The sequence below is a fragment of the Trichosurus vulpecula genome, chromosome 1 (genome assembly GCF_011100635.1).
Source record: "Trichosurus vulpecula isolate mTriVul1 chromosome 1, mTriVul1.pri, whole genome shotgun sequence".
NCBI lineage: Eukaryota > Metazoa > Chordata > Mammalia > Diprotodontia > Phalangeridae > Trichosurus > Trichosurus vulpecula.
This window is the reverse complement of record NC_050573.1, coordinates 538,084,066-538,358,345: the sequence shown is the minus strand read 5'-3', so window position 1 is coordinate 538,358,345 and position 274,280 is coordinate 538,084,066. Positions and strand designations below refer to the sequence as shown.

At 37.3% G+C, this 274,280-nt stretch overlaps 3 protein-coding genes and 1 pseudogene across 3 annotated transcripts in view; 2 read left to right on the top strand and 2 right to left on the bottom strand.

Moving 5' to 3' along the window:
• The window catches only part of TMEM130 (transmembrane protein 130), a 215,544-nt gene extending 196,960 nt beyond the window's left edge, over nucleotides 1-18,584 (bottom strand). Inside the window, exon 1 of the mRNA XM_036748827.1 lies at nucleotides 18,494-18,584. Coding sequence (XP_036604722.1) covers nucleotides 18,494-18,584 — 91 coding nt within the window. The remainder of the gene's footprint in view (nucleotides 1-18,493) is intronic.
• Nucleotides 18,585-31,530: 12,946 nt separating this feature from the next.
• Nucleotides 31,531-204,319, top strand: LOC118833954 (transformation/transcription domain associated protein). The gene is made up of 73 exons (XM_036741388.1): nucleotides 31,531-31,581; nucleotides 33,172-33,322; nucleotides 33,728-33,777; nucleotides 41,642-41,752; nucleotides 44,942-45,046; nucleotides 45,754-45,837; nucleotides 46,212-46,268; nucleotides 47,113-47,238; nucleotides 48,019-48,096; nucleotides 49,511-49,599; nucleotides 50,217-50,313; nucleotides 51,450-51,588; nucleotides 55,614-55,692; nucleotides 56,689-56,923; nucleotides 57,333-57,657; nucleotides 57,759-57,856; nucleotides 59,296-59,490; nucleotides 59,904-60,095; nucleotides 62,691-62,856; nucleotides 64,212-64,468; nucleotides 65,526-65,726; nucleotides 67,362-67,513; nucleotides 69,092-69,291; nucleotides 73,222-73,439; nucleotides 73,562-73,759; nucleotides 76,226-76,486; nucleotides 77,148-77,309; nucleotides 78,118-78,214; nucleotides 80,492-80,613; nucleotides 81,089-81,259; nucleotides 84,563-84,631; nucleotides 86,796-86,849; nucleotides 86,969-86,989; nucleotides 88,912-89,031; nucleotides 89,354-89,473; nucleotides 90,172-90,336; nucleotides 90,441-90,622; nucleotides 90,908-91,106; nucleotides 91,416-91,544; nucleotides 93,118-93,384; nucleotides 94,216-94,422; nucleotides 95,358-95,516; nucleotides 95,622-95,756; nucleotides 96,401-96,511; nucleotides 96,910-97,056; nucleotides 98,240-98,453; nucleotides 99,146-99,271; nucleotides 108,920-109,066; nucleotides 110,191-110,393; nucleotides 111,912-112,033; nucleotides 112,352-112,565; nucleotides 115,259-115,438; nucleotides 116,951-117,097; nucleotides 119,038-119,157; nucleotides 119,432-119,719; nucleotides 119,882-120,019; nucleotides 121,854-121,966; nucleotides 124,969-125,104; nucleotides 139,923-140,114; nucleotides 150,751-150,946; nucleotides 151,453-151,718; nucleotides 152,354-152,454; nucleotides 159,111-159,312; nucleotides 169,131-169,295; nucleotides 170,514-170,604; nucleotides 172,167-172,366; nucleotides 173,676-173,937; nucleotides 186,762-186,987; nucleotides 187,975-188,192; nucleotides 196,483-196,667; nucleotides 199,374-199,577; nucleotides 199,671-199,865; nucleotides 203,023-204,319. The coding sequence occupies exons 2-73, from the start codon at nucleotides 33,223-33,225 to the stop codon at nucleotides 203,305-203,307; spliced, it is 11,586 nt and encodes a 3,861-aa protein (XP_036597283.1). The 5' UTR covers nucleotides 31,531-31,581; nucleotides 33,172-33,222; the 3' UTR covers nucleotides 203,308-204,319.
• A 7,147-nt stretch (nucleotides 204,320-211,466) lies between these two features.
• LOC118834838 lies at nucleotides 211,467-211,814 on the top strand (annotated as a pseudogene).
• A 47,058-nt stretch (nucleotides 211,815-258,872) lies between these two features.
• Nucleotides 258,873-259,320, bottom strand: LOC118833424 (60S acidic ribosomal protein P1-like). Its single transcript, XM_036740783.1, has one exon. The coding sequence runs from the start codon at nucleotides 259,252-259,254 to the stop codon at nucleotides 258,907-258,909; it is 348 nt and encodes a 115-aa protein (XP_036596678.1). The 5' UTR covers nucleotides 259,255-259,320; the 3' UTR covers nucleotides 258,873-258,906.
• Between the last annotated feature and the right edge of the window lie 14,960 nt (nucleotides 259,321-274,280).

Genomic DNA, 274,280 nt, shown 5'->3' with positions numbered 1-274,280 from the left:
TAGGCCAGTGTAGCTGAACCATAGAGCACGTGAAGGGGAGCAAAGGATAAGAAAATGGAGTGGCCAGGTTATGACTTGCTTTATATTTGTTCCTGGAGGTAACAGAATGTCACTGGAGTTTACTGAATAGGATAAGAAGTGTGAGTAATATAGTATAAGTATATACTTATGCGGGGGAAGGGAAAGTCCACATCAAACACCTCTTATAAAAGCCTGATCCCAAAATAGAGAATTAACATACACATACATATATATTTATATGTGCATATATATATATATATATATATATACACACATGTATAATATATATATATATATTTATGTAGAAAATGTGGATTTATATTAACTGCATAGACATATGAAAACTGGTTACAAAAAACACATTTCCTTCCTCTCAGGAAAGATAGTAAATATGGAATTTCATTATCAAATATTATTTGTATGTGTTAATTTTCTAAATATCTTAGGCAAGTGTCTATAAGTCTTAGATAACAAAATTTTATGAGAAACACTTTGCCTTTTTATATAAGTGACACAGATTTTTGCGCAAAACTTGTAAATTTTAAATAGTTAAAATGATATATTTGTCTTTTGTGATCACCTCCATCTTTTTTCTGTCATGAATTCTTCCCATAGATGGGAAAAGGCCTCCCTTCTATTCTAATATTTTTTTATGATGTGACCTCTTATATTTTGGTTGTTAATCTATTTTGAAGCTTATCATGTTACATGGCGCAAGATAATATTCAAAATTTCGAAGTTTTGCTAGTAATTCTTACTGATTAAAGAATCCTTCACTTAGTAGTTCATGTTCTTAGGTTTATCAAACATTGAGCTGTTTGTTTTTATGATATATAGGCATATACATATAACACATATGTATATATACATGCATATACATATATATGCACATGTATATATGTACAAAAGCTGTTTTTACATAAGGAGCTATTTATTCAATAAGTAGTGAAAAGATATGAATAGTTTTCAAAAGAAAAATGCAAATTTGGCAAATATATGAAAACATCCTCCAAATAATTAATCATATAATGGCAAATCAAAATACTTGTAAGCTTTCACTTATCAAATTGGCAAAGATGACAAAAAACACAACATAATCAACGTTAGAGGAGTTATAACATGAGAAGTACATTAATACACTTTTGGCAGAGCTATGAACTAATTCAAAACTATTCTGGAAATCAATTTAGAATTATGCAAGAAAAGTCATTAAACTCTTCATGCCCTTTGACCCAAACATCTCACTCTTTTCTCCTGAATGAATTACAATGCAAGGAGATCAAAGACAAAAGAAAAGCTCCACATAAACCAAAATGCTCATAGAAATCCTTAGTGTTATGGTAAAGAATTGTAAATGAAATACCTATGAAAAGGGGATTAGCTGAACAGATTGTGGCATATGAATGTAATGAATATTATTGTAAAAAAAGGAATGATGAAAATGAAGAATTTAGAGAATACAGAGTGAAAGATGCGGAGTAAGGAGAAGAGTATATATACAATGACTACAATAATATATGAAATGAAAACAATACTAAAAGACATAAGAATTCAGATTAATGACCAATCATGGTTCCAGAGGCCTGATGATGAAACATACCTCTTTCCTTATAGTAGAGGTGGCATGGAATGTTATATGACATGTCAGCATAACATGCTGTGCCGGTTAATGTTTCTTACCTTTTTTTAAATTTTCAATTTTTTTTAATGAAAAAAGTTCAAGGGTTGTTTCCTTCTCCAGCTTATTTTACAGATGAGGAAACTGAGGCCAAGAGGATTAAGTGACTTGCCCAGCAAGTAAGTGTCTGAGACTAGATTTGAACTCAGGAAAATTTATCTTCTGGACTCCAGGCCCAGTGCTATATCTATTGTACCACCTAGCAGCCCATTTAAAACTGCCGTGGTGGCAGAGAACTGGAAATTGAGGGGATGCCCATCAACTGAGAAATGGCTGAACATGTTGTGGTATATGAATGTAATGGAATACCATTGTTCCATAAGAAATCATGAGCAGGCGGACTTCAGAAAAACCTAGAAAGATTTACATGAACAGGGGAACATTATACAGAGTAACAGCAATATCGTGGGATGATCAACTATGATAGACAGCTCTTCTCAGCAATGCAATGATCTAAGAAAATTCCAAAAGACTCATGCTAGAACTATGGAGTATGAATGGAGAGCAAAGCATACTATTTCCTCTCTCTTTTTTTCTTTCTTTCTTGTGGTTTTTCCCTTTTGTTCTGATTCTTCTTTCAGAACATGACTGATGTGGAAGTATGTTTGATGCGATTATTATACATGTATGGCCTGTATCAGATTGCATGTCATCTTGGTGAGGCAGGAGGAAGAAAAAATTTGGAACTCAAAATCTTATAAAAGTGAATGCTGAAAACTAAAAATAAATAAATTTTTAAAAATAAAAAAAAACATTTAAGTTACATAGAAATGTAGATTTTGTTGTCTGGTTTACCTTCCAATATAACCCACATACACTTCATATTTGATCTTTAAAAAGTTTCTTCTGTATTCTAAATGTCACCATCCATTAATGAATTATGAAAAAATTTTATGAACACATATACATGTACTAGGTCAGACACTGGGTGGGATGAGGCTGAATCCCATTCTCGGAGAGGCAGAGGTCATCCCATTACTTTTTAACGGGATGAGTCCATGATAGAATAACTTATTCTCCCTATTTAATGAACTGATATCCCTTTCCAGACTATCACTACTCTTCCAAGCATCAGTCCTCTAGTAGCTGTATGTACAATAAGGTTCTCTGACATATAGGGCAACTAATGTCAAATATAGCACAGCTAAGAAAGATACCAATAAGGACATGTTTCAACAATCCGGCTAGCAGCTGCTGTGGGGGATGTAAAATCGACAACAACCAGCTCACAGAATGCTGCAAAAGCCCAGGCTCTTTTGATCTGCTTTACTAAGGAAAGCAACGTTAAGGGGTTAACAAGCTTACTTTAATTCAGCATACAAATACCATTCACTTAGTTCAGGGGAAAAAGCCAGCCCCCTGAACTTCAGAGCAAATACAAACAAATTACAAACATCAACAGACAGGCCAAATACAATTCATAGTTACCAACATCTAAGTTCAGCCCAGGAGCTCATAACAAGGGCTGGCCCAGAGTCACTCGTGCCACCACTACTGTGGGTCAGAGCTCCAAAAATGAGAAAGCCAACCTCTGGTTTTATATCTTTTTCAGGGTCAAGGCATATGTGACTCACCCACGTGACCTAAAATCATCACAAAGAGGCAATTTAAACCCACGTGATCTAAAAGCTTCTGATGTCACAAACATGTCACTCAAACCCATGTAAATTAGGCTTTCCCTTGAAGCAAGGAGGACATCAAGGACTCCTAATTTAATCAAGGAAACAAAGGCCAAACTCTTCAAGGGCACTTGGTTGAACTAAGTGCTAAGAGCTCATTTTGATTGCCAACACAGGACACGAGTTCTAATGCAGTTGGGCAGGGACAATCCTCCCACTCTTCTTGAAGGAGCCCTATAATCTCTAGAATGTAAAAGGTTAAGTATCATTTTTTACCGTATCTAATCTGCTTGTCTTGCTTAAACTACATGTAGCTGTTAAAGTTACCTATAGCCCAGCCACACAAGATGCTGGCACTGCTCTAATGCAGCTAATACATCAAGAGACTATGCCGGGCTGCAAAAAAGACAAAGCCTGGAATCGAGATATCCCAAAAAGAAGATTCATTTGATCCAAAGGGTAGACGGCATTAAGTAGAATAGATGCCTGCATTCTTAGTGATGGTGATGGTGCAGAAAGGAACTTTCACTCACTTTTTGCAATAAAAAGAGATGAGAGTTCAAACATCATGCTATACTTCTAGAACCCACTTCAAACACTATATTAACTATATTTCCTTTAAATATATCAGTGTTTCATAGAATAAAAATTGCTCTTCTAGTAATTTGCAAATCCATGGGAGAGAAGTATGTAATTTTTTAAAGATTGCTAAAAGACCCCCCAAAATGACAAAGTAGCAGGGTTCCAGACAGCCTTTCTCCAGAGTATCATAATTTTACTTATCTGTTACACCATGATATTCTGAGAGTCAATCAAAAATATTTACTATCATTAATAGTAACAATAACAGTAATAACAATAAAGTTATGGTGTGCTTACTATGGGCCAGGCATTGTGCTAAATGCTTCCCAATTATTTCAACTGATCCTCACAACAACCCTGGGAGGTAGGTGTTATTACTCACCCCATTTTACAGATAAGAAAACTGAGGCAAACAAAGATAAGGCAACTTGACCGGGGTCTAGACAAATGCTTCTTATCAATTTAAGCAAAAATCCATTTATACCAATACTTTCAAATGTTTTTAATAGGTTTTTCTGCATCTGTTGATATAATTGTGATTTTTAAAAAATTTTTATTATTGATGTAGTCAATTATGTTAATACTTTTCCATATGCTAAACCATCCTTGCATTCCTGGTATAAATTCCACTTGATCATAATGTATAACCTTTGTGATATTGTTGCATTCTTTTATTTAGTATTTCATTTAGGATTTCTGCAGCCATATTCATTAATGAAATTGTTCTATAATTTTCTTTTCTCTGTTTCTACTCTTCCCGGTTTAGATATCAGTATCATATTTGCTTCATAAAAGGAATTTGATAGGATTTTTCTTTATCAATTATTCCAAATAATTTATTTAACATTGGAATTAGTTGATCTTTAAATGTTTGATAGAATTCACTTGTAAATCCAACTGGTCCTGGTCCTTTTCTCTCAGGAAGCTTAGTTATAGCCTGTTCAATTTCTCTTTCTAAAATAGTCTATTTAGATATTCTACTTACTCTTCTGCTAATCTAAGCAATTTATGTTTTTGTAAATATTCTTCCATTTTACTTAAATTATTAAATTTATTTGCATAAAATTGGCCAAAATAACTCCTCATAATTGCTTTAACTTCATCTCTGTTAGTGGTATATTCACCCTTTTCATTTTTGATACTAGTGATTTGGTTTTCTTCTCTTTTTTAAAAATCAAGTTAACCAATGGCTTATCTATTTCATTTATTTTTTTTTTCATAAAACCAACCCCGATTTATATTTATTAATTCAATGGTTTTTTTACTCTCAATTTTATTAATCTCACCTTTAATTTTCAAATTTCCAATATAATATTTAATTGGGGATTTTTGTTCTTTTTCTAGTTTTTTAATTGCATTCCCAATTCATTAGTCTGCTCTTTCTCTATTTTATTGACGTAAGTATTTAGAGATAAAAATTTTCCTCTAATCATTGCTTTTGCTGTATCCCAAAGGTTTTGATATGTTGTCTCATTATTGTCATTCTCTTTGATGAAATTATTGATTATTTCTATGATTTGTTCTCTAATCCTGCTCATTCTTTAAACTTAGGTTGTTTAATTTCCAATTAGTTTTTCATCTGTGCTTCTATGGCCCCTTATTAAGTATGATTTTTATTGCATTATGATCTGAAAAGAATACTTTCAATACTTCTTTTTTCTGCTTATTTCTGAAACTATTTTCAATATTTTCTTCTTTTAACTATAAAATTTTATATATTAATATATAGTTAATCTTTGTAAAGGTACTAAGAAGTGCTGAGAAAAAGGAGTATTCTCTTCTATTTTTATTCACTTCTCTCCAGATATCTATCATATCTAGCTTATCTCAAGTTCTATTCATTTCCTTGACTTCTTTCTTATTTATTTTTGGTTAGATTTACCTAGTTCTGAGAGGGGAAGATTAAAGTCCTCTACTGTTTTAGTACTATTATCTGTTTCCACCTGTCATTCATTTAACTTTTCTTGTAAAAATTTAAATGCTATAGTATTGATGCATATAGGTTCAATATGGATATTCCTTTATTGTTTATGGTACCTTTTATCAAAATGTATTTACAATATTTATCTCTTATTTAAATCTATTTTAGCCACAACTTTGAGACCATAAAGCACTTTTTTCACATGACTATAGATCGTTTTGACATCTTCTGAAAATTGACTTTTTATATCCTTTGACCATTTATCAATGAGGGAATGGCTCTTACTTTTGTAAATTTAACTCAGTTTTCTATATATTTGAGAAATGAGACCTTTATCAGAGAAACCTGCTGTAAAATTTTTTAATATTACTTCATTGTTTATGGTATCTTTTAGCAAAATATAGTTTCCTTAATTATCTCTTTCAATTAGGTCTAATTTTACTTTTGCTTTGCTTGAGGTCATGATTGCTATTCCTGCCCTCTTCACTTCAGCTGAAGCATAATAGATTCTGCTTTAACCCTTCATTTGAACTCTGTGTATGTCTTTGTGTCCCAAGTGTGTTTCTTATGGACAACATATTGTTGGATTCTGGTTTCCAATCCATTCTGCTATCTGCTTCTGTTCTATGGGTTAGCTCATTCCATTCACATACACGGTTATGATCACTGATTGTGCATTTCTCTCCAACCCGTTTTCCTTTGTTTGTCCTTCTCTCTTTCTTTTTATCCTGTCCCTTCTCAAATGTCTGTCTTGCTTCTGACCACTGTCTCCCCAAATCTGCCCTCCCCCTTATCATCTCTCCCCCATATTTCTTATCTCCTTCCCCTTCTATCTCCCTATTGGGTAAGACAGATTTCCATACCCCACTGAATATGTATTTATTTTTCCCTCTTTGAACCAATTCCAATGAGAGTGAGGTTCAAATATTGCCCACCACTGTCATCTGCCCCCATTTTCCCCTCTGTTATAAAAGCTCTTCCTTGCGCTCCTACTTTATGTGAGAAAATTTGTCTCATTCTACCTCTCCCTTTCCCCTTCTTCCAGTGCATCCCTTTCTCCCACTTCTACATGTTTTTGAGATCATCCCAACATAACCAACTCACACCCATGTCTTCTGTCTATGCAAACTCCTAACTGCTTTAATAATGATAAAGTTCTTAGGAACTGCATGTATCCTCTTCCAGTATAGGAATGTAAACAGTTTGACTTTATTGAGTCTCTTATGATTATTCTTTCACATTTACCTTGTTATGCTTCTTTTGAGTCTTCTGTTTGAATGTCAGATTTTCTATTCAGCTCTGGTCTTTCCATTGAGAATGTTTGGAAGTCCTCTATTTCATTAAATATTGTTTTTTTCCCCTGAAGTATTGTACTCAAGTTTTTCTGGGTAAGTTATTTTTGATTATAATCCTAACTCCTTTGCCTCCTAGAATATCATATTCCAAGCCCTCTTCTCCTTTAATGTGACAGCGGCTAAATCTTGCGTGATCTTGACTGTAGTTCAACAATATTTAAATGATTTCTTTCTTGCTACTTGCAATATTTTCTCTTTGACCTGATAATTCTGGAATTTGGCTATGATATTCCTGGGAATCATAATTTTCCAATCTCTTTCAGGAGGTGACCAGTGGATTCTTTTGATTTCTATTTCACCCTCTGGTTCTAGGATATCATGGCAGTTTTCCTTGGTAATTTCTTGAAATATGATGTCTAGACTCTTTTTTTTGATCATGGCTTTCAGGTAGTCTAATCACTCTTAAAAATCTCTCTCCCAAATCTATTTTCCAGGTCAGTTATTTTTCCAATGAGATATTTTACATTTTCTTCTATTTTTCTTTTTTTTTTTTAAACTTTCTTTATTGTTTCTTGAAGTCTCATGGAGTCATTAGCTTCCACTTTCCTAATTCTAACTTCTAAGGAATTATCTTTTTCAGTGAATTTTTGTACCTCCTTTTCTTTTGGCCTATTCTACTTTTAAAGGAGTTCTTCTCTTTGGTGAATTTTTGTGCCCTTAGGCTAATTTTGATTTAAGATGTTTTCTTCAGTATATTTTTGTGCCTCTTTAACCAATTTTCTTGCATCATTCATTTCTTTTCCCAATGTTTCCTCTGCCACTTTTTATGTCTTTCTTTAACTCTTTCAGGAATTCTTACTGGCCTTTGGTCCAATTGGAATTTTTCTTTTAGACTTTGCTTATAGCCATTTTTACATTGTTTTCTTCTAAGTTTATGTATTGTTCTCCCCTGTTACTATAGTAGCTTTTACGGTCATGTTCTTTTTTACCATTTGTTCATTTTCCCAGTCTATTTCTTCACTCTGAAATTTATGTTAAAATTGGGCTCTGCTCACCTAGAGTTGGGGAGGTACCATGTCAAGCAAGCTTCAGGTTTTTTTATGCTGCAGTTTTCAGAGCTAGTTCTGGGGGTCTGCAAGTTTTTGGTGCTTACAAGGCTGTGTGATCTGGGGAGAGGTGTGGTCACTGCTCTGGTCTTTACCCAGGAAGGGCCCCTGCTCCCCCCAAAGTCATAAGCACTAGCACCCCTTTTAACCTTGGAACTGTGACCAGGACACCTGCTCCTTTGTGACCTATCACGAGCACTTCTCTCCATACTGGAATTGTGACCCAAAACTACTTATGGGCAATAGAGTTGCCAATCATTGCTAGCTGCACCCATTGCCAGCAAAGGGTCCCTTGCAATCTCTTTCTGACCAGTTGTCCAAGCCCCTTATTGTCTCTAGGTTAAGAGCTCCTGAAGCTGCTGCTGTTGTTGTCACAACCACCTCTAAAGTCCACTGCTGGTGCTCCTGCCATGCTCTGGGCCTGTGCCCATCCCATTGTTACAGATCTCTCCTTTGGACCTCTGGAGTTGTCCTAGGCTAGAAAAATGTCTCCCTCTGACTTTTCATTGGCTCTGCTGCTTTAAAATTCTATTTGAGGAGTTATTTAAAAGTTGTTTGAAGGAGAATTTTAGGAGAGTTCATCTGGGTCCTGGACTGTACTCCACCATCTTGGCTCTTTCCACTCATGTATTGTTATCTTCCCCATTACAGTGTGAGCTTCTTGCAAGTAGGGAATGTTTCATCCACTGTATTTGTATCCATATGCCTATCACAATGCCTGGCACACAGTAGGCATTCATAAATGCTTATTGATTGACTGATTGTCTTCCTTTACCCTCATATTCTGTGATGTCAATACTCACACCATAGACCCTAATTTCCTAGTTTATTAACTTCCTCAGCTTCATGGTCTCCATATTCTTTCTACCTCAGGCACCTACTGGAATAGTTACATCTCAGATCTTACAATAACTTACAATTGTGCCAAACCCCAAATCTAAGCTATCTCTATCAACTACTATGTTTACTCCTTCTCAAGGGCTTTGGAATTCTGTTTTGCAGAGTAGGTCTACTAAAATTTTATATTAACTAATGTCAATTTGACCTTCACTGCTTTGTGGCAATTTCTTTAAAAAATTCTTCTCTGATTGACCCTCTGTCACACTCCCCAGAGAGGCTATTTAAAAAAAAACCCTCCTCTATTCATTTTTATACCACAATTTGTTACATCATACCCTAAAAATATTTTTAAAAAAATTTTTCTATTCATTTTGAACTTAAATACATAAAGACAAAATAAGAACATTTCTATGTACACAGTACAACATAAAAGAGGATTCAATATAAAACTATGAATTTCCATTTCACACTGTTTACTCTTTTTTTAAATATGTAGTAAATACTATATTTTCAAAGCTACCCTGCTTTTCTGTGCTTCCTTCTAAGTTTTCTTTTGTTCTCTGCTATGTACTTTTTTTCTCCCTCTCTCTTTACTCTGCCCTAGAGAAGGCTACCATTAGACACACATATATATGTAAAACCATATTCTATTTATCAGTTCATTCTTTGGAGGTGGATAGCATCTTCCTTCATAGGTCCTTTATAGATGATTTGAGTATTAATAATATTCAAAATGACTTAGTCATTCAAAGTTGTTTTTAAATAATATTGCTGTTACTTAAATCTTTACATTTGTCAAACACAAGGTTAGTCCAAATCATCTACTATTGTGTATTGTATGCCTACTCTGTTTCATTGCTCTAGCTTTCTCTTTCTTTGCCAGGATCAGATAGGTTTGATAATTAATGCCTTGTAGTATAGTTTAAGATCTGGTACTGCTAAACCTCCTTCCTTTCCATTTTTTTCACTAATTCCTTTGATATTCTTGACCTTTGGTTCTTCCAAATGAATTTCATTATTTTTTATAGCTTGGTAAAGTAATTTTTTGGTAATTAATTGAGATGACATTGAATACGTACATTAGTTTTGGTAAAATTGTCATTTTTATTCTATTGTCTCTGCCTATACACGAACAATTAATATTTCTTCAATTATTTAAATCTGATCTTATTTGTACAAAAAGTGTTTTATAATTGTATTCGTGTAGTTGTTTGTTTTGGTAGGTATATTCCCAGATATTTTATGCTGCCTACAGTTATTTTAAATAGTATATCTATTACTATATCTTGTTGTAGGGTTTTATTGGTGATATACAGAAATAGTGATGATTTATGTGGATTTATTTTATATCATACCACTTTGCTACAATTGTTAATTGTTCATTTCTAGTTGAATCTTCAGAATTTTCCAAGTATATCATATCATCTGCAAAAAGATATAGTTTTTATTACTTCATTGCTCATTCTGATTTCTTCAATTTCTTTTTCTTGTCTTATCACTATTGCTAGCATTTCTAATACAATATTGAATAATATTGCTGACAATGGGAATTTTTGTTTCACTCTTCATCTAGTTGGGAAGGCTTCCAACTCATTCCCATTACAAATAATGCTTGCTGATGGTTTTAGGTAGATGCTTCTTACCATTTTAAGGGAAAATTCATTTTTTTAACCTATGCTTTTGAGTATTTTTAATAGGAATGAGTATTGCATTTTATCAAAAGCTTTTTCTGCATCTATTGATATAACCATATGATTCTATTACTTTTATTACTGATCAATTATGTTAATAGTTTTCCTTATGTTAAACCACCCCTGCATTCCTAGTATAAAGCCCACTTGGTCAAAATGTATATATAACCTTTGAAATATATTGTTGTAGTCCCCAGAAATCTAAAAAGCAATTTAAGGCATCTTCTTAAACTCTAGTTTCTTGCCAACAGTCTATAAGTCATTTTGAACCTAGATACTCCATTGACATCTCAAAATCAACATGTCCAAAATAAAATTCCTCATCTTCCCTTCTAAACTTACCCCTCCTCCAAACTTCCTTTTTGCTCTAAAGGGCACTTCAATCCTCTTCTTCAGCCAGTTTTGCTCCCTGGGAATAATCCTTGACTCCTTCTCTCTTTCATTCTCCATAACCAAATATTTACCAAGTCTTGTCAATTCTACCTCCTATAACTTCTCTCACTTCTCTTTACTCTCTCTGCCACCACTCTTCATCAGGCCCTCATTATCTCTCCACTGGACTATTTCAACATCTTCCTTTCTGTATCTGTCTTTCCCTTCTCCAATCCGTTCTCCTTCCTGCTGTTTAACTAATATTGCTCAGACATGGGTCTTTTTTACTCCTCTGTTCAAAAATTATCAAGGGCTTCCTATTTCCTTTTGACTAAAATAAGGATGGCTAGAATCAACACTACATTGTAAGGTTTGCAAAATGCTTTACAAATATCGTCTCTATTGATCCTTGAGGTGGCACTGGAAGGTAGGTGCTATTATAATCCCCCTTTTACAATTTGGGAAATTGAGGCAGACAGAGGTTAAGTGACTTGCCTAGAGTCACAGAACTAGCAAGTGCCTGAGCTTAAGTTGAACTCAGGGTTTCTTAACTCTAGGTCCTTTGTTCCATTGTGTCACCCAGTTAGAAATACAAACTCCTTACTTGGCAATTAAAGGCCTCCACAATATGGCCCCCATCTACCCTTCCAGACATATCATATGATTTCTCTTCATGAATTTCACATTCATACCATCCTACTTGCCTTGATGCTGTAGGAGCTGAAGAGCCTGTCTCCTCTCTCTCAGTATCTGCACAGACTTTGCCTCTCACCTAGAATACACTCATTCCTCTCCTCAGCTTCTAGAACCCCCAAGCTCTTTTAAAGATGTGACCTCCTATCAGAAACCTTTTCTAATCCAGAGAGTTGTTAATGTACATTTCCTTCTGAAATTATCTTATTTATCTGTGTAAATGTCATGTGTCCAAATGGAGTTTTAGTTTTGATCTGGTATTCCCATTACCTAGCATAGTGCCTGATAACAAGAGTAGATGCTCAACAAATATTTATTGAATTGAATTAAACTTGAAATCCTTTGTCAAAATACACTATGAATAACCATCAACACCTGAAAAGGCAATTGGATATCAGGTTATTTGGTTAGATAACCCAGCAAAGAAAGCAGCATTCTTTTTTTTTTTTTTTTTGGTGAGGTGATCAGAGTGAAGTGATTTGCCCAGGGTCACACAGCTAGTAAGTGTCAAGTGTGAACTCAGGGATCTATCCACTGTACCACCTAGCTGCCTCAGAAAGCAGCATTCTTAAAAAGTGGGAACCAGGACAGATAAGTTTTTATGGAGATGAAGGAGTTAGGAAACTAGTAGAACATAACTCACAATCATGTAATTAACCCTTCTAATTTTTCAGGTTAAAAAAAAAAGAGGTCTAGAGAGGGTGACTTTCTTAAGGTTATAATGCTAGTTAGTCACAGAGCTAAGGCTAAGATTCCTGACCCCAAAGGTCAGTATTCCTTTGTACAGCAGTTATTCAAAATCAGCTGTTTTCGGATGATGCTGGGAGCAAAACTAGATAAGCAATGACAGAAGTGCATTTTTACTGAGATGTGTCTCTCCAAAGCTACTTCCAATTTGCCTCCTCATTCTTTTCCCCTAGAGAATAAATAGCAACAAGGAAAAAAAAGAGAGAGAGAAGGAAAGTGGAAAGATTAACATCCTGGAAGATACATTTATTGGCATAGCAATAGATATCCTGATGACCTGCAAAAAGACATAGTATATCAATCAACCACCAAAAGAAACCCTGAGGACAACAGAACTTGCTATGGGCCTCTGAAGGATGAATGAAATGCTGAGAACTCCTCCTTATCCTCTAGGGAAAGTTCCATTCTCCCAAAGGGGCTTGCTTCAACTGGCCAAAATACTAATCAGAAGTAGACCATTGATTACTGGCCCTGGACTAGGGGCAACAGATTGGGTTTTTCTGCAAGTATGCAAATACTTCAGGTCATAGATATGCTGGCCAGTGATCACAAGGAGATACAAAGGTCACTTTGGACTTTTTTTTTTTTCTCTGTTCTGAAGCCAATTCAGGAGAGTAGTTGCTAAATCGATTCCTTCCCCTATCCTCCATCTCTACTCTACAGCTTTTGAAGAGACTGAGGCAAGGACCACAGCCAAGAAAAAAGGATGCTTTCCCAGGAGTATAGGGAGGTTGAACCAGCTACTTGCTGGCTGAAAATTGCTTTATAATTAGAACTTGAGTATGAGGATGAAAGAAAGCAAAATAAGCTAAGAGAGACTCCTCTGGGGAAAGCAGCATGTGATTGAAAGACATGAAGAGAGGCTTCCATTTTGGTGGAAACAATCTCAGATACTAAACAACATGAATTTGCCTTCAGCCAAAGCCAGAATTAGGATAGGGTCAAGCGGTAGCAAGTAGTAGAGGAAGGATTTTAACCTCAGTTCTCTGGCTTCTAACCCAGCACTTTTCCCATGTTTTAATGGATCTTTGCTCATATTTATCAGAATGTTTCAGATAACAGCAGTTTTTTTTTGGGGGGGGGGCATGTGTAATTTTAAAAATTGCCCCAATATTTCACGAATGCAGACTGGCTCCTAGTTCTAGCCTTCCCATTTCATTCTTCCACCAAGAAAGAAATGTAAATTTCCGAGTGTTATCAAAGGCAGTAATGTCTGACATTATTACCGTGTGCTGTCTGGAATGTTTATTAATAATATCAGGAAATATAGCATATTACAAATATCTGATTTACAAACATTCTATGCCTACAGACTAGAATGGATAGGAAACAGGTCTACCTGGAACTCCAGAGATACAGTAAGATAACACAGTGGATCAAATGCTGCAGCAGGATGAACACCTGGGTTCAAATGCTCCCTCCAACATTTTCTAACTATGCAACCCGAGGCAAGTTAATAGCTCTCAGCATACTTCTTCATATGCAAAACAGAGATAATTATAGCCCAGGACTATCGTTAGGATCAAGTAAGATAACATGTATAAAATTCTTTGCAAACCTTAAAGCATTATATAAATACTAGCTATTGCTGTTGACTATAGTAGCATAATAAAACTAGAGGAATTTACAATAGAATATAGAACTAGAATTATACCGTCTTCCCTTCTTTCTGTACACCAGATTACAGTAAACCCCCAAAGCTGCAGTAGGAAAGTGGTGTTCTTTTTCCACTGTGTACTCTCACAAGAAATAATACCATAATACCATAATCTGATAGTAATAGTACTAATAGCTCCCAGTTACATAGCACTTCACATTTCATTGAGCATTTTCCATATAGTATTTAATTTGATAATGAGGAAAGATAGCTTGGTGTGTAGAGAGCCAGCCTTAGCGTCTGGAAAACCTGGGTTCAAGTCATAACTTCTGACACAGTAGCCCTGTATGGCTGAACAAGTAACAACTTCCCAGTACCAGACTTAGTCACAAAATCCTGAGTTCAAGTCTCAACTTCTGACATACAGTAGCTGTGTATGGCTGGAGAAGTCATTAACTTCTTACTGTTTTGGGTAATTCTCTTGAACAGCTACAGACCTACTTTAGAAGAATTTTACTATAGCAATGACATCAAAGATCCAGGAAAGAAAAAAAAGTCAAATTTGATTAAAGTATGGTAGGTAACGCAGGTACACATACACATACACACACACACACACACACACACACACACACCCATTTTACAGATGTGTAAAAAGAGGTTCCCAGAGACAAAGGGAGCTGCCCAGCATCATAAAACCATTGCAGTGCCAAAGCTAGAGTTAATCAACAAGCATTTATTAATCAGCTACCCTGTGCCAGGCCTACGAGTTAGGCCCTGGAAATACAAAGACGAAAGGGATACAGTCACTTCCATGAAGGAGTTTACAGACCAGCTCAGTGAAAGAATACATGCATAAGTACAGAGATCTCCTACCAACTCCCACCCTACCACCTCCTCCCTACTTCCCCCTTGAATGTCATCCCCACCCCACCCCCCAAGTCAAGAAAGTAATCTAATTACAGAAAGTAAAGGTTTAAACTAACCCTAAAATCAATCAAGCCATCCATCGTTAAACATTTATGAAGTGCCTACTATTTGCCAGGCACTATGCTAAGCCCTGGAGATACAAAAAGAAGAAAAAGACAATTCCTGTCCTCAAAGATCTTACAATCTAAATAAGGAGTTGTTACTTGTAAAAATTTGGCAGATAGTTCCTTTATGAAGTTCCAACAAGCTCCTTGAGGGCAAGAGGGACCAACTCCCCAACAAATATATTTAAAAAAAATAGATATAAGGTGATTTTAGGAAGACAGTAGCAGCTGGGAGCAATCAGGAAAATGATTCATATAAAAGACAGTGCTTGATATTCTGACTAAACATTTACTGCTCTTCCCACTATGCTCCTATATTCAGCTACATTATGAATGAAATAGTTGGGATTTTTCGGTGGACTCCAAACCTAACCACTATTTCTAACCATTATTTCTAAGGGAAAATAGGCATGCTAAGTTGAAAATACTCCGTTTACAAACTTTAAGAATATAACTTTCTAAGTTGGGAGTTATTTGTAGTTTTTGAGGAATATCTGATGAGAAAGAAATTCCATTTCTGTGTGAATTACCAAATGAGATGAGCTCAAACATCTCAAGGAGATGAGGGTCTAGGCTTTGGGCCCTCAAAAACAGCTTTCCTTTAGGGACATGTGACTTATTTTACAATTTTTCAAAAATTCAGATCAAGGCTCTCAATTCATTTAAGGAGGAAAAAAAGGCAACTAAAAATCTGAGGACTTCAATTATTAACTCATTTAAAATTATATGTGTGTGTATATACATATCCACATGCATGTATACATACTCACATGTGTGTATACATATATGTATATATATGTAAATGATAGTTATTTTTGTTGTTGATGTTCAGTTGTGTCTGACTCTTTGTGATCCCATTTGGGGTTTTCTTGGCAAAGACACTGGAGTGGTTTGCCATCTCCTTCTCCAGCTCATTTTGCAGATGAGGAAACTGAGGCAGATAGGGTTAAGTGACTTGCCCAGGGTCACACAGCTAGTAAGTATCTTAAAGATGAGTCTTCCTGACTCCAGGCCTGGCACTCTATCTACTGCACCACCTATGTATTATTTAGCCCTAGCTTGCAAGGCACTCTAAATTGGCTCCTTTTTTGTTTTGTTTTTTTTGTATTTTTTTTTGAGCCTCAGTTTCCCCATCTGAAACTGAGATACTGCTTCCATTATGTGCTTTCTTGGGTTGACTTTAGGAAAGCACTTTGCAAACCAGAAAGAATTATATGAAGAGAGGCTATATAAAACAGTGGATAGAAAAGTATCTGAGCTCAAGTTACATAGATACAAGTTTGAATTCAGTCTCTGAAGCATAATGGCTGTTTGACCATGAGCAGTGGGCAGTGTTCCTCGCAATTTTAGCTATATATACATACACACATATATACATACGTACATATAAAACCCCTCATTGCCCCAGGCAACCCTCAAAGACTATACGTAGCCAGAGCAACTGCTGAATAGCACTGGTACAAGGAATTTCTCACTAGGAATTTTCTACACCAAGGAAATCACAGGTCCCACCAAAATAAATAAATAAAGTATCACATAAATGTGAGCTCTTAGCCCTGGATTTGGGGTCAAGAGGCCCAAGTTTAAGTTTTGACTGTGAATCTGGTCCTGTGACATTGGGCTGCCTCAAGAGCTGGTAGATATTCCCTTATCGTAAGTCTTCTTTCCCTTTATCTTTTGTTTATAGTGCAAAATGTGGTTTAGAAAGAAGTCTTCTCTTTACGGGGAGAAAGAAAAAAATTATGGCATGGATAAATTTTGCTTAAACATTTCCCAGTCTATGGAGACAGGCAGACAGGTGTCATCTAGTGCTGACCTAAGACCCTGGCAAACCAAGCAATAGGCCAGGGAGCCATGTATTTGAAGATGCCTAACATGGAACATAAAAGTGGGAAGGCATACTTTTCCCAAGCTGCCAGCGACTCCAGGGTAATCCTGGGGCTGGCCTGACCATAATGAACCTAGACTAGTCATTCCAATTATGAGTGTGGTAAGAATTGAAAACAAAATGGGCCCATTTTGGTCATTTTTCCTTCAATTTGGGCTGTCTATGATAACAGACACTCAGCTATTAGGGACCCAATTCAGAGTGTTGACCTTGGACATCTAGCTCATGAAGGCTAGTTCCAAGGTGGGAGAAGTAGCTCCATACCAAGTAGTAGTAATTGAGACTGAACCAACTAATCAATCAATAAGCATTTATTAAGCACCTACTATGTGCCAGGCTTTATGTTACGTAAGCACTAGGAAAGCAAACACAAAATGAGGTAGTTGCTGCCCTCAAGAAACTTTCACTATATTGGGTAGGCACAATAAACAATAATAATATTAATCATTGAAAAGTATTTAACACAGTTCAGCACATGGTAAGCACAATACACATTAGCTATCATTATCACCATTATTATGCTCACACATAAGTAAATGTAGGACATGTACAATTGCAGGGTGGAAAATAGGAAAAGCCTCTTGAAGCACTTCAGCTGATCTTTGAAGGGAACTAGAGATTCCAAAGAGGCATGGGTGAGAGGAGAAGAACATCATGGTCATTGGGAACAGGCATGGTGGCTGGAGGTGGCATGTTCTATACCAGACACAGATATTCAGAAATCTCTGAATAGACCATCCTGCCCAACTACTGAGGATTTGCCCTTTGCCATAAATCCCCCAAGCAGCAACAAAGGAAAGAGGGCAAAGGTGCAAGCATTCTAACTCCTGGTTAGGACCTCTCAAAGGGCACAGGGCACAATTTCTGTGATTTCTGTGAAACCTCCAAGCAAGCCGGGTGGAGAATGTGCGTTGAGAATAACCAAAATAGCACTTCCTTATTTCCAGTCCTTCTAGGTTGAGAAGGGCTATAACAATCCTCTCAGCAGAGGGTGCCTATTTCCAGAAGGTTTGCTCAGCTTAGTGGCCTCCCTTCCCAGGCTGGCTGAGTCCTAGGGAACACCCCACTTCCCCTCAATGTTCATCAAAGGGCATCTAGCCTATTAAAGAAAGAAGAGAAGGAAGAGGGGGATGGGGAGAGAAGCGAAGGGAAGGGAGAAAATGCGGAGAGAATGAGGACAGTTCTGGACTCCGAGGAGGGAAGGGATTGTGCCAACGCGCAAAAATAACCATAATAATGACGTGACCTCTGAGTCACACTCCAAGAGGGGGGAAAAAGATCAGTATCACGAGGGAGACTGTGGGCATTTAAATGCCAACAGCATTTCCTGCCCAGCAATCCGGAAGAATGACATGTTATTTTAACCGGCACAACTCGGTGGACTGCACGGAGGTCATAACCAAGCTTACCTGCTGATGACCTGGCTTGGGACACATGAAGGAAGCAAGCGACCACGAGGATTCGGCTCAAGGTGACGAGCGCCGCTAGAGCCATCGGCATTCCGTGCTCCGGTCGGCGGCAGGACCTGCCAAAGCAAACCTGCCGTCTCTGCTGCCCCTTCAGCTTTGAGACCCAGGCTTTATCACCTTCAACTGATACTGATACTGATGCTGCTGCTACAGCTGCTGCTGCTGCCACCTACAGCCCACCTGAAGCCACTAAATGCTTCCAGCTCTACCGGCATTCCACTTGTCCTACTTTAGCGAGAATCTCCCCTCCTCCACCAGCCATTTCTAATTAGGGGTAAGGGGAAAAGGGAGGAGTGATCTTCTAAAAACCGGAAACACCTGGAATAGCAAATCATCACCTCAAGGAATTTAAAGTTAGGAGGGACCTTAGAGATTGTCTAATTTTGGAGGTTCTTAAGCTGGGGTCCACAGACTCTGTGAACTTGGATGGGTGAAAAATTACATCATCTTAATTTTCTTTTTAAATTTTTTTTTTATTTTAGGCAAATACTAAAACAAATACATAATAGGAAAAGAAAAAGAAACAATAAACAAATATAAGAAAAAAATGTCGTGCACAGCAGAACATGGAATCATCCTCTCAATTTTCAATAATCTTTAATGGAAATGTAGCATTTCCTTTCATTGTGAAAGCTGTACGCAACAAGTCACGGTTGTATTAGCAGTACTTGTGACTTTGCCACCACTAAAATTTATATATATTTTCGTATCACATAGTTGTTACAGATTTTGCAAAATATAGACTATTCTTTATCACTACTTAGAAACTGCTGTTTTAGACCTGCTGCTAGAACAAATATGAATGAAGTCTTCCTGTTTAAGTTTGAATATAGTTGGTTTCCTTTGTAATCCAAAGTCAGGGAGACCTGAGTTCAAGTCTGGTTTCAGATAATAGCTATGTGACCCTAGGGAAGTCAACTTCTGTTTGTCCCAGTTTCTTCATCTATAAGATGGATTGTTGTGAGGATCAAATGATATTAATTGTAAAGCGCTTAGCACAATGCCTGGCACATAGTAAGTGCTATAGAAGTGTTAGATATCATCATTTAATTTCATGCATTTAAAAACTGTCTGAGAAAAGTCCGTAAACTATGCTAGATTGCCAAAAGGGTCTATGACTGCTGCTAGACTGTACTTGATTAAAGCATTCCTACTGTATTTTCATATAATTTGATTTCCTTTATAATACTGTGTATTTTACACATTTAAAAACATTCTGAGAAGGGATCCATCAATTACACCAAACTACTGAAGGGATCAATGACATTAAAAAAACAAGGAATAACCTCTGACCTAATTCAACCAGTTTATATTAAAGAGAAAAGTAGTAAAGTAGAGAAGTGATTTGACCAATGTCACACAGGTAGGGAGAGGCAGAGGTTGGAGTCAACACAGGTCATTTGATTCCAAATACAGCATAGTAGGTAGAAAGAGTAGAATTATTTTAGAGATAAGCATCACAAAAGGTAGCATGTTGATAATTCAGAAGGTGTGTAGGGGGGTGTGTGTGTGCTTACTTGAGTGCACATGTTTACCAGATTTGTGATTTCGTTGGTAGAGGGAATTTCCAGTGAAGGAACTCCTTCAGCTTATGTAGATTAGCACTGTTCTTTATACTCTTAGAGAGCTGACCTGGGTTGCTGAAATCACAGTTATTATATGTCAGAGTCAGGACTTGAGCAAGTCTTCCTGATTCTGCAGTTGTTCTGCTGCAGGATTCCACACTACTTTATGTATATAATTCAGTAGTTACACAGTCATAAAATAAAACCTTAAAGTACCTCTAATTTGCTAGGGCAATGGAGTATTTTGGTTAAGTTTTCTGGTTAATGGTATTGGGGTGATGGTGGTAGACTTTGCTTGAAACCTTTACACAAAGCTTCCTAAAATGTATCAAACTGTAAGGAATTTAGAGAAGCATGGCAGAAAACAAGCATTTATTAAGCACCTATATGTGCCAGGCATTGTCATCTCATTAGATCCTCACAGCAACCTGGGAGGCAGGTACTATTTTTATCTCCATTTTATAGTTGAGGCAAATAGAGATTAAGAGGCTTGCTGGTCAGCATCTAATGCCAGATTTGGATGGAACTCATTGAAAGGACCCTATTATTGGTAAAGACTGAAGGCAAAAGAACAAGGGGATGGCAGAGGGTGAGATGGATAGTGTCATAGAAACAATGAACATGAACTTGGACAGACCAAGAGAAAGTAGAGGATAAAAGGGCCTGACATGCTATGGTCCATTGGGGTCACAAAGAGTAGGATGTGACTGAACAACTGAACAACAAGAAAATTTCTTAACTCCAGAGCCAGTGCTCTCCGTACCTTGAGGTGCAGCAACCATATGGAAAGACCCATATGAACCAAACAGTGAAGAAAGGAGAACCAGGAAAACAGTGCACACAGTAGCTACAATGTAAACAGAATGAACAACAAAAAGAAATTGACTGATAATAATTATAATACTCTACATTAGCTCAGGAGAACTGAGAAAATGTATCTCTTTAATTAAGAGATGGTAGCCATGAATATCAGACATGATAGCAGAGTTGTTAGTTTCCTTAAACTGCTTTTAAAACATTTTTTATCTTATACCCTGATCAAGGAAATTCCTCTTCCAGAATCAAATTTAGTCCTGGGAAAGCCTAAGCCTAAAGAGTAGAAATGAGGATTGTTTTTGGGTTTTTTCCTTGAACTCTCTGACTTATTTGCCTTACCCCCACCCCACGGATCTATGGAAAATCTTTTAAACAAAGCTTAGACATTTTTCATGACAACTATCTCCCCTAAAAAGAACTAATAGGGTTCCTTCTAGAAAGAGCACTCAATGCAAAAAGTAGTAGATGTGAGGTATATGACAGATAATAAGGCTGTGTTGGGGTGAAGCTGAGGCTCAATTCAGCCAGCAGCTAGCACCAGGTCAGGCAGCCCCAGAAATGGCCTGCATCTACTCAGCTCCCATCCTGCATGATGATGAGGTCATGGTCACAGAAGATAAAATCAATGCCATCATTAAAGCAGCAGGTATAAATGGGGAATCTTTCTGGCTTGGTCTGTTTGCAAAGGGCCTAGCTAATGCTGACATTGGCAGTCTCATCTGCAATGTAAGAGTTGGTAGAATTGCCCCAACAGCTGGCGCTGCTACTACTAGGGGTGCTGCGCCTGCTTCTGGTATTGCCCCTGCTGAAGCGAAGAAAAAGGAAATTGAGAAGGGAATCAGGGGAATCAGATGATAACATGGGCTTTGGTCTTTTTGACTAATTGTTTCTTGTAATACAGCAAATAAGTAGCTGAACTTTGAAAAAAAAATTTGTTTTTCCCAATTATACATAAAGACAAACTTTAACATTCATTTAAATTTTTTTTGAGTTTCAAATTTTCTCCTTACCTCCCTCACCTCCACCTTCCTTAAGACTGTAAGCAATTTGAAATAGGTTGTATATGTTGAATCATGTAGAACATGATTCCATAGTAGTCGTTGTGAAAGAAGAAACAGAATAAAAGAAAAAAACATGAAAAATAGTATGCTATGATCTACGTTCATATTCCATCAGTTCTTTCTCTGGATTTGGATAGCATTTTTCATCATGAGTACTTTGGAATTGTCTTGGATCATTGTATTACTGAGAATAGCTAAGTCATTCACAGTTGATCGTCACACAATATTGTTGTTTGCATCAGTTCTTGCAAGTCTTTCCAGGTTTTTCTGAAATCAGCCTGCTTATCATTTCTTATAGCACAACAGTATCCCATGACAATCATATACCACAACTTGTTGAGCCATTCTCCAATGGATGGGCATCCCCTCAATTTCCAATTCTTTGCCACCACAAAAAGAGGTGATATGAATATTTTTTGTACACATAGGTTCCCCCAACACCCCTTTTTAAAAAAAAATCTCTTTGGGATATAGATCTAGTTGTGGTATTGCTACGCACAGTTTGATTGACCTTTGGGCATAGTTCCAAATTGCTCTCCAGAATGGTTGGATCAGTTCACAACTCCACCAACAATGCATTAGTATTCCTATTTTCCCACATCCCCTCCAGCATTTATCATTTTCCTCTTCTGTTATATTAGTCAATCTGATAGGTGTGAGGTGGTACCTCAGAGTTGTTTTAACTTACATTTCCCTAATCAATAGTGATTTAGAGCATTTTTTCATATGACTATAGATAGCTTTGATTTCTTTGTCTAAAAATTGCTTGTTCATATCCTTTGACCATTTATCCATTAAGGAATAACTTGCATTCCTGAAAATTTGACTCATTTTGACTCACATTTGAGAAATTAGACATTTATCAGATACACTTGCTATATTTGTATCCTAGCTTTGTGCTTTCCTTCTAATCTTGGTTGCATTGGTTTTATTTTTGTGAAACTTTTAAAATTTACTATCATAAATGCTATTTTATGTGTCATGATGCTCTCTATCTCTTGTTTGATCATAAATTCTTCCCTTCTCCATAGATTTGACAGGTGAAAGAGGGCTTGTTCTCCTAGTTTGCCATTATCCTTTATGTCTAATTCATGTACCCATTTTGACCTTATCTTGGTAAATGGTATAAGATGTTAGTCTATTCCTAATTTCTGCTGTATTGTTTTCCATTTTCCCTTCAGTTTTCATCAAATAGTGAGTTCTTGTCCCAAAAGCTGGGGTCCTTGGGTTTATCAAACACTAGATTACTATGGTCGTTTACTACTATTCCTTGTCTACCTAATCTATTCCACTGATCCACCACTTTATTTCTTAGTCAGTACTAGATTGTTTTTCATGATTTCTGCTTTGTAATACAAAGTTTATATTGCAAAGTTTGAGATCTGTTATGCCTAGGCCACCTTCTTTCACATTTTTTTTTCATTTGTTCTCTTGATATTCTTGACCTTTTGTTCTTCCAGATGAATTTTGTTATTTTTTTCTAGCTCTACAAAATCAATTTTTTGTAATTTTTTGGTGTGGCACTGAATAAGTAAATTAATATAGGCAGAATTGTTACTTTTATTATATTGTCTCAGACTACCCATGAGCAATTGATATTTTTCCAGTTGTTTAGATCCACCTTTATCTGTGTGACCAGTGTTTTGTAATTGTGTTCATATAATTCTGGGTTTACCTTGGCAGGCAGACTCCCAAGTATCTTATATGGTCTACAGTCATTTTAAATGGAATTTCTCATTTTATCTTACTGCTGGACTTTGTTGACAACATATAGAAATTACAACAATTTATATGGGTTTATTTTCTATTCTACAACTTTGATAAGTTGTTAATTATTTCAAGTAGTTTTTTAGTTGATTCTCTAGGATTCTTTAAGTGTACCATCATATGACCTGCAGTGATAATTTTGTTTCCTCACTACCTATTCTAATTCCTTCAATTTCTTTTTCTTCTATAGCTAACATTTCTAGTGCAATATTCTATAATGGTGTTAATAATGGGCATCCTTGCTTCACCTCTCATCTTATTGGAAAGGCTTATCTGCATTACATATAATGCTTGCTGATGATTTTAGATAGATACTACCTATCATTTCAAGGAAACTTCTATTTATTCCTATAATCTCTAGTGTTTTTAAAAGGAGTGAAGTTTGCATTTTGTCAAAAACTTTTTCTGCATCTATTGAGTTAATCATGTGGTTTCTGTTGGTGTTGTTATTGATGAGGTCCACTATGCTGATAGTTTTCCTAATATTGAACCGGTTTTGTATTCCTGGTGTAAATCCCACCTGGTGTGTTGGTAAGCAAAATGGGCTCTTAGCACTTAGTTCAAGTGCTTGGCCCTTGAAGAGTTTGGCCTTTGTTTCCTTGATTAGATTTGGGAGTCCTTGGTGGCCTCCTTGCTTCAGGGGAGGGCCTAGTTTATACATGAGTTTGAGTGACATGTCTGGGACAGCAGAGGCTTTTAGACCGAGTGGGTTTAAGTCACCTCTTTGTGATGATTCTAGGTCACGTGGGTGAGTCCCTGTAATGATTCTAGGTCAGGTGGGTGAGTCACGTGTGTGACTCACCCCTGACCCTGAAAAAGATATAAAACCAGGGGTTGGCTTTCTCTTCTTTGGAGTTCTTACCCACAGCAGTGGTGGCGCGAGTGACTCTGGGCCAGCCCTCGTTATGGGCTCCCAGGCTGAACCTAGATGTTGGTAACTATGAATCTGTATTTGGTCTGTCTGTTGATGTTTGTAATTTGTTTAGGGCTCTCACTGGTGCTGGTGTGCTGATTCAGAGACTCCAGGCAGCTGTAGCTAAGGGCCCTCCAGCTTGCAACCTGGATGCTGAGACTTTGTTAAACTCTGGTAACTATGTATTGGGATTTGAATCAGACAAGGTCTGTCTGTTCATGTTTGCACTTTATTTATATTTTGCTCTGAAGTTCAGGGTGCTAGTTTTTTTCCCCTGAACTAAGTGAATGATATTTGTATGCTGAATTAAAGTAAGCTTGTCAACCCTTTAACATTGCTTTCCTTACTGAAGCAGATCAAAAGAACCAGTGCTTTTGCAGTGTGTTGGCAGCTTTCTGGGTTGCTGGTTGTTGGTGGATCTTACACGCCCACAGAAGCTGCTAGCCAGATTGTTGAAACACCTCATCATAGTATATGATGCTTGTGATATATTGTAATCTCCTTGCTATTTTATTTAAAATTTTTGCATCAATATTCATTAGGGAAATTGCTCTATCATTTTTTTTCTCTGTTTTCGCTCTTCCTGGTTTAGGTATCAGTGCTATATTTGTATCCTAAAAGGAATTTGGTAGGACTACTTTTTTGCCTATCTTTCCAAATTGTTTATGTACTATTGGAATTAATTGTTCTTTAAATGTTAAGTAAAATTCACTTTTGTTTCCATCTGGCCCTGGTGATTTTTTCTTCGGGAGTGCATTGATGGCTTGTTTAATTTCTTTTCCTAAGATGGGGTTACTTAGATATTCTATTTCTTCTGTTAATCTTGGCAATTTATATTTTTGTAAATATTCATTTATTTCACTTTGATTGTCAGATTCATTAGCATATAATTGGGCAAAATAGCTCCTAATAATTGCTTTAATTTCTTCTTCATTGGTGGTGAATTCACCTTTTTCATTTTTGATACTGATAATTTGGTTTTCTTCTTTTTTTAAATCAAATTATCAGTGGTTTATCTATTTTCCCCCATAAAACCAGCAACTAGTTTGATTTATTAGTTCAATAAGTTTCTTAGTTTCAATTTTATTAATCTTCACTTTGACTTTCAAAATTTCCAATTTGGTGTTTAATTGGGAATTTTTAATATGTCCTTTTTCTAATTTTTTAAACTGCATGCCCAACATAAAAGTTATGAAAACAAACACCTAAAAGTCCCCTTCATGGGACTGATTTACATTGTCCAAGCAACTTGTAAGTCTTTATCTCTTGTTCTCCTCTGGGGTCCCCCTTCTCCTGATTTTTGAGTACTTCCCCTGGCCCTCAATACCCAGGAGGCCCCTGGCATACTTCACTTGACTTTTTGGCCATGTCTTCACTGACCACTTAGCTGGCACTCTTTTACCATGACTTCTCTTCTGGCCCTCCTCACATTCATTTTCCAGTTCTGGAACCATAATCAAATCAACTCTGTTGCTGTTGGAAAGGATGAGTCAGTATACTTCCCTACGTTTCAGCTAACCTTTCCTATAATTTTCTAAATCAAAATACTTATCATTATGCTCCTATATGTATTGTCATTCCCCCTCCACCCCACCACCATTAGATTATGAATTTCATGAGGTCAGAGACTGTCCAGGCTTTTGCATTTGTATTCTCAGGGTTTAGTATTTTGCTTGGCAGAGGGTAAATATTTTAAAACATCTTTTTATTTATTCACTCATTCATTCAATCATTTGTGGCTCTTTAGTCCTTTTAGCTACATAATACTCTTGTCCCTGTATATATGTACATATGTGTATGTATGTATATGAACATATATGGATGGTGAGGTGGTGCAGTGGATAGAGCACCAGGCCTGGAGACAGGAAGACTGGAGTTCAAATTTGGCTTCGGACATTTACTACCTGTGTGACCCCTGTTTGGCTCAGTTTCTTCATCTGTAAAAATAAGCTGGAGAAGTAAATGGCAAACCACTCTAGTAGCTTTGCCAAGAAAACCCCAAATGGGGTCATGTAGGGTCAGACACCACTGCAAACAACAATGAACATGTACATACACATATACATGTATGTGTATATATGATCATATATGTATATATACATATATATGCTTTCTTACATAAGGACATATATATATTTCTTACATATATTTTACCTATATATATGTAAGTATATATATATATATATCTGTCTATCTATATTTTTTCTTATCTAATAATGTAATGTTAGGCAGAGAAATCAAGTTCTGCCTAGGAATTTTTCATAACTGGGAATGACTTTACTGAAGTCAAAATGTTTCATCTAAAATAAACTCCCTAAAGGCAAAAAAAAGAAAACCAAGCTGGGAGGGGAGAGGGGAGAAGAGGGATTATATTGCTTTCTAGGCTTAGAATGAGCTAATTATTGTAAAGGGTATTACAATAGACTTGGTAAACAATCCTTTAATTTAGTTCTGGGTTGGACCCTAGTGATTTCCAAATGCAGTTGTCAAAATGCAATGAAACAAATGAAGGAGGATAGCCCCAGAAACATGGATGTTTGTTTAAAATTGGGAACAGAGGCAATTTTACATTTGGTTGGATTTCTTCATCCAAATCCCCACATGGGTCACTGCCTTTTCATGGTGGAAGGGTTTGTGTAGCTCAGTGAAACTATGAGCTATGCTGTGCTGGGCTACCCAAGATGGATAGGTCATAGTGATTTCTGACAAACTGTAATCCACTGGAGGAGAAAATGGCAAACTGCTCCAGTATCTTTGCCAAGAAAACCCCATGGATAATATTAAGATATTGGCACTGGAAAATGAGCCCCTCAGATCAGAAGGTGCCCAACATGCTACTGGGGAAGGGTAGAGAACAACTACAAGTAACTCCAGTACTAATGAAGCAGCTGGGCCACAGCTGAAAGGAAGCTTAGCTACGGATGTGTCTGGTGATGAAAGGAATGTCCAATGCTCTAAAGATCAGTATTGCATTGGAACCTGGAATAAAAGATCTATGAACCAAGGTAAGCCGGATGTGGTCAAAAAGGAGATGGAAAGACTAAACATCCACATCTTGGGTGTCAGTGAACTTAAATGGTTGGAAATGGGTGAATTTAATTCAGATGATCAATACCTATACTACTGTGGGCAAGACTCCCTTATAAGAAATGGAGTAGCCCTTACAGTAAATAAAAGGGTGAGAAAAATAGTACTGAGGTATAACCTCAAAAATAACTGAATGATATCTGTTTGAATCCAAGGTAAACCATTCGATATCACAGTGATACAACACTGATGCTGAAGAGGCCAAAGTTCATTGGTTCTATGAAGTTCTACAACATCTCCTGGAAATAACACCAAAAAAAGATGTCACATTCATCATAGGGGATCGGAATGCTAAAGTAGGAAATCAAAAGATAATTAGAATAATAGGCAAATTTGGCTTTGGAGTACAAAATAAAGCAGGGCAGAGACTAATAGAGTTTTGTCAACATTACTAATTGGTCATGACATTCTTTTTCAACAACCCAAAAGGCATCTCTACACATGGACATCACCAGATGGTCAATGTTGAAATCAAACTGATTATATACTTTGCAGCCAGAGGTGGAGAAACTCTATGTAGTCAGTTAAAATAAGACCTGGAGGTGACTGTGGCTCAGATCATGAGCTTCTTATTGCAAAATTCAGACAAATTGAAGAAAGCAGGGAAAACCATCAGACAATATAAGTATGAATATGAAGTAGAAGTGATGAATAGAGTGTTTCAACAATCTGGCTAGCAGCTGCTGTGGGAAATGTAAAATCAACAACAACCAGCTCACAGAACTGCAAAAGCCCAGGCTCTTTTGATCTGCTTTACTAAGGGAAAGCAACGTTAAGGGGCTAACAGGCTCACTTTAATTCAGCATACAAATACCATTCACTTAGTTCAGGGGAAAAAGCCAGCACCCTGAACTTCAGAGCAAATACAAACAAATTACAAACATTGACAGACAGGCCAAATACAATTCATAGTTACCAACATCTAAGTTCAGCCCAGGAGCTCATAACAAGGGCTGGCCCAAAGTCATGCGCGCCACCACTGCTTGTGGGTCAGAGCTCCTAAAAAGAGAAAGCCAACCCCTGGTTTTATATATTTTTCAGGGTCAAGGGTGAGTCACACATGCGACTCACCCACATGACCTAAAATCATCACAAAGTGGCAACTTAAACCCACATGGTCTAAAAGCCTCTGATGTCCCAAACATGCCACTCAAACCCACTGTAAACTAGGCCCTCCCCTGAGGCAAGGAGGTCACCAAGGACTCCCAATCTAATCAAGAAAACAAAGGCCAAACTCTTCAAGAACATTTGGTTGAACTGAGTGCTAAGAGCCCATTTTGATTGCCAACACATAGAGTAAGGGATTTGATCTGGTAGATAGAGTGCCTGAACAACTATGAACAGAAGTTCTCAATATTGTAGAGGAGGCAGAAAAAAATTCCAAAGAAAAAGAAGAGCAAGAAAGCAAAATGACTGTCTGATGAGGCTTTACAAATAGCTGAGGAAAGAAGGAAGGCAAAAAGGAAAGGAAAAAATACACCCAACTGAATGCAGAATTCTAGAGAACAGCAAGAGGAGATAAGGTTTTCTTAATGAACCATGCAAAGACATAGCAGAAAACAACAGAATGGGAAAGACAGATCTCTTCAAGAAAATCAGAGATATCAAGATAAAGTTTTATGCAAAAATGAGCACGATAAAAGACAAAAATGGCAGGGATTTAACAGAAGCAGAAGTGATTAAGAAGAGGTAGCCAGAATACACAAAAGAACTATACAAGAAAGATCTCAACATCAATAATAACCAAGGTGGTATGGTTATTGATCTCAAGCCAGACATCCTGGAGGAGTCAAATGGGCCTTAGGAAGCATTGCTAACAATAAAGCTAGTGGAGGCGAAGGAACTCCAGTCAAACTATTTAAAATCCTAAAAGATGATGGTGGTAAAGCACTGCAGTCAATATGCCATCAAATTTGGAAAACTTAACAGTGATCTATGGATTAGAAAAGATCAATTTATATCCCAGTCCGAAAGAAGGGCAATGCCAAGGAATGTCCAAATTACTGAACTGCACTCATTTCACATGCCAGCAAAATTATGCCTAGAATTATGCAAGCTAGGATTCAGGAATATGAAGACTGAGAATTTCCAGAAGAGTAGGTTGGTTTTCATAGGCAAAGAACTACAGATCAAATCGCTAACATTTGTTGAATTATGGAGAAAGCAAGAGTTCCAGAAAACCTTCTGCTTCATTGACTACACTACACTTTGACTGCGTAGATCACAATAAAATGTGTCAAGTCCTCAAAGAGATGGGAATACCAGATCATCTTACTTGTCTCCTGAGGAACCTGTACGCAGGCTAAGAAGCAACAGTTAGAACCAACATGGAAGAAGTAATTGGTTTAAGATTGGGAAACGAGTAGATAAGGCCTTATATGGTCACCTTCTTTATTTAACTTATATGCAGAGTACATCATGCAAAATGCCAGGCTGGATGAATCAAAAGCCGAAATGAAGATTGCCCAGAGAAATACAAACAATCTCAGATAATACCACTCTGATGGCAGAAAGTGAAGAGGAATTAAGAAGCTTCTTGATAAGGGTGAGAAAGGAGAGGGTAAAAGCTCTCTTTAAGCTTAAAAAAAAAAAAACACCGAAAATTAAGATCATGGCAACTGGTCCCATCACTTCCTGGCAAAAAGAGGGAGAAGAAATGGAAGCAGTGTCAAATATCTGCATACAGAGATTGCAGCTATGAAATTAAGACCCTTGCCCCTTGGAAGGAGAGCTATGGAAAATTTGGATAGCATTCTAAAAAGCAGAGACATCACCTTGAGGACAAAGTCTGTATAGTTAAAGTTTTTCCAGCAGCAATGTATGGCTGTGAGAGCTAGGACCCTAAGGAAAGCTGAATGTTGCAGAAGAGAGGCTTTAGAACTGTTACTGGAGAAGATTTGAGAGTCTGTTGGACAGCAAGAAGTTTAAATCAGTTAATACTTTAAGAAATTAATTCAAGCTATTCACTGCAAGGTCAAATACTGAAGCTGAAATGGAAATACTTTGGCCACATAATGAGAAGACTGGATTCATTGGAAAAGACCCTGATATTGCAATATTTCAGGCAAAAGAAGGGAATGGGAGAGGATGAGATGAATAAATAGTGTCATGTAAACAATGCACTTGGTCAGACTTGGGAAGATAGTGGAGGATAGAAGGACCTGGCGTGCTAGGGTCCGTAGGGTTACGGAGTCAGACAGAACCGAGCAAGAATAACTTAATCCAAAGTGAAAGATATTTCAGGCCTCCCTGTCTCCCAAACCTGAGTCTCCAGTTCTGTGCACACACTTTGGGTTTGTTACCACCTCCTCCCACGAGGCGTGAGAAAATAAACTGGGATGAGTAAGGCGATGAAATGCAACCTACTATTAGCAGCGCTGCTCTGTTCCTGGAAGGGGGGAAACAAATAGCTAACAAGATACTTTGTAATTGTGGGCAAGATACAATTGCCAGAGTATCGCAGTGATTACTTTTAGTCCCTTCCCGAAGATCCTGAGTACTCAGCATTTAAATGGATGAGCCTATGTTTACTCTTTTTAGAAGGTCTAAGAACCCTTTCACTCCTCCCAGGAGATGTCTATTATCCTGAGGGTACTTTTACCCCCCCAGCTTCAGGCCAGGCCGCACCCAGTTTCCCGTAGGTGACACCTGACTGGTGCTGCATCTGGGCACAAATTTTTTGATTGGCTGCCCCGCGCGCTGGGGCAGCACAGGGGGAGAGTCTGTCGCTTTAAGCGGGGGCGGGGACTCCGCAGGGCGGCAGCTTTGCTCCGGGAGCCATGGGCCTTGTTGCTGCAGGAAGAGCTGCAGCCTCTCAGGGTGAGTGAGCAAACGTTCCACCCGAACGTTCCCCGGTGGGGGGCGGGGGAGGGAGTGTGCTTCCCGGGGGTGGGGGGGTGAAAAGGTCTTTCTGCAGGCGGCCGGGATTCCTGAGCGCGTGCGCGGGGTAGGCCGTCCGGAGCCCCGGTGCATGGGAGCCAGGAGGCCTTTCTATCCCTGGACGTAGTTAAGGGTGATGCTGGAACAGGAGTCCTGGGGCACCGCACGAGAGCCCTTTCCCCCACTTCCTTGTCCACTTTCGGCCGAGACCGGATCAGGGGTTTCGTTCTGAGGCTTTACACCTTCATATTACTCCTAGGTAGGGTAAAGGGCGGGGGAGGGGGCAGGGGAGGCGGAATGAGGGAAAGGCCGAGGCGGCTTTTGGAATTGACCCTCTGCGGGCACCGTAGCACCGGCTCGGGCAACGGTGAACCCTCCAGTATTGCAACAAAGAAGAGAGCCCGAGGAGTGTTTGGGTTTGGGGCTGGAAAAAGGTGACACCCTGCCCCGCCTCCTCCAAGGTTGTGGAAGGGCCCGGGGGAGGGGGATGGGGGGAGGTGTCTTGATTCCAGTCTTCTCCTCCCTGCGTGAAGCTCTGGTTTCTTAAGCCCGCGGTCGAGAGAGAGAGGGGAGAGAGAGCGCAGGTTGGCGGCAGCGCCACCACTCGGCGCGGAGGCGGTCTCGCAGGCGTTGTAGGACAGGGGGCGGGGCGTGGGTCTAGGCTAGGGAGTCCTGTCCGAGGGCTTGGGGCTTACTCGGGCCCTGGGATGGAGGGTGCTGGGAGGTTTTCCGGGAGGGGACGGGGGTGTGTGTGTGGGAGTATGTGTGGGGAAGCTACCCGGAAGTGGGTACCCGAAGACCCGCCTACCTCTGATTACCCGCCTTTTCTAGGAGTCCCCCGCCCCCTAGTCCCCGGCCGCCGCTTTCTGGGAGGTGAAGGGGGGAGGGCAGAGGAGGGGCGATAGGCATAAGGGGAGGAGCTCTTTGGGGCGCCTCAGAAGCCAGGCACTCCTGAAAAACAGTACCCCATCCACAGATGAGTCGCTCACTACCTGAACCGCTTTATTTAAAAAGATTGCAGGCCCTGGGGGCCTCTGTTATCAACCTGCTTTTGGGGGCTTTTTAAAATAACGTTGCCGGACTCTGGACTTCTGTGATCCTGGGGAGCCCCCTCTGTTGCCTCTCTGGGACCACACAAGTAACATTATTGTTCCCATCATCTCTGAGTGAGAGTTTGGGGTTACAAGGGAGCATGTTCAGGAGAACCCCTTTTTCTCCTTTCTCAGTAAGTGCACATGCATCCTGACTGAAAAGAAGAGAGGGACCTGAAAATTAACGGATTTCGGTGAATGAGTTTTGTAGCTTAGAAGATGTTTCTCTGAAGTTTCATCGTTTTAAAGTTGAAGAAGTGTGGACATTGAAGAAAAAAACTGCATGTTGCATATGTTTCAAGGGTAGCAGTATATGTGAATTTAGGTCATATTGGGGTTTATAGGCAGAAATTTTTGAAATACGCATATTCAGAATTAAGCTTTAGGATGCTTATAGGCGTATGGAAAACAGATAATGTGTGCCTTTTTGTAAAAATAGGTTGGCCTTGACTCCATTCTTCTAAGGAACACACACTAACTCAAAAGAAAAATGGCATTTGTTGCATCACCCGGGCCCACAGTGATTGACCAAACCACTTTGATGAAAAAATACCTTCAGTTTGTGGCTGCTCTTACAGATGTAAATACACGTAAGTTGATTTTTTTCCCCCATTGCCATTTTAAGAAACATAATATGACTTACTTGTCCCATTATTAAATTGACGTGCACAATGAGATGAATGATGGCATTAAAGCTCATTTTACATTTTCTTTCCCCTTTTTGTAGGGAAGCAAAGTGATGGATATTATTGGTTGGAGCCCCAAAGAGGCAAATGTTTGTGTCTGTATGTGAATGTCTGTATGTGCGCGCGCACTTGTGCCTGGATGTATGACTGGGTATGAATGGTGATAGGGACCTAGTTATATGCCTTTTTATAGAGGGCCATGATATTCAAACTGATAAGATCTGATTGCTTCTCTTCTACAGTAAACCTTAAAGTTGTAAGATTTTTTAAAAAAAAGTCAATAATTTGAGTATATTTCACTTTTTGCAGCGGATGAAACAAAACTGAAAATGATGCAAGAAGTTAGTGAAAATTTTGAGGTATGTTGTAAAACTTTGTTTCTATTTTGAGCCTGCATCTAAGTTCTCTTGGTTTTGGCTCCTTTATTTGTTTAGAAGTGTATTTGGTGACCTATCCCCTTTTATTTTCAGGGCCTTACCATCCTTCTGTTCCCCCATGTCCCTAACATTGTCATCATTCCTTATATACACTTACTCGCCAGGTTTTGACATTTCTACTTCCATCACGTTTACATCTTTTCTTTTTTCTCCACTCATCAGCTCTTGTTTAAACTACTGTAGTAGTTTCTTAATTGATCTCCCTGATGCCAGTCCTCTCTTCTCTCCAATCCATCTTGCACACTGCCAGATTTATGTTCCTATAATATAAATTTGACCATGTCATCTTCCTCCTCAAAAATCTTGAGTGGCTCCCTGTGATCTCTAGGATAAGATAATGAAATCCTCAGCCTGGTGTTTAAAGCCTTCCATAATATGACTGCTGCCTACCTTTCCACCCTTGGTTTATGTTACTCTTCTTCTTACATTCTGTATTCTAGTGAAACTGGCCTGCTAACTATTCCCTGTACCTGAACTTTCATCTCTTCATTTGGAGCCTTTGCAGAGGTTTGCAATGTACTTCTGTCTCTTAGAAAGAATTTCTAACTTCCTTCAAAGCCCAGCTCAGGTGTCACTTCCCACACAAAGCTTCTCCCAGTCGTGTAATTAATATTCTCTTTTGAAATTAGTTTCAATATAACTTGTATTTCTTAATAGTAATTAATAATGGCATTATCAATATTCATAATGCCTGCCTTTATATAGTGCTTTAAGGTTTGCAAAGCCCTTTACAGTCATCTCATTTTATCCTCACAACAGCCCTGGCAGGTAGGGGCTGTTATCCCCATTTTATAGGTGGTAAAACTGAGGCAGAGGATTTCAGTGACTTGATTAGAGTCATACAGCTAGTAATTGTCTGAGGCAGCGTTTGAACTCAAGTCTTCCTGACTTCAGGTCTAGCACTTATCCCTTGTTACTACTTGTTATTACTTGTCCCTTGTTAATACTCCTAGGTATTTACATACGTGTGCATATGCTATTGTGGAACATAATCTTGAGGTTGAGATTGTTTTGTTTTTGTTGTATTTGTAGTGTTGAGTGCTTGGCATGTAGTAGGTGCTTAATAATTGTTGAACTGTAGTGAATGTATATTTTGTTTTACATTTTATAGGATGTGATATATTGTCCTAAAGTAGAAATGTAAACAAGTTATAAATTTCTGGTTATCTTAAGTTCTTGCTTAGGATCTGTAATCATTACCATCTTTTTGCTTACTTCCAATAATCTATTGAGGGGTTGCAGTGTAGTGCATTGCAAAGATGTGCTGGATTGGAGCACTTGGAATCTAGACCTAGATCTGCCAGACATCACCATTTTGTGAGCTTGGGAAAGGCACAAAATCTTTTTGCATCTCACTTTATTCATCTGGAAGTAAAATAAGGGATTGTACCAGATATTTTCTAAGGTTATTTCCAGCTCTAAATCTAGGATTCTATGATCCTTTCATTTTTAAATGAGTGAGATTGTGATTTCTTTTTTTTTTACTAGGTACCATCAGAATTCATTTCAAAATCTCATATGTTTGTAACACTGCCCTTCTGTAGTTAGATTCAGCATATGTTCCAGTGATTGTGTTTCCATTTGTATGGTGATAGAGAAAACCCCAGATTAGGGTCTCAGCAGTTTGCTAGGGTCAGTTGAGCTGGAAAACCCCCAGGGTATTGGAGCTGTAGCCAGAAGTTTGTGTTTCCAGATTTCAGCCATCCATTTCCCCTTCCATTTCAAAATCCACCTTCGTCCTATCCCCTCCCCCTGTCCCACTTCTGTTGTTTCCAGTCTCTGATGATTGAGAGGTGACCTTTTTCCTGGCCTTAGCCAGTTTCTCCACTTATGCCCTTAATCCCATACTCTCCTGTCTTCTGCAGGAGCTTGTCTCCTCATTCTTTCCTTCTCTTTTTCTCGTCTTCAGTCTCTCTTCCCCTAGTTCCTTCCCTGCTGTCTACATACGTAACCATTTCTCTTACCAAGGCTCAAAAAAACCTTTAGGTTAACTACTGTCTTCTTAAGCTTTTGGCCTATATCCCTTCTCTCTCACAGCAAAACTGCTAGTAGGTGTTGTCTACACTTATTGCCTCCATTTTCTGCATCTTCACCTGGTTTCTCTTACAGTTTGACTTACAGCTTCATCATTCAATTGAAGATACCCTCCGAAAAGTCACCAGTAATCTCTTAACTGTTAAGTCACTCAGTAAGTAGTTTGGTGACCTTTCCTCAGTTGTCATTCTACCCGATACAGTATTTGAGACTGCTGAGTGCTTTTTTTTCTCCCTTGGCTTCTGGGATACTGTTATATTTTGATTCTCTTTCTATGTATCTGACCTTTCTTTGTCTCCTTTGATGGATCTTCATTCTCTGTATTCTGGTCACTGTTCTCATTTGGTTCAGCGGGTCAGTTGGAGCCCAGAGGTCTAAATAAATAGTTCTTGTACTAAAAATACATTCCATTTCACTCAGGTAGAAATAGTTCAGGAAGATTAAAAATAAAAATCACCGGCATGAAAGTAAAAAGCAGTATGGGAGGAGGTTCTCTAGGATCTCAGGAGTTCCCTCCCCAAGTCCTAAAAATTGTTTTATTTTCTTCTTGCCCAAAGGGCCTCCAGCTGGGTCTCAGGTCAGTTCATTTGGGGATAGAGTTAACTGACATTTACTTCAATCCATGTACCACACACATTTCTTGCTTGCAACAGTCCTGGCTGATATTGTGTGAATATGGGGGCTTAACTCAAACCCCTTCAGTTCTATCAGGCTCCTGCCCCAGAGCATGCCTAACCCTTTGAAGGTGTCCCTCTATGGCTCTGTACTACCTGCACCCTTTTGTCTCTATCTCCTTTGGTGATCTCGGTGGCTTCCTTGGGTTCAATTATCATCTCTGTGCAGACCCCCAAACATATTTATATATCTTTTCTCTGAATCCTACATCAGTCCTGGTTGCATTCTGTCACTTTTTTATTTCCCAGGGCATATCAAATTTACCTTGTCCACAACTACTGATTTCTTTTCAAACCTAATCCTCCACCAAACTTTCCCATTTTTGTTGATGACATCCCCAGTCCTTTCAGTTACTCAGTTTTATGACCTTGGAGTAATCTTTTATTCTTTCCTCTTTCAATCCCAATATCTAATCATTTGCTAAGTCTTGTTGATTCTCTCCCCAAAACATCGTTCTCATCCTTACCCTTCTCTCTAATCATATGACAGCTAACCTAATTCAGACCCTTAATTTCATCTATAAAAACTCTGCTAAGTAGTCTTACTGTCTTCAGTTTCTTTGCTTTCCAGGACATCCATACAACTATCAAATTGATATTCCCAAAATACAGATCTCATCATTTAACAACCTTTTCTCTCCTACCCCCAAAAGTGAAATCTTCAATGACTTCTTGTCACCTCTAGGGTGACATGTAAACAAACTCCTAAGGCTCTGAGAGCTCTTCACAATATGGTTCTCACCCACTTTTCCATATTACTTCCTTTTACATACTGTTCCCTGTACCTGACAGTCCTTCTCCAGCATTCATATGAGTGATCTTCAAAGTCCATTCCCACCTTCTTGTGGTGGAATCCCAAACTTCCTTCAAAGCCCAGCTCAGATGTCCTCTCCTACACAAAGTCTAACTGGTCCTCTCAGTTATATTACTTTGTGTTTTCTTACTTGTATACATGCTGTATATCATCCTCTAACAGAACTTAAGCTTCTTGAGGGCAGTGCCTAGCCCAATATATAAGCAACTAACAAATAGTTGTTGAATTTTCAAATTTGTGGCTGAATGAAAGTGTCAAATAGGCAAACATTTATTATTAGCAAGTTACCTGGAGTTTTGCAAAATAATGCTGTTGAATCATCTAAGACCCATAATAATGAGTTTTTAAGCAGTGTCACTAATGTAACTCTTCAAAAGAACTAGGAAGTTAGAATGACTTATCACTGGAGGCTTTATATTTATTTAGAACAATGGATCGGTGATCTCAACAAGGTGGCTACATCCTTCAGTAGTACAAATTGTGATCTCTACACTTTCCTGTCTTTGCTGGTTTTTCCATGTTCTCCCATAAACAACTTCTGGGTCTTTTAATAGTATGTGAAGCTGTAACCAGTCCAGCACTCAGGTGCCTGTTATCTTTGTTCTTGGTCCCTGACCCACTCATCACTTCTTCCTTCAGACACACAGCTTCTGAAAATGTAATGTAATGGGTGCTTTATACAGTAGTAATCTCCGGTATTTAGAACAAAGAGTACATTGTCATAAAGTTAAAACAGGAAAGGACTCTTAGAAGTCACCTTCTCACACCATGAGGAAGCTGAGTCTCATTGAACTGTCGAGAGCTGTATAGGGCATATATAGCAGTGATGATGAAGACTAATACTGGGAGTTTGAGAATTCATTTCCTTGTCTACTTAAATGTGTTAAACTTTGGAGCAGAATTTAATATTCTGTTTACTCATTTAATAGTTTAGAACAAAACAGACCTTCCGGTATTAAATTGCATGAAAAATTCACATCTATCAAAATGATGAATTAAAAATTATGATGGGATAACAGAACATAATCCTGCCCTTGAAGTACTTAGAATTTTAAGTGAAGACATTAAAAAAAATTTTTTTTATTGCTATCTTAGGTTTTTACATCTCCTAACTCTCCTGGCATCCTTTCTTTCCTCTTGCCTTCCCATAGAGAGCCATCCCATACAATGACTATTTTTTTTTAAAAAGAAAAAGTAAACTATAGTTATTTTGAGAAAGTCTGAAAATATATGCCATGTTCTACACCTGTGGACCTTCTACTAATGAGGTTTGGGATTGAGGGGTGCTCAAGACTGCAAAATGCCGACATGCCAGGTCCTGCGGAACTCAAGCCTTCTCAGCCAAGGAAAAACAAAGCTCGTTAAAGATTCACCATATCGGGTATATTGTTAGGGAGCCTGAGTGTTTGTGACGCTAACGCCAGTGGGCCAGATCAATCTGAGCTGAGCTAGATTGAATCTGAGCGCCCTTGTGGAGGCAAGATGAGACTTATATACAGAAAGACTGTGGGAGGGATCTAGGGGTGGTCGAGTGCTCTGGGGTGACTCGAGGAGGGGTTTAGGGAGGGTCTTGAGGAGGAGTCTAAGGAGGATCTTGATGGGACTGGGGTAACTAGAGGTCACGACTCCAGGATATGAGAGACCATAGAGGGCTAGAGTAACAGCTAGGGTATAGATATTTTGATATGATCAAGGGTGGGAAACAGCCAGAAGGCAATCTGGAGGTAACCAGACGATGGAAGGCTAGCCTAGGCTATTTGGGCATCAACAGCCAGATCGGGAAGATTGAGGGTGGAGTTCAAGGGGGTTCTCACAGTCTAAACCCCATCACTACCTCTCCAGAGGAGTGAGGGGAGGTGTCTAGTGGTGGAATTTTTTAAAAACAGATTTTTGTCTTTTATTTTTAAATCGTCTAGATTTCCTAATGTATCCCCTTTTCCCCACCACCCAGCCAGTTTAGCAAAATCAATGAATATATGGAAAGTGTTACCTTATATGTAGTTGTCCATACATATAGTCCCCTTCTTCTGTAAAAGTGTATGTGGGGGATTGCCTTTTCATATCTCTTCTTTGGGGTCATTTTTGGTGTTTACATACTTTGCAGTGTGTGAGGTAAATAAAATGTGAAGACGTCACAGGGAAGATATGTATAAATGTATATCTGTATCTATACTAAGAAATGTTTAAAAATCAAGAAATAGGGAAGTGAAAAAAAAATTCTGAGGCCGTGAGAGTCTGATGGCTCAGCCTCTGGGAAAGTTTACCCTGAAACTTTTTGTTCTTTCTTCTGGTTCTGGTTTAAAGGTTTGCTCAGTAAGAATAGGGTCACTGTGACCTGCTTTCCTTTACTGTAAAAGTACTGTAAGAGAATGGAGAGGGTCTCCCCCTCCCCTTATCCTATTCTCCTTCTTTAAATTTATAGATGTCACTTCAGTTGTAATCATTAACTAAGGGAATGGGAATTGGAGTTTCTGTGCCTCGATTTCCCGATTCTTTGTCTAGCTTTCGTGCTCAGATTGTAAGCCCACCTCCCAGCCAGTGGTGAGAAGGGTCAGAGGTGGGTGGGAATTCTCTTGTGTTAGGTGTAATTATGGGTGCTTTGCCCCTTGTAAAGTGTCTCCTTTGCTGGTTCTGCTCTGTGCTAGCAGAGGATGCCCAATTCTGGAGAACTGAATAAAATTTATTTCTGTTCCCACCCTGAGATGGCTCCTTATTAACTTTTAATTGGTGAGGATCTTTCATCCCATGCAGCAGCATTCAATTTCATATGCTTTGTTTTTCTTTCCATTTACACTGTACTGATTATGCTTTTTCCCCTTTGTTTGGTTTAATTTGTACCAGTTCTTTTAGTAAAAGTCTTCCTATGCTTGTCTGTATTTCTCATAGTCATCATTTGTTAACTGCACAATAATACTTCATTTCATTCATGTGTCACAACATCTATTTTCCAGTTGATGGGCATTGACTTTTTTTAGTTCTTTGCTACTTGAAATATGCTGCTATAAATATTTGGTGTGAGTGGGGCCTTTTCTTTTGTCATTGATCTCTTTGGGGTACATAACATGCCCTGCAGTAAAATCTGATTAAAGCATGTGGACGTTGTAATAATTTTCTTGGCAGGATTCCAAATTGCTTTGCAGAAAGGTTGTGCCCAATAGATGACGAAAGGGTTTATTAATGTCAATGAGTTATGCTCTACTGTTCATTTTTTTTGTATGGGGTTATTGTTTTAAAATTTGGTATGGGGTATAATTTTAGAAGGAGAATCTATCATATTTTAGTATACTTGAAACTAAGATTGTTGTTAGGTCTCTTGAATTAGATTTTAACCCTTATTTTATTGTATTTAAAATTGCTTTGTCAGTTCTATGTAAATGACTTCCTTAATTACAAATCAGTGGTTAATCTCCTTTTCGCTTCACTACCACTTCTCTTGGACATTTAGCTAGCAACTCATACTCAATCTATCTAAAATTGAACTCATTCTTTTCCTTCCTCCAACCCTGAACTTGCTATTCTCCTTTCAGATCACCCAGGGCTTTAAATCTCAGAATAGTCTCTGATTCTTTATTTCCCTCATCTCCCATATCTAATCAGGGGCTAAATCCTTTTAATCCTACCTGCACACCCCACAGTATTTTCCTGTTCTTTTCCTTGTTTGTCACTCACAGCACTATCACCCCTAGTTCAATCCGTTATCTGCTCTTGTACAGACTGGTGTGATAGTTGAATGAATGTCTCCTTTCTGGTAATTTCCCTACCTTCAGGCTCTCCAATTATACTTAGGTAAGACTGAAGCATTCCCTGCTCTACAACCTTAATGACTCCCTATTGCAGACTCCTGAACCGGGTTTTTAAGAGCCTCTATAATCATCTTCTAAACTGTTTTTCCAGTGTTAGGGGCCTTATTCCAACCTTACTGATCTCTCCCTGAAATTGCTTCTATCGTATTATGTCTTTTATTATACTTATTTGTCTGTGCCTTAATCTCCTATTCTTCTCCTCCCCGCAATGTGAGGTGCTCCAGTTAGGGAACCTCATTTTACATATTTGTATCTACAGTGTCTACCAATGCCTTCTATACTGTAGTTTGACAAATAGTTCATTTATTTTAGCTGTTATCCAAAGCATTTTAAGCAGATTGGATGTTTGTAGTTACTTTGGAAAATAGCTTCTCAGCAGCCTCAATAGCATATAAATTATTTAAAAAAAATTTTAAATGAAAATAACGCTATTAAAAATATTTTTCCTTTTTTTTGAATAGAATGTAACATCATCCCCTCAGTATTCTACATTCCTAGAGCATATCATCCCTCGATTTCTCACATTTCTACAAGATGGAGAAGTTCAGTTTCTGCAAGAGAAACCAGCACAGGTAATCTTTTTAAAATGTCAGTTATCCTGTTAAAAAAATGAAGAAATGCCGTGTACTAGTTTCTCATTTATAAAAAGACTTTGCAAACTAGAAAGCTTAAAAATCAGTGAGAATTTCCGTTTTGAAGACAACCTTGTCAAAGATTATTGCTTGGTTGATAGAATTATCTTGTTATAATTTGTCTAGGCGCTCTGGTATCTTTTTTCTCCTTCCCCACTTTTCACATCTTTTTTTTGAACTTTAATTACTCATTTACTAAATTATTATTGTGACTTTACCTAGACTATCAAAATAGCCATTTAACTAGCTAGCTGTGCTTTTAATTTCTCCTCTCTGTATTGCCTAGGCATTGCTTCCAGATTCATCTTCATACACAATTCTGGTCAAATAATTGCCCTATTTAGATGTCTTTCCTGGTTCCCCTTTGCCTACCTGAAAAAAATCCAAACTCCTTAGCTTTGTGTTCAAGGCCTTCCACAGTTTGGCTCCAGCCCAGCTTTCAGGCTTATAATTACCTGTTCTCCTTCACTTCAGCCACACTGGACTATTCGCCATTCCCCAAACACATCTTAGTCTTTCCCACATCCATAGCTTTGCTCGTGCTCTTCCCTGTGCCAGGAAGTCTGACTACTTGTCAGCCTCCCAAAATCTTCATCTATTAAAATCCTACCATTCTCAAGGCCTAGCTGAAATTAGATTTTTAGGAAGGCTTTACTGATTAAAATGCCCTTTTCTGTTGGAACAGCTGGAGGGGAAAGGAAATAAATTTAATTCCCTACTTTCTTTCCTTTCTGACAGATTATTCTATTTTGGAGAGGAGAAGAGGGTTTCTCCTCTGATAAACTGGGACCCTTTTTACTTTCAACTTTGTCTTGTATGGGGTACTCTTTTCCTACTTTTTCTGGTCACTTTTCCCTGTTCTCTGAATTTCAGTTTGCCATCTGATTTTCATTGGCTTCAGCTGGTTTCCCCTACTTCCAGAGGCTTGCCAGAAAGCAGTAACTGTGGGCACCATTTTATTTCTACCTCTGGGTGGCAAAGACACCATTTAATTTATAGAACACAGACTCATGATTCTGTGTAAATGTATATGCTAAAGGAATTTTTTTTACTAATAAAAACCTATCAGCATTCTTGAAGTTGACCTCTAATCCAGTGTTCTGTCTTCTAATTTCTAGTTCACAAACTCAGTTTCTCCTCCTTCCTCTCCATGCCCTAACCTCATGCTGCTGCCTTTCTCTTGTGCCTAGGACTGCCTATCTTGGCTTTTGTCTACTGATATCGTTAGTTCTGTCCCTGGCCCTCTTTTCCTCAAAATGCGCCAAATCAGTAGCTGGTCCACTGGATGCAAACTATATGCCAATATAGAACCAATGCCAAGAGAATGAGTTTGTTTTTTTGCTGTTGTAGAGTAAGAGAAATGAGGACCAACCTTGATCCTAGTTGTTTCATAACAAGGGCCTGCTCTCTTACTGCTCGCTTAATCCAAGAGGCCACTGAATGCTTGGTACTTTGCCACTTCTCACCTGATGAATGCAAGGTGGTATAGAATGTTTTAAGTCTAAACTTGACATTCCTGGCAAGCTGTGATTGGCTTCCAGGTAGCTGTGAAGCCTTCCTCTTCCGTATGACCAGCAGCACTTTGCCAAAGGCTTTATCTCTAGCCCTTTACTCACTATTTCAGAGCAGTGAAATTGTGGTTGGTTTAGCTCACAATTGCTTTTGGTCTTTTGCTTTGCTGACTACCCTTCATGTTCAGGGGTGGGCTGTCCTGGCTTGGGACACCTGACCCAGCCCTCCCACCTGCTTGCCCTGTATCCTTAGCCAGGTCCAAAGCAAAACATGCCTCTACTGACCCTGGGCCATTTGGTTGTAAGGGAAATGCCCCTTTGCCTGTTTTCTTGCTATGAGATCACACTTCCTTTGGCAGTGTGACCATGCCATAGTGGTGAAACAACAAGCTTCCTCCTCGAGGCCCTGAATCCTAATGGAACACAGTGTAGCCAAGGGGGTGGTGGGACCCCTTCCCTTGCTGCCTTGGCTGGGCTGGGGTCTTGAGGCCCCATCAGGACCAGGCTGCCTGCCTACAACATGAGGTTTTTATACTAGAAAGAATAAAAACAAATGGTTTGCACTAAAAAAAAAAAAGCCCTTTTCTGCCCCACTAAACTCCTCAGGTAGAAGTGATCCCTTTTCCTTTTAGTTCCTAATACTGACCCAACACAATGCATGTAGTAGGTACTCAATTAGTGTTCCATGAATGGGTTAGTAAATGGTTGGCCACTGGTTAAAGATAAAGTTCACCTAGGTTATTTCAAGTGTGAGTCTTCTACTACATCATGTAGTAGAAATGTTATTTAGTGAAACAATTCAAGTAAGGTTTTTACCGTGCTCTGGATGAAAGCAATTGTGTTGACGTCTTTTACTTTTTAAATTTTGGGATGCCTAATAAATGTTGATCTAAGATGGCTTTAAAAGGCTGAAATTTATAGTTCCTGGTATTACCTAGTTGTTGAATCCATTCTTATCCTTTCAACATTAGGATTATTTCTGGTGCCTCTGATTACTTATTTGGGGGACAGGAGGATTGTGTAGGATGTCAAATGTAGATATCATCTCTACCCCTCTACCCTCCTACCCAGTTATTCTAAATTAAGGATCACAAATTCATGGTCCTAGAATGTCAAGAGTGAGGAGTGGATCTTTGTTGATTTAGAAACTTAAGATCTAGAGCAGGGAATTGCCATGCTCGTGGGTGCCCAGTGGGAGCTGAGACTAAAACTAAAGCTGACTCCTGGTGTAATAGTCTTTCCACTGTACCACCCTGTTCCTATATTCTGGCCTTTTTGAACTGCTGATAGGTTGTGAGATTTTATTAAGTGAAAAGATTATGTTTAAAGAGAAATTGTAGCCTTGTTAATTTATCTTCAGAGATTAGAATTACTTAAAATAGTGATTTTTAGTTCCTGTGTTTAGACTGTGTAGAAAACAACCCATCAATACTGCTTTAAAACACATCCATTTTAAAGTAATAAGGGTAATAGGTCTAAATGTATAGACTTTGTCAGATTGTTCACTGTTTTTTTCCAGAATGGCTATGTTCCTAGGGGAATGAGAGGTTTTACTCTTAATTATTACAAAAAAAAAGTTTTTTTAAAGTCTTCAATTTTTTTTTTCTTTCTCTTATAGCAATTGCGGAAACTGGTTCTTGAAATAATTCATAGAATACCAACAAATGAACATCTTCGTCCTCATACCAAAAATGTTTTGTCTGTGATGTTTCGATTCCTGGAGGTAACTGTGTGAAAAAGAATCCTATTTGCTTAATCATGTTTAATGAAGATTTAACATTTTCTTCTTTTTAAAGAAGGAAGATGATTATGATTTATATGGAAAGTTAAGAACTGTATAATCTCTTGGAAAAAAACATAATTGCAAAAACACTGAAAATGAACTTTGAAAAACTTTTAAGACCTTACTTCTTAGATTGTAGAACTTTACAGTTATAATGGCTTCCTTTGAAGAGTTGATGGTTGAGAAACAGAGGGGATGCTGTTTCCGTTTTGATTTTCATTTTTACCTGTCATTTAAGGTAAAGCTGTTTACTAGCTTCTGCAGTCATTTTGTTCCCCAGAGGCTTGAGTTGTTTCATGGAATTTGAATTTAATTTTGTGGGCACCATTTTCAAGATCTTTTCTATCAGTCTTTACAAAGTGTTGATTTATCTTGCGTCCTAGTTTCTGAATTATTTTATTTCAGTTAAAAGTGAATATATTCACTCTGACAGTATATGGTGAGTCTTTATTTGAATAAGGGCATCCAAACACTGGTAAGAACTCAGTGCTCTGAACTAAGCCTTGCTCTATCGATTAAAAACATTTTTTGTTAAGTCATATGTTCTTGGGATGGAATTGTTAGGAAATATTTTTTACAGTCTCTATATTTGAAATGGAGGAAAACTTATATGAAAAAAATTTCAGTTTAAACCTTTTTATTTTTAGACTGAAAATGAAGAAAATGTGCTTATTTGTCTAAGGATAATTATTGAACTGCACAAACAATTCCGTCCAACAATCACACAAGAAGTAAGTTTTTATTTTATGAGCATTTGTGGGTTAGTTGCAGTATGTCCTCATTTGGGAAATCTTATATTTATATTTCTCTGCTTATTTGAGAATAACATTTCTTCCTTTTAAGTGCAAGTAATATAAATATAGGGGTGGAGGTAGAAAATTTCTGTGGATTTTTGGCAGAGGATTTGTCTTGAACATTGTATGAAATAATTTAATGCTAATATGTTAGCTTTAAAACAGTTAAATTACTGAATCATATTTATTTTTAAGTATATTGTTAATTGTGTTTGGAAAGATCTCAAGAATTATGTATTAAAGATTAAAGTTAATTAAGTTAAAAATAATTATATACTAAAAATCTTTTTATTTATTATGAATGTTTTTAGATTCATCATTTTTTGGATTTTGTGAAACAGATATACAAGGAGCTTCCAAAAGTAGTGGTATGTTTAGAATTGATGTTTTTACATAAAGAAAGGAGAGAAGCATTGCTGCATGGAATATCATTGTCTAGGTGTTCTAGACCTATTTACATAAGAATTTTTAATCTTTCAAAATCTTGGTTAAAACTTAAAATTCAAGTTGTTTTAAATTATATCATTTACACAGTTTGTCATAGTGTGCTATAGCTACTCTGAAATGTGTTATTATATTTACTTTAAATATAAATTAGATTGCTGTTATTCCTCAATAGGTTAAAAATTACTTCTTTCTCTACACCCCTTTAAAAATAAAAATCTTAATTTTTTTACTGTAATTACTACTTATGGCCTACATTGATAAAGATCATGGAAATTTGGTGGGACCAAATTTTGGATCCTTCGATACATAGGGTACGTTTTTTGGGTTGTAACAAAATGTGAAACTACCGTATTCTTGGTATCTTCTTACGCAAATAGTTTAAATTGTATTTCTTCATTAACTAGGAAGTATTCAGGAAACTCGCGTGGCTTTGTATTCTGCCTTTTTAGAATAGAGGGAGGTTCTGTTATCTTCTGGCTTTTTTGAATCTCATTTACAGAGTAAACTCTAATATATTCTAATTTGGGCAGCTAGAAAACTATTGTCTTTATTGGAGAGTATTTGAAAACATCACATTTAATCCATAAGCATTCTTGTAATAGATACTTTAAAAAATATGTAGATTTTATCGATTGCTTTTAGCAGTGACTTTGTTTTGCTTATACATAGTCTTTTTATTACATAGAACTTCAGATGTATTTTATTGAGGAATGGTAATCTGTTTTGATTTAGAAAAATGAGAACTAATTTCTATTCTGTCTCTAGAATCGTTATTTTGAGAATCCTCAAGTGATCCCAGATAACACAGTTCCTTCCCCAGAAATGGTTGGTATGATCACAACACTTGCTGTGAAAGTAAATCCTGAACGTGATGACAGTGAGACAAGAACAGTAAGTTTTTTCCCCCCTATTGGTTTATATGTACTTCAAGAGTAAAATTGGATTTCTGCACAGTCCTCATCAACCCAACCCAAAGCAGTGACTATTGTTATTGATACTTCTGTTCACTTAAAAGTGAAAGCCATTTATAAAAAGAAATAAAAAATGAATTATGTAATAGTATGTACATCTGACAATCTCTTGGAAAGCATAAGAATTGGTCAAAATATTTGAATTACTTAACTTTGACTAGGTATATTACATTTATTGTTTAGATATGTAGCAGTTTCATCCATAAAATTAAAATAATATATTCTATCCCTTACCTATATCACTGGAATAATTTAGCAAAATCTTTCAATACTTATTGAGGATAAAGTAGGAAACTAAAAGAAGTACCTTGAAATCCTCTGAATAAACTTACTAAGTGAATTTAGATTTCTGGCTAGATATATTATGTTGATAATTTTGGTGTATTCATCCTTTTTTTAATTAAGAAAATTTTAGATATTAAGACTTTACATATTGAGAATTTTTCTAGGGGATTGGAATCACTCTATAAATGTCCTCAAACTTTCTCTTTTTAAACTAAGTGGGCTACATTGAAAATACCAGTGAATTTTGAAAATATGGAATGATTGATAGGTGCACTGTGCATTTTAATAATAGTTCACAATCCTTTCAACAAAAAGTAGTCAATAATTGACTACTATTGGATAGTATCACTACATCAATTTGCAGTGTTTTGGCTTCAAAAGAATAACCTAATTCCAAATGTTTTTTGTCTTTTAGCATTCTATAATTCCTAGAGGGTCTCTTTCCTTGAAAGTATTGGCTGAGTTGCCCATAATTGTTGTTTTAATGTATCAGGTAGGTGTATTAAACATTGTGGTCTTAATTTCAGTAATTAAATTTTTATCTAGTCTAAGAAAAACAGTATTTAGTGACATGCGACTGTTGAATATTATGGCCAGAAAGTACCTTTAGAGACCATCTAAACTTTTTTGAGGAAGCAGATTTGTTTTGGATCTAAGAGAAATCCAAAATGTGAGTCAAAGGGAGAGTAGAGGGGAGAGAGAGAGAGAGCGAGTGTGTGTGTGTGTGTGTGTGTGTGTGTGTGTGTGTATACATACATATATATATGTATATATGTATATACGTATGCATAATTGAGAGACTTGGTGGTAGAACTTGCTTGAGGGTAAGGAGTAGAGTCCTGGGGAAAAATGGGGAGGATAACAGTGAACCAGACTCAGGATGTAAACTAAATTAGTCTCACTTTGAACACATAGAAAGTACTATAAAGAAGCATTTTGAAGGATACTCTGGAAATGCTCAAGTCGCTGAGCACATCTGCTAAGGGTACTTCCTTGTCCTCATAAAGGATATGCTAGGTACCGTGGGAAAATAATAGACTACGGTGACCTGGAATTTGTGTTAAATCTCAAATATGATGAAGTGTGTCATATAGCCATGTATGGTAGAAGCAATATCTATTGTGTAGGCTAGGATGGTTCTTTTCTTTTGTTTCTTTATTAGATCTGGTTTTCTACTTATTTATTTTTTGGTTGTTTCTTTTTTTTTTTTTAGCAGGGCAATTGGGGTTAAGTGACTTGCCCAAGGTTACACAGCTAGTACATTTGTCAAGTGTCTGAGGCTGGATTTGAACTCAGGTCCTCCTGACTCCAGGGCTGGTGCCCTACTCACTGCACCACCCAGCTGCCCCTCTCTGTTTATTTTTAACATTCATGTTTTTAAATTTTGAGTTCTAAATTCTCTTCCTCCATCCCCTCTCCCACCCATTGAGAAAGCAAGCATATAACATCAGTCATACATATGTAGTCAGGCATAGGATGGTTTTTTATTAAAAGGTATTGAAACCCTGCTTGAGACTCAGTTGGCTCAGTGGACTAAGGCTTAGGCCATTAATGTAGTCTTTTGGTGGCCTAAGTACAAAAGCCATCCCATCAGTGGATAGGAAAATGGGCAGAGAAGTGGCACTTAACTGAATTAGTGCTATCTCCTTGCTGGACATCTCTTCTATCCTTTCCATATAGCTTTTGTTTATTGTTAGACGGTATGTGAGCATATAATTTCGTTCTGTTTTAGAACCTGAAGCACCAGACAAGCTGGAATTAGGCCTGATCTACAATACCCTATGTTAATTTTTTAAATGGTGTACTTTCTGAGGTGTTCTAATTTGAAATTGTGTAATTCTGTAATATGTGGTCTAAAAGATAGAAAAAAAAACTTGGGTGTCTTAACATTTATTTGTTGTTTTTAGCTCTACAAGCTGAATATTCACAATGTGGTTGCTGAATTTGTGCCATTGATAATGAATACTATTATAATTCAGGTATCTGCCCAAGCCAGGTGAGATTTGTTTAGGATAATGAAATATTTGAGTTTGCACTGATAAGTAAGAACAATATTATACTCTTTAAATGGACATTCGACACTTGAGACAAGTTTGTAAAGAAATTTGGTAAACATAAAAATTGTAAACCTATTTTCCTATAGTGGTAATTTCTTGATTTCATATTTAGAAAAAAAGTTAGCATATTATAGCCAGAGCTCTTGTGAACTTATAATTTTGTAAATGTATCCGATAAACAAAACTTGAGCATTATTAATGATAGTAGTCAAAAGATTAAATCTGACTCCATTTGACTTTGTCAGTCACCTCTCAAGGCTAGTCTCAGTTTGTTTTGTTGATTGTAGTGGGTTGATTTGGATACCGTTTTCATTCTTAGGAAAGTAGACCAGGGTTAAATATGGTTCACGATCAAACATTGGCTACTTAGTGTTCACTAAAATGGAAATGTAATGTAGTATGTAAACTTAAATTGCTGCTGCTTTTTTAATTTCTCTTTGTGAAAATTAAACATGTTTATGGGCATAATAGCCTTCAATCGTTTAATTAATTCTAAATTCACTTACTTAAAGAAGTTAAAGTGCAATATAGTAAATCCAATTTGATTCTGTTCCAGGCAACATAAACTATACAATAAGGAATTGTATGCTGATTTCATTGCTGCTCAGATTAAAACTTTGTCATTTTTAGCTTATATTATAAGAATTTACCAGGTAAGTGTAAATATTTTAGTTATAAATATTGTGGAACCTGGGATGAGGGGAAGGAAAGAGTGGGATTACTTTCAGGTGTAAGTATTTAGAACTCTGTTTAGAAATTGTATGACAAAGATGTGTGGGAGAGTTAGACAACCATGGTAATCTTTTGTGTACATGTTATAGTGGAAAAGCTTGTATTATAAAATGAAAAGTATGATAAACAGCTTTTAACTAATTCTCGTGGTTAGGTTTTTTTTTTTGTTTTTGTTTTTTTTTGCAGAGGGGAAGGCAGGGCAGTTGGGATTAAGTGACTTGCCCAAGGTCACATAGCTAGTAAGTGTGTCAAGTGTCTGAGGCTGGATTTGAACTCAGGTCCTCCTTACTCCAGGGCCAGTGCTCTACTCACTGCGCCACCTAGCTGCCCCACGTGGTTAGGTTTTAATTTTTACTCATTTTTTAAAAAGTAATTACTCATGTAATCTCTGTTTTAATTCACTAGTGGATTAAGAGGAAAAGAGAACATTGAATTGCTCCATCTCATTTTTCAAATAGTTCTTTCTCAAACAAAAAACTCAATTTTTTATGGAATGATTCCAACACATTCCACAAAAATTTTATTTTAATAATTTTTAATTCTTGTCTTGTAGGATCTTGGAAAAATTAAATGTACTTTTGGGGAAATATTTTTGTCCTAAATAATTGGGTATTCATTTATCATTTATTCACTTTAAAATCGTTGAAATAAACTTTGGAAGCTTAAAGTACCTAGGGAATTAGACAAAATAGGTTATTGAAAAGACTTCTAAATTAAATTCTAATCATAATTCCTCCATTTTCTAGTTCAAATCATTTTTGTTTTCATCTCATAGATTTATTCTGTGCTTGAGCAAAGATTAAATGATTGACGCTCTAGGGTCCCTGCCTTCAGGGTAGAAATTCATCAAGACTTAACAAGGCACCACTTCAGGTTAATTTTTGGAGCAAGTAAATAGAGTTAGTGTTTAGCAAGTCTAATATAATATATGTACAGTTAGCTTACTGAATTGGTTTGAACTTAGCTTATAAAGAGCGTTTTGAATTGGTTTTTTACCTATTACCCTTCTACCAGAGGTATAGTTAACACATATTGTTCCTCATTCTTGTTTTTGTAGGATTTGGTGGCAAAATATTCTCAGCAAATGGTAAAAGGAATGTTACAGTTATTATCAAATTGTCCAGCAGAAACTGCCCATCTTAGGAAGGAACTTCTCATTGCTGCCAAACACATTCTTACTACAGATTTAAGGAGCCGTATGTACATTTTCTTTCAGTGCTTAGATTTATATGTATTTCACATGGCTATTTTAACAGCATTAATTTATTATGTTAGATCTTCACCTTGCTGGAGAAAACACAAAACTTGCTAAAAATTTGGGGGTAGTGGTATGTGGACTAGTACAGATTCATTGTTGATGCATAAATTCGGTGGCTGGAAGAGATGAGGAGGTAATGTTGATTTCTTGTAAGCTATTTTACTTGAGGAGTGTAGTCAGAAAAGCATTCCCATGATTGGAGTTACTTTTTCCAGTGCAGAGTCATATGATCACTGTCTTCAGGTAAATCTTGTTGTGGAAATCAAAGTTATGTTTTCCCTCTGTGATTATCAAAACTTTACATGTTTTTATTTTCCAAACTATTAACTGTGCCATGATTCTGCTGTCCTGCCACTAAGATACTATCCCTGTTCTTTCTTATAATCCTATAACTGATACATGAACTTTGTAGAGCTTCTGAGTAGCTTTTAGTATTTCTTTATCTTTTTTTTTCTTACCATATGTAGCTAAAGACTTTTTCATCTGATCATTTCTATAAAGCACAGCATAGTGAAAAGAGCACTGGATTAGTGGTCAAGAGATCTGGATTCTAGACTGCTATCATGAACTGCTTGTGTAACTTTGAGCATGTCACCTCCTCCAATTGGACCTTTAGTTTCCTCATCTCCAAAATGAGGGTGGACTAGATGACCTTTCAGGTTCCTTCTACTGCAAAAAGTCTAAAAGAGAGAGAGAGAGAGAGAGAGAGAGAGTGTGTGTGTGTGTGTGTGTGTGTGTGTGTGTGTGTGTGTGTGTGTATAAAAGCATGAACAGCATTATGTTAAGTGCTTGTGGAGATACATAGTTTGCCTTCATGAAATTCACATTCTAAAAAGTGGGATAAAATCGCATATGTGTAGCCATTATACATAATAATTGCACGAAAAGTTGCACTTGAAAGTTAGAAATGAAAAGTTCTTTGTCAGCTTAGGGGAGAAGATGGTTATCAGTGGGAAACCAGAGAAAATTTTATGTATAAAAGATGGTGTTTTGTTTAGGCTTCAAAAGATTCACCAGGTGAAGTGAGGCATAGGGAATAAATGAGCAAAGCCATAGAATTGTTGAGAGAGTAAATTTCTTTGAAGAGATAAAGACCAATGGAAATAGCACTGATTCTGGAGGCAGAGAATTAGTTCAAATCTTGTTTATGATGCTATCTGTGTGACCTTAGGCAAGTCACTAAATCTTTCTGGGCCTTTTTCTTCTGTGTATGGCTTACATGGCTGTTGAGGTCCTTTCCAACTCTGATCTATGAGATCTTTTAGTGGTAGAATGGATAGGACTTGGTAACTAAATACATATGAGGTGAGAGGGAGGAATCAAACATAAACACGAAGTGTTGAACACAAGGGACTAATTTGAGAGACCATAGACAGAAGTAGTGACATCAGAAGGAGGAGTAAGCTGAAGGGAAAAAGGCAATGAGCTTAGTTATAGAAATATGAAATTAGGATTGAGGAATTAGTGGCACATACAGTTTAGAGAGATGTTTTGTAAGTAGTTGGAGATGTGGAACAGGAGCTGGTAAGAGAGGTCATGGCTACAGATAAAGATTTGGGAAGAATTTCCAAAGAGATCATAGTTAAAGTGATGGGAGAGAATGAGATTGCCAAGTGAGCCCCAAAATGCTGTTCTAAAACTTGTCACCTGTCTCCCCCCCCTTTTCTTACCAGATGACTTTACCTCTTTTCTGAGAATACTGAGGTCGTCTCACACAAACTCCCTAATCCCCTCTACATTTTAGCTGGAAACTTGTGCATTTTCTCCTGTCTCATCCTCTGTTGATTCAAACTTTGAAGGAGAGGGAACCTTGAAAAAGTTGGCTCATCTTTCTGTGCCTTTGGTTCCCATTCCCTTCTTCTAGGTGCTTTTCCCATTGATCTTTCCCTGTCTCTTGGCCCCTTCCCTCCTCTTTCAAACATGCTCAGGCCTCCTCTGAATCCATAAAGAAACTTTTACTTGACCCTTACCATTCTCTCAGATTGGCCTCCTATATCATCACCCTTTTTCTGTTGAACTTGTAGAGAATTCATTCTTGACCTTAGTCTCCACTTCCTCACCACTTGATTATTTCTCGGCAGACCTTTTTCAATCAGGCTTCCTGGCCCTTTAATCCTAATGACATTTTTCTCAAAGTTTACCAGTCATCTAGCAGGGATGCAGCATAGCATGGTGGAAAAAGAAGTGGATTTGAATCTAAGAACCCTGGTTCTTTCACTTACTAACTACATGATTTTGGCCAAGTCACTTCTCTCTGGGCCTCAGTTTTTTCATGTGTAAAATGAGTGCTCTTGCCTTCTCATTGGTTGGGGGAGGGACACAGGGAGGAAGAGAATGTGGAATGGGAAAAAAAAATCAAAATGTAAAAGTAGATTAAATAAAATCTGAAGTCTTTTGCAGCTCTAGATTTAGAATGTTACTATCTGTACTGTTCTGTGGTTATGTGTTTTCCTAATTGCTAAAGCTCTTCAAACTCTCCTTTCTTGAATACTGTGTCATTTCCTTTTCCTCTTCCTACATGTTTGATGCTCTTTTCTTAGATCATCTGATCTCCTGCCTCTTTAGTTTGAGTGCCCGCTAAGGCCCTCTCTTCTCCCCGTTGCTGTCCCTTTGTAATCTCATCTGCTTTCATGGATTCGGTTATCACCTCTATGCAGATGATTTCCTAATTCTTTCAATCCTGCTGAAATCCCTCTTCTTAATTCTAGTCCCACATCTCCAACTGTGAGCTGTATAATCTTTACCTTTGTTGCCGGCCAACACTCCAAATCTGTCATATCTGCTCATGTCCCCCCTTTCCAAACCTACTTCTCCAAGCTTTCCCACCATCTTCTAAGTGGCCCAGCTGTGGATCTCTTTAGTTACCTTTGATTCTTCCCTCTTTTTCACTTCCCATATCTAACAAATTGCTAAATCCTGCTGATTCTACCACCGTAACATCTGTCTGCTTTTCTTTACTGCCACCAACTTAATTCACTTCCTCATCATTAGTCACCTAGATTATTGAAATGGCTTCCTTATTGGGTCTATGTTTAATTTAGCCCCTCTCAAACCCATTCTTCATGTAGCTGGGAAAATAATTTTCCTAAGGCTCTGGTGTAACTAAGCCACTCTCCTCCTCCTGGAGAGGAGCTTTCTATTGACTCCAGGATAAAATACAAATGCCTCAAACTGTCATTCAAGTCTCTCCACAAGTTGGTTCCAGCTTCCATATTTATTTCATATTACTTTCCTATATACATCACTCTTGTCATACTTTACAGCTCTCTCCTAAACATGTCAGCTCCTGCCTTTGTGTGTTCATGTAAATTGTCCTTTGCCTGATGATGCACCCTGTATAGTATTTAATTAAGCTTAATTTCTTCCAGGTGCCTCATCGAACTTCCTTAGCTATTAATTATTCAGTATGTTTTCATTTGTATGTATTATTTGAGCTCTTTGCTTCTCTTCTTACCTGTTGGACTGGGAACTCCTTGAGACAAGGGACCATGTTTTTGCTGTTCTTTGTATCCCCAGCACTTAGCACAGTGTCTGGCATGTGGTAGCCACTTAATAAATGCTGACTGACTGACTGTTTCACCAAACAGGGACGACAGGTTATTGTCTTGTCCTTCCTCTGAACTCCTGCTACCTGTGTCACTTATTGGCCACTTAAATTTTTGTATCACAACTGTTTAGCACAGTGAACTTTACACATGCTTAAAATAGTGGGGATGACCATATATTAAGATATTCCTCCTTTTGCATTTCAAAGTAAATTCACATTTTCTTAGTACTTTGTCTAATTTTTAAAGCATTTGCTAATAGCCCAAATTGTATTTTTAGTAGCACATGTTTTATGTAACCTATCCTAAGGAAATCAGCATTTTTATAGAATGAAATAGTGTGGGCTGTTTTTTTTTCTTTAATGTAATGTGTGATTGGTTTTGTTGGTAATCAATGCAATAAATATTCATATTCTAGAATTCATTCCATGCATGGACAAACTGTTTGATGAATCTATACTCATTGGTTCTGGATACACTGCTCGAGAGACTCTGAGGTATGAACAACTCCATGGCATCTAGTTGGATCCTTGCCCATGATAGTGATTTCTGGTATTCCCTTTTTGGAATGTCTAACAATTCTAGAACCTGCAAATTAAATTTATCTGTGTCCCTAAATCACCATGAGATTTAGAAATGCAGGAAGTTCTAAAAAGGATGTTGTTACTTTAAGTCAATTGATATGGTACCCAGACATAAAGAGATAAAGCAAAAAGTGAGAGTTGGTTTTTTATTAATGTGAATTGTATGTAGAACACTTGAAAAATACCTTTTGGTTATTAGCTTTTTCCCCTGTTTTTTTTATCTTACTGTTTTTGTTAAGCCAAGTAGTGTTTAAATATCTGCTTGGTTTTTCATGAGTGGAGTTGCAGATAAAGTGTTGCTTTTAGATGTCTTGTAGCTCTGAGTAGTGAAGTGTGAGTGAGGAGTCTTTAGGTAGTTTGAAGAATGTTTTGACTCAAAGAGGTTTAGAAGAGTCTGAATTTGTAAAATATTCTATTATTAGAGAACAAATTAAAAGTTATTTTGTAGCTTGGAGCATTATGGCAATATACAAAGTCTTTTTAGACTCAATCGACTGACCATTATGGTAATGTACTACAGAATAGGAAAATGTTAATTGACATGTACTGTTTCTACTTTTTGAGCCACAAGCATGATCAAATCCAGTAATTGTTTTTCTTTAGGCTAATTATGTATTTCATTGTCCATTGGAGAGCTGTAGTTGAACAAAAGCTTATAAAACTCAGTTTGAAAAGAAAAAACCTCACCAGCTTTAAAAAGGCGTCTTTAAAATTATTAGATGAAAAATGGGAAGAGTTTCAAAATTGTTAGCTAAATCCTAGGTTTGACCTCAGTGGTGCACTGCCCTTCCTGTAGAGTTGTCTTACTAGGGTAAAATGAGATGATAAGAAATTGATCATGGAATTTATAAATGTCAGTGTAATATGTAAATAGGCCTAAAAACCAATAAATTTTTTTCCTCCCTCTAGGCCGCTTGCCTACAGCACACTGGCAGACTTGGTGCATCACGTCCGTCAGCATTTACCTCTCAATGACCTCTCCCTTGCAGTCCAGCTGTTTGCCAAAAACATTGATGATGAGTCACTGCCTAGCAGTATCCAGACTATGTCTTGCAAGCTTTTGTTAAACCTGGTAGATTGCATCCGCTCCAAAAGTGAGCAAGAAAATGGAAATGGGAGAGATATTCTAATGAGGATGCTAGAGGTATGGATTTTTTATAAGAAGTTAAATGAAAGGAATATTGTTTAATAAGCACTCCCAAAGCTTCCCAAGTTTGGATTCCAAATTATCTCTTTACTGGCCAGTATTTCATATACCAAATTACTAAGTTTACCTTATGGGATACTTGTAGGCATATTGTAAATGTTTAGGTAAAATATAATATTTAGGTATGTTAGAAATGAGGAGATGTTTTTAAAAACAGTCGGTTTACACACCAAATGCTTGTCACTTCTTCTGAAGAGAATCAAAAGAACCCCTTTTGTTAGATTGTTTAATTGAAATTTTTTGCCCTTCATTTGCTGAACGAATTTGATTTGAAAGGTAACTTTTGTTATATCCAAAATAAGTTTTTTCTTTTGAAACCATCCCTTTTCATTTCCTCCCTTTTCAGGTTTTTGTTCTGAAATTCCACACCATTGCTCGGTATCAGTTGTCTGCCATTTTTAAAAAGTGCAAACCTCAGTCAGAACTTGGAGCAGCAGAAGCAGGTTTGCCTGGGGTACCTACAGCTCCCACAGCACCCGCTCCTGCACCTTCACCAGCCCCTACCACACCAGTAGCTCCAGCACCAGTGCCTGTATTTGAGAAACAAGGAGAAAAAGATAAAGAAGATAAGCAGACATTCCAAGTTACAGATTGTCGGAGTTTGGTAAAAACTTTGGTCTGTGGAGTCAAGACAATTACGTGGGGAATAACTTCATGTAAAGCACCTGGTGGTAATTATGCACTTCAATTAAATTACTAGATAAAATACAACTTGTATAAGGCTTTAAAAATTTTTTTATGGTTTTAATTTGGCATGTAATCTTTCTTCTAGAAGCTCAATTCATCCCCAACAAACAGTTACAACCCAAAGAGACACAGATTTACATAAAGCTTGTGAAATATGCAATGCAGGCTTTAGATATTTACCAGGTGAGTAACGAGGTGATGAACTAAGCTGTTACGAATGAAAACAGCACATAAAATTTAAAAATGTATAATTCTATAAGCCCTACACTCAGGGTTCAACATGTATTCTACTTTCATAGAATGAAGTTGCACTTATGGAAGTTTCTCCATGAAAATCTTGTTTTTTTTCTCCTTTTAAATTAATTTATTTATTTTAGTTTACAACATTGAGTTCCACAAGCTTTTGAGTTCCAAATTTTCTCCCCCTCTTTCTCCTCCCCCCTCCCCTACCAAGACAGCATGCAATCCAATATAGGTTCTACATATACATTCACATTAGACATTTTCATATTAGTTGTGTTGCAAAGAAGAATTATAATCAATGGAATGAACCATGAGGAAGAAGAAACAAAACAAAAAAAGAGAACAAATAGTTTGTTTCAATCTGCGTTCAGACTCCATAATTCTTTCTCTGGATGTGGATAGCATTTCATCATGCATCTTGGAGCTGTTTTAGAACCTTGCATTGCTGAGAAGAGCCAAGTCTGTCAAAGTTAGTCATCACACAGTGTTCTCAGTGATTGTGTATAATGTTCTCCTGGTTCTGCTCCCCTCCCTTAGCATCAGTTCATATGAGTCTTTCCAGATTTTTCTGAAGTCTATCTGCTCATCATTTCTTATAACACAATAATATTCCATTACATTCATATACCACAACTTGTTCAGCCAATCCCCAATTGATTGGACAACCCCTTGATTTCCAGTTCTTGGCCACCACAAAACGAGCTGCTATATATATTTTTGTACACATGGGTCCTTTTCCCATTTGTATGATCTCTTTGGGATACAGACATAGAAGTGGTATTACTGGGTCAAAGAGTATGCACATTTTTATAGCCCTTTGGGCATAGTTCCAAATTGCTCTCCAGAATGGTTGAATCAGTTCACAACTCTACCAACAATCCATTAGTGTTCCAATTTTCTCACATCTTCTCCAGCATTTATAATTTTCCTGTTTTTGTCATGCCAATCTGACAGGTGTGATGTGGTACCTAAGAGTTGTTTTGATTTGCATTTCTCTAATAAAGGAAAACCTTATGTTTTTCTTAAGAGAGAGAATAACTTTAAATTTAGTCTCTTCCTGGCTTTGAGCAACTTAGTAAAGTTATAATCTTTCATAAAAATTTTTTTTCTAAAGTGAGAGTTTATAACTGTAACTGTACAGGATTGAGATTTGTTTTAAGGCATTTTTAAAATTGCAGCACTTTTGATGAATACAACAGTGATCATATTTAAAAGAGTTTGTTATGTATTGACTTAGAAATATATTTTCATTCTCAAGCGAGTTTATATAAAATAGAATATGTAGTTTAGTTTTATAAGGATAAGTTTTATTTAGTTTTATAAGTTTTATATTAGTTTTATAAGAATATAAAAGTTGCATGTATTTCTTTCTGTTCTAGGTCCAGATAGCAGGAAATGGACAGACATACATTCGAGTAGCAAACTGTCAGACAGTTAGAATGAAAGAAGAGAAGGAAGTGTTGGAGCATTTTGCAGGAGTCTTTACAATGATGAATCCCTTAACATTTAAAGAAATCTTTCAAACTACAGTCCCTTATATGGTGGAAAGAATCTCAAAAAATTATGCTCTTCAGGTATAAAATAATTTTAATGTATCTTCCCAAATATGAATACTATATGTTTTTCAGTAATTTGGAAATTAGTTTTTAAAACATTGAAATATTTTTGAGCCATGTATAATTTAGAAAATAATGTACCTGAAAAGGAACAGATGATCTTGAGCTAATATCTTTTGTTAGTATTAGTGTTCTGATGTTGAATGATATTTTTGGGTGGGAGTTAAGCTTACATAAAATAAATGCCTGAAACATTTCTTTAAATGTTGCAGAAACACTTCATTCTTTGTAGAAATATTTCATTCTTCTTTGATAGGTAATTAATTTTGTGAGCCCCAATATGGCATTGATTTATTCAAGCTAATTACCTTATCTTGCAATCTCTTTTGGAAAGGAGTTGTTTTTGTCATCTGAATTTCTTGTTTTTATAGATTGTTGCCAATTCTTTCTTGGCGAATCCTACCACCTCTGCTCTGTTTGCAACAATTCTTGTGGAGTATCTCCTTGATCGGCTGCCAGAAATGGGCTCTAATGTAGAACTCTCCAATCTGTATCTCAAGCTGTTCAAGTTGGTATTTGGCTCAGTTTCTCTCTTTGCAGCTGAAAATGAACAAATGCTGAAGGTAAAGCTTATTTTGACTTAAGTGGCACGTGAACACACAGTTGATTATTAAAATAATTCACTATTGGAAAACTTCTGAAGCTACTGTTGTAACATATGAGAAGAACTCCTTAAGTTAATAAATATCCTTGTATAATAAAAACCCAGCATATAAAATATTTAATATACTGTTTTCTTTTTGGTCCACACTCTTGATTTCATCAGTGTGAGGATTCTTGTGGTTGAAACTTTTTCCACCATGTAGATTGACAACTCATCTGTGATTTATAATCTTGGAGAGTTTTCTGGGGACCCTGAGAATTAGGTGGTCACACAGGATGTTAGATGCAGGACTTGAACCTGGGGCTTTGTGACTACAATGCTGGTGGCCTTCACTGTGCCATCATGCCTCATAATGTGCTCCTCATTTACAAGTTCAACATGTGAACAATCTTGTGTGAATTGAAATGGAAAAAACTTGAAGGCTTAGTGTTCAAATCTGGGCCTAGGCTACATTTATAGGTGAATGTCTTATTTTCCAGCATGTAAGTGACCAGTTGTTCTCTTTTGGAGGATTCAGTAAGTGAGACACAGCATCTTTAAAATATATTTTCTCCTTTTGTGGCAAAATACATCTCTTCTTAAGGTATCATCTTAAAGTATCATCTGCTGTGTTCAAAGAGAAACATTTTCTCATAGGGAAACCTGTGGCATAACAGAGAAATAAAGCTCTTTATTATACAGGGAATGACAACTTAGTTGTAGGCATAAAGCATAAAAATAGTCTTTATATTTTTAATGAAGTGTTCGAAGAGTAACAGCGTCAGTTTTTGCACCAAGGCTACAATACTTGGTGTCCACAGGTAAATAGAAGGCAAATGAAATATGTTTGAAAATGTTTGAAACCTTGTGAGATTTTTGGTGTCCTGTATATGGTAGGCACTCAAATATTTGGTTGACTGTAGAGAATATATTCCTTTTATCTGTGACCTTCGTTGTGTAGATTGTTACAGAAAATAATTTGAAACTAAACTTGCACTCTAGATGTAGGTGAGTAATAAATGTATCTACTGAGACCACAGGGCAAAAGACTTCTAAGGCTTCTGCACTGAAATGGTTTTTTAGGAGGTACAGGTTAATTAATCCACTCACAGAGGGTTTCCCACTATAGTTTTAATAATAAATAACAATACATTGGAGAGTCAGGTGATATAGTGACTGGAAAGCTTTCCTTGGAGTTAGGAAATCTTAGATTCAAGTCCTGCTTCTGACTGTGGCTGTTCACAAGTCATGTAACAGAAGTTACATGACACAGTGCTTTTGGCAGCTCTCTGAGATAAGTCAGGTGGTTGTAGAGCTGCTGTGGTTGGGGGAGTTTCCTTCCCCCTGCCAGAGTTCCTTATACCAATGAAATCATAAGTCCAAGTGGAGAGGAAAAACACACCTTAAATTTAGAAGCAGTTTTTTAAGAAGAAAGTCATCAGTCATTCAGAGTGCTTTCATATACTGTATACATACATGCACGCTTATACCTCTATATACCTACATATATATATTGGTATACACCTGTATACATTCTAAAAAATTTCTCACGACTCTTCATAGCACTCTGTGAGTAAGGTAGCACTACCTAGTATTTGAAAAATAAGAAATAAGCCTAGACTACAATGTGTATCTGTTGGATTTTTTACCTAGATTATAATGCCTTTGGTTTTGTTACTAGCTAATCTCTACCCCAGAGATTGGGGATTTAAATCTTTGTTTTTTAAAAAATTAAATGACAGTGACATCAAAATATGTTGGCATAATTTTTTTTATATCTTAATGAAATTGAAGGATAGTTATTTTTAAAAAGTTTGTTCAAAATTTAACACTGAGGACCTTGATTGTAAAGAAAAAGTGTTAAGAGAATACATACTTTGTGATTACTTTTTCTGCTTTTTGTCTACTATACTTCTGAATCAATGAAAAGGATAAATAAAATAGGACTTAGGAGTCCTTGGGAAAGTCAGTTAAGCTCCCTGGTCCTTAGTTTCTTCAGCTGAAAATGTGATAGTTGGACTTGATAACCTCTAAAGACCAATTCAGTAATAAAATTATAGATTGGTGATAAGGCATTCAGATTAAAAATTTGAACTGATTGATGAGAGACTTCATGTGGCAGAGTTTATATGATTTTTAGATGTCAGGAAAAATGAAGACCCAAAAGTGTCTCATGATTGTAATTTCTTTGAAAGGAAAAAAAAAATCATATGTAAATATAGACTGAAAAATAGATCATAGACCACATTTGGGTTTTATATTGGTTAGCTTTGAGAGGAAATATATATTTGGATCAATATTGTAGCCATTTTTTCATAAATTGAAATAAATTTAGGTCTAACTTGGGTAATCATGGCAATTAACTTCTCTCTGGCATGCTCCCCTTCTCACCCTCACCCCTGGGCGTTGCTATGTGTATTTGGTACAAATCTATTAAAATTAGCTTTTGCTCTTAATGGATTACATGGAACTTTTGAGTCCAGTGTGATGTTGATAATGATGATTTAAAGATACTGCCATTCATTGACCTTTCTCTTTATTGTCTCTTTATTGACCTTTTCTTCAAATCTCTTAGCCCCACTTGCACAAGATTGTGAACAGCTCTATGGAACTCGCGCAGACGGCCAAGGAGCCCTACAACTATTTTCTGCTCCTTCGAGCGTTATTTCGTTCCATTGGCGGGGGTAGCCATGATCTTCTCTATCAGGAATTCTTACCTCTCTTACCAAACTTGTTGCAAGGTCAGAATAACCATTTTGCTTGTTCTTTAATCTTGTTTCAATCCAACACTTAATTCCTTTTTTTTCTGGCAGTACAGTGGATAGAGATGGGCCTAGAAGCTAGGAATACCTGGGTGTAAGTCCTCCTCTGACAAATTGGGCAAATCACTTACCATTTCAGTGTCCCACCGTCTGTGATGTTGCAGAGAAAATGTTGGCCTCTGTTGGTTTTAAGGAATTTGACTCAGTTATGGAGAAAATATTATTCTGTATTACTGTAAGGACTTTTCTCACCCAAGGGTTTTCCTGTACCAATGAAATCACAGATCAGTTCTCTGTCCCTTTTGGCAGCTACTCATCTCTGTGTAACTGATAAACCCTGAGTTGTAGAGGATCATTTGACACCTTAAGGGCACAGAGGTGAGGCAGCTGAAATAAGTTGTGGCTCTTTTCAGGATTATGTAGGAACTGATGATGAGGGTGGGTAGGGTTGGGCTGGTGGGAGTGGTTCTGATTTCCCTGAGGAGGTGTTACTTGCATTTTTGAGCCTTAGATTTTCTGGTTTTAACATTAGACCAGAGAAGATACAACCAAGATGGAAAGGCATAATCAAGTGGGAAGTAAAAAAAATGAGCTACTTTGTGTTTGTACTTGAGTGTTACTTACTAGCTGACAAATTAAAAGCCCTGTATGCATAGATTTAACTGGGGTTTACATAATAAAGACATATAGGAGATTTTAGTGTCCTTATGATTTGCACTATATGAACTGGTTGTATTTTAAAAAGTTACTTTTTTGTCTTTCCTAGTTAAGGAAGTTTAGAAAGTTCCTCATTATCTTCTTTTTCTTTTCCTTCTCTTCCCACCTTATCTCAGAAGAGCCTCAAATACAGTGTTTTTCACAGTAAACAGCCAATGAGTGCTTTTTCACTGTATACAGAAAATCCTGTGGCCAGCTGTCCTCTCTGTTTTAGTGAGCCCAGTCTTCCTTCTTACACACATTCCTTACTCCTTCAGGAACTTATATTTTAAGCACTTAATCATGATAAGTGTTAATGAACTGTAGAGAAAGCTAGGTGCCCTGGTCCAGAGAAAGTGCTGCACCTGAAATTCAGAAGTCCTGAGTTCAAATTTAACCATATACAAACATTACTAGTTGTATGACCCTGAGAAAGTTCCTTAATCTCTGTCTACCTCCATTTCCTCATCTATAAAATGAGAATACTACTACTCACTACTACTGTTGTGTACTACTGTATGAGACAACATTTGTAAATTGTTTTAAAACCTTGAACTGCTGTATAAATTCTGGTTATTATTATTATCAACAAAATATTTTTAAGTTAGTTTTACTTTAAGAATTTTCCCCTTTTTTAGGACTTAATATGCTACAAAGTGGTCTCCACAAGCAACATATGAAAGATTTATTTGTGGAACTGTGTCTTACTGTACCAGTTCGACTGAGCTCTCTTCTACCATACCTACCAATGTTAATGGATCCCTTAGTGTCTGCTCTTAATGGATCCCAGACATTGGTTAGCCAAGGCCTTCGGACTCTTGAATTGTGTGTAGATAATCTCCAGCCAGACTTTCTATATGATCACATTCAGCCAGTGCGGGCTGAACTCATGCAGGTAATACGAAGTTTGTGCATTTGTTATTTTCATTATGAAACTTAAATTTTTTTGTTACGCTGTCAAGCCATTATATAGGCTCTGTCTAAAGTATATGTGATTTTCAGCTTACTTTTTTGGATTTTTCTGGTACATGAAGAAATACTATAAAGCACTCCTTATGTTATGCATATTTTACAAATTTTCATGTATATTATGCGTTGTAGCAGGTTGGTAATTGAAAATCATATGGAAATTGATTTAATTGACCTATTTTATATTCATAGTACCAAAAGGATAGAGTTAAGTCAGCTCGTCTTATTTTAATTCTGTGAGGCTTCAGAAAGTCCAGATGACTTAGACATGTAAATAATACCCGTTACTTATTTGAAGAAGTGGAAAGTAGAGGTATTATCTTTTCCATGATAGAAGAATAGTGGAAGGAGCTGAACAATAGAGAGGCAGCATGATATTGTGGAAGGAGCATTGATTGGGAGTCAGGAGACCTGAGCTTAAATAAAGGCCGTGATACCTACTCGTCTTAAGATCTTGGGCACTTAAACTTTCTGAGTCTCAGTTTCTTCAACAGTAAAATGAGAATGATAACCTGTATTACAAGACAGAGATCTGTTTTCTGTAATCTCTGGTATGTTATGTAAATGAATTATTGGTATTAACAATACAAATAATAAACAAGAACATTTCAGAAGATTCTTCAAATCCCTAGTATCTAGAATTAAAACAACTTCCTGCCTTTTGTTATTGATCTAATTAAAAAATAGCTTAAACCAATAGGTATAAGAGCTATTGGAATCTTGCATGGTCCCATTCATGGAAAAAAGTAACACATTCAATCTAAGAACATAACTATAGGCCAGTAATTGACAAAGAAACAACCTGATTTAAAACACTAGATTCAGAAATGTAGCGATCTTTGATTTACTTCTCAACTTTTTTCCAAGTCTTATTACATTTGTGGAAAATTTTGTGAAATAGATTGGAACATGTATTTAAAGATGTATGATATTTTGATGAAATTTTAAAATTTTTTGCATTTAAAAAATTTTTTTGACTTCAGGCTTTGTGGCGTACCTTAAGGAATCCTGCAGACAGCATTTCTCATGTGGCCTACAGGGTACTTGGTAAATTTGGTGGAAGTAACAGAAAAATGTTAAAGGAATCTCAAAAGCTTCAATATGTTGTAACTGAAATTCAGGGACCTAGTATCACAGTAGAGTTTTCAGATTGTAAAGCATCCATTCAGCTTCCAATGGAAAAGGTAAAGTTGAATGTTTTTGTGGTTACTGAATTTTCTTGAAGTTAAAAGTTTTAGAACATTAGATATTTTATGGATCTACGCATGAAGTAGGGATGAATTGAGACCTATAATTTGAAATAGAACACTGGTAGGTGGTTTGCCCTTTAAAAAAACAACAAAATTTTGTGCATTTCTTTTGTTTTTATTTCACTTTCGTTTCTGACAGAATCCCTCATACTAATCCCTTCCCAAAAGTCATCTCTTGTAATAAAAATAAAAAAAGATGATGAAAAAGTTCAGCAAAACTAACCTATATGTATGTGTGTATAAAAATTATAATTAATATATTATTATATGCAATATTTACTTCCATGGCTCTCATGCAGTTATTCCCAGGCCCTGCAAAGATACCTTCTAGGATGTGGTCTTTGGGGTCAAGCTTAGTCATTATAATTTCATAGCATTGTTTCTTTTGTTCTTTCCGTTTCCATAGTTACAGCCCTTTTATATGATTTTGCTAATTTCACTGTTCGTGCTTCTGTTTTAATCATCTTCAGCATTTCACAATACATTCTCATGTTGACGTTGCCCTTGATTCTCCCTCATATATATTTTCTTTGAGTTTGACCATCTTGGGCGATTGATCTTGGGACCCTGGGATATGTTTATCAAAATCTATCACTAATTCTCATTTTTGAAACAACTATTTTTTATCATACAGTAATTAAAAATAAATACCTTCTAGAAAGCACTTATTACAAATTCCAACATTGATAAGGAATATGTTCCTAAAATTAGGAATAATAGCTTTAATACTTTGCTCATATTGCTAATTTGGTAAGATGTTCAGAAATCCTAAATTCACATTATGCTTCAGTAATAGCCATTTGTGTCTTGCTTAGGATGTAAAATAGTGTAATAGAACAAAAATTTCCCCCTCTATTATAATCAAACTTTAAATTGGCCTCTTAACAGTAATTTAGACTACTCAGTTGATAAAATAATGAACATGTTTTAAAACTGATGTTAAAAGGTTTAAAGATTTCCAAATTATTTGTCTTACCTTTTCTAGATGTGATTAACAGGGTAAAAGCATTTATTTACATTACAATTCATAGGTGTTGAAAAAATTAAAAAATTTGGAAATATAATAAAAGCATAAGAAATTTATCTTTCCTTTTACTCCTCAGTAAGAAAAGTTCCACTTCAGTGGTCTGAAAAAAGCTCACTGTTTTTTTCACTGGGACTTTGATGAGGTGATGGTAGGTGATTTGGTAGGTGTTGAGAGTATACAACTAATCTAACAAATAAAAAATTACTTTTTCCAAAAGGGAAAATAATCATTTCTCTATAACCAAGGGCCTTCAGAGGGCATTTGAATTGCATAATCTCATTAACTCTTTAGGCAGCAGTAATCAAATTTTATTTTACTGAACAATGAAATTCTTTATTTTATATATTTTCCTCCTCAATAGATTTTCTTTACAGGTTTCATTTGATGATGCTTTATTGTTACATATTGGGCTTGGTTGCTCTTTTAGGTGGATGTTGTAAAGCTTTCAGTAAAGTACTCTTCAATATCATATATATGTATTTATATTAATATACACACATACATGTGTGTATGTCAAAAGCCTTGTTATTTTTTTATTGTAGGCCATTGAAACTGCTTTGGATTGCCTGAAAAGTGCAAACACAGAACCATACTATCGGAGACAAGCATGGGAAGTAATAAAATGCTTCTTGGTGGCCATGATGAATTTGGATGATAATAAACATGCCTTATATCAGCTCCTTGCACATCCAAAGTATGTTGGTAATTTAAAACTATCCAGTGGAGTGATATGTACAATTTTCTTTATAAATTAGGGATAGAGAGGGCATCTTGGGGTTATTGCCTAATCTGATGTTGAGCAAAACTTCAGGTTTAGAAAGTGACCTTTTTTACTTGGTATCACATGAAGTCAGTCAGTACAACAACAACAAGGAGTCAAAGATAACAGTGACATTTCAAACTTAGGTGACAGGTAAATGATGCCATCAACAGATTGTCTTCTGCCTATGTACTTGACACACTGGCTAGCTGGACAGCCAATTGCTACTTAATGGAATAAAAGCTTAATATAAGCCAAGAGTGTGACTGCCAAAAAAGTTAATGTAATCATAGACTCCATTAATAATTATGTGAAGCATCCTGAACAATGGGATATCAGATCACATATTACTTTCATTTTAGAATTTTAAAATGGAAGGATGTGGTACAGTGGAACCTTACTCTATAACATGCCCTTAGGATGCCATAGGACTACCTTATGGGTGAGAGCACATTATATTATAAAACGATCTCTGGTAACTAAATCCTTTTGTGTGAGATTTAAGAACTCACTTTACAGATAAGAATTCTTTATAATAAAGGTCCGTTGTATGTTGTTCCTTAATGTATCCACCCTTTTAGTATAAAAGAAATATTTCTTGATTTTTAAACAATGTGATTTCATTATCATATTTTATTTGATTTTCTTGAAATCATGGAGAAATTTTTTAGTTACTAAAATTGTTTATATCTCTTTAGTTATTTTTTTAATCTACTGAATAAGACATTTCTTCTCATAGTAATTAGAAAGCTTGCAAGTTGTGTAGTAGCAGCATGTAACAACTGAAGTTTAAGAAGGCACTTCTCATCTTGGTAGAAATTTTTTAGTTTTAAGTCTTCACTATCCCTATAGGGTGATACAAGCTGTGAACAAGGCTTAATGATGGAAATAGTATCCAGAGGGGGAGAGGAAGAAAGCATACCCAGAAAATGTATGTGTCATTTTTATATTAAAATCCCTGATTTTTTTTTTATACTAAGCTGAAAATTTTTCAGCATCAAAAGCCAATTTCATACCTTTTAGGATTTTGAAGAATCTCATAAAACTTGTTTCTGTAATTATTTCTTCTTTTGGTGTGATTTTCTTATTACTGTAGTGTGAAATCTTTTTGGTTCAATTTGTAACATAAATATGTATATTGGATCTTTCTTGAGCATTGTTCAAAATTTCGTAATCTGACGTTTGGGGTTTGAGTTGTTTAATAACATTGTAGTCCTCCTAAAATAGAAAATAATTATAAAAATGTTGACAGTGTCGTTGTGTGATTGTTATTTTGTTGACTGCATACATATTCTTTGAAATTAAATGTTCGTGGTGAAATTGAACCATCTATAATGTTTGAGACTGGGATCTGCTAAAATTAAAAGTGGAATAAATGAGTTGAGTCAGTGCTATCTGAACAAGAAGGTAGTGGTTGCAAGTTGTAAATGAAGCCTGTAATGGTCATGGTTGTCATTGGTGGACAGCACAGTTATCCAGGGTTCTGACAATAGATGTAATTTTGTCTTTTAGCTTTACGGAGAAGTCCATACCCAGTGTAATTATTTCACATCGATACAAAGCACAAGATACTCCAGCCCGTAAAACTTTTGAACAAGCATTGACTGGTGCATTCATGTCTGCTGTCATCAAGGATCTTCGACCTAGTGCTCTGCCTTTTGTAGCCAGCTTAATTCGTCACTATACTATGGTGGCAGTAGCCCAACAGTGTGGTAAGTATGGTATATTAAAGTCACTTGAATTTACTGTAAATGATGTACTTGAGTCTTTTTGAAAGCTGTTGTTATAGGCTAGTATTCTTAAATTGCAGTTATACAATAATTGGCACTTCAGTGATATTAATGATATGTCAGGTCTTTTAAAAAAATTTCGTTTTTTTCCAATTAAACACAAAAACAGTTTAATATTCTTTTAAAAAAAAATTGAGTTCCGGATTCCCTCCTTCCCTGTCTCCCCTGTCCCCTCCCTGACATGGCAAGCAGTTTGATATAGGTTATACATGTGAGGTCAGTCATACAAAACATTTCCATATTAGTCATGTTATAAAACAAAACACAGACCAAAAACCCCTCACAAAAAAATAAAGAATAGTATGCTTCAATCTGCATTCAGACTCCATTAGTTCCTTCTCTGGAGGCAAATAGCATTTTTCATCATAAGTCCTTTGAAATTGTCTTGGATGTTTGTATTGCTGGGAATAGCCAAGTCATTTACACTTGATCATCATGCAATGTTGCTGTTACTGTGTACAGTGCTCCACTGGTTCTGTTCACTTTGTATCAGTTCTACAAGTCTTTCCAGATTTTTTGGAAGCATCCTGCGTGTCATTTCTTACAGAACAATAGTATTCTATCATAATCATATACCATAAATTGTTTAGCCATTCCTCAGTTGATGGGCATACCTTCGATTTCCAATTCTTGGCTACTACAAAAAGAGCTGCTATAAATATTTTTGTACAAATAGGTCCTTTTCCTTTTTCTTTTTTATCTCTTTTGGGATACAGACCTAGTGGTGGTATTGCTAGGTCAAAGGGTATGCACAGTTTCGTAGTTCTTTGGGCGTAATTCCAAATTGCTCTCTAGAAAGGTTGGATCAGTTCACAAATCCATCAGTAGTGCTTTAGTGTCCCAGTTTTCCCACATCCCCTCCAACATTTGTCATTTTCCTTTTCTGTCATATTAGCCAATCTGGTAGGTGTGAGGTGTTTTAATTTGCATTTTTTTAATCATTAGTGAATGTTTTTGATATGATTATAGATCGATTTGATTCCTTCATATGAAAACTGCCTCTTCATATCCTTTGACCATTTATTGATTGTGGGACTGTGATTAAAAAAAAAATTATGCCTTCCTCTTTTATCCCCCCATCCCCAACCTGGGCAGGACACCCTCCCCTACCCCCCCTTCCTATTTTAAAGAACCTCCATTGGCTCTGGTCGTTTGTATAAACTAGTTGGGTAATTGTGACATTGTTAAAGTACGAAGACTTACTGACTTTGTGTTTCTTTTGAAGTGTGACATTAATACATTCAGGTATTTCATAGTTACCTCCTTATTGTGCAACACTCACCAGTTACAGCGTCTGCTTGTGCAGGGCTAATCTTCTCACCATTCCCTGAGCATACAGTACTCATTCTTGCCTTACTATCTTTGTTTTTGTCTTGCCTGATGTTTACACCCTCTCCATACCAGTACAAATTCTGTCTGTCCTAAAAGGCCCAATTTTAGTTTGGCCAACCCATATAAATGATTTCTTTCTTCTGTGAACACTTCTGCAGGTGTATTTAGTTGTTTTATTTATATTAACTTGGTCTCAACAAGTAGATCGCAAACTTATTTCTGGCATTAACTCTGTGGTGTTATCCCCTACAGTAAGGCTTTTACAGTAAATTTTGCCATACCCCCAATCAATATGAAAAGATATAAATTAGTGTTTACCATGCATGTGTACATAGGAAATAAAATGGCTTAGTTTTTTATACAGAAAATGTATTTGGTACATAACAATTTTTCACTAATGCTACCACTTTTTGGAATATTCTAGTAGGATAATATAGTTATTTACCAATGTTCCCTGGCCTCCTTGACATTTTTCCTTTACTCCTTGGGGGTGTATTTACCTCAGTTTGGGAATTAACTGCCCTATAATGAGGAATTATGGCAGAGCTGTCAAACACAGGGTGGCCAGAATGAGATTTAAATGTAATTGGGCAATATTTAACAAAATAAATAAAAATGGAATATAATGTCTGTGGTTTTCTAAGTCAGCTCGTGGCTTGCAGGGTTCTTTATGTACCTTTTTGTGGTCCCATTTCTATTTGAGTTTGACACCACTGGCAGAGATAATAGAGAGGCCTGGAAGTTGGTCAGGAAAACTTGAATTCCAGTCTTGATTCTGATATGTACTGGGTGTGTGATGCCAGGCAAGTTAACCTTTCAGTGGTCCTGGCAACTTTGTAAGACAATAGGTTGCAGAGAAAGTCCCCATCTGTATCAGCAGAGAAAGTGCATCCATAGGAGTTGTCTTCACTGAAGAAATCACAGGTCCAGCTGGAAAAAGCCATGCTCCATAGTACTGCCTGGCGCCATGCTGGGTACACTGGAGGCACTCAATACCGAGTGTTTTTTGGCACTTGTCTATTAGGTGTTGGTGTCCATCACAACTGAATATGATGCTCTCTATGATAGTGATAAGTTTTGTGTGTGCGTGCGTGCGCACACAAGCGTGTTGTATGTGTGAGAAAAGACCTTAGTCATTTTCATAATGTGGCTCTCAATTTTTGTAGCTACTATCTTTCATTGGCCATTTAAGAATTATTATTAAAAATGTAACTTAGCTTTGATTGAGATGATAGTGGCGTGCTGTATAATGAAAAACAGTTAAAAGACATGTGGTTTGTATGTAATTTTTGTTACATAGTTTAAAGGAATTAGACTTAAGGGTGCCAATCTTGAATTCTCATGACTATAACTTCAGAATTGTAGAGTTTTCAGGATCATGATAGATACTTAGACAAGTAAAAGGGAGGTAGTAGCATGATAGAGTGCATTTCCCCATGTATAAGACGCTCCCACGTATAAGACACTCCTGTGTATAAGACGCACCTTAATTTTGGGGCCTGAAATTTGAAAAAAAAATGTATTACACAAAGTTACTGAACTCAAGTTTTGTTCATCTGCTCATACTTTCAGGCATCTTTTGGGCTAGTCTGATGTGTGTACACATGCTTATTCCATTCCGTTTCATGAACCTGAAGCACCAATTGTGTCCTCCTTTGAAATCAGTAACTTCTTTTTCATCAGCAATTCTTCTTGCCTCATGCTGAACCATCTTTGTGAACACAGGAATTCCAGTTGCTCTTTGCTCTTCAATCCATATCTTCAATTCCCTCTCTAAATCAGGCCATTTTGCTGACTTGCTGACTGGCCTTCTTTTGCCATGGTTTTTTCAGTAGGGTTCTTCTTCCCGTAGCCAGTCTTGGATTGTTTTTCAGTTGGAGGAGGCCCAAATTTATGTTCACTTTTGCAAACTGGATCACTTTTAACTTGAATTCAGCACTGTACGAAAATCTTTTCGGAGCCATTTCTGGGCAGAGTGTGGCAAAGCATAAACCTGATATATCAGTAACAAATGTGAAATGAGCGCGAAAACAACAAGCTCGAAAAGGGAGAAATGCAAGTAAAACAATCTACAGCAATGAGTGCAAAAACAAGCGCGAAAAAGCAGGAAATGCAAGTAAAAAAAATTTACAACCACTGTATAAGATGCACCCAGTTTTTAGACCCCAAAGTTTTCGAAAAGGGTGCGTCTTATACATGGGGAAATACAGTATAGTCAGCAAGACCCCAGTTCTAATCCTGCTTTGATCTTTGCTAGCTATGTGACCATGAATAAAATCACTTAACATTGCCATGTCTCAGCTTCTTCATGTGGAATTTAAAAATGTTTCCAAGGACCTTCCTCCTCTGTTTTTTCAGAAGCTCTAGTGAGATTAAAAATGTGGAAAGTGCTATGTAGATGTCTGTTTTTATAAAAGCAGTAGAGTTCTGTTGGGTTTTACTTTTGATCACTTTGATTTTTTTAAAAATCCATAATTATTTGTCTCTGTTCTCTGCCTCCTCCTTACAACTTCACTTTAGGTCCTTTTTTGCTGCAGTGCTATCAGGTGGGAAGTCAACCCAGCACAGCCATGTTTCACAGTGAAGAAAATGGGTCAAAGGGAATGGATCCTTTGGTGCTTATTGACGCAATTGCCATTTGTATGGCATATGAGGAGAAGGAACTTTGTAAGATAGGGGAGGTAGCTTTAGCTGTGATATTTGATGTAGCAAGTATCATCCTGGGCTCGAAGGAAAGGGTAAGTAGGCTGTTTGTGGAATTTATTCTACATCTGATTTCTGTGCATTTGTAGAGACGATAAACATTTGCCATTTGGCAGACTGACACAGAACGTTTATTCGTGATGTTTTCTTTTTTTAGGCTTGTCAGCTCCCGCTCTTTTCTTACATTGTAGAACGTTTGTGTGCTTGCTGTTATGAACAAGCTTGGTATGCAAAACTAGGGGGTGTGGTGTCTATTAAATTCCTCATGGAACGACTGCCTCTCATCTGGGTCCTCCAGAATCAGCAGACTTTCCTTAAAGCCCTTCTTTTTGTGATGATGGACCTGACTGGAGAGGTATTTAATGTATGGATGATTTCACCTTGTACTTTTGATTTTTGTATAGTAACTGAGTACTTCGTAGTGTTAGTGTGCTGTGCAGATGGTTCAGTGGTTTTGGTTCGCAGAGATTTCTTTTAGTTTTAATAATCAGCTTCTTGTAGCTTTTACCATTTAATGTTGTATGATTGTCAAGGTGTTTTAAAAATCAAAAGTACAGTTGTTTTTCCTTTCCCCCAAAACCAAATATGCTGCCTTGAGAACAGTGTTCTTTACCTTTTATGAAGACAACAGAGCAGAAAATTTACTCTGCTGGTTGTTAGTAAATAGTAGTTGGATAGGTAGATAGATTTAGTTGGATAAAAATTGTGTCTGATTTGCCCAGCACCATTACTTGGTTGTTTCATGGTTCAAAGTCCTCAAATGAAAGTATGGATGAGACTGTGACTGTTAGCAAATAAAGGAATATGAAGACCCCTGGATTTAAACTTAACAGAATTCATAAAGACTAAATAATATGTATAATCCTGGGCTTAAGGGAATGGGTAAGAATAGAGTCCAGCCAGTTCAATTCTGCAAACCCTTATTAAGCACCTGCTTACATGGTGAGCACTAGGAATACAAAGGTAAAAATAAAGAGTCCCTTCCTGTGGGTTTGTATTCTTCTGCCACTGTCATTTCTTAAATTCCTCGGCTCCTCACATTTTTATTTCCATTTGGTGTCATCTGCCCATTAGGATACTCATACCTTACTTAGACCTCACCATAATTTGAAACTGTTCCACATCCAGTATATTGCCTTGGAAATTCTGTCTCCTGCCCATTTGCTCTCACACTCCCTTCTCTTCTACCTTGGTTTTTTCCCCTTATTCTGAGCCTTTAGCTTTTGTTCTCCCCCTACTCTTCCCATTGACTCTGCTCTGTCCTCCTCTACTACTCTGTCCTTATGATCAGAAAATTAGATACTGTCTTTTGCTCTACCTTTAAGTCTTTTGTTTTCTTGATTCTGTGATCAGTCCTACCCTGCTAAGCTAAACTTTAACCCTATGTAACTTTTGCTTTTCTGAAACTTTGATTCCTAACTGCAAATTATCCTGTCTAACCTCAACTCTACTCTCAACTTTCTCTTGGAGATTTTTATTTAAATCATATGTGTTCCTTATCACCCCCCCCCCCCCACTACCATGTGTCTGTCCCATAGCCTCTTTTCTCTCACCTGTTGTAATGGGTCCCCTACCTGTTCTTCTTATATCTTACTGCTGGCACCTCCTCTTTTCCACAGTTTGTTTAGCCATTCTCCAGTTGATAAATTCTTCTTTGTAATGAATTTTTTCCTGTGGTATTTCTACCTTTGTATATCTAGCATGTAGCAGGGTGTTGCAACAGTCTGCTAGCGGCTGCTGAAGGGGTGTAAGACCCACCAACAACCAGCACACAGAAAGCTGACCGCACAAGTTCTTTTGATCTGATTTACTAAGGAAAGCAACATTAAGGGGTTAACAATCTTACTTTAATGCAGCATACAAATATCATTCACTCAGTTCAGGGGGAGAAGCCAGCACCCTGAACTTCAGAGCAAATACAAACAAATTATAAACATTGACAAACAGACCTTGTCTGATTCAAATCTCAATGCATAGTTACCAGAGTTTAACAAAGTCCGAACATCCAGGTTTGCAAGCTGGAGGGCTCTTAACTACAGCTGCCCAGAGTCTCCACATCAGCACACCACCAAGAGTGAGATCCCTAAGCAAATAGCTCTGTTCCAGCTTTTTATACCCTCTTTAGCCATCATCAAACTCATTTGAGCGATCAGAGCTTAGGCTCCTACTATTGGCTCTGGTCTTAGCAACTCCCCTTAGGACCCTGAGGACTTCATGCCCATGTAGGCTTAGCACCTAGTAGATACAGGTTTGGGCCTGGGGTTTAGCACCCAATAAGACTCAATCAAAGACACTTAATCATTTTAAGATAGTAAGAAGGTCCCACCTTAATTGATATTACACAGGGTGTCTCATATATAGTAAACACTTATATGTTTTATGAGTTACTTTTACATTGAATCATGAGAGAGTGGTTCATAAGCTTGCATACAGATAAAACAAATGGTGTTCAGGACTGTTTAGAAAATGTAGCCTCAGAAAAATGACGATACATATTCTAAACACATGCTATATTGAACTACACAATTTATCTATAGATAAACTTATGAACCCCTCATAACAGGAGCCCATTCTAGAGAATTTTGTTATTGGAGTTATGAAGTGGTTTTTACTCATATAGGCAATCTTTGGGCATGGCCCTTAATGATAGCATTTTATTTAGTAAAGACTTTGGTGTTCCACAAATAAGTTTAAGAGCAAATTTTAATTAGTTTTGCACTTAGCAGAATTATTTACATTATTTTTCTTTTAGCAAGATATGATGACCATAGTACTCATTTAAGTCAAATCTCTCTGATTTAATGTCTTCATGAATTCTTAGGTTTCCAATGGAGCAGTTGCTATGGCAAAGACAACCTTGGAGCAGCTATTGATAAGATGTGCAACTCCTTTGAAAGATGAGGAAAAATCTGAAGAGATTCTATCAGCTCAGGAAAAGTCTTTCCATCATGTGACACATGATTTGGTTCGAGAAGTCACCTCTCCAAATTCCACTGTCAGGAAACAAGCTATGCATTCACTTCAGGTGCTGGCTCAGGTTACTGGAAAAAGTGTGACAGTGATTATGGAACCTCATAAAGAGGTGAGATGTTTTTCTATGAAATCAGGGTAATATGCATAAAATTTTTTCTGGCTTATTTCTGTTTAATTTTGAAATTTAGTAATTTGAAATGCTATTTTTGATTTATAATATAGATTTCATAGTAACACTCTTTCCTATCTTCCCGTTTCTTAGGATTGGTAGCTACACCAAGTAGAAAAGATTGTTCATTTTCTGAGATGATATAAGTTGGTAAATTTGTAGCCTCAGAGTAAGAGGGATAGCCCATGATTTGAAGACCAGAATTCAAAGTAGACTAGAAGGAGAGAGAAGGAGAAGAAAAGGAAATGCTCTTTTAAAAAGATGTTGAAACTATATTTACTTCAGAGTTTAAAGGAAGGGAGAGGGAAGGTGTTCAACTAGGCAGGGGAAAAGATATAGATCAAAAGGTGGAGAAACATGAAGAGAAAATGAACTGCTTAAAGTTTGGGAATTCTTCTGTAAGATTACTTTGGAGACTCATGCTGAATTTGCTATATTATTCATATCTGATATCCTTTAGGTTGGGTGAAAAACATTTGTTCTAATAAAAAAATTTTAGGGTTTCATTTCATTAAAAAATCATTTTAAGTGTAGGTGTTTATTTCTTTTAAAATGTTAATTTGTAATTTATACTTTCTCCTTTGTATTTTTTTTTTTGTAGGTCCTTCAAGACATGGTACCGCCTAAAAAACATTTACTTAAACATCAACCTGCAAACGCCCAGATTGGCCTAATGGAGGGAAACACATTTTGTACAACTTTACAGCCCAGACTGTTTACAATGGATCTTAATGTGGTAGAACACAAGGTTTTCTATGCAGAGGTATAGAACTTTTTGTATTTCATAGTGTGCTTGAAATTTTTTTTAAAAGAAACTGGCATGTAGTAACAAACTAAACAGCCATAATTAAGTTTAAAGAGTTTCACTAGACAAGACACTTGGAATGTTGGCATGGGACCATGTTTCTGCTTATGTGGCAAGCCTGGAAAAAAGTATTTTTTAAAGACCCACATATTGTGGGATTCAGGGGTAGTATAAGAGATAGACCATATCCTGAAGGAGCTTATAGTTTTTCAGAGATAAGACATTCGTAAGAAAAACAAACTACAGACTGATGCAAAACATGATGAAGATGTAAACGCTGGAAGTTTTGAGAAGGTTGTCATCAATTAGGTCAGTTTACACAGCAGTTATCAGGAAAACCTTTATTATGTAGGTACAAATTGAACTGACTGGTGATAGAAAAATGAATGGATATAAGTAGGCAGGAGGGAATTGAGAGACCTTTCCTCTGGAGGGAGAATAATGGGGGCAAAGATGGTGTTATATATTCCTGCGTAAGTTTACTTTAGTGTCAGAGAGAACTGCTTGTTGAGACTTTGATTGTTCTATCTTAGAACAAAGAAACATAGTAACATTTTGATACCTTGATTTAGAATTTGTCTTTGATTTGCCTGAAAATAATTGCTTTTTGATTGAACTGACAACTGATTTAAATTTAATTTTGAAAGTAGTTCATTGTGATTGAAGTGTAATACAGAAGACTGGTTTGTGTAGTTGTTTGCAAGGCTACTATAAATATCTTCTTAGGATCCCTAGTATAAATTGATATTTTATCTTTATTTTTCAGCTGTTGAATTTGTGTGAGGCCGAAGATGTTATCTTAATGAAACTACCGTGTTACAAAAGTCTTCCATCACTTGTACCTTTACGAATTGCAGCATTAAGTAAGTAGCAAATAGAAAATAAGCTGTTATTCAGTCATGTCTAACTTCATGACCTCATGATGAAATTGCTCACTTTACAGATCCCTTAATTGCCTAATCTAATAGTGTTTTCTCAGTCCTCATCCTTCTTGACTTCTCTGTAGCCTTTGATATTATGTCCCTTGCTTTTCCTTGAAACCCTCTTCTTTTTTAGATTTTTATGACACTGCTTTTTTCCTGGTTCTCTTCCTACTTGAGTGACCATTTATTTGTCTCCTTTGCTAGATCTTCATCCAGGTCACACCTGCCAATAACTGTAGGTGTCTCCTACAGCTCTATCCTGGTCCCTTTTATCTTTTTATACTGTTTCTCTTGATGATCTCATTAGAATACATGGATTCATTTATTACCTCTGTGCTGATGATTCTTAAATCTCCTTATCTAGCCTTAACCTCTGTTTACTTCCAGACTCATTTCTCTTATCTCAGTCTAACTGCCTTTTGGACATCTTGAACAGGATGTCCCATAAACATGCTCTCTTCCTAACTTCCTTATAACTGTTGAGGACACGAGTATCCTCGCAGTTACTCATGTTCAATATCTAGGTGTCATCCTTGACTGTTAATGTGCTTTCACCCTGTTGACCCTCTCATATCCCATGGCTTGCCAAGGACTATCAATCTTACCTTTGTAACATCTGTTTTATATGCCCCCTTCTCACTTCTGACATTGACACTATTCTGTTGCCAGCCCTCATCCCCTCATGCGTGGACTATTTTTTTTCCTTTTTAATATATTTTTATTTGTTTTGTTAGATAGTTTTAAAATTTTGAGTTCCATGTTCTTTCCCTCCCTCCCACTCCTCCCCCACCCCTTTAGAAGGCAAGCAATATGATATTGATTATACATGTGAAGTCATGCAAAACATTTCCATATTAGTGATGTTGCAAAAGAAAACACAAAAGACCCAAGAAAAATAAAGTGAAATAAAGTATGTGTCAGCCTTAGGTTCTCTGGAAGTAGATAACATTTCTCATCAGGGGTCCTTTGGAATTGTCTTGCATCATCATCTTGATTAGCATAGCTAAATCTTTCACTGTTGATCGTTATTATGATGTTGCTGTTACTGTGTACAGTGTTCTAGTTCTGTTCACCTTACTTGGCAGCAGTTCACATAAGACTTCCCAATACCTGGCTGTTTCAGTAGATTTACTCTTTCTTTACTCTCCCTTACATGACATAGCCATTCGCATAGCCACATTTTGCCATTTCTGCCTTCATAACATTACTCATCTATACAACATAGACACAACCCTAATTCTGGGCCTTCGTTACATCTCACCCTAGATCTACGTAGCCTCCTAACTAGTCTCCCTGCCCCATCTCTCCACTGCATTCTGTCTTCTAAACAACTGCCAAAGTAACGTTCCTTAAGCAAAGGTCTGACAACCTTCATCTTTTTCCATCCAGGTGCTCCTTATTGCTTTCTAGAATCAGATGTAAACTGCTTTGCTGGGCATTTAAAGCCCTACATAACTTTACTTTTGTGTGTCTTAATTTCTAGCATTTGTCTTTGTTCCCTCTATAGTCCAGAGGGAACTTCACTCCATCTCTCCTCTTTCTGTCTTTGTCCAGACTTTTTTGTCTCCCTGGAATGCATTGCCTCCTCATTTTCTCCTTTTGGAATTCCAGGTTTCTTTCAAGATACTCATCTCAAAGGATGCCTTCTCTATGAAGTCTTTTCTCATTCTCTGCAGCAACTAGTGCTTGCCTCCAGCCTTTTTTTTTTTAACAAGAAAAAAATCTTGTGTTTATTTTGTATATACTTATACATACAGAGATCCATCTCCACAGTCCTCTGTTAGAACGTAAGTTCTCTGAGAACAAGAACTATTTCATTTTTGTCTTTTTTTCCTCCCAGCATTTGATGTATAGAGGAGGCTTAATATAAGATTATTAGTTGATTGATTGCAGGCTAGTAAGTGGGCCACTTCATTCTATGACTATTTGTTGGGTTAGGGGGATGAGCTGCTTGGCTGCCGGCACCAGGTTGTGATAAAGTCAATAAAGGCATCTTGGCTTGTTTCTTGAGACTGGATTCTGTTCTAGATAATACAGTAAATGGAAGAACATGAGTTTGTGTGTTTGTCAAAGGCATAAGATTTTAGCCATTTTAAAATTTTAGTATGACAAAGGAGTACTAGCACTAGAAATCTTTAGACAAAGAAAATCATTGACCTTTCATAGGTTAGTAATACAAATCATACTGATTACATCCTCTTCTTCCCTATATTTAAGATGCTCTTGCTGCCTGCAATTACCTTCCTCAATCCAGGGAGAAAATCATTGCTGCACTTTTCAAGGCACTAAACTCAACAAATAATGAGCTTCAGGAGGCAGGGGAGGCGTGCATGAGAAAGGTTAGTGACATTTTAAAAGTATTGGTTTAAATCCTCCTTTCTATACATCTTGGTGAACTCTGCTTTTTTATTATGCAAAGACTCAATATAACCTAGTTACTTGCTTTTTATCTTAAAAATATTGCTGCAATTACTATATCGACTTCTAGCTGCTGGCTTTCCCTGTGTGGTTGAGAATCTGGTGGTATTCGTTGATTTTTCTTATGGATGATTTGTCCTTGAAATCAAAATTTAGGTCTCTTTTTTTTTTTTTTAAGAGATAGCAGTTGGAAATATGTTAAAGAACAATTTATTGGAAGTAATTCTAAAGCTAATTCTTCAATATTAGAGTAATTCAAATTTCTTTTACTATATGTTAATGTATATTACATCTGTTAAAATTACTATAGCTTCTATAATGGTTTAAACTATATTTGTTTTTCAGATACCTCTATTTTTCATTTTGCTTATATCTGTGTGTTTTGTTTTCTTACAGTTTTTGGAAGGTGCTACAATAGAAGTTGACCAGATTCACACACACATGAGGCCTTTATTGATGATGCTAGGGGATTATCGCAGCTTGACATTGAATGTAGTAAATCGTCTTACTTCTGTCACTAGGCTCTTCCCAAATTCCTTTAATGATAAATTTTGTGATCAGATGATGGTAAGCGAAGTATTTTTAGAAGTACCTTAGAATTATTTTCTTTAATTTGATATGGGGAAAATCAAACTCTACAAATCTTAGGGAATCTCAGTATTTTTGGTGGATAAACTTGTAAGTTAAAGTTTTCTGTTTTGTCAGTTTTAATCAGTTTTGGTCAGAAAAAGGAAGGATTTCAGTTCCTTTGTGTATGTATCTCTGTGTGTGTGTGTGTGTGTGTGTGTGTGTGTATGTATGCATGCAAAATGGTACATTGTTTCCTTATCAGCATGACTTGTTTAACTTAGTAAACCTACCTCTGACCTAAAGGTTAGATACTCAATGTTTTAGATTAGTTGTGTTCCAAATACTTTTATTAATTATGTGTATATAGTTGCTTTGCTAGGAGTGGTGTCAGTAACAATATCTGACTTTCTCTGAGTAGTTTTGAACTTCGCCATCTTACTTTTAGGTTTTTATAACATATAGTCTTTTGAGATTAAGATTCAGGTCTCCATTATTTAAAAAATTTTTATTCTGAACTTAACACATAAAAATAAACATTATTCTGAACTTAACACATAAAAATGAACATTGTATATGAAACTCAGTCTTGCTTTCATACTGCTTAGTTAAAAAAATCATAAATTCAACTTTCAAAACTGTCCTACTTGATTCTTTCTTTCTGAACTTCCTTCAATATTACTGTGTGCATTTTAAAAAAAAAATGCTTCAATGACTTGCCTCCTTTTTTCTTTGTTTTCCACGTCATCTTTACCTGCCCAATTAAAAATAGGAAAAAAAAAGGAAGAAAAATCTTGTAGCAAATAGGTATAGCTAAGCAAGTCAAATCCACACAGTGGTCATGTCCAGCATCTGTCTGTTCTGCACCTTGAATCCATTGCCTCTGTCATGAGGGAGGGGCATAATATGATTCATCTTAAGCCTTCTGGAAATTTGGTTAGTTATTGCATTGATCTTGTAGTGCTTAAGTCTTTCAAAATTGTTTTGCTTTACAGTGTTCTCATTGTATAAATTGTTTTGCTTCTGCTCAATTCACTCTTGAATTCTCTGAAATCATCTTTTTTTGTCCTTTTCTGCAATGCAATAACATTCCATTTTATTCTTATACCATTACTTGTAAAATTCACCAGTTGACAGGTATTCCTTTAAATTTGCAATTCTTTTCTTTTGTCCCTTTTAATTTCCCCCCTTTGAGATCAGGAAGTTTGTTTTTGAATATTCCCTTCCTGCTATTAACCTCCCTCTTAAGTCTTCTTCTTATCCCTTGCTATTTGAGTTTGATGTATTTCTATACCAAACTCTGTGTGTGCTTTTTGATGTAAGTGTGTGTGAATGTGTTCAACCTGCCTTTATACAGTTCAGAAAAGAAGTTCATCTGATGCTTAACTGTCCCTTACTCTTCTCACATGTCTCAGTTATGAGAAATAAAGTAGTACATTATACTTACTTGTCTTTTTTTTTATGCTAGGTGTATTCCTTTTGCCTTTACTTTTTTTTCTCATCTCTAAAATGGAGCCAATCTACCCTCCAAGTCTTCTGTTTCAATTCCCTTGATACCCTTTGAAGACATTTAGGTTTTGAAACTTGTTTCATGTCCCTCTATTATATTGTTAGTTCCTTATCATAAAGCTCTTTTCTGATTGTTCATATAAATTACCTTTCTAGGTTTCTCTTAACTCTTGTGTTTTCACTTCACTGTCCCTGCTTAGAACATTTTTTTTTCACCAGGAATTCTTGAAAGACCTCTGTTCCATTAAGAGTTAGGGGGTTTTTTATTTTTATTTTTTTGTCCAGTAGGATTATACTTAGTTTTGCAGGATAAATTATGTTTGGCCTTAAGTAAGCTTCTGTCTTTTGTCTGTTGGAATGTTGTTTTCCCATGATCTCCTCTTGTTTATATTAGAAACCTTCACTTAGGTGATCCTGACTACAGTTCCTTGGTACTTGAACTATTTTTGGCTAATTGCGGTATTTTCCTTTTTTTGTGTGTGGGAGCACTGGATTTTGGCTATGAAAATCCCAAGGACTTTTCCTTTTGGAGTTTCTTTCAGAGGTTTATTTCTATTTTGACTTTTGTCTTCTGGTTATAATAGATCTGGGCAGTTTCTATTTGTGATTTCTTGATTAAAGTGTCCAGGCCTTTTTGTTTTTAATTGTGGTTTTCAGGCAGTCTAATATTTCTTAAATATTTCTTAATTTTTTTTACCAAGTTGTGTGTTTTTGAAAACAAGTACCTTATATTGTCTTCAATTTTCTAATCTTTTCATCTTGTTCTAATAATTTTTACCCTTTTTTATCTCTTTATCTCTTCCATTATTGCTTCTAGATATTCATATAGTCCTTGTGGAAGATTCTTTTTGTGTTTTGAGACTGCTTATATTTATATAATTTCTAGATTGAATTTTTAGGTATTGCTGAACCTCTTATCATTCCTTATCTCTTCAGTCTTAGTTTCTGCACAGAAGCCACTAGAGTCAACCTCCTTCTGTGTTTTTGGGTGGGTTAGTTGATCTTTGTTGCTTCTATGTGGATCACTTGGTCTCCTGTGTAGTCGCCTGGTGTTAAACCTATGTTGAAAGTATTAGATCTTCAGGGCCCTCTTTGGATTCTCAGAACACATGCTTGGAGAGATACTTTGGAACTCCTGGACCCTGGGCCCCTTAATTTGAGAGCTGCCAAACATTCCCACCTGGTAGCTTCCAGGGTCCCTACTGTTGGTTTCCAACCACAGTCATGAACTTCTGGCTGACTTTTATGCAGTTTTGTGCACTTAATATATTTTCTGATTGGATATCATGATCATTATTTGGCCTGGTGTCATTCCTTTTGCAGAAATAGTTTTGCCAGAAGTCTCCAGGATTATTATTTAAGGGATGAGAAAGTATTGGGACTATTTGTGGAGCGGGTAGTATGTTAGTAACTAATACACATTTTTTTCTTTCTTTTCCCTAAATCTGAACTGTTTATAAGGTGATTTTGAAACATGTCATAGAAGTATTTTAGATATTATTAAAGGAAAATGAAGTTGCTCACTAGTCTTTGATACTGTGAATCTTTGAAACATGATGTTAGAGTCATAGTGTGGGGACCATAGCTTCTGCCCTTTTATTTATTTTGTCATTTTTATTTTATCTGATACGGATTATATAAAGCTAGATATCCGTGTATTTATGTCCTAGATGAAAACACTTATCTATTAAGGATTTAAAGATGCTAAGTTAATAACTTATTTGTTATTTGAGGCAATATGTGCTATTGTGGGCCTTAATAAACTTAGACTGATTATTGTTGTATTTACAATAGCAACACCTACGCAAGTGGATGGAAGTGGTCGTTATCACTCACAAAGGTGGACAGAGGAGTGATGGAAATGTAAGTTACTTGTTCATTTCGAGGGAGGGGTGGCATAAAACTTTGTTTTTGCTAAAATACTAGGCATTAGCTTCTTTGTGCAATACATTTTTTGTATATGATTGACAATGAATTGCTAACTAGCCTTATGTTAATAATTAAGTGTAATTTTGGCTGGCATTGATATACTTGGATTAGGCAAGCTCCGAGGAGCCTTATAGCTCCAGAATTTTGATTCTGATACTTTTTTCCCCTTAATTTATGTTCCTTTTGATAAGGTGCTTTATAAATGTTTCCATTTACCATTTTTTAGTAAAATTTACTGAAGGATTTTAGTATTTGATAAAAGAGAAAAATCTTTTCCCCTTGATATTATTATACGAATCTCTAAAATGGGCTTGCTTCTCAGGATATATGTCCCTCTTTTCCCTCTTCAGTTTGGTATTATGCTGAATTAAATTTTTGGAGTGGGGTGATAGTTTGAGTGATACTTTGGGTTACATTCATTCTTATAGACTTATAGACTTGTTCTCAGTATTTGAGGTTGATTTACTAATACTGTTTTTTTCCCTCATAATTTAATGCTTTTCTGCTACTTTGAATCTAACATTATTATTTATATTAAGATTTGAAACAAGTTGGTTTTTAGCAGGTAATCACTTAACTGTTATGAATGGGTTATAATGTGAATGTGTATTGTCACGTATGAGTTGTGATTCTCTTAGGTTTCTGTAAAGTCTGATTGGATTTTACAGCAATCTATGACATAGGGATTTCTGTATAGAAATTCAGGAGCCTAATCAAAATAGCTTCCTGTCATGTTGTACTTAAGTGTTAGATGCTTCATTTCATCTCAAACTATGAATTTTCTTGCTTTATTGTGCTTTGTTTCAACCATCCTATGTCATTGTTTATTTATGTAAGTTAAATTTCCTGTTTTTAAAAGAACCAACTGAACAAAATTAAGCCAGCATTTTAACCTTGGAAGAAATTTTACTTTGAATATTTGCTATTAATCAAAAATACTAAAAGAAAAATGACAAGTCCCATGTTGGACTCAGTAGAGTGCATTAAAGAAAATTTATCTCTAGGGGGAAGGAGGAACAAAATGCCTTCTGTATTTCTCTGATTTGCAAGTTAAGTTATATTTCAACTTTTCCATTGGTCTTAATAAGAAAACATTGTATTTGGCAAAGCACTCAGGCAAATCCATGAGAGTTGTTTTATATAACTTACAGAATGAGTCTTCCCCAAAGGATAAAATCCCTCAGTCTTTTTAGTAATCTTTTCTTACTTTTTTTTTTTCAAGGAGGTGTACCTGAATAGCAGTGCTCCAAAAGAAATACTTTTTATTAGTAATAAGTAATACCCAGAGTGCATAGCCAGCTCCAGAGAGAATCTAACAACCCACTAGAAAATTCAGAGAATCTGTAGTTGAGGGATGATGGTTACTTTTTTGTTGGAACCTAATGGCTGTATAACCTTTGTTTAAGAAGGCTACCCTCTTCATCACCTAACCCAGGGCTTATGCTGCTTTTGAGTCTATGCACTGACACTTTGTTAAGTGTGTAATGCAGCTGTTAGAATTATTGGGATTATGAAGTGGGAAACATTTGGCTTGCTTATGCTTATAAAGATCCTAGAAGACCATTGTTCTATGAAAAAATTAACTAATTTCATATTTTTAAAAAATAGAAATACAGAAAACTTAAGTTGAATCTTCTTAGTGTTTAAACCCTCCAGTTGATGGAACTAAACATCTTTCCTCTTATGTGACTGAAGTGTTTCTCCTTCTGGTGGGAAAACTGTTTTTGATGCCTTACTTAGGTACATTCATAAAAGTTTGAACATGTTTACACTAATGCTAAATAAAACAATTCTCTTTCAAAATGCATGCAACAGACCTGTTTATATAGTTTCTTAGCTCATAACTTCTCAAGTTCTTGTTCTCCATTTTGGTTGGGGATGGGCTCTTTCTCATAAAAGATCTGGGTAGTTTGACCCGTGAGGGATAGAGGTTTGTCCTGTCGTATGTCTGGCTATTCCTTTGTCTGAAGTGCTATCTGAATATTGTCTTTTCATTGTCTTGTTCACTCATTAGTTCTTGTTGTGCACGAGTGTGTGGGAAGTTGTGTAAATAACATAAGTAGAAAAAAAAAAAGATGATTTTCCTCCCCATCCTCAGGAGAGCATTTCAGAGTGCGGGAGATGTTCGTTGTCTCCATTCTGTCAGTTTGAGGTGAGAAAATAACCTATTAAGTCAGTTTATGACTTGCAATCTGAAGAATAGTATCTACTTTTTTTTTCTTTTACTTTTTTGTTGCATTTTTTCATGCTGTAATTTTTGTTTTGGTTCAGCCTGCCATGGAAGGGGTAGAGGTGAGAATATCAGTGAAGGCAACAGGAGGTTGTTTGTTGTTGTTGTATTTGGTTTTTTGCTGTGACTTGTTAGCTGTATTGTTGTTATGTAATGGGCAGAGTGCATTGTGCCTTTGAGTGCAGTGAACTGTCATTTGTTTGTCTGTGGCAGAGTTGTATTAGTAACAGTGCTGTGAATTGTTAAGGATGCTAAGCATGTTTTATGTTAGGAAGTTTGAAAACAGATTTTAAAGAATTTTAGTTTTTTGCCTTTTGCAATATTTCAATGCTATTTTTGAAAGGACTCATTCTCTTTGGATTTTTATCATTACAAAAGTTGTATGAAAAATCATTCTTAACAGTTCATTGAGGGCAAAATTCAACACATAACATATGTGTGCATGCTAGAAAGAGTATTTCTTTCTTGCGATCAAATTATAGGTTTCCTTGCAAACCATTAAGACTCCAAATCTATTGACTAGAAAATGAGCCTTATTTCATTAAAATGAATAGCATATTATTTCAGTATGGATACACTGTGATGCCTTGGGCTAGTCTTATAACCTCTGAGCTTCAAATTTTCTCATCTGTAAAAAGCATGGGGATAATACTGTCTGCTGAACCTATCTCACAGTGTTGTTGTCAGACTCATAAAAGAGTGGATGTGAAAGTTCTTTGAAAAATGTACAAAAGAAAACATCATTAAAGTCACACAATTTTAGAATATATTTTATTATTGCCTGTTCATCAGAATACCTGAAAATCCTATGGAAGAAGGTTTGGGGGTATTTAAGATAGAAGTGGTGGAGAGAGTTATAGAATTTTCTGATTTCCTACACAATTCTCCCATTTGTCAATTCAAATAAGAATACTCATGGATATAGATCAGGAACCATTCTCTTTTATTGTTTTTGGTTCCCCATCTCACTTGCCCTGTGAAGGGTTGTGGGAATCGATGTAACCTATAGGCAGAGTCTCAAGACTTTGGTATTTTTTTGCATTTTATTCCTGACTCATTTACCTTTTTGTTCTAACACAAATGGTAATAGCAACACTGTGAGAAGTAGAAGTTTTTGCCACTAAGAGCAGTTACCCAATAAGGGATATTCCCTTGTACATACATATACTGGAATCATGCTCATTATTTATATAATTCAAAATTTATAGCACCAGTGTTAGAATGTGTACAGAGGCCCGCTTTAGTTGTTGCTAGAGTTGAGAAATCTCAAGGCAATGATAAATCACTTTTTAATTTGGCACTTCAGTTCAGCTTAGGTACTGAATGCCTAATGCTATACTAGAGTATGTATGAGCTTTGGGGCATCAGTGTATATTGGGGTCCCTTTGTTCAAGGATCTTACACTTCTATTGGGAAGACACTTAAACAGTTAAAGAACAATATTTCCAACGTGTATTAAAGTATATTCTGAAAAATTTGAGTATAAAGCTGTCACATTTTCCTATTGATACCCATTATAGGGAGGCATCGAATTAGAGAAAACCCTGAACTAGGAGTTAAGAAGCCTGGTTTCTAGTTCTGGCTTTGCCATAAGCCAGTTAGATGTTCTTGGACAGGTCACTTAACCTCTCTGGAGTGTGAGTTTCTTTATCTAGAGTTGAATTGGATCATCTCTGAAGTCCCTTTTAGTTGCAAACAATCTCTGAAAACCAACAAAATAAGATAACAAAAATTGAAAAATATTCTGTTTATTAATTCCCCTTTCCCCAATCAATACAGATCAGAAGCCAGAGTGAAAATTAACTTCTTTAGTCCATAGTTAGTTGTAAAATAGATAGGTTGTTGCTTTTTTACACGTTAACTACTTGCTTTGGTTGGCTAGCCATGCTAATGTAGCCTGTTGTAGGGTCTGCCGCAGTGTTTGCATATTTAGCTAGCAAGCATTCATTGAACTCTGATTTTCAGTTCTATTGTTCTTTATTAGGAAATGAAGATTTGTTCAGCAATTATAAACCTTTTTCATCTGATCCCAGCTGCTCCTCAAACTTTGGTCAAGCCTCTGTTAGAGGTTGTAATGAAAACAGAGCGGGCTATGTTGATAGAGGTAAAAGCATGATTTGATTTGGTGCATTGTTAAATCTATTACTTATGGAGTTTTCATATCATGTGTATTTTAAATTTGCCTGACTAACCGAAAATCTTTTTTCCATATCAAAATTGATTTTTTGAAAGTTGGTGTGATTTTTATAAGATTTAAGATAATTGGTAGCCTTAATGTTTTAGAGTTGATTTGCTTAAACTCTTAGCAAATTCTTGTGATGAAAAGACATCAGTAATAGTGTTTGAAGCCCGAGATTATAAATGAAAAAGATAAGATCTCATAATTGAAATTATGTGTGGTACTGTTTTTACTAAATATTTTTCAGGCTGGCAGTCCATTCAGAGAGCCCTTGATAAAGTTTTTGACACGGCACCCTTCCCAAACAGTTGAATTATTCATGATGGAAGCTACCTTAAATGATCCTCAGTGGAGCAGGATGTTTATGGTAATTATTACAGGAAAAAAAAGCCAAATTTTCTTTCCAACAGTATTCTGATTCTTTGAGAATTCAGAATTTTTGCCTAGTGGTTGCAGGATCTCCTCTGCTGCATAGGCTCCATGGAGGAATTTGTAGTGTTAGTATTACAATTCTCTTTTTGCATCCCAACCCTCTTCCCTTCAGCCTGATGCTTTTACCAAATACTTTGTCTACCAAATACATCAGTTCTTAGTTCACATGCACACTTTTGCTTTCACTTGCACACATATTTATTTCAGCATTGCTCTTTTATACTAGGCTCCCATTGCGTGTACACCTCACCGTGGCGTCTCTTATACACATGCTTTGCTGTTTGTTTGATGTATATGCGACATGTATGCGACACCGTCTTCTGTCATGCAGAGGGTCTTTCTTAGTTACCCCCTTTATTGAGTTTAATCTTGCCTGTTCTTGCTCTCTCTATCCCCTCCATTATCCATATAGTGAACCAGCATTTGTAGATTCTCTCAATAGCTTTCAGTCTTTAATGTGGCCAAAGTAATTTGGAGACCCTGGATTAAATAGACGTATGATGAATGTTTGACCAGATGCTGAAAGGCCTGAGCCGGAAGGGAGCTTGACAAGTCCAGGTGCAATTTTTTGGGTATTCTTTCTTTAATTTAACATAACTTTAGACAGTTTAAGATACTTTCTATTCTTTTTAGAGTTTTTTAAAACATAAAGATGCCAAACCTCTTCGAGATGTCCTTGCAGCCAACTCAAACCGATTTATTGCCTTATTGTTACCTGGTGGTACACAAGCAGCTGTGCGCCCTGGCTCTCCTAGCACGAGCACCCTGAAACTTGATCTTCAATTTCAGGCAATCAAGGTAACTCCTTTGATAGAGAGCATTTGAAAATCCCAAATCTGCTCATCTGGGGCATGATGATTTTGTCAGTATTATTGCATTTGTCTTTTTTTTTTTCTTGACAGATCATAAGTATTATAGTTAAGAATGATGAATCCTGGTTGGCAAATCAACACTCTTTAGTGAGCCAGTTGAGACGTGTATGGATCAGTGAAACTTTTCAAGAAAGACACCGCAAAGAAAATATGGCTGCAACAAACTGGAAGGAGCCTAAACTACTGGCTTACTGTTTACTGAATTACTGCAAGTAGGTGTAGTAACTTGGTTTATCTAAGTATATTCACTTAGAGCAAAGAACATGTCTACTAAATAATTGAAATTCAGACTTGTCAGTGGAAACTTAGCTTCATTTGGTGTTGCGAGAGACTTCAAATAGTAATAACTGATTGTACTCTCAGTTAAATCCTTACTTTGGTAGGCTGTGGGATTTGTTATCTGAATTGTTCAAAAGGCAGTGCTTTTAGAAAATTAGCCTATATAATTGATTAGAAGGTTTTCTGCAAAGAGCTTACTTCCTTACTTGATTTTTCAGAAGGAATTATGGAGATATAGAGTTGCTTTTCCAGCTGCTTCGAGCCTTTACTGGCCGTTTTCTCTGCAACATGACGTTCTTAAAGGAATACATGGAAGAGGAAGTCCCTAAGAATTACAGCATCTCTCAAAAACGTTCCTTGTTCTTTCGCTTTGTAGAGTTGAGTGACCCAAATTTTGGAGATGAGCTGAAAGCCAAGGTAAAGTTACAGGAGGCAAAAGAATTCGTGTATTGTATTTCTATTGATATTGAGACCAAACTATTTCTGAAAAAATGCCACAGAAAAATTAATCTGACTCAGCAGCAATTCCTTGTGGTGAGAAGAGCAAAACCAAATAGTCATTTCTTTGGCTTCCATTTGTTTTTAAACTCAAAAATAGGGAAAATGAGACAAATGTTTCTTGTATTAGAGGGTTTGCAATTTTGTGGTGCACTTTGGGCTGTCTGGTTGGTAATCGCAGCAGATCAACAGCATGATGTTTTTCTTTATTTTCCTCTTCATTGATAGATTTTACAACATATCCTGAATCCTGCTTTCTTGTACAGTTTTGAGAAAGCCGAAGGAGAACAGCTTTTAGGACCTCCTAATCCGGAAGGAGACAATCCAGAAAGCATCACCAGTGTTTTTATTACCAAGGTGGTAATTTCCATTGTTGAGTTGTTGTCATACATATGAAGGCTATTAACTATTATGTATTAAGGTTTAATTGAAATAATTTCAGTTTTAGAAGTAATTTTATTTTTCATAATTTTACTGATTTGCAGTGAAGCATCATATTACGTTATTCATTACTGTGAGTTTTTTCTCTCCCAGGAGATCGGGGGAGGTTCTTATCCTAGAGTAAATTAAGCCGAATTACAAATATTCTGAGTATAAGATCAATATATTAAAATCCAGTTAGCATTCATAATTTTGTGAAAACTCTTAGTTGGTTGTGAAAGATCTATTCATTTAATTATAGTGTTTGGTTTAAAGATATAAACACTATGTCAACTTTAGTCTAGGTTCAGTTACTGCTATTTTTTTGTTTTACAATATTGCAAGCAAAGTTTTGTTCTAAAATGCTGATGCAGCATCACTAATATTTTAAATTAGCTTAGGTTTCACATTTCATGTACTATAAAATTTTTTTCTTCCTACCTCTCACCTTCAGTTTGTAGAGATTTTTACTGGAAAGTTCTCCTTTGGGAAATATTCGTATTCCTTTATGTTTGTTATGGACTAGTTAAAGTTGAACACTCTATTTACATTGAGGTTTTTTTGCAAAATGTTCAGCATATATGTTTGTTGGAGTGATAGTTATTGTCAGTTTTTGTCCTAAGATTGATAAATGAGACAATTAAATACATTATTGATTTATATTAATGCTATTTGGAGGAAAATGTGTGGTTCTCCCTTTCTTTCAGAAGGCATAGATACTTTGGTTCATTCATTCTTGTCAGTCTAGAAAGAAACGGTTCTGGTAGTTACTAATACATATAGCTGACCTTTGAATCCCTTATAACTTTAGGTAGTCTTGCTCAATTCCTTTGCATATGCTAGTTCCAAAGGAAGAGTGAGCAAGGCCTGAGAATAATGCCTTGTATAAACCCCGATAGAATTCGCCAAATTCTTTATCTGTGTCTCTGAATTCCCAATATAACTAACTCTCTAACTCTCTGAGTTGGAGGGAGAGAAGCTTCCCACAACAGTGTTTTGGGTTGTAATTTTATTGAATTTGTCTTAAAAAAAGTGGACATTTCTATCATGGGGGGGGTGGTGAGACTCTTGTGTTCTTTCCCTGGGGTGTTTCAATATTAAATTCTATTTTGGATTTAAATTGTTTTCCAGAATGATTGCTGATTATAATCTAAGTAAACCTAAGTACAAAGTGAAGATCAGTTATGGCTGCCAGTTTAAAAAAAATAGTTTAATTTGTGTTTTTGGCTTATACTGAGGAGTTTGTCTTTCATTCTGAAACATTTATTTGGCAACTAACTTGTATGTAGTTTATGAGCTCTGCCTGGACAGGTATGAATATTTAACACTTAAAAAAGGTTAAAAGAAATATACTGTAGTCTATTCTTCTAAGGAAAAAAGTTTTCACTTATTTTCCTACTTTTCAGCTTTATGATATTATATGCTTTAGGTTTATTTGTACAACATTTTTTGCAGAAAAGTCTACGTAAGTATACGAGTAATTACATTTCTCTTTCCTTTCCATGGTTAGGTGCTTGACCCAGAGAAACAGACAGACATGTTAGATTCCCTCAGGATTTACCTTTTACAGTTTGCCACACTTCTTGTGGAACATGCGCCACATCACATCCATGACAATAACAAAAACCGGAATAGCAAACTGCGGCGATTGATGACTTTTGCTTGGCCCTGTCTGCTGTCTAAGGCATGTGTGGACCCAGCATGTAAATACAGCGGGCACTTACTCCTGGCTCACATCATTGCTAAATTTGCCATACACAAGAAAATTGTCCTCCAGGTACCTTACAATGTTTCCCCCCCCCTCCCTGTGGTTAGTTTGAGTCACTTCTCCTGAAGTGTACTTAACTTTAGTGCCCAGCTGTTTTCTAGAGCACAAGTTATATTTCGTTTATTGCTTTTTCCTATAATTGGAATTAACTTGTTATCTAAGAATGAGAATTGGTAGCCTAGAGTATGAACTTTTAAAAAATATTTTTATAACTATTTCGGTATAAGTGGTTCCCATTATGTTACATGTATTTTAGTTTATGCAGTTAAAATGTTATTCCAAAAAGGGGTCCATCTATTGTCTTCTTCAGACTGCCAGAGGGGTTCATAACACAAAAAAAGGTTAAACCCCTCTCCCCCCGCTTTGAGTATGAGGGCAGTGAGACCTTGGCCATAATGTTGATCCATGTCTAGGTCACTTAGGTTTGTTTTTTCCTATGGTCAAAGATGGGACCCAAAACACATCTTGTAGATATGTGACACTTATAACAGTCCACAGGGACTATAGTTAAGAAGTGTTGGTGGTTCAACTCCAAACCTGTCCTTTCTACTGGTGAAATATATGTAAAGCACATGCCAAACTGATGAATGTCAGTGGTAAAATCTTTGTATACGTACTTCAGGACATACTCAGTTCACTGATAGTGATAGTGAATCATTAAAAACATTTTTTAAAATTGGTGTCTCCATATTTGTGAAGAACATTTTCCCAAATTTAAATGAATATGTGAAACAGATATTTTTTAAAAAGATACTTTTATTTTAGTCCTAATTCAGTTATTGTTGATATTTTTTAAAAGTCGATTCTTAGATCATGTCTTACAAGAATCTCCTGTGCTAGGTTTTTCATAGTTTGCTAAAGGCTCATGCGATGGAGGCTCGTGCAATTGTCAGACAAGCAATGGCTATTTTGACTCCAGCAGTTCCTGCTCGAATGGAAGATGGACACCAAATGCTGACCCATTGGACTAGAAAAATCATTGTAGAGGAAGGTCATACAGTTCCCCAGCTAGTCCATATTTTGCATTTAATAGTCCAACATTTTAAGGTATGTAATTTGGTTTTCAACATTTTGTTTTTAGCTTTTGGCTTTCTTTTCCTTTTGGTAGTACTATTATGGTCATTTACCTTTTAGTAAAGTTATCACTATATAAATGATACGTATATGAGTAAGTGTTTTGGTTTCTTCTCTCAAAAGGAAGTTAAGCTGCTTAAGAATGTTGACTGTGCCTTAGACCCTTTTTTATATTGCCCTTTTTGCCTAGTATCAGGGTATATATGTAGTAAGGTGTTAAGTAAATACTCTACTCAGTAGTTTCTATTCGGCTTTAAAATCCAGGTTTTTATTTTTATTTTTTGAATAGAACCCTCAGATCAAAATGGCGAATTTTTTTGGTGTTTCTCTTTATAAATCCATGACAGGAGTCTCTTAGAAGGAATCTATATTCCTTTCACTTTAATTTTAAGAGGCCTGGGGTTATATTGATAATAGTCATTTATTTTAGTGTTAAGATTTTATATCTTACTGGTCTTTGTTCATGTCTTTCTTAAATTGTTCTTTGAACCTTGATTATAGTTGAAGGGAATTATACTCCTGGAGATATTTTGGTTTCCGACCCTTCCGACCCTTGGGGTATAAAGTGCATACAAAACTAATGCATATCAGCCTTAACCTCTTTAGAAATACTCAATTCATGGATAGCATGGAGCGTGAAAAATGTTAAAAAAAAATTCTCCCCCTTTGTGAAGAATATTTCTCCAAATATGAATGAGTGTGCAAAACAGAATTTTCTTTTAAAAAAAAGATCTTTATTTTGGTCCTTATTCAGCTGATACTCAATTTATAGTAAATATACACAAGAAACAAGATTTTTATGTAAAATTCATTTTTTAAAGAATTCTCTGAAAAGAATGAAATGGCTGCTAGACTTTGTAGAATATGGAATTAAATGTATTTTTATTAACATTGGAAACTTTCCATAGGTTTATTACCCAGTGAGGCACCATTTGGTACAGCATATGGTGAGTGCCATGCAGAGATTAGGCTTCACTCCCAGTGTTACCATTGAACAAAGAAAATTGGCTGTGGATCTGGCAGAAGTTGTCATTAAGTGGGAATTGCAAAGGATTAAGGATCAGCAGGTAGGAATGATAATTCTTTTATATTCCCTGTAGCTGGTTTTTTGTTTTTTTTTTTACATTTATCCTTAGAAATTGTAAACTTTAATTTACTCTCTGTTATTTTAGCCGGATTCTGATATGGATCCAAATTCAAGTGGAGAAGGTGCCAGTTGTGCCTCATCTGCTATTAAAAGAGGACTGTCAGTTGATTCTGGCCAAGAGGTGAAGCGATTTAGGACTGCCACTGGAGCAATGAGTGCAGTAAGAAATTGTCTTCTGTAACTCCTAATGGGCACCATCAACTTTCACTTATGTTTTCCCTTTATTGGTGCTCTCCCTTCTTGTGACAGTCATGTTGTACACAGACATCAGTACATAAAATTTCACCTATCTTCATTTTGGGGAGGGCTTTTTTGTATTTAGTTAAAGATAACACTCCTCCATTTCTACTGTAATTGAAGCTATCTTGGTTCATTTAGTATTTGGATAGTTCTGTGAGTGACATTTAGGTACTTGTGTTATAGTGAAAAAACTCCTTTGGAATTTTGAATATATTATGTGTTTGGGATAAGATTTTACTTAATATTACGTGTTGTGTATTTGGAGTCTTTAATCACACATGAATACATATATCTGTGTATGTGCACGTACTTGTGTATGTGTGTAGTGTAGCAGAAAAATGGGACAACAGTGTTAGTCTGCATAGAGATTCTTCCTCCTCATCCCCTACCTCTTATTTAGCTTAATGTTTCTTTATGAATTCTATCAGAATGCTGTCTATGACTAGGTTGGTGGGATATTAGGGGAGTTTACATTGATTGAAATCATAAATTGAATTATATCTTTATGTAGTCGTTTAATAATTATATAATATGGTTAAAATTTCATTCCCTCTATATTTTTAGGTCTTTGGAAGGAGCCAGTCATTACCTGGGGCTGATGCTTTACTTGCCAAGCCTATTGATAAGCAACATACTGATACAGTGGTGAATTTTTTGATTAGAATTGCTTGTCAGGTATGATTGTCAATTTGTGACACTAATCCTTTGGGACAAATGTTACCTAGTAATCCCCCCATTTGTGATGTGTGTGTATACACATATGTACATTGATATATTTTAAAATAATAATGACATTAAATTGAAAATGTTTTGAAACTTTTTTGTTTCCATTTTTGGAAGCTACTTTCTTTCTAGACATTAAAAACTTCAAACATCTGTTTCACAATTTTAGAGAACCCATTTGCATATTTGGGACTTTGTAGAATTAGTTTCATAGTAATGAAAAACAAATAGGCTGAATTGGAATGTGTTAGGAATGGACTAAAAACCTACTACAATTTTTTTGTATGTAATAATGAAATATATTGCAAGTATGTAGTTAATGAAAAATTCATTATTATTTTGAATTTTAGGTTAATGACAACTCCAATACTGCAGGATCTCCTGGAGAGTTGTTATCACGACGTTGTGTTAATCTCCTAAAGACAGCTTTACGACCAGATATGTGGCCAAAATCAGAACTCAAATTACAATGGTTTGATAAGCTTCTGATGACTGTGGTAGGTTCACAAGCCAGGCAGGTCAAATGCAGGAATCTTAAAAGAAGCAATCATGCACTATAATTTTGTTTCTCAAATCAGGGCTTTGGCACTTCCAGTTATTGTAAATATCTTTAAAAAGAGACATCCTGATTTTCAGTTGTCAGACTGGTGACTCAGTGGATAGAGCATGGGCCTGGAGTCAGGAAGACCTGAGCTCAAATCCAACCACTGATACTTGTTAACAGTATGACCCTGTGCAAGTCACTTCACCTCAGTCGGTCTCACTTTCCTCACTTGTAAAATGGAGATAGTAACAGCACCTACCTTGCAGGGTTGTGGGGATCAAATGAAATAATATTTGTAGTATTTCAGCAAACAGTATTTTGTAACAAATGACATTTGTTATTGTTACAACAATTTTATTTCCTATGACAATATCTTTTAATAAAAAAAGGAATAGAAAAGGAAAAAATAAGCAAAACTGATTAATACATCAAAAAAGCATGAAAAGTTATACAGCATAGAGCACCCATGGATCTCCCACTTTGGCAAAGGAGTGAGGTGGGGTTATCTTCTCATTTACCTAATTTGGAGCCATATTCATTCTTTGTGGTTTTACAACCTTCGCTTTGGATTGTTTTGTGTTTTTTCTTTCTGTTTATGTCATTCTGATCATTGTGTATATTATTTGCTTGGCTCACTGCATCAGATTGTGTAAATCTTTCCATGCTCCCCTTTATTCATCATATTTGTCATTTACTAACTGTACAGTAATATTCCTTTGCATTTGCTTAACCCTATTTAGCTTTTCCAATCAGTAAGCTTCTACTTCGTTTCTAATTCTTGCTCCTATAAAAGTGTTGGTATATATGGAGAATTATTTTTTATAAATGAATGACCTCTTTGGGGTGTAAGCCCTTTTTAAAGGAAAAGGTTAAAAAAAAGCTTACTTTTAATGTTCTTGTCACATGAAAACTTCTTAGAAATTTAAAATAGTGGTCTTTTTAGGCACAGTATTCCTGTTTGCCTAGTTTTCTTAGTCTTCTCTGTCTTTAAATCCTCCGTTTTACACAGCTGGAGCCCTGTTACCAGATAATTCACTGGGTGTCATTTTAAAGCTTTGCTTGAGGCTACCTTTCTTTAGCCTGTTTTAAAATAACATTTCTTTCTTTTAAGTTTGTTCTTTTTTCTCCTTTTCTAGGAACAACCTAACCAAGCTAACTTTGCAAATATTTGCACTGGATTGGAAGTCTTAAGTTTCTTGCTAACTGTTCTCCAGTCTCCAGCAATTCTCAGTAGCTTTAAACCTTTGCAGCGCGGGATAGCTGCTTGTATGACCTGTGGAAACACCAAAGTTTTGCGAGCGGTTCATAGTCTTCTTTCACGCCTAATGAGCATTTTCCCCACAGAACCAAGTATGATCATTTTCTTCAGTGTTTTTCTTTTATCACTATACCAATTGATGTGATTAAGTAAAAGGGGAAGGGGAGGCATGTCTTTCCAGTGTAATAATCTTTTGTTTTATGTGTTTTTTATTTTATTGTTCCATTTTAGTTTGCACTTTCCACCCCTATAAGAAAAAGTTGAAATAAGTAATCATGTGGAAAACATCATTATCTTTAGACATAAAAACTTAATAACCTGTGGCAGTCATTGCTTTGGCTCAAGAAATGTCTGCCATAAATTTAATGTCTTTTGCAATTATCTTTTTTTTTCTGCTTTGGAAGTGCAATTATTCATTCGTTGAACGTTACTGTTTTACTAAGACATGAAAGGGAAATTAAGTGTAAAAAGTACTCTAATGTTGCACAGTTAACAAGAATGAATTCTGATGTGTTATTGAATAAATTTATTTAGAACACACTCTAATGGGAAAATCAGGATAATGAATAATGTAGAAACGTGAGGAGAGTTATACCTGGGTGGCAGTAGGTAGAAATCACCTTATCCACAGAAAGGAAGTTGTTCCGAAAGAGCCTTGTTGCTCATTCTCAATAGCTCCATTGACTGTCACTGGTGCATTTATTATTGGTAAATGTAGATGTGTGTAGTGGGATTTTGAGGGCCCAAACTGCATTGCTACTCTGATTCTACACTCTGATTGCAGGTACTTCAAATGTAGCTTCAAAATATGAAGAGCTTGAATGCTTATATGCAGCAGTGGGGAAAGTTATTTATGAAGGGCTTACTAATTATGAAAAGGCTACAAATGCCAATCCTTCCCAACTCTTTGGTGAGTGTTTTTTCTCTTCATCAGCCGTAGCATGTTTGTTCCTCTATTAGGTTCTTTGTCATTAGACTCGAATTCTCAGTAAGAAAAGCAAGGCATGATTTTTCCTCTACTTTGTACATGTCTAGGAAACATGCAAATTTAGATATTGTTCTGATTTGCACCCTTTAATATAGCGGCAATGGATATTCACAATGACTACAAGACACATGGAGAACCCCCTAAAATGCCTTCTAAATCAACAAGGAAAGACTAAGTTTACGTTTAATTTGGTCTAGTTTAAATGTTGACTTAATATTTTATCTTGAGAGGCACTATGGTATAGTGGCAAAATTATTGGACTTAGAGTTGGGAGAGAGCTGGGTTCCGATCCTGCCCTCTGACGCCTAATAGCCATGATCATGGACAGCCTACCTCACTTTTGAGCTTTAGTTACCTCAGCTGTAAAATCAGGCTGATAGCAGCGCCTCATCTACAGGGTGATTGTGAAAAGTCAAATGAGATCATTATGGAAGGTGCCTTGTAACCCTTGTTGAAGTGCTTAGGTTTTGTTTTTTAGTGAGAGGCAGCATAGTGGAATGAATGGTTGGCATGTACTAGTCACTGTATAATAAGCACTGGAGATACAAATAGAAATACAAGAAATGGGAGCTCTCGAGGGATTCACATTCTTAGGGGAGAGACAATGTGTTTCGCAGGTTTCAGTGGCAAGTTAGATGGCAAAGTACAGTGGTCCTTAGGTTATGGCAGCAAAGCTGCCATATTATATGATATATATATATATACATATATATATATATGTGACATTGCATCTTCAGTGTCATTTCCATTGGTAAAATAACATCTCTTTTTATGTTGAACCATTTAACTGTGCAAAGGACTTCAGTAGTAAGAACATTTTTTCCCGGGTTACCAGTACTGTGGCTATTGCATTTCCGCAAGGGTCGCTCTCCTGGATAATGACAGGGGGCAGAGGGGGCAGTTGTTGGTTATTCCTTAGCTTTAGAGCTTATCTACCCATCAGCCATGGTTGGTGTTGGTGATTGGAATGGTGCCCTTTTTCCACGAGGGTTTTTCTTCTCTTTGAAGGCTGTGGGGGCCATGGTGAAAGGAGTCCTGGTTTAGGAGAAGGCATACTGTCATTGTCTGGGTTCTGGGCTTTTTTCACTAACATTGAAGGATAGGATAGGGTGGTGGTCGAGGTCATGGTGATGGTTTGACTGGCCAGACGCTTTGTTGCTTTAGTCTAAGTCATGTAACCTCTTAGTGCCACAGGTTGCTCTGATATTATTAATAGCTATAGCAAAGTTCTGCACGTTTGGGGAGAATGTCATACATTGAATTTGCTGCACAGGTAAAGTCACTAGACTGGACCAAAATGATCAATATTCAAGAAATTATAGGAGCAACAGCAGCTGGAAATTTCTTGAAAGTTGGCAGTAAATATAAGCCAGCAGTTTTGATCATATCACCCTAATTTACCCATGTTTATCTCAAATATTTAGAAACTGGTTTAAAATTTACTTGGTGTCCCATTAATGAATGCATTACTTTTAAAGACAGAATAGTAGATTACATTTACAGCAGGAAAGAATAATTGTCAAGCAATTGTTTCAGTTTCTATTTTTATTCTCTCTACTAGTTTGGAGGCATCTTCCATAATTGCAAAATAGAAGTGAATATCAAAAGTCAAAATAATTATTAAAAATACAGTAAAAATACAAGTCTATGCTATAAAAATTAGCTGACAATTTTCATGACACTTTAAAAACAAGCAAAAATGGTTTTCTCTTTAAATGCAGCCTTTTTAAAATTTTACTACTTGCTGATAAACACTGACATGTTAATTATAATTTATGGTATAGATAATGTAAAGTGCCCTTGATATAGAGTCAGAAGACCTGAGTGTTCTGGTCTGTTTGCCATTAATTAGCTGTATGACTTTGGGCAAGTCACTCATGGATTTTAGGGCCCCCTTATTGCCCTAGCCATAGATCCCATTGTTAACCCTGAGATAAGGTAATATGCTGTGGTTAACACTGGATAAAGAAACAAAAGTTACTATCATTAAATTGTTATTTATTAGAAGATCAAAAGGCAATTCCTCTTGGAACAGCTCTAGTGAGGGTGACTAATACTGAAATTAAAAGCTAGATATAAATCTAGAGCTTTGGAGTAAAGGTAAGAAAACAAAGAATGTTAATTAGACTTATGGGGGGGTCTTTGAGCTGAGCTGAACATGGAAAGATGATAAGTATTTTGAGAGACAGGTTAGGAAGAAGTACATACCAGTTCCCGGGATGGGTGATGAATACAGAGGGGCAGGATAGAATTAGGTCTGCTTAGCTAGAATTTGTTATTCATGCATAGGAGAAATATGAAATAAGACTGGAGAGGTAGGTAGAAGCCAAATAGAACTTCACAGGCTGACCTCTGAATAGTTTGCTTATGTTACAGCTAAAGGTGTTAGGGAACTTAGGATGGTTTTTGAGCAGGATAGCTACATTGTCAACCTGTGCCTTTAGAAGGATTATTTTAGCAGCCTTAGGGAAGTAGATTGAAAAGAGGAGAGCTGGGAAAGTAGGTAGAGAAATTTAGGAGACGTGAGGAGAGAATTGATGTAAGCCTGGATTAAAGTGAGCATGAGAGAGAGAAGGGCAAAGATAAGAGAGATATTAGGGAGGTCAAATTAACAAATTTGACACTCATTTGGATCCATATGTGACAATAAGAAGAGTTAAAGATGATTCCAATCGAGTTAAGGTCTAGATGACTGGGAAGCTGGTAGTCTGAACAGAATCTGGAAGCAGGAGAGAGTTTGGGCTGGACATCCGGTTAATATCTGGTGAGCAGATCTCCAAGAGTAACCAACTGCATTGCTTCATTCCCAGAAACCAGGTGGGCCTTTTTATCTCCTTTCACATCCCATCTGACCATGCATTCAGGCCATTTTGTCATTTGCTCTGCAGCACCCATCCTTCCCCTTTATCCCTTCCTCCCCAAGTACCTGAGGAGGTTTATTGACTCAACTTTAAACTTTCACCCTAGTGATCAGAAAGTACAGACTCAGCTAGCCTACTTTATCTAACCAGCTCTCATCAGACCATTCTTTTTCCATTTATCCATTGCTTCAGGGTATCTTACCATCTATGTTTGTACTATTCTGCCCCCATGTAGACACACCCTCCAATTTTCTACCTCTTGCGCTGACCACAGTGATCAGTCAGCGTTACCATTGCTTGTTTCTAGAAACGGCGCTTCAGTTCACTGATCTGTGGATCAGCTTACTCTACCTGTGATTCCCCAGACTAAATTCCCTTCCTTGGTCACTTCTCCAAAGGACATCAGCTTATGTGTTGTTTTCCCCCTTTTAGAATGTAAGCTCCTTGAGAAAGGACTGTCTCATTTTTTGTATTTGGATCCCTGTTGCTTTGTGCAGTGCTTGTTACATAGTACAGACTTAATTATAATCCATAGATTTTTAAATCTAGTGCGATCCCGGCCATTGAAGCACGTTTATCTCCATCTCTCAGATAAGTTTCTTAACTTTTCATGACATCTGCCATATTACAAGGGTTTGTTGTAGTATTTCATTTCCGTTTGGGAATTTCTATAATTCTAAACAGTTCTATTTTTAGTATATCAGAACGTTTATTCAGAGTTAATCTTTCCTTCAATGGGGACAAGATTGCTAGACTCACTTGAAAGAACAAAAAATCCCCCAAACATTTTTTGGGAGGTTGATGTTTTATGGCCTGATTCAGATGCTCACTTGGACTTCTGCTGACAACCATTTTGCAAGATTTTGAATGACAAAGTGATGAGTTTCATTCATTTTATCAGTAAAAATCATCCTTTCCCAATCTTTAACACAGTAGTTTTTGTATTGTCTGTCTGGAGGCATCTAGTAGCGCAGCGGATAGAACACTGGATCTGGAATATCAGGAAGACCTGTGTTCAAATCCAGCTTCAGCCACTTTAACCAGCTCTGGGACTCTGGGCAAGTCATTTAATCTCTCTGTGCCTCAGTTTCCTCAACTGTAAAATGGGGATAATAATAGCATCTACTCCCTAGGGTTTTTAGGAGGATCAAATGAGATAGTGTTTAGTACAGTGTCTTATATGTGGTAAGCACTTAATAAATGCTTGTCCCTTCCTCTTTCCTTAGTGATTACATTTTTCACCGTGGTGACCAAAATATAAATATCTAAGTTGCTGATGAAGCATAGTGGTAATCAAATTCCTTAGCACAGACAATAATTTTAATATGGTTTCACTTTGTGACATCATTTATCTTTGGTGTGTGTGTCTCTCCTGGAACTAGGCTGGCAGAGAACATCTAAACTTCACCAGTTGAAACTGAATTGGGCTGGTTTCTTTTAACTTATAATTAGTTCTGCCAAGTGAGTGTTGGATTTGGTAACATACACAAATTTAATTGCTCTCTTTTGTTGTGTTTTTAATTCTGTGGTTTTTAGGAGTGGATATATCTCCAAAGATATGTGCAATAGTTGTGGCTCTTAAAGAGCACATTTCAGTGGCTCTTAGAGATATCACAGCAGCTACCAATGAGGAAAAGTCAAACATTTTAAGCATCATTCAAGCCCACAATGAAACAAATTCAATAAACCGGTTCAAAAAGTAAAGCATAGCTGAACACAAATACAAAGAAATGACAAACAGCCTATTTGATCTCAGAAATAAAGCAGAAACCTTCAAAAGGACATGGGAGTTGAAGAGATTGTTATTGATTCTTCTTGTTGACAAAGGCTTTCTGAAGTGGGAAGATTAGTGAGGGACTAGTTAGAGACTAGCTGTTAGCGACGAAGAAAAAAATATTTGACAAGGAGGGAAAGAAAGAAAAGAAGCTTACATTAGCATCTACAGTGTGCTAGACACTGTGCTAAGTGATTACTAATATTATCCTGTGATCTTCACAGCAAGTATCATCCCTATTTTATAATTAAGGAAATCAAGCCTGACAAAGGTTAAATGACTTGTCCAGTCACATAGTTGGTAACTATATAAAATCAGGTTTGAAAAGCTAGCTCTAGGACCAGCAATCTACCATCTAGATACCTCTCAAAGATAGTGAGCATTTTTATGTTTATAAAGCTGTTTACAAATGCTGTCTCATTTTATCCTTACTACAAGCTTGGGAGACAGGTTCTATTATTCCCATTTGAAATATAAGGAGAGAAACAAAAATTAAGTGATGAAGCAGATAAAAATGTAAAATGACACCTTATCCTATGCAGTCCCCTTTTTCTGCTTTCGTTGCTGTGGTATTGCTGATAGTACTAAGATTTATATAATTCTTACTAACCTATCTATAAACATTAATTTAATTCATGATGTGATTGTTAATAACCAGTTAATAACTATTTGTTAACTCTTTGTATAGCTAATAACTAGTTAACTCATATACGATTGGAGAAAGTGAAGCATGTTCATCTTGATGTTCTCACTAGAAACAAGACCAGATAGCAGAAGGAAGTTTAATTACCTATTATTTACAAGGCCCTATCTTGAGTGTATAGTGGATACAAAAGGAAATGGTCCCTGCCTTTAGGGAGCCTCTATTCTACTAGAAGAGAAGTTGGACATAAATAGGTAAATGTGAAATAATTTCAGGAGGACTCGGTAGGTGTTTAGAAACTAAAAGTAGCTTTTGGAGCCATCTGCATAAAAATTTTGATTGGACCCATGAGATATGATGAAATCAGTTTGAGTGAGCAGGAAGAGAATAAAGAGTAGAGTCTTGAGTGGTACCTACTTTTAGTGGGTGGGCAGAGGAGGATGGTTTACACAAGGACAGGGTCACAAAAGCCTGTGGAGGAGAGTGTATAGAGTAGCTTGACGGGTTTAGCTTGGTGACACTACCTTCCATGGATTCTCCTCACAGTCGTGATTAAAGGAGTTGGAGGAATTTTCATTGTGTTCCCAAAGGCAACATAATTTAATGGAACATTTGGTCATCTGTTGTAGTGTTCAGTATGAGCATGAGCAAATAGGGCACCATGTAGCTTATGTGCCAATATGTATTGCAGAGGATGAAGCGGAAGAGAAAGTCTTAAGAATTTTCAGCATATTATCTTCATAGCATTTATTTTGGGTGAAAGTTGGGTATGGGGAGGATGGAAAAAAACCAGTAATGTAACATAGAAAATGAAGGGTTTGACAAGGTGACCTTTGAGGGTCTCATTTTATTCTGAATCCCATGATCTTATGTTGGAATTTGTGTTGCCTGGAGTCAAGTATTGAATGATCCCAAAGGCATTAGATTTTAGTCAGGAATTTGACACATGGACATTCTGTGAATACTTGCAAGAAGAGAGTTGGAAGATGTGACGACTGAATGGCGCTACAAATAATGAAGCTGACTACATTTTACTATGTTGGAAATCACTTGTTAACCGAAGGTAACAATTTTGGTTACTCAGGAGTTGATTTTTGAGCTGTCTCTAAAGGGTTAAAGATTCAAAAGAATGTAGATCACAGACGATACTTTTTCTTTTCTTCTTCTTTTTTTTTTTTTTTTTTTTTGCAAGGCAGTTGGGGTTAAGAGACTTGCTCAGGGTCACCCAGCTAGTAAGTGTCAAGCGTCTGAGGCTAGATTTGAATTCAGGTCCTCCTGACTCCAGAGCTGGTGCTGTATCCGTTGTACCACCTTGCTGCCTTGATGATACTTTTTCTAAAATAAAGTGATTGAAAAAGTTATTATTATTGACCCATGTGTTTCCTTTATCATTTTTATATTTATCAACATCGTCTCTGTATATACAGTGGGTATCCTTGATGAAAACATGAAAAAGGAACAGACAGGCTTTTACAGATGATTTTCTAGTCACATAGCTGATGGAGAGTGCCGGCAAATTTAAGCTCCATTTTTAAAGCATTTCGCTTTGTAGACCCAAATGAGCTCTTGTCAAGCAAGGTGATTGTTGTGCATATATTGAAATTGCTATGACAAGACCAGAGAGATAACATTATTCACAATTTGCTGAATTATCAACTAGGGAGTCATAAGACAAAGAGGCATAGATCTGTAGTATTTTCTAGTGTCATGATGGCATGGAATGCACACGTAAATAGAAGAGGGATTCTCTATTGATGAGGAGGTACTTCAAAGACTCCTATTCACTGAATACATAGTATTAATTGTACTGAGCTCTGAATGCTACAAATCTTCTTCAGTTCAAAGATTAATTTAGAAATTAACAAGGGATTGTCATACTGAAAAAACAAAAATGGCTAACAAATATTGTATAGATTATGGCAAGCAGTTGGAGGGGAAGCCCATTAAGTTGTCCATTAATACATATACCTTGGTCAAGAGCTGCAGTTGGATAATAAGCTGGGTACAGAAGTAAATTAGAGTAGAATGATTCTAAGTTACTTTGCCACGTGTATCTTTTTTTAAAACTGATAATCTCCTGTTTGATGTATGCTAAAGGGTTTGTGGTCTCAGATATTGAGGGAGAACAATAAAAATTAGAATTAAGAGCTGGCTGTTGGACTTGGCGGTTAAAAGATCATTGCTGAATTTTGATAGAGACTTTTTAGTTGAGTGGTTACATTGGAAAGCCAGATTTCAAAGGGTCGAGAAGTATGTAAGAAGAGAGGAAGTGGGAGTCAATGTAGATAGCTTTTTCTAGGAATTTATCTTTGAAAGGGAAGAGAGATAGAGAAAGATAGTTGTAGGGGTTGGTAGGGCCAAATGACCAGTTTTGGGGGGATGAGAAATACCTGGATGGCAGGGAGTGAACCTCAAAGATAGAAAGGAAATGGTCAAAAAGGCAGGCTGGCCATTGTGGAAGATGGGAGCAAGTAGGATCAAGATTGTATGTAAAAGGGGCGGAGAGAACGGTGAATGATGTCAGGTTGTTTTGTGATGGAGGGGAGACAAGGGAGTAGAAGGGGCATAGCCTCTCTTGTCAGTGAATTATAAAATAAAGTCTTCTGAGTGATTAGGTGGAAAGGTTTGTGTGGGAGGATTGAGAGAAGAGAAGCTTTGAAATATCTGCTGTGGAGAGTATGATAGAGAATTATAATAGTTTCATTTCTGCCCCTCTGCCTCTGTGTCATCAGATTCCTCCAGCTGGTTTGGTAGTTGATAGTGTATTTCCACCGTGATATCCTGTTAATTCCTTTTTTGATTCTCAAATAAATATTTACTACTATTCTTTCCCCCTTCAGATTTTTATACAGGTTTTTGTCTTTGTAATCCCATTGCCTTAGAGTTCCTTTGTGTTTGCTGGTGAGCAAATTAGTGATAATTGATTGATTTTGCAGGGAATGTAGACTCCTGAATAGGGATCGTTTTCAGGGGCCATTGCCCCAATGTGGTAGAAAACACAAGTGGTCTGACATTATTGTTCCCAACGTGGTCTTGTTCTCTCTTCAAACTCATTTGAAAACTGAACTTAATAATAGCTTTCTCCCAGAACTTGCTCTTCCTCCTGATTTATGTTTTGCTGAGGATTTTTTTTGAGTCACTGGCATTCAGAGCTTCATTGTCGTCTTGCCTTTCCCATGTTTGCCATCTCCCAAGTTTAGTGAACGCATTTTGTCAAGTTTGTCTTCAGAATATCTCCTGCATGTGTCACTTACTTCCTCTGACCAGTATTACCTTTCTAGTTTAAGACTAGCCAGTACTGCTGTCCTGAACTCTCCCATAAATATTTCCATGTTTGGTATCTTCTGCACTCTCCTGCTAGGTTAGTCTTCCTGATAAATCATCTGATCCTGTCATTCTACAATGACGCTACAAGATCTGTAGTGAATCTTCATTGCCTACAGAATAAAGTCTCAACTCCTTAACATGGCCTTCAAGGTGCTGTCACCAGATGACCTTTCAAGCTTATTCTCACATCATCTCCTTTATACACTCTGTGCTTCAGTCACAGTGGGATTCTTGCCATTCTCTGAAAACATCTTGAGTTTCCCTTTTACCCTGCCTTTGCTTCATATTGCTATCCCCTGTACGTGGGATGTCCTCCCTTCTAACTTGACATGTTGAAATCTTAACCATATTTTATAAACCAACTCAAATGTGTAACTCCCTAATTTCCACTCTTGAGGTCAGAGACCATATTTTGTTTATCTTTATTTCTTCCTCAGTACCTAGCACAGGGCTTTGTACAAAGGGCCAACACTACAGAAATATTTGTTGAGTTGAAAAGGAGGAAAGATAAAGATCTCTTGATATGATGTTGTATGTATTATCTGTATATTATGAAAAATTTCATGCCTTCTGGATACTCGAAATATTATTCAACAAACTTTTTTAGTGTGAAGCAGTTGGAGGAGGTACAAATATTTAGTAATATAGAATCTCTGCACTTAGCTTACTGATATGATTAGAGAAGAAAGTAGCTACTAATATGCATCTTGCAAAATAAGTTTTCTGATGATTTTAACATATGAAATACTCATTAAAATTTTAGGTGTAGGTTATAGAGTATGCCATTTATTGTAGAATTTGTAATGCTAACATTTGAGAACATCTTGATATATGTATCTTCCAATACATATTATTCAGTAACATTTTGTTGCTGATTTTTATCTATTCCTATTGAATTATTTGTTGTAGACATATTACTTATTGTGTATCTTTCCCTTAAAATGGGGACATTTTACGGTTTTTAGGTACCTTGATGATTCTAAAGTCTGCTTGCAGTAATAACCCTAGCTACATAGACAGATTGATTTCAGTTTTCATGCGTTCTCTACAGAAGATGGTTAGAGAACATTTAAATCCACAGGCGGCATCAGGAACTGCAGAAGCTAACACAGGTAACACATTTGGCACCTTACTCTTTTTAGTAATGTCATAATAAAAATGAGAATGCTGTGTGAGTGGCCCCTCAATAATAATGGGTTTTATAAATTTTTATTGATTAATAAAAAAACTGATGAAAGTGTGTTACATTTTAAGCAAATATCTAGTAAGTATCTAGTGAAAATATCCAAATATCTAGTAAAAACCACAATTTAAGTTGTTATATTGAAAGGTCAGCTTTTTCATATATAATCTTTAGATAATTGGAGAATTGAAAATTATAGGAGCTTTATATTTAAATGAGTGTCTCAAGAAAATTCACCACTAGGTAGTATGTGTAGTCAAAAATGCTTCAACCTGCTGAAGCAGAATATGTGGAACTATTTCTAAAATGTAATTTTCAGTAATGGAAGCATCACCCACAGACATTTAAATAGATATTATCTATTCGTGTGTGGTTTGTGCAAAAAAGACCAGTTATAGCTGAAGCTGCAGTGCAGTTGGGCAGAGGAGTACAGTAGGAAGAACACTTATTATGGAGGCCGAAGACCTGAGTTCAAATCCTCACCTGGTCTCTTATGTGTGATTTTGGGCAAGTCACTTCTCTGTAGCTTAGTTTGTTTCTCTATGAAATGAAAGGCTGGGAAACAGATGACTTGTGTTCTTCAGCTTTGATCCTAATTTTAACCACAACTTATGGAAGCCCTTAAGGGCTTTGTCTTTTCAGCTTCTATGAGCATCACTAAGGCTCTGTATAGTGCAGCTCCCAACTTCAGGTATAAGATCAGTCTTTTCTCCACCTCCATACAGTGTGCCCACTTCCCCCCAATCCCCTAATCGTATTCCTTTCCTCAATATAGACTTCATCTCATAGGTCCATTAACCTTCCACTAGCTGTGGTTCCCCTTATTCAACTCTTGTAAAGGGATGGAGGAGGAGGAGGAGGAGTGAGAAAGTTATAAACTGTTTTGAAGAAGTGAAAATTTTACTAGGTTTCTTCCAGTTTTAAATGTAGCTACTTGGATGGAGGAGGAGTGGGAGAGAGATGTACGTTTTGGACACAAGTTTCTCCGTTAAGATAACTAGTTTTTTATAACCATAAAACTATACTCTTTTGTAATCTGTTTCTCTACATTAGCAGGGACAAGTGAACTTGTTATGTTGAGTTTGGATCTTGTGAAAACTCGTCTTGCTGTGATGAGCATGGAAATGAGGAAAAACTTTATTCAGGCCATTTTAACATCACTAATTGAAAAATCAACTGATGCCAAAATTCTTCGTGCTGTGGTTAAAACTGTAGAAGAGTGGGTTAAAAATAATTCCCCTATGGCAGCCAATCAGGTAAACTATTAAAATTAAATGGTGGCATTACTATTAACTTTGTGATCTGTTCTTTTTTTTTTTTTGCTTGTTGCATAATTCTCTTGTTTTTTCAAAATTTAATACATTTATTTTTTGTTTTTACTTTACAACACTCAGTTACATGAGTTTTTGGGTTCCAGATTTTTCTCTCCCTCCCACTGTTACCCCCAAGTCCCCAAGTCGGCATCTAATCTAATGTAGGATCTACATATACCTTCACGTTGAACTTCTTTACATAATAGTCCAGTTGTAATGAAGAATTATAACCAATGGAATGAATCATGAGAAAGTATAAATGAAACAAAAAAAGAAGGAAAAAAAAAAAGAGAGAGAGAGAGCAAAAAGTTTGCCTCAATCTCCATTCCGACTCCATAATTCTTTCTCTGGATGTGCATAGCTTTTTGCATCATGAGTCTTTTGGAGCTGTCTTTGAATTCTTATAAAATTACTTTCTGTCAATGCAATGGACTTCGTTGCAAGATTTTCATAGTCCTTCCAGAGAGGTCTTTAAATATAGTATCTTTACATTCATGATTCCTTTTCTCTTAAAAACTAAGATAATAAGTTTTATTGATGCTTTTTGTTTTTGCATCAATCATTTCATGATATCTTACCCCAACCCATTCCCTATAACCTTAAATGCTTACTCTTAACCAAAAAAATCAGTCATTTGAGATTAATAATAGTGACTGTAGTCTAACATATGTAACATTTCACACCCGTAAACACCTGACCTCTCTGCTGAAAGGAGGAAGATTCCTCCTGAGCCAAGATTTAAAGTTAGAATTATTGTGTGTTTAGCTATTTTTAGAGGAGTCAAGATTTTCCACAGTATTGTCCATGTTGGAACCATGTTGAAAGCAAGACTTTAGTTGGTCTTAATCTTATTGCTCACTTCAATGTAATATTTATTTATGTTAAAATGAGCCTTATTGTTGTTCTTATTGGTGAAAGTTTAGGGACAGCATAGCAGAAGCAGCTCCTAAAATTTCAATGATGGCGTTGCATAGGAAAGAAAATTATTTTCTTTAAAATATGACTTTGGAAAAAAATATGACTTTTGTCTTATCTATTATGGATAATAAAGCTGAATGATTTGATTGGTTACTGACATCTGTGGCTATTAGTAATGTTCTTTTAAACAATTAATTAGGTCATTTCTAAATAACTAGCTTTTAGATTGACTTAAGTCATCTTTAAAAAGAGAGAGAGAGTGTGTGTGTGTGTGTGTGTGTGTGTGTGTGTGTGTGTGTGTGTGATGTAGTTAGAGTCTTCCTGCATCAAAGTGAATATAGCATTTAGAACATTGTCAGCATCCATGTTTGAAAACCATTGTCACAAGGGCCTTTTGAAGAAGTTTTTCCTTTTAGAAAGATGACCTTGTCCCTTTGTACTTGACAGTAGTGTAAAAGTTTATAAAAAGCAGATGGTTGAAATACTTTTGAGTATGTTATTTTTCAAATTGAGAAAATTAATTCTCTTTTTAAAAATTCACAGACACCTACACTCCGTGAGAAGTCCATTTTGTTGGTGAAAATGATGACTTACATTGAAAAACGTTTTCCAGAAGATCTTGAATTAAATGCCCAATTCTTAGACCTTGTTAACTATGTCTATAGGTAATGACATCAATTCATCAAATATTGTAGTTGTGTGGTTGCCATCCATTCGTCTTCTAGCAATGAGTAAATTTAAAAGAATACTTTAAAGGGCCAAATCAAATAATTTATAGTGGGGATCATTAATAAATGCACTATTTAACTGCCACATGAGCCATTTAAGTGAGCGAACTTTGTGATTATTTGTATTTGAGATGAGGTAAATTTGCTTCTGGTTTGCTTATAGACTGAGGAGTAAAAGAAATCCTCATAAAATAGATAATAAAATAATAAAATCCTAAAAAAGAAAGCCTTCCTTTATGTTTCCTTTCACTGTAGAGATGAAAACCTTTCTGGAAGTGAACTCACTGCTAAACTAGAGCCTGCCTTCCTTTCTGGCTTACGTTGTGCTCAGCCACTCATCCGAGCAAAATTTTTTGAAGTGTTTGACAACTCCATGAAGCGTCGTGTTTATGAACGTTTGCTTTATGTGACTTGTTCTCAGAACTGGGAAGCCATGGGAAACCACTTTTGGATCAAGCAATGCATTGAGGTAGGATTGAGTGAACTGCGAACTTGGGGATCAGTGACATACCTTGCAATTGACTCTGTGCTCTGAAATTGGGAGAATTTGTGCTGTTGCATGGTAGTGCTAGAATTTTAGCTGCTGAAGTACACTTTAAAAGCTGTTAGAAAAAAACAACTTTTAACTAAAGTATTACTGGGGCATACTTGAAATATAGCACTTAGAACCATGTTTAAATAGAGACATCATAAAGAAAATTTCAAACCAAATTTTATTTGCCAGTATTTTGAATGGAGGTAGCACTATAAAATGCTGTTGGTGGTGTATTGAAAACTTAAAAATGCCAACTCAGATTGCCCTCTTATAGCAGAAACAAATTGTAGAAAAAAACTTCTCTGCTGTGTCCTATTGATGATTTAATCTAGAATGACTGTAGTAAGTGAAATAGGGATCTAAGATGAATTTTAACGACAAATGGTGTCCCAGTGTATTTGTTTTTCGAATACTTTCAAAAGCCGTTTTAGATTCCTACAATGGTTTGTCAAATGCATTTTTAAATCACCACTTTCAGGTAATATCAAAAAACTTTGCTTCTAAATTGTGATTCTTTTAGGAATTTGCATGATTTTCTTCACTATATAGCCAAAACTTTATTGAGTCTTGAGTGTGAAAATTATTTTTCTTTTTTTTCTTTTCTCTTGGAGTGGGGAAGGCAGGGCAGTTGGGGCTAAGTGACTTGCCCAAGGTCACACAGCTAGTAAGTGTGTCGAGTGTCTGAGGCTGGATTTGAACTGAGGTCCTCCTGACTCCAGGGCTGGTGCTCTACTCACTGTGCCACCTAGCTGCCTTGAAAATTATTTTTAAAAAATTTATTCCAGTGTTGGGAATTTGCACATTATCTCATTCAGCTCTTAAACTCTCAAAGTATCACTGAGTCCCTGCATCTTTTAATGCCGTGATATTGTCAACCATCTGGAGTCTTCCCTTTTGAACTCTTAAAATTCTTTTGATCAAAGAAATCTATATTAAAAACTAATTGAAATGGTTCAGTTTCTAGAGGCTGAGTCTAGCATAAGGATAGGGTAGGACAGGCCTGCACAACATTGCAGGCCGCTTATGGTCCAGCTCGCCAAAGGATTTTGGGCAGCCCTTGAAAATGCAAGTCCCTCAGCAAAATGACTATGCAGAGTTCCCTTAGGGTAGGCCTGAACAACATAGGACTGCTTGTACGCCCGCCAAAGGATTTTGGGCAGCTGGGAAAAATGTAGAGAATGTAAAACAGGCCTACACAACACCCTGCAGGCCTGGGGTAGGAGTTTCAATGGATTTTAATTTAGCTCTGTTTATTGACTTATAAGAACTTATTAACAAAAGTGGGTTCCTTGATGTTCCCATTAAGGTTATATGTAACACTTCTGATTTACATGTTAACATGGGCTAGGAGAATCCTCACGTATTTTTGGTCAGTAATTTTACCCTTTGAACAATTTGTATAACTTGTCTTTCCCTCATTTTCTCATTTTAAAAATTACTGAGGCTATTAGGAAAGTTACTTGTTAATTTTAAGTAAATATTTAGCCTGGTAAAAGACAACAAAGTCAAAGCTGTTGGTTATGTCTCATTGACACAGAAGTGGTTTGTGTGGCAAAAGAATACAGCATATCATTATACTATTTGATTTTGTAAAAAGTCCCATATTTTTAATTGTATAGGTGATTTTTCCCTGCCACTGTTGTTCTTTTATTATAAAACTACATATAGAGCACTATTTTAGGTGGTAGGGGAGAGAGTGAATATAGATAAGACACAGTCCCTTCCTAGAGTTTACAGTCTGGTAGGGGGATAAGATACCAATATACATAGCAGCTGTTGCTGTTTGTCCTTCATCCTCGAAGAGGACCATGTCATCAGGAGGAAGATGCTGTGACCTGTAAATGAAGTGGATTTAAGTGGAGGAGGACTGTGCAAGGTCACCAGCTTCACTTTCTCCGAAGCTGTCTGGGTGCAGTGGCAAAATATGCATCAGAATGACTGGAGACGGCCACGTAACAGCCAAATGCTTTACTAGATGACAAGTGAGATTAGAGAAGGAAGGTCATGAATCATTTGGAGGTGGCATTCAGGTTGAGCCTTAAAGGATGGGTAGGACAAAGCAGCAAGAGGGAAAACATTTCAGGCATAGTGAAACTGGGAGCAAAGGCCTAGAGAGAAGGGAAACCCAGGATGTATTTGGTAAACAGAGGCGGCACTGGGCCTAGAGTTGGGAAGATCATCCTTACTAGCTGTGTGACCTGGGCAAGTCACTGAACCTGTTTTACCTCAGTTTCCTAAACTGTCAGATGGCAGTAATAATAACACTGACTCACAAGGATTAGATGAGGACCAAATGACTTGATAGTGGTGAAGTACTTCGTCCAGTGCCTGGCACATAGTAGGTGCTTAATAAATGCTTGTGCCCTTAGATATTTTTTCTCTGTTTGGCTAGAACACAGAGTGTACGCAGGGGAGCAATATGACTAGGTTAGCTGGAAAGATAAGATGATGTCGTCTTGTGCTGTGTGTATCAAATGGTTTGCAATTTGACTAATGAGAAAATGATAGGTAAAGCTATCCAACTCAGATTCGTTTGGCAATATTCAACATTTGTTTATACATCCTAAAATGCCATTTAAAAAGAAAACTGGTTTTCATTTTTCTTAATAAAAATTTTTTTTTTTTAGCTCCTATTGGCAGTATGTGAGAGAAACACCACAATTGGGACAAGTTGTCAAGGAGCTATGCTCCCATCTATCACCAACGTTATCAACCTGGCTGATAGTCATGATCGGGCAGCATTTGCCATGGTAACACACGTCAAACAAGAACCTCGAGAAAGAGAGAACAGTGAATCCAAAGAAGAGGTAAGATTAGTTTGGTTATTCCATATTTTTTTAAGAGATTGAAATGCTTTTTTTTTCCCCAAAAGAAAGTTTTAGCAATCATATAATTTTTAGGTCAGAGACATACACATGTGCCATCCCTGAATGATAGTTAGGTTTTTATTTATTTTCCCCTCAGTTTCTGAGCATTTTGCCATTTGGCTTTGAGATCCTTGACACCATTTTTCAGTGTTTGTTTTATGGGTGTGAAGAGAGTGCCGGACTCTGTCAGGAAGACCTGAATTCTAATCCTGCCTTGGACACTCACTGTGTGACCCTAGCTAGCAAGCCACTTGACTTCTCTCATCCTCAGTTTCCTCATTTGTGGAAATGGGGCTAGTAATGGCACCTGCTTCCCGGGGTTGTTGGGAAGATTAAATGAAATGAAGCACTTCACAAATCTTAAAGCACTGTATAAATTATTACTGTCACCGTTAAACTTTGCTGACATTTTGGTTTTCTTTCTGAATGAGAAATAGATTGTTTCAGAATATTAGACATTGCTGTGAGGCATTTGATAACCTGTATGGCTACCACATGGCTTCGTTGAAATAGAACCAGACACATTTGAGTATTTGGGTCTTTGCATCATAGATTTAGAGCCATAAAGACCAATTTTTTTAGGAAACAATCCAGTTAGGGCTGAGTAAATACTTTTTTCAAAGTGGTTGATTAATTTGTATATTTTGCCTTTTTCCTATAAAAGGAGCACTCTTTTATTACTGAGATGTGACTTAGTCTTTTCCCTAACTTATATCTAGGACATTTGTCCATTTGTAGGAGAAGTAGGAGCATTCAAAATTTTTTTCAGTATCTGTGAACATTAATGAGTTTTAGTTGTTTTTTTTTAAATAATTTCCCTGTATAAAATAGCTTTTAAATTAGTGTTATAAGAATCCTATAATTCTGTAAGACTTTTAAGATTAAAAAGTATTTCCAACTTAAAATAGTAACTAATAGTAATATTGGGGTTGAGATAATAAAGCAGATAAAGGGAAGAAAAGTATCCTTTTTTTTGGGCAGAATCACTTTTTGGAAATTGAACTTTTTATGACATCCAGAAAGCTTTGGGTAGCCAGGCTGAAATACGTCTTTTTCTTCTTCTTTAGGAAATCAGTTGAATATTATATTATGCCAGGTTTATGTCTGAATTACTAAAGCAACTAAGCAAATTTCTTATATGTTCAACTTTAAGAAATACTGTTCTGACTCCTAATAGGCCTGATTGTTACCTGCTTTAGTTTCCACTTTGTTTTATTTTGATGTCTTGTTTTAAATACTTTAGTGTTACTATCTGAATTATAAAAAAAAATTATACCCTTTAGAAAAACAAGAGGAATATATTTTTATGGAGCCAAATATTACTTAATGAAATGATTATAAACTTCCAGAAGATGACAAAGAATTTTTGAGTGCCAAGACTTCTGTAGGAGCTATACGAAAGTACTGTCCACTGGATATAATCTAACTAATTAAAAATTTTATTTGATTTAGGATGTGGAGATAGATATTGAATTAGCTCCTGGAGATCAGACTAGCACACCTAAAACCAAAGAACTTTCGGAAAAAGACATTGGTAACCAGTTGCACATGTTAACCAACAGACATGATAAATTCCTTGACTCTCTTCGGGAAGTTAAGGTTTGTATATTGGAATGGCAACTTCTTATTTGAAAAGCCTGTAAAATCCTAACGTGATATCATCCCATTGTAAATCTGATCTTTCTTAAATTTCACATTTCACTTGTCTAATTCACTCTTGCATTCCTGGAAGACTCCCAAGTGATCATCTTATTTAAATAATATAGAAGTTAGTTTTATTGACTGTTGAAGGGAGGAGAGAACAGATTCTTACAAGACAGGTTAACTAACTATATAATTTCCTCAATTCCTGTTGTGGTAGGAAATGGAAAATTTGTCTAATAATAATAGCTAATGTGGTACATGCGCTATTTTTTAAGTATAAGAAAAAATGGTTGCTAAATTTTTTTTAAAAGCCTCTCCTGTATGAGATTTGACCTGATGAGATTTGAATTGATGAGAGCCATAAATTATGTTTGTAGGTAAGAATTAGGAGAGAATGTGTGTTCATATATGTGAGTACATTTTTATAACCCCTTATACCCCATAATATTTTTCATGTAAAATAGGGGAAATTTTGGTTATAGAATCTCAGAATTGGAAGGAACCTCAGAAGCCATTTAATTCAACCTAGGATCAAATATAAAATCCTGTCTTTGGTATTTAAAGCCCTTCAGAACTGACCTCTTCTTTTTTATTCACACTTTATTCCTCTCTATGCACTCTTAAGATCCAGCTCTTTTGGAAAATTTGTAATTCCTCAAACATAGTATTCTTATCTCCTGTCCCCCATACCTAGAATGCTATACTTGGCCCTCACCTTTGCCTCTTAGTTTTCCTGACTTCCTTCAAGAATCACTTAAAATTCTCCATTCTGTAGGTGACTGTTCTCAGTCCTCCCTCCTCTCCCTGGTTCCTAATGGCTCTCCCTGTGCAAATTACCATAATCTACTCTTTATCTACTTTTTAAGCCTACTTTTAAACTTCTCTCTACCTAGTTGTTTACATATCGTCTCGCCATTAGAATAGCAGTTCCTACCCTGGGATCCTTGAGGTTGTTTTCTTAATATTATGATAATTGGATTTCATTATAATTAGTTTCTTTGTAATCCTGTGTATTTTATACATTTAAAAGCATCATTCTCAGAAGGAGTGCATAGGTTTCACCAGACTGCCTAAGAGGTCCACTACACAAAAAAGGTTAAGAACCCCTGTATTAGAATGTGTGCTCCTTGAAGGTAGGAGCTGTTTTTGCCTTTTTTTTTTTGCCTGCCACATAATAAACACATGTGGATGTTTGTGTACTGACACCATGTCACTTTTTTTTTTTAATAATATCATCACCAGGACAAAGTATACTATAAAAATTTTGTTTTTAGGGTAGGTAGGATCTACTTCCATAATTCCTCTTTGATTTTGTGTCAGTGTGGGTATTTACTGCAGTGATTGAAACAGGTTTTATAAGCTTGTTGTGGTCAAAAATATTCATTACTCTGTGGTTAATTTGGTGATGAGCCTCCTTCCTCATGTTAGCTAAATTTGGTTGACAGATGACAGACATAGCCTTTCATTTTAGTGTTAGATTTGCCAGGGTTTATATTCCTCCAGTATAGCTTTTGATTCAGGAGTGAAATAGAAGGGAAAATATGATAAAGCATTTAAAATGAGTTTAAAAGAACTTTCTTTAAAAAAAGGATAATATATACATTAATATGTATTAAAACTTATTTAAGCTTATTAGTAATGGAAGGAAAATTTCTGTATTGAAATCATTTTATAAAAACTAAGTCTTGAGGTGATTTTGTTGAATTTTATTCAAATTGAATTTATATTATATTCATTGTCAGAAACATACTTTCATTAGATTTTGTTAATTTTAAAAAAATACTTCTGATATAGATTGTGTTTTAATAGCATGAAATTTGTTGTATTCAGCAGTCTGCATAATATAAACTGTTGGCCAACTGAACTAATTGTTGTCGGGGTTTTTCCATCTATAGACTGGTGCATTGCTCAGTGCCTTTGTTCAGCTGTGTCATATTTCAACAACATTAGCAGAAAAGACCTGGATCCAGCTTTTTGCAAGATTGTGGAAAATTCTCTCAGATCGACAGCAACATGTGAGGTTTTTTTAAAAAAATACTTTTTGACTAGATATTGGTATTTCAGAAAGATGTAACTTTAGCTCTTGTTTTTAAATTTTATTTTCTTCAGCATTTACATTGCTAATATCCCTGAAAGAAAAATAGTCTTGGTAGATTTTTTAAAAATCTTGGCAATGGAGCAAATGATCAAAAAATATTAAATATCAAAAATAAGGGCTTTGTGAAAGAAGAGATGTTGGCAGTATATTGATTTTAAGAGAAGATCTAAAAACCAATCCCTTTATTTCAGGCTCTTGCAGGTGAAATAAGTCCATTCTTATGCAGTGGTAGTCACCAAGTCCAAAGAGATTGCCAGCCAAGTGCTCTAAACTGTTTTGTGGAAGCCATGTCACAGTGTGTCCCTCCAATTCCTATCAGACCCTGTGTCCTGAAATACTTGGGAAAAACCCATAATCTCTGGTTCCGTTCTACATTAATGCTGGAGCACCAGGCTTTTGAAAAAGGTCTGAGTCTTCAAATTAAACCCAAACAGACAACTGAATTTTACGAGCAGGAGAGTATAACTCCACCTCAACAAGTAAGTAACCAACCTCCTTTTTTCCTTAGATATTCATAGTTAAACTAAATTTCTAAAATTGGTTTAATCTGAAATTGCCATGAGATTGCTATATTTTAAAAATTTTCTCCCCAAGACTCACATAGCTTTTTAGCTATATATTGATTATTTATGTGTTTTTAGGAAATTTTGGACTCCCTTGCTGAACTTTATTCTCTGTTACAAGAGGAAGATATGTGGGCAGGTTTATGGCAAAAGCGGTGCAAATTTCCAGAGACAGCAACAGCTATAGCATATGAGCAGCATGGATTCTTTGAGCAGGTGATCACTACTTGACAGAATTAGCATTTTGTAGTTGATTGGTGATTTATGTGCATAATAAGTGCATGACGTATTTATTTTAAAGATAACAACCTGTACAAAGGACCCTTTTTAATGGGATTTTAATGTAAGAAAAACACACTTGTAGGACGAATTCTTTTAAAATGTAATTGTCTTTGCTGTGATTAGACACTGATCTAGAAATAGTTTTGTCTGAAATCATTACTTATATTGAGCCATATGGAATTCCAGTTGGACTGCATTTTGGTTTTATTTTTACTTGCATATTTATATTTGTTTACCTAAGCCTTTAGGCCAAAACCATTATAATGTAGTCCAGACATGCAGTTTTGTGCTCAGTCACTTAGCGTTTATCAAGTACTTGTTACATGCTGGGCACTTGCTAAGTGCTGGGGATAGAAAGAAAGACAAAGGGGGAGTCAGCATGCAGATAACTGTGTACAAACCAGATATCACAGGGTAAATTGGAGCTGATCTCAGAGGGAAGACACTAAGGTTAAGGCGGACTAGGAATGTTTTTTTGTGCAAAGAATGGTAAGAGGGCCAGTATTATTGGATCACAGAATGTATGGCAGGGAGGGGGATGAATAAGGTATAGGTTGGGAAAGAAGGTACTAAGACAGGTAGTATGTAGGGGTTAGGTTATGAAGGACCTTAAAAACCAAACAGACTGTTTTATATTTGGTCGTAGAGGTGATAGAGAGCCATTGGAGCTTGTTGAATACTGAAGTGACATGATCAAGACTGCATTTAGGAAGATCAGTTTGATAGCTAACAGGAGGATATATTGTAGTGGGAGGAGAGACTGGAGACAGAGAGTCCAGCCAATCATCTGTTGCAGTAATCTAGGTGTGAGGTGGTAAGGAACTGCACCAGGATAGTGGCAGTGCCAGAGCAGAGAAGTGGGGATTTATGAGAGATGTTACAAAGGTTGAATCAACAGGAATTGGTAACAGATTGGATATGGGGGGTGAGAGAGAGGAGTTGAGAATGACACTTAAGTTGTGAGCCTGGGTGACTGGGAGGATGGTGGTGCTTTCAGTAATAATAAGGAAGTTTGGAGCAGAGAGGAAGGAGGGAGAATTTTTTGAGAAAGATGAAAGAATTCAGTTCTGGACATGGCTTAATTTGAGGTGTCTACAGGGCAACAGCACAAGTTTTTTAAAAAAGCAGTTGGAAATATGATATTGGAGGACAAGAGAGGTGTTAGGGCTAGACAAGTAGCTCCGAAATTCGTTTACTTAGAGATAATTGAAATCACGGAAGCTGAAGAAATCATCAAGTGAAATAGTCTAGAGGGGGTGGGGTTTGGTGAAGGACGGAGTCTTGGAGTCCCCTACTCTTAGCAGGTGTGATGTGGATGAAGATCCAGCAAAGAAGACAGAAAAGAAGTGATCAGATAGGGTAGGAAAAGAAGTAGGAGAGAGCATTATCAAGAAAACCTCCCCCTTAAAGTGCTCAAGATTCCTTAATATAACAATGCCAGGAATTTACTTAGGAAATTCTGCCTTCTTTCACATTGTAATAAAATAGAGAACTTCAATAATTTATCTTTGTTTTCTCTTGTGTTCCTGAAAAATTAGACACTCTCTTGCTCTCTCTCTGACCATTTTTATATTCTTTTGGAGGCTTTCTCTGAATAGTGAATTGAAAAAGAGAGGCCCTAGGTTAATGAGAAGGGAGTAGGGAAGCCATGTTTTTGTTGTTTCAGAACAATTGAATTGACTGAAGTTGAAAAGTCTTTCCACTCTTACTTAAATCATGATTGGAATTAGGTCAGATACCAAAACTAATAGAAACTTTTTTTTCTAAGGCACAAGAATCATATGAAAAAGCAATGGAAAAGGCCAAAAAGGAACATGAGAGGAATAACGCATCTCCCGCTATCTTCCCAGAATATCAGCTTTGGGAAGACCACTGGATTCGGTAAGCCTCCAAGATTGGTGTCGTTTAACAATTTCCTTCCTTAAAAATACTATTTATTAGAACTGTTTGAGATCCTATCAGTTAATGAGAGAACATTTATTAAACTCTTGCTCTGTGACAGACTCTGTAATAATCACTAAACATAGAAAGAAAAAGCAAAAAAAAAAAGCTTTGTCCTCAAGGATTTTACTGTTTTTATAGAGGAGATGACTTGTACGTAAATAGATATATACGTGGTACAGACAGAATAGCTGGAAGGTAGCCATAGGGGAGTAGATGAGTAGCTGGAGGGCCTGGAAAAGCCTTTAGTAGAAGATGGCATTTGAGTTGAGGGATCCTAAGTAGAGGAGGGAAAAGTGCTTCAGACTTGGCAGTTAGTTCAAAGTCCCGGGAGATGGGAATGTCTCTTTTGAGGAACAGCGGGTAGGATGGTGTAGTTGTACTGTAGAGTGTATCGAGGAGGAGTGATCTCTACATGATAGGAAATATAGGAAGAAAGCAGATTATGAAGTGCTATACCTGGCAAACAGAAGAGTTTATATTTGATCTTATAAGCAATAGGGAGCTTATTGAGATTTTTTTTTTTGCCAGTTGTGAGGAAGATGGCTTTTTTGAGTTTAGTAGAGAAGGAGAGATGAGATTTGGATTAAGAGCTAGTGCATATGATAGGGGCTAGTGAGGATTTTTTAAGAATGGGAAAGAATTGGGCATGTTTGTAGGCAGCAAGGAAGAAAGCAGTAGGTAGGGAGAGATTGAAGATTGGTGAGAGTATAGAGATTATAATAGGTATAATCTGCTGGAGAAAACAGGATAAGATCAAGAGTACATGTAAAGGCATTAACCCTGGAAAAGAGAAGGGTCACCTTATCATCTGACACTGAAGTGAAGGAGGAGATAGTGGGGGATGTCAGAGGGATGTGAGATGAAAAAGGGAAAAGAGGGAGCTCTCCAGTTTCAGCACCCAGGCTCAGGTTTTTGTTTTTCTGTATGTATGAGTTGAAGTCTTCAACTAAGACAGTGGCAAAGGGAATGCCAGTGGGGTGCTTAAGGAGAATAGAGAAGTTTTGGAATAGCTGTGTTGTTCTCCCTCTTTGTGATAGACAATTAATTGGGGAGAAATTGAGTAGACCTGGTGAGTATGATTTCAGGACTCCCTTTAACTTTACTGAGTGGGAACAAAGGACAGTGGTGGATATTATCTAGAGTTGAGGTCTGGCAGGTCATGTTCAGCAGTAGGACAAGAGTACATGATATTTAAGAATATTAGATGATGTAGAGTTAACTGGTTCACTGAGAGGTAGAGATTGGAAAGAGAGTGGATGTAGCCGGACCAGGAGTGATAGCTTGGAAAACTATGGAAACTATATATACTGTAGGTCAAGATGAACATGAAGACTAGGGTTAAGTGTGGCAAGGCAAGAAGGAAAGATAAAATGTTATTAACGGATAAAGGAATTTTGGAGTTCTCGGACATGGAAATCGAATCCTTTTAGTGATGGCAGGGTCAAGGGCATGACCGTCCCTGGGTATACACAAGTTGGAGCTTGAATTGAAAAGGTGAGTAACTGGGAGGCTCAACATTTAAGTTGAAGTCTCATAGTATGAGGGTAGGAGTTGGAGTGGAGAGGGAGACACTGAGCTAGTCATTGTACTTATTGAGATTGGGGGGTGGCCAGTAGATAACAAGCAGGTCCTGAATTGAGTGATAAATTTAAATAATATTAACCTTGAAGAGGGAGGGGCACAGAAGTTTCTGAGCGATGGAAGTAGAAGGAGGGTGTAGAAGTGGCAACAGCAGATAGTAAGTATTCTGATTCCCCCATTAGGACCTGTGAGTAAGTGGGTATGAAAAAAAGCACAAGTAGCCCTAGAGAGCACAGCGATAGATCCAGTGTCATCTGGGGGTGGGGTGAGTGCCAGAACGTGGAAGGAGGAGCAAGAGAAAGGAAGGGACGGGGACTGAATCTGAGATTTCGCTGGGATACAGAACTCCTGGGTGAGGAAACTCCTCTACTATTGTAGGTCAATGGTGTCTCTGAAATTTAGTCTGAGAGCTGCTGAGGGCACTGGGTGGTTGAGTGATTGGGCTATAGTTTCTGACTTGTACGTGTCAGAGGTATAACTTCAGTCCAGGTTATCTGGCCTCAAGCGGGCTTTTTGTCAGCTATGACAGATTGTTAACAAATTAAAAGAAAGTTTGTTAATTATAGAGAGGAAAATCCTGAAGTTAGAGTGGGAAGGTCAGGCAGGTATGTCTAGAGGGAAGCATTGTAGCAGTAGGGTTGAGGTGAATGGGAATGAGGGAGCAGGTAGTTGAGTTCAGGAGTTAAGGTGTTTGCTCTTCAGTAGCCAGGGTTCAGAGTCCTTAGGTTGGGTAGAGTAAGAGAAAATTGGATTATTCTCTCTCTTATAGGGGAATGAATCCAGGCAAAGTATCAGTGGATAGGGAGAAGGCAGGGGAGTAGTAGGTTCTGCCCAGCCTTGTGGCAGTTATTATTGCTGGGTATTGGGTAACTGGAAGTCCTGGCAGGCACAAGCAGGAAAAATTTAAAATGAAAATTTTAAAATTCTAAATGGGTCTGGCTTCTCCTTGAAATGGATTGTAAAAGGGGACATGGGGAGGGACTCCCTAAGTACAGCCTAATTACCTTTTGGATAATTGGTGGAAACTTTCCTTGGATATTTGTGATATAGACAGTTCAAAGTATAACTTTAAAGTTTGTTCGTAACTATTTCAGGGTATCATGTAGTTAATTACCAACGGCATGCAGATTCACTTTCAAAAGGTGAAAAATTTATTTATGGTTTTAGGTACTTAATTGTAATAAAGGATGCCTATTTGTTTGTTTTTGTAGTGTTTCCTCCACTTCTCCCTACCACCTCTCCCTATCCTCCCCCCGCCCAGCTTTGGAAAATATGAAATAGTTTGAAATAGTTTTTTCTTAACATTGATTGAATTGGTCTATGAACTTAATAGAACCATTGAATTTTTTTTTTTATAGCTGCTCTAAAGAGTTGAACCAGTGGGAAGCTTTGACAGAATATGGCCAGTCAAAAGGGCATATAAATCCTTATCTCGTTCTGGAGTGTGCTTGGAGAGTGTCCAACTGGACTGCGATGAAGGAAGCATTGGTTCAGGTGAGCTGTTTTTCTCCTTGCTTCCCTTTGTCTCTTTACAAGGTAAAAAGGTATTCACTTTGATCCTGCAGAGTTCCATTAAGAAAGAGTTATGTCATAGTTAACATCATCTCTCTGGGTTTTAATGAGCCATCTGGCAAAATCTTTTGAGGTATCACTGTGAACAGGATGGCAAGTTGTAGACTAGACGATAGTGTAGTTGGTTGGGTTCATAATTGGTTTATTGACTGAATGGTCAATGATTGTCAGTCACAATCACCTATCCTCTCCAGTTTTCAATCTCCCATTCTACTGACTCGTTCATTGCTGCTTACAAACCACATCAGTTGCAGGATGGAGGCAGGGGTGGAGGGGAAGATTGTCATTTTCTTAGTCTGTTATCCTATATCTCTCCCTAGCTTCTCATCCAAATCTCTAGAAAAAGCTGTTTACACATGTTGCCTCTGCTTCATTTTTTTGCTCTCACTTCTCAATCTTTGTAATTTGGTTTCAAACCTCATCATTCATTTGATGTTCCTCTCTCTGTTGTCACCAAGGACCTCTGCCCTTTCTCAGTACTCATTCTTCTTGACTTTTCTGCAGCATTTGACATTGCATACACTCTCCTCCTGGATACTCTGGTTTTTTGTGACCCTGCTGTCTTCTGGACTTCCTTCCTGTCTGCTCTATCTTAATCTCCTTTGCGGGATGATGAAGAATACCATTCCCTTTATTGGCGGTTGTTGCCCAATGCTCTATTTTGGGTTTGCTCTCTTTTTTTTTTCTTTTTCAACACTTACTCTTGGTGACCTCATCAGCTCCCTGTGGTTTTTAATTATCATCTCTATGCAAATAGTTCTCAGAGCTCTGCTCCTTCTTGAACTCTGGTCCTGTATCATCAACTGACTGTTGAATGTTCAGAACTGAATGTCCCAGAAGCATCTTAGACTCAAGATGTTCAAAATGGAACTTGTCTCTGTCCCCCCACCCTCACTTACCGTTCTAATACCTTCTTGAACTTGCCTATTACTTAGGCATGGGGAGGAGCAGAATGTCCATCCTTTCAGTCACCCAGATTTGTGATCTTGGTGTCATCTTTGACTTCTCTTTTGCTCACCCCACATAAAGTTATTTGCCAGATGCTGTTTTTTCACCAAAACATATTTTGTGTCTGTATCAGTAAGGCAATAACAACAGGGTAGATGATAATTCTCAAAATACCTTTGTGGTTCTGTATCGCAAAGTATACGAGACTCTCCACATAGAAGGTAGAAGAGGTTCCCCAGAGAACCATATCCCTCAGCCATTTATCCAGTCTGTCAGAGCAGTAAAACATTCCATACACGATATCACAATGTGGAGGCGCGCCATCCCAAAACAGGTACAGCACAGCTATCCTCACAGTCTGTTCAGCTCTATCATAATGGCCATCAGCAGCCACAACTGCTCGCGCTCGCGCTCTGTTTCTCTTTCTCCCTCTCCCCCTTCCTCTTCCCCTCCCTCCCCCTATCTCTCTCTCTCTCTTTCAGCATTTCCTGTGATTTAACTTCCTTTTCTTGTCAGGAAGTTCCTCCCACCATATGAGTTAGGCATCCTGTGACATAAGCAGGTCGCATGGCTTATTAATGGGTGGGAAAGATCTTCAAATCTAAATTGCTACTACGGCATCTTCTCTCTGTTAATACAGTCACCCAGGCTTTCATCATGTCTTCTCTGGATTATTGTGGTAGTCTTCTAATTGGTTTTCTACCTCAGGTCTCTCTCCACTCTAATCTGTCCTCCTTTTTAGGTGTCAAATTGTATTTTTTTTTTTTTTTTTTGCTTTTTGGCAGGGCAGTTGGGGTTAAGTGACTTGCCCAAGGTCACACAGCTAGTACATGTGTCGAGTGTCTGAGGTTAAATTTGAACTCAGGTCCTCCTGACTCCAGGGCCAGTGCTCTACTCACTGCGCCACCCAGCTGCCCCTCAAATTGTATTTTCTAAAGTATATATCTGACCACGCCCTTCTCTTACCCAGTAAACTCCAGTGTCTTCTTGGTTACCTTTAGGGGCAAATATAAACTGATTAGGCATTTAAAACTCTTTACAACCTGGCCCTTTCCTGCCTTTCTAGTTTTCTTTCACATTATTCCTTTCATGTACTCTGTGGTCCACCTGTACTACCCTCCTAACTGTTCTTCACACAGAGCACTTAACGTTCTCAGTCTCAGTTTGCTCATTTGTAAAATGATGGGGATGTATTTAAGGCCTCTTAAGATTTTTTTCTAGCTCCAAATCCATGATCCTATGATATGTCTCCCTGCCTTTGTGCTATCTGTCTCCCATGCCTGGAACACACTGCTTCTGGGAATCCTTGATTTCCTTGAGAGCTTAGTTCAAGTACCACCTCCTACTTGAAGACTTTCCCCTTCCCTTCAACTAGTACCTCCTTCAGATAGTACCTCCGTCTCAAAATTACCTTGTTTTTATTTTGTATAGTGATATTGAGATCTTCCTTTCCACTACTTGCTCCTGGTGAGGTCTAGGACTTTTTCCATTTTTGTCTTTGAATATTTAGTGCTTATTTGCCAGACATCGTATTTTGTAGTGCCTATCAAAAAGAAGTGCTTAATAGGTTCTGATTGATTTGAAATCTCTATAAGTGTGCCACCTAGCTCTATCTTGGCCTTCTACTGTTCAACACTTTGAAAAAAAATGTGGATGAAACCTAAGAACCCTTATCACATTTGTGGATGACTAGTTGGAAGGGAGAGATAGAATTGAGATTCAAGAAAGATCTTAATAGCGTAGAATGTGAGGCAAAATATAACAAGTTGAAACTTTGTAGGGGACAAACATGGTATCTTTCTCTTAGGTTAAGAAAATCAACCATATTACCTTTGGAGGAAGAAGTTCTTTTTAGAAATCAGTTCATCTGAAATGGCTTCAGCATGTTAGTAGACAATGAAAAAACTCAATGTGAACCCACAATGACATGTGGAAGCCAAAGAAGCTAATACAGGCTTAGAGTTCAGAGTGAGGGATACAGTCATCTATCCTTCTGTATTTTACCATAGAGCTGATGTCCAGTTCTGTGTACTGTGTTTTTAAGGTGCGTTATAAAGCTGGAGTATGTAGAGAAGAGATGGATCCAGATAGTTAAAGGACTCAGAACCATTCCATATGAGAAATAGTTGAAGGAATTGGGGATCAATAGAGAAGACTCAGTAGGATGGGAATTACATTATGATATACAAATATTTGAAGGTGTATCATTTTAAAGGGGAATTAGTTATGTTCTGCTTGACCTTAGACAGTGACCTGGACAGTGGGTGGAAGATATGGGGAAATCAATTTCAGCTCAACATGATGAATTTTGGGACAGCCTTACAAAAGCTGTCCCAAAAGGAAAGGAACTGTGCTAAAGGGCTGTGAGTTTCTTTAAACAGACACTAGCTAACCATTTGTCAGAGATGTTGTAACCAGAATTTCATGGTTTGATTGGGGCTTGTGCTAGATAACTTCTTAGGACCCTTATGACTCTAATTCTGCAAGGTATAGTTTTATTCCACTGCCCATTACTGATGATATCAACAGAAGCCCAAAATGCCTTTCTGAAGTTCTGTATTGACTTAGAACAGCCAGGCATTTTGGTTGTCAAAATGAAATACATCTTTTGAGGAGCAAGAATAATTTTCCCATCTGATTGTCTCTAATCCTTTCCTAAGAATCAAAATTATAAATTCGTTGATAATTACCTAGCTAAAAAACTTGGACTATGTGAAGAAATGTGAGAAGCAAAGAGGTTTAGGGTTCTTGTAACTGTTACATGTGGGAAAAGTTAAAAGAACAGATTTCTTGTCAGTAGATGTTGTTGACACACAGTTTTGCACCTTCAAAGTAAAAAGGAATATGAATTATATTAACACAATTAGTTTCAGGAAAGTAAATTAGAAATGATTATAGGGTAAAGTAAATGAGGAACTGCAACAGTAATATATTTAAGCTTTTTCTCATTATTCAGAAGAGTTTTCACAAAGCAATAATGTTTGTATTTTATTGGACCTCCAGGACAAATTTGTTAGAATTCTCTTTCAAGTTTAGTTAGTTTCTTTTGATGGTCATCATACCTCTTAGGCATGAAAATTATGTGTTATTTTTATATGTTAGGGGTTAAAAATGATAGATTTCTCTTTGCCTCTGTGTGGCAGTATGTATGTAGTGGATCAGCAGGAGGGCAGGACCTTAAAGGTGTTAACTCTTAAATAAGATGGTTGCACTGGGACAGTCCACTAAAACATGGCCACTCCTTTGATTTCATTGGTGCCAAACAAAAAACATTAAAAAAAAGTTGAAGTGCTCAAGTTCTATGGTGGCAAAATATGACTGAACATTTTGAGATAGAGGATAGAATTCAAAGAAATAATTAAACATTAATTAAAAAAAACCCAGTTAATTGATTATAAACAGTCATAGTGCTGTCGGTTATCTTTTCTGTGTTGGCTTTGTACATTGCTAGTGGAAAAGGGCAAGAAAGACATGACTAAGCAGTGAATCGAAGTTTTATTTACCATGCATAAAGAGTGATTTAAGAGACTTTAATGAACTCATTCTGGGCTTAAACTGGTAATCATGCCAATAACTTCAGGCATGAGCATTTCACAGCGAAGTTTGTTTAGGCGATTAGCTAAAATGTACAGTGTTGACACCAATACTACAGGCTTTTAAAAGAAATAAATAGTGAGAGATGGTGGACTGAGCACACAGTCACAAAGCAGCCTTCTCTTAGTTTCATAAAAATGGTTGATGAGTGAGCTAGCATCCTGAAGCTGTTGCTCTTTTCATCAGGAGAGAGGAAAAAAATCCTGCCACCTACCAGGCAGGTAAATGTTAATTATGATTTATGCATATTTTTTCTGTAATGTTAAATTCATGCATTTGGGTTGTTGTACTGTCTTTGAAGCGGCATTTGATCCTTAAATCACACCAAATAATTGCTGCTTTATAGATTACATTTATTTTTAGTATATTATGTACTTCCAGTTGAAATCACTTAACAGCTGAAGAAAAGGTACTAGTTTGGAGTTTGGATATTTTTAGGAAAAAGGATGTCCCAATTCTTGTAACAATCAGTAAATATCTCCTAGTTTTGCAAGGAATAAACTTGTCAACTTTACATGAGAAGTGCTAATTCTATGATTTCTTTATTTATGAACAGCACTTCTAAGCCTCAGGAGACAAAATTACATTCTTCAGATAGCTTCTATCTGTTATAATGTCAGTGAGTATAAAACAGTGCATTTTCCATATGCCTACTCTGTGCACAAATGCAATAATTGATTTTATCTTGAGTTACAACTGACAAAAAGCAGAAGATACACATAGGCCACAGGGTTGCAGGTATTGGGGCTTTGGGGGTGGAGGCAGGATCTAGAATAGCAATACATAGCACTTATTGTTTCCAGAATTTCCTTATTCATTAGGGCTTTGCTGAATGGGTCATTTAATATTTTATAGAGGGGAATAAGGAAAACATTTGGCCATTTTCATATTTTTTCTTTTCAATTGACTCTTAACCACTGTCCTCCGCACATATAAAGGAAATGCCATGATATTTTATGCATCCGTTGTTGTTCTGTCAGTTGCACGATCATAGTGAGTTTGATGATACCCAGTCCTAACTCTAATAATTGATACTACCATCCACAGATTTAGGGATACAGATATTTTTCCAGAATTGGGTAGATTGTTTTGATTTGATTCCTGTCTTGAAGTGCAATACACCCAGATTTAAAATAATTTATCTTCTTCACTTGATATTTTAGACCTACAAGGCAGTTGTTATCCATTAGAGGAGAATAACTGCTTTAAACTTGTTTATCCTCTGAGCTGGCCTATAGAAATGGTTTTGAATAGGCATCTAGCATGTATTAAGAACCTGTTATGCTCAGTACACTCTCTGTCACATTCTTTTGCCTTTTGCCTTTTAATTCTCTGTCAGGGTCCCCACAGAGAATTTTTTAAACCTTTTCTGGACCCCTTTCTCGCTCTCAGCTGAGAACCTTACTTCATCCTTTCCCGAGAAAATAGACCATTCATAGTGAACTCCCTTTTCTCTGCATATCAAATCTTGGTATCATCCCTTATTCTCTCTTCTTTTATTCCAGTCTCTGATGAAGTGATGACCCTTCTCATCAGAGCAAAATCCTTCATCTTTGATTTCATCCCCTCCGGTCTTTTCCATCAGATTGTCCCCCAGAATCATCCACTCCATCACAGTATTCTGTTTTTCCTTTTCCTTCTGTTGCTTATAAACATTCCCAAGTTTCCTTCCCCAGTCTTGGGAAAAACAGATTATACACAGCCATTCCCTCAAGCTCTTGTTCTATATTTTCCTTTTCTTTCACAGCCAGAATGCTTCCACTTTCCCTTCTTTCACTCACTTCTCAACCCTTTGCCGTCTGGCTTCCAGCCTCATTATTCAACTGAAACTCCTCTCTTCAGAGTCATCAGTGAGCTCTTGATTGCCTTATCTTATGGCCTTTTTTTAACTCTCATCTTTCTTTATCTCTCTGTACCATTTGATGCTGCTGATCAACTTGTGTACACTCTTTCTCTCTGGGTTTTATGACACTGCTGTCTCTCTTGGTTCTATTACTTCTCCATCTCAGTCTCCATTGACAGTTCATTATCTATATTGTATACCCTAACTGAATTTACTCCAAGGGTCTAATCTGAACTCTCTTCTCCCTATTTTATTTGGTGACCTCATCAGCTTCTGTGGATCCAGTTATCATCTACGCAGATGGCTCTTATAGCTATGTGTGTGTGTCTGTGTCTGTGTGTCTGTGTTTATGTCTAGTCCTAATCTCTCCAGAGTTCCAGTTCTGCATCTCCCATTAGTTCCAATTAGATGGCTGACAGACATCTCAAAATCAGCATATCCAAAATTGAACCCAACTTTCCCATTAACCTGTCCTTATTCCTTCCAAATGCCCCAATCTCTTCTGAGAGTACCACTATCCTTCTAGGCACCCAGGTTCTCTCAGTCTTAGCTTCATCCTCAATTCCACACTCTTCCTCATACTCTATATCCATTTGTTGACAGATTTTGTCACTTCTTTAGTAATATCTCTTTCTCTGTACGTACTTAGTCAAACATTCTGTCAGGTCCTGTCTCCTCTCACCTTGATTATTGCCCTAAGTTCCTAATGGGCCTTCCTGCCTCTACTCAGTAAACTTCAGTGGTTCCCTGTTGCTGCTGGGATGAGAGATAAGCTCCTGTGTCTAGCTTTAAAACCCTTTAAGCCCTCTAGCTCCAAACTGCTTTTTCAATCCTATTATACATCATTCTCTTTCATGAATTCTGCAGTCCATACAGACTATCTTACACACAACTCTGTCTGCTTTTTTTTGCACCTTTAAAGTGTCTCACTCATGCCTTGAATGTACTCCTTCTTCCCCTAAGGGAGAAATCTATTCATAATAGATAATGTGGGAAAAGCTCAGAGGCAGGGGAGGATAGGCAGGCCAATTTGGCTACCATGATGTAAGACTAGAAAAGGTAGATTAGAATCAAATTATGGAAGGTCTTGAATGACAAACTGGTGTTTATATTTTACTCAGTAGGCAGTGGGGAGCCATTGAAGATTTTTTTGGTCAAGGTAATGACATTGGTAGGACCAGTACCTTACAAATATTTGTCACTCAGTAGAGTATTTTGTCAGAATACTCCGAACTTCAAGTGCATGATGAAGGTCAGGAATAAATCATATATTTGATCTCATCTGCTTCTGCATTCAGTCTTTTGCAATAAGTTGTTTCAATTGAAGTGTTAATGAAAAAAATACCTGGCCTCTATCAGATATGTAATTGAAAAAGGGAAGACCATTTTAACAGGAAAATAAAATATTATTTAAGAAAATAGTTTTGACCTCACAGATTACCCCCTTTTTCTTCCCCTCTCCCCTAAAAAAGTCCTAGGGACCAAAGGGCTCATCTGTCCACACTTGGAGAGCCATTGCTTTTAAAGCATTTGAGCTGGGTTTTAAAGTATGGGTCACCATTCAATAAATGAAAAGAAAAGAGAAAGACAGATATTTAAGGCATGACAACAGTATGAGCAAAGATGCAGGAGCATATTCAATAAACAAAGCATAATCTCGGTGTTATGGAGTAAAGTTGACAGTAAAGTAAAGTAAAGGGTGGCATCAGAGCCTGGAGTGCTAAACCAAGGAATTTGCACTCTCATTGATAAGAACCAGTGAAGATTTTTGACCAGGGAAGTGATAAATATGCAGAGTATGTCATACGTGAAGATTGGATGGAAGGAAAGTATTGAAGTAATCCAAATGGGTGGTAGCGAGGAGCCTGTACGAGGGGGAATGATAATGGGAACAGAGAAGAGCACGGAGATGCAAGAGATATTATGGAGGTTCTTTAGAACTTGATAACTGCTTGGAAATAAAGAAAGGGGAAAGAGTCGAATATAAAAATTAAAGTATCAAAGATTGGAGACTAGGTTATAGTGGTATTGCTGACAAAAATGAAGTCAGAAGGAGGTTCAAGTTTAGTTATTTTCAAACATAAGTTGTCAGTGATAGTTCTGGGCAGAGCTGGAGGGAGGGAGGAACTTGTGCCAAAAACTGTGTCAGCACTTACAAGTATCCTCTCGTTTGATCCTTACGATAGTTTTGTGAGTTAGGTGCTGTTTTATCCCCATTTTACAGTTGAAGAAACTGATGCAAACAGGTTAAATGACTTACCCATTCTCACACAGTGACTTCAAAGAATGTTTGAGGTCACGCTTGAACTCAGGTCTTCTGACTTCAGGCCTGTTCCTCTTTCCACTGTGTTGCTGAGCCCTGGAGTCCTGGAGCTTAAGAGATCATGGACAGAAATCTAGATTTGGGATTCATAGCTTCTGATGTGCCTTCCTTGCCTCACCCTTTTCCCCTGCCCCCCATTTGCCAGGAGCCCTCACTTTATCCCTCCTCCTAATTTCACATTCTTCTGACATCTTCCCCTACTATTCCTTCCTTTACTCCAGTCCTTATGAGGAGGTCCTTCTACTTGCCAAGGCCAACCCCTCTCCATGCACCCTTGGTCCATCCCCTCCTCTTTACAGGAGATTGCTCCCAGCATTATTTTACTCCCTAATCTTCAAACCTTCCTATCTCCTGACACCTTCCCTTTTGCCTAAAAATACATCCAAGGTTCCCATTCTTTAATAAAACAACAAAACTCTTATGAGATTCTGTCATGCCAGTTGTTGCCCTGTATCACTTTGTCTTCTAAGCTAAACTTCTTGATACAATCATCTGTAATTGGTGTCTGCATTTCTTTTCTTCTGACCTCACTCTTTTAAACCCTGAAATCGGACCAACCTCATTATTCAACTGAAACTGTTCATTCCAAAATTACGAAAGATGACGTCAGTCAGTCAGCAAGCATTTATTCAGCACTTACTGTGTGCCAGGTACTTGCTAAGAGCTGGGAGTACAAATACAAGCAAAAAGAAAGACAGTTGCTGCCCTCAAGGACCTTACATTCTAATGGGAGGAAGGAAAGGAAGGTGGAGACTGGAAGAGGGAGGAAGAGAGACAAAGATGCCAGGGCTAAGATGAAAGTCCTGGAATGCAATAAGGAATAAGACTTGTCTGGTCTGGGCTCCCTTAAGTAGAGGTTCTGGGAGGAGCCATTCAATCAGGGAAAGGGTTCAGGGGTGGAAGCTCCTTTCCAGTTTTAGGGCTAGAATGAAACTTCAAGTTGAAGCATGGCAGGACAGAATAATCACAATAATTATTATAATTTCTACAATAAGAATAGCATCTTACAGCACTTTGAGGTCTACACAGTGTTTTACGTATGCTTTCTTATTTGATTCTCACAAGAACCTTATTTGGTAGGTGTTATTCTTTATCTTTACTTTGCAGATGAAGAAAGTGAGGTACGGAAGTTAAGTCAGGCAACTGATGAGCTGTTTTTAAGTGCCTGCTATATGCTGGGCACTGTGATGAGAACTGGGGATACAAAAGAAAGATAGATTCTGCCCTTGAGGGGCTCCCATTCTAACAAGAGAGACAACATGCAAAAACTATGTACAAACAAGCTATGTACAGGATAAATGGGAAATAATAGAGGGAAAGCCCTGAAATTAAGAGGGATTGGGAAAGGCTTCCTGTAGAAGGTGGGGTTTTAGCTGGGGACCTGAGGGAGGCCAAGAGGCAGAGATGAAGAGAAAGAACATTCTAGGCCTGGAAGAGTGACTGGGACTGAGAGATGGAGTGTCTTTTTTTAAGGAACAGCAAGAAAGCTAAAGCCATTGGATCAAAGAGAAAATGGTGGGACTGTTGGATTGTATGGTGTAAGAAGACTGGAAAGTTTGTGAGTTGGTAGGTTATATAAAAAGGGCTTTAAACACCAATCAGAATATTTTACATTTGATCCTGTAGGTGACAGGGAGCCACTAGAGTTAAGTGACTTTCCCAGGGTCACACAGTTTAGTAAGTGTCTGAGGCAGGATTTGAGTTCAGTTCCTCCTGACTCTAAGCCCTGCTGTATCCACTAGTTTCTCCATTGATTTCTTAATTGCCAAATCTAATAGCTTCTTCTCAATCCCCCTCTCTTGACCTTCCTGTTTGTCACTCCTCCTCTGCTTTATCCTATCTGGGTTTTTTTGATTAACTCTTTTTTTTGTTGTTCTTCTACCAGTCTTACTGTGACTTAATTTCTTTTGCTGGTTTATTAACCATATCACATCCATTCAGTGTCAGTGTTCCCCAAGGCTCTTTCCTGACACCTCTTCTATATAAGTCTCTGACTTAGTGATCTCAACTCCTTTATGGGCTCAGTTATCTTAATGCAGATGATTATTAGATCCATTTATGTGGCCCCAGGTGTCTTTCCTGAGCTTTGCATCACCATCTGCCTGTTGGACATTCAGAACTGGATGTTCTTTTTACATTTCAAACCTAACATGTCTAAAACAGAGTTCATTACTCCTTCCGCCTTTCCCCCCACAACAAAACCACTACCGTTTTCTGACCTTATTCACCCAGATTTTTATTTTATTTTATCTTTTGAATTAATGAGAATCCTCCTCGCTCTCATTCTTCTCCGCCTTCATATCCATTGAGAAAGAATAAAACCTCAGAAGAAATGTAGTTAAGCGGGAAAAAAAAATTCCTGAATTGACCACTTTCCCCCCAAATTCTCTTAATCTATTAGTCCATTACTTCAAGAGGTTGGATAGTATGTTTCTTCATGTACAAGTGTATGTCTTTTTTTGCATCTTGAATCCGTCGTCTCTATCAGGACGTAGGTAGCTTTTTTCATCGTGAGTAGTCTAGAATCATGTCTGATCATTGGTTCATCTAAAGTTATCTGTCTTTATAAATATTGTTGTATAAATTGTTAAACATAAGGCACTTTTCTTCTCTCATTTTGAGGAATGCCATTATGACAGATTTCTATAACATGGCTATTTTTGCCTCCCAGCAGTTGGCCTGTTATATCGTCGATCTAGTTACAATTTTAAAGGAAAATACTGATCTGATGTCTGTCTTTACCATTTCTTGGGCCATGTAGAGGTCGTTTGGTAAAAAGATACTCTTTTGATACTTACCATTATATACTGTAGTCATATTTGGATGCACCATAAGATTACTATCCAAAACATTGCTAAGATAATTAGTTGAGGGGCAGAGAGGTGGATAATAAGACTGGGTCCTGAACTTTGGCCTGTACTCTGGCAGGTAAATGACAATATAGAAACCAGGTCAGTAGTAAAGCTAGAGAAGAAAAGAAACCATCTGGGAGTAACTCTGAACCTAGAACAACCTTTAATTCTCTCTGTCATATTCCTTTAGATATAGTTTTATTTAGGTAGGTGTAATTTAGTTTGGTCCATAGCAGACCAAGACCTAAAAGAAAACTTTACCTTTCCTTTCATTGCTGTGACGTTGACAAGTTAAAGACTTGTTGGATTGTTTCTACCTTTTTTCTCTTCATCATTGCGAATGCCAGGAAATAAAATTGCTTATTTAAAATAATATGTATAATAGTAAAATGTATAATAGTAAAAATTTCATATAAAAACAGTTTTTAACATTTATTTTTTAAAATTTTGAGTTCCATATTCTTTTCCTCCCTCCCCTCTTTCCAGTTTGAAAAGGCATGCAATTTGATACAGGCTATACATGTAGAGTCATGCAAAACATTTCCATATTAGCCACGTTGTGAAAGAAAATATAGACCAAAAAAACCCCAACAAATCCCAAAATAAAAAAAAAACCCAAATCCAAGAAGATTAAAAGAAAGTAAAAATAAAAAAGTCTGCTTCAATCTGCATTCAGACTCCGTCAGTTCTTTCTCTGGAGGTGGAGAGCATTTTTCATCACAAGTCCTTCAGAGTTGTCTTGGATCATGTTATTACCAACAATAGCGAAGTCATTCTTAGTTGATCCTTGTATTGTATCGCTGTCACTGTTGTCCTGGTTTGGCTCACTCCGCTTTGCATGTCTTTGCATGCAAGTCTTTCCAGGTTTTTCTGAAATCATCCTGCTCATCATCTCTTACAGCACAATATAATAATAATAGCTTAGTCATATACCACAACTTGTTCAACCATTCTTCAGTTGCTGCACATTCCCTCAAATTCCAATTCTTTGCTGTCACAAAGAAAGCTGTTATAACTGTTTTGGAACAAATAGGTCCTTTTTCTTTTCTTTTTTTTTTGGACTCTGTTTGGTATACAAATGTAGTAGTGATATTTCTGGGTCAAAGAATATACACAGTTTTTTTGGGCATAGTTCAAAAATGCTTTCAGGAATGGTTGAATTAGTTCACAACTCCACCAACAGTAAACTAGTGTCCGTATTTTTCCACATCCCCTCCAACATTTGTCTTTTGCTTTTCTGTCATATTAACCAATCTGATAATTGTGGGGTGGTACCTCAGAGTTGTTTTAATTTTTATTTCTCTAATCAGTAATGATTGAGCATTTTTCATATGATTATAGATAGATTTGATTTCTTCTGAAAACTGCCTTTGACCATCTATCAAGTAGGGAATGACTCATATTCTTGTAAATTTGACTCAGTTCTCTATATATTTGAGAAAAGAGGCCATTATTAGAGAAATTTGTAAAAAAAAAAATTCTGCCAAACTGAGCATTTTTAGTCCTAAATTATGAAATCATTAACTATTATAATTACATTATTGTAATTTAAAATATTACCAATAACCATGGCCTGATTAAGACAGTTCTAAAAGCTTACTTCTTCCCCTTGAATCCTAGCTTAATTGAATAATTAAAATGTGTAATGGCTAGGGAAGCTTTGCCCTCAATTAAAATTGAAAGAATTACCTGAATTGATAAACTTATTTTTGTATTCATGGAACGTGTTACTCTAGTCAATAAGTCGAATAGCAGGTACTTAATTTAAGAGATTACTAGGTGCCCAGTACTGTGCCGAGTGTTAGGGGAACAAAAGAATGGCCAAAACCATTCCCTTTCTCAAGGAGCTCACATTCTAATGTAGGAGGTTTTAAACTGTTTCCATGTGAGGAGGGACTCCTTTGGCAGTCTGGAAAAGCCTATGGACCCCTTCTTACAAAAATGTTTCTGAATACATAAAAGTAAAATACATAGGATTATGAAAGAAACCAATTGAATTTAAATGTAGTTATCAAAAATTTTTTTTAAGTTCATGGACTCTAAGAATCTTTTTCTAATAAGTATGTGAAACACAAGTATTTATACCATGTAAACTTTGGAATGAGAGTAGAATATGGTTTTTTTTTTTTTGCTTTGTTTTTCCTGTTTGTGGGTGAAAATGAATGGATTTATTTCTGACTGGCAATAATTATAATTGTGCATAATATGAGAATTGTCAGCTGTCAGTAAGTGTATATTTGTTTTAGTTTTAGTCAGTTTTTTTAAGTAACGAAACATTTATATTAGACGATAGAGATAAGGCTAAAAATTTAAACAATTTCAGTTGCAAATTTCATGTAAAACTATTTGTTACAGCATTCTTAGTAGGATGTACCAGTGTTATTTTATATTTTCCCTTGCGTTTTCTAAATCAGATATCACACTTTTTATTTTGATAATGTTAAACATGTTTTCTATGAGAAGATACTTTTTAGATGTATTTAAAGTTTATACAAAATGTTTCATCATCTACTTAAAAATTAAGCACAAACACCATGGCCTTTGAATTGAACTAATTCTCATTTTAAAAAAATATTAGATTCATTTATTGAATATGTTTATGTGTATATACCTCCATATATGTCTACTAATATATGTATGGTAAGACTTATAAACCAAAAATCGGTACTTTAATTTCTCTATTAATGCTTTTTCTGCCCCCTACTTTTAAAAACAAAGGCTGTATCAACACCAGAAAAATAAATAAATTTCTAAACAGTGGAGCAAATAAAAAACAAAACTTGATATTAAACATACTTGTTATTTTTAAAAATTCTATTATTTTAAATGACATCAGTCACATTAAGTAACTATAACAGTAAAAGGCCCAACCTTTGACCATTGGAACCTGTGGACTGAAACCTGCCAGTTGAACTATAAAGCTGCTTAATCGCTCAAAGCACAAAGTGACTTTGCAGGAAGGGACTCCTAGCATGGCTTCCTAGGATTATAAAAGAACAAGGAGAGAACAGCTAAAATGGGAGTGGATGTTCACCAGGTAATTTTTTTTTCTTTACACCAAAGCAAAGTGATTTTCAGTTTTGCCACTTGTTGCTTTTTTTACTCAGTGGACAAGGTAATTTCCAGTTTCCTCAGTGGTAATTTGAAGAAAGGTATTCTTAATTTTTTTTCTTCCTTTAGGTGGAACTTAGTTGCCCAAAAGAGATGGCATGGAAAGTCAATATGTATCGAGGATACTTAGCTATTTGCCACCCTGAAGAACAGCAGCTTAACTTCATTGAACGTCTTGTGGAGATGGCTAGTAGTCTGGCCATTCGAGAATGGCGAAGACTTCCCCATGTGGTTTCACATGTTCACACTCCCCTTCTTCAGGTAAGGTGAATGAAAAAAACTTTTAACACTTGAATACCCAGAGTTTTGAAGAGAAGTCTTCTCTTTTTTTAAGCTAAAGAAGGATGGGAATAGGTGCTATCTGCTGTGGTAAGCATCATTATTTATGATGTTTACTACTCCTGGTTAGTCTTATTTTTATACTGTTCTGTCGTTGCACAAGTTTGAACAATACTTTGAGCAGTTAAGTGTTTTCCTTGCTTGTAACAGTCCGTTTCCTGTTCCATATTTTGTAAGTTTAAATATTCATTAATGAATATGTCAAAAAGTCCATGAAATGAGACCAAATTGAATTTATCCATTAATGACTATGAGACCTGTGAACTTGTGGTTCTTAGATATGGATTTTAAGTTTGGTAAGTAAGGGTGGGAGGAAACTTTGCCTTTTCTCTATTGTCTGGACAACGGAAGATTGGAGAGTGTTTGTTCTAGTTTGCTAATTATTTGACCTGAGACAGATTTAAAAAACAAACAAACAAACAAACAACGCTAGGCAATTTTTTGCAGCTAGGTGGTGCATTGGAGAGAGTGCTGGGCCTGGAAGTGGGAAGATCCAATTCAAATCTGGCCTATGGCGATTCCTAGTTATATAACCATGGGAAAGTCACTTTACCGGTTTGCCTCAGTTTCTTACTGTAAAATGGAGCCCTACCTCCCAGGATAGTTGTGAGCATCAAATAAGTTAATACTTATAAGCACTTAGCACTCGCACATATAGGTACTACCTAAATGGTTATTCCTTTCCCCTTATTCCCTCATGAAGCCTACATCTCCCATTTCCTCGGAGGGGGGTGTTGGGGAAGGAGGAATATTTTGAGGTTTGGTAAAAGAGAAGCAGTAGTACACATTCTGTATTTACTGAATCATAGAACAGTTTATCACAAACTTCTCTCTGTAGTTGCACACAATTTATCACTCATTGCCCTCAGTGCTTAATATATGTGGGATTATTAATGGAAACTTTGCTCACTTTTATAAATTTAGGACAAGGGCATTCTTACCCCCTGGTTATGTACTCTACCTACTAGTACTTTTCCTCTGACTTTGTATGATATAGGAAAACTGGTAGGGAGTCCTCTCCTGAGCTCAGAGATCCTGGTTTGTGCTACTGCCCTTTCATTTCAAGGCCCTTTTAACAGTCATCACAGAATTCTCTCCCAGGCTTAAAACGTAAAATTTGAATTTTTAGACCTCTAGGATTTGGGAATAGATATAGTTCATTTACATGGTCTTTCTTGTGTGGATTATAAATCACTTTGAGGAGGCTCTGCTTGGTGTAGTCATTATAGTGTCATCCACCAAGAGGAACCTCTGGAGAACCTTACCATCAACAGGCAATCAATCGAAAACTTGAATTCTTTGATGCTTCTTCCCTATCACAGCAGTGAATGTCTTTGGCAAGAGTACAACTCCCTCTTTCATGCCTCTCCTAAAGTTTATTGTCAGAAGACTGTTGAACAGAGTTAATTCTGTTAATGTATCTTTCAAGGAATTTTGAATTATTTTTAAATATGAAGGAGAGATACCTCATTGAAAAAGAGCTTGTAAGGCAGAATTTTCCACTACCAGGTCAAATCCTTGTTTTTGTAATCAAGTCATAAGCACAGTATAATCTTATATTTTCCATATCTTTTTATTCAATTGTGAGATGTTAAAGCTATGGGCTGTTGTTAAATATTGTTTGGGAAGGCATGCTTGTTCCTTACTAATATTCTCATTGAAGATTCTTTTATTCATGTTTAGATAAGATTTGTAAAGATTTTGTGTGGATGGGGAGTATAGGCCTCTAGTTTGGTAGCTACTGGGGTTCTCCTAGTCACCTTTTTTCAGTATTAGTAATGACTTTTTCTGTATGCCTATGGTATTTTCCCTTCCTTTAGCTATCTTTGTATATTGATCCCTCAATACCCTTAAAATTGTATTGCCTATAGCATGGAGCCCTGCTACATACAATCCTTGGTCCAGTTGCTTTCTTCATCTTTGTTCTCTTTAATGCCATTTCCACCTTCTGTATCTTCTGTATGAACCCATCAAGAATTGTGATGTTATTGTCCCAAGTTCTACTTCGTCCTTGATGGAAAAAAAAGATTTATTATAATAATTTTTATAAATCATGTCTGTTTTTCTTCCATTTTTTGGTCTTTACCTGTCTTTGGAATGACTTTGTTTAGCTGACTATTTTGCCATTCTTTCCTAAAACTGGTTTTCCCTTCCATTGCTTCATCTGTGCTTCTAAAGTTCATTCTGCTCCTTCTAACTCCCTTTAAACAAGTTCCTAATCCAAAGTTGCTTTTGGAAGTTCTTTCTCTCTGCTTTGTAACTTTGTCTATTGTTTGCTGAACAGTGCACTTTCAGGACTAATGGTTAAATTTCTGTATAAAATTATAATTAGTTTTACTGTCATTTTGTTGTCCATTTCCAGTTTTGATGTTTAAATTGTTTAGGATTGAGGTATTTCGTTTGTATGCCATTTCTTTTTTTCTATTATTCTTTCTTCTTACATTTTACTGTTTCTGACCTTAGCTCTGATAAGTTGATATTCTAACTGCACAGAGATAGCTGATTCAGGACTAAGATTTACATCAATAAAAATTCTTTGTCACGTCTGCTCTGATATAATCTATTTTGGTTTTTGTGTTGTTATTTGGTTTTCATAATGTCAAACACATAGCAATTCCTTTCTCAAAAGATGGAGTTTAGGATATAAAGCATAAAACTTCTGTGCAACCAAAAAAACTTTGGCAGTTTTTCTGAATCATGCTTTCTCATATATTTCTCCTCATCCTTTCCTTTTTCTGCCTTTACATTGAAGTCACCAAGATCAGAATGCATGTTGAAACAATTTGGAGGGTCTTAAGTTGTTTGTAGAATTTTTCTACCCCTTCTTTCTGAGCAACTAATGCTAGTATATGAGCAGCAGTTACTTTTATGATGAGCTTTTCTAAAGTAATTTTTACTGAAACTATATTAAACAATGTTCAAATAACCCATGAAATAATACTTTTGCATATGTGAGCAAACCCACCCTGTCATCTTTCTTTAGCTCACCAAGAAGTACTTCTTAACCATGCTGCCATTTAGCTATCACTTCTTTTATTCATAATAGGAATATTAATACCGATTTATGTCCTCTAGCAATATATCCACTCATTGATTGTTGGACAAATAGCTAACATTTAGAATACTGAGAGTCAAAATAAAATTTTAGATTTTCTGAAGTCAAGTATTATTCCCCATCTCCAGCCATTTTGACACTGTTCCTAGAAAAGCAGCAGGGAGCTGCATAAGACTGGGGGCCATTTTCCGTTTTCTTTGTTTCATGGGTTGCCATGATCAAAAAATTCACTGTCAAGTGGCCAGTATCCTGGTGATAAGCCTCTCCCTTCTTAGCTAGGTTGGTCCTTGGAAAACAAGTTTCATCTTTTGCTTGGGCCATGGTAGAACCTGCCAGAGCTTACGCTCCACTGGCACAACCTTCTAGAACCCGGGGTCAGCTTTATGCAATACTAAGATACAGGACAATACTAAGACCTAGGACTTTGTGGAGATGAAAAATGTTGACTGCCTAGATTACAACATTCGTTTGGTGGATGTCTTATAGGGCTTGCCTGGGATGGGCAGTACAAATGATGGACCCAGAATCAAACAAGAAGAGGAAAGTGGGCTAGATTGCATTAGGGGAATTACAAAGCATGTTTCAAGACTCCAAACTTCCCATGAAAGCAAAGGCTCTTCCCTAATATCAATATTGAACTGGTATGCTATATGACAGCAGGAAAATGAAAGGATTGCAACACTGAGGCACCTCAAAGAATGGAAGTAAAAAATTACGTCAAAGAATTGTCTGCTAGGAAGAGAAGATGGAGTGACCATATGGTTAGGGTGGACAGTCCTAGGGCTCCACTGTTTCCCTGTGATGTCAGAAGAAAGCAAAGAGGTCCATTAGCCTATTTAGTGGACCGACCCTGAACCCCCTGTGGTGAACTTAAAGGAAAATGGACAAGTGCACATGAATTGCATTTGATATGGTTGGAGAGAACTTCTAAATCAATGAGATGCCTTTCAATATTATTATTATTATTAATAATAATAATAATAATAATGGTTTCTCCATTTCCCCAAGATTTGGTTTGCTTATTGTCAAAATGTTTGTTATCCATTGTTTTATGAATATCCTAATAACAAGTTGTTATCCAAATAGAAAATGTCAAATACTAGCCTCTATCCTAGTTGAGCCCTTATCACCTCTCATCTGGACTTATTTTAATAAATTTCTAGTTGAAGTATCTCTTTGTGGTCTTTGCTTCATCTACTCTGTCTTCCGCATCACTGCCAAATTGATTTTCCTGAAGCAGAAGTGACCATGGCACTCTCCTATTCACAAATTGTTGATGGCTTGCTATGGTTTCTAGGATAAAACACAGAATCCTCCTCCTGGCATTTAAAGACCTCCATAATCTGTTCCTCACCTGTATTTCCAGTCTTATTTCATATCAGCCCTCACTCCCACCCCTTCGCATGTTCTTCGTTCCTGTCAGACTGGCTTCTTGGCTGTTTCCCATGCACAATGCATCTCCCGCTTCCAGAGGTAGTCCTGCCATTCCCAGCTCCCACTCCTATATGAGGCTTTTCTCAGTCCTAGCTGTTGTGAGCTTTCCCTCTTGAAACTGTAACTAGGCAACCAGGATGTGATTGATGAGATTTCAAATAATGAAAAATTTGATTTAATGTGAATTATAAAATGATACTAGGACACATTTAATGCAATCAAAAATTCAATTAATGAAGTGCGCTGGAGCTATTTGAAGGTTTTAACACATTGCTACATCATTGTGTGTGGATGTAATATGCCTCTGTGCACTATATCAGAGGTCTCCAGGCCTCCTCAGGGGTCCTGTAAAACTCCTAGCAGAACCAGATTAAAATGTAATTGGGAAGTGTTTACATAAAATATATAGATGTAATTCAATATTGATCATGTTAAGTTGTGGTTTTCTAAGTTGATAATGTGACCTACAAGGACAAGTTTCTTTTTGAGTTTGATATTACTGTACTATATTACCAAAAGTTGTATTAACATTTTTAAAAGAAGTTCTTAATGGAGAAAAGGAAGAACACTTCAAATGGAAGTCTGCCAGTGCAAAAAGGAAGGGGCTTGTTATTTCATTAGGACAAAAATTTGATAAAATTGAACAGCATGCCTATGGTCCTAGTAACCCTAAAACAGTATGAGATGTTAGAATGTTGGAATGTAAGGGACAGAGTATTATAAAACTCACGATCAAAATTTTAAAAAAATTCTATATCATCTTTTTGTGCTTTGCAAACAACAACAGCAAGGAACAGAAGTGTTACAGTAGGAATGGAGACTCTTAGCTGTAAAGATTGACACTTACAATAAATAAACTCATTCTCCTTAAGTAGAGCAGCCATTCAGATAGAAGCTTCAGGTTTTTTTTGAGACAGTGAAGGAAAATGGAAATGAAGTATGTAGTGAAGAAACTTTTTCTTCTTGAATTGATTGGTTCACAAGAATCAAGTTGAGTTTCATGTTAAGATTACTGAAGAAGGGGCCAGTGAAATGTGGTGGATGTAGTAGCTAAGATACCCTAATGTTTCAATGAAAGTAACTGAAGAAGGTGGATAAACACATTTTTATTGGAGGCTTTGGTTGTAGGCTCTATGACTTTGTTGTCTTCTTTAGGCTGTATGTTTTGGTCTTCTTTGTCACCAAAGAAAGAATCCAAAGTATGAGACTGCATCTGGGCGCGTTTTCGCTGCCTGGCCATATTCCCAACCAACTAACTTGACCCTTGAGTTTTTCAGTGGGGTATGACTGCTTGTAGACTAACGAGTTCTATGTTCTACGTTTGGGGGGGAGGTGCCAGCTCTGTCAGAGCCGCACTCCTCCTTCCCCAAGGACCCCCAGTCCAGACTGGGCTTAGATCTTCAGCAGGCTGTTGCACTCCTGCTCTGATCCGCCACTTAATTCCTCCCACCAGGTGGGCCTGGAGCCGGAAGTAACAACAGCTGTAGCTGCCCCACCTCCGCTGCCCCTGGGGCTGGAAGCCGAACCTCGAACTCCTTCCACTCCCGCAGCTTTTCCCACTAACCTTCTCCGCAGTCTTTGGTGTTTGTGGGTCGAGGGGTCTGGTAACTGCCGCAGCTCACATATTCAGGGCGCTAGGGCCCCCTCCGCCCGGCTTCTGGTCTGGATGGTCCACGCCGCTCAGGCTGGGCTCTGCTCCACTCCGTTCCCAGCTCCCAGCTCCCAGCTCCCAGCTCCCAGCTCCGTGTGGAATAGACCTCACCCAGAGACGATCCAGGCTGTCCTGGGCTGGAGCCCTGCTTCCCTCTGCTGTTCTGTGGGTTCTGCCGTTCTAGAATTGGTTCAGAGCCATTTTTATAGGTTTTTGGAGGGACTCGGGTACGGAGCTCACTCTAGTCCGTGCTTACCAGCCGCCATCTTGGCTCCGCCCTTTTCGATAAACACATTTTTAATCCAGATGAAATAGGCTTTTTCTGGAAAAAGATGCTTTCCATAACTTAAATTTCAAAGAAATGATTTAAAGGGCATAAGGATCATCTGACACTTTTATTGGGAGGTAATGCAGAAGGGGAATTTAAATTAAAACAAATGCTTGTTATTGGTCTTGAAATCCTTGCATACAACCATCAATTGCTTCCACTTCTTTGACAGTAGAATAAGAAAGCATGAGTGGCTAAAGTAATTTCTGAAGACTGTTTCAAGTTATGTCAGTGCAGCTGTTGAAAAATATCACAAGGACAACAGTATTGTTTTTAAAGTATTACTGGTAATGCCCCCAGGTCATCCATTTACACTTGGTTCACTCTGTGAGAACATAACCATGCATATTTGCCAAAATATAGATAAAGCTCTCTATACCTATCTATCCATCTATCTGTCTATATCCATCTGTCTGTCCATCCGCATCCATCCATCTATCCACTTGGTCCTTTTTGTCTGTCTGTCTATCCTTCTATCTGTTTATCTATCTATCTATCTATCCATCTATCTATCTATCTATCTATCTATCATGTACCCGTCTGTCCTCAGTATAAAAATGACAAAAGTAGGTCCTGAATGATAAGAAATGGGAACTGAGTAGCAGATTTGTAATTCAATAATTCCATTTAATGTCAGGTGTGTGCATTAAATATAAATGATAAAATACGATAGAAGTTAAACTGTTGGATGAGCAGCACTTTGCCTGATGACTCCTAGATTGGTTTTTGTTATTTTGCTTCGAGAAATTTAATTATGTAAATATGGGCTTATTTTGACATAGTTAATATTTAAGTTTTTTTCTCTGAAAGTAGCTATAATGAGTATGTTATTTTAATTACAAATGAAGTCATCAACTTAGTTAAGTTTGTCAGTCTTCCCTACTGGGAGTTAGGAGTTCAACAAAAATAATTTTTTTCCTGTTTTACTTTTCATGACTTAGGGTCTCTTACCTTGAGTGTTTGTGGATTTCAGAATTTGTCCTGTGACAATAAATAACTTGTTTTTTGTAGATCACCAAAAATCCCAAATGTGTTCATTGAAAAAGGATTCCTCTCTGCCAAAATAAATAAATAAACATACATATATACATGCGTATGTGTGTGTGTGTATGTATAAATAAAAACACATATAATTTATTGAAGTGAGTTTTTCTCCAACATTAGCATTTACTGAGCCATATGTATGTACTGTGGTTTGTAACTATCTGGGAAAATATAGATATGTTGCATGTCAATAAGATATATGCAGAATCGGTTGATAAATTTAACTTCTGGTTGGGGGTATTGTAAATAAAAAAATAAAAATATATTTTATAAAATAATTATTTGGGGAATATTATATACACATGTATGTCCATATGTATATTTATGTATTTATTTTAATGGAGGGGAATCCATTTTGAATGAATGAACACATTTGAGATTTTTGGTGATGAAAAGTGTATATACACACACACACACACACACACACACATACATACATATAGATATATAATTTATTTTCTTTAGTGAGCTTTTGTACTTCCTTTTTTATTTGGCCAATTCTATTTATTTTCTTTGGTAAAATTTTGTATGTCTTTTTGCATGCTGTTGACTCTTTTCATGATTTTCTTAAATTACTCTCATTTCTTTTCCAGTTTTTCTCTTACTTCTCTAATTTGCTTTTTAAAATCCTTTTTAAGCTCTTCCAGGAATTCTTTTTGGGCCTGAGAGCAAATTACATTTTTCTTTGAGGCTTTACCTGTAGCCATTTTGACACTATTGTCTTCTTCTAAGTTTGTGCCTTGATCCTCCCTGTCACCGTAGTAACTTTTATTTCATTCTTTTCTTTTATTCAAGTCTTCTTGTACGAAATGACTCTTATGGAAATATTTTACGTGATTGCACATGTATAACTATCTCTGATTGCTTACCATCTCAGGGAGGGGGAAGGGAAAAAGAGAGGGATAGACAGGAATGGGAGCTCAAAACTTTAAAAAAGACAAATGTTGCATCAACATCTAATTGGCAGAAAAATAAAATATATATTTTAAAAAATAATTATTTCTAATGCTTTCACATCAAATTTATATATTTGACTGTATAAGTAATTTAGAGAGTTGCCTTGGGCCCTTAGAGTGTAGGATGTCTTAGATACAGTAATTGAACCCAAGCCTTCTTGCTTCCAGGGGTGTCCCTCTGCTAATGCCATCTGCCTCTTTAGTTTCTCAAATTGAATCCCAGTGTAATAATTTTTTGTAGGAAAACTGTAGCCTTCAATGGTCTTTATGCTTTCATGCTTATTTGTATTGCCAGTCAAGGCTGTCACTTAGTAGCCAATACCCAGATTTTCTCTGTGTGTATGTGTGTATTTTAGTAGTAAATAAAGATCTAACTGGTTCTGTGGAATGTTATAAGAATTAGCAGTTTTGTAGAAAAACAAAGATGGCTTCCATAGGAACAATTCTACAGCCTAATTTGAAAGCATTTTGGTGTCATTTCTGCTGTCAACAAAATGGAAGTGCTTATGGTTGTAATCAGATATATGGGTTTTGGAAGAGGGCCTGGAGATTTTGGAGAAATACAATTAATGTTTTAGTTCCCACACAAGAACTATTAGCTTTAGGTTCTTTTCAATTTATTTACTTTAAGCAGGATAGTTGCTACAATTTTATTCTGAAAATCAGTACCCTAGAATTGAAGATGTCAAGTGCTGGAAGTCTTAAGAGGCTGTCTAAGCCAAATATCTTATTTGCCACCGAGGAAACGGAGACCCAGAGAGGTGAATGGTCTGCCCATGTTCACGTGGTCGGCAGTGCCAGGACTGGAACTCAGTTCTTCTGTCTCCATGATTCTGCTCATGTCTCCATTACACTCTGATACTCTGTTCTGTTCTCCTCTTCTCTTTCTGACTGCTTCCTTGTCCTCTCTGCTGGAGGCCTTGGAAGTAACAGTCATGAAATACTTACTATGTATATTCAGTGCTAAGGCTTACAGAGATACAAGGACAGCACATACTGGTTAAGTACATTGTAAAGAACTTTCCTTTCCCAGTTGAAGATCAAGTGGAATCAAATGAGGTAATATTTGTGAAATACTTAGCATAGTCCTTGAAATACAGTAGGTCCTTAATAAATACTTATTTCCCTTCCTCCTCCTTCCCCCCAATTTTTCTCTCACGCTTACCCTCCCCATGTCCATCTACGCTTCGTGGATAACAACTACATCTTTGTCCCTAGTCCTTTTATTTCAAGTTCTCCAAAACCTTTGTTTATTGCTATTAGTGGAACCACTATTCTTGTCATAAAGACTTGTAAAACATCAGCTTTATCTTCTGTCTTCCTTGACCTCTTGTTGTTCTTCACATTCAGTTGATTTCCAGATTTTCCTGCTCTGGAATATCTGTCAATTCTTTCTCCTGTTTTCCATTAACAGCAGCATTGGCCTGTCTAGTTTAGGCTGATCTCTTTCAGGGAACAGACTGCAATCACTATTAACCTAAGTGTTTAGGACAGTGTATTGTAAATACACATTTAGTAAATATTGTATTAATTGATGAATTTTATGATTATATCCAAATCTTCCTGCTTTATGGTTACTAAACTTTTGACAGCTCTGTGATCTCCTGTCTCCATTTGGAAAGTACTTGTATTAGATAAGCATGCTGACTTTATTGAGAGAGAAAAGTATATATCTTATATGAATTATCTAAATCAGATGGTGTCTTTATATGCCTCAGCTCAGAATATTTTTTAGGGTCCATAGACAGAAAATAAAATGCTTTTCCTCATGGTTATCTTGAACTTAAATCTATCTTCTGGAACTTGTTGGTTGTGTGCCTGGATAAGTTACTTATTTACTTTGTACCCCAGTTCCATCATCTATAAAATGGGTGTGATAAAAGGTACTCCCTTCATCGTAGGATAGTTGTGAGGAAACTACTTTGTACACCTTGAAGTGTTTATATAAATGTTATGTTGTTATTGAGTTGAAGATGTATATGTATAGTTGAAGGTAATTGGTTAAATAATCAGAATCACAGGAGCATACTTGACTAGTTTTATTCTTTGGAGAAACTTATGTATTAGTAATTAATATTTCTTTCATTTAGGCAGCTCAGCAAATCATTGAACTTCAGGAAGCTGCACAGATAAATGCTGGTTTGCAGCCAACTAACTTGGGAAGGAACAACAGCCTCCATGATATGAAGACTGTAGTGAAGACCTGGAGGAATAGGTTACCTATTGTATCAGATGATTTATCTCACTGGAGCAGCATTTTCATGTGGAGACAACATCATTACCAGGGTAAACCTACCTGGTCCGGCATGCATTCATCATGTAATTTTCCAGACAACCCACTGTTTTTGTTGTTGTTGTTATGTGGGGGAGGTGGAGGGAAGATGGGGTTTTCCACTTTTTGTTACTAGAATGGAGTCAGACAGGGATCAGCAACTTGCCAAATGGTGAGGACCATGTGGGGTCACTGAGGAAGAACTAGAACAGCTATGATGCTGCCCTCCCCTTGGCCCATTCTCTGTTCTTCCCCCTTTCTCTGCTGTCGAGCTCCAGAGCCTGTTATTAGGCTCATGTGGCCAAGGTTTACAGGGCAGCCTTCATGATGTAATTAGCTAAGGTGGTGATGTTAAGTGTAATGGGTAAGTAGATTTATTAATGAAAAAAATATAAGTGTGTACACAACAAAAGTAGCTGGGGTTCATCACAAATCTCCCATTTTCATAAGCCATATGTTCACTTTATATTTTTAGCAAACCTTATCATGACCCTTTTTTTTCCCTATCTTGGCTTTTTAGCTATTGTAACTGCCTATGAAAATAGTTCGCAGCACGACCCCAGTTCCAACAACGCTATGCTCGGGGTTCACGCGTCAGCTTCAGCCATCATCCAGTATGGAAAAATTGCCCGGAAACAAGGGCTGGTCAATGTGGCTCTGGACATACTGAGCCGCATTCACACCATTCCTACCGTGCCCATTGTGGACTGTTTTCAGAAGATTCGACAGCAAGTCAAGTGCTACCTCCAGCTGGCTGGAGTCATGGGCAAAAATGAATGCATGCAGGTAGAGTGCTGATGGGAAGGATTAAACAAGGGAGTAAGAAACCTGAGAATTATAGTTAAAAACAGTCATGTTCAAGGAGGTGTGTGTCTGTGTGTCTGTGTGTGTCTCTGTGTGTGTGTGTCTGTGTCTGTCTGTCTGTGTGTTTTGAGAAGAATAGTGTTAATTATAGTAGAGGGAGATAGTTCCTAAGAAGAAAAGAGGCAAAAAGCAACTAGTCATTTAATTATGTTTTACAAGTTAAGTTCTACTATTTGCCTATTTTTTCCTTAACTGTATATATTACAGAAACTTCAGAAGTAGGATTTTGAGTTGAATTTCTTTGAAGGGGAATATTACAATGAGTAAATGAAACTGGATTCAAAAATTGTTAATGATGCAGAGTTAAAGTTTCTAAGTCTAAAATTTCTCAATTTGTGACTCAGTTAAAATCTTTTACTGTTAGATAACTGACAGCCAAGGCAAGGAAGTGTTATGATATTATTGTATTCTGATAAAGGGTGGGTTAGGAGAAGGCCCTCAAGGGGATCATTACTTCCATCGATATTTTATGTTGTCTGTTACATTATTGATCTGGGAATTCATTTTCAATACTTTTCCCACACACACACACACACGCACACAATTTCTCTTTACAGGGCCTTGAAGTCATTGAATCCACAAACTTGAAGTATTTCACAAAGGAGATGACGGCTGAATTTTATGCTTTAAAGGGAATGTTCTTGGCACAGATTAACAAGTATGTATATTAGGCAAACGAACTGTCTCCATATAAGACAGGAGTAGCAGAAATAATGCATCCAAAAGTTTAAGCAGGGATGTTGTTCAAGAGGTAAAGCCAGTACCAAGTTCAAGCATGAAATTGCTTTTCTTTTATAATGTTTCCGATATAGTACCTCATAGCAAGATGGTAGCTTTCAACATGAGATTGATAGGCCAGTTTGGTGTGCTTTTAAAAAGCTTTTCAGAAACTAGTTGAGTGAAACCTTAAAACTTCTATAATGTTGATTTAGTTCCTATTGAACCCAGTAGTTAGGAAGGTTTTTCTGAAGATTTCATTTTTTTCAGAAATATACTTCAAATAAAATATTTCTTAGAATAATTAGAGTTATAAATAGAAACAAAATGACACTCGTTGATTTAGGTGTGTAGTGTTTAAATAAGTTCAGTTTAAGAAAATGATTTTATTTATATAAATCATAGTATATGTTAACATTCTCTTTTGGCTATAATTGAATGTGTTTACATAGGAGATTTTCATAATCACAGGATTTCAGAGCTGGAAGGACCATAGGAATCTTGTTGTCCAGCCCTCTCGTTTTCCAGTTGAAGAACCTGAAGCCTTTAAGAATTCACATCATTTTTTCCAGTCCTGTGAAGCTGATTAGTGTCAAAAACCAGGACAGAAACCCAGCTTTTTAATATATATATATTCATGCAAAAACTGAAATGTTTGATTAATATTATGTAGATCTATAAATTATATTGGCTAGAAGTTGTTCTCTATCATCAGTGAGCTAAACTGTTTAGAAAATTGTATAGAATAATTATGTGTGAATACTATTTACAATTATCTTAAGATTATTACCAGGCCCTGGGGAAAAAATCTTTAAAATACTGGCACAAATAAATTAATAGAATATTTAATTGGTATTTGGGAACTTCACTGAAGTCCTGCCTCATCATGTCATAAAGATGACCCTTGGTCCTTTTATTTCTCCCCTCCCACCCCCCATTTACTGGCACTTGAAAAATTTTAATTTAAAAAGTTTTTAATTTAAATTTTGTTACTTTTTAAAAAATTAATTGTGGCCTTTTTGTATCATAGTTATTTGCTAATATACCCTCACCCATTGAACTCTCTTTAAAACAAACAAAAAATTTTCCTTAAGACCATTCCATATAGCCACCACTGACTGTATATGTAATATTTTCCACTCATAATACATATCCTTTCTCCTGAGAAGAGGGATGGATGTCTGTGTTATCCTGTGTTCTCTGCAACCAAGTTTGTTCATTGCAATTAATCTGAGTTTAGATGACATTTAGTGCTTTTTAAAAATTGATATTGTATATTGTCCTTGTATATGCTGTTCCTTCTGTTTTTCTTAACTCAGTACCCCTTCTCATTCTCTTTTGCTTTGCTCATAGTCCCATGTTTTTTCTGAATCCCTGCAAGAAAAAGCAAAACCATTGTTTGCTGTCATTCAAACTCCTAGAAAGATCTGTGTGACTTATTGTCCATATACTTTCTTAACCTTCCGTTTTACTCTGACTTCCATCTACGTCGTAGTCCCCAGATGACTACCTTGGAGGCCACCAGTGATCTCTTTATTAAATCCAATGGCCTTTTTCTCCAGCCTTATCCCTTTTTTTACCTCTCTGTAGCATTTGACACTGTTGACCATCTCCTCCTCTCTGGATGCTCTCTTCTCCCTGAATTCTTATAACATTGCTTTGCTGTATATAGTTCTTACCTGTCAGAATGATCTTCCTTTGCAGTATCATCATTCATGTTCCATCCTCTATGTATTGGTGTATCCCAGAATTCAAAACCTAGGGATTATCCCTCACCCTTCATTTTTGCTCACTCTACACCCAGTTACCAAATCTTGTTGAATCCAGTTCTTCACATTTTTCCTCTATTCTTTCCTCATACCCTAAACCACTCTAGTTCAAGATTTTATCACCTGCTCAGTGGACTAATTCAATAACCTATCTCTGCCTGTAGTCTTGACACTCAAATCCACCATTCATACCACTGCCAAATATTTGCTATTAGTTGCATTCAAATTTGCTATAACAACCTAAATTTGGTATTGTACCCAAATGTATTATTTATTTCAAAATTTTTGGAGTGGAATTTCTCTTATTTCTTCCTTCTGAATTTTTTTTTCAATTTTGTATAGAAAGGCTGATTTCCAGAATTTCTTTTTTAGCCTACTTTACAGAAGCAGTTGTAATGAATTTTTTCATTGAGTCTTGACGAGGATGGCAGTGTTGTCTCAGTGTATCATCTGCAATGGAGAATTTTTCCTTCTCTTTGCCTCTGTTTATTTCTTCATTTTCTTTTTTCTTGTCTTATTGTTTCAGCTAGAATTTCTAATGTAATATTAAATAATAATGTGATGCCTCATTCTTAAAGAGAAAATCATGTGCTGTGGTCAGTGTGGCTTCTATCCCAGTTCTTTTACTTTTTAACTTTCAGCTAATAACCCAACCTCTTTGGTCCCCGGTCTCTTCTATGAGAGGGAGATGATAATTCTTATACCACTTACCACCTCCCAAGTTGTGAAGAAAGCACTCCGAACACCTTACCGTGCTATATAAATGCGAATTGCTGTTATTATCGTTAAGGATTGAACTAGGGTAGTTCATATTTTGGCCAATCTGAGCCTGCTGTAAAGGTTGTGAGTTCAGTGTGGTCAGTTGTGTCTTTTGTCATTGAAAGACTAGCAACAAAGTGACTCAATACCAGAATGTTGACTATTGGATGGTACAGCAACTCATGAGGACTATCTGTTAAGGCATGGATGGTTTTTTGATGAGTGTTGGTGGAAGCAATATCCATCGGGAGTTCTTGATATGTTGTAATATGAGTAAGGAAACGAAGAGACCTGTTGAGTCCTGTAGTCCCCACCAATTGTTGATAACTTTCAAAATATATACTGTGATAGAAATTAAAGGTCATATGAATAGATGTTTTTCCCTTTTTGTCACCTATTCAAAACTGACCTGTAAAGAGTTGTCAGAGATGCTAGAGTGACAGATAACCTGTAGAAGATAAGAGCATCACACAGTGGTGACAGATACTGTTGTTAGAAATGGAAAATGGTGGTCGTGAGTCGTTTATCAGGCTGTTCCCATAGTGTTCCGTGCCAAAGCAGCCTAACCAAGGACATGGAAAGCTGCTTGGGGAAATAAGGAGGCTGTATAATATAGAGGCTAATTAGCTTTTTAATAAGCTATTTGACAGGCAAGGTTATTTGCATTTGCATCATGTTTTCCATAATGCTAGTCATTTTAATTTCTGCATTACCACAGATCATAATTGCACAGCTATGTGGTCTCCCATTGAAGTTCTTTTTTTTTAAAGCCCTAAATAATTCTTTTAACTTAAGTATATTGGATTTGTTTCTTAAATATATGCTAAATTTTCTCTCAGTTTTTGAGTTTTTAAAATTTTTTGCACAAAAGGAAAATGCTTTTCTTAAAGCAGTATTAAGAAGATTTCTTGAAAGCGCTAATTTTTCTTCTTAATGGTATTATATGACTATAAATATGAAAATACATCTGGTATAAGTAGGTGATGAATTTTTATAAATTTTTAAATCATTAAGTGAAGTTAGCTGTTGCGATACTGGTTTGTTTGGTAATGTTGGGATAATTTGTTCCCTTGATCTTTTCTTCTCCACTCGTTTTATATCATTCCAGTCCTATTCAGGGATAGCACAGATGAATAAAAAAATCTCTATGTGGTCTGTTTTAAGTAGCATCTTCTGCCTTCTCGCTGATAAAGCCCACAGTCTCCCATGAATCAAAACATGACTTGGAGTTCCACTTGATAGAAGTGCTAAGAAGCAACCAGAGGAGCCAAGACAAAGGCTAGGGAGGAGGTACTGGTTAATCCACAAACTAGGGGAACTAATACTATTGTGTTTCTGAAAACCTTTTAAGAGAGATGTTTATTTCTGATTTTATTTTGGCTGACAGCTGATATTATGTAGCAATTTTAATTAATATTTGTTTTCCAAATTCTTTTCCTTCTCTATTTTTCCTTAATAATTCATGCCCCCTTTTTGAAGGGTGGGTAGGTCTGAGAGCTGAAATTAACCCTAGAGATAAGGTAGCACCGTGGGTAGAGCTCCGGGTTTGGAGTCAAGAACTGAGTTCAGATATGGCCTCAGACACTTAGATGCGTGACATTGTGCAAATCACTCTATCTTAATTTCCTCATCTGTAAAGTAGAGATAATGGTCACACCTCTGGGGGTTATTGTGAGGATCAAATGAGTAAAGCACTTTATAAACCTTAAAGTACTGTAAAAATGCTAGTTAATTATTATCATAATCCACTGTTCCATCCCCTTCATTATGTAAGTCCCAGATTGGTTCAGTGAGTGGACCACCGTCACATACGTAATCAGCAAAAAAGTTAAGAATGTACCATTTGGCTCCAAATCCCCTGCGCTTTCCCGTACACCAAATGGCATTGCACTTTTCTGCTTAATGACTGAAAGCGTAAGTAATAAAAACAGATAATAGAAGCAATCCTCTCAGAAAAAAAATATTATAATAAATATAAAACCACCTGGATATTTTTAATGAGTATTTTTATAGGCATCATTAATTTTTAGAACTTTGTATGCTCAGAATTTTTGGGGGGGAAGTAGTCTTGGCATTTAAAAATTGACTCTTCTTATCTCTGCTTTTCACTACCATGAGAAAGAGGCAACAGTGGAAGTGAATCGGAACCCAAATTGAGATTAAACTATGGAAATGGCCTAGGGAAGGGGAGAAAGCCTAGAACCAATGGGCCTAGAGCAGACTAGGGAATGAGATGGGTATGGTAAATGGGGCAGACAGTGGAACCTAGCATTATTTGAAGTAAGTAGAGTAAGACTGGGGCAGTCTTAAGCCTTTCTCTAAAGTGAACAGTGAACAGGATAATCTGGGGACCCAAATGGGCAGGAGCTACTTCATCAAGATTTCACTGTTCTCATGAACTACTTTAGGTCTTGAGTTCAGATTATATATGAGTCGAATATCAGATCTTCATAACTGCTTGGAGCAGTTCCGTCTTGATAGTCCCTGCCAGAACCCGGGTTCTACCATCGTAGCCTTCTGGGATATAGGCCATCTCTACTTCATGATGAGGCAGTGGTAGGATAAGCGGAAAAAGAACTCAGTAACTTTGTTAAGGATTTTGAGGTCTTTAAAGTAAGGTCATAGAAACTATAAAAATTTGAAACTTTTTGCCTTTTTAATCCTGCATACTTGGCATTTCTTTACAAGTGTTTGCATTTTATCATGGTGTATCATGCAGCTTTTTCTTTTTTGGTCTTGGAAACAAAATCTGTCTCCCTATACATTCAGTGAGCAGCAGGTAGTTTAAGCTGTGTGATTTGTTTTAGTTGAAACTGACATTTAATCTCTGCGATTGTTATCCAGTTGTGTGTTCCTGTGCATCCAGCAGATGGAGTACAAAACACTGAATTTCTGCAATCATTTCTGTAATGCAGTTTTGTTATATGACCTACCGGTGCTGTTGTTGTCCTTGATTTTTTTTTTAATGGCAAGCAAGGCATGCGGGAATATTTATAATATGGTGAATTAAATATGGTCTTAGGTTCACTTTTACTCACAAAGTTTAGAAGATTATTTAAAAGAAGAAATTTTTAAACAATGAGGTTTCTGTTGAAAAGTGTTTTAGTCAAATTATGTTTCCTTGGAATTATAGTGTCTAATTTTTTATCTTGGCATGTAATTAAATATGTTCTACAAAATTAAAATTCCAACATTATAAAATTTTGAACAGAAGTATCTTTTTAAATAGACATTTCATCATGTTTTCTGCAAAATTTAAAAGAAAAAATTGAAAATTAATCCTTTTCACCTTTGCAAAGACAATTTATTCTAGTATAGCATTAGTTCTGTTTCAGAGTGATTTCAGTGCCATCCATTAAATTGAAATGTGAAATCTGCCAGTGTAGGTGCAACCTCTGGTATATTTCTCCTTTTTTTTCCCCAAGCTATTTGGTCTTTTTTGTTCTTCTGTTTGAAATTATTTTAGTACTGTTTCTCAAAATGTAAATCTTTCCACTTGGTGCCTTTAATACACTGTTTATATATCTGGTGGTTTAGAAATACATTCCCATAACCCTTGCTAGGGTGGGCTTGAATCACTTGCTCATTACAGTATTGATATGCTTATTAGTCAAGGCCACAATGGGACGTTTGACCAGTAAGGAATTAGGTTAAATTTGCTTGAGATAAAAAGGAAGATGGCTAGCAAGTAGTTAAGCATTATAGAATTTGTAATTAATGCAGCCAAGAGTTGTATGCCAAATTCATCAATAGGATCTCATACTAAAAAGGTATATCTTTCCTCGGGGAAAAAAAATAGACTCTAAGAGTTGTTAGGGACTTTAACAATCCTCTCATCTTACAGATAAAGGAACTGAGACTGATTTATCCCAACTCATTTCTCTTTCTGCTTCTCAGCAAATATAAATTTAGATTCTGGAATTATATCTAACCTGTTAGTTTAAAAGAAATAATTTCATTATCTTTTCGACATGTTCTGTTTTTAGTTTTTTGGAGTTTTGCTCACTTGAAAATCTGACCGAGTTTTAAAATGTTTGAATTCATATTTTAATCTTTTGCATTCTGATAGGTCTGAGGAGGCAAACAAAGCTTTCTCAGCAGCTGTGCAAATGCATGATGTGTTGGTGAAGGCCTGGGCAATGTGGGGTGATTACCTGGAGAATATATTTGTGAAGGAGCGGCAGCTTCATCTTGGTGTATCTGCCATCACTTGTTATTTACATGCATGTCGACATCAGAATGAGAGCAAATCAAGAAAATACTTAGCCAAGGTAAGACTGGAGAAGTACGTAACATGTTTAATAATACTTGTTAGTTAATTGATTAAACTTAATGTCATTGCAGCAGAATTCCTCTGAGTCCATAAATACAATGAAGGTTGAACTTAAGTCCCAATGTTTACCCTTTAATAATAATACTGCTAGTCTGTATTATTTGATCAGGTATGTTGAAATAGTGTTTTAGATTTGGAATCATTATTGTAAGCTCCATTAGGGTAGGACTCATGCTAGTGCTTTCTTTGGTATCTTCCAAGAAAGAAGTAAGTAAGAATGTAATTATTTCTTACACAAGAATAATATTAGAATCAGGCTGTCTTTACTGTTCTCAGTGCTGATGACTTGTAGTTTTACCTAGAGCTTGATTTAATGCTTCAGAATCTTTCATTTTGGTTCCATGTTCAGCAAATAAAACAGTTTATAACTATATAGATTGCTTCCAGAAAAACCCACATCTAGTCCTTTAACCTAGAAACTTTTCTTCTGTGTCAAATTTGGTTTAAATCTCTTAGCTTAACTTTTTCTGAACTTTGAGAAAAGGGTGTACCATGTATTGTTGTTACTTTACCAGAAATTATTATTGATTTACATGCGGCAAAAGATTTTAAACCAAATTTGACTTTCCTTTATCACTTCCCGTGTAATTTTTTAGATTGTTCTTAACTTTTAATTCATAATTTTTTAGATGAGTTTTGTTATTTTTGTGGTAGGTTTAAAATTTATTAGGTATTCTTTTGACATCTCTCTACTTTACACTGCAAATGTTTTCTTATGTTTAAAATTAACTCATATTTAAATAATTGTGCCTGTTGGTGCTTTTTAAAAATGAGATAATTACTATTGCTAGATAATTAGTAATCTAGGCCTTGTGAAAGGCCAGAATCTTAGATTTGGAATGAACTTGAGAAGTCATTTTAGATTTATGGTCCTAAACTTCTTATCCCCAAGATTTTCAGAATTATGGCTTAATTATTAATTACTTCCATACTTAAAGCACCTGTGATTCCAATTGTGAATATTTCCTTGGCCAACAGTGATTACAGTGGCCAATTTTATGAATTGCAGTGACAAAAAAACTGAACAATTTTTTTATGAATAAGCCTCTCTAAATTTAGCCAGTATGGTCCTCAGAAGGCAGACATCAACTATCACTGGGTTTATATTCAGAACCTTTCCAGATTGACACATTTAGCAGAATTTGTGTTCTGATGATAGTCTTTTCAAACTCAATGAGGCATCCTGGTAGGACTTCTATTAGAAGTCCATTTTTATTGACTTCATTCCCTAGTGCTAATATTACATAAGCTGAGGAAGTTCAATATTAAATATAGGCCTATCTCTAATGACCCATAGTGGCATGAAAGTGGTCCTGAATTCTCAAGGTTTTGCCAGTGGAGCATGAGCTACAGGGAGCTAAAGTTAGACTTTCATGCTGAGATGGGCTGTATATGTTTAATCGAAGACCAGCCTAAGTAGGAGAGCTCATTATCAGACTGGCTATAGGGTGTTGAAAGTTTTGGCCACAACAACTCTCAAATCTAATAAATAATAGAGTAGTTCTGATCTGTCTTAGTAGAAGAGGAAATACAAGATGAAATAATAGCTTAAGTATTAAATATAAAAATTATGGCTTACATTTATACAGGCTTAGTTTTTACAAAGTGTTTTGCACGTTTGATCCTCATAGCAACCATATGAGATAGATAAAACAAGTAATATTTCCATTTCATGTATGTGTATGAGGAAATTGAGACCCAGAGAAACCAAATGGCATTCTCGGGATTACACATGACTTATGGTGGTATTGGGTCTCCAGACTAATTTTTCTGACTCCTAGTCCATATTTTTGTTTAACTGCTAATTCCCTGTTTTATAATACTTTTTCTTCTAAAATGCAGTATCTCTCTCTCTCTCTCTCTCTCACACACACACACACACACACACACACACACACAGAGTATGCATGCGTGTGTGTGTGTGTGTGTGTGTGTATGTGTTTGATTCTCTTTTCTTCACCCCATTAAAATAATTGGGGAAGAATGGACAATGTTAAAAAACTAGTTTTGAGTATCACATCATAATTTCATAATACTTTTAGTTTATCAGTGTGACTCTTTCAGGAATAGTTGAGATATATTTTTTTTTTTTTACTTTTGTTAGTAGAGGTTTTTTTTTGTTTGTTTGTTTAAATGCAGTTTATTTAACATATTTGGTTTTCAGCATTGATTTTCACAACAGTTTGAATTACAAATTTTCTCCCCATTTCTGCCCTCCCCCCCCCACTCCAAGATGGCTTATATTCTGGTTGCCCTGTTCCCCAGTCAGCCCTCCCCTCTATCACCCCCCTCCCCTCTCATCCCATTTTCCCTTCCTTTCTTGTAGGGCAAGATAAATTTCTACGCCCCATTGCCTGTGTATCTTATTTTTTAGTTGCATGCAAAAACTTTTTTTGTTTTTGAACATCTGATTTTAAAACTTTGAGTTCCAAATTCCCTTCCCTCTTCCCTTCCCACCCACCCTCCCTAGGAAGTTGAGCAATTCAACCTAGGCCACACATGTATTATTATGTATAACCCTTCCACAATACTCATGTTGTGAAAGGCTAACTACATTTTGCTCCTTCCCAACCCATCCCGCTTTATTGAATTTTCTCCCTTGACCCTGTCCCCTTTCCAAAGTGTTTGTTTTGATTACCTCCACCCCCATCTGCCCTCCACTCCATCATCCCCCCCCCCCCCCCGCCTTTTATTTTTTTTTTTATCTTCCTCCCTCTTCTTTCCTGTGGGGTAAGATACCCAACTGAGTATGTATGGTATTCCCCCTCAGGCCAAATCTGATGACAGCAAGGTTCACTCATTCCCCCCTCACCTGCCCTCTCCCCTCCTCCCATAGAACTGCTTCCTCTTGCCATCTTTATGCGAGATAATCCACCCCTTCTATCTCTCCCTATCTCCCTCTCTCAGTATGTTACTTTCTCATCCCTTAATTTCATTTTATTTCTTTTAGCTATCTTCCCTTCAACCTCAACTCACCCTGTGTCTGCTCTCTCTCTTTTACATATATATATATATATATATGCACATACATACACCTACATACATATACACATAGATACATACATACATACACATTCACTTATATATATACATAAACATATATATATATATATATATATATATATATATATATACACACATATATGCATATTCCCTTCAACTACCCTAATACTGAGGTCTCATGAATCATACTCATCATCTTTCCATGTAGGAATGTAAACAAAACAGTTCAACTTTAGTAAGTCCCTTGCAATTTCCGTTTCTTGATTACCTTTTCATGCTTCTCTTGATTCTTGTGTTTGAAAGTCAAATTTTCTATTCAGTTCTGGTCTTTTCACTGAGAAAGCTTGAAAGTCCTCTATTTTATTGAAAGTCCATATTTTGCCTTGGAACATGATACTCAGTTTTGCTGGGTAGGTGATTCTAGGTTTTAATCCTAGCTCCATTGACCTCCGGAATATCGCATTCCAAGCCCTTCGATCTCTTAATGTAGAAGCTGCCAGATCATGGGTTATTCTGATTGGGTTTCCACAATACTCAAATTGCTTCTTTCTGGCTGCTTGCAGTATTTTCTCCTTGATCTAGGAGTTCTGGAATTTGGCAACAATATTCCTAGGAGATTTCTTTTTGGGATCTATTTGAGGAGGCGATCGATGGATTCTTTCAATTTCTATTTTGCCCCGTGGCTCTAGAATATCAGGGCAGTTCTCCTTGATAATTTCCTGAAAGATGGTATCTAGGCTCTTTTTTTGATCATGGCTTTCAGGTAGTCCAATTATTTTTAAATTATCTCTCCTGGATCTATTTTCCAGGTCAGTGGTTTTTCCAAGGAGATATTTCACATTGTCTTCCGTTTTTTCATTCCTCTGGTTCTGTTTTATAATATCCTGATTTCTCATACAGTCACTAGCTTCCACTTGCTCCAATCTAATTTTTAAAGTAGTATTTTCTTCAGTGGTCTTTTGGACCTCCTTTTCCATTTGGCTAATTCTGCCTTTCAAGGCATTCTTCTCCTCATTGGCTTTTTGGAGCTCTTTTGCCATTTGAGTTAGTCTATTTTTTAAGGTGTTGTTTTCTTCAGTGTATTTTTCAGTATTTTTTTGGGTCTCCTTTAGTAAGTCATTGACTTGTTTTTCATGGTTTTCTCGCATCCTTCTTATTTCTCTTCCCAATTTTTCCTCTACTTCTCTAACTTGCTTTTCCAAATCCTTTTTGAGTTCTTCTATGGCCTGGGGCCAGTTCATGTTTTTCTTGGAGGCTTTGGTTGTAGGCTCTATGACTTTGTTGTCTTCTTTAGGCTGTATGTTTTGGTCTTCTTTGTCACCAAAGAAAGAATCCAAAGTCTGAGACTGAATCTGGGTGGGTTTTCGCTGCCTGGCCATATTCCCAACCAACTGACTTGACTCTTGAGTTTTTCAGTGGGGTATGACTGCTTGTAGATTACAGAGTTCTATGTTCTATGTTTGGGGGGGAGGTGCCAGCTCTGTCAGAGCCGCACTCCTCCTTCCCCAAGGACCCCCAGTCCAGACTGGGCTTAGATCTTCAGCAGGCTGTTGCACTCCTGCTCTGATCCGCCACTTAATTCCTCCCACCAGGTGGGCCTGGAGCCGGAAGTAACAACAGCTGTAGCTGCCCCACCTCCGCTGCCCCTGGGGCTGGAAGCCGAACCGCGAACTCCTTCCACTCCCGCAGCTTTTCCCACTAACCTTCTCCGCAGTCTTTGGTGTTTGTGGGTCGAGGGGTCTGGTAACTGCCGCAGCTCACATATTCAGGGCGCTAGGGCCCCCTCCGCCCGGCTTCTGGTCTGGATGGTCCACGCCGCTCAGGCTGGGCTCTGCTCCACTCCGTTCCCAGCTCCCAGCTCCCAGCTCCGTGTGCAATAGAGCTCACCCAGAGACCATCTGGGCTGTCCTGGGCTGGAGCCCTGCTTCCCTCTGCTGTTCTGTGGGATCTGCCGTTCTAGAATTGGTTCAGAGCCATTTTTATAGGTTTTTGGAGGGACTCGGGTATGGAGCTCACTCCAGTCCGTGCTTACCAGCCGCCATCTTGGCTCCGCCCCCCGAGATATTTTTTTTTTTTAATTTCACTTTTATCTTTTTTTTTTACATTGTCTTCATTTAAAAATATATCCTTCTGCCTTTCCCTACATATTGAGGTAACTGTGTAATAGAGAATTTTTTTAAAAAGGGGGGAAAAGTTCAGTAAAATCTACCAATCCATTATCAACCAAATCTGACAACTTATGCAATATTTCATACTCATAGTTTTCCTACCTACTAATACAAAAGAAAGGAAGAAGGTCTATTTGTTCCTTAACAATTTGTTATTTGTTCCTTTTTGTTCCTATTTGTTCCTTTCTTGGTCATTATAGTTACATACCATTCAATGTTCATTTTTTTTTGTGTTTTGGATATTCTTATTCTTTTTTTATTTACATTGTTGTTGCTATATTTATTGTTTTCTTCTTTCCTGGTTCTGCTTACTTTACTATGTATCAGTTCATATATGTCTTCTGTACTTTAAATTCTTCATTTTTTATTTTTTTTTTAGTGACAGTAACAATCCATTACACATATGTACCACAGTTTGTAGAGTCATTCCGTAACAGTGAGCACCTCCTCTTTCCAGATCATTGCTAGCACAGAGGTGCTATTAGGAATATATTGGTGTATATTTGTCCTCCCCTGGGGTATTTGTCTAGCAGTGGGATCTTTGGGTCTAAGAGTATGAACATCACTTTGTTAGCATAATTCCACATTGCTTTAGGGGAATGGTTGGATTGATTGATACTAAGGAGAAGGGAATTTATAGCATTTATGGAATACCTGCTATATGCAAGGCACTTTACTGATATTATCTCATTTGAATAATGTATTTGTATGCGTATCTTTGTGGTCTCTCCTGCAATGGGCTATTTGCATTATTGCCAATTTGCTGTGTGAGATGAAACCTCAGAGTTGTTTTGACTTGCGTTCCCCCGTAGTCTTTTTATGGTTATTAATTCTTTTGCAATTTTTTTGAAAACTGTTCTTGTCCTTTGATCACTGAGTCTTTAGTTTTATTAGTCTTGAAACAATTATGTATCTTACATATCAGGTCCTTATTGAAGATACTTGTTGCAAAGATTATTTTCCCCAAATGACAGTTTCCCTTCTTATCCTAAATGCATTCATTTCCTAGCTATAAAGGCTTTTAAATTTCATGTAGTTGAAATTATCATATTATTTGCTCTTTAAGAATTCTTCCGCAGCCATGACTGTGAAAGGCAACTTCATCTTGTTCTTGTCTGATCTTCAGTTGACCTCTCATATTCAGTTCACTTACCCATTTTGAGCTTATTATACTATGTGGCATAAGCTGTTGGTTTAAATATGATTTCTGCCAAACTGTTTCCGAGTTTTCTCACCAATTCTTTTCAGATAGGAAATTCTTCCTCAGATAATTTATATTCTCAGATTTCTTGAGCATTGCTTTATTGAATTCAGTTATCTCTGATTCTTTCTTATGTAGTATGTTGCACTGATCTGATTTTCTAATTTTTAAATTGTACGACATAGTTTTGATTTCTGCTTTATAATATAATTAGTTATAGAAATGCTTTTCCTCAATCTAATTTTTTTTCTATTTTTCCTTTGAGGTTCTATATCTTCCATTCCTTCAAATGAATTTCAAAGTGTTTTTCCCCTCTCTGGCTTTATGAAATATTATATATAGTTGGTAGTTTGATAGAGATCTGCATTTGTGGTTTAGGTAGTATCTTCATTTTTGTTACATTGGCATAGCCAATAAACAATGAATATACTTCCAATTATTCATCATTCTTTGTGTCTTTAAAGAGTGTTAGGAAATTGCATTTATATGTTAGGAACTTACATACTTTTACTAGCTTTCAGTTTTATTTTAATTATTATCTAGGAATAAGGACAAAGACTAGGCCTGTGATTTCTTTGGTATAAGGAATTTCCAGGTAAGGAAGGTCTCTACCAGTCCATATCTTCTTTGTAGCAGTCTTAGATAGTTACCTAGAGCACTGAGAAGTTAAGTGAATTTTTAGGCCATAGAGCCAGTATGTGGCAAGTGTAGAATTCAAATTCAAGTCTTTCTGGCTTCAAAACTTTTTGACCATTACTGAATGGCACCACTCATATTTCAATCAAAAGAAATTTTTTTCTGTGTGAATCCATCCTGGCAGCTTTCTTTGAGATTAAAAAATTATTATAACAAGAACAATAAAACAACAGTGATAATAACATGATTAATTATTACCGTGATTATTGATAGCTGTATGGTCTTTAAGGTTGTAAAGCGCCTCTCCATTTTGTTGGTGAGAAAACTGAAGCTCTGAGAAAGCATAAGTGACTTTCTTACGATTACACAGCTGGTGTCTGGGTGCGTAAACATGTCTTGCTTAACTGCAAGTCCAATGCTTTCTCACTACTAATGTATTGCTGCTTGAAAATTATATTCCTTCTGAAACAGAAAATATTCCCAGGAAGGAGAGATATCAACATTAGTCAATTCTAAGCTTTAATCTTTTGAATCTAGTACTCTTTTTGGTTGATATTTTTTTTAAAAATGTTCCGTCATAGAAACTCTATGATTTTGTGTTCTTCTGAACAAACAGTTGTAATCAGAACCTGGTTAGTGATTGAATGACGTATTTCCAAGCAGTAATGCCAGTTTGGTAAAGAAGTGAATGTGGAAGGGGTGAAGTAGGTGGCACTAGTTAGCCCCTTACATAGGATCACACTGGGTTTTTTGTATCCTTGAGTGAACTGTTAAATGGGCCTTTTTACCAACTTGGGGCATTAAAAGTCTTGAGATCCCTCTGTTGTAAGCTGTTGTTGTCCAAATTCCAGCTTGGATTGTTACCTGTTATTTATCAACTAGTGGTAATGTTTGAAAGTCAGAGTATCTTTTTAGTCTCTTGCTCCAAATTTCTTAAATTTATTGAAATGCTTAGAAACATTCTCTGAGTAAATCCACCCTTTTCACTGGCAGTTAATTCTCATCATTTATGATTAATGAATTTTTAAAAAGCTATCATTGTACTATCGTAGTAGAAATGTACTCCCCATAGATTCAGTCTCTCTCTAGCCATTCAACACTACTTACCTCGTAACATTCTGGGAAGCACAATGCTAGGTATAATGACAAAAAAGCATGACGTAATTTGGTAAACTTCTGTTTTACATTAGTGGCACATAGATACACACAGACACGTGCACATAACTATATATGTATGTATGTGCACACACACACACAATTTTTGGACCCGCAAGGCCACTGATACAGAGCATTCCTTTTGGTGTAGGAATCTTTTGAGTGAAATAAATATGTGCATATGTGCATCTTTTTGTTGTTCAGTCATCTCAGCAGTGTCTGACTCTGTGACCCCATTTGGGGATTTCTTGGCAAGGATACTGAAGTGGTTTGCCATTTCCTTCTCCAGCTTATTTTACAGATAAGGAAACTGAGGCAAAAGGATTAAGTGACTTGTCCAAGGTCAGACAGCTCGTAAATGTCACTCTAGACCTGGCCCTCTACCCACTGCGCCACCACATGGAATTTTCAAAGTAATATGTTTTACATTATAACAAAAAAAAGTCACTAAAGAATAAACAAAATTTATCCATAAGTGGTATCTCTTTTTGGGGAGGTAGGGAGCAGAGACCATTCAGGGTTAAGTGACTTGCCCATGGTCACACAGTAAGTGTCTGAGACCAGATTTGAGCTCTTCTTGACTCTAAGGTCAGTGGTGTATCCACTGTGCTACCTAGTTGTCCCAATAAGTTTCTTTAAATGAAATTTTAAAAGCATTTTGAATTTTTTGGTTTGATGATTCTTTTCAGAACCCTTGATTTTTCCCTAACACGATTGATAAGGTCAATTAAGATCTGATCATAAGGGGCAGCTAGGTGGCGCAGTGAGTAGAGCACCGGCCCTGGAGTCAGGAGCGCCTGAGTTCAAATCCGGCCTCAGACGCTTGACATACTTACTAGCTGTGTGACCTTCGGCAAGTCACCTAACCCCAATTGGCTTGCACCCCCCCCCCCCAAACCACCAAAAAAAAAAAAGGAGCCGATCCTAAAATTTCATACCTCCTACTGTTAGTGCCGTATGTGGTTGATGAAAAACTTGGGGACCTTTATGTTAAAAGCTGCTTTCTAAAAATTACCTAAAAGATACCATCTAAAAGATCATTTTGTTTCCCATGTTTTAACATGAAAGTTTTACGTTTGCAGTCTCCTCTTCCAAGTTATATAATGATAATTCTAGTGATCATGTTTCTTTGTTCCTTGCTATTTGGTACAATCAGCTTATCATTTGGTCTTAGACAATGGCTAAGCATTAGTGATTCCAGTTTTATCTCTATGGTATTTTATAATTAGAGAAATATACTTAAATTTATATTTACATGGAGGTAGCTGGTGGATAGAACACTAGAGCTGGAGTCAGGAAGACCTGAATTCAAATCTTGCCTCAGACGTTTACTAGCTTTGTGACCTTTGACACGTCACTCAACCTCTGTTTGCCTCAGTTTCCTTAATTTTAAAGTGAAGATAATAATAGCAGGGTTGTAAGGATCAAATGTAAAATGCTTGGTGCATCGCCTGGCGTATAATGAGTGCTATATAAAATTTCATTCTCTTCCCTTTCCCCCCCTATTTCTTACTGATCACAGCAATTAAGGGGTGTGTATCTCTGTGTGTGTGTATTCATTCAAAATTTTAAAGCTTTTTGTCTTTTCTTTAGGTATTATGGCTCTTGAGTTTTGATGATGACAAAAACACGTTGGCAGATGCAGTAGATAAATATTGCATTGGAGTGCCGCCTATCCAGTGGCTGGCCTGGATTCCACAGCTATTAACTTGTTTAGTTGGTTCTGAAGGCAAACTTCTTTTAAATCTCATAAGTCAGGTAGGTATGATTAAGGTATTTTTATTTATTGATTGATTTTTTTACCTTAAATCTTTTACGTTCTTTTCAGGAAGCAAGTTTTTTGTTCAGTGTGTTAAACCAGCGATTTAAGTTCAGCATAATAGTGATATAAAGTGTGCTTTTAATAACTTTCTGATCATTTTAATATGAACTTTGATAATAGCTAATGGAACCTTTATAACATTGGAACTGTAGTCTCATTGATTTGAGCAACATATACATATTGTTGCACAATAAAATGTAAAATGTAAATAAAATGTAAAATGAATTATCGTGTAATTTATTCTTTCATAAGCTGTTTGATGTTTATTTTTGTATCCAGCTTCCACAAGTGTATATGTTTTGTGAAAGTCCAAAAATTGACAATTTATTTAATTAATGAGGTACAGATTTATGGCAAGGTTTTAGTGTTTTCCTTAAAGCATAATGTCCTTTGGGATACAAATCACATGTTTAACATTCTTCAACATTGAGCAAATCTGTAGTTTAGTAAGCCCTTATTTTACAACTGAGTTAGATGTGTTATTTCCCTTGTTTAATAGAAGGTGTGATTAATAGATTTATAAGGCCGAAGTTCCATGATAATGTCTACTCAGCCTTTTTAGAGGAACCATAAAACCTCACTTTGGTAAAAACGGTATCTCTTTACCTGAAGTGGCTGTTTTTCTCAGCGTCAGTACTGCAATTACGTGGAGTAAGGTTATACTCTAATGGGCCCAGCTCTCAGGCAGTGTGGGGTTCACTGGGAATTGTGGCCTAATTTAAGGACTAACTGGTGTCATTATATCCCTTTTTCTTCGGCTATGTGCATGAATAAGATCTTTGTGCTGATCCAGGTACTCTTTTGCTTCAGATTTATTAGGCAATATGGTAGTGAGGCTCCTCATTAACAGTCCCCCAGTAGAATGTGCAGAAACATACCATTTTAGCCTAGCTTAGACCTTTTTTGGGGTGGGGGGGGGGAGGGAAGGGCATAGTTAAACTAGAATGCTTTAATCGTTTTTCAGTGAAACAGAAATTTAATGTGACTCATACAACATGTTCACTAGTAAAGTACGCACTTTGTTGCATATAGTTGCATCTATTCAATGCTAATTAGCACTTCAAGTATGGTAAGCAGATTTGTTTTCCTTATTTAAGTCTGATTATCAATAACAGAGTGATGAATGAATGATATTTCCTCCGTGTTTTTAATAGGTTGGAAGAGTATATCCTCAAGCTGTTTACTTTCCCATAAGAACTCTATATTTGACATTGAAAATTGAGCAGCGAGAACGTTACAAAAGTGGTGAGTTTTTTTTTTTCTTTTTCATGAGAAAGCATTGGCAAGAATTGAGAAGGATGAAAAGATATGAAGGAAGTATCAGTGTTCTTTAGTGTATCTTATGTGCTGTATGGCAAGGACAGATAAAATGTGTTGAGAAGAGCTCAATTTGATATGCTCTCTAAATTTCAGGTACCATATCTACTCCACAGCACCTGTATCATCTCCCTTTTCTAAGGTATATGCCAAAATTGGCACATGCTTATCTCTGTCTTTATCCTGTAACTTTTCCCTTTTATGAAGATTGTGAGCCTCCTTGAGGGTAGAGTCTGTTTTTGCCTTTCTTTGTGTGCCCCGCACTGTGCCTGGTACATAAAGGAGCTTAATTAATTCCTTTTGATTTGACTTAACCTGAAAAGAGCACAAAGAAACCTTCCTGATTGCTCAGAGTTAAAATTGTGTTTAATTTAATATTACACAGACTTGGTTTGTGAGTTAATAATATTAAAATAAGTAATTATCGTTAGCTAGAAAAGGGTCTTCTGAACTTTGCTCTCAGTTTTGGTATGTTCAGTATTTTATATATTGTGACTGTGGCCCGTTGGAAATGCTGATCATTTGCAGTAGTTAATTATTAGAATCGTATTACCGAGGTAGACCCTGGCACTGTTGGATTCACTGGCAACTGTGACCGTACATAAAGTAGATGATAAATGTTAAATATATGCTTCTATTTGGGGAAAATTATAAATTAAGAGTCTTTGTAAATGCTGTTATTTACAACTACTTAAGTAAATTGATTTTTTAAGATTTGGTGTTTTTGTGTTTTAAGATCAAAGATAGATCTGGAAAAACAGTAAATACAGGCTCACTTTTCCAGAGTTGTATAAGTTTTATTTTTTTTTTTTTATACAAAAATTACTTACCTGGCGCTTAGAGGGTCTTAGATACTGTATATGTTTTAGACTTGTTTGTAGATTATTTTTAGAGATATATCATGACATGTGTGCAACATAAAAGAAGAATGATACTACTCCTCTACTTCCCATTCGGAGCAGTCAGCAGCTTTCATGGTACCATCTTGATGTGCCGTTTTACTTGATCTTCACAGCCACGTTGTGAGGCAGGAAGGGCATATCCCGTCTACATTTTATAACCAGGAGAACTTGGGCTCAGAAGATCCACTTGCTGAGTTACAGAGGAAAGGATGCTGACTTTGAAGTTAAAGGAACCAGGGCCACATTGTGACTCTGCCACTTAATACTTGTGTGACCTCAAACAAGTCTCTGTCCCTCTTGAGGACTCACTTTCCTCATTAGCAAAATGAGATGGTTGGACTAGATGGTTTGCTAAGGTACCTTCCAGATCTGAACCTGTGATTCTGCAGTTACTGAAAGGCAACACTGGGAGTGGGGTTGCTCTCTGGACTCTTAGCCCAATGATCTTTACATCACACTACATTTCCCCTTTTTGGTTGATAGATAGTTCCTCTAGAGAATTTTTAACACCAACTCTAGCTTTCACATCAGTGAGACATTGCTCTACGTTTTGTTGTGTATATATGTGTTTTTTGTGTGTATTTTCAGATTCTGGGCAGCAGCAACCAAGTTCTGTAGGCAATCAGTCCCATTCTGCATCAGATCCTGGACCAATTAGAGCCACAGCCCCAATGTGGCGCTGCAGCAGAATTATGCATATGCAGAGGGAATTGCATCCAACTCTTCTATCTTCTCTGGAAGGCATTGTTGATCAGATGGTCTGGTTCAGAGAAAATTGGCACGAAGAGGTATTTGGTTATGAGTTTGGAAATTCTGTATATGATTTGCATATATATTTCCTGATGTCTACTCTATAGAATTAATTGGTTGTTTTATGAATTATTATGGTTCTCTTTAAAAAAACATGGACTTCGTAAATAGCTCTCTCTCTCTCTTTCTCTCTCTCTCTCTCTCTCTCTCTCTCTCTCTATATATATATATATATATATATTATATATATGTATGTATGTATGTATTTTAATATACTAGTACATTTTTATTAAGAAACCTTCCTTGAAAGGTTTGATGGTTATTTCTTCCTCGATGATTATTTCTGTAAGCTAAATTGCTTCCTCTGTGGACTCTTTAAGGATAGCTAATGAGATAATAGAATTTAAGCTCCACAAGGGCACAGACTGCTTGGTTTTGTCTAATTGTAAATGAAAGCCTGTAACTTTCTGCAAGCAGCCTTTCACAGTCATCCTTAATCTTCATGCCTTCTCTCTGAAACCACCCCAAATTTATTCTGTATGTATCTTATTTGAACGTAGTTGTTTTCATGTTGCATCTTCCATTAGACTGCAGACTTCTTGAGAGCAAACACTGTTTTTTGTCCTTTTTGTCCAGCAGTCTGGACAAATGCTATTTGATTGACTGCTTTGTATCCCTTGTGGCAGCCAAAGTGTTTTGCATATAAGAAATGCTTAATACATTTTTATTGAATTAAAATTAATTACTTTCAATTAGCTACATTAATGGAAGAAAATAGTTTCATAGATAATCCCAAATATATATTTTTAACTTGTATTCTCTAATATTTCTAGCAGCCAGTTTGCATTCATAATTGATATTGCTTAACCCAATACTAAAATATATTTTTATTTCCGGTTTTATTTTTACCACTTACCAAATGGGTAGAGGAAGAAAGGGTACTCTGAATGTATGCTGGACAGTAAAAAGAAAACCAGCTGAAGAGAGGATTAGGTTATTTTCTGTAGTTAAATCTGTTGAATTGATAATACAGCTCAGTCCTGCTTAGTGTGAATAATGAATCCCCTGAAGTGGCTGCATTATGTGAATTTGCACTACATATTTTGTTGGGGTGGGACCAATTACCATATTTTACATAATTATAACTTTTGAATTGTGTGAATTGGAATACAGCACTTAGATCATCTAGAGTCAGTTGTCAAGCTTGTTTTTAATTCTAGGCTGTATTTCCTTATTGTATTAATTTACATAAATTCACAGTGCCAGCTACTGAGGTCCTCTTTATAAATGTTTGTTCATTGAAAGGGCTCCATTATTTTAATACATCTTTCATGTCTTTTCCATTAGGTTCTCAGACAGCTTCAGCAGGGCCTGGCAAAATGTTACTCTGTAGCTTTTGAGAAAAACGGAACCGTTTCAGATGCCAAAATCACGCCACACACTCTCAATTTTGTCAAGAAGTTGGTCAGCACATTTGGAGTTGGCCTGGAAAATGTGTCTAATGTCTCTACCATGTTTTCCAGTGCTGCCTCTGAGTCTTTGGCTAGAAGAGCACAAGCAACAGCACAGGATCCTGTCTTTCAGAAATTGAAAGGACAGTTCACAACAGGTGAGTGCTCAAGTGCCCACATTCACGTTTTTTATTTCCTTTGGGAAAAGGAAAGAAGGCATAAAGATGAATAGTTAACATCTTAAGAACTGACTTGGGACTTATTAATCTCAAATAAAAATTTCTTAAAGGAATACATTATTTTACCTTTATTACTTTCCCAATAAATCTGTGTGAGTTGTGAACTGAAGAAGACATGTCAAGAAACTATTATATGACTTTTTTTCTAGTTAATTATCACATTTACCAATTTTCAGATCCTTTACTTGATTTATGTTTTTTTTCCCCTGGTTAAAAGAATCCTTATTTTGTATCTAGCCATCTATCTCTTTATATTGTTTCAGACTATTGCCCCTTGCTTAAATGAATGCCAGGGAAAATTGCTATTTAAAGGACTTTTAGTTAGTTTCTAAATTTGTTGGATGTTGTAAAAATTATGCTTCTGGCCTCTAGCCCTTACTTTGTTCATTTCTGCATTTAGGAATATTTCACTGATACTTCATGACAGCCATGCTTTTGCAAAAAACTGGTCACAGCTGTTATCTTCACATCTTACATTTTTGCCTTGCCCTACTATAAAGATTGAGAGCTATTATGATTATATTTAATGAACTAGGGTTAGTTAGCAAGGAAATGGTAAAGTATGCCTTGCTTCCTGATTATTTCTTAAAACCATAGTGAATTAGAACATAGTAAGTATCTTTGTGAATTGATACTACATTTTAAATAAAATAAGCCTGCTTTATTCAAAGTGCTATGAATGATGATTTAGAATATAAAGACACTCCCTGGCTCATTGATCAATCAACAAAAGTGTCAACAAAAAATTAAAAGTCCTGCTCTCCAGAAGTTCACGTTCTAAGAATTAGGGGATTTAACAAGAATATGTGTGTAGTATTATACATATCCCACAGATACAGTTTTATACACACACGTGTGTGTGTGTGTGTGTGTGTGTGTGTGTGTGTGTAATGCAAGATAATTTGAGTGGGAAGGAACTTGCCTTTGGAGGAGGAATTAGGAAAGGTTTCTCGTGGAAAGTTGTATTTGAACTGAGCTCTGAGTGAAATTGAAGGTTCCAAGAAGCAAAGGGAAAGAGAGAGGACATTCCAGGTCTCAGGGACAGCCTTTGCAAAGGTACCAAGACAGAGGAGGGAATGTCGTATGTGAGGAGCAGCGAGCAGGCCTGTGTTGCAGAACCAAAGTGTGCATGAAGGGGAATAATGGATAATAAGGTTAGAAAGATTATTTGGAGCCAGATTATGAAGAGCTTGATGTGTCAGACAAAAGGTTTTGTATTTGATCCTGGAAGAAGTAGGAGTTGTTGGACTTTAGTCAGGCACTGGCATGGTCAGAACTGTGCTTATGGAAAATAATTTTAGTAGCTCTATGTAGAATGGGGTGAGGAAGACACTTAGGGCAAGAAGACTAATAAAGAAGCTGTTTATTGTAGGCTCTCTAGGTAGGAGATAATAAAGGTGAATTATTGTGGAGGCCTTGTGAATGGAGAACAGCGGTGATAGAGCAGGCAGGACTTGGCATTCTCGTGATGCGAGGGGTCCAGTGTGACTGAAGCTAGGAACTTGGATACCTGGAAGGGGAGTGATACTCTGGAAATAAGAGCATTCTGAGGTAGCGTGAGTTTTGGGGGGGCAGTTATTTATTAAGTGCCTTTAATGTGCCAGGAGCTATATTAGGTGCTGGAGATACAAAGAATCAGACAGTTCCTGCTCACTATGAGTTTACATTCTGATGTAGGAGACAATTCAATATAAAATATGTAGCAAAATATAAAGTTAATAAATATAAATCTATAAAAATAATTATAATTAATTGGTTGTAGGACAATAGCAGTTAGGGAGAACAGGAAACGGATTCATGCAGAAAATGGTGCATGAGCTCCATCTTAAAGGAAGAGAGGGACTCTGTGTGGTGAAAATAAGCAAGCATCCCAGGTGTGTAGGAGGGCCAGTGAACAGGCAGGGAGACAGAGCTTCGCTAGTGAGGAGCACAGAGAAGACTAGCTGGGCTCCAATTTGGCCTTAAAGATAGATGTGGGCCAGGTTGTGTAGAACTTTAAAAGTTAAATGCTATTTCCATATTAGGAAATAGTGGCATGAGGATTTTTTTGTTGCAAGGTTAAAAATAAGATTTGGGCCACATTGCAGTCAATATCAAGCACCATGAGGTATTAAGAGTTTTTGAGCAACAAAATGAATGACAAAACAGTTATTTAGTAAGATTAATCTGGTGTATAGATGGTTCAGAGGAAGGGGAGAGGTGAGTCCAAGGAACTAATTACGAAGTTACTGCCATAAGCCAGGACTCAGTGATAAAAAAAAAAAAAAACTAGGTGTGGGTGTTGGCTATGAAGTAGAAAAGAAAGAATTGCTAGGGACACTGAAAGAATTAACAAGACTTGATGACTGAATAAAATAAATAATGGATAAAAATGGTGCTTATTTTAATTGGTTATTAGTAACACTGTTAATAAAAATATGGATGTCAAGTTAGAGAATTGGATTTTGAGAGGAAGATTTGTTTTAAAGCTATTGAGTTGAGGTGTAACCAAGACGTCCAAGTGAAGGTGTTCTGTAGACAGCTGAAGATGAGGGACTAGACTTCGGAAGAGCAGACAGGACCAGAAATAATGATTTTTGGCATCATCTGCAAGGAAGTATTGGTGAAAGTGGATAAAGAGAGGAAAAGAATTGGATAACAAGAGGACAGAGTTTTTAAAGAGAATGTGGTCACTAGAGTCAAATGCTAAAGTGGTTAAGTATGGTGAGGACTCAGAACAAGTCTTTCCTGATTCTGCACTCCTGACAGTCTCCAGAGTGGTAGCAATATTATCCAGATTACAAGAATTAGAGGAGTCAACCAAATGTTAAGAAAATGGAATAAGCCCTTGAGAACCACTCGTTTGAGAAGTTTAGTAGAAAGGAAGATGAGAAATAGGATTATAACTTGAAATCAGTGCTTTTGTACATCCTTTCATATTTAAGTATTTGTGACATTCTCTAATAAATTATCAAATTAGTTGGGTATGTAGACGTTTATTTTCATTACAACTAGAGAGATTTGAGAACTAACATGTTTGGGTGCTCTTATATTCTTGACAATCAACTAAGGACTAATTGTACTCCATGTGATTTTCTTATTCACTAATAAAAGACACATACAGTTATGCAATTTTATGGATAGTGTGTGCCTTAATCATGAAAGACAAATATCAACATTGATTTTCCACTTGATTTTTAGAGTCTATTTTAACAGAAACCTTATACCAAAAAACTCAGTGCATACTTTTTTTTATTGTTTGCCATGAGTTCAATTTTATCTCAGCATAAATGAATTAAATTAAAATCAGACCTTTGATTTTATTGATGTAAAAAGCTTACAGTGAGGAAAATTCCCTTTACCAATGCAGATAGGCATCTCTTCTGCAATTTATAATCTTAGAGAGTTTTCTGTGACATTGAGGGGTTAAGGGACTTGCCCATTGTCTTACTGTCAGGCATATGTCAGGGTTGGGACTTTTATACCAAGGTTTTGCTGGCATACTATACCACACTATTTCTCACGTTACTAAATTATTACAAATAAATTGCCTTGTTGAATTTAGTGAGGACTCTATTAGCATTTTATGTAATATGTTCATCTGCTAATATTTTAATGTTTGCTTTTAAAGGTAATATTTTATTTGCATTTATATGTATTCTTAATATATGTAATAAATTCCCTTATTGGATTCACTTTTAGAAATAGTGATTTTCTTTTACAAACTGTGGCAAAAAAGTCATTTTGCAGTTCTAAGCAAATCATTTTAGGAGAGCTGTCTCTATGCTGAGAGTAGCAAAAACCTAGTATTTTTGTTAGGTGGTTATTGTATGTACAGAAGTCTCTCATTACTGCCCATCACACTCTTGTTGTGTGTTTGTAATGACAGCCCATAACTCTCATGGCTTACAGTTTGATTTTTTTCAGTCTCAAAGTCTCATAGAGGTTTACTACAGCCCAAGTTTAGAGATAGAGTAAGTTTTATTTGTAAGTTATAAGTGTTTCAGTTTGCTATGGAGGACTATTAGAGGAAAATCCAAGCAGAGTGATACACCCACTCTTGGAAGAGACAGATCATGAAGCTACTGTAGCCACTCTCATTCGCAGGAATTTCCAAAGCTTCCCTTGTTATCTTCAGACATCAAAGCTCTCTAAAGGATTACATTTATATACTGTACTGAATGGATGAAAAAGCATTTATTATGTGCTAAGCACTAAGGATGCAAAAATAAAATCAAGGCCGACCCTTTTAATGAGCTCACATTCTAAATGGAAAGAAGACGTATACAGAAAGTTGAGCTGCATTGTGGATGGTGGTCCTAGGATGTATTCTGCCTTATGATAACAAATCTTCACCTGGTTATGAAACCATTAAAATTAAGTGTTCAGTTGCAGAAACTTGATCCATCTGTAATTTCAGGAACCAAAAATCATAATTCTGTGATTAGCGGTTTTTCATGTGATAATGTGTGGCTCTTCTCCAGCAGGAAATTTCTCGTGTATGTGTTAAGATAAAGCATTTACCCTCCATTTATTAACCCTAGGTGACAGGGAAATTCTTACCCCTGTAGTGGAGAGAGTTCAGATGATTGAAGATGGCAGTTAAAAGCTGGGATTAATTAACATTATTTCAGATTGTTGAGTATTGTTATTTTCCATTTTGATGTGAGATAAAGGATTATTATTATCAATATTATCTATTCCTTTTAAAGAAAATAACTAGCCTTTTTGTTTTGTTCTGCCATTTTTTTTCCTTAATTCTCGCTTTGTTCTTGAACAAGATCATAAACTCTTTGAGAGTAAGGAATGGGTGTTTTTTTGTTTTTGGTTGTTTTGGGGTTTTTCTGGCCTTAACTTGACCGTGGTACACTTAATCAGGTGACACAGCAACTCCTGAAATTATCTGCAGAGTTAGTTATAAGAAGTTTGCCTTCTGTATCGGGAGAGGGAGTATTCACATCAGTAAAATTAGAGAAATTTTGAATATTCTCTTCCCCCTTAGAGCTTAAGTAGGATAGGTATTCCTTTTGTTGGTAACCTGTTTTCTTCTACATACATAGATGATAATAAAGGTTATTTATGTCTTTAATATTCTTTTGAATAATCCATCTTCTTAACCTCATGATTTTGACTAGCTCTTCTTGGAACTCTAAACTCATCTTTGTAAGTATTGCAGTTTAGATGGCATTTGCTAGTGGATAATTGAGATTCATATTACTTGCAAATGAAAACATTTATAAATGCTAATTATAGTTTTAATTATGAAACATAAGTAATGAAAGTTTTCAAATGGAGAATTAGAACCAGTGGGGAGAAAAATCAGCAAATGACACTGAGTTGATTTTTGTTCTGGATTATTGTTTCTCTAGCTAGGAGTCAGTGTGTGAAAGTGTAGCAGTGTAGAAAGATGAGCATGGCTATGAGCATTGGCCTTGTGATGACAGCAGAAAATGAACTGCTTTAATTTCATACCTGTCTCCTCATTGTTTGCTTGTTCTCCCTTTCCTTCCAACATCTTTGATGAAAAGGAGACTAGAGGTATAGAAATCTAAACAGCTTTATGGCTACTGTGTCTGAGAAACAAAGTGAAGAATTGTTTACTTTTGGTAAAGAGTTCTGATGATGGGTGATTTTGTGAGATCTTTCACTGCAGGTCTAGGATAAAAACTTGATAAAGAACTATTATGTTATCATTTCGGGAAGTAAAGTTTAAGTTCAGAGTTGATGCTGACAGAGAATTAGTTTTAGTATTTGTTTTCAGTCCAACCAGTTCAAATGACTACAGTTGGTTTCTATAGTAATAGAGTAGTAGAGATACAGTAGGCTCCCTTTTTGTCTTTCATAAATACCAGACACACATATACCAACTGCATCATGTAAATTGTGATAATAAATAGCAAGTACAGTTTCAAAAGTTGTAGTTTAATATGCTAAATAGCAATATAATCTTTTGTCATTTAAGTATAGTTGAAGATTTATTTAGTAACATACCCCAAAACTAACTTTCCTATTACTGGCTAGGGCACCAGCTCCCTCTTACTCACACAGGCTCATAACATGGACATCATCTTCAACTCCTCCCAATATCTCACTCCCCCAATATCTAATTTGTTGCCAAGTCTTATCGATTCTACCTTCAAAACATCTCTCTACTCTCCTCTGACACTGCCATTTTGGTGCAGACCTTCCTTACCTCACACCTGAACTGTGTGTTCCAATAGCCTTTTGATTGACTTCCCTGCTTCAGGGGAAGTCAATCCTTTCCTCTCCAATTACTCTCCCATTCAGCTATTAAGTCAATCTTGCTATGTAAAAATTTGAGTCTATCACCTGCTTCTCTGTTATTGCCTTATTCATCATCTGTATTCTGCAACATGGTTGTTGTAATTATCAGACACTTTCAGAGACTTTCAAAATTGTGTTGTCTTTACAATGCTATTATTAATTATCTCCTGGTTCTGCATACTTTACTTCGCATTGGGGCAGCTAGATGGTGCAGTGAGTAGAGCACTGGCCCTGGAGTCAGGAGGACCTGAGTTCAAATGTGGCCTCAGATACTTGACACACTTACTAGCTGTGTGACCTTGGGCAAGTCACTTAACCCCAATTGCCTTGCTTTCCCCTCTCTTAAAAAAAAACAAAACAAACCACTCTGCTCAGTTTGTTAAAATCTTCCCAGGTTTCTCTGAAGCCATTCATTTCATCATTTCATGGCACAATGATGTTCCATTACATTCATATAACATGATTTATTCAGCCATTCCCCAACTGATAGGTACCACCTTAGTTTCTAGTTCTTTACTTCCACAAAAGGAATGGCAATAAATATTTTTGCACACATGGGCCAGTTTCCTATTTCTTTTTATCTCTGGAGTATAAGTGTAGTAATGTTATCTCATTGTCAAAGGGCATGCACAGTTTAGTAACTTTTGGGGCATAGTACCCAATTGTTTTCCAGAATGGCTGGACCAATTCATACTTCTATTAGCAGTTCGTTAATGTGCCTATTTTTCTATAGCCCCTTTAGCATTTCCCATTTTCGTTTCAATTTTACCAACCTGAGAAGTTGTCTCAAGTTGTCTTTAATTTTCATTTCTCTAAGTATTAGTGGATTTTTTTTTATTATGGCTATAAATAGTTTGGATTTCTTCATTTGAAACTGCTTCTTTATATCCTTTGGCAATTTGCCAATTAGGGAATGATTCTTAATCATATAAATTTGAATCAATTCCTTACAATCTTGGAAATAACACATTTATCAGAGAAACTCACTGCAAAGATTTTTTTTTTCCTGAGATAACTGTTATTCTTATAAAATGGCTACATTCAACCTATACTCTTTTTTTAAACTTTATTTTTTCTAATTGGAGAAAATCTACCTTCTCTTTCCTCTTTTTCACTTCCTTCTTGCTCAGTTGAAAAAGAAAGAAAAACAAGCCCTAGGGTATGAGAGGTGACTAAGAAAGCTTATCCCACCTGAGCCACAGGGTCCATCCCATCATGACTTTAAAGGACAGGTTGAGTAGGATGAAGAATTCTAGGGCTACCAAAACCCTTGAGTCTGGTCTTCACAGCTGTTTACTTATTTGTTAGAAGAGAATTCTCTACACATAGTCATATATGTCTAAGAACAGTGTAGCTAGCAACTGCTGTGGGAGTGAAAGACCGACAACACCAGCACACAGGAGCGCTGCTAGCACAGGCTCTTTGATCTGCTTTTCTAAGGAAAGCAACTTTAAGGGGTTAACAATCTCACTTTAATCAAACATACATGTATCATTCACTTTGTTCAGGGGGAAAAGCCAGCGCCCTGAACTTCAAAGCAAATACAAACAGAAATTAAGGAGACAGTGTAGACAGTTCAACATTTCTGTCTAACCAAATCACAATATACATAGTTAGCAGGGAAGCACCAACATCTGGGTTTTCAGGCTGGGCTCTGGGTTGCCCAGAATCTTGTCCAGTCAAATCACACTACACACTCTTCCAGGAAGGGAGAGCCCCAAACAAAATGCTAACCTCTGAGTTTATATACCCTTCTTAGGTCCTGAAGGCTTCAACCTAGCAGCAAAAGGGTGTGGGCCTGCGGCTTAGCACCTAGCAAGACTTAATCAAAAGCACTTGATTACTTTAGCATTCTAAAAGAGAAAACAGTAAAAAAAAAGTCCCACCTTAATTAATATTACAATATGACCATAGGAATCCATTCCAGAGCCATGTGTAATAAAGCCCTAATCTAGTGGTTGGTTTTTTTTTTATTAAAATGATTGCTTAATAACTCACCTTATTGCTTTTTTTCTCCATTTAGTTCACATTAGAATTCAATCTTTGATGTTGTGAAGTATTTTGTAATGGACTTTTATTGTGTAATTTTAAAGTTATAGTCAGTTCCACATCTTTCCATTACTGCATAGTGCATGTATGCAGTTTCATAAGTGTGAGCATCACCAGGGGCCAGAATTGGCTTATGCTAGGCTTCTCTGAGGAAACAAAAAACACTCAGTTTTGAAGAAAGACATAGTTAAAAGAATTGACCTTTATAAAAAGTATAAGTGAGCAGTAACATGTGTGTGGGAGGGATATTCCCTTATTTTGTAAGTGTACTATTTTTGTCAGAATACTTAAATCTTAATCTGTATTCATTTGTGCTGGATAAAAGCTATCTTGTCATTTCTTCCCCTGACCTAAGTGAAAGAATTGTATATTTTGTTAATTTAAAAAGTACTAGTCATAATGATTTAAATGTTTGTTCAAAAAACATTGTAGCATATGCGAAATTTCACATTGTGGTAAGATTAGCTTTATAAGACTGTTGATAGCTGACTTTCTTTATACTACATAAAAATATTTGCCTGTCTCGTGAGGGATAAAGAGCAGAGGTAGAAAAGTGGAGGTCAGTGTGTGTGCGCCATGGCTTATGCATGCTAAGTAGTATCCACAATAGGAAATCCATTGTTGCAGTATTTTATGGATGAATCTCTGTGGTCTTTTAAATATTTTATGATGACATTTCAATAATATTTATACATATATATATATATATATATATATATATATATATATATATATATATATATATATAAAATTTTTTTTTTTTGTGCAGCCATCAGGGTTAAGTGACTTACTATTCTTACTCCTTTATTTAGGCTTGAGATCTGAGTATTAGACTGCCATCCATAGACCATATCCGTTCATTTTGATGTCTTATTTTAAAAGGTTTTTTTGTAAACTCAGTAACCATCAACAAAAATAGGTTTTAAAAAAAGAGAAAAATCTTATCACAGACCTTTAGCCTTCAACATAGCAGAACCAAACGAACTAAAAAAAAGAAAGAAAAAAGTTTTTCCCCCTGTACTGTATATCTCTTTCCAGATCTTCCCAAAACCCACCTCCACTAGTTTTGCTTTCTCCCTCACTTCTCTACTCTTTTTCCTTGCCATAGTTCTCTTTCTATATTTCCTTGTACATTTAATGTTTGTCATTTTTACAGCCCTACATTTTCTGTTACATTAATATTCCATTATCTTCTCAGTCATTCTCTGATTATTAAATAGAGCTTGTTTCCAGTTTTTTACTTTTGTAATTAAAGCATCAATGAATATTTTTTACTGATAGGTACTCTTTTTTTTTCCATTTTATGCTGTTTTGGAAATAGTCTTTAGCAATTAAGTCTTTGGCTTCAAAAGTTTGTTCATTTTTGTGATTCCTATTGTTTATTGCTTTGGTGTTCTCAAGAATATTTGCTAACAGCAGTCCCAGGAACAACATATTAGAGTGACTTTTAAACCACAGACTTTCCAATACTATCCTTTTTTTTTTTAAACCACCATTATTTTTGCCCTTTTGGTGAATATAGTTGGTATCTCCAAGTTATCTTATAATTTGCATTTCTCAAAACTATTGGAGAGTATATGCATATCACCTATTACCATTTCCTAGGTTATTAATAGTACATATTTCTTTCATGAATTTCCTCTTCAAGTCCTTTGACCATTGTTCAGTAGGTCAGTTTGTTATTAGTCTTATATGTACCTGTTACTTATAGATGCTGGATATCCAGCTTTCATTTGAGAGGGTTGTGATTTCCTCAGTGTTAGGAAGTCAGAGAATAGAAATACTTTTTATTATTTCAGAACAGTAACCTGTCTGTAACCTAAAATCTTAGAGTTTAATTTCCAGGACTATGGAAAAGTTAAGAGACTTGTCCATGTAGTGAGACTAATACGTGTCAAAACTAGATTTAAGTCCAGGTCTTTCTGACTTCAGTGCCAGAGCTTTATCCATTAAGGTACATCCACTTCTCTGTCTTAAATAGTATTGCACATATTTTCACCTTTTCTCTTTCTTTTAATTTTAGAGATATTCTTTTTCCATTTTCAGTTGAGGAAACTGAGGTAAATAGGTTAAGTGACTTACCCTGTCACATAGCTAGTAAGCGTCTGAAGTTGGATTTGAACTCAGGTCTTCTTGACCCGAGGTGCAGCACTTTATAACACTGTGCCACCGATTTGCCTCTAACTTGTTCAGCCATTCCCTAGTCTATGAGCACCCCTGAGTTTTCAGTTCTTTGCTACCAAAAAATAACTGCTGTAGATGTTTTTATAATAGGATCCTCTTCTTGTTTCTTTGATTGCTTTGGAGTGTATACTTCAGAGTGACATCATTGGATCAGCCGTGTGCACGATTTGGTAGCTTCTTGTGCCTAGTTCCAAATTGCTCTCCAGAATGGCTGGATGAATTCACAGCCTCACCAGTAGTACATTAGGGCATTTGTTTTCCCACAGCTCCTCAAGCATTTGTCATTTTCCTTTTATGTCAGCTTTGACAATCTGACGGCTATGAGGCAGTACCTCAGAGTTTAAATTTGCATTTCTCTAATTATTAGGGATTTAGAACTTTTTTTTATATGGTTGTTAACTTTGTTTTCTCTCACTGAAAAGTTCCTATTCATATCCTTTGACCATTTATCAGTTGGGGAATGTCTCTTATTAGAATCTGTTCCCTGTATATTTGGAAATGAGACCTTTTATCTGAGAATCTTGCTGAAAGATTTTTACTAATTTTCTGCTTCTGTTCTATGACATATTATTTTCATTGGTTTTATGCAAATACATTTTCATTTTATGTTGTCAGAATTGTCAGTCTTAACACCCTTTTCTGTCTCTTATTTGCTCATGAACTCTTCCCCAAACCATAAATATGACAAGTAATTTCTTCCATACACTTTCAGTTTCTTTATGATGTTACTTTTTATCTAAATATTATCGTACATTTAGTATTTTGCAGTATTTGGCCCTCTATTGTTTCCTTTTCATAATTCTTGGTATTTATGCATGTTTTTTTTTTTTTTGTACAAGTTTTGTTATAATTTTCTGGGGTTTAAGTCCTGCTTTTGAGACAGAAGAGTTCCGGATATGTGACTATGGACAAATCACTTACAGCTTTGCATTGGTTTTAGACAGCTTTCTTAAAGCTAGTAATTACAGGGAATGTGCTGCTGTGCATCAATTGGGGAAGTTCTTACCTGGAAACTCTTTGTGCCAATAGACGTAACAGTCTGCCCCTCTTCCTTGCCTCCCTGCTTCAGCCTATGGAATAACCTATAGATATTTAAGTTGGTATTTTACTAAATTTTTAAGTTGGTTTGAGAAATACTGGCTTTTCTGTATTCACTCAATCTCATTATGAGAAGGGGGAATATCCTTCGAATTATTTCAGGTCTTTGATTTGAAATATTTTTGAAGTTTTCTTTTTGTATTTTTTTTTGTGTGTCTTGATAGATTAATGCCCAGGTATTTGGTGTAGTTTGTCATTATTGAAAATAATGACAGTTTTTTATCAGTCTGTCTTGCTTGTTGGTGATCAAATGCAGGTGGTTTTTGTTTGTTTTATATCTTACTTGATTACAGTTGTGTTCATTTATTGTTTACTGTCTCATACATTCTAGGTCTACAGTCATGTCATCTACAAATGGAAGTATTTCAACTTCTGTCAATTTGCCTTATTTTTATTGCTAAGATTTATAAAGTCAATCAATGAGCATTTATTAGGTGTATTATGTGTCATAAAACTTTGTTAAATAAGAGTAATGAGAGTGGACATCCCATTTAGATATTTTTTTTAATCATAACATTTCTTAGGTTTTTCCATTTCCTGTATTAATTTATGACTTCAGAGATTTTTATCATAGTATAGAAAGAAGATAATTATATTCTTATTTATATGTGTATCGTTGTCTTTTGTCAAATCTGATGTCATAAGCCACTATTTTTCTATTTTCTTTTAAATATTTACTAGTTTTTGTTAAGAGAGATTTAAATATTTCTTTTCATGAGACTGTTCATTACTCTGCCATTTGACAATTGTATAATTTTGTATTAATAATTTGATTTCTCTGGCCCTCGCTTTTTCTTAATCTCTTATTATTTTTTTTGGAGGGGGAGGCAGGGCAGTTGGGGTTAAGTGACTTGCCCAGGGTCACACAGCTAGTAAGTGTGTCAAGTGTCTTGAGGTTGGATTTGAACTCAGGTCCTCCTGACTCCAGGACTCGTACTCTACTCACTGTGCCACCTAGCTGCCCTTAAATCTTTTATATGAGAGAGGGTTGTCTAGATGATCTCTAAGGTGTTTCAAATTGAAAATTCTGTGATCCTAAGGACCTTTAGGTAGTGACTTAATGATGCTTTCTTTTTGGAAACAAGCACTAGCTTCATTCTTTCATAGAAAATTTAAAATATTTTTAATCATGTCATTTATTTTTGAAGATTTTGACTTCAGTGTTCCAGGATCAACAAAGCTTCACAATCTTATCTCTAAATTGAAAAAATGGATCAAAATACTGGAGGCTAAAACCAAGCAGCTTCCCAAGTTCTTTCTCATAGAAGAAAAATGTCGTTTTCTAAGTAATTTCTCTGCACAAACTGCTGAAGTCGAGATCCCTGGAGAGTTCCTAATGCCAAAGCCAACACATTACTATATCAAAATTGCAAGGTAAGGCTAAAACTAGGAGTATTATAACAACATAACATGTAGAAATAGATAAGATATATTTATGTATATTGGTTATGTAGTAGTATTTTCCAGTCTGTACTTTTAAGTTATATCAATATATTTTAAATTAAATTTGAAAATTACTGAGATGGTTCTATACTTTCATATGTTGCATCTAATTTTAAATGTGATAATGGTTTGAAGGAGTCTTTACTTACCCACTATATTGTATATAAAAATTCACTTTTCTGCTCTACCTTTCCCTCAGGATACTTTGATTATCTTACTAGCCCTGCCTTCATTCTCCACCCCTCCCACCATACATTTTCTATATTTGGACTGTTTTGGGGGTGAGTAGGTGGGAATGTAGAAGAGGAAAAAGTGATGTTTCAGCCCCCCCATCCCATCCCCTCCATGGTACCTGTTGCTTTCTAATCAGTAAATTCTATGTTTGGAAACTATTTACTGAGGCCAAGACACAGATCTCATAGTTCCCTTTCACCCTGAGCTAAAACAGGCCATTTCTCACTCAGGTACAGCTGTGGCCATGGCTGAAGCCCTTCAGTTTAGGATTAATCAGAGAATACCTAGAGTCATTGACATTGCAACTTGTCCTAAAATAAGCCTGCCTTTTTACTTTATCTTTCTACCTCTTATGCTGTGATAACTTAATGAAGGTAGCTTTTCTCAATGGTGTTTAGCTTGAACTGGAAGAAGCCATAAGGAAGACGATATTCCTGTTTTACCAGTAGAGATTTACCTTTGTATCAGGATTACCCATCCAAGAACCAGAGAATCTTTAATGCTTTTGTTATTTCTGCTTCCCATCCCCCTGGTTTTTGTCCCTATATCTCAAAATTTATTGCCTTTGTAAATGGTATACAAGCTCTAAGTACTACATATATCTAAAGTCCTGCTTTCTCTTCAATGAAGAAGAAATGAAATCCAGAGTAGGGAAGTTCATATGCTTTTCTTTTCTTTTGGTAGATTTATGCCCCGAGTAGAGATAGTACAGAAGCACAACACTGCAGCCAGAAGACTATATATCCGCGGGCATAATGGGAAGATTTACCCATATCTAGTCATGAACGATGCTTGCCTGACAGAGTCTCGAAGGGAAGAGAGGGTTTTACAGCTTCTTCGCCTTTTGAATCCCTGTTTAGAGAAGAGAAAAGAAACCACAAAAAGGCACTTGTTTTTCACAGGTATGGGGATAAAGGAGTCCCTAACAACTTATTGCTCATGCTTACTTTTGTGACAGCAGTCGTAAAGAGGGAGATTACCCAAACGAATGCCACCTACTTAAATAAATTGGAGTAACTTTTCCTTCCAAAAAGTATCACCTTAAAATAGAAACTGTTGCTTGTATATTTAGTGAAACTGTGTTCATACCTTGAAAAAGTTGAGAAATAGCGTCTTCACTGCCCACCTTAACTTGTGTTTCAGTTATACTTATAAAATGAAGGAGTTGGATGAGTTCTAGGTCTCTTCCTGCTCTATAATTCCTTGCTATTAAAAAAAATGTGTTGTTTACAAAACAACTGAAATGACAATTCTATACCTGTGATTTTAAATATTATAAATTATCATTTCTGCTTCATGTCATTTTACATTAAAGCTATATTAAGGCTAAGACAAAGGTCAGCCATCTGGAGTAGAGAAGCACCACTGCCAAATTGAAACTCAGCCTGATTTTATGCTTATGCCTATAAGGAAATGTTGCCCAAGCTTGGTTTCCTGCGGTGAAATTTAAAACCAAGTCCATAAGAACCATGTAAAAATCTAAAGAAATTTTGATTTATTAATGGCCATTCCTAGCAAAGTTTCCTACTCTGATGGCCAGTTATGGGTAGAAGTGATCATGGCTTTATATACAGCTCTGATAATAGACTACCCACTCTGACGATAAAACCAGGTAAGTACAGAGAGTTTCTCCAGCAATAGAATAACTACTAGGTGGTGATAAATAAATAGATGGATGGGTGGATGGATGGATGGATGGATGGATAAATGGATAAATGGATTGGTTGATTATGTATAATTACATTATATGTTTTATATTCTCTACACCACGGCTGTCCAAAATGCGGCCTGCAGTGGGATTTATGCGGCCCACTTACAAGCATAGAAATTTACATAAATGCTTTAGTAAATGGAGCCAAGCTACCGCAGAGCTCTCACTAAAATGGCAAATCAAAATATATTGTCTATTGTTTCAATAAAAACCTAAGGTTGGACAGCCCTGAGTTACAGTAACCTATGAAACAAACAAAAAAGAGAAAATTATTCTCACTCCTTTGTGGCTCTCTTTTATCTCTATAGTAATTGTAGCCAGATGTTGGAAAAGAGGGTTGATGTTACTAACTGTCACACAGTTTTTAACCTATCTGTAAACATTTATTTTTGGTAAGTGCGCCAAATGTGAACTCCTCCAAAAACCAACTGACTGACATATTAGAGCAGCCAAATCATAGCAATATTGGTATTCACACTATAAATGCAGGCAGGAAACATGGGATGCTGCTTCAAAATGGAAAGAGCCAGGGCTCACAGGGCCCCGGCATTCACCCAGACTGGATTCTGTTTATGCTCTAAATAGAAATTAGGTTTCCCAGTTGGATGGGGTCCCACCCAACTAAGAAGTCTGTGTTTAGAGGGCTGGGAGCAAATCTCATCACTCAGCTATGCCCCTCTGAGGTTGACTGACCTTTTTCAGGAATTGGGTTTTAACAGAAACAAAAGAAAAAGTCTGAATAAAAAGTTAATAATTTGTTATTAATGCAATGATATAATATTAATTTCTCCCACGGGGGAGCCATTGGTTAAGTGACAATAACATTTTTTAAAAAGAAAACATTGATATGATATTTTTTAAAGTTAGCACAAAGAGTTCAAACAGAGCTTAGAAATCACCTCAGCTAGCAGAGATGTGGCACCTAAGAACCATATCATTTTAAAATACAAACTCATTCAGAAATAGAAAGATGAGCAATATCACTTTGAAAAACAGGAAAGAGCATCGAAAGGAACATCTTGGCTCTGATACTGCCTCTGTGACCTTCTACATTCTCTGCTTCAATTTCCTTGTCTGTAAAGTGAATGGGTTGGGCCAAATGATCTTTAAGGTCTCTTCCAGCTCTGAATCTATGATCCTATGAAAAGTGAGTCTGCAGAAAGCTTGGGGCTTAATATCCAGCTAAACCAAATCATCCCAAGAGCATTTATTGATGAAATTAGAAAAAGGACAGTAGGCAAAAAATGGAACATCTTTCTGTATTTTTCTAACTACCTCTTTTTATTGGTCATGTTGCAAGAATGAAGGCTAACAAGGACAGTACTGCAGTCAACAAAATATCAAAACAGTTTATCAACAAGTGTTTATTAAGTACCGTTTATCTATCGGTCACTATGCTAAGCACCAAGAATTTGATTACAAGGAAGAAATAGGCCCTACTCACAAGAAGCTTACATGCTAATGGAGGATGCAACATGTACATGTTAGCATATACAGAATAGAAATAAAGAGTATAGATAAAGGTTAGGGAGAGCCTAGTATGTAGGCATGATCTATAGGGTGTTGGGTAGATCATGTGTGAAGAATTTTTCGAAGTCACTGGACAAGAATCCCAAAGTATTAGAAAGCATAAATTGGTTGTGATTTGTATGTACTTGAGTGAGTGTCTCATCAGTGAGATTGAGCATTTATTGAAGTATACAGCATTTAAAGTTATAATTCTTTAATATTAATGGCTCTCATTTATGTAGTGCCTATTTCTCCTAACAACATTTTGATTTGGGCCTGAGCACCACCACCACCACCATCACTCCCCTTCCTCCCACCCCTCACCCCCCAAAAAAGGAAAGACAGATGGAGGAGAAAATTTTGGGGTACAATTTCATGTATTCAGTTACAGAAAGGAAGAAAAGCATTTAGTAAGCATCTGTATGCGCCATGCAGTGTGCTAAGTGCTCTACAGAAATCTCATTTGATCCTTACAACAACCCTGTGAAGTAGGTGCTGTTATCATCCCCTTTTTACAGATGAGGAAGCTAAGACAAAGATTAAGTGACTCGGCCAAAGCTCTAACAGCTATTAAGTGTCTCAGATCTTCCTGACTCAGTCTTTCTATCTACTCTGCCACATAGCTGAAATGTTGAGTTTGAGATACCTACGGAATTTCCAGGTGGAGGCAGTTGGCAACTAGAAATTCTGCACTTTGTGGGAAAGTCTGGGGATTAGAAATTTAAGTGGCATGAAAATTAACTGAGAAGTAAGATAATTATATTGACTTAGTAAACTACAGTTTTTTATATTTCTAAATTCCATATGCAATAATGTCCTTTCTCTATAATCACTCGTTTTATACAATTTGGGTTTGGTGTCACAAGACACTGACACATTCTTTAATTCTTTATCATGAAATCATATTTTTATCTCATTAAACATACCTTTGACAAATAGTCCATTTCTAAAAGTCTAGTGTTGATTATAGTCCATGGTTTTTCAATGGGGTTTAAATCGAGTGAGTTTCCAGGCCAATGAAGCATTTTTATCTCCATCTTTTGGATGAATTATTTAACTTTCCTTAGAGCGAAGCATGATTCCAAGACCTTGTTTTGTAGCATTCTGTCTCCATTCAGGAATTTCTGTAATTCTAGAACATTTTTACTTCTCAACATATCAATATATTTATCAAAGTTCATCATTCCCTTCATGGGGTTAAGACTCCTAAATCCTCAGGAAGTTAAAAAAAATGCTCAAACTTTTTTAGATGGATGTTATACATTTGATAATGGCTCAATTAGACTTCTTCCGACAACTGTTTTAGTGTAGTGTTGAATGAAAAAGTGATTTTTATAAGTAAAAATTTTCTTTTTTCCAGTCTTATATTCCATACTTGCTTATGACAAGCATTTTTCTTGATAGTAAGTTAGGGTTGGGTTTTTTTTTAAACTGGTCTTCTCACTGTTGTTTCAGATTCATGAATCTGTACTCTAGAAGAATCATTAACAATATCTTCACGTGCCAGGGCCCTGTGAAAGTCTTTGCTTGATTTGTTTGAATTAATTAGGTTGTTTTTCAATAATCATTTCTCAGTTCTTGGCGTTATTTTTCATTTTAAACTGTACTTTTCATCTGCCCTTTTGTATGACTGATCCCGTTGTGGGCTTGAATGATCTTTGAAAGTCTTGACCTTCTATCAACAGCCCCTGAAAACAGTCATTGAAGTAACCATGACTTTTTTTTTGAATAATTATTACTGTAGAAGGCAATACCATTCTCCCAGTCCCTTAGACTCACAAAGTAGGCGTCATCCTGATTCTGTTCTCACACTCCCCATATTCAGGCTGTTGCCAAGACCTATTGATTTCATGTTTGCAGCATCTCTCAAATATGCCCCCTTTTCTCCTCTACTACCACTCTAATGCAGGTCCTGCACTATTATAGTAGCTTCCTGATGAGTCTGCCTGCCTCAAGGTTCTCCCCATTTCCAGTCCATCTTCCATTCAGTAGTCAAAGTGATTTTCCTAAAGTACAGGTCTGATCATGTCACCTCCTGTGATTCCCTAGTGCCTCCAGGATCAAATACCAAATCCTCTGATTGCCATTCCAAGCCCTGTATTACTTAGCCCCTCTTGCCTTTCCAGTCTTCTGAAGCCTTATTCTCCTACACATACTCTTTGATCCACTGACACTGGCCTCCTGGCTGTTGCCTGAAGAAGAGACTCCTCTTAGCTCTAAGAAATTTCCCTGCCTGTCCTCCGTAGCTGGAATGCTCTCCCTCCTCCATTCTAACTACTGACTTTTCTCTGGCTTCCCTTAAATCCCAGCAAAAATCCCACCTTCTACAGGAAGAGCCCTAAATAACTCCTCTTAATTCCAGTGCCTTCCCTTTGTTAATTATTTCTTATTTATCCTGTAAATAGTGTGTTTGCATATACTTGTTTGAATGCCTGCCATCTGCCCCATTATAATGTAATCTCCTTGAGGGTCAGGACTGTCTTTTGCCCCTTTTTGTATCACCAGTGCTTAGCACAGTGCCTGACAAATAGTAGGTGCCTAATAAATGTTTATTGATTGATAGATAGCTGTTCTTAAAAACCACAGAATTTAAAACATGATAAATGTGTATGACATGAAATCTGGCACACATCTGGTGACAGAAAACAAGCTAACTAACAGTTGTGGAAACATCTAGTCAGAGTTTGGGGTCCCTCGTTCCTAGTCATTCTGGTATCCGTATCTGCACAAACAAATGACCATTGCTGTCACAAAATAAAGATAGGGATAGGGATTAGACCTATGATTCTGCTCATTTAGAGGACTCTCGGGTGAGGGAACTCCTGTACAGAAATAGCTCTGAAATCAACGGCACATCCCCTCAAGCTTGGACCAAAGTACTCTTTACTCTACAAGCAGTCATACCCAACGAAAAACTCAAGGGTCAAGTAAGTTGGCTGGGAACATGAACAGGCAGCAAAAACACTCTCAGATTCAGTCTCAGACTTTGGAATCTTTCTTTGGTGACAAGACCAAAACATAGAGCCAGAAGAAGCCAACAAAGTCAAAGAGACTACATCAAAAGCCTCCAAGAAAAACATGAACTGGTCTCAGGCCATGGAAGAGCTCAAAAAGGATTTGGAAAAGCAAGTTAGAGAAGTAGAGGAAAAATTGGGACAAGAAATGAGAATGATGTGAGAAAACCATGAAAAACAAGTCAATGACTTGCTAAAGGAGACCCAAAAAAATACTGAAAAAAATATTGAAGAAAACAGCACCTTAAAAAATAGACTAACTCAAATGGTAAAAGAGCTCCAAAAAGCCAATGAGGCGAAGAATGCCTTGAAATGTAGAATTACCCAAATGGAAAAGGAAGTCCAAAGGACCACTGAAGAAAATACTACCTTAAAAATTAGATTGGAGCAAGTGGAAGCTAGTGACTTTATGAGAAATCAAGCTATTATAAAACAGAACCAGAAGAATGAAAAAGTGGAACACAGTGTGAAATATCTCATTGGAAAAACCACTGAGATAAAAAATAGATCCAAGAGAGATAATTTAAAAATTATTGTACTACCTGAAAGCCATGATCAAAAAAAGAGCCTAGATATCATCTTTCAAGAAATTATCAAGGAGAACTGCCCTAAAATTCTAGAGCCAGAGGGTAAAATAGAAATTGAAAGAATCCACTGATCGCCTCCTCAAATAGATCCCAAAAAGAAAACTCCTAGGAATATTGTTGCCAAATTCAAGAGCTCCCAGATCAAGGAGAAAATACTGCAAGCAGCCAGAAAGAAACAATTTGAGTATTGTGGAAAAACAATTAAAATAACACAGGATCTAGCGGCTTCTACATTAAGGGATTGAAGGGCTTGGAATACGATATCCCAGAGGTCAGTGGAGCTAGGATTAAAACCAAGAATCACCTACCCAGCAAAACTGAGTATCATGCTCCAAGGCAAAATATGGACTTTCAATGAAATAGAGGACTTTCAAGCTTTCTCAGTGAAAAGACCAGAGCTGAATAGAAAATTTGACTTTCAAACACAAGAATCGAGAGAAGCATGAAAAGGTAAACAAGAAAGAGAAATCATAAGGGATTTACTAAAGTTGAACTGTTTTGTTCACATTCCTACATGGAAAGATGATGTGTATGATTCATGAGACCTCAGTATCAGAGTAGCTGAAAGGAATATTCATATGTGTGTGTGTGTGTGTATGTGTATATATATGCATATATATACACATATGTGTATGTATGTATATATGTAGGTGTGTGTATATATACATATATATATATATATATATATATAGACAGAGGGCACAGGGTGAGTTGAATATGAAGGGATGATATCTAAAAAACTACAATCAAATTAAGGGATAAGAGAGGAATATATCGAGAGAGGGAGAAAGGGAGAGCTAGAATGGGGTAAATTATCTCGTATAAATGTGGCAAGAAAAAGCAGTTCTGTAGGAAGGAAGAGGGAGCAGGTGAGGAGGAATGAGTAAGTCTTGCTCTCATCAAATTTGACCTGAGGAGGATTGGGTATCTTACCCCACAGGAAAGAAGGAGGAAGAAGATAAAAAAGGGGAGCCGATGGAAGGGAGGGCAGACGGGGAGGAGGTAATCAAAAACAAACACTTTCGAAAAGGGACAGGAGTCAAGGGAAAAAATTCAATAAAGGGGGATATGTTAGGAAGGAGCAAAACATAGTCTTTCACAACATGAATATTGTGGAAGGGTTTTACATAATAATATGCATATGGCCTATGTTGAATTGCTTGCCTTCTTGGGAGGGTGGGCGGGGAGGGAAGTGGGGAGAGAATTTGGAACTCAAAGTTTTAAAAGCAGATGTTCAAAAAACAGTTGTTCAAAAACAACAAAAAAATATATTTTTGCATGCAACTAGGAAAGATGATACACAGGCAATGGGGTGTAGAAATTTATCTTGCCCTACAAGAGAAGAAGGGAAAGGGGGATGGGAGGGGAGTGGGGTGACAGAAGGGAGGGCTGACTGGGGAATGGGGCAACCAGAATATACGGTATCTTGGAGTGGGAGGGAGGGTAGAAATGGGGAGAAAATTTGTAATTCAAACTCTTGTGAAAATCAATGCTGAAAACTAAATATATTAAATAAATTAAAAAAATAAAAATAAAAAAAAAAGAACTTGAATTGGAGGCCAACTCTGTTACTTCCAGTGTGGTGTTCTTTTCCACTCCCCTGAATTCTTTAGTTGATATAAATAGCATTAGCTACTGGGAGAGGATCAAGAATATACTTAGTTCAGGAAAATCAAATCAGATTACATTCAGAAGAATTTCAGCTTGTTTTGGAGCTAAAGCAAATATAGAATTTAAATTGCTTTATATTTTAGGAAATCAGTACAGTATCCAGGTATATTGCATTTAGAGCCATTATCTAAGCATAAATGGAAACAATCTTCTGTCATAAAGGTTTTTTTTTTCCTTCATCAGGATTTGCAGAATTTTTGTGTATATGATAATTATGATTCACTGGATTCCCTGCTCCCCCCTACCCGCCAATTTATTTTAAGAACAAAAGTCCTTCATTTTCATAAATTTTGTTTTTTCTTTCTTTAGGCTGAAGTAGGATTTTAAGATGATATTATGAATGCATACTTCCATAAACTGATTTTAGTTATGAAATGAAAATAATTCTTTTTTAGGGTGGTGGGGCCAATTCAAAAAAGGAAAACGGATTAATATCATGTTGCTATAGGAAAATCTGGTCATTGGGACCATATGTCATTCCAGGATACCACTTACAGTCTCAAAGTTTGAGTCACATTTTTTTATTTCCTTGTCCAAATATTTTGCATCTTGCTAATAAAGATTTGAGGATTTATCCCTTTTTAGTATGCATCTAATCATAAGATCTACATCCTGCGTATTAATGAAGTTTTGTCTAAGAGTTTTAATACTGTGACCCATTTTTTCTCTTCTGTTTACTTTCTTCTTTTTCCCCAACAAGTTCCTCGAGTTGTGGCAGTCTCTCCACAAATGCGTCTTGTCGAAGACAATCCCTCTTCTCTTTCCCTTGTGGAGATATATAAGCAGCGTTGTGCCAAGAAGGGCATTGAGCATGACAACCCCATTTCTCGTTACTACGACAGACTGGCAACGGTGCAAGCACGGGGAACTCAAGCCAGTCATCAGGTACTGAAGCTGTGATTAATCATACCCACATTCTCTTCTTGAGGACCCCACATGCTACTTCTGCACTTTCTGTGCCATATTTAATATGCCAATTGCCCGTTCTTTTCTCCATTAAAAGTAGCTACTTTAAAGAAACATGACATTCATTAAGGGGTAAGCCCTAATATCTGAGGTAAGTTTTTTAGATTATGAATTGTTGGAACTTAAGATTGCTGACGTGGATGAGGTTACTTTTGAACTGCAGTCACATTAACATAACTGTAAACCTGAAAGAACCAGATTTGTTTTTAGAAACTTAGTGTTATTAGAGTTGTGTGATTTGTGTTATTTCACTTCTTCCTCCACATTAGTAGAGGCTTGTCTTATAGATTAAAGCATTTGAGATGCCTTCTCCTTTATCGGGTGCAGGGTGAATAGGTGGCCCTTCATTGGGATGTTTCTTACCCCCTCAAACCTAAGAAGCAGTGCTCTAAGTCCCTTTCAACTTTCTTTGTGGGTTCTGATAATTTTAGGAAGTACTGTGACAGAATTGGACCCTGTCGATCTTTAGCTTTCTTCCCTCTCCCTCAACCTCACTGCTCCCACCTCTAATAGTTTGAGTTACTGGCCTCCTGTGATCTTTGGAGAGTTTGTGTTGACGTTTCTCTTGTATTAGTGGGGGGTTCTCTTTAATTGCTGTGGTTCTACATTGGTAACAGGAAGCTGTGTCAACATCTCTGAAATAGTTAGCAAGTGATACTTGCCAAGGCATTCTCTGTACAGTAAACCTTGTACCCAAAAGATCAGAGAACTAGAAAGAAATTATCTGGTCCAACTGCCTTCCTTCAGTCTTGTGAAGAATGTTTAAACTGTTGAAAATGGTTGGTTTTCTTTTCTTGCTAATATCCCAGGAGAGACATTCTACATTTCCCTTTGGGAATTAATTCCTGAATGTTATCACTTGATCACTTCTGACGGAGAAGAGGAGACTGTGATCTTTGAAAACTTATTTTCAGAATGTTCATCCACCCATTTCATCTGTTCTGTGGCCATTTTGAGATGCCCATAGCAGAGGAGAGGGTGTTTGGCACGTTTCATCGTTATTCTAGTCTTTGATAAAGTAGAAACTAGGAACTTTATGCATAAATAAGTACTTATAGTTAGGCACCACACATTTTGAAAACCTACTTAAATGGAAAGCCTTTCTAGTACAAGACATGCATTGTTAATATTTTCCTTGGCTAAGGATGAGGGGGAGGGGAACGAATAACTAAGGTGGAGTTTAGTGTGCATATCCTGCTAGTTTTTACCAGTGTGTTGTGGCTGTTAAATCATTCTCCTAAGCATTTGAGAGTTCAGTAACAGTAGGTGTTAAGGGTATTTTGTTGTTTTCAGTGTATTCTCTTTAATTGTGGTGGTCCTGGATTATTATTGGAAGCTCTGTCAAAGTCTTTGAAATAGGAAGTGAGACTTCCTCTATTTCTGCTTCCTTCCCATTTTATAGATAAATAAGCAAAAAATGATTGTTCCAGAGTCACCAAGTGAGACATGTGGCATGATTCATGATTGCCAAATGTCTGCATTCAGATGGTACTAAAGGAGATGCTGTAGGCTATACAGATAACTCTGTTTGCTCCCAAGCCTTTAGGAGCTGAAATTGGCAAATTTATTTCTATCAGAATAGATTCCATGGAAACTACATCTGGTCATTGGTAGGATATAGCCATGGACTTATAAAGAAATTGCCAGTTCTCTGAATCATGTGTTTCTGATCAACTGAAAATAGAAAGGCTATATTTGATACGTTCTATCAGCATCTTATAGTGCTTTATTCTGATTGAATAAAAGCAGCATGGGTTTTTATCTTCTGAATTTGTGGTAGATCTGAGATTTTTCTAGTATAAAATACAGCATGAAGTGTTATGTAACATCTGCTTCTGTTTTATGAAGAGATTCTTTAGGTTATGAAACTTTTGTCTGTAATAGTCTTTTAATTGAAGTAGTGTCATTGCCATGCAGCTTTTCCTACCCAGAGAAATTCTACTTTGTTCTTATTTCTAGTTAATTGGTTTGGTATATATTGCAGTAACTAAAAACCGTAATAGCGCTCAGATGTTTCCTCAGTTACCTGGGGAGAACTGTGTCACACATCCTGCAATTAATGTTTTCACCAAAGTATTTTTAACTCTTCTGATGCTTATAGAGAAAAGAAACTGAATACTTCTATGTATGTCAGCGTTCAGTTTGATAAGTTGGAATTTGTACCCATTTGTTCATGGAAATCTCTGGCACTTTTGTTAGTAAATGGATAGTTACATTATGAGGATTTTCCTTTTGAAGATTGTGATCTCTTAGTGAATCAGATAAAGAATAAGAGAATGTAGCCTCCTGGAACATACCTAAGGCCAGGAAGGCCATTAACAACTTCTGTCTTTTGCTAGAGGAAGTTGACTGACCCATGTGCTGTTCTCTGATCTCCAAGCACCTGTAGTGTTGCTGTGTTTCTGGCACTGCCTGCTTTGAGACAGTGGATCATCATGGAGACAGCAGAGGGTCTTGAACAATGAAAACATAATTTTTGTCAGATTCTTAAGTAACTCTTTTGACTCAGAGGATTCCCAATTAACTTTAAGAAGATGAAAAAAGTTTATTAACTTAAAATCTTTAGATTGTTATTTGCAAATTGATCAAAATAGCATGGATTTAATATAATTTCCTTTAATTTAGGTCCTTCGTGACATTCTCAAGGAAGTTCAGAGCAATATGGTGCCTCGAAGCATGCTAAGAGAGTGGGCTTTGCACACATTCCCCAATGCCACTGATTATTGGACCTTCCGAAAGATGTTCACAATCCAGCTAGCACTAATTGGTTTTGCAGAATTTGTATTTCATTTGAATAGACTTAATCCAGAGATGTTACAGATTGCGCAGGTAATTAGATGCAAATGAAACATAACCCTATGCTGTATTTAATGAATGATTCTTCTAAAAAACTTTCTAAAATGGTCTCGTTCTGAAATTTAGGACACTGGCAAACTTAATGTTGCCTATTTTCGATTTGACATTAACGACGCTACTGGAGACCTGGATGCTAATCGTCCTGTTCCATTCCGCCTCACACCTAATATTTCAGAATTCTTGACCACAATTGGGGTCTCTGGTCCATTAACTGCTTCCATGATTGCTGTTGCCCGGTGTTTTGCACAACCAAACTTTAAGGTAAATAACATTGTGATATTATAGTAATCACAAAGCGATCTTGTTTAAAGTGGTGCTTCTTAAGGAAAACATCTGAAATGTATGTGTTGTCTCCAGAAGCTAGCATTGCAATAAAACAAAATACAGGATTTTAGTTTTTAAGGTTAGCTTTTATTGTTCAGTGGAAATTTTCTTTTGTGCAGAAAAGGAATATTTAGGATCCAAGAATGTTAAGACATTGAGGAATACATTTTAAAAATAGAAACCTGAAAAATTATCCAGCTACACTGGGTAATTTATCTCTCAGCTATGCCTGTTATGTTTATTATTCAATTATGCCACTCCCCATTTTAAAAATCTTTCACATATGAAAAGGAAGTGGATACAGTTTTGAAGCAAGACCTTACTGCAGGAGCTTTGTAATAAACATCCGATTAACTTAGGGATGCTACAGACAGAGTGTACAAATGTTTCCATGTACTTTTAAGGAAACAAGAAAATAAAAGGTTAAAAATGAAGACATTAGTTAGGCAATCTTCACATTCAAACAGGTGATTTCTCAAAATTTTAATTTGTAAAACTAAAATTAAGAGTTGATTAATCATATTTCAGCAAATATCTAGAAAGGGCAAAGGAGGAAAGAGGAAGGAGCCTTGGAAAGGAAGGACATTTATTTGTCCTGAGACAGAAGGAGAGAATGGGTAAAAGTAGAGAAATTTTGAAGTGAGAGGTCATGTATAGAGGAGTTCTCATTAGAGGTTTCCACCTTCTCAATAAAATAGGCTTTGATATCATCTATAGAGAGTGAGAAAATTGGGGGAAGATATTAGAATGAAGATGGAATTAGAGGGCAGAGACTCGAGGAAATTGAGCACTGATTCTAGATAGAATCAGAGAACCTCGGTGCAAATCCTGCCTCAGACACTTGCTACCTGAGTAAATCTCTTAACCTTCTTAGGCCTCAGTTTCCTCATCTGTAAAAGGAAGGGTTTGGATTGGATGGCCTCTGAGGTCCCTTCCCCCTCTAAATCTATGACCCTCTGAGATGGTTTGTAACAGCTTCTGTAGGAAGCATTATGAGAGGAGTCTTGCTATAGCCAAATGAAAGAATTGCCAGGCAGCTCCCATTTGAGAGGTAATCTGAGACTAGGAGCAATGACAGCGGGGGTGATGTTTGTCAATTTTTACATGGCTATAGAGTGAATGATTCTAAAGTCTTAATTGAGATCATAATTTAAACAACTGATATGTATAAATAGGGAAGCAGATAAAGTTCAAAGCAGCCTGGTGAGAGTTGGAGAATAGGAAAAAGCTTGAGAAACCAGAGAATCCATTGAGGGTGAAGAACAAATTCATTAGGAGTGAAGTAATATATCTTTTCGAAATGGAAAAGGATGTACAGAAATTTACTGAAAATGGAGTGGATTTAAAGGGATAATAGAATAGTCAGGGGTGAAATAAGCTTGGGGTAAGATTAGGACTAATCTGAAGTGGGAAGAATATTAAATTCTGTCACATTGGAAAATGTTTATTGAATTAATTACCAGTTAATGAGTATACAAAGAAAGGTAAAACCAGTCTTTTTTCCCAGGGAGCTTACATGCTAATGTAGAGACAATCTGCTGATAATTAGGTACATACAAGACATGTAGAGAGCAGATTCACTCTGTATATATCACTCAACATAGGAAAATGGAAAGTAGTCTCAGAGGGGAAGGCACCAGTATCTGGGAGACCAAAAAATGCTTCCTGAAGAAGATGGGATTTCAGCTGAGTCTTAAAGGAAGCCAGAGAAACTAAAGGGCAGAGGTCAACAGGGGGAGTGTTTGAGGAATGGAGGACAGACAGCCCTTGTACCTGCATCATGGAGGGGACTAAAGTGTAAGAATACAAGAGAAATAGGAAAAGACCAAGTTATTAAGAATTTTAAATTCCTGGAGGGAATGGGGGAGCTCATTAGAACTCATTGAAGAGAAGGGCGACATGGTCAGACCACTTCTTTAGCAAAATCACCTTGGGAGCTTAGTAGGGAGAGACTTGAGACCAGAGGCTGGTTAGAAGGCTGTTGCAATCGTACAGTCAAAAAAAATGTAGGCCTGAAGTAGAGGGCTGGCTGTACAAGTGAAGAAAAGGATTGAGGGACATAGAGTAGAAGTATGAAGGTAAAAATGACAGAATCTGGCAACACATTGGGTAGGTGAGGTGAATGAGAGTGAGGAGTTTAGGATGACACCAAATTTGCATCTTTGGTGATTGGGACAATGCTGCTGCCTGTGAGAGGAACAGAGTTTGAGGGGAGACATGAGTTATATTTCATACAGGTTGAGTTTTGATAACTATATCCAAAAGGTATAACTGGTGACATGAAGATGTAGCTCAGAAAAGAAGTGAGGACTGGGAATCTAGGGCTCTGTAGATGTGGTCATTGAACCCATGGGAGCCTAAGAGATCCAGTCAGTTGATGTAAAATGAAAAAAGAAGAAGGCACCAGACAGGGCCTCGGGAGACACCAGCAGCTAGTGAGTATGACACAAATGAAGAATTTGCAAAAGAGAGGAGAAGCAGGAGAGATGTATTTAATGTTGTGCACACGTAGTCCTGCAAGTCTAATGAGACAGTTCTCTGCATTGCTGACACATGAAAGCATTAATATACAAAATTACACAGCTGTAGAAATGTTGGTGTTGGTGCTTTTGCTTCTTAAGATCAACTGAAAACGCTGCAATCGTCACTATTGCGGGGGCAGCCGGACAGCTCGTGCTTCCACAAAACACTTTTCTTCAGAAATCACCCTGTGGCCTAAGTAGTGCAAGTATTAATATTCCCATCTTACAGCTTAGCGAAGTTCGGCCTAGAAAGTTCGGGACCAGAATCTGTGTCTTCTAATTCCTTTGGGATTATCTTCTTTTTTCTCCTCCTCTACACTGGTGGGGGAGAGCTTTGTATAGATTTCAGATAACTGGATCTAGAAGAGGAGATTGCTTATTTCCAGTAAGGAATATTAAGGCTGTCAGTAAGTCCTAAGTTCTTGTGCCACCCAGTGCTAAGATACTGAGATTACAAAGAGGGCTCAGAATGTCACTACACACCTGGCTATGATTGAGTTAGAAAGTTACTGCCCTTGATGGTTCTTTCAGCTAAAAACATAATTAGCCAGTTTTCTCCTTCTTTACCATAGGTTGATGGCATTCTGAAAACAGTGCTTCGGGATGAAATTATTGCTTGGCACAAAAAAACACAAGAGGATACCTCCTCTCCACTCTCAGCAGCTGGGCAGCCTGAGAACATGGACAGCCAGCAGCTGGTTTCGCTGGTTCAGAAAGCTGTGACTGCTATCATGACTCGACTCCACAATCTTGCTCAGTTTGAAGGAGGAGAGAGCAAAGTCAACACGCTTGTAGCAGCTGCAAATAGTCTGGATAATCTGTGCCGCATGGATCCTGCCTGGCATCCCTGGCTATAATTGGAAATGTCAGCAGCTGTTCCACTGCTTGCACTATGAGCCATGCATTGTGTTAGGAGGAAAAATGTGAAGAGGTCTTTTTAACTCTGGCTTACCTGTCACTAACTTTTTAACTTCTTTCCCTGGTTAGTTTCAAATCATGTTTACAGAAGTCCTGTGGTTTACTGGGTTTCGATTCATTTCCTAAAATAGTCATGTACAAAAGAAGTGATTTATTATGCAGAGATAGCTTTTAAAACTTTCTCTAAGAGTTGGGATGGGAAGGGGGGTGGGCAGCAGATTTTACTTAGATGAAATTTAGTTTTAGAGATTTTGCTATCAATAATGGCTAGACGATTAGGAATGGCAGATCTTAAATCTACTGTAAACATTTTAATACCTTCTAAGAAACCAGAATTCTCCACATCTGGATTTCCCTTGTGAAATTATTTTCCTTCCTTTGTACGAATGTACAGTTTGGACTGTTAATTCAGTACTGTTAGATTTTAACCCTTTCAGAACCACCCTTACCACCTTACGGGAACTATATTGGTTTGTACAGATGTTTGTAACAAGTGTACAGAAAACCCTCTTTTGTTAAAAAACCAGAAAATTATGAACAAAGTGTGCTGGCTTTTCTCTGAGCACAAGTTTATGTACAGTGAAACCATAACCAGTTTCGGAAATCTAGCTTAGTGTTGGACATTATGTATAAACAGGGCTTTGTAATACTATAGAGAAAATGCCATCCCTTCAGATATTATGTATTTGAATGTAACTGATAGAAAGCAGGATGGTAAGAGTTCTTAATGAGCCTTCTGGTTGTTTTGGGTGAATTTTAAGACACTTCTAGATTTCTCTTACTACAATTGCTTCTGAAAAAAGCAATTTTTCTTTTTAACTTAAAAACAAATTTTAAGTTTACGTGACTCTTTATGTTGTGTTAGCATTTTTATAAATCTGCAGTGTTGAGAATGTTCTCTCTAAATTTGTACAGAGTGATTTTTTTCAGAATAAATATTTTGTAAAATGATTTGTGGAATCTGCTAAATGTTTAAATCTATTAGTTTCATAAAGTCACACAGCAGTCATGAAACATTTATTAAGCGCCTACTGTATTCCAAGCACTGTGCTAAGTGATGGTGATATAAAAAGCCCTCAAGGATCTTACAATCTAATGGGGAAAAACAAGAAAACAGATATGTACAAACAAAGTATATATTGAATAAAAAGGAAATAATTAGAAGAAGGCACTAGAATTAAGAGGAGTTGGGATTTTAGTTGAGATTTAAAGAAAGCCAGGGAAACCGGGAGTCAGAAATGAGAGAACATTCCAAGAAAAAATGCCCAGAATTGAGAGATGGAATGTCTTTTTTGTTGAACAAACAAGAAGCAAGTGTCACTGGTTCAAAAAGTACAATGATAGGAGAGTAAAGTATAAGAAAACTGGAAGGAGTGGGATAGGGTTCTTCCCACCATACCACACTGTCTCTTGCCCCACCTAGTTAATCTCCACATTTGTGCTACAAAAGAAGCTGATATTACTCCCTTCTGCCAAAGTTATGCCTAGTACGTCAGTGCCTGGTTGGTGATGGCCATTTAACTTTGATGTCTGAAAACTTGTGGTCCTATAGGGAGGAAGTATACATTGTTGTTGCAGTTTTTCTCCTAATAAAATTTTTGAGGAGGAAAAAAACCCCTCAAACCTTGAATTATGGTATCTATGGTAACAGTGAAGTATCAGGATACGTTTGGAAAGACAGCAGCTGTATATTTGAAATTATAGGTGAGGCAAGGTGATGGTGGATAGTTGTTTGTAGATAGCACCCTAAAATATTGGTGAGGCAAGGATCTTTGAAGGTTCTTGATTTTCAATACAGTAAAAGCACAGCATGCTTAAATTCCAGAATAGTTTAAAACATAAACCATTAGTTCAAATTGCCTTTGTCTTAGGAGTGCTTTGTGGAGTAATGGTTTGTCAAAGTGGGTGAAAGTTATCAATAAAAGCCACTTTATTTAAACTTTTAGCAATAAGGTGGGCTGAACGTTTTAGACAAATTATGAGTTGTTACCGTGTGTGTATACACACAGAAACACATTTGTACACACACATAGCTATGAGTTTACATAATCTATACCCATTATTTCATATAATAATGTATAGGAAGATGTTTTTATAATGCTGTGTCCATTGGGTTTATTTCATATATTTGTTTAGCAAAACTTAAGTCAAAATTGTTCTGTTTAGTAATTAATTTCAGTGAGTATTTATTATGCACTTACCATGTGGATGGTATGGAGCGATAATAAATTGGAAACAAAGAGCCAGGGAGGATAAGTACTCAGTTTCCACCTGTGTCAGGTAATGGCTAGTTAGCCCTGGGCAAGTCACTTGAACCTCTCTGTGTCCTATGCAGTCCTTTTAAATAAGACCATAAATTGGCAAGGAGGTGCTAACCTGCATTGGTAGAGAGGATTTTTCCATGAGGGAGCTCTGAATACTAATGAAATCAATCCTCTGTGTGCATTGTGCTATGCTAAAAACAGGGATGCAAAAACAAAAATTAAACCCAGGCTTTAAGGAAGTTACATTCTACTGTAAGGAATAGTCTATGTAGAAGATAAGTAAAAGTGCTGGGGAGGGGGGTGATAGATGCAAAATTGCTCTGGGGAAATTTGAAGAGAAAGAATTTTTTTTCTCTTCTAGCTGGTCAAGGTAGACAGGGAAGGCTTCGTGGTACTTGAACTTAGCTTTGAAGGAAAGGTAAAGATTCTGAAAGATAGGAAGGAGGGAGCGCCTTCTAAGATGGAGGATAACCTGTGTAAATTCATAGAGGTAGAATTGAATCCTTAAGGAGTAAAATTGCATAGACCAAGCCAATTTGTAATTATTGTTTGTGTCTAGAACACTATTAAGTTGACTTGGATATTCAGTTAAATTTTTGAGATGATAATTATGTTTGGGGGAGAGTTCTGCAAGTGATTCATAGGCAGATATTGGAAATGGTAGCCATACTGCCTTGGAGCCTTTGGAGTGTGAGAAATAGGATTTCAAGATTAGCCTTACTCCTAGAGAGTAGGTCAGCATTAACTGGGAACTGTAACAGGCTTGTGGGCCATGTGACCAACAAGATGAATGGCTACTTGTTTTCCCTAAAACTCTTAAGAGTTATGTACAACAACAGTAAGAATTGGGTGCAAGAAGTAAAGGAATTGCAGCTATCTTCACAGGTCGAGGGACCAAGAAGTCTTAATGAGTTAACTTGATGAATTAGCAGAGGAGGCTAATTTCTAATCCCTAACATATTTGATTAGCAGTCCTTCCCCCACAAGCCCCCAGACTAAGGAAGAGTGGCACAATGGGACCTGCCAGCTTGTCTGCTGGGATCCACTCAACAGTTTCCTTAATGCCACTGTGTTCTTCCCCAGCACACCTTTCCCCTTGCCCTCACCCCACTGTTTTAACAAGCAGCAGAATCGGGGCAGAGCCAAGATGGCAGCTGGAAGCGCCTTACTTAAGCTCTCCCCTAGGTCCCTCCAAACACCTGTAAAAAATGGCTCTGAACAAATTCTAGATAGACTTGCAGAACCCACGAAATAGCAGGGGGAAGCAGGGCTTCAGCCCACGATGGCCTGGATTGTCACTGGGAAGGGTCTATCTCCCAGAGCTGGGAGCAGAGCAGAGCCCAGTGTGTGCCATGCCAGGACCAACCAGACCAGGAGCCGGGCAGAACAGGTGGTAGGGCCCTGAATCATTGAGCTGTGGCAGTTACCAGACTTCTCAACCCACAAACGCCAAAGACAACAGAGAAGGTTAGTGGAAAAACTGCTAGAGTGAAAGGAGTGTGTGGTCGGCCCTAGCCCTGGGGGCAGCAGAGGTAGTGCAGCTGTGGGGCTACTTCCAGAGCCCCAGCTGTGGTTGCTTCTGGCCCCAGGCCCACCTGGTGAGAGGAATTAAGTGGTGGATCAGAGTGGGAGTGCAGAGTCTGCTTGGATCTAGGTCGTGGTCTGGCTTGGTGGTTCTTGGGGGAGAAGGAGTGCTGGTATGGCAGAGTTTGCTGTGTAGAAGTAGCTCTGAAAACAGCAGTGCAGCCCCTTAAGCTTGGGACAAAGTACTCTACAAGCAGTCATACACTGACAAAAAGCTTAAGGGTCAAGTAGTTGGCTGGGAACATGAACAGGCGGCTGAAATGGACTCATTCAGACTCAGACTTTGGTGACTAAGAAGATCAAAACATACAGCCTGAAGAAGTCAACAAAGTCAAAGAGCCTACAACAAAAGCCTCCAAGAAAAATATGAATTGGTCTTAGGCTATGGAAAAGCTCAAAAAGGATTTGGAAAAGCAAGTAAGAGAAGTAGAGGAAAAATTGGGAAGAGAAATGAGAGTGATGCAAGAAAATCATGAAAAACAAGTCAATGACTTGCTAAAGGAGACCCAAAAAAATACTGAAAAAAATAACACCTTAAAGAATAGACTAACCCAAATGGCAAAAGAGCTCCAAAAAGCCAGTGAGGAGAAGAATACTTTGAAAGGCAGAATTAGCCAAATGGAAAAGAAGGTCCAAAAGACCACTGAAGAAAATACTGCCTTAAAAATTAGATTGGAGCAAGTGGAAGCTAGTGACTTTATGAGAAATCAAGATATTACAAAACAGAACCAAAGTAATGAAAAAATGGAAGACAATGTGAAATATCTCATTGGAAAAACCACTGACCTGGAAAATAGATCCAGGAGAGATAATTTAAAAACTGTTGGATTACCTGAAAGCCATGCTCATGAAAGCCTAGATACCATCTTTTAAGAAATTATCAAGGAAAATTGCCCTGATATTCTAGAGCCAGAGGGTAAAATAGAAATTGAAAGAATCCACTGATGGCCTCCTGACAAAGATCCCAAAAAGAAAACTCCTAGCAATATTGTCGCCAAATACTAGAGTTCCCAGGTCAAGGAGTAAATACTGCAAGCAGCCAGAAGCAATTTGAGTATTGTAGAAACAAAATCAGGATAACACAAGATCTAGCAGCTTCCACATTAAGGAATTGAAGTGCTTGGAATATGACATTCTGGAGGTCAAAGGAGTTAGAATTAAAACCAAGAATCACCTACCCAGCAAAACTGAGTATATAATGCTCCAAGGCAAAATATGAATTTTCAATAAAATAGAGGACTTTCAAGCTTTCTCAGTGAAAAGACCAGAGCTGAATAGAAAATTTGACTTTCAAACACAAGAATCAAGAGAAGCATGAAAAGGTAAACAAGAAAGAGAAATCATAAGGAACTTACTAAAGTGGAACTGTTTTACTTACATTCCTACATGGAAAGATGATGTGTGTAATTCATGAGATCTTTCTCAGTATTAGGGTAGTTGAAGGGAATATACATATATGTAGACACAGGGCACAGGGTGAGTTCAATATGAAGGGATGATATCTAAAAAAAAATTAAGGGATGAGAGAGGAATATATTGAAATAGGGAGAAAGGGAGAGATAGAATGGGGTAAATAATCTCACATAAAAGTGGCAAGAAAAAGCAGTTCATTGGAAGGGAAGAGGTGGCAGGTGAGGGGGAATCAGTGAATCTTGCTCTCATTGGATTTGACTTGAGGGAATAACATACACATTCAATTGGGTATCTTACCCCACATGAAAGTAGGGGGAAGGGGATAAAAAAGGGGGGATGATAGAAGGGAGGGCAGATAGGGGGAAGAAGTAATCAAAAGCAAACACTTGAAAAGGGACAGGGTTAAGGGAGAAAATTGGATAAAGGGGGACAGGATAGGATGGAGGGAAATAATAGTCTTTCACAACATAACTATTTATGTGAGTGTTTTACATAATGATACATGTGTGGCCTATGTTGAATTGCTTGCCGCCTTAGGGAGAGTGAGTGGGGAGGGAAAAGGGGAGAGAATTTGGAATTCAAAGTTTTAAAAGAAGATGCTCAAAAAAAAAGTTGTTTTTGCATGCAACTAGGAAATAAGATATACAGGCAATGGGGCATAGAAATCTATCTTGCCCTACAAGAAAGTAAGGGGAAAAGGGATGGTGGGGGGAGGAGGAGTGGGGTGACAGAAGGGAGGGCTGACTGGGGAACGGGGCAATCACAATATATGCCATCTTGGAGTGGGGTGAGGGTAGAAATGGGGAGAAAGTTTGTAATTCAAAATCTTGTGGAAATCAATGCTGAAAACTAAAAAATATTAAATAATTAAGTATGGAATAAAAAAAAGTGGGGAAAAAAAACCACAAGCAACAGACATCAACTCCACCCTCCACACTTCACTGCCAGGTGGAGTGTATAAGAAGGCTACCTTGGGCAGCAGCATATTGCTGTAGTGGCACTTAGAGAAAAAAGTAGCTCAGGGGTGTGTGTGCGCGTATATAACCAGTTTTGTTCCCTCAGAAATCACTTAGCATTGGTACAGAGACCACAAAAAGTGAATTTCCCACCATGTGTGGAACATAGACTTTTAAGGTCTAGCCTTTGGGGATTCCACCTTCAAAGGGGAAGGAGTCAGGGATTATAGAGAAGTATGAAGAAAAAAAAATACCAAAAAGTCTCAGAATGAAAGGAACTCAAAAACTTGAGCATGGGGACATAAATCTACAGGGAAGACATTAAAACAGAGCAGAAGATTATCAGTAGGACCCCTAAGTGAGTCCAAACATCATGAATAAAAATTGGAGAAAAAGCAAATTTAACCAATACATCACGAGGTAGAAATCGCAATGGATTGCCCACAGCATGAAACTATAGCAGGATTTTCCTGAATGGTTCAAGAGGAAAGTAGGAATTGTGAAAGCAGAAAGCCTGCAAAGGGGACAAGGAAACGCAAATTTATTAAGCACCTACTATGTGCCAGGCACTATACTAATAATCATTTCACAAAATTATCATTTTACAAACATCTCTTGATCTTTACAGCCCTGGAAAGTAGGTGCTATTATTATCATCTCCATTTTTCCAATTGTGGAAATTGAGGCAGATCATCAATTTAAAAACAATAAAAATGGGATTTTAAGCATTCCTACAACAACAACCACACACAAAAAATGAGCAGATTATTTCCTTTGCACACATCCCAGCTACAAAACAAGAAAACACAAATAACAAAATAAATTACCTTAAGAAGAAAAAAGAAAAATAATCAGGAAAAAGATGCATATGGTTTTAAAAAACAATAACAGGGACCATTAAGAGATTTCTCTGTAAAAAATATGCAAGGAGATAAAAATGAAAATGGAACTTAAAAGTGATGGTGGAGGGACAGGGTAGACCCCCATAGAGGCAGATTCTGGAAAGATGGCAGAGTCAGTCAGAAAATTCCAAGCTCTCAAGATTTTCCCTCACAAAAGAGATAAAATAGTGAAACAGGAGTAGGCGCATAACAGTGGTCCTACTGGGACAATAAGAGATCTAAAGAAAAATCGCAGGACAAAGTTTTGTCCCTGTGAAGAGTAAACATCTCCACTCTAGGTCCTAAGTCCTAGGTCCATATAAACAACAAGCAGCAAGCCCTCGAGTTAGCTGGGTTGAGAGGCTGCCTTGGTCCTAGCCGCAGGAATTTTTACCCCTGGGACAGTGAAAGGTGTTGGGCACTGAAGCCAGGGAAGATCAAGGGAACCTCTGTTGACAAATGCCAGACCCAGCTGTGCTACAGCAACCTGGCTGGGTCGAGAAGGAGCCAGCACACACCTGGTGAATACAGAAGCAGTGGGGCAGGGATACTGGCTCAGGGCACTCACAGGAAGTTGGAGGTCTTGGTTTTGGTTCCCATCCAGGGGGAGAACTGACAGGACATCTGAGGCCAGAGGCACCATCCCTCATGCCCCAGGACTAGAGATGATTACAAAAACTATGCTACTACCAAAAAAAAAATGCACAGGCAAAGGAGAAAGAATCCAACCATAAAGAGTTACTATGGGAATAGAGAAGACCAGGGTTCTTCTTCAGAGGAGGATACTGGAGCAAGGAAACCCTCTTCTACCCCAAAGAGTAATGTCAAATGGTCACCTACCTGAAGGAATTCATTGGAGAACTTTAAAAAGACTTTAAAAATCAAATGAGAGAGATTGAGGAAAAACTAAAGAAAGAAGTCCAAGAAAAACAAGAAGATCATGAAAAGAAATCAACCGATTAGAAATGGAGATCGGCTTTTTCGGTTCCTGGCTTCCAAGATGACCAAGAAGAGGAGGAACAACTGGCGAGCCAAGAAGGGCCGCGGCCACGTGCAGCCCATCCGTTGCACCAACTGCGCCCACTGCGTGCCAAAGGACAAGGCCATCAAGAAATTTGTAATCCGCAACATCGTGGAAGCTGCGGCCGTCAGGGACATCTCCGAGGCCAGCGTCTTCGACTCCTATGGCTGCCCAAACTGTATGTGAAACCACATTACTGTGTGAGCTTGCGCGATCCACAGCAAGGTAGTGAGGAATCGCTCCCGTGAGGCTCGGAAGGATCGGACGCCCCCGCCCCGATTCAGACCTGCAGGTGCTGCCCCCAGACCCCCTCCAAAGCCCATGTAAAGAGCTGTCCATCAACATTCATGAACCGATCAGAGGAAAATAAAATGGTTGGTCTATCTTAAAAAAAAAAAGAAAAGAAATGGAGATCGAAAATCTTAAGGAAGAAAATGACTTCTTGAAAGTCAGAATTGGGCAAGGGGAAGCCAGCAAAGTTATGACATCAAGAAATAATGAAACGAAATATAAAGAATGAAAAAATAGAAGAGAACAGATCAAGAAGAGAAAACATGAGAATAATTGGACTACCAGAAAGCTATGATCAAAAAAAGAACTTTGATACAATAATTTGGGAAATAAAGAAAATTGTCCTGAAGCATTAGAACAAGAGGGGAAAGTAGAAATAGAAAAAATCCACTGATCACTACCTGAAAGAGATCCTATGAAGAAAGCCCACAGGAATATTATAGTCAAATTCTGAAATGGACAGCTCAAGGATAAAATACTATGAGCAACAAGAAAAAAAAAATTACATATGGTGGTGCCACAATTAGGATCACACAAAACCTAGCAGTGCTGACACAAGATCATAGATCTTGGAACCCTATATATTGAAGAGCAAAAGAACTAGGCTTCTAGCTGAAAATTTCATACCCAGCAAAACTGAGCATAATTCTGAATTTTAAAAAATGACATTTAATGAATTGTCAGACTTTTAGGACTTTGTTTAAAAAAAAAAACAAACCTGAACTTAATAGAAGATTTGACATACAAGAGCCAAGAAAAACATACATACCAAAGACCAATTACGAGGGACTCAATAAGGACAGACTGTTTATTTTTTATGTATGTAAAATGTAAGACGAATGTCTAAGATTGTTATTAGTAATTGGGTAGTTCATATGGAAGATTGTGGTAGACCTGAGTATGATGACTTCAAAAAGTAAAACCATTCAGGAACAACTAAAAAGAGTAATTATCATACATAAATGAAGTGCAAGAGGAAGAACGGATACAGAGGAATTAGATGGGGGAGGAGGGCTGTTAGTTGTGGTAACCTACTTTCATCAGGAATGGGTTCAAGAGGGAACGATACATAAATACCTAGAATAATATAAAAGTCTTCTAAATTTAGAAAGAAATAAAACGTTAAGGGGATAGAGACTAGGGAGAGGATAAGGAAAGGATCTTTAGAGGGGAAGGTAAGGCAATAAGTTAAAGGGGGGTATAGAAGGATGCTTAAATTCATGGGAATGGGAAAATAAAGAAGGGATCCTTGGAGTGGGGATGGTGTGGTAGGTTAAGTAATAGGAGGGCAAGATAGCCGGTAGAAGTAAAGTAGAAGAATCAGGAATGATAGGAAATAAGAGATATGCACAAACATAAAAATAAAGATCAGAAGTAGAATTTGTTAGAGAAAGTATATGTTTATACACACACACACACATATATATATCCTCACTTAATTGCAGCCTTTGAGAGGAGAGGAGGAAGGAAGGGGGAAAAAAGAACAAAGTTAAAAGTACCCAGCAGAGAACAGAAGAAAATATACAAGGAAGCAAAAGAAAGATGGACAGCTCTGAACACAACACAGTAATTATTATATAGGCTTTCTTGAAATGGAAATTTATTGCATATATTTTGAATCCTCATGTTTTTTCTTATTTTGTATTTAAGTTCCATTATTTAAGTTTATAATATGTTTCTTTTTCTTTTCTCTTGCGTATTTAACTCTAAAATAAAAATATAAACAAAAAAGAAAGAAAGAAAACAACACAGAATATGGAGGGTGGGGGGAACCTAATAAAAGAAGTTGAAGTAGAGGAAAAGAAGTGAGATTTTATTTAAATACTTAACTGAGAAAAAAAGAGGTGGAAAAAATAGGTAACTAGATTAAAGAAAGAAAAACAAAGGAATTAATAATTACAAAACTCTAAAATTTGGAGAAAAGATGACAAATGGGGGGATAGCTTAAGGTAGAGTAAAAGAGATAAAGAATGGGATTGCCTTAAAGTAGATCAAACAAAAATAACTGAAGAGGCAAAGTAATCTCTTTCGACATGAAGAAAAGACCAAAAAAATCTTAATTCAGAAAAGATTAGTGTTAGAGACAAATAGAGGAAAATATAAACCCAACTCTCATAACATTAATTATGAATGGGCTAGACAATACATTAGACAATCTAATAACAATGGATCTCAATAACCCAGTGTTCAATAAATTGGAAAACATAAATTATTTAGAAAACAACTCCTTATTTGATAATTACTGCTAGAAAAACTGGAAAGCAATTTTATAGAAATTAGGTTTAGACCAGCATATTATTCCAGATAATAAATTCAAAATGGGTATGTGGCCTTCATATTAAAAGTCATATTATAAAAAAAATTAGAAGAGCATCACCGTATATATTTCACAGCTCTGGGTAGGAGTTATATTTGTAACCAAACAAGAGATTACAAAAGATAAAATACATCATTTTAAACATGAAATGGAAAAGCTTCTGCACAAACAAAATTAATGAATCTAGAATAAGGAGAACAATTGAATGGTGGATGGGGGGGTGGGATGAGATGGGATGGAAATTTTGGAATCAAATTTTGCAGATAAGGGAATGGTAGCCAAAATATATAATTCATACACGTATACATACATACATATATACATAATACACACACACTTATGTCTGCATATATATGTTATACCAAAAGCTATTCCCCAATAGATAAGTTATCAAAACACATGAACAAACGGTTCACAAAAAATTGCAAATTATTAACAACCACAAGAAACATTGCTCCAAATCGCTACTAATAACAGAAGTAGAATTAAAACAAAATAACTGAAACCAACTCAAGTTTCTCTTCATACCCAGCAAATTGGCAAAGATGTAAAAATATTGGAATATTCAATGTTAGTCATTTGTGGGAAGATTGGCACACTAATGCACTGTTGGTGAAGCAGTTTGGAATTGTGCAGTGATTAAAATGTCCATTCCTTTTGACCCTGAGATTCCACTACTAGGTGTATGCCTAAATTCATTTAATCAGAAGAAAGTCCCCCTATACATCAAATTTTTGTAGCATCACCTTTAGTGGTAGCAAAGAATTGGAAATAAAGTAGATGACTATTTATTACTGTGCTATAAGAAATAGCATGAGGAATATAGAGAAGAATGAAAAGACTTACACTAATTAATACAGAGTGAAGTAAGCAGAGCCAAGAAAGCAATACATACAATGACCACAGTAATTTAAATGGAAAAAAATCCAGATTAGTAACCACAAAAAAAAATTGAAAGGAAATGTTGCAAAATGACAAAAGAAGCATGACCGACTCAAAGAAAAGATATGAAAAGACACCCTATCACACTCCTATCAGAAGTAAAAGGTCCAGTGGGTTTGTGGAAATTTTCATACATTTTCAGACTCTTTCAATGTATTGGTTAGTTTTGCTGTTTTTCTTTCTCTGGAGATAGATCTCTAGGTGGAAAGAAGGGGAGTGAGCTTGGGAGAAATTTTGGCAACGTAAAAGCAAAAGATATCAATAACGGTTTATTTCAAAAACAACGACAAATAATTGTGAGGCTAAATTGACATAGAAAAAGAAATCAAAGCACTCAAAAATGTTCTTATTCACCTATTCTCACCCCACTTAATATTTCTCATCTTGGGATTTTCCTCTTAGATCAAAACCATTTCAGAACAAATGAGTACTTTCTTACTGTTGAGGCTATGTTATGCTTTCTGTCTTCTAGATATATTTTGATTTTGTCTTTGAGAAGTGCAAATCAGTCATTTATTTAAGCCTTACTTTATCCAGTTTTTGAAAATACATTATCCACAATTACTTTTCCCAAGTAAATTGTGTTTTATAATGAATCATTTAGTCTTAGTTCAGTGTTTTTTGTTCACTCTCCCAAAATGTGGTGCTGCTTTTAGCTTCCTATAATTGAGCTGCTCATAAATTGACAGATACAAAGAGATTATTTATTACTGGAATAAGATGGCTCAAAGCATTCAGTTACAGATAATGTATGCTTTGTTTTTACAACAGGAGAATAAAGTTGTATTTAGTATTGTGATATGATTCAAATTTAATATGGAAAACTTCTTGATGGTGCAAATATTTGGAAGTCACCATTACAAATATGGAAAATGCCCCCTTATTTTCTGCTACTGCTAATAGATATTTAAAACTTAGATATATAGTTCTTGACCAGGATAAAATAGTTAGGTTTTAAAAAACCAACAACCCCAAAACCAAAAACCACCAATTTACTGTGTGGGAATGGATTTTAAAAAACAAATAAAAAGTTAACACATCTGGATAAAGTATGTTTCCATTTCTAGGCGCCACATTTTAGGAAAGACATTGATAAGATTAAAAAAATCTAGAGGAGGTACATACATTGGTGAAGGGCCGCAATATTATTGTTATTGGGAAATCAGTTGAAGGAACTGAAGATGTTTAGCCTGGAGAAAAGAGTGCTTGAGATGGGAGCTTGGGGGTGGGATGGGAAAGGAGGAGAGATGACATGATAGGTATTTTCAAGTGTTTGAAGGGAGGATAAAGAAAAATGCAGAGAGAGAGATTTAGGTTTGAAGTAAAGAAAAATCACCTAAAAATTAGTCATCCAAAGGTGGAATGGATTCCCTCTAGAAGTAGTCGATACTTTTCCCCAACCTACCCTTACTCTTTCTGGGTCTTCAGGCAAAGACTGGGGTTGGGGCAGAGGGAATCTTGTTCAAGTAAGTCTTAGAGCAGACAGCTTCTAAGATCTCTCAACTCAGAGATTCTGTTTTTAGTTCACTGGGTATCCTCTGGTGCTCATTACATACAAAGTACTCTCTAGGGGCTGTTGATGACACAAAGATACACAACCCATACCCTCCTGGACCTCACAGCCTTTTAGGGAGAAACAATGCAGAAAAATAGCTACAATTCAAACTGTGAGCTGTTCCATAAGAAGCGCAAAGTACAGTGGAAAATAGACACCTCTAACTGAAGGGTGACTGAACAATAAATAGTTTCAAGTTCTGGGTACATTTCTAGACTGCTCCACCCCTGCCTCCAACACTATAAAATTTTCCCTTGTGACAAAGAAAACCAGGTGGTACACCAACTGCATTTGGTAGCATGTATAATATTACATACCCAGAGTCCTCCCCTCTCCCCTTTCCAATTACAGGAGGGAAATACCTTTCTTATCAAGATTGGTCATTGGGACTGCACAGTGAAACAGTAAGGCAGTAATAACAATTTAGATGATAACTTTCAAAATGCCTGTGTAGTTCTGTATCACAAGGTATATGAGACTCTCCACATAGAAAGTAGAAGAAGTAAACCATTTATTCAGACACATATCCCACAACCAAATGTCCAGCTCCCACAGCTAGTCAGCCTACTTCATCATAACAGCAAGGAACCCAAAACATTCAATACAGAATATCACAACATGGAGCCTTGCCATCCCAAAACCTCTCTGACCCCCTGGTCTTCACCAAAACAAATTCACAGTACACCTAAGTCATCCTATAATCACAAGGGCGGCCATTAGCAGCCATTAGCAGCTATAACATCTCTCTCTCTGCATTTCCTGTGACATAACTTTCTTTTCCTGTCAGGAAACTCCTCCCACCACATGTAACTTAGGCTTCCTGTGATGTAAGCAGGTCACATGGCCTATTAATGGGTGGGAAAGATCTTCAAATCCAAATTGCTACTACACACAGCAATCACCTTAGTTTTGTTGTTCTCTTCATTTATATTTGATGACTTAAAGGTGACATATAAGCAGAATCAGGAATATATATACATAAATATATATGTATGTGTGTATACACAGATATATACACATACTACATATATATGTATACATATATATGTATATGTGTGCGTATTCCTGATTCTGCTTACTTTGTTCTACATCAATTCACAAAAGTTTTCTCTTGTTTCTCTGAATACCTCTTATTCATTGTCCCATAGCTTAATGATACCTCATTACATTCATATACTACAATTTATACATCTGTTAACAGAATTTTGCTGAGCCAGTCTCTAACACCTGGAATGACAAAACAGCAGGCCAGAGATAGAAGAGGCAGTTCTGAAAAATCTAACCTATTAGGAATCATCACATATATCATATCGATTATTATGAAAATCATAATTCTCTTCACACATGCATTAGCCAATCATTGTATCACCATAGTATTATAAATGTGTAGCTTCAAGGGATCTTGGAGGCTATCTAGTCTAACTCCTTTATTTGGTATATGAGGAGCCCAGATCCAGAGACTTGACTTGCCCAAGGTTCACAAAGGTAGGATGTGACACTTGAACCCAGATTTCTTTCCTTGGCATCGTTCTGCCTCTTGGTGAACACCCATTTTCTTCTAGTACTAGTCCTACCACAATAATTTCTGCTGTGAATATTTTGGTATACCTAGGAACTTTTTGGTTTTATTTCTTTCTATCTTTAGCCTCCTGGGAGTTTATTCCAACAGTGGGATCTGCAGATCAAAGGGTATGAACCATATACTCTTACCTTTTAAAAGTAATAGGTTAGGTGAGTTTGAATTCACCAATCAAGACAGTTCAATCCCAATGGTTAGTTCCAGGGCCCCTAAGGTGTAAGACATGGTCTCTGGAAGTCCATTCAGGAGGGTTCCCTTCCTGGTGAGAAGGAGAGAACAATGGCTGGATAATTGGCAATGGGTCCCTAATAGATGGATGCTAAGTTTCTTGAGGAGATATGTGAATACAAGACAACCTAGTTGAGGGGATAGGGTCTGAAATCGGAGGATCTGGATTCAAATCCCACCTCTGACATTTGCTACCCATGTGACCTTTTACAAGTCCCATGGGCCTACATTCAAGATCATCTACAGAGAATAAGAAAGTTGGGGATGGAGATGGAGGTAAAAGACAGAGCAGAGCATAGTTGATTTGTAACAGCTGCAGGAGGAGGGCTCTTTGATTTTCTTTTGATGGCGATTTTGCGATTTTGGCTATAAAACGAAAAGTTCTCTTTCAATTCTAAATCTGATTCCACAAGAAGGGAAGGCTGCACTTGCAGAGAAAGTCTTTGCAGAAAGATTGAACAGAATAGCAGAAATATCTTTCCTGGGGTTCATCAGCCCAGTTAGTCTTCATAAGTGAATTGGAACTCCCCATTAGACTAAGAAAGATTCTCTGAACCTCCCAAAGAGTTAGCTCTCAAAGACTGTACTCCCTTTAGAATCGTTCAGGAGAGATTAAAGCCCAATCAGGCCCTCTCTTGCCTGTTCTCTGCATATACTATGGTAAAAGCAATAGGTCATTTTATTATTTTGCAACTTAATGCATGAATCCCATGGTACTGCAGCTATGTGTTTTACTTCTCTGGTTTAGAATATCCATTTAGCACATAATAATCTTTTTGTTTTTATTATTGTGAATTTGAAAATGTTAATAAATAGGAATATTTCCTCATAAAACAAAAAGCAGAGAAAGAGGGTTATATATTGGCACTATAATTTGCTATTATATGCACCTTATATTTTTTTTAAAGTATATGTTAGGGAGTAGAGCCAAGATGGAGGAGTAAAAGCAGGTACTTGCTTGAGCTGTCCCTCAAATCCTTCCACATACCTGTAAAAAATGCCTCTAAACAAATTCTAGAGCAAAAGAACCCACAAAATGAGAGCCCAAGACAACCCGGAAAGTTGACAAAAAGTCTGTTGCACCAGTCTGAGAGAAGAGTGCAGTCCAGCAAGGGCTGCACCAGCACAGACAGCTGGAGCAGGACTCAAGGGAATGAATCACTGGCAGCTGTGATTTCTGAGCTGAGACTTCTCAACCCACAAACATCAAAGACAATTTAGAAGGTAAGTAGGAAAGGTCTGTCAGACCTGGATGAGAGAGGATCGTGGTCTGGCCCCAGGGTGGCAGGGGCAGCAGTGGTGGCATCAGCAGTGGGAGCAGATGCAGTGGCTGCTTCTGGAGCTGTTGGCCCATGGACCATGGGGGTATTGAGCTGCTGATCAGAGGGGGATTGCAGGGATCTCTTTGTTGGCACTGAGGCAGAATTCTCTTGTATTTGTCTGTGCTTGGATCTGAGGTGAAGTACTGGGTGGTAGTCTTGGGGTGAGAAGGAGTGCTGACTTGGTGGAGCTTGTGGTGGTGGAGGAAAGGGAATCCTCCTCACACTTCCAAGGCAGAAAAGAGTGCTTGTTGTCACTCAAAGACCAGGGCTCAGGCCAGGAGAGCAATAAGCACCTCTCTTTTGATCATACCACCTTGGAACAACTGAAAACTTATAGGTCCTTGGAATTATCTCTGAAAACAGTTGCACAAACCGCTGAAGCTTGGGACAGTACACCCTCCACACTGGAAGCAGAGTGCTACCTTAACAAAGAGCTAAAAAGTCAAGTAATTGGCTGGGAAAATGAGCAAACAGTGGGAAAAAATGAGACTATAGAATCTTACTCTGGTGACAAGGAAGATCAAAACATAAAACTAGAAGAAGACAACAAAGTCAAAGTTCCTACATCCAAAGCCTCAAAGAAAAATATGAATTGGTCTCAGGCTATGGAAGAGCTCAAAAAGGATTTTGAAAATCAAGTAAGAAAAGTGGAGGAAAAATTGGGAAGAGAAATGAGAGTGATGCAAGAAAATCATGAAAAATGAGTCAACAGCTTGCTAAAGGAGACCCAAAAAAATGGTGAAGAAAATAACACCTTTAAAGATAGACTAGACCAAATGACAAAAGAGGTCCAAAAAGCCAATGAGGAGGTGAATGCCATAAAAACAGAATTGGTCAAATGGAAAATGAGCTTCAAAAGCTCACTGAAGAAAATAATTCCTTAAAAATTAGAATGGAGCAAATGGAAGCTAATGACTTTATGAGAAATCAAGAAATTATAAAACAAAACCAAAAGAATGAAAAAATAGAAAACAATGTGAAATATCTCATTGGAAAAACAACTGATCTGGAAAATAGACCCAGGAGAGATCATTTAAAAATTATTGGACTACCTGAAAACCATAATCAAAAAAAAGATTTTCAAGAAAATTACCCTGATATTCTAGAGCCAGAAAGTAAAATAGAAATTGAAAGAATCCACCAATCACCTCCTGAAAGAGATCCCAAAAGGAAAACTCCTTTGTTTTAGTTATAGCCAAATTCCAGAGTTCCCAGGTCAAGGAGAAAATATTACAATCAGCCAAAAAGAAACAATTCAAGTATTGTGGAAGCACAATCATGATAACACATGATTTACCAGCTTCTACATTAAGAGATAAGAGGGCTTGGATTATGATATTTTGGGGTCAAAGGAGCTAGGATTAAAACCAAGAATCACCTACCCAGCAAAACTGAGTGTAATCCATGAGAGGAAAAAAATAGATATTCAATGAGATAGAGGAATTTCATGCATTCTTGAGAAAAGACCCGAGCTAAATAGAAAGTTTGACTTTCAAATACAAGTCTCAAGAGAAGCATGAAAAGGTAAACAGGAAAGAGAAATCATAAGAGACTTATTAAAGTTGAACTGTTCATATTGTTACATGGAAGGATGATATTTGTAACTTATGAGACCTTTGTCAGTATTAGGGTAGTTGGAGGGAATATACATACATACATACATACATACATACATACATACATACATATTATATACATATATATGGCACAAGGTGAGTTGAATATGAAGGGATGATATCTAAAAAAATAAAATTAAGGGGTAACAGAGGATTATACTGGGAGGAGAAAGGGAGAGGCAGAATGGGGTAAATTATCTCACATAAAAGAGGCAAGAAAAAGCTTTTACCAATGGAGGGGAAGAAGGGAGAGGTGAGGGGGAGTGAGTGAACCTTACTCTCATCAGAACTGGCTTAAGAAGGGAATAACACACACCCTTGCTTGCGTATGAAAATTGATCTCACCCTACAGGAAAGTAGGGAAGAAGGGGATGAGAGAGGGAGGGATAATAGAAGGAATGGCGAATGGGAGGGGAGGTAATCAGAAGCAAACACTTTTGGGGAGGGAAAGGGTCAAAGGAAAGAATAGAATAAATAAGGGGCAGGATAGGATGGAGGGAAATATAGTTAGTCTTTCACAGCATGATTGTTATGGAAGTGTTTTGCATGACTACACATATATAACCTATATCCAATTGCTTGCCTTCTCAATGAGGGTGGGTTTGGAGGGAGGAAGGGAGAGAATGTGAAACTCAAAGTTTTAAAAATGAATGTTAAAAATTCTTTTTATGTGCAACTGGTAAATAAGATACACAAGCAATGCAGTATAGAAATCTATCTTGTCCTACAGAAAAATAGAAGGGAAGGGGGCAAAAGGGGGGAATGATAGAAGGGAGGGCAGATTGGGAGAAGGGGTAATCAGAATGCATGCCATCTTGGGATGGTGGCAGGGGAGAGGTGGGAAGAAAATTTGGAACTTAAAATCTTGTGGAAGTGAAAGTTGAAAACTAAAAATAAATTAATTAAGATCCATCACAAAATAATAAAGTACCTATTAACTTTACCATAGTAGTTCCAAAACTTCGCTACTTATCTGTGTCTTCTACCAAGCTTCCTTCTGCTCTCTTCTCTATATTTTTTAAAAGTTTCATTGATGTTCCTTTTTTTTCTTCTTTTTGTTTTATTATCACCATCTCTCTTTATTTTCCCTCTTAACCTTCCTCCTCCCCCTAAGATACTTTCCTTGTAACAAGTAAATACATCCATGCAAAATCAAACAAACATTGGCTATGTCTGAAAATGTTACAAAAATACAAAAACTTTTTGGTCTGATCCTTTTATTTTTTTCCAGTTGAAGGTTTAACATAAACATTGTGTACTTTTCTGTTGAACTAATAAATTAAAATGGCAGTTACAGTTTAGGTGTGTCTTGGTCAGACCACATCTAGAGTATGGTGTTCAGATCTGGGCACCACTGCTTACGAAGTCCATTGGTAGACTTGAGGATATCCAAAGAAGGGTAATCAAGTTATGTAGGGATTCAAGTCTGTGCCATACGAAGATTTCAGGCGATAGAAGAGTCCAGTGGTTAACACAGTGCCTGGTGCAGAAAGGTCACTTAATTGATTAATAATTGGTGATTGATATTTAACCTGGAGAAGAGAAAACTTGGACTGGCCATGATATAACTATTTTCAAGTGTTTGAAGGATTGTATGGGCGGAACTGAGCTTGATTGAGGCTGGTCCCTTGATAGATAAGGTCAGATACTGTTGTTTGTCCTTTGTTCTCAAAGAGGACCATGACACCAGAAAGGTAATTTCATGACTTGCAAGTGAACTAGATTTAAGTGAGGATGGGCTTTGCAAAGTCATCAGTCTCACTCTTTCCTCCAGAATCATTTGGGTCCAGTGGCAAGATATAGACCAGGACGACTGGATGCAGTGGGAGACTTTGGCCTTTTTAAGCTAAGTGTTTCCCAGGTCTTAGTTTGTATGAGTTTGTCTGAGGCAATGCCCATTCAATGATTAAAGCTAGGTAAAAATAAATGAGGTGAAGAATAACCTCTTTTATTTAGTCAAAAAAAAAAACAAAAGAAAAAAAAATCAATATGGGAGGGGAAGACCCTCAGGATTTCTGGCCAAAGCAGAAACCATTGCTATTTACAGTCACTCTGAGCCATCAGAACTCAAACAATGACCAAATGAGGCTTAGGTGAGACTTTGGGACATCCCTCCAAGTCTGAGGGGGTTAGCCTTTGTTATCCCCTAAAGAAGCCTGGAGTGTCAGAAAGCTGAGTCAACAGCTTGCATGACCACTTCATGGAGAGCTTTTAGTGGGGATTCTTTTTTGAGGGCCATGTGTTGGATTGGACAGCTGCCAAGGAGCCCTTTCGGGGCTGAGGTTCAGTGAATCTACTCTATCAGGTTTATCTTCTTCAAATTTCAAACTGCATCAATATTATTGTCCCCTCAGCTTTCCCATGACAGGAATGCATTTACTTCCATCTTATTTTTTCTTCTTCTTCCCAATTGCTTGGCTTTGCAAACATTCCCACATTTCTGTCGATCATAAAGTTTCTTTTTTTTGATCTCAAATTTCTTATCCACAATTCTTTTGCCAATAGACATTTGATAAATTGTACGCTCTCGATATTTAACTTGCCACCATAGATGAAAAATATATATTTGTATATATAATGTCATATATGTGTGTATGTGTATGTATGTATATATATACATATATACACACACACATATGCTATTAACTATTTAAAGATTGAACCATTGTGTGGAGAAGTAAGAAAGGAATCTGCAATACACTCTGCCGGAGGCTGGTCTATCAAGCACAGGTTGACTTTGCATGGATTTGCCGCATCCTGTCTCTTTAAATTTTTTTTCGACCTTGGATAGTCTTGTCCCAGAACTGCCAACTTAAGCACTATGTCTTGTGCATATAGGCAGTCACCTACATTCTATTCTTACTGTTGACCTTAATAATCAGGTCTACAATCAACCAGATGGGCTCTGGGGGGAGGTCTTCCCTTTCAAAGGTGGAAAACAACATAGTGCTTGGAGCCCTTCTCTAATCCTTCTTAGATTTATGATGTCTATACCTATATACATACATGTTATCTCCCCCAATAGAATGTAAGTTCATCAACTATAGCTAATAGCAGGGAATATTTCAGTTTTGTGAAACTTTTATCTTTGCCTTTTAGACTTCCTGGTTTTTTTCAATGCTCAGCTAAAATGCCACTGCCTCTAATAAGGCATTCCCAGTCCCCTCTGTGAATGTCTTTCTACAAATTACCTTGGATTTACTTTGAATTTGTTTTGTACCATGCTTATATGTATGAATATTGTTTCCTTCAAGAGAATGTAACCTCCTTGAGGGGAGAACCTGATTCATTTGTCTTTGTATACTCAGAACCTAGAACAGTGCCTGAAAAAATAGTAGGTGCTTAATAAATGCTTGTTAATTTGCTGGTTGAGACTTGGGACTAGATTGATAGTCAGATAAGCCCCACAGGGCCCCAAAACCTAGAACCCAGAACCCCAAGACCTTGCTACCTAAATCAAGAATCTGAAGCACTCAAGGAGAAAAATCATAAAGATCACCACAATGCCAGCATTCCAAATTTAATCTGCGACCTTTATATCATCTCAGTCCTATAGACAGAAATGCCATACCAATTTACTTCCTGTTAATGGATTTTCACATTCTGGGCATCCATTTTTGTCATTCTAGATGCTAATAGCATTACACATGCTACCTCTTCCCCAGCCCTCACTTCTCTCTTTCCCAGTTCTCTCATTACCAAGCCCATTCTATCCTGCCTTCTGAAATCCTGCTCTGTCCACAAACTTCCCTACATGATCTAAGTTTTCAACCAGTATCTTTTACATCTTCTTCCTTTAAACGTGGGCCTCTGTAATGGTAGTTTGGGTGGGACTTTTTTGTCCTCTCTTTTGGCTATCAAGTGCCTTTAATGAGTCTTGCCTTTGTTTGAATAGGGCAGGTAAAGTGGGATCTTTTTGATTTGGAGTGTTTCTCAGCACTAAGGCAATCAGGAGTCATTGATTTGAAACAATGTATACAATATGGTGCTAGTGATTGAAGAACTTTCCCATACCCTAAATGTCAAGTTGGCCCCAGCCCTCAGGGTCCTGAACAGGGTATAAGAGCTTTGAGGTTAGTGTTTTCACCTTTGGGGGTACACTCATTGAAAGAGTATTGGTGACAAGACTCTGGGCAAGCCGTTAAATCAGCCCCACCCCCTGGCTTTGATAACCCAGATGTTGGTGCTTCTCTGGTAACTATGTATTGCTACGGACAGACTAGTTTGTGTTATTTGCCCTGTTTATGATGTATGCTTGTAATTTCTGTTTGTATTTGCCCTGAAGTTCAGGGGACTGATCTTTCCCCCCTGAGCTAAGTGAATGATATATGTATGTTTAATTAAAGTGAGATTGTTAACTCCTTAAAGTTGCTTTCCTTAGAAAAGCAGGTCAAAGAATCTGTGTCAGCAGCCCTTCTGTGTGCTGGTGTTATTGTTCTTACGCAGCCACAGTAGCTGCTAGCAACATTGTTGTTACAGCCTCCTTTGAAAACACCTTTCAATCCTCTTCACTGGCAGCTATTCCTCCTACTTTCCTTGACTCACAGGGCCAGAAAGAAGGGTGAGTCCACTCCTCTCCACTGCTGCCATTTTCAGACCATTACTGGATTGCCATCCTTCAATGAACTTTCCTCTTTAGAGACTTGTACGATACACTTGTATCACCCTCTTTAGATTCTTGTCACCATCTAGCATTCTCCAAGTTGTTCTTGTATATTTTTCAATGACTTCAGTACCTGGTATGAGTTTTTCTCTCCACCAAATCACCTGCCATCCCAATCAGGCTTCCAGTAAAAATTTAGATAATACCATCTTTGTCCACCTCAACAACCTAACTTGTAGTTCCTTGATTCCAACAACCTCGTCTCACTTCAGGAACACATTGGCATAATTAAATCTAGAAATAAGACAATAAAGATGGGAGGAACTAGATCATAAAGGTCTTTAAATATTTGGCTGAGAATTTTGTGTTTTACCAAGGAGATAATTAGGAACCACTGAAAGTTTTAAGGTGGGGAGGGTGGTGATAGAAAGTAAAGGCTGCTTTTTAGTCCACTGAGGACATTTTTAAAAGTTTTCTGTGAGTGTTATCCTCCCTCCCAAATCCCTGACTTTTGCAAATTCCACTTTTAGAGATGAGAAGAATTTTTGCAGGAGAGGATGGTGTATGAATCTCCCAAGGTCACAGAAAAAGTCAGTATCAGGAACAGGAATAGAATTTGGTAGAGTCCTTCTTGGCCTTCTCTCTGAATTGCACTTCTGTGCTTTCTGAATCAGAAAATGGCTTTAGGGAAATTAGGTATCTGAGAACAAAGCATCCCTTGTCACCTATGTGATTTTTGTAATTCCCAAAATTGGGTGTGGACATTTTTTTAAAAAATGTTTTGCAATGGTATTTGTTGGGCTTTATTCCAAATAACCTTTTAGTGCTAGTGCTCAGTCCGCACTCCTGGAATCTGCTCCTTACATTCTCCCTTCTCCCCTCTTTTTGGTGTGCAGGGGAAAGATAAGGTTATGATGACTATCCAAAGTCACCGAGATGCTGTCAGAATTCAGCCTCCATCCATCAATCAATTTCCTGCCCTTAGTCCAACCACACTGAGCTATTACTATGGGAGCTGTATTAAGGGACAGGCTCTTGAGTCTCTTATCTGAAGAGGACAAAGCCCTTTCTCTGCCAGGGCTCCCCCCGCCACTTTCCCTTTGATACAGATGCATTCATTATTGTCACCTCACAGCCCTCTGTGATGCTGGGCAGAAAAATTGATATTAGACAGACCCATACAGGACAGTAAGTGCCAGGAGCTAGGACAGCAGAAGCAGCCACAGAAAACATACTTCATTTGCCCTCAAAGGCTCATCCTCAGAAATTACTTTGGTAAATGTGTTAATTGCCATCCATCTCCAGCACCATGATTCTTTTTAACATCCTGTGTTCTTCTAATAGGAGCTGAAAAAGAATTGATAAAAAGAATTCTATAGAGTTTTAAGATTTGCAAAGGGTTTGTAAGAGTATTACCTGATTTGATTTTCACAACAACCTTGTGCTGCTATAATCCCCATTACACAGATAAGAAAATCAAGACTGAAAGAGGTTGCATTCCAGTATTCTTATATTTTACTCCCCAAAACTTCACAATCAAGTAGTGTTGTTCCCCTTAACACAACGCTTAGTCTTTACACACTGTGCCTTTTCGCTGACTGTTTGTGCCTAGAATGCTGTTTCTGTCCTCACCTCCACTTCTCCTCCCTTGGCTTCCTCCAAAACATAGTTCAAATCCTGGCTTTTGCAAGAGAACCTTCCCAGTCCTGCCTCACTTCCCATTGCGAAGCTTTCCCTGATATCACCTCCAATTTACACTGTATGTGTCTTGTACATTCATAGTTTGCATAGCTTGTTTTTTTTTTCTCTTACTAGAATGTGACCTTCTTGAGGGTATGACCACATTTTTTGCTTTTCCTGGTGTTTAGCACAGTTCCTGACATGTAGCAAGAACTTAAAAAAATGCTTCTTGTTATTGTTAAGTGGCCTGCCTAAGCTCACACAGCTCTTAAGGGTCTGTCAAATTAAAACTCGAACCCAGGTCTTCCTGACTTTTTAAAAGTCCGATGCTTTATCCACTGTTCCATGTTGAAAGACAAATACATGGATGAGCATTGCAGGTTCATAAAATTGTGGTTAATTGGAAAGAGCCCTGGTTAAGAATCAGTAGACCTGGGATTGATGGATGTGCCCTTGATTTATTCCTCTGTACTTCTTCTGTAAAAAGTCAAGGCTGGACTCACCCTAACATTCTCTGATTTTAAGACAGCTTATTCGAGAAGACAAAAATCCAATTGCATGTTTCTCAGTGCTACCAGTCAGTCTTGTGTGGCTCGGTTGCTTGAGCTCTAAAAGGTCTCTATCTCCTATAACAAAGAATCATAGTTTCTCAATAGTTGGTCATCCACCAAACCATAACCAATAGTTTAGTGATGGCAGCGGTGTCAGGAGTAAGGTTCAATGCCCCAATAGTCATGAACATTCTACATTGTGAAGTGATCTTTATTCTCTTAAAAAATTTCAAGATATCCTTTCCAAGGATGTAAGAGGATTTAGGATAATAGATTTTGAGTTGGAAGGGACCTAGTTACCTAGTCTAATTCCTTTATTTTATAAATTAAAAAAACCCCAAACTATGGCCTAGAGAGGGCAAGTGATCTGCCCAAGTTCATACAGGTAGTTACAGGCAGGGTGAAGAGTCAAACCCAGATCCTCCGATTCCAAATCTAGCACTCCTTTTTTTTTTTTTTTTCCTTCCAGCCATCTCTTTAAGAGTCTGTTTTGCTTTGGACTCATGCTTCACTTAGGGGCAGCTAGGTGGCAAAGTAGAATGCTGGACCTAGTCAGAAGGACCTCAGTTCAAATCTGGTCTCAGACCCTTTCTAGCTGTGTGACCCTGGGCAGGTCACTTCACCCTGTTTGCCTCAGTTTCCTCCTCTGTAAAATGAGCTGGAGAAGGAAATGGCAAACCACTCCAGTATCTTTACCAAGAAAGCCCCAAATGGGGTCATGAAGAGTCAGATGCAGCTAATCAATATAACAACAAAAATGCCTCACTTAATTTATCCTCCTTCTCCTTCTTTCCATTAGCCCCTTTCCTTCCTATTTTCTTGTTAGGTAAACTATTTCTGCGCCCCGCTGGATGTATGTGTATTCTTTCCTCCTCTATCCAATACACATGAGAGTGAGGTTCAAATATCACCAGCTTCCCCCCACAATTCCCTCCTTAGTGCAAAAACTTTTCCTTATGTACCCCATTTATATGAGATGATTTTCTCCATTCTTCCTCTCTCTTTTTCTCTCTCTTCATGTGATTCTCTTCCTCACCTTTTCTATTCTTTTTTCGCATTCATCAAAACATAACAGCATCACTCCCAGGCCCTCTGTCTAAATAGAGTTCTGAGGGGTTACAAGTACTATGACTCCTTGGTACTCAAATTCTCTCTTTTTGGTTTCTTGCAGTACTTTTTCTTTGACCTCAGAACTCTGGATTTTGGTTATGATATTCCTGGGAGTTTTCATTTAGGGTTTCTTTAAGGAAGTAATCAGTGGTTCCTTCAATTTCTACTTTATCCTCTATTTCTAAGATATCCAGGCAGTTTTCTTTTATGATTTTTTGAAATACATTTAAGATTTTTTAATCATGGATTTTAGGTAGTTCAATGATGTTTAAATTTTCTCTCCTTGATGTGTTTTTCTGGTTGTCTTTTTCTATGATATATTTTCACATTTTTATTTCACTTTTTCAGTCTTTTGACTTTGTTTTATTTCTTTGCTAATTATAATTTTCAAGGAATTATTTCTCCATTATGGGTTTGCACCTTTTTTTCCAAGCTGTTAATTCTCTTTACATGTTTCTTCCAAACCTCTCGCTTCTTTTCCCATTTTATCCTCTCCTGATATCATTTGTTTTTTAAAATAATTTTTTAGCTCTTTATCTCTTCTTTTAACTTTTCTAAGAATTCCTGCTGGACTTGTGTCCAAGATTCATTTTTCTTTGAGGCTTTGCTTCCAGATGTTTCCCAAGTCATTCTCTTCTTCTGTGTGTGTGTGTCTTGAGCTTAATAATAGCTCTTTATTTTGTTTGCTCATTTTTCCAGTTTACTTCTATACTTTGGACTTTTTGTTAGTGTGTGGCTCTTTACACTTCTGGGTGGGGGAAAAGTCTGACCTCTTTCACCTTCTTACTTCTTTCTGCTACTTTCATAGTTCAGGCTGGATACCTACAAACTTTCAATGCTCCCAAAGTGATCTGGAGTGAGGTTTGTTCACTGTCCTCCTGATCTGAGCTCTGCAAGTTCCTGACTCAAGTTAAAGTCTGTGTATGGTTGGGTATTTCAGACAATTGCTGCTACACCCGGCCAATGTTCCCCACAGGGAGGTTTTGCAGGTTCAGGGTGACAGAACTGCCAGGTCCCCTTTGTCCGGGGACTCTTGCCCTGGTTATTTCACTGTAGGCCTGTTCTGAGACCCTGCTCACTGTGCCAATTGTTTTGAGACTGTCTTCTCACATAAGGGAAGATGTAGGATTCCTCTATTGACCCTTGCTTTCTGTAATGGATTCTCAGTTTCCTACTTACCCTAGGTGCAGCAATCAATAGGTTAAATCCTTGCCTAGGTTCCCAGTTACGTTTAAGAAAAGACCCGTGGTAGTAGTAGCAGTATTAATAGCAGTGCCGGTAGTAGTAGCGCTGGTGGTCGTGGTACTAATGGTGAGAGTAGTAGTGGTACTCGTGGCAATAGTAGTAGGTGCTGCTGGTGGTGGTGATAGTAAGTAGTTGTAGTAACAGCAGCAGAAATAGTAGTGGTAGTGCTTGTAGTAATGGTACTAATGGTAGTAGTAGGAGAAGTACGAATTGTTGTAGTAGCAGCAGGAGCGGCAGCAGTCGTAGTAGAATTCACAGGAGTAATAGAAATAGTTTATTAATATTCCTCTTGTTATTAGTGGTATTAGTACAGTAGTGCTGGTGATGCTGGTGGTAGTGACGCTGATCGTAGTGTTTGCAGTGGTAGTAGGAGTGGTGGTGGTCGTAATCGTTATAGCAATAGTCTGGAGTAATAGTAATGGCTGGAGTGCTGGTAGTAGTAGCTAGTTTACAAAACACCTTATAAATATTTTGTTTAATCCTCTGTTGCATGGGTGCTACTATTATCCCCGTTTTACAGGTGAGGAAACTGAGGCTGACGGAAGTTAGGTGACTTGACCACAGTCACACAGCTATTGACTATCTAAGGCCGGATTTCACACTCAGGTCTTCCAGGCTCCAGGTCCAGTGCTCTCTTCAAGGCACTACTTAACCATCTTCAATCTTCTGCATCTACAGTCAGTGCATTTTAAAAGAAACTACCTCATTGCCTTGCTTCGAATCATTAGCCAGAGCCATAGATATCAAAACAATACTGAGGCTCACCTCCCTCCCAATAAGTTGGCAAGGATGAGGAAAGGTAGGAATAATCCGTGTTAGAGAAGTTCACTAATACACTATTGGGGGAACTCTGAATTGATCCACCCACGCCATAAAGCAATTTGGAATTATGCTAAGAAACTAAGGATTAAAATGCCCATACCCTTTGATTCTGTGCTCTGATTGGCAAGTGTATATCCCAAGGAGGCGAAAAGTAGAAATAAAGATCCAATGTACACAAAAATATAGTAGCATTTTTTTTTTGTTTTTGTGGCAACAAAGAATTGGAAATGAACCAAATTGTTTGGGGAAATGGCTAAGCAAATTGTGGTATACATGTAACAGTGGCTACCCTAGGCCTACTGCCTGAAGGCCAGACATTAGGTTCTCTGGTATCCTTTGGGGCTTTAGAGTGTGTCTAGACTCTCTGTCATTGGTTCTAGCCCCGACTAATAGCATTCCTCCAATTTTAGGGGGTGGTCCCCTGTGTCCCATTCCATTTTTGCCATTTGAAGGTATAATCACAAATATACAAACATACATTCTGCTCTATCCCTCTCCAGCATATGGGAGGCAGGATTCCTTACTTTGTACCACTTCGGTCTCTGGAGGGGAGAAGGGGATGAGGTCCATAATTTAGCTCAGTCCCTACAGAGCATAGTCCCTGTACTAAGCCCCAAACTGTCAGGCTCAAGTCCCAAGCACCCTGGCTTTGCTGGCCTTCCCTGTGGGACTATCTGACTGTACCTGCAATACTGGCCCCAAGGTCACCATGTCTCAAACTCCTGGGGTGAGGTGGGGAGGGGAATAACAGCTGGCACCTAGAACTGAGCAGAATAAACAGAACAGAACAGAAACAAATACCTTCAGAACCATTTCTCAGGGCCAAGGTAAAAGAGAGGGAGACTAGTTCAGTTCATGGTACTATGTATGGGTAAAGTGGGATCTTCACCTTCTTGCTCCAGCAGGAAAGAACTTGAGCCAGAAAGAATGGCAGGAACAGAGTGACTGTTTCAGTCTCACCAGTTTTAAAAATGAAGAGTGCCTTCATCTTGGGAGATCTACACGAGTCCCTTTAGGGATGCCTCCATATTAGGAAATCTGGGCATGCTTCAAATGCCTCATTACACATGCCAGTACCAAATTATTATCTGTAACAAACTATGAAAATGAAGAATATGGAAAAGAATGGGAACACGTACAGGAACTGATGCAAAATGAAGTAAGCAGTAAAGAGAAAACAATATACACAATGAACAGCAACAGCAGAGAAAACAGAACTAAATGCTATGTGATTATATTGATCAAGCTTGGACCTGAAGAAGAGAAGGGAAAATCTATCTCCTTTCTTTCTTTGAAGAAATAGAGGTCAAATGGTGTGAAACACAGACAGCATAGACTGTGCTTGGCTGATGTGTTGGTCAGTTATGCTGAAATTCTTTTTTTCTTCATTTAAAAAAATTCTTTGTTACTAGGCAAGGGAGGAGGTAGGGACATATTTGCAGAGTGATGGGAGGCAATGTTAAAATAAACAAAAAATTCTTTGACAAGGATTATTTAACTTTGCATCTTCAGAATCACACTTCAGGCTTCCCCATTACCCTCAGGATGACTTTCCTTGTATAATTTTAGTCACTAGAATCCTACCCATCCTTCCTCTGAACTTTTTTTGAAGTCTATGGTACGTCATAAACTTCACTCAGATTTCCTCTTCGTCTCTATCACGAATTCTTTTTTTTTTGAGGGGGAAGGCAGGGCAATTGGGGTTAAGTGACTTGCCCAAGGTCACACATCTAGTAGGTGTGTGTCAAGTGTCTGAGGCTGGATTTGAACTCAGGTCCTCCTGACCTGAGGACGGTGCTCTACTCACTGTGCCACCTAGCTGCCCCTCTATCACAAATTCTAAGAACTCATAATTATTTCCACCCAGAGTTCTCAAAATTTCTACCCCAACAACAAGGCCCTCCCTAAGTAGTGACAATCAGATCTAAGATGGAATGTCTCCTTATTGATTCATCCACCTTTTTAAGTATCATTATCCTTAAAGCATGTCAAGAAGTTATTAATTACTCCATTTTTGGCAGAGATGGAGACAGAAACAGAGAAAGAGAGAGAGAAATACAGAGACAGAGACAGAGAGAGCTCCAGCAGATGCTGAATAATTGAAGTCTCACATCACTACTGTATCATGCCTGTGTGTTATGCTAATGCTGTTTTCCAAACTTCTCACATATTTTCTCCCTTTATCTGGGTGATCAATGATACACTCTGCCTTAAGACAAAGATAGAAGAAACCCCTATAGAGTAGTCCCAGGGGCCTCTGAGTGCACTCAGCCTCCTGGGCACCTCCCTCCCTTAGAAGCAAAACCTGTTACCCCAACCCTACCCAAGCCATGAGAAGGGCTTCTCTTAGTTTTTGCCACTAGTTCTCGTCTAGATCCCTGGAACCGTGTGCCTCACTTCATCAAGACCAGAATAGCTCTTTAGAGTAGAGTTTAGAGAGTAACTGTCTGTGTCCTCTACAAATCCTCCCCTTTCTTCCTATCTACTCCATACCTTGAAAGGGTAAGCCTCTTTACTATGTTTCTCTCTTGTTCCTGGACCCCTGCATGTGAGAATACCTTCTTTTTAAATTTTTTGGTATTTATTTAACATTTAATTTTTTCCAGTTATGTGTAATAACAATTTTTAACATTTGTTTTTAAAGCTTTGAGTTCCAAATTCTCTCCCTTTCTCCCTCCCTACCCTTCCTCATTGAGAAGGCAAGCAATTCTATATACATGTGTAGTCATGCAAAACATATAAATAATAGTCATGTTGTGAAAGAAAATGTAGACCAAAAAACTCAAGAAATATAAAGTGAGAAAAGTGCTTCAATCTGTATTCAGACACCATCAGTTCTTTCCCTGGGGATAGATAGCATTTTTCATCCTAAGTCCTCAGAGTCGTCATTGTATTGCTCAGAAAAGCTAAGCCATTCACAGCTGATCATCCTATAATATTGCTGTTACTTTGAGCCCAGTACATTTCACTTTGCATCAACCCGTGTAAGTCCTTCCAGGTTTATCTGAGAGGATTCTGCTCATTATTTCTTATAGTACAGTAGCATTATATCATAATTATGAACCACAACCTATTCCGCCACTCCCCAATTGATGTGCATTCCCTCAATTTCTGATTCTTTGCCCCCAGAAAACAATTGCTATAAAATATTTTTTATATATAGTGGCTTTTCCTTTTTGTTTTTTATCTCTTTTGAGATATGGACCTAGTAGTGGTATTGCTTTGCCAAAGGGTATGCATGGTTTTATAGCCCTTTGGGCATAGTTTCAAATTGTGCTATGGGATGATTTAGTCAATCTGCAACTCTGACAATAATACATTAATGTCTTATTTTTCCCACATCCCCTCCAACATCTGTCATTTACCTTTTCTGTCCTATTATCTAATCTAATAGGTATGAGATAGTACCTCAGAATTGTTTTAACTTGTATTTCTCCAATCAATAGTATATTCAAATTCATATGACTATAGATAGCTTTAATTACTTCATCTGAAAACTGACTATATCTTTTGATCATTTATCAGTTGGGGAATGGCTCATATTTTTATAAATTCGATACAGTTCTTTATATGTTAGAGAAATGAGGCCTTTATCACAGAAACTTACTTCAAATTTTTTCCCCCACAGTTACTATTACTGACTGTATCTCCCTCCATCCTATTCCTCCTACCCACTTTTTATTCTATTCTCTCTCTCCTTTCGACCTGTTCCTCTTCAAAAGTATTTTGCTTCTGATTCCCCCCTCCCCCAATCTGCCCTCCCTTCTACCACCCTCCACCCTTCTCTTATCCCCTTCCCCTTCCATTTTCCTGTAGGGTAAGATAGATTTCTATAGCCCATTGCCTGTATATCTTATTTCCCAGTTACACGTAAAAACAATTTTTAACATTTGTTTTGAAAACTTTGAGTTCCAAATTCTCTCCCTTCCTCCTTCCCCACCCACCCTCACTAAGAAGACAAGCAATTGGATATAGGTTATACATGTGTAGTGGTGCAAAACACTTCCATAATAGTCATGTTATGAAAGACTAACTATATTTCCCTCCATCCTATCCTGCTCCCCCATTTATTCTATTCTCTCCTTTTACCATGTGCCTCCTCAAAAGTGTTTTCTTGTGATTACCTGCTCCCCCAATATGCCCTCCCTTCTATTACCTCCATCTACCTCCCTGCTACTTTCTTGTAGAGTAAGATAGATTTCCATACCCAGTTGAGTGTATGTTATTCCCTCCTTAAGCCAATTCCAATGAGAGTAAGGTTTACTTATTCCCTCTCCCATTTCCCCCCTTCCCCTCTACTATAATGCTTTTTCATGTCTCTTTGATGTGAGATAATTTATGACATTCTACCTCTCCCTTCTCCTTCCTCTGGTACATTCCTCTCTCACCGCTTAATTTTATTTTTTAGATATCATCCCTTCATATTCAATTCACCCTCTGCTCTCTGTCTATATTTATTCCCTCCAACCACCCTAATAGTGAGAAAGGTCTCATGAGTTACAAATATCATCTTTCTTTGTAGCAATGTGAACAGTTCAACTTTAATAAATGCCTTATGATTTCTCTTTCTTGTTTACCTTTTCATGCTTCTCTTGAGTCTTGTATTTGAAAGTCAAATTTTCTATTTACCTCAGTTTTTTTCTCAAGAATGCATGAAATTCCTCTATCTCATTGAATATCCATTTTTTTCCTCTCATGGATTATGCTCAGTTTTGCTGGGTAGGTGATTCTTGGTTTTAATCCTAGATCCTTTGACCTCCAAAATATCATATTCCATGTCCGCTGATCCCTTAATGTAGAAGCTGCTAAATCTTGTATTATCATGATTGTGTTTCCACAGCACTTAAATTGTTTCTTTCTGACTGCTTGCAATATTTTCTCCTTGACCTGGGAACTCTGGAATTTGGCTATAATATTCCTGGTGGTTTTCCTTTTGGGATCTCATTCAGGAGGTGATGGGTGGATTCTTTCAATTTCTATTTTACCCTCTGGTTCTAGAATATCATGGCAGTTTTCCTTGATAATTTCTTGAAAGATGACATCTAGGCTTTTTTTTTGATCATGGCTTTCAGATAGTTCAATAATTTTTAAATGATCTCTACTGAATCTATTTTCCAGGTCAGTTGGTTTTCCAATGAGATATTTCACATTATTTTCTATTTTTTCATTCTTTTGATTTAATTTTATAATTTCTTGATTTCTCATAAAGTCATTAGCTTCCATTTGCTCCATTCTAATTTTTAAGGAATTATTATCTTTAGTGAGCTTTTGGAGCTCCTTTTCCATTTGGCCAATTCTGCTTTTAAGGCTTTCTTCTCCTCATTGGCTTTTTGGACCTCTTTTGCCATTTGGTGTAGTCTATTTTTTAAGGTGCTATTTTCTTCAGCATTTTTTTGAGTCTCCTTTAGCAAGCTGTTGACTCATTTTTCATGATTTTCTTGCATCACTCTCATTTCTCTTCCCAATTTTTCCTGTACTTCTCTTACTTGATTTTCAGAATCCTTTTTGAGCTCTTCCATGGCCTGCAGCCAATTCACATTTTTCTTGGAAGCTTTGGCTGTAAGAGCTTTGACATTGTTATCTTCTTCTGAGTGTATGTTTTGATATTCCTTGTCACCAAAGTAAGTTTCTATAGTCTGACTTTTTTTCCATTGTTTGTTCATTTTCCCCCTGTATTAGTAAGGCAATAATAACAATGTAGATGATAATTGTAAAAATGCCTTTGTGGTTCTGTATTGCAAAGTATATGAGACTCTCCACATAGAAGGCAGAGGAAGTAAACCATTTATTCAGACACAAGAGAACCATATCCCACAAATCATCTACCCAATCTATCAAAGCAGTAAAGTATTCAATACATAATATCACAATATGGATCCTCAACATCCCAGAACCTCTGCAACCCCCTACTGGGGTCTTCCCAAAAACAAACTCATAGTACAGCTAAGTCAGTCTGTTCAGCTCTAACTATCACAACGGCCATTAGCAGCCATAACAGCTCTCTCTCTCTCTCAGCATTTCCTGTGACATAACTTCCTTTTCCTGTCAGGAAGCTCCTCCTACCATGTAACTTAGGCTTCCTGTGATGTAAACAGGTCACATGGCCTATGAATGGGTGGGAAAGATCTTCAAATCTAAATTGCTACTACACCCACCCAATAACTTGACTTTTAAACTTTTTGTTAAGGTAGGTCTTTGGTTCTGGTGTGGAGGGCATACTGTCCTAAGCTTCAGGGGTTTTGTGCAGCAGTTTTCAGAGATACTTCTAGGGACCTGAAAGTTTTCAATTCTTCCAAGGTGGTATGAACTAAGGAGAGATGTTTACCCCTCTGCTGGCCTGTGCTCTGGTCTGTGAGTTACCACAAGCACTCTTTTCTGTCCTGGAAATGTGACGAGGATTCTCCCTCTACTGCTTCTACAAGTTCTGCTATGCCAGTGCTCCTCCTTGCCCTGGGACTGCCACCCAGGACTGCAATCCAGATCCAAGTATGGGCAACGCAACAGAGTCCTGCCTCAGTGCTAGCAAAAAGATCCCTGTAATCTCCTTCTGACCAGTTGTTCAATCCCCTTACCATCTCTGGGCTGAGAGCTCTGGAAGCAGCCCCTGATGCTGCCACCACTGCCACAACTGTTGATTCAGTCACTCCCACAGCCTGCTCCTGGTTTGATGGGGCCAGGGCTGTGCTGGGGTCAGAATTGGACTGTTTTCCTTCTTCATCCAAGTCTGACAGACCTTTCCTACTGACCTTCTGAGTTGTCTATAGCATTTGTGGGTTGAGAAGTCTGGAAGCTGCCATAGCTCCCAGTGATTCAGTCCCCTGAGGCCTGCTCTGGGTTTTCTGGGGCCTGGTCTGTGCTGGCGCAGCTTGTACTCTTCTCTCAGCCGGGTGCAATAGATCTTTCCTGTTGACCTTCCAGATTGTCTTGGGCTGGAGATTTGTTTCATTCTATCTTTTTGTGGGTTCTGCTGCTCTAGAATTTGTTTAGAGTCATTTTTAGGGTGTTTGGAGGGATTTGGGGGAGAGCTCAGGTGAGTCCCTGCTTTTTTCAAGAATATCTTCTTGATATACAGTGCTACCCTGTCTGCCACTTTATACTTTATTCTTTTGAATAAGTGATACCAACCCAGAGCCATATTCTAGTCATGAGTCTCATCCCACCAAATCTCAACGAGTTTCAAATTTCCCCCTCTTATGTTAGGACCTCTAGCTCATCTTAGTTGTCACCTTAACTTTGTGGATGTGTGTGTAGACATTTGGGTTTCCCTACTGACACTTTTTTCTTGAATTTTGGTTCCTGGAAGTTTCTGGGTATCCTAAATTTTATTTTTGCAGCTACTCTCTCCAATGACTAGCTTGGTAGATATATAGAGGCAATGTTCTCTTCTTCCCCTCTTCTTTTTTGATTAAAAGACATTTCGATTTGATTAGATTGCAAGTTCTGTGAGTGAAGGGACTGCCTTCCTATTCTATTTGTAAATCAGGCTGATTTTGTGTAAAACATTGTGCTAAGTGCCTAATGAATGGTCTTCATATAACCATTTGCAGGATACTAGGCAAATATATTCTTACGAGATTTGTTAGGTACACTTTGTCCCTGGCCAGAAGACTATCATTCCTGTATTTGAAACCATAGTCCAAAAATCCAAATCTCATTCTCAGACTTCTTAGCTAGCTGTTCAGTTTTCACCTCAGCTTTTCTCTTCTGCAACTCTTGTGTCAGATAAGTAGCAGTGATGAAAATATCACCTGCATTTCTGTCTTGTCCAGATCTATGCAATCTTGGCAAATCTTTCTAGGTTCCTTCTAGCAGTATAATTTTTGCCCACATGAATCACCAGAAGCAGGTAGCAACTGGGAGGTTAACTGTTTTGACAAATCATAGGAGGTCATCTCTTTGACAAGTCTTGGGATGATAGCCAAGAAGGTGGAAGGAGGAGAAATAAATAATGGGAGCTCACGAGCAGAAGACAGGAACATCTTGTACCTGACAGATTTGGTGGCTTAACATAATAACTGAGCCGAGTTTTAATGGAGAACTTGGGGAACACCACACCTGCAATGATGTAGCTCGACTTGATGTACGTTGAGCTTGGAGATTTAAAAAAAAATTCTGTACAGGAGCAGCTAGGTGGTGCAGTTAGTAGAGCACCGGCCCAGGAGTCAGGAGGACCTGAGTTCAAATCCGGCCTCAGACACTTGACACACTTTCTAGCTGTGTGACCTTGGGCAAGTCACTTGACCCTAATTGCACTGCCTTCCCCCCTCCAAAAAAAATTCTGTACAACCTATTTGTCACCTTTGTCCATGAAGGTGAGTAAACGCCTCATGGCTTATTTGAATTTGATGTCGTATTGTATGGAGCTGAGGGGAATACTATCTTAACTATTTATGATTTTTTTGGGTGTTTAGAGAATACTTGTTTTGCTGGGGAGTTTCAAAAACTACTGTGGAAGTTCCTGAGAAAAACGAGAAATAACAATCCCAGATGTCAGTCAGATCATGGAAGCCGGGAGTCTGAAGTTTAATATTGTTTTTCACCTCCAGATACAAGAATGCTGTTGTCAAGGTGAGAAGTGTCACACCAAAAAGGAGAAAAGCTTCCAAGAAATTAAATTGGTGACTGAATATTTGGCATCTCTGTGACTTCTCAACAGCCTATTTTTAAGAAATAAAAGAGAGATGAGATAGAGATAGAGATAGATGGATAGACAGAGAGAGAGAGGGAGAGAGAAAGAGAGAGAGAGAGAGAGAGAGAGAGAGAGAGAGAGAGAGAGAGAGAGAGAATGGAAAGCAAGGAAGAAAAAAAACATAATGGGCTGATGTGTCTATAGTTACAGGTTTATTTCATGGTTTACATCTTTCAAAAGGCTTTTGAAATATGTAAATACTAAAGGTGATTTCTCAGAGACCTATGCTATATACAGGACTATCACTGGGCACAGATTTATTAATTAAAGGCTGGAAAAACAGATAGAGACATAGTAGTTGCATCTTTTCTCTGCCATCAGAGAAGGCCAATGAGCAGTCCCTCCTCTAATTTTGATGGTGCCAGACCCTGTTGGGGCATCAATATCTAGTGAGTAACAAGCAAATTCCTGTCTGTTTCTCCAGTTGTGATATTTCTCTAATGTACAAGCCAAGGGATAGAATTCTTAGATTTGGCCAGTTGTTCTAATCTGTCAAATTCTTTGGGAATGCTGACCCTGTCATACACCATGTGAGCTGTATCTCCCAGCATTCATATCATCTATACATGACAGGGTGTTTGAGTGGTACCATGCTAAAAGGGCACATAATGGGAATGCAGTCACATCTGGCTCCTTCCCTTGTTCGCAGCTATTCCAGAGAACAGAAGGCTCTCATGCAATCAATCAATTACTTAATTAACTGAAGGAGATCTTATATATTGTTTGGCAATAGGTGCTCAAGCTACTGATAAGTGGCCTACTACCTCACTCTGCACAGTGTCCAGCACATAACGTCAGGCATTTCTTGATTGATCAATCCATTATGGTCTCTCTGGATGCTGCCAATGAAAAGCTGGCCACAGGTTCTAGAGAAGTCTGGCAATATGATTTAGAAAAGACCAAATTACCAAAAATACAAAAACTTATCTCTTCTCTCCCTAATCATTATTAGTCCTCCTCCAGACTCAGCAAGTCACTGTTGTTTCATTCATTAACTCCATTCTGTTTCTGCTTTCTCCAGTCTTCTCCAAGTTTATGAATGTCTTCATAGAGTGATTTTAGCTTTTATATCTTTGTGTATATGTATTAAAATGCAGTGATCTTTTATTTTCAAGTCACATATCTATTTTGACTTTTTTGTGTTGTATGGTATAAGATTTAGCTTTAAACCTAATTTCTGCCAAACTGTTCTCTAGACTTATTTTTTTTTTTAGCAGTTTTTGTCAAAACAGAGGACCTTCTCCCAGTAATTTATGTAATTGGATTTACTTAACATTGAGTTGCTATTTTCCTCTGCAGGCTCTTGTTTCTTGCTATTCTAATGATCTACTTTTTAAACCAGTGCCAAATAGTTACAATGACAACTGAATTACAATGTAGTTTTATGATCTGATAGTGCTATTCACCTTTCATTCGTACTTTTCCTCTTTATTTCCCTTGATATTCTAAACCATTTGTTCCTCTAAAATGAATTTTTTATTAATATGTCTAGTTTTATAAAGTATCCCTTCGGTGATTTGATTGGTATAGTACTAAATTTGTAATTTCATTTTAGTAGTTTCATTTTGATTAAGTTGGCGTGATGTAACCATGAGCAGAGAATATCTCTACTAATTATTTGCTTCCCTTTAGTTCTGTACAGAGTATTTTATATATATATGTATATGTATATATGTGTATATATATATATATATATATATATATATATATATATATATATATATATTTGTAACTCTTGTGTGTGTTTTGGGTGGGTTGACTTCCAGATTATTTGGAATGGAATTTCTTTTATGATAATTTCTTCCTGATTTTTTGCTAGTTTAAGGTAGAGCTTGGTAAATGTTGTGTATTTGTTTTGTATTCTGCTACTTTGCTAAAGCCATTAATCTTTTCAATGACTCTCTTTGTTAATCCTCTTGGGTTCTCTAGGTACACCATCTATAGATAGGTATAGTGCCACTTCCCCCCACCCCTTTTTGCCAATGTTTATATCTTTAATTTTGTAAGCCTGTGTTTTGCTATAGCTAGTATTCCTAAATCTATGTCAAATATTGGTGGGGATAAAGGAAATATTAGAATTCCCCTTACTTGTACTGGGAAAGCTTCTAGAGTTACTACTACATTACAAAAAATGTTAGCTCTTACTTTTAAATACATAATGTTTTGGATCATATTAAATGAGGGCCCTTCCATCCATCTAATTTTAGAATTTTTAACATAAGTAAATGCTATACTTTGTTAACGACTTTTTCTTCATTTATGGATAAAATAGTGTATATTTTTGCTATTGTTGATGTTTATATGAATAATTATGTTAATTGGTCTCCTAATGTTAAACCATCCTTACATTCCTAATATGAATACAACTTGATCACACAGAGTTATTTTCTGGATTTATTACTGTAATCTCCTTGCAAGGATTTTCTTTTTTATTGATATTCATAATGAGGAATTTTATATCATTCTTTTGTATATAATAATTTCTGGTGATTTCTTATTTTTCTTTCATCTCTATATGAATTCACTTTGTTCATTTAAAAATATTTTGGTAATTGGCTTTTCCTCTTTCTTTTTCTTGATTAGGTTATCTAATGATTTATTGGTTTTGTTAGATTTGTGAAAAAATAATTCTTATCCTTCATCAGTTTTATAGTTTTTATCTTTAAATTTCTTATTTCTTTTCTAATTTTTGAAGATTTTTTTTCTCTTATACTTGTTTTAGCATTAATAATTTGTTTATTTTCTTGTCTTTTTAATTGCATGCTGTGGATCTTCCCTTTTTGTATTTGTTAAAATACATTTTCAGGGGACAGCTAGGTGGTGCAGTCAGTAGAGCATTGGCCTTGGAGTCAGGAGGACCTGAGTTCAAATCTGACCTCAGACACTTGACACACTTCTTAGCTATGTGACCTTGGGCAAGTCACTTAACGCCAATTGGCCTTTCACCCTGAAAAAAAAGAAAAAAAAGATAAAATACATTTTCAGGGACATAAATTTTCCTTTGAAGACTGCTTTTGCTGTATCTCATATATTTTAACATGTTGTTTCATTGTTATCACTATATTTAACATAATCATTGTTTAAAAATTTTTTTATTGGGAAATTTTGACCCACTCATTATTTGGGATCATATTACTTAGTCTCTATGTCTGTATTTTTTCTTATATTTCCTTTATTTGTTACTATTTTTATTGCATTATAATGTATAGTTCATCATAATGTATACTGCCTTTTCGCATTTGTTTATGAATACTTTTAAACCCAAAGCATGATCAACTTTTGTAAGGGTAGTATGGAATACAGAGATTTATTTATATTTTTAAATTTTTTCTGTTAAGAAGCCACTATAGGTCAATCACATTTAGGTTTTTTTTTTAACAAGACAACTCTATATTCTTCTTTGTCTTTATGTTGGATTACCCAGCTCTAGAAAGGAATATTAAATCCACTACTGAGACTACGTTACAAATTTTTTTGTATTTCTTCTAGATATTCTTTTATGAACTTAGCCTCTCTCAGTTATATATGCATTTAATATTATTACCTTTTTCACTCTATGGAATTTTTCCTCTCTTGACTTTATAAGTTTAAGTCACCTAAAGAATAACAGGCCCATGGAAGAACAAGAGGTCTAGAATATCTAGGGAATTAATGAAAAGAAATGCTAGGGAAGGTGGCCTAGCCATACCAGATATTAAACCATACTATAAAGCAGCAGTCATCAAAACTACTTGGTACTGGCTAAGAAACAGAGTGGTGGATCAGTGGAATAGGATACGTAAACAAGATGGAGAAGTCAACGACTATAGCAATCTACTCTGATAAACCCAAAGAATCCAGCTTCTGGGCTAAGAATTCACTATTTCACAAAAACTGCTGGGAAAATTGGAAAATGGTAGGGCAGAAACTGGGCATAGACCAATATCTTACACCATATACCAAAATAAAGTCAAAATGGGTTCATGATTTAGGAATAAAGGCTGATGCTATAAGCAATTTTGAAGAGCAAGGAATAGTTTACCTATAAGATTTATGGGAAAGGAAAGAATTCATTACACAAGAGATAGAGAGCATTACAAAATGCAAAATGGATAATTTTGATTATGTTAAAGTGAAAAGTTTTTGTATAAAAAAGCCAATGCAACAAAGATTAGGAGGGAAGCAGAAAATTGGGAGAAAATCTTTACAACCAGTGTCTCTGATAAAGGCCTCATCTCTAAAATATACAGGGAACTGAGCCAAATTCATAGGAATACAAGTTATTCCCCAATTGAGAAATGGTCAAAGGATATGAACAGGCAGTTTTCAGAGGAAGAAATTAAAGATATCTATACTTATATGAAAAAATGCTTTAAATCACTACTGATTAGAGAAATGCAAATCAAAGCAACTTTTAGGTACCACATCTCTCCTGTCAGATTGGCTAAAATGACAAAACAGGAAAATGACAAATTCTGGAGAGGATGTGGGAAAACTGGAACACTGTTACATTGCTGGTGGAATTGTGAACTGCTCCAGCCATTCTGGAGAGCAATTTGGAACTATGCCCAAAAGGCTATAAAAATGTTCATACCCTTTGACCCAGCACTACCAAGTGGACTGTATCCCAAAGAGATCACACAAGTGGGAAAAGGAACCGTATGTACAAAAATATTTATAGCAGCTCTTTTTGTAGTAGTAAAGAATTGGAAGTCAAGGGGATGCCCATCAGTTGGAGAATGACTGAACAAGTTGTGGTATATGAAGGTAATAGAATACTATTGTGTTATAAGAAATGAAGAAGATATGGACTTCATAATAACCTGGAAAAACCCACATGATATAATGCTGAGTGAGTGGAGCTGAACCAGGAGAACATTATACACAACCACAGATATATTGATTCTGTGATGACTAACCTTGATAGACTTAGCTCTTCTCAGCAATATAAGGTTCAAAGACAGCTCCAAAGGACTCATGATGGAGAGAGCTATCTACATTCAGAGTAAGAACTATAGAGTCTGAATGCAGATTGAGGCAAACGATTTGCTCTCTCTTTTTTTCTTTTTTCTTTTCTTTTTTTTGGGTTTTGTTTCTTCTTTCTCATGATTCATTCCATTGGCCATAATTCTTTACAACTTGACTATTGTGTAAATAAATTTAATGCGAAGATATATGTAGAAGATATATCAGATTCTATGCCATCTGGGGGAGGGAGGGGAGGGGAAGGAAGAAAATCTGGAACTCAAAATCATGCAGAACTGAGTGTTGTAAACTAAAAATTAAAAAAAAAATGATTAAAGAAAAGAAAATCTAGAAAAGAAAGATTAACAGGCCCATCAGCACCAGGGACAAGGATAGCACCTATTGAGGATGTCAAGGTATAGGGGCAGTAGAGTTCATTTTCATTCTATGGGTCCACAACACAGTAAAACAAAATAAAAGTATTGTATATAAAACCATTACCCTTCCTTTCATAATGCTTTTTATTTTTAAAGTATGTAACATCTAGATTAGATTTGTAATAACTTTTGATATTGATGGGTGTCTTTCTTGGTTTACTCATTTTCTAGCTTTAATACCTGTCCTGGGGCTTTATGCTAAAGCCAGGCTCTGTCACTGCTGCATTTTGGGGTAAAGTGGTCAGCTCTGCCTAGTCTCCCTTGATCATCTGGGTGCCTGCACTGACCTTCGTCTCCTAGGGTTCAGTCCCTCTGGATCTTTGATGTTTGGAGCATTGGATCCTCAAGGTCCTCTATGGAATCTCAGGACAGGATGCTTTGGACCTTGGAGCCCTAGTGTGCCCTGGTCTGAGGTATATTTGCATTGGTCTCTGCTGCTTCCTAGCACTTGCTAGGGTCCTCCTGTGGGTTTACAGTTATCCCGACACTTTCTCATGGGAACCCTCCGATCTTGTTGCCTCCAGGGAGAGAGCCCTGTAGGTGATGGGTATTTCTGGCTCTATTCCAGTCACACTGGAAGTTGCCAGCTTGTCTTTGCTGATGGCCTCTTTCCTATTGCTTGTGGGTTGTTGTCTGACTTTTTGTGCATTTCTTTGGTATTATTCATTGTGGTACAAATTTTAGGTGTCAGGGAGTTTGGCAGCCTGTTTCCCTTTAGGAAATTCAGTGAGGCCAGCAGCAAAGCTATTCTTATCTGTAGGGCAGAGGTGGGGGGCGGGGGTGGTCAGGGGAGAAGGAAAAGAAGGTTATGTGATAACTTTATTATATTTTTAAAAGGAATAGCAAGTTGTATATGATAGATTTGCCATTTCATGTGCAATCATTTTTTTTCTATTCTACTACATTATGGAAATTTTTGTTTTATTTCTTAAGTTGAAATAAAATAAATAAAAATTTAAAAAATAAGTAAATATGTTTGCACATATGTGTGCATGCATGTGTGTGTCTTTTTTTTGTGTAGGCCTGTGATATATACATGGAGAGAACTCCCAGTGAGGAAACTTCCCTATAAATGTAGGTCACCTTTTGCAACTTGTAGCTTTGGTTGTCTGAGGCACTGAGAAAGGTTAAGTGTGCCCAGCGTCACACAACTGGAATGTAATAAAAGTGGAATTGGAGCCTAGATCTCCCAGAGTGCCTACTTGAAGGCAAGAACTGTGGCATTCTGTCTTCTCAGAAGCAGAACTAGAGCTAGAGATAGACATGCTAGAAATAGAGAGGTAGATATAGATAGAAATATGTATATATGTATATAGATAGATAGGTATAGATATAGATAGATATAGGTAAATAGATAAATAGATAGAAAATGTGAGACTTTTACCTGAGAAACTGTCTATAAAATCTTGCTCTCTCCCCAATTTTCTGCTTTCCTTCTGATCTTGGCTACACTTGTTTTATTTGTGCAAAAACATCTTAATTTAATGTAATTGAAATTATCTACCTTATGCCTCACACTGCTCTCTGTCTCTTATTTATGCACAAATTGTTTGCCTATCTATAAGTCTGATAGGTAACATGCTCCATGTTCTTCTAATTTTCTTGTAATATGCCTCTTTATATCTAGCTCATTTATCAATTTTTACCTTATCTTGGTAAACGGTATATGCCCAGTTGGTCTACACCCAATTTTTTGCCATACTGCTTTCCAGCTTTCCCCCAAATTTTTTTTTTACCAAATAATGAATTTTTATCTCCAAAACTTAAGTCTTTGCACTTATCGAACACAAGGTTATTATAGTCATTCGCTGCTATAAATTGTATGTCTACTCTGTTCCACCCAGATAGTTTTGATAATTACTGACAAATACTACAGTTTAAGATCTGGTACTGCTAAACCTCCTTCCTTTACATTTTTTTCATTAGTTCCTTTGATATTCTTGACCTTTTGTTCTTCCAAATTAATTTTGTTATTATTTTTTTCTAACTCAGTAAAATAGTTTTATGGTAATTTAATTAGGATGGCATTGAATACATGAATTAAGTTTGGTAAAATTGTCATTTTTTTGGCCCTGCCTACCCACAAACAATTAATGTTTCTCCAATTGTTTAAATCTGATTTTATTTGTATAAAAAAGTTTTTAAAATATAATTTTGTTCACATAATTCCTGGGTTTGTTTTGGCAGGTGTACTCTCAGGTATTTTATACTATATAGAGCTTTTTTAATTGGAGTATCTCTTATCTCCTTGCAGGGTTTTGTTTGTGATATATAGGAATACTGATGATTTATTTGGATTTATCCGGAGGGGGCGGAGCCAAGATGGCGGCTGGTAAGCACGGACTAGAGTGAGCTCCGTACCCGAGTCCCTCCAAAAACCTATAAAAATGGCTCTGAACCAATTCTAGAACGGCAGAACCCAGAGGGTCACCAGAGGGAAGCAGGGCTCCAGCCCAGGACAGCCTGAATGGTCTCTGGGTGAGGTCTATTCCACACGGAGCTGGGAGCTGGGAACGGAGTGGAGCAGAGCCCAGCCTGAGCGGCGTGGACGATCCAGACCAGAAGCCGGGCGCAGGGGGCCCTAGCGCCCTGAATATGTGAGCTGCGGCAGTTACCAGACCCCTCGACCCACAAACACCAAAGACTGCGGAGAAGGTTAGTGGGAAAAGCTGCGGGAGTGGAAGGAGTTCGCGGTTCGGCTTCCAGCCCCGGGGGCAGCGGAGGTGGGGCAGCTACAGCTGTTGTTACTTCCAGCTCCAGGCCCACCTGGTGGGAGGAATTAAGTGGCGGATCAGAGCAGGGGTGCACAGCCTGCCGAAGATCTAAGCCCAGTCTGGACTGGGGGTCCTTGGGGAAGGAGGAGTGCGGCTCTGACAGAGCTGGCACCTCCCCCCCAAACGTAGAACATAGAACTCTGTAATCTACAAGCAGTCATACCCCACTGAAAAACTCAAGGGTCAAGTTAGTTGGTTGGGAATATGGCCAGGCAGCGAAAACGCGCCCAGATTCAGTCTCAGACTTTGGATTCTTTCTTTGGTGACAAAGAAGACCAAAACATACAGCCTAAAGAAGACAACAAAGTCATAGAGCCTACAACCAAAGCCTCCAAGAAAAACATGAACTGGTCCCAGGCCATAGAAGAACTCAAAAAGGATTTGGAAAAGCAAGTTAGAGAAGTAGAGGAAAAATTGGGAAGAGAAATGAGAAGGATGCGAGAAAACCATGAAAAACAAGTCAATGACTTGCTAAAGGAGACCCAAAAAAATACTGAAAAATACACTGAAGAAAACAACACCTTAAAAAATAGACTAACTCAAATGGCAAAAGAGCTCCAAAAAGCCAATGAGGAGAAGAATGCCTTGAAAGGCAGAATTAGCCAAATGGAAAAGGAGGTCCAAAAGACCACTGAAGAAAATACTACTTTAAAAATTAGATTGGAGCAAGTGGAAGCTAGTGACTTTATGAGAAATCAGGATATTATAAAACAGAACCAGAGGAATGAAAAAATGGAAGACAATGTGAAATATCTCCTTGGAAAAACCACTGACCTGGAAAATAGATCCAGGAGAGATAATTTAAAAATTATTGGACTACCTGAAAGCCATGATCAAAAAAAGAGCCTAGATACCATCTTTCAGGAAATTATCAAGGAGAACTGCCCTGATATTCTAGAGCCACAGGGCAAAATAGAAATTGATCGCCTCCTCAAATAGATCCCAAAAAGAAATCTCCTAGGAATATTGTTGCCAAATTCCAGAGCTCCCAGATCAAGGAGAAAATACTGCAAGCAGCCAGAAAGAAACAATTTGAGTATTGTGGAAACCCAATCAGAATAACCCAAGATCTGGCAGCTTCTACATTAAGAGATCGAAGGGCTTGGAATGCGATATTCCGGAGGTCAATGGAGCTAGGATTAAAACCTAGAATCACCTACCCAGCAAAACTGAGTATCATGTTCCAAGGCAAAATATGGAGTTTCAATAAAATAGAGGACTTTCAAGCTTTCTCAGTGAAAAGACCAGAACTGAATAGAAAATCTGACTTTCAAACACAGGAATCAAGAGAAGCATGAAAAGGTAATCAAGAAATGGAAATTGCAAGGGACTTACTAAAGTTGAACTGTTTTGTTTACATTCCTACATGGAAAGATGATGAGTATGATTCATGGATTTATCCGACTACTTTGCTAAAATTATTAATTGTTTCAACTAACTTTTTAGCTGAATCTTTGGGATTTTCCAAGTATATCATCATGTAATCTGCAAAACATGATAGTTTCATTGCCTTACTCTCTATTCTGATTCCTTCTATTTCTTCTTCTCTTATTGCTATGCCAGGATTTCCAATACAATATCAAATAATTTTGGTGACAGTGGACATCCTTGTTTCACACCTGATCTTACTTGAAAGGCTTCTAGTTTATCCCCATTACAAATAATGCTTGCTGATGTTTGAGGTAAAATATATATATACTTCTCAATTTAAGGAAAAATCTATTCATACATATACTTTCAATTGTTTTTTTAATAAAACTGGGTGTTCTACTTTATCAAAAGATTTTTCTGCATCTTATGATATATCATGTGATTTTTGTTACTTTAATTATTGATTGACCCTGGGCTGTGGGCAAGGAGGAGCAAACATGTATCCACTGAGTGCAGCACCACAGGGAGCAAGAGCATTTTGGGGACAGCATGGTTGGGGGTCCTAGCCATGACTTAAGGGAGGTGAGGAGGTCCCAAGATTGGGCCCTGGACAGAATTCAGAAAAATAACAGTAAAAAAAGACCTGATGCCTGGGGCACTATTACCCCATAACTCAGGATTAAAACCTGATTGCAATAATAAGCCGCTAAAAATAAAATGAAACAAAATAAAAATAAAAATGAGTAAGCAAAGGAGAAAGAACCCAACCATAGATAGCTACTATTACCAAATTGAATAATAGGGGTGATAATGGACATCCTTGTTTCACCCCTGATCTTATTGGGAATGCATCTAGTTTATCCCCATTACAAATAATGCTTGTCGATGGTTTTAGGTAGATGCTATTTATAATTTTGAGGAAGGTTCCACTTATTCCTATGCTATCTAGTGTTTTTAATAGGAATGGGTGTTGTACTTTGTCAAAGGCTTTTTCTGCGTCTATTGAGATGATCATATGGTTTCTGCTAGTTTTGTTGTTGATATGGTCAATTATGCTAATAGTTTTCCTAATATTGAACCAGCCTTGCATTCCTGGAATAAATCCTACCTGGTCATAGTGTATTATTCTCGTAATGAGTTGCTGCAATCTTTTTGCTAATATTTTATTTAAAATTTTTGCATCAATATTCATTAGAGAAATTGGTCTATAATTTTCTTTCTCTGTTTTGACTCTACCTGGTTTGGGTATTAGTACCATATTTGTGTCATAAAAAGAATTTGGTAGGACTCCTTCTTCACCTATTTTCCCAAATAGTCTACAAAATATTGGAATTAGTTGTTCTTTAAATGTTTGATAGATTTCACATGTAAAGCCATCTGGCCCTGGAGATTTTTTCCTAGGGAGTTCATTGATGGCCTGCTCAATTTCTTTTTCTGATATGGGGTCATTAAGAAATTTCACTTCCTTCTCTGTTAGCCTGGGCAGTTTATGTTTTTGTAGATATTCATCCATATCTCTAAGGTTGTCAAATTTATGGGCATACAGTTGGGCAAAATAATTCCTAATTATTGTTTTGATTTCCTCTTCATTAGAGGTGACCTCACCCTTTTCATTTTTGATACTAGTAATTTGATTTTCTTCTTTCTTTTTTTTAATCAAATTGGCCAAAGGTTTATCAATTTTATTGGTTTTTTCATAAAACCAGCTCTTTGTTTTATTTATTAATTCAATAGTTTTCTTGGTTTCAATTTTATTAATCTCTCCTTTGATTTTCAGTATTTCTAATTTGGTATTTAATTGGGGGTTTTCAATTTGCTCTTTTTCTAGCTTTTTCAGCTGTATGCCCAGATCATTGATCTCCTCTTTCCCTGTTTTATTCATGTAGGCATTTAGAGATATAAAACTTCCCCTAAGAACTGCTTTTGCTGCATCCCATAAGTTTTGCTATGTTGTTTCATTATTGTCATTCTCTTGAATGAAATTATTAATTGTTTCTCTGATTTGTTCTTTGGCCCACTCATTCTTTAGAATTAAATTATTTAGTTTCCAATTAGTTTTTAGCTTATTTTTCCATGGTACTTTATTAAAAATGATTCTTATTGCATCATGATCTGAAAAGGATGCATTGACTAATTCTGCTTTTCTGCACTGGATTGTGAGGTTTTCATGCCCTAGCACATGGTCAATTTTTGAGTATGTGCCATGTACTTTTGAGAAGAAAGTATATTCCTTTTTATCCCCATTCAGTTTTCTCCAGAGGTCTATCATATGTGCCTTTTCTAAAATTCTGTTTACCTCCTTAACTTTTTTCTTATTTATTTTGAGGTTAGATTTATCAAGTTCAGAAAGGGGGAGGTTGAGGTCTCCCAATATTATAGTTTTGTTGTCTATTTCTTCCTGTAACTCCCTTAACCTCTCCTCTAAGAATTTGTATGCCTTACCACTTGGTGCATATATGTTAAGCAATGATATTGCTTCATTGTTTATGGTGCCTTTTAGCAGGATATAATGTCCTTCCTTATCTCTTTTAATTAGATCTATCTTTACTTTTGCTTTGTCTGAGATTAGGATTGCTACACCTGCTTTTTTTATTTTAGCTGAGGCACAATATATTTTACTCCAGCCTTTTACCTTAACCCTATGTGTATCCCCCTGTTTCAGATGCGTTTCTTGTAAACAGCATATTGTAGGATTATGGTTTTTAATCCATTCTGCTATCTGCTTCTGTTTTGTGAGAATGTTCATCCCCTGCACATTCAGGGTTATGATTTCTATCTGTGTCTTTTTCTCCATCCTAATTCCCCCTGTTTATGCTTTTATTTCTCCCTTTCCCCTTCTCCTCCTCAACAAAGTTTTGCTTTTGACCGCCGCTTTCCTCAGTTAACCCTCCCTCTTTATTCCCCTCCCTTGTCTTACCATTACCCACTTGCTACTTCTCCTCTCCCTTCTGCCCACCCCCCTCCCTTTTCTCCCCCTTACCCTCCCACTTCCCGTAGGACAAGTTAGATTTCTAAACTTATCAGAGTATGTTATTCCCTTCTTGAACTAGATCAGATGACAGTAAAGCTCAAATACTGCTCTTCTCCCTCCCTTCTTTCCCTCTACTATAATATGTTTTTGTGCCACTTCCTTTGGTGTAATTTACCCTTTTCTACTGCCTCCTTACCACTTCCCTCATAGCCCTCCCTTTATATCTCTTATTTATATTTTATATCTTTACATCAGTTAATTTATACAGGCATTCACAACCTATGTATATCCCTTTCATTTGTCATAATAGTTGTACCATTCACAAGAATGACTTATATATGTATATATATATACACATACACACATATATATATATACATATACACATACATAAAAAACATACATAATATGATATAATCCCACATAAAGATGTAAACAACCTGCCCTTATTGGTTAATAAGGTTTGTGGGGTTTTTCCCCCTGGTTACCTTTTTATGTCTCTCTTGAGTTTTGTATTTGGAGATCAAATTTTCCATTGAGTTCTGGCCTTTTCATCAGGAAGGTCTGGAATTCTCTTATTTCATTGAATGTCCATCGCCTTGCCTGGAAAATTATGCTTAGTTTTGCTGGGTAGTTGATCCTTGGTTGTAGTCCCAGCTCCTTTGCCCTTCAGAATATCATATTCCAATTTCTCCTGTCTTTTAATGTGGAAGCTGAGAGATCCTGCGTGATCCTGACTGTAGTTCCACGATACTTGAATTGCTTCTTTTTGGCTGCTTGCAGTATTTTCTCCTTGAGTTTATAGCTCTGAAATTTGGCTATAATATTTCTTGGTGTTTTCAGTTTGGGATCTCTTTCAGGGGGTGATCGGTGAATTATTTCAATGACTATTTTGCCCTCTGGTTCTAGGACCTCTGGGCAGTTGTCTTTGATAATTTCTTCAAAGATACTGTCAAGGCTCCTTTTTTCATCATGGATTTCCGGTAGACCAATAACTCTCAAATTGTCTCTCCTGGATCTATTTTCCAGGTCAGTTGTTTTGCCAATCAGATATTTCACATTTTTTTCTATTTTTTCATTCTTTACATTTTGTTTTATTACTTCTTTATGCCTCATAGATTCATTAGCTTCCACTTGCTCAAGTCTAATTTTGAATGAGTTAGTGTTTACATTTTGCTTTTGAGTCTCCATTTTCAATTGGTTGATTTCGCCTCTCAGGGTGTCCTTTTCTCTCTCTAGATTCTGAATCTCTGTATCCTTTTCGCCAATCTTATTCTTTAGGGACTTGATTTCATCAGTGAATTTTTTTTCCATTTTTTCCATATTTTCTTTTAGCTCCCTAATTTGGTTTTTAAAATCCTCCTTTAGCTCTTCCAGCAGTGCTTTTTGGGCTGGAGACCAGTTCATATTAGCTTTTGAGGTATCTGATGTATCTAGATACATCACTCTCAGCTATTTGGAAGTGAACCTGGTGAGGTGAATGCTATGTAGAAGCTGTGTTACGTTTGAGCTCATTCCCCCCAGGGACTGAGGTGGTCCAGAGGGGAGTGTGCCCCATAGGTGTTGTAGGAAATGTTTGTATTTCTGTTCTTGCTGTCTTTTCAGTAAGCTATACTCTTCTATGTTGATATTTTGATCCTGCCTGTCTCCATAAAAAGAATCTATTGTCCTCGGTTTTTTTGTGTTCTTCTTCATGTTGGTTTGCCTTTTGCTGGCTTTACAACGAATTTCTATCTGTGGGTCTCAGGGCTTTCTGTCCCAGCTTTCTTATTCTGGGGGTTGTGAGTCTAGAATTATAACCTTCAGTTTCCTGAGGTGTGGGGGAGGGGTCTGGCTCCCTGGCGTCTCACTCCCTGTGGGTGCTCTCCAGCACTTGCCTTTCAGCAATGGTCTCAGCTGTTTGTTGTTTGAGCTGATGTCTGGCACTTCCCCTGGGGGAGCAAGGTTACGTCTGGGCTCCTGGCTTGGCCCCCTGCCGACTCTTCCCCTCTGGGACTAATGAGCTTCTAGTATTTGTCCTGTGAAGCCCCGCTACTCTCTCCTCTGTTTCAGTTCTCTTTTTTTTTTCCCGAGGAATTCTCTGGGTGAGGGGGGGAGGGGTTAGAGCCGCTTACCTAGCCATTGAGTCTTCCGGAAGTTCAAGAGGCCGAGATCCTGGGTTTTGCAAGCGTCAGGACTGGGTGTTTTCGCGGCTGGTGGCGTTGCGCTGCCTCTCGTCGCTCCCAGAGACTGCCGTCCTGTGTTGGGAGGCCTGGGGGTCTCTGCCGGTTTCGGGCGCCCAGCTTTCTCCCAGCCCGTCTCCCACGTGGATTTCCCGGCCGGCCGCTTCCGCCTTGGTCTGGAGCAGCTCCGCACCAAGCACTCTCCGAGCCTACAGGTTCGTTCCTCCGGCCTTTCAGACTCTTCCGGCTCGGAAATTTGCCCCACGCAGACTGCTCGCGGTTTCTGACTCTCTCAAATCTGCCCAAATTCACTTTTTTATGGGAATCTGACAGACCTTGTGAGAGAGCTCCGGTAAGACGCTGCCTTCACGTGGCCATCTTGGCTCCGCCCCTTCAGATAGCTACTATGATATAAAAGAAGATCTGGAATATTCAGGAAGATAGTCAGGTTAAAAAAAAGCCATTCCTACCCCAAAGAGCAGTGTCAAATTGTTACAAGCTCAAAAAGAGTTTTTGGAAGGTAAAAAATCAGCTAAGAGAAATCAAGACATACTTAGGAAAAAAATAAAAGCAATTCAAGAAAATCAAGAAAATTATGGAAAAATGTCAACCAGTCTGATGAAGAGATTCAGAATTTTAAGAAAGATAATACTTGAAAACTAGAATTGGATAAGGGGAAGTGAATGACATCATAAGACACTAAGAAATTATAAAACAAAAAAGAATGAAAAAATAGAAGAGAATCTGAAACATCTCATTAGAAAAACACCTGGATGTGAGATGGATGAGAGACAATATAAGAATTGTTGGACTACCTGAAAGTTATGATAAAAAAAGAATCTTGATATAATTTTACAAGAAATTATTAAGGAAAATTGCCCTGCAGTTCTAGAACAAGAGCGTAAAGTAAAAATATAAAAAAAATCTCAGATCCAGAGTTCTCCCCTTCTTCTAAAGTCCTAATTTTAAAAAGCTCAGATTCTTGAAGCATGTAGCTGATAATGAGATTGGACTAACTTTCTTGTTCCAGATCCCAAGCAGGTGGAGTTCTGCTCAGGCTTGTGTGGGGCATAAATTCTTTGAATAGATTGCCCAAGGCTGGGGATGACCTGGATATACAGATAGTTTCTTTGTCCAAGGATGGCATGATGATGATGATGGCACTCTCAGCCCCTCATTATAATATTCTTTCTTAACCAATCAGAGTTGATTACCATTCTTCTAAAAGAACATGTAAGCCCCATAGCCTGCTGCCATGAATTTTTTGGCCTGAGAGAGATGGCCAAATAACCATCCTTTTATTAATAAGTGCACTGGCTTTATTAATTTTTGCAAAGTAGCAGAATCCAAGTAACTTGCGTCATACAGCTTAGCAAGTGTCTGAGACAGGATTTTAACTCAGGTGTTTCTAATTCCATGTCCAATGCCCTATCAACAATGTCAGGCTGCCTCAGTGGTGTTCTGAGAAGCCTTTGTGTTTGAGTCTCTTCTCCAACTTTCAGTCCTTTTACCACTGCCTGTTCCCTCCACTGCTAAGGACTGACCACCACAGTCCCAGCACACCACAGGCTGTTAGAGAAGGGAGCCAGAGCAGGGATGTCCAGAGCAATGTTGTCTTAATTTGTTCTGGTAACAAAGACCTTCTCTCCTAGAGGCTGCCAAATTGCAACAGGTATGGGAATTGCCAAGGCTGCCCCAGACACAGGGGAATCTTGGGCTTTGTAGCATAATGGGTGTGCTAAAAGCAATGGACTTGTGGATTGGTCTTCAGTTGTTTTTCCTTTAAGAATTAACTGTGGCAGATCTCTCATAGGATTATAGGTGAAGGAGAGTCTACTAGAGATAGCTGTGACCTTGTGAACTTTAAAAGAATAACCCTCCCCACCATGCCCACCCCACAGAAATCTAGGAGTTGAAATCCATGATGGGTTTTGTACCCAGAAAGCCCAACATCAAGGCCCTGCAGAATGACCTACAGTGCCCAACCCAGTGGTAGGACTCCTTTGATGGCTATTTGGAAGTGAACCTGGTGAGGTGAATGCTATGTAGAAGCTGTGTTACGTTTGAGCTCATTCCCCCCAGGGACTGAGGTGGTCCAGAGGGGAGTGTGCCCCATAGGTGTTGTAGGAAATGTTTGTATTTCTGTTCTTGCTGTCTTTTCAGTAAGTATCTATTTGTAAAAAGCTTTAAAAAGAATAAAATGTACTGATCCTTCAAGAGCTTATAATCTACTTTGGAGTAAACAAGCTTCCAAGGAGCCATGATGATCCTGGTTTGTACAAATCCCTTGCAAAATAGGCCATCTGGAAGATTGGTCAATTTTTCCATGACTTGCTCCTTGGGGCACATTCTACCATCTCATTACCGTGTTATCCACAGAGTGAGCAGTTCAGCCACTAATGGGTATCAGTACCTAATTACCACCCAGGACAAAAAGAAATAAATGAGTTCTTGGAGACTCCAGGGCAGGACCCTGTAAGACAGGAGCTCAACAATCTTCAGATTCACTGGGTCTGGGCAGACTGAAAGAGACAGTGGAGATGAGGAATTCACAGTTACTTTACTCTTGAGGCAACTGGTGAGATGAGGAGGGGAAGCATCCATCCTCCTTTATTACAAGACAATCTACTCTCACTGACCAGAGCTCACCCGATATATAGGAAAGCACACAACGAAGTCATTATGCCAACAACAAACCCATAAGTTTACTTTATCTATGGTTATATAATGATGTGCTGGCACAGAGCAAATACAGTGTGTTTACAGGTCAGGGATTGTGGCCTGGCTGCCTGTATCAAACTGGATCCATGCCACCTTATACGTAGACCCTCAAGTAGAGGGGTAGCAAGGGTCTCTCCTTAGCCTTTATTTTAATTATAAAGGGGTTTTGGATGAAGAAATTGGGAGGATTGTGAAGAGGATTTCTCTGAGGTTGTAACAACAATGAGTTTAGTGTCTTAGAGCAGATTTAGGGGGTCTTGTATCATTAAGCCAACCTGAGAGGGCTTTCCTAAGAAAGTTAAATGGCTACCAGATGAAAATGGGCATTTTAAAAAATTGGACCTGTTATTTCATTGGCCAATGAAGGGAAGTCTCTTGGTAACATACTTCATGGTTTGAAAATGGATAGGACAAGGCATTTGGGCTTCCTAACTAATTTCTGAAAATCTTGCCTTCCATGTGTTCTTGGCCACAGAAAGCTTTGAGCCATCACCACAGCAATGCAGGTTGGAAATAAATACTGTTAAGACATGAAAAATAGGACTTGACTGATATTAAAATAGATGAATTTGTTAAGAGTAATATTTTAAAATTTCCCTCATTGTGCTTCTCTGCTGCTATCTCTCCCCAACCCAGTGTTCCACCTAGGGAACTGTCTAACTTGCCTGTCCCTGTCATGGCTCTATCTGAAGGGCAGGCTGTTGATTCAATCTGACAGCAGATTAGAACCACAAATCTTTCACACCTGGCATAACTGAGAGCTAATAAAGTAGAGTCCCAGGGAAAGCAGGTGCTGTGTTTTGCCACCTGAAGCAAGTTCAGGAAGTGGAGATTGGGGGGGAGATAGAGAATTTGCTACTAATCCCCAAGCCCAACTCTCCTCTCCCCTTTTTACCCCTCCCTCAACCTTTCTTGCTCTAATCATGCATCACCAACAAATATTTATTAATCTCCTACTGTGTGCAAAACACTTTACTAGGTAATGGAGGGGACAATACAAAGCTCAAATAAGACCCAGATAAGGAACTTACAGCCTAGTAGAGGGATATAATACCAATAAGGATAGCTGTGTGAGGTCCAAAGGTGAAGGTCTTTATCAATCTGGAGGAATAAGGAACATCTTCTGTAAGGAGGTCATAGTTAAGCCACCGGTGGGGAACCTGTAGCCTTCTACATAGTTGGATGCACCCTTTTGACTGAGTCTAAGTTTTACAGAACAAGTCCTTTATTGAGGGGATTTATTCTATGAAGTTTGGATTCAGTCAGAGGCCTGCACCTAGAGGGCTACTTGTGGTCTTGAGGCCCAGGTTCCCCAACCTTGGACCTTAAAGCAGGAGCTCTTAATGTTTTTTTGTGTGTGTGCTGGGCCCCTTTGGCAGTCTGGTGAAGTCTATAGATTGGATTATAAAGGTAATCAATTATATTAAAATACATTTATCAAAATATTTTTTTTGAGTCAAGCTTTTTATTTAATGTTACAAAAAATTATCTAGTCAAACAAACCAAAGCCCATGTCATCATCGGACTCCTCGGATTCTTCCTTTTTTGCTTCCTCTTTCTTCTTCTCCTCAGCTGGGGCAGCTGTGCTAGCAGGAGCAGCCCCTCCAGCAGGGGCAGCACCACCAGCTGCTGGGGCAGGTCCACCAACTCCTACATTGCAGATGAGGCTTGCAATGTTTACATTGGACAGGGCCTTTGCAAATAATCCAGGCCAGAATGGTTCAACATTTACACCTGCTGCTTTAATGAGGGCATTGATTTTATCCTCCGTGACCGTAACCTCATTGTCGTGAAGGATGAGGGCGGAGTAGATGCAAGCGAGCTCGGAGACGGCCATTTCAGCGGATGGACGAGGAGACTTGTTTGTAGTGGTGCTAGTCGCTGGCTGAAGTGAGGGGTCACCCCAACGTGGCCTTAGCTTCCGAAGAAGAACCGAGCACCTTACAGACAACTGAAGAGAAAGATCCGCGGGCCGGCGCGGCGCTTTTATCAAAATATTTTTTAAAAAACAAGTGAACAAAGACCTCATTTCTAAAATATATTGAAAACTGAGTTGAATTTAAGGATACAAGTCATTCTCCAATTGATAAATTGTCAAAGGATATAAACAGGGAATTTTTAGATGAAGAAATTAAAGTCATCTATGGCTATATGAAAAATGCTCTAAATCACTATTGACTAGAGAAATGCAAATCAAAACAACTCTGAGGTACCACATGACACCCATCAGAAGGGCTAACATGACAAAACAGGAAAATTATACATGTTAGAGAAGATGTGGGAAAAATGGAACACTAATGCATTGTTGGTGGAGTTGTGAACTGATCCCACCATTCTAGAGAGCAATTTGGAACTATGCCCAAAAGGCTATAAAACTGTGCATACTCTTTGACCCAGCAATGCCACTTCTAGGTCTGTATCCCAAAGAGATCATAAAAATGGGAAAAGGACCCCCAAGTACAAAGATATTTATAGCAGCTCTTTTTGTGGTGGCCAAGAATTGGAAATTGAGGGGATTGCCATCAATTGGGTAATGGCTGAACAAGTTGTGGTAGATGAACGGAATGGCATACTCTTGTGCTATAAGAAATGATGAGCAGGTGGACTTTGGGAAAACCTGGAAAGATTTACATGAATTGATGCTGAGTGAAATGAGCAGAACCAGGAGAACATTGTACACAGTAATAGCCACATTGTGCAGTGACTGCTTTTGATAGGCTTAGCTCTTCTCAGCAGTACAAGTATCTAAAACAACTCCAAAAGACTCATGATGGAAAATGCCATCCACATCCAGAGAAAGAACTTTGGAGTTTGAGTACAGATGGAAGCAGACTATTTGCTCTCTTTTTCTTTTGTCATTTTGTTTTGTTTCTTCTTTCTTGCGGTTCCCACCATTAGTTCCAATTCTTTTTTACATCATGACTAATGTGAAAATGTGTTTAATATGAATGTATGAGAGCCTATATCAGAATGCATACAGAATGCATACTTGGGGAGGGGATAGAAAAGGGAGGAGGAAAAATTTAAAACTCAAAATCTTATAGAAGTGAACGTTGAAAACTAAAAATAAATAAATTATAAAAAAAAATAAGTGAACACACTTCAGGTTAAAAATCCCTGGTTTAAAGGATGGATAGGAGTTTAACAACTTACAAAGGTCAGGGTGGGGGAGGGGCTACTTTTCAGGATAGGGAGCAGATTGATCAAAGGCATGAGAGGGTAGTGTGTGTTCAGGGTCAGAGGAATATCTAGTCTGGCAGGAGCATAGGGCCTTGAAGACAGTCGAAGGAGTCTGAACATAGCTAAGGAAGCAATAGGGAGGCACTGAAGATTTTTGAAGAAGAAAATGAATGACGTGATCGTATTATTCTAGCAATCTCTCAAAGAGTGAAGGGAAAGTTACATAGTGGAAGTAGGAACACCTGTTAAGAATATTAAAATAGCATAGGCAGGTGGTATTGGGAACCTAACCTGGTGTGATGGCTGAAGGACTAGAGAGAAGAGGGCAGATAATGATATTGTCAAAAGAACCAAAAGACCTGGATTTGTGAAGGAAGGAAGAGGGAAGGATCAAAGGTGACCATAAAGTTATGAACATGGGACACTAGGTTAATATAGAAACAGTGAAGTCAGAAACAGGAGAAAGTTGGTTGGATTTTTTGTTTTAGATTATATTTATCATTTTATTGATGGAACTCCTGTGGAGGAATCTCCCCCTTCCGATATGGATCTACAACTGTTGTGTCATTTATAGTTTTAGAGAGTCATTGGTGGCATTGAGAGGTTAAGTGACTTTCCTAGGATTACTCACACAGTATATGTCAGAGACAGGATTTGAACTCAGGTCTTCCTGGCTCTGAGGCTAGATCTCCCTGTCCACTATGCAACATTAAAAAAAGATAATCCAATTTTTCACATGCTGACTTTATGATGGGGTTGGAAGGAGAGGCAGAATTTGTGATTAAAATAGAAGCTGGACAAGTGAGAATGATGGGACACAGTGGAGGCTGGGGAGACAGACAAGCCAACGGGAGACTGTGTATTGAGGTTGTATGAGGCTGCCATGGGACTGCTGCTGGAGCTCCAGGTTCTTCAGCTGCTTCCTCCTTAAGTCACCAGATAGGACAGTCTGAATTGCCTAGAGGAGGGTACTTGAATTACCAGTGCTTGCTGACTTTATTCCAGAGAATAGGTACTGTTGAGGGTGAGACAAAGTCCAGGAACCCCAAGCTGGAGTTCCCAGACAGGGTAGTTGAAGGGGAGTACCCTTCAAGGACCCAAGTACTGGAGAGGGTTGGGGCCATCTGGAATGAATTCATGGACTCAAGCATTCTTCAAGTCAAGGTGGCAAAGATTTATTATGCTTTTCAGCAGGCAAGAGTTCTTAGGAAACCTGCAACCTTACAGGGGTACAGGTAAAGTTTATATAGGATAAAATTTAGTAAGACATGTGCCAAATATGCTAATTAGGTGTTTTGGGGTGGGATTAAGGAGTGGTTAAAGGGTGGTCAGTTCTTAAAGGAACATACATTGTTTGTATCTACTGAGGGGGTGGCACGTGGGGGTGTAGTTTTAGGCCTGAAATGTCACTAAGTCAACTAATGGTCAGGGCTGACTGGGAAATACCCAGGCTGCTCCCATCAATGTCTTGTTAGACAAGATAATGTAAGGGAATACACATACGTCTAGGTCTGGCATGCATGTGATAGCTCAGTGAGTAGTAAATATTGTTATGACCCAGTACGTGTCCAGTGCAGCACGTACACGTTGAGTCCAAACTTACAAATTCTATGGGTGCAGCTGGCTACTGTGTCATGAGGAGGGATAAGTATTTTGCTAGGGCATGCTGCCCTTGAACTGGAGAGGAACTTCTAGGGACAGTGTTTTGAGGCTAGAGAGAGATGTGATTTTGGAACTGGATGTGATTTTGGAAGTGGGATCCAAGCACAGGTACCCAAGCACCCCATCAGTATAAGGCATGTGGTTGACTCCCTTCTCCCTCTGCCTGAGTGGGCAGATGTTTAATCCAGTTTTCTTGTTCTTTAAAGTTCTATTTAATCCACATCCGGAGAAAGAACTATGGAGTCTAAATGTAGATCGAACCATACTATTTGCTCTCTCTCTTTCTTTTTGTTTTGTTTTGTTTTGTTTCTTCTTTCTCATGGCTCATCTCATTGGCTCTAATTCTTCTTTACAACATGACTGATGTGAAAATATTTTTAATATGGTTGTTTATATAAAGCCTATATCAGATTACATGCCATCTTGGGGAGGGAGGAGGGAAGGAAGATGGAGGAAATTTAAAACTTAAAAGCTTGTGGAACTGAATGTTGAAAACTAAATGTAAATGAATTAATTTACAAAAGTTATATTTATAATTTCTGTTTAATTGGATTTGAGTAATGTCTGGTAAAATATGAGAGATGGATAGAGACAGATGGAAGGAGATTTTTTTTCTTTTCTCCCACCAACTGGGGGATCCTGACCAAAATGAGATAGAATCTTATGGATTACCATATTTTATAAACTTCCCAAAGCAGAGCTAAAATTAAATCTGGCATTTCTCCTTGACAAAAGTCTGAAACAAGAAGTAAATAGATTTAGGTGGTGGATAGAAGCTGCCAGAATAAAGAAGAGGAGACATTTCCTCTAGAGGTACATATCTCAGGCAAGTTCACTCCCGCTCATGTTTCTCTTACTGCTTCATAAGAGATCCGCTCCTGAGTGAGGGATGACTAAGAGAAAGTCACAGCACTTTGCCGAAGGAAAGAATGGGCTCTACCTTCATGGAGGTGGGAGCCACCTAAGAGAGGGTAACTATTTTTTTTCCTGTTAAACTAAATATCTGTGAACTCCACATTCAGATATATCATCTATCTATCTATCTATCTATCTATCTATCTATCTATCTATCTATCTATCTATCTACACATGCACCAACACATATATTTCATGTTGTCTCCCTCATTCAAACATGTTTCTTCAAGGAAGGAATTCTTTCATGTCTATCTTTGTTTCTCCAGAGCCTAGTGCAGTATATGGCATATAGTGAGTATTTAATAAGTGCTTGTCAATTACTTGGTTGGAGAAATACCTACCAGTGAGATTATGGATCCACATAAGTATTCAATTTATTCTTACATTTGCCCTTTGAATTGTTTGTAGCTTTAATTCTTCTGAGATTGGTATCAGGACCAGATGATGCTTGATGGCCTTCTATGAAGAAGGCAAATTTGAAAAGGAGGCTAATTCTTGAGTAAGCAAAGCATAATTCTCCAGCTTTCATATTCCGTGGAATCTATTCTGGCCCCATTAAATTTCAGATGTTTCCAGAGTTTCACTTGGCTCATCAGCTGATGCTTTAGGTTTTAGCATTTTGAGCTCATATTCCACTCTCCCACCCCAAGGCTATCAGGATTAAATTCTGGCCAAAGATTGGTTGACTTTGTATTCAATGAAATTCTTACTTTGATCTTTCCATGGTACTTCTTACTTATATTCCTGCCATTTCAGTTGGGCTCCTCTGATATGGCCAGGTGGGTCTTAATAGAGACAAAGGAGTACGTGGTATTTATTCTCTTCACCAAAGAACAGGCTTTCGATTATATTTAATGCATACTAGAGTTGCAGCCTACATACACACAGTCATCTTACTGCCTGTGAATTACATTAAAGTCATCTAGGTAACAGATGATTACGCATTCCAACACACAATGCATCCCTGAAATAGTCCATTGATAGGGACCTAATTAGATTGTTATCAGTTTCAGCTAAAGTGTAGCAGTTTCCTTCTAATTGACCTGGATGAGTTCCTACTTGTCTCCCTCATTAAAATCTACCGCACCTGTGCTAATGGGTTTTGTTTCTATCAAGGTATAATGAGAACTGGCATATCTGCATACTCTCCAAGCAGAGAGAACAGAGACAAATACTCCTTTCTATTACCATCTGATAGAGACAGACTGCTGAGTAGCTCGTTACCATCATATTTTGTGATGATTTAACTTGAAATCCTTACAAAGCCTAAGTGGCTGTAGTTAGGAAAGTTGGTTTAAAAAAAAAAGAAAGGAAAAAACCTGAAATGTTTGATATTCTTTGTTCATTTTGTTCTTGATACAAATTAACTTTGGGCACCCCACTTTCCGACACATCCCCTGGGGTCACTGGTCTGCAATTCCAGAGAGAGGAGGCCAGTTTTGTGTCTGCCGCAGAATTCTTTCTGCTTTCAGTCATTCAGATAGCATGTTTCAAAGGAGCTCATTGGCAGGGCAGTCAAGGCAAGGAAGCAAGAAAGATCAGAAGAATAATTGTTTCTATTTGGTGGCTGCCTGGGATCTCTTGGTAGGATAGAATGTGGCAAGAGGCATAAGCAGAAAGGGCTGATCTTCAAAGGTGGCGTTCTTTTCTGGCTCTTCTTCGTAAGGCCTTTGATTCAGTGTTTGCTGTGGGATATTCTTCCAAGCCAAGGAACCTCACTGGAAAATACAAGGGTTGCATCCTATAGTTCTGAGCTTTCCTAATCTGGGGGCCTATAAGCCTATTAAGATTTTTTTTTGATAACTGTATTTTACTATAATTGCTTTCCTTTGTAATCCAATGCATTTTGTTTTTTTTGCATTTAAAAACATTCTTCTGAGAAGCACTCCGTAGACTTCACCAGTTTGCCAAAGGGTCTAGAACACATAAAAGTCTAAGAACTCTTGTTACACCATATGTCAGGGGATACAGAGAAGGATAAGAAGCAATCCTTGCCCTCGGGGACATGCAATCTAATTAGAGTCATCAGACGCATCATACGCTCTCCAATGGATATAGTGGAAAAAGCACAGGACTCACAGTCAAAAGACCTGAATTCAAGCCCCATTTCATGAGCCTGGGTGGTACAGTGGATAGAGTACTGGTCTTGGAATCAAGAACATCTGAGTTTAATTCTGGCCTTAATATGCTGACTAGCTCTGTGACCTTAGGCAAGACAGTTGATCTCCTCTTAGTCTCAATTTCCTCATCTCTAAAATGAGGATAATAGTACTTATCTCAAGGTAGTTGTGAGGATCACATGAGATCACATATAAAGCACTTTGCAACCCTGAAAGTGCTATATAAATATTGTCCTTGTAATAATTCCTCTAGTAATATAATGGGTGATGATAATGATGATGACGATGCTACTTACTCACCTGGGATAAATCATTTCTCTGGGCCCCAATTTCTTCATCACTGAAATTAAGACATTGGATCAGATGGTTTCTACGATCAAACATTGTGTGTGGCTGTTGTTGTATATGGTAACTTTATGTGCCTGACTCAGCAGAATGAGAGCAGTACACATATGAGATGGCAGAATGAAAACTGGACTCTGTGAAGGAAGGCCCAGGTCTGTTGAAGTCACGGCTCCAACGTGCATGACTGTGGGCAAAGGATTTAACCTCTCAGAGACATGGTTTCTTTACTTGTAAAGGTAAAGCTTACCTGCACTGCTTGTCTCACATGTTTTGAAGAGGATGTTTTGTAATGTAGTATCTAAATGTAGGTTGTTATTTATTATGTAGAGAGAGGTCTACCAGTCTACATAATAAATGAGAACTCAAATTTAGATGGTGTGGTATAGTGGGTAGGGCATTAGACTTGGAGTCAGGAAAGCCTGGGATCATATCCTGCCTCAGATAACACACTACCAGAGTACCCCTGAGTAAGTAATTTAACTTTTTTGCACTTTGGTTTCTTCATCTTTAAATTAAGGGGGTTGCCTTGATGACTTCTGAAGTGCCTTCCAACTCAAAATTTTGTGATTTTATAACCCTTGGATATATGGGATAAGTGAGAGGTATTTGGGGTGACTGAGAGACTGGTGGTTCTCTTAACAGTAATAAGGAAGTTGAAAGAGGGGAAACACTTGGGTAGGAGGAAGAGGATGAGTTCAGTTTGGGACATGTTGGGGATGAGATGTCCAAAACTAATTCGGGAAGTGAGACTGGAACTTAGAAGAGGCTTAAAATATAGATCTAGGAATACCCTGCATAGAAATGGTAATTAAACTCATTTGCTTATCTGTGTATATGATATTTCCTCCAAGGGAAATATAAGTTCCTTGAGGGCAGGGACTGTGTTGATTTTTTCCATTGTATCTCTAATGGCCAGCACCCTAATAGATAACTTTAAGTGCTCATTGAATTGAGAGAAAAAAGATCTTATTATTCGACAAGTTTAATTTCTGTCACATACGGGCAAAATGAGTCAAGACTATGCAACTCTAAAACTAAGTTCTAGAGCCAATGCCAACTGAAATTGATGAGAATTTCCTTACCAGGAACTCCTTAACCAGTAAAACTGAAAAGAGAGAATGTATCAAAGATGGAGTGGTAGAATAAGGTGAGAATTGGGAGAGAGGTGTTGCACTGGAAAATATAGTTGGGGGCCAATGTAGACATGATTAGTTGAATATAAACTCAGGTCCCCATTAGTGAAGAAAAAAATCAATCCACAATTAATCAGTCAATGAGGTGGTCACATATATTTGACTTTGTGCTATTGAAAGTCATAGTTATATAAAATATGGTGATTGGTTTCAGCCCAGTGGAAATATGCAGTGAGAATTCAAAAAATGCAACCAGCTTTTTTTTTTTGGCACGAATTGGGACATGTGTGTATTGTTTTTAGCTCTAATGAATTTGGGAAATTTTTGTAAATGGTGTATAACAACTATGTTGCTAGAGAATGTCACCGAATCAATCACTCTCCAATCGCCGTTATATCTACTCTCTTACACGTGTTTCTTTACTGTCAATTTTGCCCTTAAAGTCTTAATGCAGTCTCTTCTAACCAGATGTTCCTTACATTCTTTAGTTTGCCTGATTTAGATTCCAGGAATCCATTTGGATTCCATCCCTAGCTTACGGATGCTGCTATGATATGTGGTCAACCCCACCTTCCCCCTTCTCCCCTTGCCCTCTCACCCTCAAAAGACTTGTTCTTGCTTCCCCTCAATGAAGGATCTGAAAAGGCTTTCCTCATATGTTATAGCTTGCCAAGAGAAGGCAGGCAGCCTTTGGAAATGATTTCTGTTCTCCCCAGGCAGTCTCTCTCTGTTGTGCTGCATGGTGCTGCTGTCAGATGCATCAAGGTTTAGGGTTGGCATCGAGACTGAAATTTAATTAAGAGACAGGGGAGAGAAGAAAAAATTGGCAGCACCCCTCAGCATGGGTTAGCCACTTAAGTCAGTGTAAGTTATATTAAACGACTTACTAATGCTGGGGGTTGCCAAAGACTTGACATATATTAATGATCATTTGCATTTTCCCCATTAGGAGTATGCTAGATTTTTACCCCCACTATTTCAGGATAATAGAATCATAGAATTCAGAGTTAGAAGAAATCTCTAGAGATTATCTAGTCCAATTCCTTCATTTTACAGATGGAGAAACTGAAGAACAAGGAGATTGAGTAACATTACTAAGTTCTCATGGGTAGTAACCAGCCTATGCTCTCTCTAAATCCAAATCTAGTCTCCTTAGAAGAAACCACCCTTGTAAGGATAATAGTAATAGTAACTAGCATTTTTATAGTGTTTCAAGATTTGCAAAATGTTTTAGATCTATGTTATCTCATTTTATCTTCATAACAAACTTGTGAAGTACATGTTATTATCACCCTCATTTTACAGATGAGAAACTGAGACAGAGAGGTTCAGTGACTTGTCAAGGATCAAACTAGTTAGTGTCTGAAGCAGGATCTGCACGCAGGTCTTTCTAAGTCCAGCCCTCCAGCTGGACTTACTGTACTACTTTAGGAGTCCTCTGACTTTTCTATCATGCCTCAGGATTGCCGGTGTTGTTTGTCCTTTGTTCTTGAAGAGGACATAAGGAAGATGATGCCATCACTTGCAAGTGAATTGGATTTAAGTGAGGGAGGGAAGGTTACCAGCCTCACTTTCTCCTTCGGAGCCATTTGGGTCCAGTGGCCAGATATAGATCGGGAAGACTGGAGATGACCCCGAATGCCTCAGGAAGCTCATTATTATATAACCTCATCAGTCTGTAAGATCTCATCAGCCTTGGCATTCTACCTCATCATCACCCTCTGCCTCTCTGATTAAAGGGTGGGGCCATGAACTCCAAACTTTCATTTAAGGAATGAGTTCAGCTCAGACATTTCATTTCTCACCTGGTTGCACTAAAATGGGACCTCTCTGACTGACTTGAGGGCAGGGACTGTCTTTCATGTTCTTCATATTTGTATCTGCAGCACTTAGCACAGTGCCTGGCATGTAACATCATAGGTGCTTAATAAGTGTTTATTAACTTTTAACTAGTGGAAACAGTATTGGATTTGAAACCAGATGTTCTGAGATTGAACTCTAATTCTATTCATTCTAATTCTAATTCTATTGTTTACTATTTTTGTTAACTTAGGCAAGTCACTTCACTTCCGGGCCTCAATTTCGTCAGCTGCAAAATGAAATGCTTGGATTAGATAATCTCACACATTTCCTTCTGTCTCAAAATCCAGTTCTAGCTATTTTCTTATCATCACCATAAACAGGCATCTCAGGTACCTATAGGCCATGCGGAACACCAAGAAGCATTCTAAGTGACCACAGAATGTAGGTGGGAAGAATAGGACATGCATATGGAAAGATACCTAACAATAGCAGATGGTGTATGGTAGGGGCAAGAGGAGCCGTATCAAATGTGCTGGGGAGTGAGTTCTGAGGAGGGAGTCCTCAAAGAGGGTGAGTTGTTCGGGGAAGCCTTCATGGAGAAGTTGGGTCTTGAGTTGTCAGTTAATAAGCATTTATTAAGTGCTAACTCTGTGCCAGGTACTGGACTAAGTACTGGGGGAAAATAGGAAAAAAAGAAAGATATTCTCTGCTCTTAAGGAGCTTGTATTCTAATGGAAGAAGACAACACATAAAAGGGGAACTGAAAAGCTGGAGGTAGTGGTGTGAGAGAAGATGAAGGTACCCAGCGCAGAGCATGGTAGGGAAAGGCCAGAGTGCAGCCTCTTGAAGAAGGAAGACATGGTGGGCAGGATGCCCTTTTTAAATGGAGGTACTGGGAGGAACCATCCAATTAGAGAAAGCTTCAGAGCTTGGATAGCAGTTAGATAAATGGAGAACTCACTCCTCTCCCTCCCTCCCCCCATCATGTACCTCTGTCTCTCTCTCTGTCTCTCTCGCTCTCTCTCTCTCCCTCCCTCCCTCCCTCTCCCTTTTTCTCTCCCTGTCCCTTTCCCTTCTCCCCCTCCCTCCTCTCTCCCCCCCTCCCTCTCCCTTTCCCTCCCATTCTCCTTCTTTCCCTCCCTCCCTCCCCCTCTCCCCCTCCCTCTCTCTTCATTTCCCTCCTTCCCTCCCCCTTTTCCTCCCTCCCTGCCCCACTTTCTCCCTCCCCTCTCTCTTCTTCCCCTTTCTCTCTGCCTCTTTCCCCTTTCTCTCCCTCCCCTCCTCTCCTCTCCTCTTTCACCGCCTTCTCTCTTCACTCTCTCTGTTTCTCTCCTCTTTCTTCCCTCCCTCCAGCCCCTCCCCCTCCCCCAGCTGTATAAAATAAGACTGGTGATGAAATGAATGTCAGAGGTGTCTGCAGTCCCAAGCTCCAGGTGCATGTTTCTTTTTAGTTTCTATGACTCATCAAATTTTGTGACTATTGTGTCATGGTGCAGTGGAAAGAATGATGGATTGAATCAGAGGATGTCGGTTCCAATTACAGTTCTGCCACTGACTGTGACCCTGGACAAGTCACATAATCTCTCTGGGTCTCATTTTTCTAATCTATAGGATGAAAGGGTTGGACTATACAGCATCTAAAGTCTCTTCCTTTCAGCTCTAAATCTAAATATTTTGTATCACAGATTCCTTTAGAAGCCCTTCTTAATTCCACAACACATTCATCTGAACAAAGAGATAGAGACTGTTAGCAAACCTGATATTTTTTTAAAAAAGGAGGAAAATCAAAGTACTAGAATGAAAAATGACCAATGTTGAAATCACAACAGGGAAGAAATGAGAAAATTATTAGAATCTACTGTGCACAATTTGTATGCTAATAAAACTGATAATTTTAAAGGAAATGGAAGATTATATACCAAAACCCCCATATTAACAGAACGTGAAATGAAGATATTTTAAAATTAAATTTTATTCTTTTTCAATTAAAAAGCACCTATTTTTCTCTCCCTCTCACCTTCCCCTGCCACTGTGAAAGAAGAAAGAGGGGAAAAAATCCCTTGTAACAAATATGCATAGTTGAGCAAAATAAATTTTAATATTAGCCTTTTCCAAAATAAATCTCAGTCTGCATCTCATATCCATTACATTTCTCTCAGGTAGTGGGCAGTCTGCTTATCATCAGTACTCTGGAATTGTAGTTGGCTATTGCATTGATCAAAGTTCTTAACTGGAGAGAGAGATGGAAATGGAGATCTTAACCTGGTCATAGAAAATAGATTTGAGCAAGTATAAAAGAACTTACCAAAGGGAAAAAAAGGAATCTTGGTCCACATGCTTGAAGGGCCAGTCCCATACTGATTCCCTCTTCTTGCGCTACCCCTCCCATCTGACTGTAGCTTGTTCTGACTTTTGTGGCCCAAAATGTCATCACTTGTCTTGAAATTTATTGGGTCTTCTTGACCTAACAAAGTTGTTGTTCAGTCATGTCTGACTCTTCATAACCCCACCTGGGGTTTTCTTGGCAAAGACATTGGAGTGATTTGTCATTTCCTTCTACAGCTCATTTTACAGAGGAGGGAACTAAGACAAACAGGGTTGTGACTTGCCCAGGGTCACACAGTCAGTAAGTGTCTGAGGCCAGATTCGACCTCAGGAAGATGAGTCTTCCTGACTCCAGGCCCAGCACTCTACCCACTGTGCCACTTAGCTGCCGCGACAAAGACAAGAGGATAAAACTCAACCAGAGATGAATATGCTAGAGAAATGAGATGAAATCCTCTTGCCAACTTTTTTTCTCCCTTGGGGTCAACTCTGAGCAATAAGTCAACATGAAATATTTTTCATCTAAATGAACATTTCAGAAGGGGTGGAGACTGAAGTAAATTGCAATTAAAAACTGTTTAAATCTAGAAATGATAGTTAGGAGATGCCTCCTGCTACTCAGAGCCCATCTGGAAGCACAATAGGAATAGCTCAGCAACTTACAGATGTTTGCCAACATCCTTCAGTCAAAGAAGCTCCTACGTGACTTGATAAAAGCAAGCAATATATGTGAAAGGGAACCAGGTAACCTTTTACATCTCTAGTGTTTGATCACGTAAACCATTTAGTTCTGTCATGACATAAAATTATAAGTGTATTATTTCACCTGGGAAAGATGCCATCAGTTACAATAGCGGCCTTCCCATTTGGAAAATGAGCCATATGGTGCATATGTCAAGGAGCTGAAATGAGGTAAAACCTCTCAATATGTAGAGTAAACAGATTGAGTTCTAATTAAGCTCATATGTCACTACTATGGATTTGAGTACTCAAGAATACAATTTCAGTTCTGCTATGTGTGGTTTGAACATATAGGTAACATGCAATGGTGCTTTAATAAAAAAGATCATTACTGTTTTACAATGGGGCACACTGGGACACCAAGCCATAAAATGAGCTTTCCAAAGTTTTAAGGCAAATAAGAATGAAGAGCAGTCCATCGTTCTAAGTTTGGGATAGTACTTCACTTTATTACATACATCCAGGGCAGACATTCCCTTCCTCAGCCTCTGTTCTTTCATACCCACGGGTGTCAGTTCCATCCCTTTGGGCCCATATCCCATTCTATCCTGCTCTTTTGTTGTGTCCTCTGGAACCCCTGTTCTATTGTTAACTATATAAATATATACATATATATGTATATCATCCCTAAAAATTACCTTGTATGCTTTTTACATTTTACTCTCAATCTGTGTAAAATGATATACCTCTAATAAAACATGAGCCTCTGGGGGTATAAGGAGTTTTTAATTTTGTCTTTGCATCCCAAGTACCTGGCATATTTGTTGTTGTTTTTGTTGAGTTGTGTCCCAGTCTTTGTGACCCTGTGGATCACAGTGCACCAGTGCCATCCATGGGGTTTTCTTGACAATGATGGTTTTGCCAACGGTTTGCCATTTCCTTCTCCAGTGGATGAAATCAAACAGAGGTTAAGTGACTTGCCCAGGGTCACATAGCTAGTAAGAGTCTGAGGCCAAATTTGAACTCAGATCTTCCTGACTCTAGGCCCAGCGCTCTGTCCACTGAGCCATCTAGCTGTCTCTAGCTGCCTGGTATATAGTAGGTACTTAATAAATGCTAGGTAAAAAATTAAACATACAAAAGAATGCTCTAAACCATTGGTGTCAAATTCAAATCCTCCAAGCCTCATATTTGACTTAGAAAACCACAGGCTGACACCATCAATGTTGCATTGCATTTTAAAAAATTTTGTTAAACATTTACCAATTACATTTTAATTTGGTTCAGGTCACACTCAGGAGTTTTATGGCTAGAACTGAATTTGACACCTCTCTTCCAAATCACGAAAAACATGAGAAATGCAAATTTAAAACCCCCTGAAGTTTTACCTCACAGCAAGCAAATTGTCAGATGAAAAATGGTGAAAATAGTCATTATTCAAGGGATTATGGAAAGATAGGCACATTAATAAATTGTTGGTGGAAATGTTGGAGGTCTACAATGGGGAAATGTAGGTGATGTTAAAGCAAAAGATATCAATAAATATTTTAAAGGAAAAATAAATAAAAGCTGAATTGAATTCTTGTAGCCAGTAGAGTCTATGTAAAGACCCCAGTATAGATGGGCTGTAATAATAATCATATAGGAACTTACACCTTCCAAAGCAATTTCATATACATTATTATTTATTTCTTCTAACAATCCTAGGAGGAAGGTGGGATGGCAATTATTATCTCCATCATATAGATGAAGAAACTGTCTCATAGAGATGGCCAGTTGTGCTACATTACACAGTAAACGGCTGTAAATTAACATCACACATGACCAGCACCCTTCCTGTGAAACACATGACGTTTCCCTATGGTATAAATACCAAGCAGGATTGCTGGGACTTTTCTTGCTCTTCCTTTGGCCATATTTAAGCTGACAATATGAGTCTCTCTACCACTTCAGATTGGATTTTGAAGAAAAAAATCACCCTCATCAGAGAGATGTGTATGCTGATTGTTATTTACTGGCAACACTGTGGACAAGGGAAGCTCTGTGGAAAAACTCCCTTCCTGCAGCAGAGGATGACTGCCCTTTAAAGTGAGAGTGTTAATCAAAAGAAACATTCAGCACCATCCATTTTTGGATAAACACTTGGCTGTAGTGAGATACATAGAAAGGATCCCTCCTCCCTTGCCCAATGGATTGTTGCTACAAATTAACAGGAGTTCCTGCTGCGTTTTCTATCTCGCAGTATGCCTGAAAAATAGGACAGCTGGTCCCAGAGGGCTCTCCTACTGTAATTATTAAGTACAATGCATACATCAAATACTGTGATGTTGACTAGAATTGGGACTTGGGAGGCACTGCTTTGCTTGGTTTTACTGTCCCTTTAAAAAGAAGAAAAGAGAAGCCAGTACTTTGTTGTGCTAAGATTTTTAAAAATATCCTCCTGGGTTGTTCCGTTTCTCAGGCTAACACTGTTAATTGCACAGATTGGTTAGAAAGGTATATGTGTGTATGTGGGTGGTGGGGGCTTGTTAGAAAGTGGTGCGGAAAGTTTGATGTTCCATGAAGGAGTTGAAAAGTTGTGCTATATACATGTGAGCAATTATCTATCTATCTATCTATCTATCTATCTATCTATCTATCTATCTATCTATCTATCTGTCTGTCTATCTGTCTGTCTCTGTCTTTCTATCTATATACAC

What these genes read in the sequence shown, in the direction of transcription:
- LOC118833424 (XM_036740783.1), bottom strand. Translation starts at nt 259,254, where the DNA reads ATGGCCGTCTCCGAGCTCGCTTGCATCTACTCCGCCCTCATCCTTCAC.
- LOC118833954 (XM_036741388.1), top strand. Translation starts at nt 33,223, where the DNA reads ATGGCATTTGTTGCATCACCCGGGCCCACAGTGATTGACCAAACCACT. An exon ending in TTCAATTTCAGGCAATCAAG is followed by an intron (nt 90,337 to 90,440) that starts GTAACTCCTTTG and finishes TTTTCTTGACAG; the next exon opens with ATCATAAGTATTATAGTTAA. An exon ending in AGATGTTACAGATTGCGCAG is followed by an intron (nt 199,578 to 199,670) that starts GTAATTAGATGC and finishes TCTGAAATTTAG; the next exon opens with GACACTGGCAAACTTAATGT.